Source organism: Drosophila grimshawi, unplaced genomic scaffold, assembly GCF_018153295.1.
Source record: "Drosophila grimshawi isolate 15287-2541.00 unplaced genomic scaffold, ASM1815329v1 contig_44, whole genome shotgun sequence".
In the NCBI taxonomy this organism is placed as follows: Eukaryota; Metazoa; Arthropoda; class Insecta; order Diptera; family Drosophilidae; genus Drosophila; species Drosophila grimshawi.
Window position 1 is genome coordinate 2,369,304 of NW_025063240.1, and position 250,105 is coordinate 2,619,408.

A 250,105-nucleotide genomic window follows, 5' to 3' on the forward strand; every position below is an offset into this window, starting at 1 on the left:
ATTGAATATACATGGAGAGTTTGTTCTTTTGATTTGCAGAACAACATTTTTGACTGTCCGTTCTGGCGGAACAAATTGCCAAAAATAACCAGAAAATGTAATAAAGCCAATCTGAGCTGTTTTATATGATAAAATCATTAAACTCGATACTTCAATGACTTTCATTACTTATTATTAGCTGGTAAATTAGTCAAGCATAATTATTTATTAAATGGTTCATTATATTTACACTTTAATAAATATTATGAATTTATTGAGCATAACATCTTCTTCATTGTATATAAAGTTTTGTTTCTAGTGGAAAATTTGCGATATATACTTGAAAATGATTCAGCAATTGAACTGATTTGGTTACGAACTGAAATCGTCTTTAATTACAATCGTCCTGCTATGTTTTGTATCAATATTGGGCCAAGTGTGCTATGCGACCGCAGTTTGCTTTTCGGCATATATCATTCGACCTGCGTCTACTTTCTTCCTTGATATTGAGCTTGCAGGTAGCTAGAGGCAAGCATATACCTTCCTTATCCGTGAGAAGGGGTAAAAGATTTCCTTTCCTAGCTAGCTCATCCTTCAACCTTCAATGTCCTGGTGACGAGGCACCCATATCAGGCTGATAACATGCTGCTCAGCCATCTCGTGCAGAGATTTGAGACAGCTTGTTACCAATATCGAATGCGACGATATCGCACTAATAGATTTGATTGCTGCTTGACTATCAATATCTATGTTGACATTGCCTGGGCTGACTTTGAGCCGTTTTAGGCAATTTAATGCTTCTTTTATAACAAGTACTTTAGCCGTGGTTACCGTGGATCCATTCACCTCTCTGGGGGCAAGTATATACTGAAGGGTGTTTTGAGTTGTACTCCTGGTAGTCTGTTTTCGAAGAGATTTTTCTATTCGTCTCTAGAATAGATTATATTTCTTAATAATAAGAGATATTTTTAAAAAGTAGATATAAACCAATATTTTTAGTAAATATTATGTGAAATATTAATGTTTAATTAATATATAAGTAAGAAGAAAGCAAATTTAAAATTGGATAATATATTTTTTAATTATATATTGTATTATTATTGTATAATTATAACTTTCCCCTTAAAATGTATGATCTATATTATTTCAGTCATCAAGTGCATATTCTCGGCAAACCTGTGCAAAATTCCATGTTGCCTTACGTAATATAGACACCACAAAACTGTCGCAGCTGCCAAAGTGTTTCCGTGTTTCAGATGTTTCAATTACGTGCAGAGGGGCAGCACCTTGGGTTACGTTTACATTTACGCTTACGCTTACTTCCGTGTAACCCACATATCATCTATCATCTATCTACTTAGCCGAACAGTGTCTCACATAATTCATGCCACATACGGGTCCACAATCTCAGCCAACTTCAGCCCACATTGAGATACGTGTTCATCAATGGAAAGTATGTCTGCCTGCCCCTCTGTTGCCGCAGCTCTCAGTTTTCCCAGGCCTTTTGTCTGTGCAAAATTACTTCCGTTTTGTTGCAACTGCAAAATGTCATTGTTGCAGCATGTCTGGCAGTTGCTTCAGGACTCCGCATTCGACATTGCTATTGGAATCCCCTGACAAAAGGGCGAAAGGCAAATTGAATGCAATATTGCGCTTTTTTCTGCTGCTGCTTCCTGTCTCCTGTCTCCTGCCTCACTTTACCCATGTCTGTGTGGGCCTTTTGTTTAATGCCAACCTGTTAGCCAACAATGACAACTCATCTGGTAATTTGAGCACGTAAACTGAGACATTAATGCCCCATATGCACAAATATCGTTTACCTTTACTTGTTTTAATCTTTTCTTCTCTTTTTTTTGACAGTTTCACGTGAGCTCACACGATATTATATAAGTGTTTTTGTTTATGCAAAACACCTTTTTTAGTCAACAACAATAGCTGACATGTTTATCTCTTATGGCAGATATTTGTTGTTTTTTGTTCAATTTGTATAGATATGTATGCAAATCTGACAATGTGTTGTTTTTAGCTGTTTTTGGTTTTTGGCTGTAGCAATTGACTGATTGCTAAACCACACATGAGAAAAACTAAACAAAAATGCAATTAAAATGCGCGTTCAAATATTTTATTTTTAGAATTAGCAAGTAGTTGCTTTAAGTGCAACTAAATGTATTCGTTTAAGTTTCGAGATTACTTTGTATACACTTCCATCTCAAAGCTTAAACCACATCGTTGCTTATTTAATGGCTGTGACTTCATCACCTCCACTCTCACAAATACAAGAGTTGAGAACTCCGCACATATCAAACTTACACTTTAAGTACACACCCTGAAATGCGCTACTGTTTCGCCATTGGCTGTTTAGAACTCCCCGTATTCATATTAAACTGCACTCCTCAATTCTCGACTTCAAATTGCAACAGCTTCAACTTCAACTTCAACTTCAGGTGGAGTACCACGCGAAGGCATCGTTGAGTTACCACCCAGAGAGGTGAGCTAATATTTCTAATTGAAAAAGGCAATTTGTGTGCGGCGAGCCAATCGAGAGAAGCGAGGGGAAGCGGTGGCAGCCGGGATAGACTTCGACAGACAAAAGCACTCAATATAATTAAATTGTAGCCCTGGCACAGACCACAAGCCCATCGTCAATGATGCTGAGATTTAAGTGTTAGTTTTTTAAAATGCGTCGATTGTTCAGCACGCGACGCTTCTTTCTGAACAGCAAAAATAAAAATTAGCATTTTGAATCCATGCAGCAGCTGCCATATCAAAATCTGCACCTTTCTCCATAAGCTGGTGCTGCTCCGACTGCTCTGCCTGGTGGATGCAGATGCGTGCACAGCTTGAGTACGTGTGCAAGTATCACTTTGTCGTTGGCGATTGGTTTTTCTTTGCCGACGATGATAAAAAGTTCTGTCACCTTTTCAATCAGTAACATTTTCCAACTCTCCATTTTTTTGTTGTGGTGGAAAATCTGCGCTATATGCTACATATAGCAAGCCTATACTCCCAAAGAACTCATCTACTTTGGCTGCCAGCTATATATATCTACCGATAACCAGGTGCTTACCCTAACTTTAATCCAAACTCATTTAACTTATTTATACTCATTTATACTTATATATATCGGGCATTACCTTCAACAGCGCCACTGTCCAGCCCTTTGTGCTGCTGGCCATGCCCAATGATACCATTTGCAGCTCCGGCCAGCTGGGGTATGCTGGGTCGTTATCTGAGCAATGTCAATGTTCTGGTTGGCGATAGTCGAGATCATTTGGGTTATCATCGATTTTTGCCATTCGAAACAATTGATCACTTTGGCAAACCACTGAATGAATGATTTCAGAGCCACAAAATCTATCACAAAATCGTATGATCGATTCTACTACCATGCGGAGAATGTGATTTTTTTATTGACAACAGAATCTACATAAATATCATATTCGTAATCAAAATGCAATTTCAGTGCACGTCATTTACTCAAAGCTCGAATATATGCCATATATATACAATCTTTATATTCAAACACATCCGGTGAACATTTTTGGATTGCCCCGATGGATATGAAGGAAATGAAAATTCCTCAAAATATCCACAAATAAAATTAGATAATAATAAAAGATAGATAGAAATCAGTTCAAATTATATATTTTACGAGTATCTTCTTTTGTTATAGTAAATTTGGATCTGAAAGTTTTGTACTCAGGATTGCTAGCTTTCATTTGATATTTTATCTTAGTTCCAGAATTAGCTGGGTACATTCTTCCAAAAATTTTCGAGTAGCTTTTCATTAACATATCCAAACTTCCATTGCTGCTGCAAATTCTGGACATCACAAGGATTCGCGACTACTTTGCGCTGTTCCAATCGAGCTTCCAGGCAACGTTGCTGATCCTTGCTCTGGCCATTGACAATTTGATTGGTATTGGGGTCGTAGGACCAAAATTGATTGCCAGCATGATGATGGCATTGCCAGAGCCAAATCTCAGCATTGGGCTGTCTCTGTTGCAACTCTAAGCAATGGAAACTCGAGTGTAGATCTCGAAAATGGCTCAAGGACCACTTTTGCTCCAGCTTTGGATACATGAGGTCCCCATCGCAAGGCATGAGTTGCGGATGTTCGGCACTCTCCGACCTCTCCAAGCAGATCGTGGGCTCGGCCAAGTTCTGCACAACGCCAAAGGCATAATCCTCTGGCTCATCCACAGGATACAGCTCGAGGAAATCGCTGGCCAGGTGATCCAAAAACCATTTAAATGGTTTGCACTGCAAACGTTGACGCAATGCCTTTTGCTTTTTCAGCGAACCCACCTTGATGTGGGTCAAGTGCGGCAGATTCGCATACAACTTGTCCCTGTACTCATCCAGCCAGACCTCAGCCACTCGCCTGTAATTCTGCAGAAAATAATTATTAGAGTTGTTGGACAAGGTTTTCATTTAATCGATCTCACCCTAGCTAAAGCCTTGCTATCAGATTTTGTGTACTGCATTTTGAAGCTGCCATTCCTGTACAGGTGTCCCACTCTGGAGCAGGGTACTTCCAACAGTCGTCCACCGCACAACCAAATCTTGAGACTCAGCTCGAACTGTTCGGCGCCCCAAATGCGCAGACCTTCATCATAGCCACCCAGGTCAAAGAACCACTTGCGATAAATGGCAAAGAGGCCGCCATTCATGATGGGATTCTCATGAGGTGCCGGCAAAGCCAGCTCATCCTCTTTGCGCAGCGGCAGCTGCACATAGTTAAAGTCCCAGTCAAAGAAGCCACGCGTTGGCTTCCCACGTCGGTACGCAAAGTTGTCGTAGTCTATGGTGTCCACCACGGGCGTGGTGCAGGTCTTGTTGTTCTCCAATAGTGGAAGGAGTAGAGGCGGCAGCCAACCATGAGTGACCTCTACATGTGCATCCAGAAAGACAAGGACATCTGCCTGAGCCCTCAGTGCACCCGCCAGGCGTGCCTGCATCACTCCCAGCTGCTTCTCCTGGCGCTGAAGATGTACCAGACCCTTGAACTTCTCCTCTACATAGCCAGTGAAATTGCCAAGCAATCCAAGATCGCTGCCATCATCCACCAATATGATCTCATGCAGTAATCTGGCTGTCGTTCTGCTCCTCAGACTGCTCAGCGTTCTCAACAGTACGCTCGGCTGTTCATTGTGATGGGTGATAACGACACTGATAGCCGGCAGCTTTTGCAGCGGATACTTAAGCTTTTTGCAGCTGTTAAACTTAACAGTTATCTCATATATGCCAACTCTTATACAGCTGTTACTCACCTCCGATGCCGCATGTCGAAGAGCGTGCGCTCTGGTGAAATGCGCTCTGAGAGCCAAGCATTATAACCCGTTTTGAGCTGGCTGCGCTCCATGGCCAAGAGCTGAGCATCGCTCCAATTGCTCTTCGCCGGTCTGCCCAGTGCGCCCAGTTCGCCCATTACCAGATTCTCTCGCTTGCCAGCCAGCTGACTGATCTCATGCTCTGCTGTTGCATCTTTGGTTGTCGATTTAGTCACTCCGTTTGTTATTGTCGCGTGTTTGTTCGATTCCGTAACGTAGAGGTAAATGACTACATTGCAAATTGCAATGAGTATCATTAGCAATAAAATGATTTTCTTATGCCTCAATAATATCTCACGGCCCAACATCGTAAAGCACACATCAAGATTTTGGCGGCTTAGGCCGCTCACGTTTTAACCAAGACTGAGCAGGTTAACTGAGTCTAAGAGCAAAGCTTAAGTCTTATACGCCATTTATTTGATCTTATACATTGTGAAAGTTTGTAAGCAGTTGAATATGTTGCGGAGCGGATTTAAAACAGAAGATTAAACCGATCGAAAATAAGACTTTGATATCATATTATATAAAAATGGACAGTAAAAAGTGAAAATATTAAAAATATAAAAAAAGATTGTACAGATTGGGATTGAAAAAATATGTTTTTTCTCTTTGCAGACTTTAAAGTAAATCAAATACAAAGTTTAATGGACAAAATACAATTTAAACTACAAACTACAAGTCATAAGATATACAATATTGATAAAACAAAAATCATTAATTTTATTTATGATATATATTATATACTTTATTAATAAGTAAGCGGCCTCAGACTTTGTACATATCCTTTTAATATTATTAATAACAAAACTGCATTTTTTGAATTTTCTATACTGCACAGCAAATAAATGTAATAATATAATATGGTATTTAATATTATTATTGATTTTTACAGATTATTATACAGAATAAATTCATTTTTGAAAAATCTAAGATAATATGAAATAATATTAGATTTCCCTTTTTTTTATATATATAATATCTATGTATAAGAACTGAGGTTGCTAGTTAAAGCATTACATTACATTTCTTCTGAAAAATATTAATTTGTTGTTTTTTTTTTTAAATTAATATTTACATTTTACATCCATATTTTTAATATAATCCTTATACGCTGTAAATTAAACAAAATACAAGAGTGATCAGGAAAAAGTAATAAAACAACCCCTTTTCTACAGCAGACTATATTTCACCAAATATATCGGACTCAGTGATACCATAATCCTTCAAAGAATCTTTTGTCCATTTATCCATTTTTTCCTTAGCCACTGCACTTAGCTCATCTTTATAGGAACCAACAATACCACGTCGCATAAATCTAGAAAAGGAGTGAAGCGTTTACTAAAATATGATTGAATATTGTATCGAAAACTAACTCAAAATCTTCAGTCGTCTTCAGACCTTGCTTTATTCGACGAGTCGGATTATTATGTTCACTTCCTGAAATTTGAATTGTGGTTATTATGTGTATATTTTAGATCGTAGAGAATTTCTCTAAAACAACCTTTCATGGTATCAAAAGACAAGTGATGCAGAAGTTGATTCATAATCTCTTCTTCGACATTTGGTACTGCCAAAAACTTGCACAATCTCTCAATAACATTTCTTAGGTCCCGTTTCATCTCTTCGTAGGTCGCAAAGAAAATGTTGGGTTCATTGCGCATTCGCCAAAAGTCGATGACATGTGACCAGTAGGATGTGTAACAAATCTGATCATTCACAAACTCATCGACAAATGTATCCAAGTCACCCTTCCAGAGTGTAATGGCATTCAAGAAATGATAACTAGATACAACAACATCTTTGGGATTTCGGGCTAAATAAATTATTTTACGACCTTCTTGCCAAATTTCACGAGGCAGCAGTTGAGCTGGCAAGTGGGATTTGATAAGACGTGGACTGATCATCTTCTCACAGGCAGTTATTGTATCTATACCCGATGGGTCGTTCATTAGAAATCTAAAAGATACTAATTCGTTTTTCATAATACATTAACCTCTAATTATTGACTTTCTCACTCTATAAATTGACTACGGTAATATAAAAAGCTGCCTTTAGCACTGTTGAAATCCAGTTGGTTGAGTAGCAACCAGGCCAGCTCCTGCATCCAAGTTGTGCCGCTTTTCATAAAGGTCACTACAAACACATCGCTCTCACGAGTCTCAAAGTTATGGATTCGCTGCGCGCACACCTCCTTGTAGGATTCTTGCAGTGAGCACCAGCGAGTGCTCCAATCCTGCTTCAGTGGAAGCCAGGAGCCATCCAATTCACCCGTGCAACGCATCCGCATCATGGGCTTTGTGGCCAACGTTTTAAGACTTTCACTCTCGTACATGACTTTATTTGACGAATATTTAACAACGATTAATGTAGTCGCTTAACAAATTTCGGCTGGTAAACTAATTTGAGGCGAAGAAAAGATTAGATTGTATTAACTTTATAGACATTAAACAGATAAGAAATACGTTTAAGAAGATTAGATTTTCACAAATTTATTTACATAAAACATGATGAGATAAACTATTCTTTTATTTTTATAATATTTTACACATATTTTTCAGCTGTTAAACTTAACATAAGCAATAAAATGATTTTCTTATGCCTCAATAATATCTCACGTTTTAACCAAGACTGACAAGGTTAACTGAGTCTAAGAGCAATGTTTAAGTCTTATACGCCATTTATATGATCTTATACATTGTGAAAGTTTGTAAGCAGTTGAATATGTTGCGGAGCGGACTTAAAACAGAAGATTAAACCGATCGAAAATAAGACTTTGATATCATATTATATAAAAATGGACAGTAAAAAGTGAAAATATTAAAAATATAAAAAAAGATTGTACAGATTGGGATTGAAAAAATATGTTTTTTCTTTTTGCAGACTTTAAAGTAAATCAAAAACATAGTTTAATGGACAAAGTACAATTCAAACTACAAACTACAAGTCATAAGATATACAATATTGATAAAACAAAAATCATTAATTTTATTTATGAAATATATTATATTTTTTATTAATAAGTGAGCGGCCTCAGACTTTTTACATATCCTTTTAATATTATTACTAACAAAACTGCATTTTTTTAATTTTCTATACTGCACAGCAAATAAATGTAATAATATAATATGGTATTTAATATTATTATTGATTTTTACAGATTATTATACAGAATAAATTCATTTTTGAAAAATCTAAGATAATATGAAATAATATTAGATTTCCCTTTTTTTTATATATATAATATCTATGTATAAGAACTGAGGTTGCTAGTTAAAGCATTACATTACATTTCTTCTGAAAAATATTAATTTGTTGTTTTTTTTTTTAAATTAATATTTACATTTTACATCCATATTTTTAATATAATCCTTATACGCTGTAAATTAAACAAAATACAAGAGTGATCAGGAAAAAGTAATAAAACAACCCCTTTTCTACAGCAGACTATATTTCACCAAATATATCGGACTCAGTGATACCATAATCCTTCAAAGAATCTTTTGTCCATTTATCCATTTTTTCCTTAGCCACTGCACTTAGCTCATCTTTATAGGAACCAACAATACCACGTCGCATAAATCTAGAAAAGGAGTGAAGAGTTTACTAAAATATAATTGAATATTGTATCGAAAACTAACTCAAAATCTTCAGTCGTCTTCTGACCTTGCTTTAGTCGACGAGTCGGATTATTATGTTCACTTCCTGAAATTTGAATTGTGGTTATTATGTGTATATTTTAGATCGTAGAGAATTTCTCTAAAACAACCTTTCATGGTATCAAAAGACAAGTGATGCAGAAGTTGATTCATAATCTCTTCTTCGACATTTGGTACTGCCAAAAACTTGCACAATCTCTCAATAACATTTCTTAGGTCCCGTTTCATCTCTTCGTAGGTCGCAAAGAAAATGTTGGGTTCATTGCGCATTCGCCAAAAGTCGATGACATGTGACCAGTAGGATGTGTAACAAATCTGATCATTCACAAACTCATCGACAAATGTATCCAAGTCACCCTTCCAGAGTGTAATGGCATTCAAGAAATGATAACTAGATACAACAACATCTTTGGGATTTCGGGCTATATAAATTATTTTACGACCTTCTTGCCAAATTTCACGAGGCAGCAGTTGAGCTGGCAAGTGGGATTTGATAAGACGTGGACTGATCATCTTCTCACAGGCAGTTATTGTATCTATACCCGATGGGTGGTTCATTAGTCGCTCTATATATTGACTACGGTCAAATAAAAAGCTGCCTTTGGCACTGTTGAAATCTAGTTGATTGAGTAGCAACCAGGCCAGCTCCTGCATCCAAGTGGTGCCGCTCTTCATAAATGTCACCACAAACACATCGCTTTCACGAGTCTCAAAGTTATGGATTCGCTGCGCGCACAGCTCCTTGTACATTTCAGGCAGTGTGCACCAGCGAGTGCTCCAATCCTGCTTCAGTGGAAGCCAGGAGCCATCCAATTCACCCGTGCAACGCATCCGCATCATGGGCTTTGTGGCCAACGTTTTAAGACTTTCACTCTCGTACATGACTTTATTTGACGAATATTTAACAACGATTAATGTAGTCGCTTAACAAATTTCGACTGGTAATCTAATTTGTGGCGAAGAAAAGATTAGAGTGTATTAACTTTATAGACATTAAACAGATAAGAATATTAGATTTTGATAAATTTAGAGACATAAAACACGATAAGATAAACTATTCTTTTATTTTTATAATATTTCACACATATGCTATCAGATTCTTATCTGAATTGTTGGCAGACAAGAGGTAGATGATATCCAATTAAATTAAATTCAAACATTCAATGGTAAATATATTAAAAAGATAAAATTATTTATCGGAGATTAAGTTTTTCAAATTAAGCTGGAAAATACATAATTTTATGGAATTTATCTTTGCAACCATGAACTAAAATTACTTTCTATACAAGTCAAAATTGTTTAGTATCTGTGAATAATTACTTCCATTTGCCAATTTTTATAACTTTTTAATGTCACACAATTAATCGCTTATACCGCGTATGTAGTTAAAATTAGTCGAAATGGATGCAACTCAAATATAACAGATGGACATGGCTTGAATATAACAGGCATAAGGAAGCATCTCCGACCCCATAAAGTAAATATATTCCTGATCAGGGTCAATAACCTAGTGGATATCCTATCCGTCTGTCCGTCCGTCTGTCCGTCCGACCGTCCGTCTGTCTGTATGAACTCGTGGATCTCAGAGACTACAAGATCTAAAAATTTCAAATTTGGCATATCGGTACTCGTATATAACTTGATCTGCGAAGTTAGCTTTATTTTAACGGTAACTGCCACCGTTTCTCGATTATCGATACATTTCGGAAGACTTCTAAAGTAAAGGTTTAAAGATATTGATAAAATTTAAATCAATTTCACATATACACAATGAACTAAGTTCCGAAAAATTGCTGCTCTTTGCACGCTGAAAATCGAGCTGATTGAGTAGCAAGCAACCTACATCCCTATGATGCCAAACTTCAAGTCACTGCAAACACATTGGTGTCCTGTGTCCCAAAATTATAGATTGGCCCGCCTACTATTCCTTATTAAAGTTCGGCAAAGAGCAACAGCGAGTGCTCCAATCCTGCTTCAGTGGCAGCCAGGAGCCGTCCAATTCACCCGTACAGCGCATCCGCATCATGGCCATTGTGGCCAACGATTTAAGTACATGGCTTAATGTAACGAACTTTCAGAGTCAACTGCATTGAGTGTATCTGCTAAAAATGTATTTCGACAGTCAAGTAATCTGTTGAGAGAAGCAGATTAGATTATAGAAATTAAATTGATGCAACGCATAATAAGTATTTGTAAGTTGTTTATTACATTTAGAATAAATCATAAACATTATATGCTGATAAGATTCAAGTGTAAAACAAAGAATAATGGCTTTTAGCAAGGCGTATCGCATACACAAGTGCATTGAATCCATTTTAATATAGCAAACAGTATGCAGCAAACACCTCATATACGTTCAATATCCAGGTATGAAGAGAGGATGCAGAGAAAAATCCACAGCAACATCCAGAAGGCGGTGCAGTGAGCGCTGCCACGGATGAGGTTTTTAATAACACTATCACATTGCTCGATTCCAAGAAGTTGATTTCATACTGAAAGGAGAAAAGGAGGTTACGATTTGTAAGTTTAAGATTTCTTAACAGAAACTGATCCGTAAGAAAGAGTATTTGTCAAGAATTCTATCAGAAATATCATGAGTAAAAAGTTTATTGACCGTAGGATTGTGTAATTTCTCATAAGCGTGTTATCTATTAAATGATAATTTTTATTTTGGTATAAATTGTATTGTATTTGTATACCGAATAACATCTCACTGCCAACCATCATAAATAATACTGACTGAGCACCTTAACTGAGGTTAAGAGAAATGGTTATAGCTTATACGCCATTTATTTGAACTTATACGTTTCGGATTTAAGACACAAAATTAAATCGTTAAAAAAAGTAGCGGCTTTTTACTGTCGCAGAAGGTGACATAGTATTAAAAACCGGATTAGGAGATTCTATATGGTTTTATATGTTTTAAGCAGAATTTGATTTATATGTTTCTTGCTTCACAACATACGACATTTCGATAGTCACATTGTATCAAAAAAGGTGGCAATCGCCAATCCCACAGTTTACAGCTCATTTTATATTTCGACAGCTTAATGATATAGTGGTCTAATTCTTTCTGGTTATTACATATCGACTCTGCTAGCGATGCTGATCAAGAAAATAATTACTTTATGTAAGAGTCAGAGAAGTTTCCTTGAATTCATAACAAACATAGTAGGTGAGATATTTTATTTAATATATTTTTATATATATATATATTTAATAATTGGATGAAGAAATAAATGCACTCCATTCCTACTAAGTAATGCTATATTTCACCAAATATGTCGGACTCAATCAGACCATGCTCCTTCAAAAACTCGTTTGTCCATTTATCCAATTTTTCTTTATGCACTATATTTAGCTCATCCTTATAAGAACCCACAATACCACGTCGCATAAATCTAGAAAACGAGAGTAGAGTTTATAAAAGCATAATTGAAGATTATATTAAAAACTAACTCAAAATCTTCAGTCGTAGTTAACTTTTGCTTTAATCGTCCTGTCAGGTTATTATAATTGCTTTCTGAAAATATGAATGTAGATATTATATGAAGATTTTAGATACTAGAGCAGTTAACAACCTTTCATGCTCTCAAAAGACAAATGATGTAGCAGTTGATTCATTTCCTCTTCTTTAATGCTTGGTGCTGCCAAAAACTTGCACAATCTCTCAATTACATCTTTTAGATCTCGTCTCATTTCCTCATAGGTGACAAAGAAAATGTTGGGTTCATTGCGCATTCGCCAAAAGTCGATGATATGTGACCAGTAGGAGGTGTATGCAATCTGATCATTCACAAACTCATCGACATATGTATCCAAATCCCCCTTCCAGAGTGTAGTGCCATTCAAAAAATGATAGCTAGATACAACAACATCTTTGGGATTTCGGGCTATATAAATTATTTTACGACCTTCTTGCCAAATCTCACGAGGCAGCAGTTGAGCTGGCAAGTGGGATTTGATAAGACGTGGACTGATCATCTTCTCACAGGCAGCTACTGTATCTATAAATGGCGTTTTCATAGCTAGATTCCTAAAATATATGTGCAAAGTATGATTTTTTAATTGAAAAAAAAAAACATTTGTCTTCTATTTTGTTGTCTCACTCTATAAAACGACTACGTTTCGGCAAATAGCAGCTCTTGGCACGTTCAAAGTCCAGCTGATTGAGTAGCAACCAGGCCAGCTCCTGCATCCAAGTGGTGCCGCTCTTCATAAATGTCACCACAAACACATCGCTCTCACGAGTCTCAAAGTTATGGATTCGTTTCGCGCACATCTGCTTGTACAATTCTGGCAGTGTGCACCAGCGAGTGCTCCAATCCTGCTTCAGTGGAAGCCAGGAGCCATCCAATTCACCCGAGCAACGCATCCGCATCATGGGCATTGTGGCCAAGGATTTAAGACATTCGCTCTCGTACATGACTTTAGATTGTGAACTTTCAGATTCAAATGCATTGCGTGCATTTATTCAAAAGGCATTTTCATAGCTGAATACTTTGCCGAAGAGAAGAGATTAGATAATGCTATCGTGATGGATGCAAAACATGATAAGTAATACATTTTGGGTTTTTATACCATTTCAAATAAAACATAAAAATAAAATGTGTTGCAAAATAAAAGATATATCACAAAAAGAGCTTTAAAATGGTTTTATTTGTAAATTGAACTCAAATAACATTTGAGCTGAATAATGGATTTCGTATAATCTTGTGTGTGCATATATAAGAACACAGATTCTTTAAAAACAACTACGCACTTATTTATTCTGAAAATATCTATACCTTGAGTTACGCATCAGATGCATGCCGAAACTTATCATGCTTACCCCAAAGTTGCGACTGAATTTGCATTTGTTAGAACACTTAAATAATCAGTTGCAACCCCTGAAAGCTGGGAAGGAGTGGGCTCATTAATTTACGTAAAATCCACTTAACTTTTTGTCAGGGCCCAAACCAAAGCAATAAATTCCACAACTTTGCGCCTCATCAAACGAAATGAATGTTGAAATCTACCACGAGTAAAAGTCAGACAATAGAATAGATAGAAATCTACATGAAGTACACGAGATGGCGACGTGGCGACGCCAGCAGCAATTTCAGAACATGTGGTGTTATGATGAGGCTGGAGACCCATCAGCGCAACCACCCAACTACACACCACCCACCACCCACCACCGACCGTTTTGAAGCCACCCCAAATACTTAAGCTTGGTCTTTAACAGACAAAGGGTAGCTGCAGCCAGTAGCAAAGCAATTTTTTCAGCCAGCCAGCTTTATAGGAAATTCCCTTAAAGCATTGCCCTGTACGGCCGGGTACGTGCCAGCAGACAGAGTCTCATGCCAATGCACTGCATAATTTTAGGCAATTGTCAAACAAAACGAAGGGTGGCAGGCGGATAAATTAGATTTTTACTTGCGCGCAATTGCATAAAGCCCAATAATCCTCTGAGGACCCAACGGCGCCCGCTCGTAAATATTCATTGCATACGCACGGGCGTTTGAGCTTTAAGTTCTATCACTCACCTCACCTCACCCTACGCCTCATTCCCCATTTTCCCCATTCAGTAGACGGGCTTTCTATGTTATTCGTTGTAATATTTTTTTCAAGGTCTATGCCAAATTTTGGGGCGGCAGCAATTACATTTTGCCACCCAACCAATGTCCTTGGGACCGAGGCGGGCTGTGTGCGTGCGACCTCCCCAAATCGCCCCCTGGATGGTATGGCATTACACTCCAAGGGTGTCGAACTATAAATTGTACCTTTTGTTGCATTTTTGGCTCGAATTCTTGAACGGGGGCTGCTAAAAACCCCACAACCCAAAAGGGTCTGTCATGTCTTTAATAAATGTTTGAATGTTTCGTTGCGAGATTAAGTGGATTTCTTTTATAGCATTAGTAATGATCGATGCATAATGCGCACGTACGGACGTGTCAGGTGCTTGGGGCGGGGTTGTGCCATCAATGAGGGGATTGAGTGGCAAGACATTTATTAGTTGTTGAACACTATCAGAAATGATAGTAATGTACAATTATGAAATGGCTTTAAAAGAATAGAAGTCAAATTCGATATACATACATATATATTTAAATGTTTTAAGTATATATCAATCAATAAGATATTTGAATCTTTATTTGTTTTAGATTTTGCAATAAATTATTAACATTGTATGGTGCATATACGGGGACTCATACTATAAAGAGTATTATTTAAGCTTTCACAGATATATGTTTATATGTAAATTATAACTTTTAAGTCAATCATGTCACCAGTATACTCTGTTATACATTATCAAATATTTATTTCTTAGCTTAAAGATTGAGAGTCCCTCAAATATAAATGTACAAAATGTGCATATTATAATATTTCAAGAAAGCCAGTCAACAGATTTATTATTATGCTTTCGATAAATGACAAATCTGAGTTATATTCATCACTGCAACAAAACCGCGATTGCTGTTTAAAACTGCACTATGGGTGTCATAAAACATTAAGAGGACAAGAAACCCGGGTAGTGGAGGTAAAAGGGCAGACGACATCAGAAACATCAGTTGAGCATTTTACTGCAGAATGTCCCGATGCAGAGTAGACAACTCAAAGCGCCCACAATAAATTTCACTTATCAAAGTTTTCGCTAGCACAGACCAAAAATCAGGCAAGAAAAAAAAGAAGAGGATTGGAGGAATGGAGGACAAACTTTATGGCAGAGATACTAGAAGCGGGCCAAAGCAAACTAAGGGAAAATTAAATGTCTTTTGTCAACAGCCGTTCCACTAAAGATGCTGATGGGAACAAAAAAAAAAAAAAAAAAAAAAACTGAGAATAGTCAAACGAGAGCGGGACAGTGGAGTCCAGTTCTACAACAATGACGCACTTTTTGGGGACAGAACTTTGCCCACTTTGATATGCATTAAAAAAGAATTGGCAAACAGACCAAGCAACTGACGAACTGAAGAACTGACGAGCTGAACAACTGAAGAGTAGAACTGACGGACTCCAATGGAGCGCAGCGCAATCTCGCTGTGCAAACTGGCATCATAATGGGCCACTTATCATGGCAATCACTCAGCAGCTAGCGCCCTCTGGCGACTGCTGGGTGCAAGCTGCAGGCAGCTCCTGCGCTCGTTATGGACCCTTGAAATGGACATACCCCCCGTATCCGACACCACCCATACATTCTGGCTATCTGGATGCTTTCTGGGTTTGCTTTACTTCTTTTCGATACTCAATCGTCGTTGCCTTTTAATACTTTGCGCAAACACATTAAATGGAAATTTCGTGCAAGGCGACCAGCACCATGATTCCTAGAGGGCGTTGGCAACCACACCCCCAAACGCCATTACCTCTAGCCCATGCAAAGTGCTGGCATTCGCACAGCGAACGCATTTTTCATGTGACATTTGCAAAGGCAAAACAAACTTTCACTCAAGCGACTCAAACCCAAAAAGCCTCAAAGGACTTTGGCAACAAGATTCGTCAGGAAGACCGCCTGACTCGTGGTTCTACTGTTTGATCTCTGCTCGGTGCTCATTGCACATTTGCCACTGTATTTTTTCTGGGGCGAAATCCTTGCGTCAATATGCTCAAAACAAAAAAGGACTCGAAGCTCTGCGTCCTGCTCTGCTTCTTTTCAAGTGTTTTATAAATAAAAATCCTGGCGCTTTTTGCTTGATAGTCCCACACACATACACAAAAAAAAAAAACAAACCCACATAAAGGATGAGGGAGAAAAATGTTTACTTTGAAAATGGCTGTGATTCGGTCAGAACTTTTTGCATTTTTTGGCTGTTCCATGGTAAGCCTTAGAGGACAAAAAAAAACTGAATTTGAGTGGCGTATCTAAAGTGGGAATTTGAAATTGAATGATTGTTGAATTAGCAGATTAAAATTACTATAGTTCTAGGGGTAGTTTTGTATTGGAGTTTTCAGTTTAAATTTGGGCAGAGTAACTGCAAATAGTTTGGAGCCAATTAAGACATAAAACTAGAAAATCTTAAAGGAATAAAATCAATCTTAATAAACATTTGGATGTAAACAAACTTTCAATTGATTAGTAAATGTAGAAAGGCAAAAGTGAAATAAAAAAGTTTGGACTGTTAAACATGGATAGCCATTGCCTTAAATTCAAAACAAATATTTTAACTTTTGCAAAAAAAGGCAGTGTGAATTATCACTAAACTACCAATTTGCTGAAAACATATGAGGTCCAAATAGTACTTGTTTTTATGGATTTTAGAGTTTGAGAAACAACTTGGGATACAACAGACTTTAATATGCATAGTACAATCTAAAACTTACAGAAATATCTGGACTCTCATTAAGTGCAATATAATAAAAGTAAATATTAACATTAATTATCTTGACTTGATCTTAGCAATTTTAAGAGCAAAACTAAACCAGTATATCTTAAGGGAAAATTATGGGAGTATCTCATGGTGTCAAGAGAAGAAACTAAATAAAAAGTCGCAAATATACTCCATAAATTCTCCAAAACTACTGCAGATTTAATTACTCAGTGATGTGACAAGATATGACATTGAAGTGAAATTATGGCACTAATAAATAAGCTTAGATTCCATCGAAATTGGAGAGGAGCAGAATGAGTGATTTCTGGGGAATATCTGTGTGTAAACTGTAGACATCGTCTGGCATATCTGCGCCTAATTAATTGTCAAACATTGCGCGCTATGTGACGTTTATAAATGTCAACTAAATGAGCTGCATGTATGCAAGTGAAGCGCAACGAACTCCCCGATGCGCAGGCAGCGGCAGATGCTGATGCAGACAGGCTACTTAGTGACAATGCCAATGCCACATGTTGCAGCAACCAACTAAGTACAACGCAAACAAATGAAAACTATTTTAAGTCATTGCAACATGGCAGCAAGGAGTCGAGAGCACGGATCGCTAGCTTGTCTGGTGGTGTGGCAGGCAGGTGTGACGATGAGTAGCTGCCTGTTTACCAAATTAGATGCATCTGAATTGATGTGCGTGCATAAATTATGTCGAATCTCAGCTTTGAGTGTGGAAAGGGAATGTGTATGTGTGTGCTGCAAGTTTAAATTAAATGTTTAACATTCAATCACAGACGCCGCCTTCTGTGGCCTGTGGCTGTGTCCTATCTCCGGAGTATGCTACTGTTAGCTTCAGGCTAACCGTTGACAGTTGAACAAATGAAATGCATTGTAAAGTTTTCTATCTATCAGTTATGCTACCTACCTACATACTCTTATTTATATATGTATATACATTTAAATGTATATAAATATATATATATATATATATGTAGCACACACACTGTCTGTGTCACTCTCACTCTTGTAATCAAGTCAACTTCCTGCCGGTTTTCACACTTTAATTTCCGGTCTTTATTGTTATAGTTTCATGAGTTTGAGTTCGTGTTGAGTTGACAGCGGCTACGGTTGAAGTGGTTTCCCGATCTGTCAACAAAAGGGTGGAAATAACTCGCTTCGGTTAGCCAAGTAGCTTTGAGGTACAATCTCAACGAATGTTTAATGAAATGCGCAATCCAGGCGAAGACACATTCCAGTTAAGGGCTTAAAGGAAATATCCAAGACACAAATGAAACCGAATTATTCACCATTATTTCAATGTTAAGTACCGTTAGAATGATGTGATTAAAAGTCCCGAAGATTCCCGGTTTGTCAAAAGTTTGAAAAGAAATAAATGAAAAGTATGCAGAGTCTCAAAAGGTTAAAAACAATAAAATAAAAAAAATATTGAAATAAAAATTAAACTTAAAAATCTTAAAATTAAAACTAAAATTACCAATTCAAAAAATTTATAAATGTATATTAGATTGAATAAGCTAGAATTTAAATGCAAATTAAAACACATAACTAACTGAAAGCTGTTAATAAATTTTGCAGGGTATAAAGAAAACTTAATCGAAACTTTTTGCATGTGAAAATGAACAGTTTGATTTGCACTCAATTTTTAAGCAATATCAAAAAAAAACTGTGTGACAACACTATATATATCATTCCGAATCTGCCCAAAGGCCAACAACCTTCAACAGAAAGCAACTCCAGCAGCTCCTGTAAGGCAACTCCTGCTAAATGTCGTCTCCCCCGATTGCAAAGCCACACCAAATCTCCTTTTTACCTTAGGTCATTTTCAGCATGAGAGGGGTACACCCAAACACGCATGTACGGGTTTGTTTTACGTAAGCTTTTACCAGGAAAAGCAGCGAGGGGCGAAACGTGTTATAAATATGCGCTTGGGGTTAAATTCTATTTGAACTTTCTACTTTCCTCTAACTGCAGCTGCAGCACAAAAAGATGAAAATTTCATTCACATTTTCATTACATGTGGCTAAGCAAGCACACATATACTACATATGTACATATATATATATATATATATATATATATATATATATATATTGTACCCTGAAGGCGTTTGTCACTACCAGCCAGAGTTGGAATCAAAGTCCAGGCAGCAGCAAGTGATATATTTAAATTGAAATGAGCTTTAAAACTTTTGAGATGAGCAGGTCCATTTGGAAGGTGGCAGGAAGAGCAGCTCGAACCGCATTCCAATGCATATCTTGTATAAGTATCTAAACAATGCCGCGCAATTAGTTGATAGCACGCCAAGCCACCTTGCGACTCATGCAACTCATTTCCCTTGGCTCTCTCTCTTTCTCTCTGTGTGTTTGGAAAAAAGACGCCCAGTCACGCGGCAAGTTGAGGCGTTGGTTGCACACTGCATTAATCAAAATTGGCCACAGTGCAAATTGCACTTGTAGGCGCAAGCAACAAGCTGCAAGTAAAGATTAATTAAGGTCATTCCCGAGTTCACTTTTAAAAGAATGCCGCCTTGAGAGTTTGCCCAGCAGTAGTAGAGCAGCATAGTCATGCCAACTAATGCCAGGCCGTGTTGGCTTCCTTCTTCCGCATCGGGGTAGGGGGAACAGGCAGGGTCTTCAAGGCGCCTTGATGCATGTCCAATGCATCGTAATGAGCGGGGGGTGGCGGCACATGTGCGCCATATGTGGTCCACTCCTGCTACTTGACCACTGCTCGTCCAAAATAAATCTAAGGCCAAATCAGCTGCAGAAGTCATCAAACATCATCAATTTAATCAACAGTGCAGTCCGGCTGGGGCGTCTTGGTTCATGGCTGGGGGTTAGCATCTGGGGGTTAGCATTTGGATGGGGAAGTGGATTCGTCACTCAATGCGCTGCGAAATTGCAAAGTCAAACTGCCTGAACCAGGAGTCGATTCTTAGACACGGGGGGTTGCCAGCTTACAAGTAATTAAGGGTGGCAATTTTAAGACAAATCCTGTGGGCCATATATGACTGAGGTGTGGCTGTCACAGTAGCTGGGAGGCTACTGGGGGTGCTGCTTTGTCGCATTGAAATACGTGATAAGGGCATTAATGATGGCTCAGCCGCCACCTTCGTCGTAGTACAACCCAATAAAGCTTGATGAGTTTCAATTATTTTTTTTAAGGGGAGGCAAGTTCATTGATGAGGCGATGAGCTGTTAGCAAAAGAATTCAAGTGTAGTTGAAGTTCTATTTCCTCAGCTCGTTTAGTGATAGAAATCAATCGAAATGAAGTAAACTACTCAGTTGTGAAATTACCTTAAACTGATATCAAAAGAACTAAGTAAGTGGAAAGCGAGTCATAGAATCCATTTTACAAGTAAAAAAAAACTTTTCTTACCAACAGACTTTTGTGTGTTAAATAAATTGTCAATTAAAATTTGGTATACCACTAAGTAAATAAATCTGTTTAAAATTTAAAGATATCAATATCTATTTAATCTACCCTCTCAGTTTCAAAACTATCTTTATGAAGCTTGGCAGTACACACACATCGAAAGCTGAGTTCTTGTACGAAATTTTTATTTGTTTCCCAAGTTATTCTAACCAGACTCACCAATTATGCGTTTCATTATTCTACTAACGTTTGAATAAAAAATCATTGAGATCGGACTAATATATCATATGGCTACGGACGGAACAATTTAAATTGATAGAAAATGGTAGATGTCGGCTATTTGACTCTGATCTTTCAAATCTATCAAATTTTCATCTATTGAATTTATCATATTTATATATTATAAAACTCTGCTTTCATTCATAACATCCATCTAATTTTTCATCTGCCTTCCAGCCAACTTCTCAGCTCTCAATGATTATTCTTATTGTTGTTCTACACGCAACCTTTAAGGCTTAAATTGCACCTGCGGAATTCATTAGTTGCTAAGGATCTTCGTGAAAGGGCATAAAAACCCAGAAACTGCCACAAATTAAAGCTGAAATATGTGTCTTCAGATGCACCCTAGTATTACACATAGCCACAAAAACCTCATTAATTTGGCACGTAATTAGGGGAGACACACAAAAAATACCTAAAGGGCAAGCTGCAAACTCCACCAGCTGTAAATCAGTGCAATTAAATGCGACTTTTCAGCAAAATTTGCCGAAAATTTATGACAACAAGCGAGACTAATTACCCAAGCAAGCAAAAACAAGTGCAGCCAATGAGAGAAACAATTTGCGACGAGGAGTTGGCTAAAATAAAACGAAACACAGCAATAAAATGTGTGTTGGCCAAAAGACGCGACAATATACCCAAAATGGGTATCACTGATATTAATCAAGGCTTTAATGAGCCGCACGACCATGAAAACTGACACAAAAACATAGTTTCATGCCAAGATTCGAGGCGTTTCGGGATATTATCGCAAGCTGGTCATCAAAAATTTGGCCAATTCAATACATCAAAGTTAAACTATGTATATATGCATGTATCTGAGACGCAGACTTGAGGCACAGCCCACTTAACAAAACTGACAGTTCAGCTGCCACAATTTGGTCGATTAACGTCAGCAGGCCCAGACAGCAGGCTTCGTTCGGGTTCTGGTTTGGGCTTTAAGTATTCGGATGAGCCTGCGATCGTTGCAACCTGTCGTCATCAATTTTGTTGATCGTTGTGGCAAAAGGCAAAAATAAGAAGAAAAAAAAGAAAAAAACGTAGCAGCTGTTGGTCAAGAAATCACTAAATGAGGCAGCCTCAGGTAGCAGAAGGCACATTCGATGATCAATGATCCTCGAGGGGCAACTGCAACTGTTGAATTGTTGCATAGTCGAATTTTGGTTCTTGTTATTAACAAAGAGCAGGTGACTTTTGAGTGGCCATTTGAATTATGAAATTATGCGTGAGTTAAACAATAGATACGATATGATTGTACACAGATTTTTGGTGGCTCCCCTACTGTTAGATGATATGTGGACTGATCTTAATCAGGAGAAAGAAGACAACCTTCAGCCGTATAATTAAAACTCATTAATTTGCTGGCATTTCGCCTTATCGGATATTTTAAATCTATTGATTGCCTTTCCTGGAACAGCATTTGGCTTGTTAGTTTAACAAGCTAAGCAATGAGAACACGAAGAACAAGAGGAAGAAGATAACCACCATTTAGCTGAAAAATTAATGGTCAACGGGCTTTGCTTCGGTTTCGGCTTCAGCTTGCACCTAACGCCTGCCTCCATCTGTTGCCACAGACGTTGTACCAAGGTTCGATTTAGGTGGCCAGTCTGTGCTACGCGTGTCCGCATTTAATTTAATAATATGGTGTCATGTAGCAGTTGTTAGGATGCGCTAAATGCCCCATCCCAATGCAGATGCCCTGGACAATAAGCCGAGCAGCGTCCAAAGCAATGCTCCGCCATCTGTCTGAGCTGTGTAACCTAATGCCCTAGCCAACTGAGCCCCTTGGTCTGTGTGGAAATTGTAGCGAACTGTAGTTTATTTGAGAGCATTGTTAGGTGCGTTCCCTTTTATGCTAACAAGACGCGTGTTGAATGCTTTTCAAAGTAGCTGCCTTAAATGCTCAGAATTGTTGCTAAGAGCCAACAAAGAATGCGTATAGGTAGCAACACTTGCCCCCTACTTGGTGCGAGTGTATTCAGAGCTGAGCTAAATACTTCAAATGACCACACAGCAAAGGAATTCACTGAAGGACATGATATATGATCTCAAGTTGCTTGAAATGTGATGAAGATACGAACATTGACCACACTGAAATTGGGTAAGTTTTCATATATATAGATAGGCAACGTGCAAATATCGTTCAGTTTAACTATTATCTGCTTAAAACATCATTTATAAAGCTTTTACAAACCGGTTCTTTACTTCGGGTACTCTAATAAATACAAGCTATCGAAAGGAAAAGATGAGCATTTTTTATGTGTTTTACCAGAATTGTTTTCTATGAATATGCTTCAAATAACAAAACAAGCAAGAAGAAGCCAATGAAAGTGAAGATTTTTTGAATATTCTCTATATTCTATTTAATGGATTTATATATCACGCCATAATATAATTAAATCTGTATCTATCTTTTATCCATAAAGTAAATTCATAATTATAATTACAGTATATATTATTTTATACTATTGCAATAATAATGTCTGTAAAGCTTAAGAACAACTACTATTCTTATAGCCCAAGAAAATCAAATTTTATATCTTCTCTTGTACTTAACTTGCCACAAGCAGACAATTGAAATCATTGCATAAATCAGTTATATCAAATCTAATACTGTATATTTATTATTATTTGGGGCAGTGCTCTTATCGGCTTGTGATTGTCATAAGCGGCTGATTATCATATCTATCAGTTGTCCAGACAGTTGAATGAGTCCTTTTACTTATTATATATGCAAATGGCAAACAGATTTCAATCCCTAACTGCTTGCTGACAGGCAACCCATCAACTTTTATTTGACAACTTTCTATATTTATATGTATATGTAGCTGAACTATATTCAAATGCAAATTCCCAAACTAATTTTGTTTTTGAAAACATTTACGCCCGGTTGCATTTTCTGTGTGGCATTTGGGAAAACCCTTTTGAGGGTTCTCTCCCGGCGTACCAGCTGGTCCATGGCGAATGCCAGTCACCAATTTGGCCACAAAAGCCACTTGGTTATATTAAAAATCGAGCCACACACAGAATGACACGAGACGAAGACTGACAATAAATCGCATCACAAAATTTTTCATTTTCATTTCGAAATGTTGCGTGCAATAAAATCTAATAATTTTCCACGGCTGGCGGTTGAATGATGGTGGGGGCAGTTGTTATGTATAATGGAAGGGGGCGGAGGAGGGTGTAGTTTGCTGAGCTACATCAGTGTTTAACTTGGGGTTGCTTGCCGTTCGTTGGGCTGACAAAACAGTTACAAACAATTGGCAACACTTGTGACTCAGACGGGGAAAAACCAAAGCAAAACCAAACAAGAAGCAAGAGCAACCCTCAAGTGCACTTGCCATAGGGCCCCCTTTATCGGGGTGGGGGCGGATGAATGGTGCTGGGGATGGTAATTGCAATCAAAACGAAATTATTTTTATGGTTACCCCCGTCCAAAACGAACTGGAGAGCAAACTGATATATGAGACATAATTAAAGCGCAGACCGCAGTCCAAATATTCGCAAATCAGTTTGGGCTTTATATACATATAGTTAAGGCTGTGTTCATAGGGGGTTAGTTGGACGGGGCCGGTGGCTGCAAATTGGTCATAGCCTGTTGGTGACGTGTCTTTGATTACGCCGCAAGTCGTTGGCGCCTGTCATCGTACTGGATTCCATGGCCTGAGCCTCGTAGCTGTTGCTGCTGCTGCTCGTTTTGTTGTTTGTTTTTAATATAAATGCAAATTTGGCCAACGGCATTTGCCCTGACTCTGCCATGACTATGACTATGTAGTAGTGTGACTCACACACACACACGCACACATGCAAAGATCTGTCATAATTAATATTTTGCAGCTTTGTCTAGGATATCCTACACGTCCTGCATAGTTGCATGCCGCATACTAAATAGTCTGCCCAGCTATTTCCGAACATTGTAGTTGCGCCTATTGCGAGACGCAGTTTAATGCAATCTAAAGTTTTTGACAAGCCGCTCCCTCCCATCCACCTATATCCACACTTATCTATGCTTCGGGCCCTGACATCGCCCCTTTGTACTGGGTTAGCTCTAAGTTATGGCCTGCAATTAGTAACTGGCAAATATGTCATTTTATTGGCCCAAAGTTCGGCTAACACAATAAGTGGACATGCTCGAAAAGATATTAAGCTAGTAGTTGCTTTTGAATTGCTTACACATTATGAAAGGCCCTCAGGCTTAATGGCATCTGATGACAGCACGAACAAGTTTGGGTTTTACATGGGTAGCGGATATGTTGTAGTGTTTATTAAGTTTCCTTGTTCAACAAACTGTGAACAGTGACACTTTCTAATATGTAGCTTTAAGATAAGCTTTATCTTTAAATTTGGATCTATTGTGTCAATATATCAATTATATTGATCATTAAAGTTAGGAATAAAACTCTTTAGATTTTTTTGGTATATTATAATTTAGAAATTCCATTTTGTTATGGCCTAATTCTAACTTGCAAGTGTGCATATATTTTACAAGTAAATATTTAATATATAAACCAATTTTTCTTATAAATTTTATGTTTCATATATTTAGTTATGTGCATGAAATATTTGCAATAAATTGCGAAATAATACCTTAGCTTCGATTAAATCTCTATCGACATTCGGCTGCAAGGATATAGAATCTTTGACACAACGAACGTTTTTTCTTTCAACAAATGGTATCAACACCATTATCATTGCAGGGAATTTTCCTAAGCAATTTACATCCATCAACTTATAAAATGATTCAATCTTCAATCTTAAGTTAAAATCTAGATGAGCCGTACACAAACAACGCTTTGACATTGTAGACAGTCTTTGTTGCTCTCATATCTATCTCTATCGGGGAGGTAGCCAAAACAAAACCATTAAATCGCCGGCTAGACAGATAAATTGAGTCGGAAATCGGTGCTTTAGCTACGTGTGCTGTTGACATGCCACGAACTTGAAAACAATTAACGTAGCATTTTGATATGTGAGCTAATCGAAAACCCAAACACACAAGTACACTAATACATACACACACACGCACACACACAAATGAGATATACAATGCAGGTAACTCTGTAATATTTGCCAAATGGCTGAGCAACAACAAAGAGCGGGGCACAGAGGGGGACAGAGATGGCACTGGCATCGTTACCTGCCCAAAGGGAAAACAAGTGCTTTGAATGATAACAAAAGGTGTTGCACAAACCTGGAAGGCTGACGGCATGCAGCTCCTGCTGGCCACACGATTTATGCGATTACATAAACCAGATACAAAGCACACACACAAAGACGCATACATATACACTCAGAAAAAATAAACTGCATTTTAGAAAATCAATCTAAAATGAAAATAACTCTTAAATCGACAGAAATTAATTTATAAATATACGAAAACAAATTTCTTAAAATTAGAAAGCTTATTTTTTTATTTATCCGAAGTGTATTTCTTAATACTTAATAAAAAGTAGAAATGCAAAACCTTATTTTAGAAAAAAAACTCGTGTTTAAATTCCATTACAAAATTGGTTCTTTCAATAATGTTTGTGTATGTGATGAGCAATAAAAAAACCAATGGTCGCGTTCTACACATATTACAAATTGTTCAAAAATGTACCGTGGAATTAGAAAAAAACAAATTCCTGGATTTAGAAAAGGACAACCTTCCGCTTTAATATACATAGTAGTCGATTTTTTTCTAAGTGTAGAGATAGCCTGGTCTCTAGCTCTCGGTCAGTCTCGGACTCATTAAATGTCAATTTTTGGCTAGCAGAGGATATTGTCGAGTCGTGTCGCTGCACATCAAACGCTCTCCTGCTGCGCGCGTATCGCATCGTTAGCGAGTCCTGAATCCTGAGTCCTTTTTTGGTGGGACAAGTGCAATGTACTCCCCTATGTGAGCGACTAATGCCCGACGAAAAAACTGTGCCCATAATGCGGTCAGTTGTGGTTCATCTGGCGCGCCTGAATTATTATTATATGGTCAGGTCCATTGTTTGCTGTGAATTATTATCCCTTTCGCATATGTTGTTGTCCTTTTACTAAATACATATATCCTCGGTTCTCAAGCGTCTGCTGACTGCCTGCCTGACTGCCACGCCCTCATCTTTTTTTATTTTTTATTTCGTATTTCATTACGTTAGGTTTTGCTGGGCGATTGCGTTTCTAAAGTTTTCGGGGCGTATTCTTCAATAAATTGCTTTGCTTTCTTTGGAATTCTCGGGGTTCGCTTATTGAGTTTGTGCTTCACTTTTTGCTTCAAATTTCATAATTATCGGGGCGTGTATTGCAACATTCTGCATACAATGTCAGACCACTTCAGCTCCCGCCACTCCTTTTGTATCTGCTCCTTGTGAGTCCTGCACTTGTTCGCAAAGATACAAAATCAATTTATTGTTTTTGTGCTGCGGTCAATGTTCTGTCTATTGTTGTTGTTGTCGTTCTCGTTGTTGTGGTCAGCCAAGTGTTGGACAGCATTATAAATATTTCAGCTTGCATTTGCAGCTTATGGACAACAAATGGTTGCTGGACGGGCTTTGGTTATCAAGAGGGGGAAGGCAGGTCCTGTGGCCAGGCAACTGCAATCCATTGAATTGTTTAAGTATCCGAGAAGCTTAACTTTGTTTGATTTTTACAAACAACCAAATGTATTGTTTTGGGTTTTGTTAAAGTCCCTGAAGTAAGAAAAAACTTCAGTTTTTGAGGATGCTTAATGATTGTAACTCACATGATATCAAAGTGTTTTTTTGTTCAACACTTTTGTCTGAATGCAAATATAGTTTACAGTTTCAAACCAATAGAAAAGCTTAAAGAGGATAATATATCTGGCAATACTGGCAATTTTACTTTTAGGCATTTATTTGAAGAACTTAGATAGGAATAGGAATTGTTGCACTTTATTTTGGTCAGATTACATTACAATTAGTTTATAACCATTCTAAAAGAGTTATAATAAATTATTTATTCAGTCGACAAAAATGTTAAAAAGGTAGAATATTAAGCTTTAAAAATAAAATTTGCAAAGCTGGAAATTAAAATTATTAAATATTTAGACAAACAATTAATTAACAAAAGCTCACTTACGATAGTAATAACTGATAGATAATAAATAAATTAAAATCTAAAACCAATTTCTTACTGAAAAAAAGTTACGTAAATTCCAACATATCTGCAGCTCAGTAAAGAAAATGGTAAATACCCTAAAGAATTTTTAAGTTCCCAATCTAAGTCAACAATCAATACGGGCTTTTTTCAAGAATCCCTCAAATAGTTGAATAAATCCAAAAACAACGCTCACCCTTCATTCGGTGTATTTGATTTCAAGAACAAATCGCTTAGCATTTGCACTTTGTGACCCTCTGGAAAAATATTAAAAACCCAAGCACATGATTCAGCAAACACAGTTGCATTGGCCCCAGACCACCTCCTCCTCCTCCGCATCCCCTTATGTGGAAGTGCTCCGTAGACAAGTCCTTTAACATCGACCACATTGCGGCCAAATGCCGGTCACATTCGGGGCACCAGCTGTTGTACAACCACCGCTCAAGGACCACTCCCCCACCTCTTCAGCATCACAACAACCAACTGAATTCTAATAATTTTTAAACAAAAACAAACTTCCTTCCGTTATACCATGGCCATGCTGCAAATTCTGGAACATTACAAAAATTACAATGAGGCACATTCGCCACGAGTTTCATGTGTTTTTTTTTTTTTTGTCTTCTTGTTTTTGTTGTTGTTATGAGAATTCGTTACGAAATTTCACGCCAACGTCTGTGACGAAATTTCCCGGTCGCAGCGAACAAGTGCAGCAGTTTTGCCGATGTCAACCCCCATGTCGACCCTTTGTAGACCCTTCGCGTACCGCAAATGGAAAGGTTGCAACATGAGACCAAAAAATGGAACTCAACCCCAAAACCGGCCAAACCGTTGCCACTTTTAATCAGCGCCCTGCGCAGCTATTTAAGGGACCAGAGCAGGAACAAACCTCGCCTGGATTCCCCTGGCACTTTGGCACTTTCTGCACCGGCATTAAAATTCAGAGAAATACAAAATGAAAATTTCTATGCTGCGGGATTTGCGTTAGTTTTTTTTAGCGGCAAATGAATGAGGGAATGAATGAATGAACGAATAGCTGAATGCATGAATTCCAAAGCAATTTTGATGTTGACATTGAGTAATGTTGGCATTGGGCCCACTCACTGAACCCCGGCAACGGGCTCACAGGCTCAGTTGACGTTGGGTGGTTGTTTGGTTTGGCATTTTCATATCATTTTCGAATATTACATGCGGATTAGCATTTCCACATAGGGATTGCAACAGAACGTGCCATCGTTATAACCACGGGAGCGCTTGTGGGTGGCATCCAAAGAGGGTGGCTTGCATGCGACCGATTGGCATGGGTTTAAGTCAGACACTAGCAAGTGTTCTGTTGTGTCCTCATAACTCAATGAAGGGTTACGAAATTAACTTGAAAGAGAAATATTAGACTTGACTAAAAGTTTTCTGCAATATTAATAGAATATACTAAGATACTTGATTACAAAGTCTCCTTAATTAATCATCAGAAGATCAATATTACTTTATGATAAAGACTTTAAAATACACCAAAAAGTCGTTCGAAAATGTTCGATTCAATAATCAGATTCATAAGCTATAACTTTGAACTTCCTTTGCTATGTGCTATCTAAATATAAATATAAGAATGTTTTAAGAAAGATTCTTCAGAAACTCAGAATTCTAAGCTACAAATTTGAATATGCTTGCTTTTTGCTCTTTGATTTAATATAAATATTACAGACTTAGATACGTAAAATTCACAAATTTTGCCCTACATACCTTTTTTAAAAAGTTATCCTAGCATAAATTTAACGGAACTCAGTTTCATTTTTAAAAACTATTTTGATTTCTTTAGTACTTACACTTTTTTACACTTTGTTAAATTTATTTTGTTTCCCGAACTATTCTTTATGTTTACATTTTGTTTCTCGTTAGCTGTTACTTGTATTATCCCAACACCCTGCCCTTTACGATTTACCAATTTGAAGCGCTGGAAACTTAGCCTAGTTAAACTCTAATTCTTAACAAGTTGGTTGAACTTTTTAAGAATTCTCAAATCAACAGCCTTTCAAAACTCAGCCAAGAGCAACTTTTCAATTTACTTTTCACGCTCACATTTTACAAGCTGCTACATGATTGGGGTCGTGCGGTCCTACACCCTACCAAACCCCCTCGCCTCGTAGCCTCTTTGCCTGCTCGTTTGTAACAAGCTGCCAAATTTAACACTCGACCATGCGGCAGGAAAATTCAATAGAGGTACTCAGCTAAAACTTTCAACGCGTGGCGCTTGAAATGTGTCAGAGAATTCTTGATAGCAATCGAACTACTCTAAGCCTTAACATACACCCTACTTCAGAGAGGCAGCCGTTATCTAATTCACTGAAAATTTTATTATTAACTGACAGTTTATTAAAAACTCATCTGAACTGGGCCAGATTTCGATTTGGATTTGGATCTCGGTTTGGATTCCGGCTTGGGGTTGGCTCCTTATCAAGATCCACGACACATGTCAGCGCTGTGTTTGCTGATTACCGACGCTAGATAAATATTAAACAACTATATAACAGCTTCCCCCTTACCCCATTCCCCTTTCCTGTGGAACGACGTCATCGCCTGTTTGTTTGGGGCGAGCCAAATCAGCTTCCTTTCTGTAATTGACTCACCGCCAAGGGGCAGACCTCCACTTCACCCCAGCCGCGGTCCTATCCCCACCTCTGCAGTCTAGTAATGAAATTTTTTGGCTTCGAGTGCTATAAATGTATGCAGGGCAACTTCAACATTGTTATTGTTGCTGCTTGGCACGTGGCACGTGGCAGTTGGCAGTTGGCAGTTGCTACGTGTAGGTGGTAGCCTGAGGCAAAGGAAACGGCATAAATTGATTTAGATTTTAGTTATGTTGTTATTCAACTTGCCGCCCCGCGGCTGGCTTGTAATTATTTTTGAGCAGCGAATTGTGCAATAATTAAAAATGATTAGCTCACAAACATTTCCGGGCTGTCGAATGACTCACAACAGGACCTAAGGCGTATTCGGTTTCATCTAGGGGTTGACTTGAACAACATGTAAATATTTGAAGTTTCTGTTGTTTTTCTTAAGATTTAATAAGAAAACAAAATCCCATTTTATACTCTGATACCGATACCGGCACAAGAGTAAATTGGTTTTGTGGAATATCCGTCCGTCTTTCCGACCGTTCCTTAAAGCTAGTGAATTGAAAGCAAGGAGCTCAAAGTAGTGTGCTACGTCTACCAGATTGCTAGTAAATCGATTGAATAGATAATTGCGAATTTGGCTATCATCTTGTTGGCGACGTCCTTTAGTCCTTGCCACGCTCATCAAATTTTCGGACCACGTCTACTCCCACCCCCAAAAAGCACAATAACCCATATCACCAGAAATCGCATTCAAAAATCGAGAAAGCCTATCTCTCCCGTAATTTTACACCTGGAGTAACCAAACTGGGAAGGCAATTATTTCGGAATCTCCTCCTAAGATTGTGAAGAAAATTTAGAGGACACGCCGACCCCGCCTCCAAAATATTGCAAAAGCATATATTTTCCGCAATTTTAAGTATTGAGTTACCAAATTTAAATGACACATTGATTAATTATTGATTCAGTGAACTCCCTCACCCACACTTCCACATAAAGGTTTCTCACGACCGGTGCTCTTCTAGTATGATAAGGGTCTCAGAGTATTCCGCAACCGGTTACACCCGACTGCAACGTTCTTAATAGTTTTGAATTCTTTTTAAAACTTTGTTTAAAAAGAAGTCAGTAAGTATACGTTCTCATTCTCTTTTTTTCAGAAGAAGTAAATTCAAATTTTTTTTGGTGTCAAGAAAAATCAAACCAGTTTCATGTGAAAAATTATGTTTTTTTTTTTTTTGTAAATGTATTACACAAGCACACACTCAGCTTAGACTTGGGGCTGGCGCATGTCTAAAATTTTAAGGAATTCTCAGTGGAAGTCTGAGGATGCATCAAGTGGACGACAAGCATGACGATAATGTGGCCATGCTGAAGTGGATACTGATGCTCTGCGTGCCGGCTGGCTGACTGGCTGACTGACTGACGGACTGACAATGACGAAGCTGCTGTATTTGTGTCTGAGTCTGCTTTGGCGTCTTGGTTTTATGGTAATGCCAAGTACGTGAAAGATGCACCAAACTGGCCTGCTGATTCCTGGAATGGCTGGCAACAAGATTGGGTTGTTGGGGAAACTTGTGCGCCAGACAAGATTTATCGAAATAAGTCGAATACACTTGTTCATTGCCACGCACAATGCGCTCTTATTCTTATAGTTATACTTATGCAGTAAAAAAAAAGGCGCACTGAAAGTTAAAAAAGAATTTTCTGACTTTTAGAAATAATTTCTAAGTATACGAAAAAAATGTCATTAAATTGTGGTGGGTTCTATTTTTCAGAAATATATTTTTTAATAATAAAAAATATCATAAGAAGTAGAAATTAAAACCCCTGAAAATTCGATTTTTCCTAACTTAAATCCTGAATTAAGAAAAGAAATACTCTTGTTTTTATAAAGACACAATATTTTCTTTTAAAAATATACTTTCTGAATTATAAAGATGGTCATCTTTGGAGAATGGTTATCTTGTAAAATTTTACTGCGATTTCTTTTTGTGTATGCGCAAGTATTTGCCCAGCCACCAAATGAAAATCTGACTGAGCTTAAAATTGCAACCGAATTGTGGCGAACATAAAAGTTAGTACACGATTATGATCATCATATAAATTACATAGCTAAATATACTTTTATTTTCTTTCCAGGCCTTTAAGTTGGCAGCTGCAGTTCAGACATTGAGATTTTTATAAGATAGTGGCTTGCCTATCAGTTAGAGCTTAGCTATATATTTATTAAACAATTTGTAATCTCTATAAAATAGAATAATGTAAGAAATAGAATATTAAATAATATATATTATATATTATGGCAGAGCTTAGCTATATATGCATTAAAGAGTTTGTAATCTCTATAAAATAGAATAATGTAACAAATAGAATATTAAATAATATATAATATAATATTATTGTTAGCTAAGATTGAATAACATTTAAGTCTACTCACTTCAAACTGATGCCAAATAAATACTCATATTATTCCTAAAATGCGTTCAACTGATTTAAATTAAGTTAAAGAATTTACAAAAAAAAAACATAAAGCTTTACATATTTGGTATGCTTAAGTCTTTGACCATTTGCGTTTTGCAGCAAAAGTATTTGAAGTATTTTATCCACAGTTCAAATCAAATCAGAAACCATTTGCATGAAACTAACAAATAAAATAAAATATCAAAAGCTTGTTAGATACTTTAAACATTTACACCGAATTTTAGTTATTTCAAACATTAAGAGATTTTGTTTAACTTAAAAGCCTCTTGAATAAATCATTTCAAAATCTACCAATAAATCATTTCAAAATCTACCAAAATTCTTAATTGGGGGAGCAAATCACAGATTTTGCAATACACACTAAATATACAAATTTAAGAAGATTTGATTAAATAACTCACAAGCCGGACTGGGTGCTAAACCAAGCCCCAAATCTAGTTTACAAATTGGAAACCACAAAGCCAACAACAAGACAAACCACAGCAGCAACAAAAACAACAGCAGCTGCAAAATCAGTTTTCGCCTCTGCCAAGCCACAAAAACCCCATCCAAAAGCCCCAAAGAAAGAAAAAACACAATCGCCCACTGCTAAAATGACAGCCATTTGGGGGTCGGTTGTGGGTGGATGGGGGTTCTAGCCTTTTGTCTAGTGTCCAGCGGGATGTTGAGATTTGGATGTGAGTGTGGAGTTGGACTTGGAAATTGGAGTGTGTTGCACTTTTGAATTTCAACTTTGTCTGCGTCTAAAATTTACTTGCTCCAAATTCAATTCAAAAGCGATTATCACCACTTAGCTGTCAACGACACGACGCCAACTACAAGAGATCTCAACTGCCCAAGACCAAAGAGCCCGTGAGCAGTGCCAATAACCGGCAAAGCCACTTCACAAGGGCATGGCATATAAATATATATATATATGTGTGTGTGTGTGAGTGTGTCTGTATCCGTGTGTATGTATCTACATCAATAACACTTTGGTTGGCTCAAATAAAATTTACACTTACAAGTGGCGCTAAAGTCAAGTGCAGTGCTCCTCCCCACACTATTATTATTATCCCCATTCCCTCTTTTACACACTGCAACTGAAGCCGTCAGCTGGTCAGACATGGCTAAAAGTGTTGCAGTCCTCATGGCAACTGGGGAGGGGGCTTAAGGGGTCCCTGCGGCAAATGTGGTCAAGAGTTTTATAAAGTTCATCATCCATGGGCTGGTCATAAGCATTTTTCAAGTGCAGCGCCAAAAGATTTTCAATTTCAAATGCGAGCATGTATTATATAAGCAGCTGGCAGGCAGTCGCAGCATGTGAAAACCATTTCAACACCTCCCTACCTAAAATGACTGTAAGCCATTTCATTATGCTCTTCACAATGGGGCATAATAATTACGTCATCAAGTTGGCAATGCACCAGCACGTTGCATGCGATTATAAATGCCAAATGGGTGGATTATTCTGATGTTACAAATTATCAATGTTTGGCTCTAGGTTACTTTTGCGCTTCTAGCTTAAATGTTCTCGGTTAAATTTAGTTCATTGTTTGTTTATTAAATATAATTTAAATATTTGCAAGATTTCATGTAACTCTCATTGGGTTAATAAAGGTAAATGATATTTTTCTATACGAGAGAGTAAAAGAATAAAAAGCCCGAAACAGACTTCAATCAAATTATTATAGTGTGTATCATAATAATATATTCCATCAAATAATCATTATTTGGCTTTAATGTAAAATTGAAAGCGTTCAACAAATATCGCATACGAACGCATTAAACAATTAAAAGATCAAAATATATCTCAATAAAATCTAAAGTTTAATTAGATTAATTATATTCTCTCAAATAGCATTAGCTGTTATAAGTTTTTTTATATAAAATATTAACGCCACGAAAAATATGGATATCTTCAGTATACGAAAGCGTTCAAGAATTAAAAGTCCAAAATAAACTGCATCAAAATTAAATCTTGATTACATTGATTAAATTATATTAAAGTTTATTTTAATTAGAAAAAATTATGTGTTTTGTATACGAAACAGATATTCTATAAAAATAAAACAAATTTTCTGGGTATTTCAGATGTTAAGACTTTTAACTTAAGTTCCTTCGAATTAAATCATATTAATTTCTACCAAAATACGTAATAGGGCCCTGTGGTGGAGAAAGTCTAGGATTTTATAGGACCCATTAAATATTAGTATGCGAAAGCACAAAGGAATTTAAAAATATAAAACTATAGCTAAATTGCATTGAATAAATTGATTCTCCATTGCTCATAAACGAAAGAGCATCAAAATAATATTATTCTCTTACGATATATTTCTTATCCCGTTGCACATTCATAAAGTACATAATCATGTTCATGACGTGAGTTGAAGTAGATTTGGGTTTGAGTTTGGGTTGGACTCTTGGCCTGTCTGTGGGTCTCCGTTGTAAAAGCTTAAACAGCTACAAGTATTTAAAAAGCACTTCACACAAATGTATTAAAAGCACATTGAAATGTATTTTATTGTTTATTTTGTTTAAATCAACTGCAGTGGAATTGTGCTCAGTGTCTCGTTACATAATTCTCTTCGAATTTAAGGCGATGACCCTAAATCCTGAAATTTAAAAACATAATCAGCCACGTGGTCTAGGTATCATTTGAGCAAACTGGGCAACTTGGTTACAATCCAGCTTATGTGCAGGATCTATACAGGGTTAACAAAGAATTTAGTTAAATGCAGTAGTTAAGATAATTTTCAGTAGACTTACTCTGACACGAGATAAGCTGAATATCGCAATGTGATAGATTCCTCCAGAACCAGGTAGTTATTGTCTTGTTGCGGCACAAGTCATTGAAAGTAATTGCTCTGGGGATTTTATTTGGACATCTCAGACAAGCCCTATTGATGCTCTGACAATCAGGCCTATTGGCACTGATCCACACGCAGCAGACCACCAGGAGAAGGACGAGAATGCTCTTAATATGCATTTTGCGGTCATCAGTCGATAACTGATATCCAACTTGAGTTCAAATCGAGCTTATATAGGCAAAAAACATCCCATCAATAGTCAATCAGAAACACATGTGCAAAAACGTTACATTGAACTTTTACAATAGGTAGTTCTATTTTTAACTCATTATAATTCCATATATCTCTTTATTGTACAAAGTAAGCATCTGGTCGATAACAATTGCCTAAAATCACTTTCTCAACTTGGCTTTCGACTATATATAGCTGGTACTTTAGCAAAGCTCGCTAGAGTATCACTCAGGTGCGTTCGCTAAACAATCATGTCGAAATTAGTGCTGTTGTTGGGTAAGCTGGCTACTTTAATCCATCAGAGATCATTCTGAGCATATATCCCTCTATCATCGTAGCCATCTGCTGTTTGTGCCTGTTGCAAGTTCAATCGCAACCCAAGCCGAATACCTGTGACGCCTTGTTACAGCAGTGTTTGAGCCATCAGCCAACCAGGGGAACCACAGACGATCTCACAGACTACTTCAATCTCGGCTGCCGTCGAAGGCTTCGCAATTGGAATAACTTTACACGTTGTCAGCTGGAAAATGCCGCCTGCGAATGTAAGTTCTTCATATTACTAATTGTCAGAAATTGGTGATAACATTTATATATATATACATTATTTTCAGTATCTCTGAACAGGTGTCTAGCATTGGAATGTGAGAATGCGGTCAGAGTACGCAGGGCATAACTTACCCAAGCCATCAATTAACATTGAAAATACATTTTGAAGAAGATAAAAAAGAAATTAATATTTTGAAGAAAATTAATTAATAAATCAATATAAACCAATCAAACACTGTCTCATCTTGTGTGCATAGCAGCAATGAACAAATACTACGAATCTCAAAAATGGCCCATCTCAGCCGCTGGCAGGCAGTTGCAGCATGTGAAAACCATTTCAACACTTTCCTACCTAAAATGACTGTAAGCCATTTCATTATGCTCTTCACAATGGGGCATAATAATTACGTCATCAAGTTGGCAATGCACCAGCACGTTGCATGCGATTAGAAATGCCAAATGGGTGGATTATTCTGATATTACAAATTATCAATGTTTGGCTCTAGTTTACTTTTGCGCTTGTAGCTTAAATGTTCTCGGTTAAATTTAGTTCATTGTTTGTTTATTAAAGATAATTTAAATATTTGCAAGATTTCATGTAACTCTCATTGGGTAAATAAAGGTAAATGATATTTTTCTATAAGAGAGAGTAAAAGAATAAAAAGCCCGAAACAGACTTCAATCAAATTATTATAGTGTGTATCATAATAATAGATTGATAGATATAGTAATATTTTTATGTTAACTATCACTTATCTGCGGTCAATAAATATTTAGAAAAACATTAAAATTAAAGCTTAATTGCATTGATTATATTCCATCAAGTAGTCTTAACCTGAATCTGCATTTGGCTTTAATGTAAAATTGAAAGTTCAACAAATATCTCATACGAAAGCGTTAAACAATTATGTTTGAAATAACTGTATTTTCTATGTACACCGCAGCTTGTCTTGCATTCCCGTTTTGTAGTCTTAATCTTTTGTTGCCTGCGAGCAACGGTAATTGTAAGTTCCTTATGATCAAGACCTTCTTCGATGGTCTATGCTTAAGCTACTTTCATGAAGTAAGAGCCAGTCGCTTTTGGTCGCTTGAATCGCGTAGTATAAGTCGCATGAAGCGAACATATATTCTGTATTAAATACAAAGCTCTGAATAAAATGATTAAGAAAAATTTAGTGCACGTGCAAGAACATGTATGTGAAGCATGCGCGAAGTGCAAAATAAATAATAAAGAGATTTCCAAAGAAATCTGAGACCCGCGCCGAAGGCACACTAGAGTTGATACACACAGACATTTGTGGCCCAATGAGAAAATGTTCTGTAGGTGGTGCGCGGTATTTTGGCACATTCATTGACGATAGATCGCGGTTTGTGCATGTGTGATTTATGAAAACTCGCGATGAAATCTTTGAGAAGTTCAAAGAATATAAGGCATTTGCAGAAAAACAAACTGGACGCAAGATAAAATGTCTCAGAAGCGACAACGGTCGTGAATATTTGAGCGGCGATTTCGAAAAATATTTAGTGCGCAACGGCATCAAGAGACAGCTTACTGTGCCGTATACACCCCAACAAAATGGTGTAGCGGAGCGCGCGAATCGAACGCTGGTAGAAATGGCACGAAGCATGATTGTGCATGCTGGTCTCAAGGAGGATTTCTGGGCAGAAGCTATAAATACGGCGGCTTATCTGCGAAATCGCTCAGACACATCTACGCTGGAGGATATGACACCATATGAGTCATGGTCAGGCAAAAAACCGTCTGTAAGTCACCTAAAAGTTTTCGGTACAAAAGCTATCGTACTCAACAAGAAGTACAATAAGAAATTCTAGTTGTTGTACTAGTTGGTTACTCTGCAGCAGCTAAGGCATACCGATTGTATAATCCCGATTCACGAAAAGTAATCGAAGCAAGAGATGTGCTATTTCTTGAAGGTGAAATGACAGATGACAGCATAAGGGACAGAATCTCGTTGTGTAATAGTGTTGTTGCACTGATCATGAAGGATGTCGAAGATGAGCCTGTAAGTCTTCATAGTGGCGATCAAACTGAGGATCGCGAAAATTCCGAATGAGATGCGGAGGTGCCAAATATATCTACAGATGGAGACATTGGTGACGACGAGGAAATCGAGTCAAGCGAGGCACCGGGTAAAAGAGGTCCTGGATGTCCAAACAAAGTTCGCAAAGGGCAGCCAGGGCGCCCTCGAAAGCAGTACAACATTTTGAGTCAATGCAGCCTTGAGTTCTGATCATGCCAGTAAATGGAGGACATCGATGCAGAAGGAGATAGACAGTCTGCACAAAAACAAAACTTGGGATTTGATTGATCTACCGAAGCGAGAGAAGGCAATTGGCTGTAAATGGGTATTTGCAAAGTAGTACGCTTGAAGTTTCGACTAGTGGCCAAAGGATGCGCCCAACAATATGGCGTAAATTATAATGAGATGTTCTCCTCTGTGGCCAGATATTCGACAATCAGATTACTGATTGCTCTAGCGGTAGGAAATGTTATGTATATGCATCAGATTGACGTGTCTTCTGCTTATTTCAACAGTGAGCTGCGAGATGTGGTTTATATGCGACAACCAGAGGGATTTGCTAACCAAGATTTCCCTAACCGAGTCCTAAAACTCAAGAAGTCGCTGTGCGGAGAAACTGAACACCGTGCTAATCAGGATTGGTTTCACTCCCTGCCCATCGTGATATGTTTGTACATACGTCGTGAGGCCAGCAAACAGAATGTGATAGTCGTATATGTCGACGATCTTATTGTGGCCAGCACCAGGAAGGAAGATCTGAACTTCGTGAAGGAGCGCATATCACAGGAGTTCGACGTAGTCGATGGCGGGCAATTGAAACATTTCCTAGGTCTGGAAAATGATCGTGAAGGTGAAATGACGTTACTGACGGTCATAAGTTGAGAACCTTCTACGTGAGTATAGTATGCACAACTGCAAATCCAATGCCATGCCTCTAGAGGCAGGATTTCAAGTCAGATGCGACAATGACGGATGCCAGCGAACGAACCAAAGTAGCCATCAATCGTTGATAGGCTCGCTAATGTATCTAGGCATAACTACACGACCTGATATAGTGCACTTAGTAACGAAGCTAGCACAGCGAAATTCAGATCCACACAAGGAGCGCGAAGCAGGTGTCAAGCGAGTATTAAGATACTTGAGGAGCTCGGCAGAGTTAAGCTTGCACTACAAGAATACCGGTCAGGCGATTCACTGTTTCGTCGATGCAGATTGGGCTGGAGGCAGCAGGGACCGGAAGTCCTACAGTGGCTTTGCGTTCTTTGCAGAAGGCCTGCATTCTCATGGGAGTCAAAGAAACAGAGCGACGTAGCATTAAGCAGTACTGAGGCAGAGTATGTGGCACTCTCCCTGGCAGCTATGGAAGCGGCATATATACGCAAAGTCATAGGTTTCCGCGAGGGATCTGGAACAAGGATAATCAAAGCGCTCAATGCTTGGCAAAAGATGCCAAGTTCCATGCGCGTAGTAAGCATATCGACATTAAATATCATATCAGAGATTTGATAAAAATTGAATATGTACCTACCAAAAACATGATCTCTGATGTGTTAACGAAAAACCTTTGTAAAGTAAAGCATAAGGAATTTGTTAACTTATTGGGTTTGCGCTGAATATGTAAAAGTTTATTTTATTTAAGAAGAAGTGGACTAACTGCGCTGAGCAGGAGTGTTGGAAATATCTGTATTTTCTATGCACACCGCAGCTTGTCTTCCATTTAATCTTGATTACATTGATTAAATTATATTTAAGTTAATTTTAATAAAAATTATGTGTTTCGTATACGACAGTACATTTTCAATGTATAATACTGAGTACTTGAAATATTTTTTCCACAGTTCAAATCAAATCAGAAATTATTTCAATAAATTCGATTTTGAATTTATGCATTTCTGAACAATAAAAGCTTGCCAGATATTCTATAAAAATGAAACAAATTTTCTGGGTATTTCAGGTATTTCAGACTTTTAACTTAAGTTCTTCGAGTTAAATCATATTAATTTCTATCAAAATACATAATAGGGCCCTGTGGTGGAGAAAGTCTTGGATTTTATAAGACCCACTAAATATTAGTATGCGAAAGCATTAAAGAATTTAAAAATATAAAATTATAGCTAAATTGCATTGAATAAATTGATTCTCCATTGCTCATAAACGAAAGAGCATCAAAATAATATTATTCTCTTACGATATATTTCTTATCCCGTTGCACATTCATAAAGTACATAATCATGTTCATGACGTGAGTTGAAGTGGATTTGGGTTTGAGTTTGGGTTGGACTCTTGGCCTGTCTGTGGGTCTCCGGTGTAAAAGCTTAAACAGCTACAAGTATTTAAAAAGCACTTCACACAAATGTATTAAAAGCACATTGAAATGTATTTTATTGTTTATTTTGTTTAAATCAACTGCAGTGGAATTGTGCTCAGTGTCTCGTTACATAATTCTCTTCGAATTTAAGGCGATGACCCTAAATCCTGAAATTTAAAAACATAATCAGCCACGTGGTCTAGGTATCATTTGAGCAAACTGGGCAACTTGGTTACAATCCAGCTTATGTGCAGGATCTATACAGGGTTAACAAAGAATTTAGTTAAATGCAGTAGTTAAGATACTTTTCAATAGACTTACTCTGACACGAGATAAGCTGAATATCGCAATGTGATAGATTCCTCCAGAACCAGGTAGTTATTGTCTTGTTGTGGCACAAGTCATTGAAAGTAATTGCTCTGGGGATTTTATTTGGACATCTCAGACAAGCCCTATTGATGCTCTGACAATCAGGCCTATTGGCACTGATGCACACGCAGCAGACCACCAGGAGAAGGACGAGAATGCTCTTAATATGCATTTTGCGGTCAACAGTCGATAACTGATATCCAACTTGAGTTCAAATCGAGCTTATATAGGCGAAAAACACCCCATCAATACTCAATCAGAAACAGATGTGCGAAAGTGTTACATTGAACTTTTACAAAAGGTAGTTTTATTTTCAACTCATTGTAGTTCCACATATCTCTTTATTGTACAAAGTAACCATCTGGTCGATAACAATTGCCTAAAATCACTTTCTCAACTTGGCTTTCGACTATATATAGCCGGTACTTTAGCAAAGCTAGCTAGAGTATCACTCAAGTGCGTTCGCTAAGCAAACATGTCGAAATTAGTGCTGTTGTTGGGTAAGCTGGCTACTTTAATCCATCAGAGATCATTCTGAGCATATATCCCTCTATCATCGTAGCCATCTGCTGTTTGTGCCTGTTGCAAGTTCAATCGCAACCCAAGTCCAATACCTGTGACGCCTTGTTACAGCTGTGTTTGAGCCATCAGCGCAACAGGGGAACCACAGACGATCTCACAGACTACTTCAATCTCGGCTGCCGTCGAAGGCTTCGCAATTGGAATAACTTTACACGTTGTCAGCTGGAAAATGCCGCCTGCGAATGTAAGTTCTTCATATTACTAATTGTCAGAAATTGGTGATAACATTTATATATATATACATTATTTTCAGTATCTCTGAACAGGTGTCTAGCATTGGAATGTGAGAATGCGGTCAGAGTACGCAGGGCATAACTTACCCAAGCCATCAATTAACATTGAAAATACATTTTGAAGAAGATAAAAAAGAAATTAATATTTTGAAGAAAATTAATTAATAAATCAATATAAACCAATCAAACACTGTCTCATCTTGTGTGCATAGCAGTAATGAACAAATACTACGAATCTCAAAAATGGCCCATCTCAGCCGCTGGCAGGCAGTTGCAGCATGTGAAAACCATTTCAACACCTCCCTACCTAAAATGACTGTAAGCCATTTCATTATGCTCTTCACAATGGGGCATAATAATTACGTCATCAAGTTGGCAATGCACCAGCACGTTGCATGCGATTATAAATGCCAAATGGGTGGATTATTCTGATGTTACAAATTATCAATGTTTGGCTCTAGGTTACTTTTGCGCTTCTAGCTTAAATGTTCTCGGTTAAATTTAGTTCATTGTTTGTTTATTAAATATAATTTAAATATTTGCAAGATTTCATGTAACTCTCATTGGGTTAATAAAGGTAAATGATATTTTTCTATACGAGAGAGTAAAAGAATAAAAAGCCCGAAACAGACTTCAATCAAATTATTATAGTGTGTATCATAATAATAGATTGATAGATATAGTAATATTTTTATGTTAACTGTCACTTATCTGCTGTCAATAAATATTAAGAAAAACATGCAAATTAAAGCTGTATTGCATTGATTATATTCCATCAAATAGTCAGTATTTGGCTTTAATGTAAAATTGCAAGCGTCCAACAATTATCGCAGACGAAAGCATTAAACAATTAAAAGATCAAAATATATCTCAATAAAATCTAAAGTTTAGATTAATTATATTCTCTCAAATAGCATTAGCTGTTATAAGTTTTTTTATATAAAATATTAACGCCACGAAAAATATGGATATCTTCAGTATACGAAAGCGTTCAAGAATTAAAAGTCCAAAATAAACTGCATCAAAATTAAATCTTGATTACATTGATTAAATTATATTTAAGTTAATTTTAATTAGAAAAAATTATGTGTTTCGTATACGACTGTACAATTTCAATGTATAATACTGAGTATTTGGAATATTTTTCCAAAGTTCAAATCAAATCAGAAATTATTTCAATAAATTCGATTTTGAATTTATGCATTTCTGAACAATAAAAGCTTGCCAGATATTCTATAAAAATGAAACAAATTTTCTGGGTATTTCAGATGTTAAGACTTTTAACTTAAGTTCCTTCGAATTAAATCATATTAATTTCTACCAAAATACGTAATAGGGCCCTGTGGTGGAGAAAGTCTAGGATTTTATAGGACCCATTAAATATTAGTATGCGAAAGCACAAAGGAATTTAAAAATATAAAACTATAGCTAAATTGCATTGAATAAATTGATTCTCCATTGCTCATAAACGAAAGAGCATCAAAATAATATTATTCTCTTACGATATATTTCTTATCCCGTTGCACATTCATAAAGTACATAATCATGTTCATGACGTGAGTTGAAGTAGATTTGGGTTTGAGTTTGGGTTGGACTCTTGGCCTGTCTGTGGGTCTCCGTTGTAAAAGCTTAAACAGCTACAAGTATTTAAAAAGCACTTCACACAAATGTATTAAAAGCACATTGAAATGTATTTTATTGTTTATTTTGTTTAAATCAACTGCAGTGGAATTGTGCTCAGTGTCTCGTTACATAATTCTCTTCGAATTTAAGGCGATGACCCTAAATCCTGAAATTTAAAAACATAATCAGCCACGTGGTCTAGGTATCATTTGAGCAAACTGGGCAACTTGGTTACAATCCAGCTTATGTGCAGGATCTATACAGGGTTAACAAAGAATTTAGTTAAATGCAGTAGTTAAGATACTTTTCAGTAGACTTACTCTGACACGAGATAAGCTGAATATCGCAATGTGATAGATTCCTCCAGAACCAGGTAGTTATTGTCTTGTTACGGCACAAGTCATTGAAAGTAATTGCTCTGGGGATTTTATTTGGACATCTCAGACAAGCCCTATTGATGCTCTGACAATCAGGCCTATTGGCACTGATGCACACGCAGCAGACCACCAGGAGAAGGACGAGAATGCTCTTAATATGCATTTTGCGGTCAACAGTCGATAACTGATATCCAACTTGAGTTCAAATCGAGCTTATATAGGCGAAAAACACCCCATCAATAGTCAATCAGAAACAGATGTGCGAAAGTGTTACATTGAACTTTTACAAAAGGTAGTTCTATTTTTAACTCATTATTATTCCATATATCTCATTATTGTACAAAGTAAACATCTGGTCGATAACAATTGCGAAAAATCACTTTCTTAACTTTGCTTTCGACTATATATAGCTGGTACTTTAGCAAAGCTAGCTAGAGTATCACTCAAGTGCGTTCGCTAAACAAACATGTCGAAATTAGTGCTGTTGTTGGGTAAGCTGGCTACTTTAATCCATCAGAGATCATCCTGAGCATATATCCCTCTATCATCGTAGCCATCTGCTGTTTGTGCCTGTTGCAAGTTCAATCGCAACCCAAGTCCAATACCTGTGACGCCTTGTTACAGCTGTGTTTGAGCCATCAGCCAACCAGGGGAACCACAGACGATATCACAGACTTCATCAATCTCGGCTGCCGTCAAAGGCTTCCCAATTGGATTAACTTGACACGTTGTCAGCTGGAAAATGTCGCCTGCCAATGTAAGTTCTGCATATTACTAATTGTCAGATATTGGTGATAACATTTATATATATATTCATTATTTTCAGTATCTTTGAACATGTGTCTAGCATTGGAATGTGAGAATACGGTCAGAGTACGCAGGGCATAACTTACCCAAGGCATCAATTAACATTGAAAATACATTTTGAAGAAGATAAAAAGAAATTAATACTTTGAAGAAAATTAATTAATAAATCAATATAAACCAAACAAACACTCTCTCATCTTGTGTGCATAGCTTGAGCGAAAAACATGTTTAGGCTTTGATTTGCCCAGTTTTCGTTTCCAAATCAGTGGCGAAACATCTTCTTCATAGAACAGCTTAGAATCCATCTGTCCACATGCTGGCAAACCATATTTAAAACTAATGCCTATTAGCCAAGTCCCCACACAGTTTTATATTATTGCATATGTTGAAAACGGTCCAAATTCTCACAGATTACGTGTTGCTTATCAGACGAGTGCCTCAGTCGAAAACTGTACTCACTCTCTGTTCTTCTCTCACCACAGGCACGCAGTTTAGCTTAACAACTAATCTCTGTCTCTATCTCTGTCTCTCTCTCTCTCTCTCTCTCTCTCTCTCTCTCTCTCTCTCTCTCTCTCTCTCTCTCTCTCTCTCTCTCTATTTATACAACAGAGCAAACAATGCTCTCACATGTAAACAAAACTTAATGCGAACCAGAGAGGAGTTCAGATGCGGGAGCACCTAACTACGAGATGTGTGTGTGTGTCTGTCTGTCTGTCTGCCTGTCTATTTGCCTGTTTGTCGTCGATCTATCTGCTTAGGTACACATGGTGATAATAAAGATTGCGAACCGAAAACAAAATTATTGTGCGGCGTTAATCGTAGTCACCATCTACTTTTGCTCTTGTTGTCGTTATTGTTGTTATGGTTGTTATTGTTAATTTTTCACACACACACTAAAAGAATGTTGGAGCCACAGTTTCGACGTAGCTCTAGATAATAAGCCAGTTGCACGACAAATGACAGTCGCCCAGTTGACAGTTGTCGTGAGTGTCGCGTGAGCAACGCCAAAAATTAATAATAAGAAAAAGTAATAAAATAAAAAGTTAAAAAAGCGTTGTACAATAAGCTAAAGATATTTGCATATTGCGATATTGGAGGACTGATTGACTGATTGATTAAGTGATTTCAGTGAGTGAACTTGTGTGCCAACAGCAGCAGCTGTTGCCAATGCTGCCACCAACATGTCAAACGTCACATTTGGGCATCTGACCAAATCGCAACCACTTTTCCATATGGTGGGCAGCAGTTATGCAGCGCTGGCTAATGCTGCCGATGATGCTGCTGCTGGCGTCTACTCACCAGACTTGCAAAGCTTGCACAACAGCAGCAACAATAATAACAATGAGAGCTTTGCCAGCAACAACAACAACGACATTTTGGTACTCTATGAGCAAGAGAATTACAGTTACCGTTCCACATCGACCATTGTGCTAATGGTCACCGCCTGGATATTGCTGATATTGGGCTTTGTCTTTTGCTGTTGTGCCGAGTGCTTTGGTGTCAGCGTCTGGCGGGGTAAGAAAAGAGCCAGCATCTCGCTGAGAGGCGCGGAGAGCGGAGCTGCTGCTGCTGCTGCTACTGCTACAACCATAGCCAGTGTCAACGAGCTTCAGGCAGGTGAGTTTAGTTCGATATTTTCTGTTCGAGAGCTTTTGTGCTCGAACACAAGGCAAAACAACGACATACTTTTGGGCGCTGCTGAGAAATGGCACAACGAACATTGACAGCAACAACGACAATGAAACTCTACCTTATTTTAGCCACATTGGCACAAGCCATTCTTACCACCCGCCCCGATTCCCTGTGCGACATAGCTCAAAATTTCGAAATAACAACAACAACCGAGAAATGGCTGAGCAAACGAGCGACATGGCATTTTCAATACCCTTGCAATAGCAGTTATTTTAAATATATTGCGTGAGATTTAAGATTAGTAAAGTTAGGAAAAAGCTGACTATTAAAATCTGACAGAAAGCTTTTAGCTAATAAATGAAGCTTAGATTAGAAAAGTTTGAAGACCATGTTTGAAAAATATGTATATGTAAACTATGAAACAAGCTTAGATAAATTTACAATATTTTGAACAACAATTAAGACTAAAATATTAAAAACCAAATCTGAGAGTTAGCGTCTTGAAATGTGTTTAGTAATATATTATTATATTATTATTATGTTAAACAAATACTACGAATCTCAAAAATGGTCCATCTCAGAACTGAAAATCACATTTGTTAAATGAATTGCAACACTTAATCAGGCTAAAGGCCTTACGAATATGTATTACATGGATTGAATAACGTTCAGGCCATATTTAAATATGAATAAAAGAATACTTGCCATGGTAACTAAGACATCCTATTCCTTATTTGAAGAGCATATTTTGGTCAAAGTTTTGCCCTATCTGTAATCAGTTTGCATTGAGCGAAATGAAGTTTGTGCAGCATTGGGAACCGCTGTGCGTATCCGAGTGCTAAACAAAGTGAATTTCTCCCGGGGTTAGAGTATAAAAACGCAATTGTATGGGCTGTCAATGCGCTCAACTGCCACTGCTGAACTACTGGAGCAAGGGCAACAACTATAACTACACGGCTCTTGCAGTGCTGGAGAAGCATGCAAATGTGTTTTGCGTTTTGAGCTGTGCACATTGTGCATTTTGCATTGTGCAGTGCCTGCAGTTTTTTATTGGTGTTGTGGCATCCCACATCGTGTGGGGGAGAGTGGTATCGATATCATAAAATATTTAGCTCTTTTTCGTATCTCGTTTCGTTTTGTTATTGGCAAATTTGGCATGAGTTTTGGCTGAAATTGGCTTTTGGCCAAGTAAACGAGCGACCAGTTATACACATTTGACTGCAGACACGAATTGCCCATATTTCTGGCATCATTTTAAGTTTATGTGCAACACACCACACACAGACGCCCCCTCCTGTTGTGGGTTGCAACTTGTGCATTGTGCAATGCCCTCTAAATTCTCAAAGATTTTGGGTTTCATTAGGCCAATACTCGTGTATATGTATGATAGTCATACTTGCTGGCCAGCATCAACAGTCAATGGGTCATTAGACGTTCGTATCGATAACACAAAATTGGTTTGCATATTTATTTGGCTCATAACTAGTATGGGATTTTGCCTGCTGGGATTTCGGGATTGTGGCTTTAGGCTTTAAGTGGCTTTCAGCTGCCGCATTCTTCAGTTCAGTGTTGCAGCTGGCAGTTTGTTGTTTTGTTCAAATAAATCGATAAAATTTCTGTTAGAATGCAAATTCGTAGCAAGTTATGCAAACAAAAACTCATAAAGCTCTTAAGCCAATAAATTTCGAGCTGAGAGAAACAAAAATAAAATATTCGCATATGAAGCATATGAAACTGTCACAATATTTTAACTGATATAAGAGGTCGACTAATTTTTATTAAAGAAAAATGTGAAAACAAGTATTCACAGCTCAATAAATATTAAGTTGTACAATTGTTTGAATGTACAAAGGTTCATAACTTGCCAAAATGGAGATGTGTTGACAACAACAACAAAATTCCGACACAACTTTATCGATAATACACACACTTATTACAAATCCATCAACATTTTTACCCCAAGATTGCTGGAGTCGAGCAAACTAGACTACGATATACCCTGAAGCTGTATAGATGTATACATTTTGTTTTATTACTGGGTCTTTTCGAATCCCAATAACATGTCAATGTATATTAAATATGAATAAGAAGCATCTGCCTATAAAATTAATTTTATTACTATCGACAATCGAAATGTGTCGAATGTATCGAAATAAATGTGATCCACACAGGATATCCGACCACTTTTATTCCAAATTTGAAGTCTCTTGACACCTTCTGGCTGTTACATACTTTTGCACAAAACCATTATACCTTTTAACCATTTATAATAGGTTCAGGGTATAAAAATCACGGTACGTAACTTTGATGTGGCCACATTCCGTTAGCGATATAAACCATAAAGCTGAAAGCAGCAAAACCCCATTTTGAATGAAGCTCGTAAGTAATCGATTTGATGGTCCCTATTCAATTTATATATACATTATATATATATATATATATATACATACTTTGGCGCATTGGCCCATTTCGATAACTACATAAAATCCATCTTAGTGGGTCAGACGATAAATTCTTGCACTTGCCAATCCCGTCCATAAACGTGCACAAAGTTAATACCTACAAAGTGTATCAGATAAAGAGAGAGAGAGAGAGAAAGAGAGAGAGGGAGACAGAAGGGAACTTTAAGTTGCAGCCATAAAACATTGCGAAAGTCACAAATGTTTTATGAAAGTTTCTCATTTTATTTAGCCTTTTATATTATATCAGCACTCCGTGCAACGACTCGTCGCTGCACAAGTTTTTAATAAAAGTTGTGTGCAGCAATTGCAATACTTGCGCATGCCCCTCTCCGCACCCCGCACTCTGCTGCTCCACATTTGGAGTGTCAGCTAGTCGCATTGGGTTCTTCTGTTCAGAAATTCATAGCCGCATCTCTCTCGGCTCCTGGCAAACCTAGCAGCAGGCGCAGTTGTACATACCAATTACTTACATATCGACAATATGGCTGAGACAATAACTGTGAGCAGCCCCCCTCACCAGCCACCCCCTTGGAAACCCTACGACTCAACTCGTTGCCCGCTTGGAGCACAGCTGATGCCACTTTGGTGTATAATAAGTTTTTGTCTCTGAGAAATTTGCACATAGACAATTGTGTGCCGCTTGCCAAGTTTGGTGCTTGAGTGCCTTCAACTTGATTCATAATTCAGTAATTCCCTTCGATTCGTAGACACTTTAAAATTTGGGCTTTCGTTTATTTATGAGATGATGCAGAAATTGTTAGCGCTTTATTTGCTGTTTACGCGCTCCATTGGACTTTGACTCTACCCACCTACTGTTTATTCGTGTACATCATTTTTTACAGCCACGCATTAGCGGGGGGGATTGGAGATTGGCGGATTGTAGCTGGCGTAGCTGCTGCTTAGTTAGTCCTTCATGGCACTTTGATTGCTCATTTGGCATTTATTTGATGATGCCAGGACGGCCTCACATCTTCTCCTGCTGCTACTTTTAAATTATTCATTGTGCGTGCCGCAAGGCCCTCTTCGGCGCCTGCAGCATCCTCAATCTTCGGCTCCAGCCGCTGCTCCAGCCGCTGCTCCGGCTACAGCTGCCCACGTAGAGAAGTGCGATGAGAGCACTGCGAATTTTTAAAATATTCATGTCCTGCCGCTGGCATCGTTGGCCAAGCAACTCGCTGAAAACATCATCGGGCCAAGGCACTAACTAAATGTGCGTAATTTTTACCAACAGCGCATTGAAAATATCGCTCACAGCTATCAGACAGCAGCTCTACGTGAGTTTGCAACTTGTCCCATGCCGAACACTAGGAGCCGGGGACGTATACGGTGGCTGTACTTGTAGAATATTGGATTTGCTGGCTCTTTAGATGAACTCTGTATTCTGAAATCTAATATTCTACTTTTGAGTTGGACCAATTGCGTGTAAATGGAGGCAACGGAAACAAATAAAATGAAACTAACAAGTTCTAGGCTTTAAACTATGAGTTCGTTTCTTATTCATTTATTTAAAGTCGACTAAAATCAATTAACAACATTTGATTCGTGACATTAAATTTAATTTATCTTATTTTAAAAAATTAAATAAAGAACAAATAAAATAAAATACAACTCAAATTTAACATTTCACTGTAAATTACAAATAAATAAAATAAATTTAAATGATTTGTTATTCTATCATATTGTTAAATATTTTTTAAAATTTGTTTATTTATTTCAAAATAGATTTTATTTGTTGCGGTTACTATCACATTTACTTTTCTCATCATTATGTGCTCAATACATTTTCATTTCATTTCATTTCATTTTCATTTCAGTGCTCCAATTATTTTCTTAAACTTTATTTTAAATAAAATGTATATTTTATATCAAGAGCTCTTTAAAATAGTTAAGCCAACAAATTATACTCATTTGTTATTTGCAAAGCTATCTAAAATATATAGCAACAATTTGTATTCGCTTGCCTTAATATCGAAACATTTTCATTTTGGTTCACTCTAATCCAGCGTAAATATGTAGTTTGTGTGTCTGTGACATTAAAGTGAGCTTGTGCTGTGCCATTTCGTCTAATTTGTATTTATTGTGCAACATTTTTTCTCAAATTGTGCATAAAATTTACATTTTTTATTAGCGCTGTCCACTCTGAAGATGTCTCGATGCCAATATCAATGCTCCATTGCCTACTAACACTTCACAGGTTCGCCTGCTGATTGTTGGTAATTTTTATTGATTGTTCGCATCTGCGAACATGACAGAAACACGCCGCTACATATAGTATTTGTATTGAGGTCAATTGGTTGTGTGCGGATGTGGCTAAAACGGTTGAAAACTGCTGGCCGCTGGTCAGTTGGTCAGAATTGCATTTGGAGTTGACATTATGCAATTTGATTAAGTTGCATTTAATTGCTTTTGTCGTACAACAATAAATAAATGCAAATTGCTTTGGTTTTGTTGTGTCACTTTTATTAATTAATAATGTTAAATGTACATATATATTGATGGTTCTTTTGGCTTCGTATGAATTGCGGCATTTGAAATTAATTATATTCAATTTTGGTCTCAAATGCTTTAATTAAATTCACACAATTTATAAATGCAAATAATTCAAGTGTATTTCTGCAAAAATAGCTCAGACTGTATTTAAAAAAATACCCACAATATTTAAGACTTTTATGAATATCTCTTAAAGTTCTAAATCGCCGACTTGCCCATATATACTATTCTTTACCATAACACTATAAAACATGCATTTTAATACTCTATAATCTTAGTTTATATCTGCAATAGTTTTAAAGTTATAAACAAAAAAAAAACCTTTTAAATTTATTTTAGTATCTTCTTGTTAAATATTTCAACTCGAGCCAGTTTCTCAAAATATTTAATATGACATGCAGCACAAATATCAATTGTGTTCCTTAATTGATATTGATGAAATTTTTAGAGTTGATTAATATTGCCAACTGTATAAATATCATGGGGACAGGATATAATAATCCATTAGACAAGCGGAGCTCTGACTCAATTTAGAGTTTGTATAGCAGACTAAAATAATCAGCTAGTTTAATATTTTAATTACTGTTAAAAATAGTATTATAACAAACCTTTACAGCAAAAATGTATACAATTTTCACATTATAGTTGCGATACTTTTCGATCCGATGCTTTGAACTAGCTTTGAAGCCTGTTTAAAAAAGTTGCGGCTGTTTCATTTGCTGCATAAAACTATCAACAAATGTATTTTATGCCCTAAAGTGAGTTTACTCACACTTCACTGACGTGTTTCCCCCAGCGCCCCCGTCGCAGAGCGTCCCACTTAGCAGCCTTTCAACGTAAATTACCATAATTCACGCTTTCAAAAGGCGAACACTTAACCTTTAATTAAGATACTCGAAACTTTTCAATATTCAGCTCCACTGTATGCAGTGGCGGCGCATTGGCGCCAATTTTCCTTGAACCCCGCCTACTCATCTTTCATCTCGCTCTTTGACAGCCAGTCATACACACACACACACATACACACATACACACTTGCACACTCACGTCAAGTCGTTGCATTTTGCCATAACGGAATTAACGCCACGGCAGCAGCGCTGCAAAGTATGCAACATATTTTTTTTCGCCGTGCCAATAAAAATAATTGAAGCAAAATGCGCCACACATGAGAGGAGGACAAAGTGGGTGCAATGGGGATGTGGGTGAAGGTGGAGATGGAGGTGGGCCAGTTGGCAGGGTAGTTCGATTCCATTGAGGCTCCAATAAGACTCCAATGGCAATTTCACTTTTATTGCCCGCCGCTTGACGTTACTGCTGCCTTTTAAGTGCTGACTCTTTGTTGTGGGCGCTGCTTGTTGCCCCTATTGTTGTTGTTGTGTTGTTGATGTTAATGTTGTTGCTGATGTTGCTGTTGCTGTTGCTGTTGGTGTTGTTGTTCATGTCTGTTGTCATACCCATCCATCCAACGTCAACGCTAACTTGTGCTTGTTTTCATTTCCGCTGTGCTTATCACATTATTGCAAGCTCATTGCCGTCTTCTCTTTTGATTCCTTATTTTTTTTTGTTTTGCGCTGTTGCCATAATTCAAGTTGATTTTGACTTTTCCTTTGCGACGTCACTGCTGAGCGTCTCTGATGCATTTGTAATGTGCACTGAAGTGTCCAAAGTCGGTTTGCATATCATGGATAAAGCTGACTTGACTTTACAACAACTATCTATCATATATTTTACGTTTGACAAATGTAAAAAGAAGTTAAATAAATAAAATAAAAATAATCTAATTTAAATTACAAATTAATAATATGTTAAAGGTTTTTGGCTTTTATTTAAATCTTTATATATATATATATAAAATGAATAGATTGAGAAGAAAAAAAAAAATCAAATAAAGAGCAAGAAAAAACTATACTATTTTTGTATCTGATTTGGTTTTTCATACAGCATTAATCAGTAAATAAAAATAATTTCAAAATAATAGTAATTTTGAAAGTCAAATTTATTTTTTTTTTTTGCATATAGTAATAATAAATATAAACAAATAAATAAATATGGTTACTTTATGTTTAAGTCAAATTTTGAAGTTTTTGTTCTCTATCCGACAAAAATAAATATCATTAAAAACATTTTTTTCTGCATAAAACTTAACAAATAAATCAATATAAGAAATCATTAAAAAAATTAAGATTTAATCTGTTCTTAATAATAATATTTTCTTTGATATTTTAAATAGAACATTATTGATTAATCTTGTAATCTATTCATAAGAAGCTTTGCCCAAAAGACATTTAAAGCAGCCAAGTAAACAAACTCGTAATCGATTTCTCAACTCAAGGGCTGTTCAACTTCTCCGAGTTAACTCGAAACCCCAAAACCCTGCCAAAAATACAAAAAACCGAAGAAAAAAAACTGTCAAAGTGTCGGACTGCTTACGGGTATCGAGCTTTTCAGCTTAGCGGAACATTTTGCATTGAACATTAATAAATAATTTGGATTGTGTGAATGATTTTCATATAAATCCCCGTCCAGGAGTCGTTACTGTGTCACTCAGTGTCTGTGTGTGTGTGTGTGTGTAGCGTTTGTCTACTTTGCAGCTCATGTAATATTCATGATTATTTGAAATTTGCGCTTCGTTATCCTTTATCCTTTTTATGTGCAGCACACAGACAAGGACGAGGACAAAAACGAGGAGACACACGACAATCATATGTTAACGCGTCCGGACGCCTTCTGTGTTTGCACAGATATACAAGAAGTGTGTGTGTGTGTAGGTATCAGGTCCTTGCATATCATCAGCCTTTAGTCGCCAGCTAACGTAATCGGTTTTCAGAGCCAGTGAGGAACTCCCCTGGGGTATAACAGCAGCGGCTTTGATAGCAACTCAGTCTTCAGTTCCGTCCATCAATAAGTACCCACCCCCCTCCTTTGCCTCCTACCCCAACAAACTGTTGCGCTTGCTACAACTCCTAATACCAGCAGTACCCCACCTCCAATTCTCAACAGTCTGTTGGCTGCGTTTTTATTTGTCACTCGTTTGATGCCGCCATATTGTCAATACACAGACAGGTTTCAATGTGCGTGTGTTTGACTGTGTGGGTGGGTATGGGTGTGTGTGGGTGTGGGTGTGGGTGTCAGTGTTGGTGTGTGTGTGTGTGTGTGTGTGTGTGTTTGCTACTTCCGTTTCAGTGCTTATCAGTTGTCGCTGCGCGTTCGTTGTTAGCGGGTCCCTTGGCGCGCTTTTTGTTCAAGTTTATGCAACGTCAAACGAGCAACGAGCAGCGAGCAACTCGCAATGTGCAACGTGCCACTTCTAACGGTGGTAAAGTCATCGGCTTTTGTTAGGACTTACAGCGCCTGCTGCGTGTAGATGCAAGTGCATGGAGTGTTGGAGGGCGTTTTCGACCGTCTGGTTGCATTGCGATAAAATTGCTGTATGGAAACTTCAACAAGTGAAGCGCTTCACGCGGCATGTCTGTTGACAAACTGAAAAACAATTGTGATTGATTGTTCAACACTGGCAGGATATTGCCAACACGGAAGGTGTCTCTTAGCGAACCCGGGAAAACTTCTCTAGACTTGTTTCAAGATCGAAAACTGAGATTCGTTCGCTGCCAGCTTGAAATGGGAAGCTCCAACTAGTTTGAAATATAGTTAGTTTTTGTTACGAATACTCTACAAACTTAGCAATTTATAAACCGGAATTTAAATTCCAACCGACCAATCGCAGTTCACAAAAGTAGCGCCAGCAAGACCCACTTCTTATTTAGTCTCCCACCAGTGCGAGAACATTTATAAACATTCAATTTACATTAAGATAACGGGCCAAGTCTGGAATATATGTATTTGCTTCATAGACGACAACCGCCTTATCTAACCTAACCTAAGGGATGTTTGTGCTAAGGATAAAAAACTGACAGTAAGGCTGATCAAAAAATAGCTTACATATTTTGCTATTTACATAATTTGCTACTATTTACCACTTCAACTCGATAAAATTTGTATTTTCTGGTTATTTTGAAACAATTCAATAAAATAAAATGTATTTGATGTAAGCCCGATTTTGTTCATTTAAACCAAGTCCCTGGAGTTCATAGCTCAACCGATTCAGTAACCAAAGCCCAACCAGCTGGCATAGCCCAACGAATTGATCAAACACATTTAGCTATATTGAAGGCTGCCTTTGTCTTTTATACAACACGCAGCTCCTTTAAGCCCCAGCGCTATTTCGACTGCTGCAATCTTATCAAGCCGAACATGCCGCATCTCCAGCACATCCTTTAGCCGAGCACATGTCGCTGAGTCCACGAAAAAAGAAAAAATAAACAACAAAGGAAAGGGATACAACAGATACATGCCGTCAGTTGTTGTTTCGCTTGCTTTGGCGATGCCGATGCTGATGCTGCTGATGCTGCTGCTGCCGCCGGAGATAGCTGTTTAAGCCAATTTGTAAACCATCAAATCGCGTTAAATGCGCTTTTCCGGTCTATGTCGATGTGTACAGGGCTCTGCGTCAGTATCAACGGAAAAATCTCTCATTGTTATTGTTTTCTTTGCTAAACGGAAACGGTTAGGCACCCCTCGCAAAAGGCACTCATTGCATGGCTCGCTACGCGCATCCTTTTGCCACAATTGCGACTCAGTTGTTTTTCATTTTCCTTTTTTTCTTTACATTTTGTTATTTGTTTTTTTTTTTTTTGTGGTGACTGCCTTTGCACCTCTGGCTGGGAACACAGGTATGCTTAAATATCTATGTATACTATACGACAGACTGCAATCGCTTGCGCTTCTTTTCATCTTGCGCCTGGCTTATTCATATTGATTTGTTTGCCTTTTGGCTATATCTTGTGTGTGAGAACAGGAAATTGAAAAAGGGGCGGAGTAGCAGCAGAGGGCAGACAGCTCTTCAAATGACTTTTGCGAGTTATGCAAACGCTATTCAATTATCGATCATTGAGCAGATTGTCACCAAGCTTAACTCAATTTCTCTCGGACCTCATCGAACAATAGCCGGCGACTTCCGTTGCGGCGCATTCAAGCAAACAGAAATGAATTGACCAGACCAAACAAAATCGAACCGTGAAAATGCTCCCCTACTCTCCTAGTCTCATTAAATGCCTAAAAAATGTGCGTGTAATTTACGAGCTGTTTGTCAACAATGTCCACAACAGGGCCCAGGCAATCTACTTTGTATTTTTATTAATAAAGGAAACTCCAACTGGAAATGGAACTGAAACTGAAACTGGTACGAGTAATGAGGCGTTTGATCATTTCCGTTCAGTAGCGAATAAATTTAAATGTTCCGAAGGATTTTAACATACAAATCGTATCAACAGCAGGCCATATATTTTACTTTATCACGAGCAGACAACAACAACTTATGAGGTTCTGCTTCAGGAAGTGCACGCTGGGAGGGTTCTGCTATGAGAGAGCTGCTTAGGTTAAATTCAACAACAAAGTTTAAGTTCACAGTAGATATATGCATTTTTTAAGTCTTGGTATTGATTATATTATTGGATTAAAATTATTTTAATTTACTTTTTATTATAATTATTTATTTGATTATTTACTTGTTATATATAAATTGCAATGGTTAATCTAACTTGTGAATTTGCATATTTTATTTAAGAATACAATACAAAACTATCTTCTGATATTTTATAAATCATTTTTCTTTTAACTATCTTCCGTTTGACAGTCCAATGTAAATCTAATAAAATTTCATTTGTACGTAGAAACACCACAAAAAAAAAGTTGAGGATTATCCCATTGTGTCTGAAACAAAAGCCAATGTATAATTCATCGCGTGTAAATCAATAAAAAAAAAATAAATTATTGAATCCAAAAAAAAATACATATAGATTATATTAATTTATTAAGTAATGTATAGTTGTTTTATTAATTGATATATACATGTATATATATTTGTTAGGAGAGCGGACAAACATTTATCGATGATCGCTGACTGCGCAAGGAAGTTATTACTGTACTACAAGTTCTTATCTCACAACTCATTGTTCAAAAATGTCTGTGTGATTAAATATGCTTAAATAGTTTCCGCTTATTCATTACTTAGATATATATGCACAGCAGCTGGCAGCTTTTAAGAACACAAATAGACATAAGCCCAAAAACTTGTTCATGATCTATAATTAACTGCTATAAGGAAGTATGAATACAGCACTCAAACCCTTATCTGAATCCATAACAAATGGAATCTTCAAATATAAACTGTTGTTTAGATATCATATGGAATTAAGTAATTTGTGTATATAGTAAATGTGTATATATATTCTTTAATTTATATAAAATACATATAATTTTAAAACAGAATTTATGAAATTAATTAAATATTGAATATATATAATCCATTTTATTTTCTTTGTAGTAAATGTAACCAACTTGGTTATCTCGCAAAATAACTCTTCACAGTTCAAGACAATACTCTTACTAACCTCGCTTATAAGCTGTAAGCTTTTACGAAAAAACCAAAAACCAAATATATATATATATATATATATATGCTCTGCCCTGCGCTCGTGTTGATTTCCAGCCGGTGCAAACAATGATGACGTTTTGTTAAAGCAATTTAACTGTATTAATCGTTGTTAAAGTTGACGCTCAGCTGTCCAAAAGGTCAATAACACAAGCAGCTAATAATAATCATGACTCAGATATAAATCTACGTTGATTTTGTGAAAATTCCTCAGATAGGCAAGTTACACAGCACTGCGCTAGTTCACTGATAGATTTACAATGTATTCTATTCAAATAATGACATATGCATTTTTCTTATCACTGTAACTTATCGCAAAAAGAAGCTAGACTGTCTGGCGCTGGAATTGACTGAAAGTTGGCCAATAGGCTGAACTGTAACTGGGAATGCGGAGATATATCATGTGAGCTGAGTGAATCCCGTGACTAAGATCAGTTTATGTATGTTTTTAAGTCCGATTATTTCGGGCATGCGCAACCAATTCCAATAACCAGTTTGCACCTGTTGACTCTTATAACCTGAATATAACAATAACAAAGAACAATTTTAAAAATGTTTTTAATGTGCATTGGCCCCCTTTTTTTTGTTATGTCCATGACTTGCAGAAAAACAGTATCTACCGGTTGTTGTTGTTGTTGCAATTTTTCTCAAGCCTCTGAACCTCTGAAGAATTTCTCATTGGAAATATGTACTTTTAGCGTGGACACAAACCACCAAATATTATGTACATATATTGAATCAGCAGTCGGATTAGTTGATTGGTATTATGGGACACAAAGTGCCGATCTCCTGTATTTTAGTGTATACACAAACCATTGAAGTCCTCGTGCTCAACAACTGAAATTCAGTACGGATTATAGCAAGTTTGAGTCTAAATAATAAAATATTGTAATTAGAACATTTATAGCAGGCTCTTATCTTGCAATTAGTACCTTTAGAATGTGTTGTGTTGTTTTAGTTAAAACCAGTTGTAACTGAAATTTGCTAATATTTACGGCAATTTTGCGGTTTAGTTCAAACACTTAATTCTCACATTTGCACACTTCACTTAATATATATTTACACAATTGTACAAGTCAAATGGTTGTATACAAAATGCAATCAATGCCGCAATAAATAATACATATAGCGCCGTACTTTGTCCCATTTGATCTACGCCAAATGGCAGTCCGGCATTTAAGTTGTTAAGATAATAAAGAGCACTTCAGATAAGCATCCATCGCCATAGAATGCAGAACAATTATAAATCAAGTGAATACTCACAGAATCAGGTATCTTATCTGTGGACTTAAGGCTAGGCACAATAAGTGGGTTAAGAATCAAATCTACTATATAAATACATAACAAATACCTGCATAGGCGAACAAAGTAAACATTATAAGTAGATTATGAACACATGGGGAGTCTTTCTAAAATTTAAATGAACTTAATCGTATGGTGATGTATCTCAAAGTTCCATAATCTGAGCAATCGATTATTTGTATCAATTTTTCCACTAACAATAATCAATACTACGTAAAAATTATTTAATATTATTTGTACGCCAATTAAACACCTTTGTTTTATAAATCATTAACTTGTACAATATATCAATTAGTTCCGAACGACCTCTTGAAGCGAGTGCATTGAAGTTTATTATTATTATTATTATTATGTACCTACGCTCTCCATTAATTATGTTATATGCGCATTTTAAATAGAGCTTAGCCCATATTCATTAATGAGTGTAATTGAGTATTAAATTATACATGATTTTAATTGTTTGAAAACAATGATGTATATTATAGTGTACATGTATATTTACTACATATATTTTTTCACTTTTATGCATACGAATTAAATTGAGCAATTTTAAATTCTATTTCCTATTATTTAAATCATATTAATGAATTTAAAGTTGGTTATTATACTTAATAAAATAAATTAAATTTATGTATATCTGATATTATAAAAGCAGTCAAGTTGAGAAACTGGTTAAATTCCAATGTGTGATCTCTGAACATTTGGGATTGCCCCGAGGATTAAATATGTATTTATTCCACGTGCAAATAATATTCGATCTTACGTACTTTAATCGATCGAGCGACAACCTGATAACACATATCATGTTCTACTAAGCTGTGTAGAATGTTAATTGATTTGAGGGCAAGACACAAATACGAGCAGCATACTACTTTAATTGTCGGGAGGGAACGACTAGGTAATACCTTGTGCCCACCCATAAATGAATATGTATTTATATAAGTAAAAATATTTTACTATATTTTTTTTATAATATTTAAAAAGTATATAATATTTAATACATTTTCTTTTAGTATTTTTCTCATTTTAAAAGATTGTGTTTTTGCCATTCTTTCCATAAACCCACATACCTTCTATACACATCCAGACACATAACCAGAGGGTATATTAAGTACTGAATTTATTGCCAACTAACTGAGTCGAGTCAATTGCAGATTTAAACATGCAAATATTAAAATTACAACCATTTAACTCGCTGGCAAAAAGTTCAAATAATAATCATTTGCAAGCTTACGCAAACAATGCGAATTCATAAAATGAGTATGCTGAATATGAAACGAGTGTAATTACGAGTATCGAGCGTGAATGTTATGATTGTGATTGTATGTTTTAATATAATTATGGTCACGCCTTTGAAGCCATTATGCCACGATGCCACAATTTGCATGCAACAATTGTTGAATATGCCCCATTACACGCATTTTAATATTGCAGCCACAAATGCAGCGCAAATAGTAAAACGGTATTTCGGTTATGAATTTGCACAAAATAATTAAATGCTCATTTTAATAAACCCGCCTAGCCAGAGCATTGCTTGACTATTAAATACTTTACAAATAACACAAATATAATTTTCAATATTGTGTGTCACTGAGTTTTTGGTAAGACTTCTAAGGATATTTGAAACTTTAATTAATCACAAAATGCAGATTTTGAGATTTTACAAACAAAAGAAGCACTCTAATAATAATATAAGTAAAAATAATAATAATAACAATAAAATTAATAACAACTTATTTGACTAATTATTCCAGAGAAAAAAAAAACATTTAACTGCCATTGAAAGCGTTTCAGCTTAATAATAAAATTAATATTAGACATAAAATCAGTGACATGCCTTTAGAAGCGATTCACTTTATAATTAAATATAACAGTTCAATTTGCCTTATTTTCTACCCATCCAAGTCATTACAGATTGTTAATACAATAAGTTCTTCATGCTCAGTTTAGTGCTCAATAAAATTAACACATCGAAAATTGTGCGTGAAATTGGCAATTTTAAATAAATAAATGCACGCAATTAAATGTAAATGATATATATATAAATATATATATATATATCTGATTTCACCCGAGGGGACTTTAAGCACATGATTTTAAACGACCATATATTAGAAAATTTAAAAGCTCGTGCAGCACATTAACTGATTATATTCGTAATAAAAATCATTTGCCAGGCAATTATTACAAATGCAGTTAAAAGAAATACTTCAGCGAATTTGAATTGCCATTCAAAGGAATTTACAAAAATAAGTAGCTGCAAAAATAAAAGTACGTCGCCTCGTTTCTTGTTTGCTATCGCTACAATTTGCACTATTTTGTTATTGTTTTGAATACATGTATTTCTTCTGCCCTCACAGCAGGCCTTATGCCTTGCTCACAGCGTGTGTAACATATTGTTTGTGCATAGGTTCTTGATCAGAACTGCAAGCTGAGTTGATAAATTGTTCTTTCACGTTCATGAATCTTTATATTACATAGTTGAGTGGTTGACTTCAGTTTGCTCAAGATCACAATAAACAATTGAAATTGGCATGTAAACAAGCGTATTTATTCTTCGGATAGCAGCTCTTCTTTCACTGTTGTTGTTATTGTTTCTAATTCATTTCCGATAGTGAAAACACTGACGGTGTGCTCGATGTGCCTAGGGTATGTGTCTGGACGGCCCCGTTGCGCTGTTTCAGTATATTTAATTTTTTGCGGCGTCTTCACATCAGATACAGATACAGTAAACACAAACACACTCTCACCCACACACAGACTCAGAAATACAGAGACAGAAAGCGACGACAGCTCAGTCAGTAGTCGGTAGTCAGCTGTGTTCGGGCTCTTTGCTTGGCATTGCTTGTTTTGCGCCTTGTGCTACCTGCCCCTGTCCAGATACAGAGCAGATACAGATACAGATACTTGTACTTAGACCGCAGCTGTAGGCGCTGCAGCTGCGTCGCTGGCAGCGCAGTCGGCGGCAAGTTAACGTTAACGTTAACAACAACTTTTTGCATTTAACTTGCCCGTAATTGCTGCACGCTACGGAACAGTTTTTAATTGTTGTTAACAAGCGCGGGCGTTCGGTTCAAACTGTAAAATAAAAAATAAATAAACAACTATATTGAGAATTTAAAATAATAATAAACGAAATTACGAGTTCGCCGCGAGTTGTTCAAATTCGAAAACAAATTTGTTAATAGGGGTCATGTTAGGGTCGTGAAATTTGTATTGCTTTTATATTGAAATCACTTATGCAAATTAATTGTTGCCGGCCTAGCAATGAAATTGGCGCCAAAACAACAGAATTTGTTTGTTATATGTGCGGACAACGCAGTATTAAAACAAAATGTAAGCAAATTCGACATAAAATCACAAATTTATAAAATACTTATAGTGTCATATACTTATGGATTATTTAGTAATTCATAAATATTTGATATAAATCAATGGTGTGCAATCGTTTCCTGCTTTCCCATTTCGCGTGCTGTTTCATTGCTCCGTTTTCCATTCATTTGTTTTGTATTATTTATTTCTTTATAAATTATACCCAATGAAACTGTTTTTGTGCTTTAACAATGCTGAGAATAAGCTCCAAGAATACAAACCGACTAGTTGAAATTGAATTGCAAAATTAGTGTGCAATTAATGTTTTTATATCATTTCAAAAATATGAAATGTTATCGATCAAGTTACAGGTGCAATATTTTAAATTGATTTTATCGAATGGAAAGCAAGTTGAGCACAATAATTTTAAGTGAAAATTGTGAAAATTTAATATCTTTGGAGTGCACTTTGCATAATCTGTGGCATTTACATTTTAAGATATAATTTGCTTGCAGCAATATTTGCTGTATCTCAAATATGACAATCCTTTATAAGTAATGCCTGATAAAATTGTTTTTTGCCAATATAATTCATAAGTTCAATTGCTTTTATTCAACAGAAAGCAAATTGATAAAAGAAATTTAAAAGATAAATACAAATTTATGTTGAAGCAGTGAAAAACTTGAATATGTTAGGAATGCAATTTTAAGCTCATTTACTTATATCTTTTTATTTGAGGTGCACTTCAATTAACTGTAATATTGGGTTCATCTAAACTGTGATCATCAAATCACGTGCTCTGTTTGCTTTGTAAGCTACAAACTATGGCAATGGGTGTTTTTCCGAGGCCTGCAATTCAACTTTTCTGTTTCTGTTGTTTAGTTTGCAAGTCAAGCGTTTTGAAATTTTCCACTAGATTATTTACGCACCATTAATTAATTACACCCTTTATGGCCTGTATTATAAAAACAAATTATAACTACATTTAGCTGGGAGGACAGAGACAATAATAATAAATGCAAGTCTCTTAATGAGTGACAACTCATTCATTTTTTATGAGCTGCAATTGAAACCAATTTGGAAAAGATATGTTAGACGAGTTGACGACTCGCTTGTAGAAAATATATAAAAAATGGTATAAATAAAAAATATGAATTAAACGAACACCTATTGTAATACGTATTTATACTTCAGGCAATTAATATATGAAAACTAGTTTATAAAATACGGCGCAAAAGTGTTGATCAAGAGCTAAATATATATTTTATAAATATTGTTTTAATTATTTTAAATCAATTTAAAAAAATATTTTAACATATTTAACGTACAATACAATACCAAACATTCAATTTATATTCTGAGAAATGTAATTTCAGTTTTTATTAATTTATTGCAACATTTAAATTTGTAAAAAAATATTGAAATGCCTGAAAATTAATTTACTTTAATTTCTTAAGATTCAAATATATCATTGTTATTAATTTCAGGCATTGAGCCATGCAAGATTATTATATACATATATAGTTCCAGCTACTGCTAACAAATATTTTAAATATATTATTTTCATTTCATTTTTAGTTTAAGCCAGATTTTAAACTTCATTAAAAAATCAAATTAATATTAACTTCTATTTGTATATTTGTTTATTATTTACAAACATTAAACATGTTATAAAAACCAAAGCTTTCAAAGTTCCCAACTTCTATTCATATTTGGTTGGTAATATTTCATAACAGACATTAAGCACCTTATAAAAATCAGATTAAAAGCTTATCACTTATATATCATATTTAATAAGTTAAACACTAAGCTTTCAATACTTTACGTACGAGTATATGTATTGCCCAGTTGTCTCAAATTGTGCTGCACCTTGACAATGCACGTGTGTCCTCAGTGAGTCTTGGCATGTAGCTGACAATTGTTAAGTCAAATAGGAGAGAGATTTTAATGATGCATTCTCATGGGAGAGGACCGTAAATGAAACAGAGCAAAGCACAAGCACGACCTAAACTAAGTAACACGATTCTCCATGATTTTATAGCATTGAAAAATCAACTTTGCAAATCAATAAAGTCACATATATATGTATATTTTGTAGACTGTGATTGATGTTTTGTGAGTGAGTGTGGTACAGCTACGGAGAGATACGAGCCCGAGATATGAATACCGAGTCCAATACTTTATTTAGAAACGTTTATTGCTAAGATAAATCCACAAAGGAGTTTAATAGCCACTATCAATATTTGTACAACAAATAAGCAACGAGAGCAACCGAGGCACAATGCTAACCGGAGTGCGAGTACACGGTATCTATAAGATACAGCCGCAATCGCAGCCACAACAGCCGCAGCAGATGCGTATGGCGAATTAACACAAACGCGTTAACACAATTAGTTGAAAAGTGAAAAATCTCATACACATAAAATACGAAACGAATCAGCAAAAAAACAAAAATAAAACACTGTTAACTAAATAATAAATAATAAAAAAAAATACGCTGTGAGGCTGTCGACAAAAAGCGCCACAGCAAATTTGCAACTTTACACTCGTCGGCGGTTTTCAGTCGCGAAATGAAGCAACAGCCTCCGAGCTGAACCACAGAACGCGTGTGCCACCACCTACAGAAAACTATTAGCAACAACGACAACAACTATTAAAATAAAATAACAAAAAAAAAACACATACAACAAGTGACCTTAATCGTTTCGAGTGCCTACAAAATGGTCGAATTATTCAAGGCTCTCAATTTGACGGGTAACATTCTAGCGGGTCTAGAAGATAAAAGCCTCGAGAATGCCCCAATTGTCACGGAGCCCAGCATCAATGCCACGGCTATGAATGTTACTATAGCAACAACATCGTTGGCCAATGCCACCAACAGTGCCGAGAAAATTCAATTGGATGGCTTCGATCTGCCCAGCAACTATTCGGTATTAATCAATAAGCTGGAGCAGCTGGCTCTTGGCCTGGACTCGGCGCTGGGCAACTTCACCATCGATCGCCAGGAGGTCGAGATCAATTTGAGTGGCAGCGCCTCAGCCACCGATGTCGCCGATGTAGCCGACGACCTGCTCTTCAGCGATGTCATACCCGCGGCACGTGCCCCGCCCCCCCACATAGCGCACGGCTCGCGGATTTACACCGGCAACGATGATGATTTCCATGTGGTCAGCGATATTTGGATTGGGGTCATTCTCACGCTGCTTATCGTCTTTGTGATATTCTTCATATGCGCCTGTTTCCTGTATCACAAGTTTCAACAGTGGAAGAATTCATGTGAGTGCCTCGCGTATACTTGATTATTCTATTTAGCAACATTACGTATACGCAATGTGGAAGCAACTTTGATATGATTGAAGATTTTTCTTAACGCGGTTGGTTTTCAAATAAGCCAGTTTAACATACTCTGGCAAGTCGCACATTTCTCTTACATTCCAAATTTTGCATTCTTAATTTATGCTTTATCGATTTGTCAAATCTGCCAGCATTGGAATAATAACATGCAATTTATTGTCTTAAGCTAGCTTGAATAAATGCATTGAGAGCGTTTAATTGATATGCACATAATGATTTTATTGACATAGGGACTTGAACACATGCTCATATATGTTGAAGTCAAAGTCAACATCGATTTTGGATTACCTCGACCAGCAAAAAATTTCCACCTTCACCATAAAACAGCATGGATTGTATAACAAGTGGTAAGGAAGCAATGAAATTAGTATAATAAATATACTGGTAATTCAACTTTCTTTAATGCAGTTTATAGATATGCCCTTTCCATTTTTAATTAGCAAGTATTTAAATGAATGCCAGAAGGCAGTTGCCAATTTAAAGTAGCTGCATAAAATCAACAATCTGACTCATAAAGAGAGCAATCAGTTTAAGATCTAAATGTGCTCTTTATGAGTACTTTTTGTACACAGATGAGTTTATCAATAGCTCATGGGTGATTCAGCTTAAGAGTTGAGGCACTTAAACAATTTCAGTGCCAGTCAGTTTAAAGGAGAGCAGGGTATTTGGGCAACAACAAATAACACACTCAAACAAATAAACAAAATACCAGAGCAAAGTCTGCGGGCAAAAAGTTAGGAGCCAAATTCAACTAAAACCGAAAGCAACACTCAAAGTGACTGACGAAGATGATCATGGGAATGAAGCTGATGATGATGATGACGATAATGACTGTCGAAGAATGACTCAGAATTAGACACGGCAGCAAAACTAATTCAAATAATTTGAAATTTTAGCGCTATTTATTTGGACTGCGAGCAGCAAGCAGTGAAAATCGAGTCTTGTGACTTGAGTACATATTAAAGCGTAGAGAATAGAATTTCACAAATATTTCACAGCTTGATAAATAAACAAATTTGCTTTCTGTCTGTTTATTTGTCTTGCCAATTGCCAAATAATTGTGGGCATTGAAAACAGAAACAGAAACAGAAGTTGTTACCAGGCACTCAGGCTACCATCATAATTTGTCTCTGGCCATGTTCTAATTATAAATTATAAGGCAATTAGCTGATAAATTCGAAGCTGCAATGATTAAACCCATACACACAGACACACTCACCCACACACTCTCACAGCGAGGGAGCAGATAACCAAATGCATTTGGCTCTCATCTGTTTCGTTGGCAGAGTCGACCCTTTGGGATTGCCTTTTGTTTGCCAGCCAAAAGCAAACATAACATTTCCAGTTAATTAAGGCTTCAGTCAAGTGGCCCATTTTCAGTAACAAGACACTAAGACATCAAGACTCCAAAACTCGAGTGTTGTTTGCCCAGTTCTGGGCTCGATTACACTGCAGATTTGTGTTTATTAATTAAGATTGCTTTGTTCTACTACCGACAAAAGAATCGTCTTCGCAATTGTTCGTTTGTTTATTTGCGTATGGCCAAGAGCCAAGTCCGTGGGCTACTTTCGTTTTGATTAGCCAGCATTTGATTTGGGCCTTGATCGAGATGCAACGCATCAAATGCAGACAACACTCCAAAGCTCAAGTGCAAAGGGGGCCATATCAAGTGTTTGCATCAAGTCAATGAACGATATCTATTTGAATGGACACGATAACGGCACTATGCAATTTAGGCCATTCTATATGCATTACAAAAGATATTCCAAAATTACGGTATTCCTATTGTTTAAATGGAAACACGAAAAATGCATTGTTTGAATAGAAATACGAGAAATGTATTTTTTTGTCAATGAACAAGATTTTTTAGCAGAGCCAACATAGCAATAAGCTTGCCAGACATAACACGATGTATTAAGAATTCGAATTCAAAGCATATTCGAAAAGTAAAATATGTTTGGCTGTTAATATAAAATTATGAATTATGTATTCTACTTTATACTCTACCTACTTTTCATCTATATTTATTGAATATATGGTCGAGATAGTATATTAGTATATTTACTTATTTATTTTATAAGTATTTTGTCAACTGAGAAAGGGCAAAATAGACATTTAAAATCAGCAAAGAGTTAAAACTCTTGCTTAATAATTTGCTCCGAAAGTAGAAAATATAAATAGTAAATAGTGGTAATTTCTAGAGAACAAGCTCCAGCAATACATGTGCATCATCAATCACACTTCTGAATACTTTCTGCTAACTTGAAAGCTTGAAACATGGCTGGACTTACCCAAGAGACAAAACAAATCAAATAAACATTTTGGGCGTTGGCAGCGATAAAATTCAAAGGCTGATATATAGCACGAAATCCACTTAGCACTTCTCTGATATTTGCCAGTGCTGAATCTTAGCTATATTTAAATATATTACTAGGTTGTGAAATAAATATAGTCATTGAACCATTTAGAATTCGGCCTTTGTTGATATTGTTATGCAAATATTTAATATTTTGTTGATTCCTGTTGTTAATTATGTGTTATTGCCGCTTCGAGAAAATTCACTTAAATATGCCATAAAATAAATACTCTTACACACATATAATTTATCATTAATAATAATTCATCAAATAGTAATTTGTATTTTTCAAATAGTTACATATCCTAAAAAAAAAATTTATGACAGCAATTTCGAGGATTGAATATGCTTTCGTCAGTAGATTGTTTACTATTGTTGAGGCTTTGGATTTAATAAAATATGCACACAGTAATAATCTTCTCTTAATATAAGACATAACAATAAAGTGTAGTAGTAAATTTGACAATGCTAAAATTATCAGCAAGTACGTCACAAACAATCATCAGCTGCACAGAAGTTTCATTAAAATTACTTTAAGACTGTAAAATTGTATACACTTTATTATTTTGTATTTTTTCGGCATACACGTGACGAGTTTAACATAACCTCTTACAGAGTATAAGTATATACAGATATACGACAAATATAGCAGCGTCACTTATACGCAACGTTGTACGCATTGTCTCCGATGTTACAGTGCGTATGAGTGACATTTTTCGGTTCACGGCTGTTTAATTTCGTTTTAATGAGTTGTTTATCTTTGTGGGAGTTGTTGTTGTTGCCCTTCTTGTTTGGTTGTTTGCTGCGGGCGTCGTATCGTTGTTTATTATTATTTTTTTTATCAACTGATTTGGTTTCGTTTTTATTGCAGCTGCTTTTTTGATAGTTTTATTTTGTTATTTTTAAGCTTAACTGTTTAAACAAGCGCTGAAGAATAAATGTTTAATGAATGTTTAAGCTGTAAAGTCCAATCAAAAATTCACAACTGAAATGAAATAAATTAAATCATATTAATATTTTAAATTTTTTATATCCTTAATAAATATGTTAATTTAATAAAGTCTCCCATTATTGTATATAGTATTTACTCAGGTATTTTTTTCTCAAATACCACAATATCTGTATATTAAATGTATCTGTTTAAAATGCGATATTCGGACTTAAATCATTAAGGAGTTTTTCTGAGCACTCTTGTGTGGCATATGTGCAAAATGAATCCCCTCGAAATTCAGTTGATAAACTTTTGCGTCGCTTATCCTCCCGCACCTCAATTAAGTTCGAGTGGTTGGCAAATAAAGCTGCGAATTGTTAATTAAATTAGGCATTGATTAAATTTGCACGTTATTAATAAAGCGTCAATTGCAATGGCAATGCTATATTAATATTCATCATCACAAGCAACAACGTCATCATTGTCATATGGGTATTAAATGTGAATTTCACTTGCCCGAAACCCCCTCTTTAGCTTTTAGCTCCTCTAAGCTGCTTTGACGTCAATTCATTTATTTCATTCTATATAAATAAAACGTTTTTCGCAGCTTGCAACACTTTTAAGCGGATTATATAGAATAGTAAATATATAAATGTATATATATCTATAAATATCTACTATATATACAAATATACACACATGTATTCATATATATTCAGGAACATACACACACATGCTAAAATTATTTGTTATTTTCCCCAATTTGTTGCTTTATTGAATCAAACGCAAAATTCGCAAAAATATGCTAAATGAATAAAAACCCAACCAAAACGCAAGAGCAGCGCGAAACGGCGTGGCAGACAGCGGGGGCAACACGCACAACGTAAGAGCGCTTAGTAAATGCCAAATTAGCAACAGTAACTAAAATTGAGTTTGCCTTTTGCTAATACCCCGTAACAGGCCCAATAACTAAACAGCGAACGTGGCTCACACAAAAACAGTCAGCTTGGCTAACCGAAGTCGACATGATGCTTCAGCTCATAAGCCACAAAACGTGTTGGATTTGTTTCAATGGTGCTAATTGCTTAATTGAAACTGTTTTTCCATTGCATTTACTGTTAGCTAACCACTCCACCACCCGCCACCAACCCCCACACGGCCCTATCACAAGGTTTTTGGGCACACCGCCCCCGTTGTGCCGTTCATAGCCAAATGTCAATTAGTATTTGTCCGCTAAAAGCCAAAAAATCGACAATACCCAAAATTAGTTGCTTTCATTACAAACACACACTCGAACACACCATGCCAAACCCCACCAGTATGCAAATATCACGCTGCCGTATACGTAATATACATTTTGATTAGCATTACGCATCCGCCACGTTGCGCATTGGATATTTAAATTGCATGGTTAAAAAAAACTGTTCCATTTTAATTGCGAATTTGTAAATCTGCATGATTTGCTGCAGTCCAGCCCAGCCCATCATCATCATAATTGGTCGAGGGGCAGTTACAGCATATTTCAATAATTGAAGCGCGCTATATTTTTAATTAGTTAAATGCACGTTTAATTAGCTTTATAAATTATGCACATGCAGCGGTTAGTTGCAAGCTCTGCCATTTTTTTTAAATATTATTTACTCTGCAGAGCCAAGTTAATGTCGCTTTTTTTTTTTTTTGACTCTCTGCTGACTTTGGAGTTTACTTTTCCATAATTTATGAATGTTTGTTAAACAGACAGTCGGACTGGCATGATGGTCTTCCAGTTATGATTTATTTATGAATTGGGCATATTTTTTTATCAGTCTGTTTATTAGTTTATTCGCCTGTTTGTTTGTTTATCTTTTCGCTGTCACCGGAAATGAACTGCGATTTTTATTTATTAATCACTTTATGATTTATGGATAAATAATTGCAATGCTTTCTGGTACGCGAATGAGCTGTCAGCAGTGGTTTTAAATTGCGTTACCTGCAACCAGAGGAAGCAAGAATGAAAGCCAGACAGAATTTACATGAGGCAATATTAACCAGCGTGTTAAATGAAATAAGCTAAAGCGAAATGTTTAATTTTTTATTGATCGTTACTATAAAATGATGTGCAAGTTGTACGAGTCGTAATTCACTTCCTTACTAAATAATCAATCAACTATTTTTGACTGATCGTTTTCACATAAATCATACGCACCGTTACCAATTCAAATACTTTCAAAACATATTGCGCGCGCACAATAGTGTTGTAAAGCGACACACAGCTGACACTCTCTTTTAGACAGCTGCCCAAGCGGCTCACATTGTGAACGGAGCGCGGAGAGCGCACACTAAACAAAACAAAACAAAACAAAATGCGACGCGCAATTAACACTCACACTCTCTCACGCAACACAGAACTAATAGCAGACGCTACCAGACAACAACAACGGCAACAACAATAAGCAAACATGTTCCACAGTTTGACGACGCCGCATGTTAACGACCGCACAAAGAATGCAGCAGCAAGCAGCAGCGCAGCAGGCAGCACGCAGAACATCGAGCAGAGCGCGCAGAAGAGCAACGCGACTTGGCAAGCAAACAAGCCATCAGGCAGACAGAGAGAGAGACAGAGAGCAAAAGAGAGCACAACAGAACCAGAGCGCATTTGCACAAAGAGACACAGAGAGAGACAGAGAGGTAAAGAGCGAAAGAACTTGCTTGCTAGTGAATTGTATTGGCGACAAAAGCCAAGCGTCGCTGTTGTCGACATCTCCGTCTCCGTCTCCGTCTCTACCGCTGTCGCCGTCATCGCCGCTGCGTGTGGCTTTTATGGCTAGTTTTAAAATTAACCACAGCTGCAAAAGCAAAAAGCAAAAAGCAAAAAAAATATATATATATGAAGAGGCAGACAAAGTCGCAGACTGAAACGAAATTCAATTAAAAGGGAACAGCATAAAAGTGTGAAAATGCTGACACAGTCCAAAAAAAAAAGGGCTGCGGCTGTGGCTGAGACTGCGGCTTTAGGCAGCGATCAGCACAGACACGTACACATACACACACACACAAACACACAAACACACACACACACACACATAGAGCAGCAGCAGTGCTGCTGGCGTTGCCTTTGTTGACTGTACAACGGGGCGTATACTCGTTTTTTTCGGCTTGCGTGCTTTCTACAGCCGTCAGCCAAATAATATGTATACGTTGGTACATTTTTTTTTTAATCATATTTGTTGTTATTGTGTTTCGGTTTTGCTGCGCGCTTTTTACGCTTTCTACACGAACAGCACTAGCAACAGTAACAACAAAAATAACAACAACAACAACGGCAGCAAAACTCGCCACACTTAATTTGCATATTTTTGTACAATAAAAATCGCTGTATGTTTGCCACTGTGTGTATGTGTGTGTGTGTGTGTGTATGCTCTTGTCTGCCTGTTAGCTGTCAGGTTTACTATCTTTTTGGCCATTGTGCCTCACACACACACACACATACACACACACACACGTAAGGCAGACATTTGTTGTGGCAGCACCACGTCGTATGCGTAATATTGCATCGCCAGCGCATGCAGCAACCAAAATATTGTGTTTTTGTTCTGCTGTTGGCCCATTTTCTTTTTGTTCTTCTTGCTTTTTCTGCTTAGCGAGGTTTTTTAGTTTTCGCTGATTTTTAATACAATAAGAGTAGATTTCATGCTTTTGTTTCTCGCTCGCTTTTGTTTACAAACGATATGATGTCTAAAAAAAAAAAAAAAATACATTTATATATATATATATATATATATAAATGCATGCATGTACAAATATATATATATATATATATATATATATGTATGCAGTTATATATGAATATGTAGCAAAGTAAATTGTCATTGCGAAGCTCTGATGATAATAAAGCAAAGACTGCGAATTAATGCACACTAGTCAATAAATGAACACTCAAATCGAATGAAGAATAAACTATTGGGAACTGTATAAATGCTCCATAAAACCAAATTATTTGCATTTTATTTGTTATTATTCAAGCGATAAATATTTTGGCTAAGTGCAACGCCTCCAAAATTTGCATAGGACATAAAAGTCATTTGAATTATTCACTGAGACATAAAAGAAATCAAAATACACTTTATTTAAGCGTCTTGCTACTTTGAATAAGACTTTTCTTTTTATTTTAGCAGAGCTTGAATCTGATTCCAATTCGTTTGCTGATTCCGAACCAGATCCTTTCTCTCTCTCTCTCTCTGTCTCTGTCTCTCTGTCTGTGCCACCCCTTTTAATCGCACATATTTGACTGTACAAGGACCAAAGACTACCCCATTTAGGAAATGACAAATAACCTTGAGTTTTGCACTCTCGCAGTATGCACACCCACCCCCCTTTCGCTGATCCCAGAATCGAAGCCAGCAACTGAAAAATGTACAAAGGGCCTGGCAGCAGCAGCAACTGAAGCAACAACCACAGCAACAGCAGCTGCTGCTTGGACGGCCATCAGCACAATAAAACTAAAGGCCAAAAGAGGTACAAGATACTAAGAAACACACCCCAAATTTGCACAGTGTCATTTGGTGGTTGTGGCAAGGGTTGATTGGTTGGCAGCAACAGCAATAATTGCATGCAGAAATTGTTAAGAATAATAATCAATGTATTTCCATTGGACTGTTTGTATATGTTGTAAGTAATATTTTTATGTGTGTATAAATGCTCGTTGTCTTAAATTACAAATGATACTTTTGTTCAAAGTTCGCTGACTTTTTGCGTGTCTTGTCTTTTCCCTTAACTTATGATTCGAGAGAATTGATCAATATAAAAATATATATATATATCTTTTTCAATGAGTTGCTAAAAAAAAAGAACTTTATGCTTAACATGTATGTATAGTTTATAGTAAGCAGTGTTCAAATGATTTAGGTATGCATCGAGTTCTTATAAATTATATGTATATGGATAAATGATTGTGTATAACTAGCTTTAATTTGGAATTGGAGTATGTGTAATGTTTAAAAGAGTTTACACATTGCGTAAATTGCATTATTCATGACTGGCAATTCAGTTGCTTTATGTTATTTTTCATCAAATTACAAAATATTCTGCGCATATATCAAATATAATTCCAATAAATTGAATTTTGTTTGTGTAAATACAAAATACGAAAACGTAAAATTGTTTGTTTGTTTTATCTTCTTTTTTTTAATCCAAGTCGGTTGCCATGAATTTTGTCAGACAATATGTAGAAAAATTCACAGCAATTCAAGTTGAATGGTTTTGTTTTGTTTTGTTTTTTTAGTTCTTGAGCATTTCAATTCAAGCATTTTGCAATTCATATCGTACTTAAAATATTTCACAATATTTCATTTATTATTTGACTCTGTGTCCATATTATGTGTATAAATATAAACTCTTTGCAGTCTCTTGTTTTTTTCTCTTTTGTTTTGTTTTTTGATTTTTGTTTTTGTTTTTTGTTTCTTTCGTACAATTAATGCTTTTAAAACGTAGTCTTTTCTGTTCGTTAAATGGTAAATTAAATGCGAAATAAAGTGTTTTGTCTTGGCTGGTTCATCTTCTTCATCTATCGCTTCTTAGTGTGTTCATCCTCGTAAAAATAAGTTTTGTATACATATGAAGAATACTTAATCCCTGCAAAATTGAAAAGCTTATAAAGAAAGTGAAATCGTCTCCAAGTCTGCGCGAGGTGTCCAAACTAAACTAGAAAGTTTTCAAGTACAGTTTGCATCTTAATGCTAATGAGTAAGATTTGTGGATTGGATTGGATTGGATTGGATTTGATGCTGATAAGTCTTTAGATTTCCGCCTGTTGCCCAACAACGGTGAAGTAGCTGGTTATCTTGCGATTGGCCTTCGTCTTGCCATTGCCGGATGCGGCGTCCACTGCTGAACCGCTGGACAGCGCATTCTCCTTCTCCGGGGTGATCTCCTCATCGTCGTCCCCCTTCGCCGGCTCCACGTGCATCGAGACTGTAACCGACACCTGCGCCACAGTGCCAGCGCCTGCATCTGCTGCGGACAGTTCCGTTATGGTGTGCTTCTCCTCCTCAACAGCTGCCGGCGTTGCTGGCGCTGACTCCTCGGCGATGTCGGTGAGCGTACTGAGGCTACGCTTCAGCTCATTCAGCAGCTTCTCCTGCGCGGCAATCTTCTCCTGCAGCTTCTCGCGACGCGGACGACGCGCTGCAGGCTTCGCTGGCGCCGGCTGCTTCGATTGCGGCACTATAGTTAAGTCGCCGCCATGTTCGCGCTGCTGATGCCGTTGCAAGTTGACACGGGAGGAGTAGCCACGCTGACAGGCAGTGCAGATAAACGGCTTCTCACCTTAAAAGGAATCCCAAGTCAATGACGAGGTGCATTTAACGGATAGCTAGAGATTGACTCACCCGTGTGCCGTCGCATGTGGACACGCATATCGATTTTGCGGGAGAAACGCTTGTCGCACATCTCGCACTGGATGGGCTTGTCGCCGAGATGCGTGCGCCGATGCACGATGAGATTCTGGCGGGCACGGAACGCCTTGCCGCACAGGTCACAGCTGTACGGCTTCTCGCCGGTATGGACGCGCACGTGTATGGCCAGATCGGAGCTGCGCACGAATCCCTTGCCACACCGATCGCACTTGTAGCGACGATCGTTCTTGTGATGCCGCATATGCAGCGTCATGTCCTGTTTGGTGGCCAGCGGCAGACCGCACAGCTCGCACTTGAATGCCTTCTCGGTGCGATGGCGCATCTGGTGCTCCACCATGCGCATCTTCAGGCGGAACGCCCGTCCGCACTGGCCACACACATGCGGCTTCTCGCCGGTGTGGAGACGCAGATGATCCTGCAGTCGGGAGAAACGCTGAAAGGGTTTGCTGCAAAAGTTGCACGTGTGCTGGCCGCTGCTGCTGCTGCCGTTGCCGTTGCCATTGCCATTGCGCTGCGATTCCTCGGAGGATTCACGCTTGATGGAGGAGGCAGCCGCAAGGCTGTCATCTGTGGAGCTATTTTGTGGCGTTGTGCACTCGGCCTCCGTGTCCTTATCTTCTTCGTCGTCGTCATCGTCATCATCCTCATCTTTCACATCGACCACGTAGTCCACAAAGTTGCGTGCTTTGCGCACGCGTCTCGGCTCTGTTTCCTCCTTGATTTCCTGCTTTTCCTCCAGCTTATCTTGCTTCGCGTGCTGCTCCTTCTTCTGCTCCTCCACTTGCTCCTCCTTCTCCTTCCCCCCTTCGATTGGCTTCTGTGCTTTGCGTGCTCGTTTGCGTTTGCCATTTTGACTCGCCTGCTGCTCTTGCTTTGCCTGCTCCAGCTGCTGCTCCTGCTTTGGTTTCTGCTCCTTCGTCTTGCGCGTGCGTCCTCCACGCTTACCCACTGGCAGCTTGATAACCATCTTCTTGACCTTGGGACTACGCTCGGCTGTTATTTCCGCCACCATAGCACTAATCATTGCGAGATCATCTTTATCCGCCGTCTCCTTCTCCGGCGGCGGCGTCTCTGGCAGCTCGACTGCCGGCACCGGCATTGACTTACTGCTGGCCCCATCACATGGTATGCTGACCATGGGTTCGCTGGGCTCCCGCTTGGGCACCAGCAGCTTACAGATGCCATGCTGCTCGCTGAGATGCGCCTGCAGCTGCTTGCCTTGCTCAAATTGTGCATCGCAAGTGGAGCACAACAGCTGTTGCTGTTCCCTCTCTCCCTGATCCTGATCCTGATCCTCATCCTCGTCCGCACTGCGCCTCAGCAACAAAAGTTGCGCACAGCATTTCATGTCACTCAGTTTGAGGCCCTCACTCAGCTCGATAGGTGGCTCCAGTTTAACTGACGTTTGCCTCATCCGTGACTGGTGCTCCTCGTGCCAGTGGTGGGCGAGCGCCTGAGCATCGCCATAGAGCAGGGAGCACTCAACGCAACTGTAAATCAGACGATGCGTTTTCTCATCCGCATATATTTTGGCAGCAACAATCGATGAGGGAGCGGGGGCGCAGATGGGAGCGGGCGGAACAGCGGCAGCAACGCTTGCGCAGCTGCTCTTTGAGTATTTGCGTTTGTTTTTGTTTCGCTGGTTCTGGTTCTGGTTCTGGTTCTGATTCTGATTTTTGTTGTTGTTTTTGTTTGTGCTGCCCGGCGGACGCCCACGCGGTTTGCGCGACGCCGTCGTCACTTTACCGTTACTGACCTGCGTCTCTGCTGCGGCGGCGGCGGCGGCTGCTTTAATATCATCCAGGCGTATGCGTTGCGCCTCCAACTCAGCCTCGTCCTCACTGTCGATCTGCAGCACAACCTCATCATCATCATCATCATCATCGGCATCTGCATCGTGAACCTCTTCGATATCCAGTTCGGATTCAGAATCCTCATCGGATTCGTCCGTATCGTCGACTGCGCAGCGCAGCGACGCAGCTGCGACGGCGGCTAATCCATTATGCCGAGTCTTTTTCGCTGCTGCTGCGCTGTTTTTGCCGCTGCTGCTGCTGCTGCTGAATCTAAGCATTTTCGGCAACGGCACATTTGTCATTTTTAGCATGTCAATAATACGAACAATTATTTTGTTTGTAGTTTTATTGTTTATAAATTCCACTTCTTTCCTATGTATTTTTTTTTTGTGTTTTTTGTTCGTTTAAATAAATATATAATTATTATAGCTTCAAGAGCAGAGCAAAACGCGCACCACTGAAGCTACTATAACAAAACTAAATCCACTGACGCCGCTGGCAGATTTTTTGTTGAACGCTCTTGCTACCTCTTTTTCTCTTTTTCTCTCTCTCTCACGCTCTCTCGCTCTGACGCTCTGTTGCTCTCTGAGTCTCTTTTGTTCTTTGAGCGCACATTATGACGTTTGAGTGAACTTGGTTCACTGAATCGTGCTGCCAGATAATAAATAACAAATGTGATCATTATTGCCAGACCGAATATCTTGATAATTTGAAACAAGGTGGCAGCACTGTAACTTTATTAAAGCTGATGCGCTGTTAAGTGCACTGATCGACTGCGCAGCACTGTTAACCTATGTAGTTTTATGAACATATCGATTTTTTTATAGCAAAAAAACTTAACGAAATTTACGACTCAAAGTGTTTGGCGATAATCTAACGTAAATGTAAACATATTCAAAGGCGCTGCTGCAGCTGCTGCTAATGCCGTTTTGATAGATATTTGACTTTTACCCAAGCATATTTGGCAGCCAGGCCAAAAACATTTTACTTATGCGACTCACGCTCACAATTGGCACGTTTTAAGTGTTTGCCGCCACTGCATCTTTCACCGTTATTTTTCTTCTTGTTTTTATGCGCACTGTTTGCGACTTCCTGGACTTTTTGCGCTGCTTCGTGGTTAACCGTTATGCCCCCCACACAGATCAAACACACACACATACATAAATATTAGCACAGCCTATTGTGTTTTGTTTGGTTTTTTGTTTTTCTTTTTCTTTTTTTATCAAGCACAAATTGTGTGTACATTGTTTGGCCACATTTCGTTACGCCGGGCAGCATGTGCAAAAGTCAATTTGAAAATTGCGGCAATGCCAGCCGCATCAGTGCCCGGCCCCCTCTCCCACTCCTTCCCTTCCCAATACTAAACAGTCTGTTGCTGTTGGAGCTGCCTGGCAACTCTGGTACTTTGTGGTCCACTTTTCATTGCGCTGCCGCAGCCGCCATCGACGCCGCCGCACGCACATAAACAACATTCAGCCCGACCCCGAGCCCCCTTCCCCCACGATGCCCTCCTCGCACCCGCATTGGCAAGTTGTTTATATTGTTTTTAATAACATTTAACGCTGTGGCAACATGTGCGCTGTGCACTGCATAAATTACTCTAACTGCCTATGCGGCATTTGACTCAAATAATGTTAAATGGACAACTAAAAAAAACTACGCGTAACAGACAAGCAATAAATATCCCAATAGTTCTGGGAGTTCGATTTAGAAATCAAAAATACATTGCATGAATTATATTTAAACTGCACTTTTTTGGGCTTCAACATTAATATGAAAATACTTGAAATAAAATTTTAAAAAATGCAATTCAAATTTCCTTTTCACAAATAAATTAAATATAATAATAATCAAGTAAATAAACTAAAGTTTAAATATTAAGAAAAATAAATATTATATTTCAAGTGATAATTGATAAATATTTATTTTATTTTTTGAGATTACATTTTAAATTGTAAATGTATAAATAAAGAAAAGTATAAATATTTAGATCAACAGATATTATTTTTCAGTTAGCAATTAGCAAATGCGTTAAAGTATAATAATTGAATTTTTGTTTAAAATATAAAAAATTACATCTGCCATATTGAAAATTATGCAATACAATAACTTAACCAAAGTAAGATTAGCAAATATTATTTTCCAATACATAATTAACACATTAGTGAAAGAACAATAACTTCAAAATTAGTTGTTATAGAATAAAACAACATGATAAACCCAGCACTTAAAAGATTACCACAAATAAATAATGAAATAAATAAATACTTAATTAGCTGAGATATCATCAGCAATGTCAACCTTAATATTTCAAAAGTTACCTGTACCTGAAGTTGGCAGACAGAAAACATAAAGCTAAATATTTGGTCATTGTTATCGTAAAGTTGAATTAAGTTTTTCGGTTAGGTTTTTGGACATTTCGTGAATTGCTCATTTTTCTAGTGAGACAAAAGCAAAATGCGGGCGTCGAACAGGCGGCGGCTTCTGGCCAAAAGTGAAATAAAGGCACGGGAAATGAAATATTTGCGAACAAATAGACACACTTATTACATTTTCATCCTGGCTGCTGCTGCTGTTGCTGCTGTTGCTGCTGCTGCTGCTGCTGCTTCCTGTCCCCTTTGTTAATGTTGTTGTTGAATGCTTTTGGCGCGTGTTCGCTGCTGCGGCAATGTCTTCATGTTGTCTGTCTGTTCTCGTCCTTTTTATTGTTGTTGTGCCTTTAACTGACATGCCGCAATTTTTCTTCATTCCCCATTCCCCCACACGCCCCGTGCGTCGGTGGCGTGCCCCAACATGTCTGAGATGGATGGGTTACTTTCCTAATAGTTTAGCAGTTAGTTAAAATGAGCTACGCAAACTAACGGGAATGTCGCCACACAACTAGCCAGCGAAATGAGCAAATCTACAAAGGAAAGCCAATGAAAATTTAAGCAAGACACTAAAAAAATGTAATAAAAAGTTTCTTCGAATTGTTATCCTAATTTTCAATGGCTTTGTATCTCTTATCTTTTATTTTTTTCTTTTTTATATAAAGCTAACTTATAGTCTAAAACCTTAAGCTGAATCATATTAAAGCGCAATAGCTGAAAAGGCCTTCAACTCGTTAAGAGTTTACAAATTTACATTTTGAACGCGAGTAAAGTTTAATATTTCATTTTATTTAGCTGCTAGTTGCTTTTTTAACAAATCTAAAATGAGATTAAACTTCTCGCTGGTGGGCTCTGAAAGCTGGATAGCTTAATATCTTAAATTCTTATTCAAGGAAATTTGTTGTGTATCTTTTGATTTTATGCATTCTGGAATACTTAATTTTTAGTAAACCCCATAAAATTTCTTTAAAACAAAAACGAAAAGTATCACATATATTTCACAATAATTATACAAGTTATAAATCATATTTATTCAAGCGAATTATGTGGATTTCGCTGTGCTACATCTAGAATTCTTGGCAGCGCATACAAAAGGCCCAAAAAAAAAAAAAAACTGAAACCATCCTTTCGCATGTCTTGTTGGCCATGCCAACATGTTCATAATCATTTTTCTTGTTTCCACAATGCCGCAGCAAAAGAAAAACATTGCAATTTTCTCACAGCATACGTTTAGGAGTAGACCAGTGTGTTTGAAAGGTTGTTGTAATTTTGACAAAAAATATTTGCATGTACACATGTACCTTGAACAAGTTTAATTAGTTAAGAGAGAAGTGCCCCGCCCACCGCCACCGCCACCGCTCATTTCCCCGTTGCAAGCGAAACCTTGGCAGACGCATAAAGCTTGGGGCTTCAAGCGTTTGACATGGTTCAGACTCCACGGGGAGGTATAGTTTGCAGTTAACGCCTACCGGATAATCCTCCAGACATTGTCTCGACAGCCACAACTTCAAATATACAAAGTTGGGCCAGTGGATGGGTAAAACGGGGATCAAGGTATTCTCGAAGTAGCTGTTCTGGTGGGCAACTAACACTAGTCACAATAATGCTTCAAGGACGCCTTGGCCCCAGTCGGGCGCACACATTGGGGAGAAATTTAAACGGCAATTTGGTGCCGTGTTTACCAACCCCAAGGACAAAGGACAAGCAAAGAGCACCAGCAGCAGCATCCAAAACTCTGTGGCTTCTGGAGTTTTTACTTTTAGCGGGTGGGGGCGGGAGGCCGGGCCATCAACTGCTTACGTGCCTGGCAAGCATCACCAGAGAACCGGAGAGGGAGACTGCTTCCCCATATATCCCCTCAATGTGTCTGTTGTTATTCTTGCTTACTCGCCTGCCAGCCATCGGCATATAGACTACATAGCCATGTTGTCCTGGGCACATCATTTTCTTTGTTATTTTTTTTTTTTTGTTGAGCTGCGTCGTTTGTTTTCTTTTTTGCTTCGGTTTTGCGGTGGTTTTGGCGCCCAAATCCACATACACAAAAGGAGGGAAGAGCAGCGAACACTAACGCTTAGCCCCACCGAACATAAAGTGTGTTTAACTTTTTCGTGAACGCCCAAATATCTTTGGCCTGCCTTAGGTTATGCTTTTTGCTTCTGGTTGTTAGCTCCCTGCTGCTTGTTGTCCTTAGGTTTTTTTTTTTTTTTTTTTGGGTGGGATCGCATCTCCATGACCTTTAGCATATTGACTAGTGAGGTTATTTGGTGTCCATTTTGCTTTTGGCTTATAACTTGCGGCGCATACTTTATGCACAACGCACTTACACTTTGTGCCTTTTCTCGCATTTTTTGTATTTTCTTTTTTTTATATTGCGCGTTTCATTCTTTTTACTGCTGCACTTCATTTTATTGTGGTGCTAAGCTGCGCTTGGGGAATTGAAATGCGTATATCCTTGGGGCTTATGGCGACAGACAGTTCATCAAATGAAGCTCTTAAGTGACATGCCCCACAGCTCATAACTTGATATTTGATAGAGCTTTAACGTTGGCCACGTTGGCCACTCTGCCACAATTTTATATGACACTTTATTTATTTTATACAAAATTAAAAATTAAATTAAATTGTGATGTGTTTGCAAATCAAACAAAATAATTCAAAACATTTCATTAACATGCCAACAATATATTTAGTTGTAAAACAAAAGTTTTTCTTGTCTTTCGTAAAATCTTAAAAACTTATTATAATATTATTTAATTAAGATTTCTTAAAAAACATAGTAGACTATTTTGAAAAAATAAACTAAACAAATATAATGAAATATTGCTGCAAATGTGTAAAGTGTGGATAGTTGGGATCAATGTCTTAAACATATGTCAATCAATATTAAAAATTCTGCAAAAGAATCGATAGATCACAGAGAAAGAGAGAGGGAGTGAAAAGAGTCGATAGTTATGGAAAAATAAAATGTGACACGTGCTGCCAACCCGTCAACAAATCAAGATAAAAGTCAAGTCCTTTCAGCGCAATTAACAAAAGTCAATTGAAAATTACACAAAATGGCTTGAGCTCTGCTGAGCTGTTGCCACAACAGAACAGCTTAACCAAGTCTGAATGGGCACTCCATATGGTTAAGCAACCAACCCTCTCCACCTCCCATCATGGACTCCCCATAACATACACAAATGACAATGAGTTTCCATTTTGTCGGTTGCTTCGGTGTCCTGTGTTGGATCATCAATTTAATTTTGTGAGCTTACAAAGCGTTGCATAAAAAATGAACGTCCATTCATGTGGGTGTGAAAACGCTCCCGGTTACAGCCGCCAGCGCCAGCGCCAGCTTTTAAATTTCCACCCGCTGCCCACACACCCACACACACACACAGACACACAGAAGGGTGTGAAACGAAGCGTGCGCCATTTTCGTGTGTTTTTTAAAGCCACGCAGCATGCGGCTAATCTTCAAAATCGTGTAGCACGTCTCTAAACGCTTGCCGCATCAACAGTTTCTATCTATCTCACTAGTGGGAGGGCGGCCTTCATGCTGACTCACCTCAAGCGAGAGATTGGGGAGGGGCAGGACATTGGGTATTTTCCCCCGAAACAACAGGGCAATTGCAATAAAAAATGTTGTTGCCTACTTTTAAGGGTTGGACGCAGCTTGCACATTTCCGCCAGCGGCAGTTTTAGTAGCTTACTACAAAACGTTGCGACATTTAAACATAAAAATTTCATTAATGCACAGCCCAACCCCCCAGCAAAAAGAATACGTGAAACTAAAGCTTCCAGTGGCTGTGTAAAAGGTGGGGAGTTGGATCGTCCCAAAGGTACTACAGAATTGATTTGGTAATTTGGATTGCTCTTATGCCCTTATGCCCTTGCCATCGAGTATTACAGCTGGGCACATGTGTCTGCCGTTTGTCAGGCCAGCTAGCGAGGCTGCTTTGATGAACTTTACAATATTAGGCAGTAAAATATGCTCCAAAATAAATAAATCTAAATATATGTAACTCCAATCGATTGAATTTTTCTGTGAAAAAAACATTTATTTTTCTAATATACAAAAATATACAATTTTAATTCTTCTGCACATTTTGTTCAGCGTTGGAATTCGAAATATTTCGGAGTATACAAAAAATGAAACAACAACGTAAAACATATTTAAATTATACAATACGTAATGAATAATTACAATTTTTTTTAATTACTTGACTGAACTTTCTATTTAAAATGTACACAATGAGTTTTGTATTGAAACCATGCTTGTCTTTTGAGATATTTAGACAAAAGCCAAGTCAATTGCAAGATTTATCTTGACCTGACTACATAAATACCTGTATCGAATTTATACTACATATCTGCAAGGGTAGTTTTAGTTCGATACCCGAAAAAGTTCTCTCATGTTTCTTTTGCCGCTTTTTATTTTTACTTGCTGAGCGGATGTTGAGAGTTCAAATCGGGGAATTGCTGTTGGGTTCATTTATAATTGATAGAATTCGTTTAAATCAATTACGAATGTCTGTTTGTCTGCTTTCAGATCGTGCCAATCATAGCGATGCCAGCATCGAAATCTGCCGCCACTGTCCGCCTGAATATGAGGTGGAGTCACTGCCCTCCTATACGATTGTCTCCGGCCTGCCCACCTATGACGATGCACTCGAGGAGTTCCGCAAGGCGGGCATCATACTTCGTCCCGCCCTAGTGCCCGTCATCAAGATATTTGAGAACGCCAACAATGAAGCAGGTGGCGTCAAGGAGCCCTCTGTCGCCTACAGCCTGGTGGAGACCTCATCCAGTTCCGCCAGCGATGCCAATGCGGACACTATTTCCCTGACATCCATCACATGCAATTGTGGTGGCTCCTCGCCGACTGGGACGCTGCCAAGTTACAGTGCCGCAACGGCAGCGGCGATGACTGCCACTGCGGCAGCTGGCAATCCGCTCAACTCGCAGGTGATCGAGTTGTCGCCGGATCATCTGGCCTCGCTCTCCCAGAAGCGTCTCTCGCTGCAGATCTCATTCAACAACTCGCTGCGGTGCCGGTCACGCTCCAATATGCGCAATCATTTGCTGCGCTCACGCGCCGTGGGGAACTCCGCCGTCCTGGGTCCTATAGAGACAACATTGGCCGCCGCCTCGGTGGTCACAGCACCAGCAGCAACTGGGCATATCCTGCCGCACATACATCGATCCTCGTCAACGGTATCGCTGTCCAATGAGCGCCAGTTGCTGGATCAACGCTTGAGACATTTGCATCATCGCGGCTCCTTGTACTGAGAAGGAGCCTGAGGAGCCTCTGTCCTCAACTTTCAACTACTTAACACTTAGTTCTTAGCGACAACAAAACAAACTGATTTATCTAATTAATAAAGTGCTTATGAAAATGTTAAAATTCCAAATACTTAAATTTCTTTAAATTTCTAAATTAAAATTCTAGTTGAATAAAAGCATTTGATGGGGTCAAATTGGGTACTTAAAAAAGTCTTTGAAGATTTTAAGATATAGAAAGTAATCACAAACTGTAAAATATGACAAATCTTGGGCTTTCTTTCTTAGGTTTAAACTATGAAAACTTGCAACATTATTGGGTTTTCAGTAAAACTGATCTTTTCATGAGGATACCTCTGCAGCAGTGGCGATATTTAATGTAGAAATAGAAACACTTCCAAATAAAGAAAATATTAACAACAATCACAGCACTAACACCGGAATAATAAATTGCTTTATAAATATACTTGTGCAGACTTGCCATTTTGCATGTTAGACCCAGTCTACTCAGGACTCTCTTCACTCTCAACGATAGGAGTTGGAGGACTTATAAGGTGTTCTATCAATCATAATTACCTTTCCTAAGAATAGCTACATACATTCAATATACGATCATATTGTTAAACAGGCTTGAAGACAGAATATGTTGCATATGTTAAGAAACACGGTGTTAATTGTTTGAATTATAATATCTATTTCCCAATATGCCTTATAGACAAACATTCTTAGCAGCTGTAATGAGTAAGTTTTTATTCTTTATATAAACACGTATATCAATTACTTGTTTAGGTCATGTCCTGTTCATTTTGCGCTTTTGCGGAGACGTCTCCGCCAATGCTGTACAAACTTTACGACAAAATTAGTATGTTGAGGAATAGGAGCAGACAGACTCTAGTCGTCTAGTCGTCCAGACCAATTATTTTTATATCTGCATATATACTTTATGGGTTGGCAATATTATAATACACTCTGCACAGAGCATTATTAGAATAAGCTGAAATTCAATCTCGTCTTGTCATAAATTGAATTCGTAAGTTTTGCTCATTTAGTTTCACCAAAATATATTCGTCAAAATAAACGTATTTTGAGCAGACAAGAAGACCAAACTTTGGGTTGGCATTTGCTATGGCAACGATTTGCTTTGCGTTGCGTTGTTTATTGGACGCCGAAGGCTTTTATGAGTCTTCGCCAGAGTTTCTCGTGAGCAGCGATGAGCGGCACAACACGGAGCGGATTGGTGCCCACACCGAAGCGGCATATCAAATATGTCAAGAAGGTAAATAGAAAATAACATTTCTCTAGCAGTTCAGTTAAGTTAAGTTAAACTAATACATGTGGCTGCCCTGCAGCGGAAGAACCTTCATGCGGATGATTCGCGTATGCCGTTGAAATTTGAGGCCTTGCCGATGCCTCTGTCGCTGCGTCCATTTGGTGGGCTGTTCAATCCGTTTGCCAAAGGCTGCTCGGTGCTGTGCAACCATCCGGCGCCGTCAGCTGTCAAGGATGTCATAAACCAGCTGAAAACATCACTAGCCATTGAGGGCAAAGGTCCCTTGCAGGCAACTAAGGAGAAGTCACTTGAGGAGAAACTGCAGCCGCATGAGGCGGACAACATACCAGAGGATCTGTTCAGACGCTACGCGGAGACCGATTCCCGACCCATGACGCCGACACCAACTGTGACCAGTATCCATACGCGAAACAGTGCGGGCTCCTTTTATAGGCGCTGCATTACGCCAGAGTGGGGCAAGCATGAGAACATTCAGCGGAAGAAGATTATATTGGATCTGCGGCGCTCGCACTCACAGGAAACGCTCTACTGGAAGCCCAGCTCGGAGCTAACCCAAAGCGGCATCGAGGAGGGCAAGAAACCCAAGAGCGCCGGTGCAAATGAGGAGAAGAAGCCCCGACGACAGCCGTCCAGTGAGCAGCGACCCAAATCCTCGCTGGCCACAGCCACTCTGACGACTGGCGGTGATCAACACATCGACCTGGAGCCCAAGCCGCCGAAGACGTGCATCAATGAGCACGAGATAAGCGACGAGGATGCGAGACGGGGCAAAAGGCGCAAGAAACTAAAACCCACACAGGGTTCGTACAGAATATTATCTAAAGAAGAATTTTACAGTCTACAAACAAATTTAGAAAGGTTTTATTGAATATTCGGCTCATAAATAATAATTGTTGACCCGATGCGATTTTTTCTTTTTTTTTAACATATATATTTAACAAGCTGTAGTTGAAATGTTTCAGCCACCACCACATTTCACTTGAGCGAGGATCCAGAGACTCAGGTGGCCACCTTGGGTCCCGATTCGCTGAATGCCAGCACCAGACCCAGTCTGATCCCAAATTCGGTTAGTCTGCTGCCCAAGGATAAGCGCGAGATTGAGCGGGAGCCCATATTGCTCAAGGGCAGTTTCCTAACCGACGAGGCCTTTCAGACGCTCAAAACGGATCTAACAGTGGATTTAATTGAAAACACATTTGGGAGATATGTGGGTATAGCTGAATGGGTCAATCCATAGTAGACATGGACTCATGTCGGATTTTTTCCAATAATACACAATATTTATTGCTTTAAATATTTATTTTTGAAAAATTAGAAGCAATTTTTAATTGATTTGAAGATATTTATTTTTCATGTGATATTTTTATTAAGAGATTATCTACAAAATCAAGTCTTTATTTTCACAATTATATTTTACGTTAATTCTATTATTGTATTTTGGTATTTCAAAAATGAATTTATTTAACTTGTTTTCATCAATTAGGATGTGGACAACATATTTTTCCTAAGAAGCACAGCAAATAAAATTATTTTAAAAAATCTTCGTTAATCAAAGGCAATTAATTTAGATTATCCAGCTTTCAGAAACTTTGAGCCACTATACAAATTTAATATTTCAATATGATTTCGAAGAAGAGCTTAATTTTAAATTCTTTAAAATACCTTCTTTGCCTTCCTTCAGCTCAATCGTGCACTGCGTGAGGCCATCAAGTACATGCCGAAGACAGTGCACAAGCCGACTGAGGAGGTGGATAAGACAACGGTCAGCTCGAGCAACAAGATGCCGCGAAAGTTCTCCAAATCGGCGACGCGATTCGATGTGCCTATGGATCTCTCCATGCTCAAGAGTTTGTATAAATTCGTATGCATGTCTGCCTGTCTAGCTGAAACTTTAATGTCTACCCTCGCAGCCATGACACCTTGGACCTACCTGAGCAAATATGTGTGGGTCTCGCAGCAGCGAAAGCAGCTCTACAAGCGCGTCTTCCTCAAGCATCTGAGCCGTTGCGAGGAGCCGGAAACTGAACTGGCCTTGGGCAACGAGGAGACACCGCTCGTGGAGTACAAGGAGCGCACAATGTTGTGGCGCAGTTTGCCGCAGGCACTGGAGGATGTATTGGAGTTTCATGGCACCGAGAAAAATGTGAAAAATACCCTTACCACATTGGATTATCAGTCGAATGGCAGTGGAACTTTGGATTTTCGCGCCTGGTGCGGCATTGTCTCATTTGCCGAGCGTTTGGCGCTCTCGAATCCCGAGTGCAGTGATGATGACTCCTGCGATGAACTGGAAAAGGCTGACTTCAATAGCATGGAGCAGATAATTGATCAGTTTGAGGTGCCTGAAAATTTACGCGAAATTTTTAAAATTATTCGCATTACACACAAATTAAAATATTAAATTCATTTTGAAATGTAATTTCAATAATAATTAAGCGATAATAGTGAAACGATAACTTTGTACTGCTTGCCATTCACAAAATGCGTTCCCACAAACAGCTGTTGCTGCAAAGAGTATCGATACTTTTGTACCCATCATCATTAGTTTGTTTGCTTTTTGCTGAATTTTCTATAATTAAATTAATAAAAGTGATAGAACTGCATTATGGCCACCCTAGAAGATAAATTACTGGGCGAGAAATTAGAGTACTACTGCAGCAGCAGCGAAGGCGAGGACAATGCCGACGATGGCGACTCCGAGGAAGGCGCTAGGGGCTCTTGCAAAGGAGCCGCAGCTAAATCCGGACTGACACTCAACACAGACCCCAATGCAGCGCCACCGGGCGGCTATCGCCAGCAGCAGGGCTCAACCAATACAGGGCCCAAGGGCGTTGTGCAGGACTGGCAGCGTTTCAAGCAACTGGAAGCGGAGCGTCGCGAGGAAACGGAACGCCAGCGCTTGGATATGGCTAAGAAACTGACAATGACCACAACGACATCTGCAGAGGATGAGGAACGCAAGCGTCAGGAGGAGCTGGATGCTGAATTTGCGGAGCTGATGAGCGAAGACTTTCTGCAGCAGTACCAAAAGCAGCGCATGGCCGAAATGCTGCGCCAGACGGGCCACCATCAGCAGTTCGGCAAGGTAGTGCAACTGGGCACGCACGAAGAGTTCCTGGCCTGCGTGGAGCAGGAGAACAAGCACACGACCATCATTATACACATCTATGAACGTAGCCAAACCGCTTGCGCCACGCTTAATAAATGCTTGGATACGCTGGCCACCGAATATCCGTCCATTAAGTTTGCCAAGATCTGCAGCTCCGTGGCTGGCATGAGTCGTGATTTTCGCACCAAGGGACTGCCCGCTCTGTTGGTGTACAAGGCCCAGGCGCTGATTGGCAACTTTGTGCGGCTAACTGATGATTTGAGCGATGACTTTTTCGCCTCCGATGTGGAAAGTTTCCTCATCGAGCACGGCATCATAGTGGATAAGGCCTTGTACAACTAGGAATATGTACTTACTATATAAAGAGGAGCTGACCAAATGATGTGTTCGAACGTCTCGCATTTATGTAGATCGCAATAAGTCCGTCAGTCAATAAGTCGGGATGTCTCAAATGTTTTGAATTTAGTTATTTATTTTTCAGTAATAAGTTACATTATGATTCTTCAAAATCTTGTATACAGTTTTATGTGCAACTTTTTTGTAATGAGAAAATAATCAGAATGACAAATTTATTTTGTTTTTAATATATACATGTACAAAAGAATCTAATTTAAAAAGTATAATATTTGAAAAATGTATTCGAAATGCATTCGCAGCAGATTTACACAAAAAAAAATAATATATATATATATATATATATATATATACGGATGTATTACATCCACATAGAACAGAACCTGCACACTTGACACGGTAATTCCTTTTTGTTTTTGTTTTTCATCATCAATAATATACAATACAATAAACATAAGATTTATATAATATTTTTATGGGCTAATGAATGTACTTCACTCAAAATCGTACTATGTAAGATTTATACATATACAATATATATGTCTATATATTTATATAGCTTATAGCCTAGCATAAACGGGCAATATAAAAATTATGTTGATAATAAAACTTTTGCTAATCAACAAATTGGTGTTGCTTGGTTTCTCTCTCTTCATTTTTAAGTTGGTTTTTCTATTCTTTTTTTGTTTAAAGAGCTCCTTCAGATTGGGCTTCATACTATGTATGAAATGGCCAATTGAAAATTGTTTTTATATCTTAACTAAGCCTAATTACATATATGTATGCATAAATTCAAGTTTGTTTTGTTTTGCTTTGTTTTTTTGTTTTCGAACAATAAACACAAAAAATTGTAGCACAGCGAGTGAATTTTAACTTGGATGGATTTTTCGCACAATTCCACGAAAAATCATCAAATTAGGGGATTGTTAAGGCTAGGAAATGGTACAGATTCGGCAATGTGGAGATAGTGATCGGGGCAGTGAAAGAGTTTGGTATTAATATATATGACATGTTCTTCAGTTAGGGTTAAGTAAATTGGCATTAACTGGGCAAGTTCTTAAGTCTGGGAATGGTTCTTAATTATGTAAATTTAATGTACTCGTTAATCTAATTAAATTGTTTTCACTTCTGCACCTTTACTGTGGGTTGTATTTTTGCCTAGCCTCGATCGTATTGCTCGAGCTGTGCTAGCACTAGTTTTAGTTATTAAATATTAATATATGTGGAACTAACTTCTAGCGTTGCTAAAATGAGCACTTGCTTACAGCGTCATTTAGGATAATATTATATTTATTTTGCTTTTGTATAATATGTTTTGATATTCACTGTTTTCACGTCTTGATTCTTGGTTCTTTATATGTATGCGAACTGTGATAAGGTCAACGTTAATTTTGTAGAGGATAAAATCATTTCGATCACAACCAAGTTTCTAGGCTAGATGGGAAATATGTTATTTTAATAGGAAAGGATCATTGTGTTCATATCGATTTGACACGGTTAAATTTGATTCAGTATATGGAATACTGTGAAAAAAATGTGATTCTTATCTTATCCTTGGTAAGGAATGTTACGAAAGATATTGGAGAATAGGCAGCGTCAATCGGTACTCGAAACAAATGCGAAAATACGCAACTACGTAAAAAGTAACTTGGTGATCAACAATTCTCTAATCTAAGATCATATAATATCTAAACATTTAGAGTAAAAGAAACAACCTATCATTGGCGAGATTAAAACTACTACACAAACGTATAGTTTTAAGTTCGAAGCCAGACGTTAAGCAATAAATACTAAAACATATTTCACAAAAAATTAAACAAAATACTATCTTAACTGCACAGTAAGCTTTTGCTAACTTTAGAAACGTCAGAACCTAGACTCACATATACAAATATAATATATATATATAACATATATCTTTTGGACACACAGACATTAGCTATAAATATATTACAACTTCGCTTGGAGTTTCTTGAAACAAGAAACTATTACTTAAATGCTATATAATTCTATATACATGGGTTTTTATAAGTATTGTGTGAATTTAAATTTTGTATATTCAATTTTTTTTATCTTTTCGACATTGTTTTTGTACTATTATTTATGTGTAGTAAAAATATTGAGTTTGAGTTCCGTTTATATCTCTTCATTTTGATTGCAGGGCGAGTCTTTGCTTTTTCTTTTTTAAAGTAGCTTGACAACTTGGAAATCTATGAATATACATATAGTATTTGTGTACATAATGCAACTGTTTAGTTTGATCTGTGTCGTTGTTTTTGTTTTGTTCTCATTCAGTTTCAGTTAATGCTCAGGTCAAAAGTTTCAAAAAGAAATGCATAAAGCCTAAGATTTCTGTTGACAATGTTTACAAGTGCTTTAAATTTTAGTTAATTCTTTTGTTTTTTGTTTTTGTCTGTTTAACTATAAAAAGAGATTCTTTGCTAAAAATTGAAAACGAAAATTCGAACAAGTTTACAAAAAAGTAATGCATTGAATTTCATTTTATACAATTTTTTTTTTTTTTGCATTTTGTGTTTTCTTTAGTTTACTCAAATAAAATTTGGCAATTTGTTGCAATATCCGTTAATTTGTATCGTTATTAACTAAAGAAAATCAGCCTTTTCTTGCTATACACATAAATAGAAATACATATATAGATGTGTGTATGTGTGTGTGTGTTTGTGTGTAACGGTTGGGGGCTTATAAAGGTGTTTAGCCCGCTGGTAAAAATTCATTTAAACTCTAGTCAATTTAATAATTACTTAATTATGTATGTATATCTGTTGTTGTTGAAATGTTGCCTGAGCCTGCATCGCTTGCCTCCTGCGGCTGCTGCTGCTGCTGTTACAGCCGCGGCGCCTTGAAGCTCAACGATGTGCTGCACTCCACGCTCAGCTGGTGCTCCATGGTGTCCATGCTGTCATAGTCAAGACTGCCGCAGTCCGCAATGGAATTGCGCACAGATGGCGGCTGCTCCGCACCCGGCAACAGACCCACCAGCAACAGCGGCTTGTTCAGCGGTGTGGCGCCACCAGCAGCAACTGTTGCTGCCGTTGTCGGATTGCTAGTCAACTGCTCGTTACTGATGCTGTTGCTGCTGTTGCTCTGACTGCCGCCGATCTGTTTCTCCTTATGGCGACGCAGCGAGGAGCGCAACGGATATTGGCGTGGCACATTGATGAGCAGGCGGCGTGTGTTGTTGTTGTTGTTGCTGCTGTTTGGATTGCTGCTGGTGTTGGGATTGCTGATGATGTTGGGGCGACGTGTGGCATATTGTATGGACTCGGCGCTGTTACTTAAACGGATGTTGCCAACTAATATATATATATATTTATATATACACATTGGATGGTGGCGTGGGGGAGAGAGAAGAAGAGAAGAGAAACGAAAAAAATATAATTTGTTTTTGAGTTTAAGTGGGAGGGACTCTGCTGCAACATTTATGTTTGTAATTTGGATGGCTTGGTTTGGTTGTTGGTTCTGCTGATTTTGTTCATGTTGTAGTTGCTGCTGTAGGCGTGTTGCGCTTTTTGCTTGCAGACAAAAACAACTCAAAAACAAATACGTTAAAGCAACATTAAATCACAGAGTGGGTTGTTTTTTCGATTAGTTAGTACACATAAAATAAAACAACAACAAGTACAAGAAATATATAAAACAAAAATGTGTCTGCGAGTGTGTGTGTGTGTAAAGTGTGTGAGTGTGTAAAGTGTGTGTGTGTTTGTATAAGTTTTCTAATGTCATACACAAAAATAAGAAACAAACAGAAGCTCTTACATTTGTATTAACACAAATTTGATAAATAAATGCAAATAGTATTTATTGAAATTGTTTACACATAAAAAGCAATAAAATAATTACGAAATAAATGCTGAAATATTTTTTAAATATTTCCTTTTTTGGGCTTTAGCGCACGATTGCTGTACACACATACATAAAACATTATAATTATATAAAATAATCATAAATAAATAATTACTCCATTAATATTTATATAACTAAAAGTAGTTCTCAAAATTACAATATAAATTTCGAGTGTTGGCAAACGCAAAAGTTCTTTAAAATGCAAAACAAACAGATTATTTGATTATTTTTTGGTTGCTCCACGAATTTGTTGATTTAATTGAACTTCAAATAATTCGAATATTTTTACTTTTAGAATTTTGGACACCTCTGATATGTTAACGTTTTTAGGGAAACGCTTAGAAAACACTCAGAGTAGACCGCTTTGAAAATTCGTAGATCATAAATTATTCTTGTTACAAGAAATAATGTTCGGCAACTATCTGTATCTGCAGTTAAATAAGTAAATTAAAATAATTAGGCGATTAAAAATATAATTGTCATTCGCAAAAAAATAAAACTTGGAATGAATGAGTTAAATAAACAGAAAACAGGCGATTTGATAAATGATTTTTAATAATGTTAAAATTATTATACAATTAATTGATGCATGATAAGCACAAACTGCAAATTATTAATGTTTAACAAAATTCATGTTGATGATGGGGCAAAAGGAGGAAAAACGAACATTTGTACACGGTTCAGAGGTCATTGAACACATCCCAATATCTTATTAATAATATTGCTTGCAACAGGGTTGCAAATGATGTTAACGGTATGTGGAAGTTACAACACAGGACATGCCACTTGGTTGGTTTTTTGTTGGTTGTTTTTCTTAGGGTTATGTTATGATTTAACACATGATAAGCATGACAATAAAACATAAAATGATTTTTAAAACAGAAAATCCAAAACATTAAAAATGATCGTGACAAGGTTGTTGTTGTTGTTGCTGTTTCTGCTAATGTTAAAGCTACTATTGTTGTTGTTGTTGTTACTGTTATTGTTGTTGCGATTGTTGTTGTTTCTGTTGCCGCGCTGCGTCCCAAACGACTGGTAAAGCGATGCGGCAGATGCATTGCTGTCCAGACGTGGGCGAAGCTGCTGCTGCTGTTGCTGCTGTTGAAGCTGTCGATGCTGCATGAGTGGCGTGGAATGGCGCAAACGCACAGAGGCCGGCTGCACGTGCTGCTGCAGCTCGTGAGCCTGCAGCGTGTGCAACACGCAGCCATCGAGCGAATCGCACTCGCTGTCAATGCCAATGTTGTTGTTGCTTTTGTTACTGCTGCTGTTGCCAACTCGCTCAACAACAACACTAACACCAACAGCAGTAGCAGTAGCAGCAGCAGCTGCAGCTGCGGACAGATTTTGTGTGGAATAGTAGCATGAATTATTGAGCGTTTCGTGTAGATAGAAGCTTTGTGCATGCTGTAGCTGTTGCGGCTGCAACATGTTGCTTCTTTTGTAAGGCTTTAGCGCGTCAGCGTGTGCGGTGTCTTGTTTATGTTGCTGTTGTTGTTTTTGTCGTTGTTGTTGGTGATTGTTGGTTAGTGCTGCTGCCGCTTTATAACTACCCGAATTGGAGTCCAGCAGCAGGCGACGTTGTTGATGTTGCTGCGGCGGCCTCAGCAGACCCTTGGAATGTATGTGTTGCTTCTGTTGTTGTTGTTGATGTTGTTGATGCTGCTGCTGTTGCTGTTGCTGCTGACGACTAGAGCTGTAGCTGTCCTCGGTGTCCATCATGTCGTCCAAATGCTGTTCCCGCTCCAGTTCACGTTCCCGCTGCTGCCGGCGATAGAAGTGATAGAGCAGCGCCGCCTGGCTACGCTCCGCATCGATTTCAGCAGCTCCACCGACGCCGGCAACAGTTTGCCGCATGTCGCGTGTGCTGCCGCCACCCAAGTAGCCAGCGGCGGCAGCAGCGGCCGCTGCCAAGCAGCAGTTGCTGCACGTATCCGCCGGCAGCTGCAGCGAGACGACCGCGTCCCGTGGCCCCAGGAACCACTCGGAGCGGGTGCGCATGCGTGCGGTTTGGCGTTCATGGACCTAACACATTGGTGTGATTTATATTTGGATTTTTTTTGCATGGATTTTTGTTTTGTTGTTTTTATTGTTGTCATGTGTCGTCATTGTTGTTGTTGTTGTTGTGATGTGTAGTTTTGTTTTTTTTTTGTTTGTTTTTTTTGGGGAAAACGGGGATTCAAAAATTTCGCATTAGAGTTTTGACAATTTACAGTTTTTGTTTTTGGTAATTTTCTAAAGCTCAATTTTAAATTTGTTTTGCTTAATTTAAAAGTTGTTCAAAACATTTCCAGATTTATTAAATAAAATAAATATTTGAAAAATTATAAATTACAAACGAAAATTGAAATAATTCAAAAAAAAAAACTTGTTAACAATACAAATTAGATAAAATTATTTACATATATTGCAAGGCGTAGCGCAGCGGAAAAAAGTTTAGTACAAAAAGTAGAATTGATGAATATAACAAATAGAAATGGTATTCGTAGATTAAATGTGAAAAGAAATTTAAATATTTTTCATAAATAATTTGACTATCTAATTGATAAACGTGCCGATTCAAATGTATTTTGAAAGAAGCTCAACACAGCGTCATGTCAAACGAATGATTATCCAACTGTGAATACCCCTATTGTTATAAACAAATCAAAATGTAAGCGCAGAAAACTTTCCAAGCAAAATTGAAGTTGAATAACAATTTGCGATAAGCGTTTGGTAATTCTTTAGCATAAGTATTTTATAAAACATAAAACACAAAAGGAAAACAATGGAATTGCCACGCTTCCGCGTGAGTGTGTATGTGGGTGTGTGTGTGTGTGTTGGGGGTGTGTGTTGGGAGGGTGTGTGTGTGCGAATTTAAGTTTAGTTGTCGGGTTATTTGTATTGCAAACTACAAAATCAAAAGACATAAAACAAGACAGAGACAATAGATACGAGTACAAGCTACAAAAAAGAGTTGTGGTTAATTCAGGCTACGACAAGACAACAAACAAAACTACAAATTAACAACTAACAATTAACAATGAACAATAGGAATACAACAATATCGTGGCTTAAACATAGCTTAAGCTATTAACTAAATGACTAAAACAAATTTATTTGTGCAGTTTGTGTGTTTTGTATTTCAGTTTTTTTTTTGTTGTACTTTTAAATGATAAATAAAAAAAGGTATACAAAAGATAAGATATTAAATTTAAAAAAAGTGCGATTGATTTTGCAATTGTTTGCCGTAATTAACTTTGAATTCTTTGTGCTTAATGCGTATTGTTGAATAATGATAAATGCAACATTCTGTTTCCTGGTTGAATCTTTGCTCTATGCTCAACTTAAAAATAAATATTTACAATTTCTCGCACGACATTTGAAATGGTGTTTTTGAAGTAATAAATTATATACGCATTTCGTTTGTTTTAGAACACTTGTCTTTTTTTTTATATTATTATTATTAAATAAGAAAGTAAAACAAAATTGAGCACAATTCTGTTTATGTATATTGAATGGAATGAATCTTTGTTGTTTTTCGTATTTCTTTCCCTTCAAAGTAGCAATAAATGTTAAGGATACATATTTAAAGTTATTACATACAAAAAACAAAACTATAATTATAAATCAGTGAAAAACAAACAAAATAAACAAAAAACATGTGTTGTTGTTGTTGTTTTTGTTGCGTGTATATGTTCATTTTTTGTACAGTTGTGTGTATTGTTTTTTTTTTTGTACTTTTTTGAGTTTTAGTCTGGGAGTTTTAGTGCCAGATACGCTTAGAATTACGCTTAAATGTATATGTTGTTGTTTTATGTGTGTATTTTTATATGGGTGTGAGTAGTAGTTGTTGTTGTTGTTGTTGCAGGCGCAGCTTTAGTTAGATATATTCATATATATATATATTTAAATAGTATAGAAAAAGATACAAAACTAGAGAAGGAGGCGCAAACGTTTAACAATTTTATAAATCAAAGAAAAATTCGTTTTAGATTAAACCAAAAAAAAAAAACTAAATAAAATATTCAGTCAGTGAGTGAGTAGGATAGTGAGAGAGGGGATACAGCGTGTCAGGAAGGAGAGCTGCGGTCCAAAACGAGATTATTTTATATAATTAAGAAAGAAAAAAACATGAACGAAAAAATAAATGTAATTGAACAAAATGATAATCAGAAAATAAAGAACAAATGCACAGCGTTAAATATTAAAAGTTACAGAGAAAATAATAATAATAATAATCATAATAATAATACAAATCAAAAGTATAAAGTTCATCAAATCAAGAAAAATCTTAAAAACTATTAAATAATTCACAATTATTTGCAGTTTGCTTGCTCAAACCTGCAAAAAGAATACAGAACTTAAAATTCGAGCAAGTTGGCTAAATGCTGGAGACGGGGTCAAAAAGAGGTTTTGAGGCAAATTTTGGGAAGGGGAGGGGAGGGGAGGGGACTGAGTAGGAGTCGGGGTGGGATGTGGTGGACTGGTGGACGTTCTCTGCCTTTTTAAACGGATATTCTAGAGCCAGGCCAGAACTTATGCCTCACCTGTGGCAAATACGAGAGACTCTTGGTGCTCTCCGCATAGCGATTGACGGCCCGCAGCTCCTCCATGGTCATGCCTCCTGAGTTGGCTCCATTGTTACCACTGCCAACGCCGCCGACGCCGCCCCCATTGGAGCCAACGGCACCGCCCGAATTCGAGCTGCACGAGCTGCTGTGGCGTATGCCGCGATTGCAACGACTGCAGGTGCGATGCTGCTGCTTCAGCTTGCCGCCATTGCTGCTGCCTGTTGCCGCAGCTGTTGCTGCTGCTGCTGCAGTTGTTGCTGCTGTGTCCGCAGCAAGTGTGGCTGTTGTGTTGCTGCCACGTCGCTGCTCGCCGCCGCCATCGAGACTTTTGGTGCCGGTGCGCAAGCGTCGCTGATGATGACCACTGGACAGCGGTTTCTTTTTGTTTTGTCGATAGCGACGCTTCACTGTGGTCAGCTCATCATCCTCATCATCGTCCTCATCCTCGTCGTCCTCCTGTGAGTTGTGTGTTGTGCCCGAGAACTGTTGTTGCTGTTGATGCTGATGTCGCTGCCTATAGCGCTGCAAGCCACGCAATTGTTGCAGCTGCTGCTGTTGCTGCTGATGTGCTGGCGTTGCTGGCGCAATGCTGCTCAGCTCTAGATCGGCGGCAAAGTCATGAGCCAGCTCATCATTATCCTCATCATCGTCCGCATAGTCATCGTAGTCATAGTCGGTGCCATTGCCATTACCATTGCCACTGCCATTGCGCTTGGCTGGCAGCGGTGAGCTGGTCATGGCAAAGATGCCGGGTCCCTCCAGCGAAACAGAGAGACGGGCACAGCTCTCGATGAAGGAGTGCTCCGGCGATACGCCCAGCGACAGCACGCTGTTCTCCAGCGCCGAACTGGAGCTGGTCAGCAAAGCGGGCGTCGAGCGAGATTCCTCCTGGGCCACTGCATTCAACAACACGACGACGTTTATGTTTTAGGAATAGGTTTTGTATGAGCAATGAAATAGACATAAATATGAAGACAGAGATATTTTTTGTGATTTGAGTCAAAGCGCCAAAGTGGCTAAACCAGAGTGCAAAGTTAGAGAGAGAGATAAAGACAGAGAGAAGTGAGAGCGTGTAGTAGAAATTGTGTTAAGCCCAAAAGCATAGAAACCCAAACAAATTGCCCAAGCGATGGACTTAAGAGCTAGGCACATAAACATTACCCCACATACATATAGAATAGTGTAGCTTATAGATAGATAGTTCTTAAGAGCAAATAGAGATAGTTTCGGTACTCACGTAAGCCCCAACGCTCGCATTGGCACTGCAACCAGGTCTTTTCGGCCTCCAAAGAATGTTGCACTGCAACCAGGTCTTTTCGGCCTCCAAAGAATGTTGCACTGCAGAGAAATAGTTGAATTAGTCATTTGCTATAGGTGAAAATACGTATTTTATGGCATGAAAGCTTTGCTTAAACATTTGATTATATTTTTAAAAATATATATATATAGTAATTAACATCTATACAATATATTTTGAAATGATATATACAAATTGCTCAGGTTTTTGTGCCAAGTAAAAATATATAAATTTTTAATTCAAAGAAATTAATTCCTAGGCAATTAAAATTGCTGGCATTTCTATCTATCTGTCGCTTTGTTGTAATTACTTCTGATATAAAATATTACCAAAATAAAGCTGAAATAAACTTTGTCTTATCATTGTAAAAATTCAATTATGCTTTAATTGAATTTGAAGTGTATGATAAATGAATAGTTGTTGTATGAGTTGACATACAATATAATTGTTAGCTGCGTGCCAGAAACAGGTCTATCGACATAAATTCCATATTCAGTTTAAATTATTCCAATTACTCTAAAAATTATTTATATGCATTGCTGAGTATGAAAACTGGATAATGACTTGATATATATATATAATATATTTTTAATTGCTTCATTTAACTTAATGAATCGATTTCAAATTATTTCTTTAAGTTCGTTTTAATTTTTACTACATTTTCAATTGATATATTTTAATGCATATTCTAAAAGTTTCCATATTCAAATCCAAAAAAAAATCTAATCTAAAATATAAGGTATATATTTTCCAAATATTTCAATGCTCTTATCCAAAAGACCTCAAAAAATGCATACGTCAAAAAACTGTAGCCACGTGATTCTTATCTTTTCGTAGAACTTCGTTATTCCTGAGCTAACAAAGCATTATTGCAAGTAAAAGTATAATCAAGCAAAAATTTTGCAAAATGATGCATGATTCATTCATCCCATATCAGCCACTTTATTAGCCGTCTGGACTCACATGCGTATTTTTGTTGCGCCAACTTGCCGCGCGGCGGCGGCGGATATTGAAAACTGCAAATCCATTCGTCCTGCACCTTGAGGATGCGTCCCGTGACGCGGGCATAGTATTCATAGTTGTCGCGCCCAAAGATGTCATGTGTGGCAAACTTATCGATTATGTGCTGCATGATCTTAGTGGACACCTGCAATTGAGAGAGAGAGAGAGAGAGAGAGGGATTCTTAATGTCCAGATAGCAATTATAAGTTGGGCAAAGGACTCACCTTAAATTTGAGCACATCCTCCATGCGAGCTGTTTTGCCATCGCTGACGCAGGATTGAAAGAAACTGGGCGCTACAGAAACGCCCAGAGCCTCGCTGGTCATGCCTGTGGATGCGTGGGCCGCATTGCTGGCGATAACGCGGAATGTGCCAAAGAGTAAAACTAAAAGATGTTGCGTATACTTGGGCAGTGATGCAAACAATCTGCAAGGGAGAGGCAAAGAGAAAGAGGCACGCACATTAGTCAAGACAGTAGCAAGCCGTGTAAAGATCGTGTGTTATCTATGTGAAGAGTTAGGTTTGTGGGCACAACAATTGTTACTCATGTGTTTATACATTATATTTATTGCAAAGTGCACTGACTCATTGTCTAGCCAGGGCCATCAAAGACAGCCAGGGGCAGCTGAAGGTAGAGCTAAGGCAAGAGCAATAGAGTGAGTGAGAGAGAGAGAGAGAGGGAGGAGGAGCAAGAGGCAAGAGGCAAAAGGCAGCTGCTTGAATTGTTCACACTTTCATTTTGGCATGCGCTGCTTGGAAAACCTGGCAAACTAACAAACCTCTAAACTGGTCTCTCTTTCAGTCTGTCTGTCTGTCTCTCCCTCTCTCTCTCTAAACATTTTCTCGTTACACAACAAGACTGGAGACTCGAGACTAGCGACCAGCGAAGCGAACTAAGCAACTATCGCAGCTAGCCAATCAATTAAAGCTCTTTGCTCTTCGCATCTGCGGCTCCCATAAAATAAAAAGTGAAAACTTGAAGATTCAACCAACAACAACAGCAACAACAGCAACAACAACAACACACTCTGGCCATAAGCGTCGCTTGACAATGAATTATACTATATTATATTGTATATAAGTCGGAATAGAGTTTGCCCCTCTATTAAGCTGTTGCTGTAAATTGTGGCAGACAGTCGAGCGAAGACATGCGACGACAAAGACGAACTCAATTTCGTATCACAAAGCAGCACAGCACCTGTTAAGGTGTTAAATGCATTGATAATAATAATTATAATAGCGTGCCTCAAATGCAGTTAGAAATGACAGATAAACGAAAATATAAAATCGCTGGTGATAACAAAAAAAAGTGGTATCAATTGTTGGTAGTGAGACTCAGTTTGAAATTAAACAAAAAGAACTTGTTAAGCGAAATATATAAATGATAAAAGTGGAAAATGATATTAAATCATCACAGTCCCTTAGACAAAATCTACACTTTAGCTACACGTATTGAATAGTCATTAATCTATAGCAAAAACAAATGATTGCAAGAATAAATAGAATAAGTGATAAGTTTATTTAAAGTGTCAAATGACTATTTGATAGGATCATCAGAAAATGAATCAAATAAACACTGGTACTTTTCCAAGCCAAGCAAATTACATATTTATTTAAACCAATTTAATATGTAAATATATATATAATCTAATCTAGACTAGAGCTTTACCTATTTTAATAATAATAATGATTTCTATTATTATGTTATTATTTGAATTAAATTAAATTTTACTTCAGCACTGTTTGTATCAGTCAAAATTAAAAAAATATATATATATATTAATTAAAAAATTAATATTAAATTGACAATTAAAAAAAAAAAAGTTGCTAAAGCAAAGAGATAAAAATTCGGCACTTGCTAGAAATGTGTTTTCTAGTTGAATTCTTTTTTATACTTGACCAAAATCAGTTTGTGGTTTTTGTTACCTTAGCACACAGTTTTTCTTGAAATTATATCGCAGTTTTTATCGACAGTTAGATAATGTTTTTAAGCAGCATAGTGCTCTATCTTATGACAAGGCTTTATTAAGTTACTTCATCTCTTAACTATCGGCGAGTTCACCTATTTCCTCATGTATGTATATATATATATATATTTGTGCAAATCGCAAAACCAAGCACATATAGAGATACATAGAGCGCACCCCGAGCAATGCCCGCCTAGCCTATGGGTTGAACTTTTCAGCTCTGGCCCCCAACGATATCAATGACCCGAAAAAAATAAAAATGTGCCGCTGTAATATGAATTTCAATATGGTCTAATCTTATCATAATTATGAGGCCTTGCCTTCTATAGTTTAAGCAAACTTCTTTACGGGTAGGACTTTGATAATGAAGATTCCTCGAACTCGAAATCGAACCCATAAAAAAAACAAAACTAAATATAAACTAAATAATACTGATAGCGGCGATCAACAATTATGATTAATATGTTATAGTGTATAGCATTTGCTTTAATTTTGTTTACTATTTATTATTTTTTGCTGTTATGTTTCTCAGTGACAGCCACATAAATGGAATACATACAAATCGTTTCCTAATTGCATTAATTACGAAAACCCAATAACAATAAAAATAAAAACCATTGAACGATTGCTACATCGAAACAAGTGTTTACGTCGTCGTTCGATATCGCGATAAGCGAAAATCAAAATGCCGCACAACAGTTTTAGGTTTCGTATAAAAATCCCTAATGGATGATTAATGTGAGTTGCTACGATTATTTAGTGACGTATTCCAACTACGTTATTCAAAGTGATTCTACTACGTGATATTTTTAATAGATATACCTAGAATGGGAAAGCCAAATAAGCAGATTTCGAACTTTAATGCGTATTAAAACGACGTTATTCAACGTGATTCTATTACGTTATAGTTTCGAATTGGACAGCCATGACGTATCCCAACTACGTAGTAGTTTTAATAGTTGCATTTCGACTGAGACAGCCAGAAAGCAAATTTCGAACTTTAATGTGCTTTCAAAACAATTTTTACACAGATGCGTGAAAGTCAATAAAAAAAATATATAAAAACAGTGAAACTGCAGTTAAATAATTGAGTACTAAACAGCTGTTTAATTATTTGAGTCTAGGGAATAATTGATTTAAGCGTGATCACTTATTTCAAATGATTGTTAAATTACGTAAAAATATTTGTGTTAACTTTACAGATTACGCATATTATTATCATCAGTAATATTATTTACTTTTCGTTTCGATATATTTTTGATTATGCAAGTATTTCAAATGATTGCTATTATCAGCGGCTATATTATGTACGAATTGTAGCTTTAACTTTTCTACAGAGTATTTCAGCTGTGACTCTATATATTTTTTGTTATTTAAAAATGTTTGCTTCAACTTCTCTATAGAGTATTTAAACTTCGTCTCGGCAAATTTTATATTATTTAAAAATGCTAGCTTTAATTTTTCTACAGAGTATTTCAACTTCGTCTTGGTAGCGTTTTTCGTTTTCAATTTGGACTTTATGCACACATGATTTTATGTGTATTATTAATGGGATGCATTAGACACCCGACTCGCATTTGGGCGCACAGCACAACACAACACACCGCACAACAGCTGCCTCTCCTTACATAATCGTACGACGAGACGCGTTACGCATGCGCCGTGTTGCCAGCCGCCGTTTGATATTTACATAATACTCAAGAAACCGGCTATATTAAAAAGCATTTCTGTGAATCGGATGCTAAATAGATGTTCGCATTTTTAATGCGTATCTGTGCGTATTTGTTGTGCGTGTGTCAGTGTGTGTGTTTGTATTTATTTTGTTCGCTACTGTTAAGGCCGTCTTGACGCTGCGTCACACACATTATAGATGATTCATTTATTATTATTATTATTGTGTTTGTTTTTTTTTCATTCATAAAATGAAAAATGTCAGCCGAAGCCGTTGACTACAATGCTTTTTCATCTCTCCCTCTCTCTCTCTCTTTCTCTCTCGAGTGCCTTTTAAAGTGCCGCATTTGATTTGCCTTTTTAATGTTGTTGTAACTGTTTTTTTTTTTGCTGTATTTATTTCTTTCTCTGTATTTATCACAGATGAGGTTTGTTTGTATTATATATGCATTGTTACGTAGTTTGTGCCCTACAGAGAAACCAGTTTTCATATTCCCACAACTCTTGTGCCACTTGAAAGATTTCAGATGCGAGCTTTGCCGGCTGATAAGTGTTACAAGTGTGGAAAGCAGAAAGCGTCGGAAAAGTATATTTAAAATGACAGATTGTGGAAATCGGAAGCATTCAAGTGGTTTAATCACATTTTTTAATACTAAATTAATGCATGTCATAAACTGTACACATTATCAAACATAATTCATTGTGACATATAATGTTGTAATATGCATTCTAGCGTATTCTTTCAAATCTTGATATGATTTTATATTTGTTTATAGAGAAATCAATTGAGTCACAGCCAACGCACATAAATAGAACAAAGGAAGGCGAAACCATAATATTGGATATTGACGTCTATATAGGATATAAGAGAATCGTAATGCAACTTGGTGGTGTCTTATCTTGCCACTCAGTTTGTGCCTACTAAGCAGTGGTCACTATAAATATGTGGCCATATCGTTCAGCATATCTTTAGACATCAGCGCCACAGACACAGCCACAGCCAGAGCAACAGCTGCAGCTGCATCAATATTCATCAGTGCGGCTTCGCAGCTCCACGCCCCAAAAGCCTTTGTGTTAATTTAGCAAAAATGAGAGATTCAAACAGATGCGAAACGCGAACCACGAATCAGCCACAGCCTAAGTTGCTTTATAGTTGTTTCTGTTGTTGTTGTTGTTGACGGCACACCAAACAAAAACAAAAAATAAATATTAAGAAGACAATACGTCATAATAATGAGCCAAGTGAAACAGCAAACGCAAAGCAACGCTAATAAAAAGCAGTTTCAACATACAAATACAAAAAAATATGTATATGCATATGTATATGTATTTATGTACTTATGTAGTAAGTGCAGACATCACGATACTACGATGATCATGCCATAAGAAAAAATTGTGTGTTGCTGAACACTACTTGACTTGCAGATACCCTGTACTCAACACCAGTCTCGCTTAAATACGGCTCAATCTTTTAATATTGAATTGAGTATTAAAAGATAACATGCAAAACTTCATATGATCAATAATATCAATAATTAAATTTAATGCTATCCAATTTCCTTAGCTCCAGGGAAAAATGTTTACAATAAATGAATAAGCAAATAAACATTAAACCATTAAAACCATTCTACTTGCAGGGTATAGAAAATGACATTGCCAAGTTGACACTATGCAACAAATTATAAGTATTCCTTATAAGTTCGTTAAGCATTATTCACTTAATAATTAAAAATTTTAAATGGCATTTAGCTGAACAATAATCACATTCTGCACTTAGAAAATGCATAATAGTTTTAATTTGCAGTATATCTATTTTCAGACAATGTGATCTTGTGTGAACTGTGCCTGATATGCAGGGTCAAAAGGTTTATATCTGCTGTTGTACAGTGCTTATCCGGCATATGGTTTAGTTATGACTGCGACGGCTGACTATGCCAGAAGTTCAGCGTTCAGGGCAATCACTGTAAGCGTCGTCGTCCCAGACACCGTGCGAAAGAGAGACGGCGATGGGGAAATGGAGGCACGAATAGAGACAGAGACAGATAAAGAATATGAATATGAATGTAAGTGCAAGTGTAAGAAAAAGAATATGAATAAGATACAGATACAGCAACAGAAGCAGGGCCGAGACTCACCCGTTGAAGATCTACTGACGCACATTTTGTACTGTGGCACACACTGTGGTGTGTTTATATGCGTTATATATGAATGTATATTTATATTGTACACTCGCTTATTTTACTTTTATTGGTTTTGTTTGGGCATTGTATGTTGTTTATATTGTGTGTGACTGACTGACTGACTGACTGACTATGGCGGCAGTTTAAGTTTATTTATGCATCGTGGCCAGTAAAAACTCTGATGTAGCAATTTTTATTTTTTTTTGTTTTTTTTTTTGTATTTTTATTTTATTTAATTTTATTCAGTAATTTGTTGCTGCGTTTTGCGAAGCCCTTTAAGAAAACAACCATGACAACGATTTCAGCACAGAGAACGAGAAGAAACGACAACAAAATCGAATCGAACAAAACAAAACGATTCTCTCTGCAGTCAGTCACGGACTACATAATGTAATAATCAGGAAGTGAACATCAGTCGATATTGCAATAGACCCAAACAGAAAGACAGACATACAGACAGCCATCCAAGACGTCGATGTCGATGTCGTCTCTTGTTAATGCATTGGACAATGCGGCTTTTGTTATAAACTGTTTCCCTATCTGCGTCCCTGCCTGCCCCTTTTACTCAATACTTCTTCTGGCAGCAGTCTCTGTCCGTCTGTTCAGTTGCCATTTCGCCTGTCTAGACAACAACAACTACAGCAAAAGCGGGCAATTTTTGCATTTCTTTTTGCACTTATTGATATTCGCAAGCGGTAGACGACATCGTCGCCCGTCTGCCTCTCTGCCTACTCTGCCTATTGTCCCAGGCAGTCGTCAGAGCAGACCAGGCCAGTCCAGGCAATTGTGCAAATATCCTATTAACTTGGCAAATGTAAACGGCATGTGACAGGCTGGCAGCTGGCATATGAAAAGGTCTAAGCCCGAAAGGGACATGGATGAATATAAATCTTTGAAACGACCAAATATAAATAAGCGAGACAATGGACTCAATATATGAGTATATAAAATTAGCCATGCGCCGCAATTAGCTAATTAAAATCCCACAAACAAATATTGTAATAACCTGTTTAAATCTGTGCTGCAAAAAGAAAACATTTATTGAGCTCTTCAAGGCAATTCGCCTAACAAACTTAATAAGCTCTTCTGCACTGCATAAAGCAACAGGCGTCCGACAAAAAAGCGAAAAGCTTAGAAAGGCAGGCCAACAAAAGCTTTGGCCAGGCAACAAGTTGGAGCCACAGGAAACGCTACTCAATTTAGAGAGAAGAGAGAATAAGCTCATTCCCATAAATATATTAGACATGCGCACACACACAAACAAAGAAACATACAAACAAACAAACAAACACCTGCATTCACACTTTCAGAGGTAACAACGACGTCAGAGTTGTGTTTTTCTAGCATGTAATTTGGCAAGCAAAACTACACAAATAATACAAACACATGGTCGTCTATGGCAGATATACATATATATATATATATAAATATATATAGTATACACACATGTATAAATAGCGTTTTATATTTTGGTCTATTGCAAAAACGTGCAACAATGACGTCGTCCATCGTCTGCCGCAATAATAATAATAATGCTTAACAACAACAACAAATTATGTGCCAATTGATGGAAGTGGGTGGCAAAAGTAGTTGTTGTTGGAGGGCGGGGAGAAGGAGACCTGTTGGGCTGCTATTTGCTTTAGGTTTACGTTAATTGATACAAAGATTCAAACGCGCGTCTCCGCATCTATTTATAAAAGTTTCAGCAGCTATTTTCGCGCATTTGTTTAAATCTGAATGCGATTGCTTAATGTGTGTGTTTGTAGAAGTTGTTGCGGTTGTTGTTGCCAGCGCCTGCCCTAAAATGTAAATAAACAAAAGAAAGGTAACAGAGCAGCCACAGCACCAACAATTACAGCAATAAATGTGTATATAATTGTATTGCTGTTATTGCTGGCATCGGGCGCTAAGTTTACAGTAACCAAATTGAGATTTACGTTTGAATTGACTGCTTGGCTGCTGGACTGCTGAGCTGGAAAATGGAAAATTTTGGCGGTCGAAATTTACGCATGTATCGCTGGCCAATTTGAGATGTATGTTTTATTGCTGACGTTATTTGTTTACACGCACATTAGCATCAATGTAACAGCGTTGCTGCTGCTGACGCAGTTGCCGCATCCACATTCACATTTATCAAAGTGTGCACAGAAGAAGAGTGTATTAACAACAAAATGAGATTTGTTGTAGTCAGCGCTGAACATTTAGACAAATATAAAGCGACTGCAATCAAACAGCTGTCAAATGCCAATTTAACAGCAACAATTAAGTTGGCAAGGCCATTGCAGCAGCGCCGATAAAGAAAGAAAAAAAAAAAACAACGCAAGATAATATCGATTGCGATTGTGAATGGTTAATTGCAGGCGCCGCTCACTTCACTTCACGCACAGGCAACTTTACCTTCTCTCACCCACAATGCTGCCTGCTGCTGTTGTTGTTGTTGCAATTGCAAAAACAATTGTAAATTGTATAAAAGTGCAACAATTTCGTTTTATTTTAATTGAGTATGCGTGGGTCTCTCTGTCTGTGTCTGTTTGCCCACGCTTTATGCTCCAATTCAGTTTGGTTAGAAATCGATTGCAGCAACAAAAACAAAAATAAAGCAAAAGCAAAGCGAATCACAACGCAAAGCAAATGAGCAAACAAAACATTCAATTTACAGCTGCAAACGAAGTACTTACAACAGGCCCCTTTTCTAACTGTCTGGCCATTTTTGTCGCTTAGCGCTGCTTGGCGTATAAGTGAAAATTTGTGAAAATCTAGCAAATGTGTCAACAAGTGCAAAGACAACAACAACAGTCGCAGTTCAGTCAGCGCTTTTCACTTAATTTCAACTAAATTCGCAGACCTCTTAACCGGGCCCAGCTCCTCCCCCTCCACCCAACCAACAACTGCTTTGTATGTTTAAATACATACAAATGTACATTTTGTTTTTATGTGTGTATGTGTGTGCGAAGATTCTTGAGCTGCAACCAAATCTAGATCCGGTTCAGCAAGTTTACCGCAAGCTAGTTACAATACACACACACACACACACATACACATGAGATGAGTACAAAGACGATACTAGAGATGGGCGCGTGCTAGAACTCGATATAAGTTCCTATTTAATCGCAGGCTTAATTTAACATGTTAAATTACTTTATTTTGTATGAAGATGAGATCAAACAAGAAAAAAAAGGCCGAGAAAATTACAAACAAGCTAAGACTCACACTTTTTCGATTAACAAAAATTCTAGTCGTGTCACGCCACACAGCTCTATTCCATGCATAAGTTTACACATATTCATATATGTATAGGTAGTATTTACATATATATATATATATGCATGATAATTGACTCGACTCACCTGTGTAAACGGTCCGTTTGCTCGGCTTCGTTCTGCAGCTCGTTGATGGCAAAGAGTTCCATTTCGCCCATGCGTCCAAAGATGCCGTTGGGTATTTTGCGCAGGAATTTCTTCAGAACGCTGGCAATGGTGAACACCGAATAGTTGTCCACATTGACCAATCTGCCCGCCTGCAGGAAATGGATGAGTTTCTTCATGGCCCCCTGATGCCCGGGTGCACGAAAAACATCGCGTCGATTCGGTGACTCCTTGTTCAGCTTCAGGATCAGCACGAGCAACGGTCCCGGAATGTTGTTGTTGTGTTTGCAGACCTCCTCGAGAGGCACACCAAATTTCACCTTCTCGAGGCGGTAGGGATAGGCGGGCGCTGTTGCTGGATGGCCGCAGGATGTGACAACGTTGCCCAAATCGGCGGCACGTCGATGAACGCGTTCAGCCCAGCTGGACATTTTGTCTATGTATAGATGTGTGTGTGTGATTTTTTGGCTGTATGCGTATGCGTGCGTGTATGTGTGCGTGCGTGTGTGTGTGGGCAACACTTTTCTTTTGGGCGTTCGTTTTTCACAGAAAAATGTGCTCGCTCAGAATTTGATGCTGTTTTATGCTGGTTAAAAACATATTCCTCTTCTTCTACTACTTTCCACTGGAATGTAACTGCGTTGTTGTTGTTGTTCTTGTTGTTTCTGTATGCATTTAACTTTCGTTGTTGTTCTCCTCGTAGTTAATTTTTGTTGTGTTTGTTTTGGGGCGTTGTTTAAATTTTCTTCGTACGTAGTAATTATTTTGTTCGTTAGGTTTTCTCAAATGTTAATTGAATTTGACAAGATCGCTTGTGTTTCTGTGTGTGTGTGTGTGCCTGCTTTGATTTGGCAATTTCAATATTTTTTTTTCGTTTTATACTTGCTCCGACACAGCAGCCACTCCTGTATGCACTTTTTTTTTTTTGCTTTTGCTTCGCTGCTTCTCTCGCTCTTTTTCACTGTTGCCGTCTTTTTACAGTTGAATAGTGGATAGCGCGTCGCATTGTAGCATATTGAGCGGAGGATATATCTATCATCCACATGCACGTTAAGTTTAGCAGCGCGTCTGCTTGTTGATTCTTTTTTATTAAATTAATTGGTTAGTTTTCGTGGCTCTTAACGTAAATTTTTGCACCTCTGCACGCACGACTTGCAGCTCCAGCACTTGTGTATACACTAGCGATGTGTTATTTTTTTCTACCAGCGATGTGCACAAATTATCACAATTATCGATATCACTCGAAGCGGCACATACCGCTCACAATATATCAGCTAATTGAAATATCGATTGCTTATGCGATAACTAACAAGCCGTATCGATTCCAATGCACAAAACGTTACCCTGCATGCATTGAGTAGTATCGAATCTCTAATTATGGCGAATATGTGTAAAGTGAAATTGTTCCAAACGAAATAATAATAATAATACAAAGCTCTAGCAAGCCGCAATTAAATAAAAAAATATATATATTTTTCGGCGAAATAAGTACGTATATAATAGAGTAGGCTGCTAACACACACACTGGAGCGGTTCTGACAAATCATACATATTCATTTATCTTATTTTGTATTTGTCTGAATCATTTTGTTGTCTGCTTCAAAACAATAACACCAGCAACAATAATAATTCTTATCGTTTTCTCTTCTTTTTGCACAAATAATAAAAGGCGACATTTGGCGAACGCAACGCATTTTGGCCCAATCGCTTATCCAAAATTTTCAAGTTCCATTTGCAAAAACAATTTTCATGTGTGTGAGTGCCGCTGCTCACCTTGAATCCATCGTCGACGTCGTCGCTGCTGCTGCTCTTGTTGTTGTTGGTGGTGTTGTTGTTTTCCCCTCCGTAAGCGTCTACATATAAGATATTGACCCTGTACGCCTGATACATATTTAAAACACACACACATCGATACATACATAAGTTGCTGCTGCATAGAAACACTTTACAATTGTTAGGTGAACAAATGACCACCGCTGCCTCGACATCGCAAAATGCGCCATCAACATTGATGGGTGCTGTCGGAGCCGTAGGAGGCGGCGGCAGCAGCGGCACTGGGTCGACGACGACAACGACACCGAGCAGTTCGGCGGTGCGTGCTTTGGCCATGGAATATAAGTCGCTGCAGGAGGAGCCTGTCGAGGGATTTCGTGTCAAGCTAATGAACGATGATAATCTCTTTGAATGGGAGGTGGCCATCTTTGGGCCGCCAGACACACTATATCAGGGTGGCTATTTCAAGGCGCACATGAAATTTCCACACGACTATCCATACTCGCCGCCATCAATACGCTTCCTCACCAAGGTGTGGCATCCGAATGTGTACGAGAATGGAGATCTATGCATATCGATACTGCATCCGCCGGTCGATGATCCGCAAAGCGGTGAGCTGCCCTGCGAACGTTGGAATCCCACACAGAATGTGCGAACAATTCTCCTCTCGGTTATATCGCTCCTCAATGAGCCCAATACATACTCGCCGGCCAATGTGGATGCTTCGGTGATGTATCGCCGATGGCGGGACTCACAGGTAACCAATTAATTTACGAATTAATTCAAGATTCATTCATAATTTTTGTTGCACTTTGAACACAGGGCAAGGACAACGAATATCCGAACATAATCCGAAAGCAAGCACTAGCCGCCTATGCGGACGCCAAGCGGGAGGGAATTGTGGTGCCAATGACACTGGAGGACTATTGCCTAAAGCCGACGGTTAAGCCGAGTGCCGGTTCCGGTCTGGATACAAATTTCTATGATGATGATTTCGATTTGGAGACCGAAGACTTGCCCACAGATTCGGATGAGGATGATGATGAGGATGACGACGATGATGATGACGACGACGACGCTGATGATGATGATGATGCCGATGCTGCTGGTGATGACGAGGGCGGTGCAAAGGATGGCGGTGGCGACAGTTCAGCGAATAGCAAAAATAATGTGAATAACAAGAAATGCACGAACAACAATGGTCTGGTGTCGGCGAAATCGACTGCCACAGATGATGCCGAGTCCGCTGATGACAGCGGCAAGGGCGAGACAACATAATGCAGTTAAACCCGCTCCGTCTCCACCATTGCTCCCCCTGCCCAAGGCGTCCGCGTAGCATTTAATTGATGTAACACATGTGAAAAGAAAAAATAGAGCTAGGAGAGACGCCCCCTAAGGTCAATCGCTGGCTTAACATTTCTCTCAATACAATTATGATTTCTTCTCTTTTATGTTTAATTATGTACAATTGTAAAACTGAAACGCGAATCGCTTCCCCAAATAGCCCCGCTTTCAATCCTCAGATATAGTCTAGAGATATGGCTGGCTGGCTATGAATATTTTCAACCAGTTCAGGAGCTTGCGATTCATTTTAAATGCAACTAAACAAGAACAACACTCAAAACTGATAATGATTATACAAGATATATACAATATACATATGTATTAGCTATAAATTATTATTTTAAAATATATATACACATACAATAACACGCATGTAACTACATGCAGTTCATTCAAACGGGGGACCGAGACACATGCAAATTTTTAATGAAATCTAACCTCCTAAAAAGCAAGACATCCTAACAAAAGCTATACTAAACAAGAAAAAGAAAAGAAAAACAAACAATTACATAAAGATACAATCAACGGATTTCAAGTATATAAGGCAAATTATGAAACGTAGCAATTAAGCCATTTGTAAGTGCAAAAAACACCAACAGCAATATTGAAAAGGAAAACCGCATTGTATATTAATAAATTGCAAAGATAAATAAGCCAAATAAAATTACATAAAACCCTCCATGGACTTCTTTCAATTAACGCAAAGCGACTACGTTTTTACAATCATCAAATATATTTATAAATAAATGGTCTTTATTTTTTAATAAAGTAATTCATATATTTTCTCGTTCGTATCGTTAAGAAATCAGGCATTGAACCCAATAGGTAACGAAGACCTCTCAATATGTCTTAAATATCATTTGAATCGACCTGAGTATCAACTGCAGAAATGCTACAATAATAATAATCGTTCAAAATATTAGTCATTTGTTGTAATTATATTGCTAACGATTTATTTGCTCAACTTTTCATTATCTTTTAGATTTGGGTTATGAGCTTGGCGCGCTTGCGCCATGCCAGCAGCGCTGGCGTAAGATCCTTTTCCGTAATGGCAGGCATGCGTATCAGGGAGCTATAGACACCAATATCCGCAACGGACATTTGATCGCCACCAAAATATTGTTGCTGCTGCAGCCGCTTGTCCAGCAATCGCACCATGGCCACCTGGCTCTTGTGTGTGCTGCAGCGCAACAGTTGATAGCAAATGTCCAGCACAGCATCGATTTCATTGCACAGCGGCGAGCTTTCATAGCGATATTCGTTGGGGCCGACACGGCCCAAATACCTTATGATATTCACCTCGCCATAAATGGGCACATACATTGTGGGTGAGCTGATCATTTCAGTGTGTTCGCCTGTAAAGCAGTAAAGTAAATTTAGTGATACACACAGAGATATATTGAAGTGATATTGCTTACAGTTCTTCCATATGAGTGTCACATTGATCTTGGGCAACGCCGCATTGACAGCCACCTTGGCCAATTTGGCCTCAAAGTCGTGCGCCGCTGGCCCAATATCCGCCATTGTCGAGTGAGTGAAGGTTTTCACATCGATGGTGTACAGATCGCGCCAGGCGTTCTTCAATGCCAACAGCGCATAAGGTATGAAATTGGGATGACCATTAACGACAACATCATGCAGTGGCTCCTGGTGCAGCAGGTAAGATAAGCAATAAATTATATGTATATATATATATATAGGTCTGAAGTTGAACTCACCTCTTTAAGTCCGCCATTCTGATAAGCTGTCGTATGCTGAAAGGTCTTGCCGCAGACACGGACACCCAAACTTTTGCGTATTTGACCCAACTGCGCCTTGAGCTCCTCCAGCTGCTTCAGTACCTTCTCTTGACGCTCCACTACAGCGTTTGTGTCTTCGTGCTGCAAGCAAGAAGAATTGCACATTATTATTAATTAAAAGACGTCATCATAGTTACAAGCAAGCTAGAGATGGGCGCGCGTTAATATTATTATTATTATTATTACATACAAATACCCAACACCATTAGATATATAAATTAACATTTACCACAATGAATTTTATGTATACTTTTGGAATTGCAATTTGATATGACAGTACCAACATGTGTCCTCAATTTTCAATAGAAGTTCTCACTGGACTGAACAACACTCAATAAAAATAATAATAATAACAAAAAATAAAAACTGCATGAAAGATCAGACGCCCATTTCTGATGCGAATAATATGCAAAACAACACAAACATGGAAAGCATATCGTGCGTGTTATGTGCTTTTGTTAGTCAGTTTGAATTTAAAAATAGATTTATAAGTTTGTGTTTAGTATAGAAATATGTTTAACCTTTAGCAAATGTTGTATTTGTCGGCCTAAAATGTCCAAATCAAGTGCACAATTGACTGATTTTGAAATGTTGCTCTCATTCTCCGTTGCGCGACTGCATCGAATTCTATGGCCCTTCTTCAATATACAGTGAATGAAAAATTATATGATTTATTTTATTTTTACAAATAAGCTAGCTATCCAAATTATTATTGAGCACAGATAGGCAATCGACATTTTGGGAACAGTCACTGTGACTTTTTTTGTTCGCATTTAACGCTCATCTCTAATATGGGCCACGGCAGCTGGAAAACAACACACTTACTGCTGGGCCTGGTGTAGCGCCGGCGGAGAGGCTGACATTCCTTAATTCGTACATGCAGGTGGGCAGTTTAATATCGAATTGTGGCAGCAAAGTTTTCAACTCGTACATTTCACGTTTAGATTTTTAATGAAGCTCAAATTGTTAACCCACAGAAAAATGTGCTTGGCGGTAGTGATGTGGAAAGAGTACTATCGATTTCGATAGATGCACAAGTTCTTCAAAACAACATCAATATCGATAACATGCCGACTGCGTATTATACAGTCGCCACAACTTTTGTCTTAAAAAATAATTATTTAATTAGAATTAATTGCCTCATTTTCTCAGATAAATATATAGACCACGAGTACCAATGTATTTTTAAGTCAATTAAAAATAATTCTGTTTAAGACGATCGTGTTTTGATTGATTTAATTTTCCATTCATCTGATTAGGATGCCAAACAACCATTTTCGTACTCAAGCCCATTTAAAAATAACAGACTTCTGAGTCTTATCGATATATCGGTATAATATAATGGCATTCACATGGAAATACGACACCATATCTTGACAAGTTGGCAGCCACTGTAGTGGCGTCTATGATTTAAATCAGAAAAGAAGAAAATTTGTTTACAAGAATAAAAATAAAAGAGAAAAGAAGATGAATAGGAAATCAAGAAGTTCGGTAAGTAAACGAATAATTTCTCATAAGCGTCAACTATATTAATGCCATTCTCACAGTTAAAAAAGGTGTCCACCCAGGCGGAGGAAGAGACGAATCCTGCGATATCAATTAAGCGTCGCATCAGTTTCAGTGGCAAGAAATTCATAAGGTAAAATCTTTATCATATTCTTTTAATATGAATTATATTCGAGTTCTGGTCTTTTTTCCAGAGAATTTGTTGCAACAGAGAAGGCGAGAGACTATGACCATTCATATGAAATATCAGATAATACCAATGGCTCCGACAGCTCTGACCAAGCTCATGGCACGGTGGCCGCATCTGTGCTGCAAAGTACAGCGCATATTTCGCTGACCATTGATGAGATGGACAAGGAAAATGCACCACTTGCCATTGCGGCGGGTGACGCGAGTGGCTCACTGCACGATCAATATTCCATGAACGATTGCACACTCAAATTTCAGACGAGCATCAATGTGACGCTGTTGCCGGATGAGTTGAAAGGCAATCGTAACCGCACTGAATCATCGACTGCTTTAATGGAGCTTACGTCCAGCGACAGTTTGTCTCTGTATGAAGTGGAGCGGGATAAACTGCGCGAGAACAGCATGTACAATAAGAGAGTGCTTGAGAAAACTATAGATCTCTTGCCACCCAAAATGGTGTTTTCCGAGGTAGTTTAAAAGTGATTAAAAAGTTTAAAAATATAAATATATTTTATTTTGAACAATTGCAGCTGATGCCAAAGCAAATGGAATTGGAAAATGTTCAAAAAACAACTGTAATGTCTATGGACGTAAGCTGTGTGACTACAAAGGAAAAAGAGCTCGAGCAAAAGACGGTGATGTTTGAGAGCCACGATATAACGTGTGATTTTGAAGATATTGGTAAGTTAAATAAGTTCGTATCTTAACTCAACAAGCTAAATAATTCGCTATATTTTCAGAGCCAGCTGCAGTTGCGGCGATTAAGCCAACGCAAGAGATAATTGATTCGCTTGATGCGAATGACAGAAATTATTTCAATTATTTGACAGATGATTCGACGCTGTCCTCGCCGTTAATACCACTGGATGTCATTTCGGAGAACGGCATCAGCAAGAAGCTCAACTATCGCGAGCTGAACGATGCATTGAACTCAGGCCGCCTAAAGGTGTATGCCAATGGGCCGAGAACACCAGCCACAGATCGCACAGCGAAACAACGGTCATTTTGGCATGACCCAGAGCAGCAGCCAATGGATGAGGATGTTCCACAGATAGAAACCATTAAGCGTCGCGGCACGCTTAACTTTAATGATAGCATGATCGTATCGCCTGTTCCGCAGAAGACCGAATCAAAGCCGATGGCTAAAACCGATCAATCAGTTAAACGAAATTATCGCTTCTCGCAAGCGGACGAGCTGATGCTGGACAATACCAACTTTCTGGTCCATGCCAAAATGGGCGATGAAACGCAGTCGCAAAGTACCTCCAAATGCTCCTCGCGACGTGAGATGACGTGCGATAATACTGCCATGGAATTGGATGATCTGGACAAACATGAAGCAGCAGTTGCAGCAGCCCTGGCATCTGTCAAATACAGGAAATCCCTGCATTGTTTGGAAGGAATGGAAGGAGACGATTTCTTAAGCCCCCCCAAAGATGCAATAGATACACAAACTGATCAAAAATGTAGTCGCAATAATATAATTGGGGAAGATGCTAATAAGGCGTTGCAAGATGAGCAGCGCAGCAGGCCAAGGCAAACATTGCACATGGTTGAACCCATTGAAGAGATCTCCTCACCTGCTGCTCCAAGAGAGCCGCAATATAACAAGCAACGGACAACGATGCACATGGCTGAGCCCATCACAGTGGATATTGTAAAACCACAAATTGAATCTAAGGATCAACAGCAGGCAATTTCTGCACCGAAGCTGAACAGCAAGGCACGTCGAGAAACTTTACACTTGGCGGAAGCAATGGACGAAGACATAGAAGAACCTCGTCAGGAATATCAATTAAAACAGGTAACTGCTTCAGTGGAATATTCGTGCAGCAGACGAAGACAAACCTTGCACAGTGTGGAATCCATGGATGAATCTCTCTGCGCGGACAACAATTTGCCAACAGCTGCTGCTGTTGCTGCTTTGATTAAACCGAATCGTAACCAATACAGGCAAACAATGCACCTGGCTGAAGTCATTCAGGAGGAGAATATTATTGGACCACAACATGAGCTGAAGCCACTGCAACAATACTCTAGGCGTAGACAGACCTTAGTGCTGGCCGATCCCATTGAAGATGACATCTCCTGCGCACAGAAGGATTCTATGCCGGCAGGTGTCCCAATAGAATCGCATCCAAACAAGCGAAGACAAACAATGCATATGGCTGAGACTATTGAGGAGGATGACATCATTCCACCCCAACAGTTAATGTCAATCAGTGAAACTTCTGGAAGGGGTCCGCAGAAAACGAAGCGTAGACAAACACTACGCATCGCTGAGTGCATTGAAGAAGATATTGTCAAACAACACACAGAGCTTAAATCACAGACAGTAGCTCCTAGAAAGCGGCGACAAACACTGCACCTGGCTGAGTCCATTGAGGAAGATACGTTCTGTGCACAAAAAGAAGTCGGTTCAATGTCGAAGGCTGTCAGTCCTAACTTCCAAATTTATGAATCAGTTGATGAAGATGCCTTAAAACCACAGCAGGAATTAAAGTCCAAGTCAGCAGTTCCTAAACTGGAACAGCAGTACAACAGGAGGAGACAAACATTGCACTTGGCGGATCCCATTGAGGAAGATGCGTTCTGTGCACAAAAAGAAGTCAGCTCAATGTCGAAGACTGCCAATCAAAAATTCCAAATGGATGAATCGGTTGATGAGGAAGTCTTAAAACCACAGCAAAAATTACAGTCCAAGTCAGCAGTTCCTTCACTGGAACAGCAGTACAACAAGAGGAGACAAAAATTGCACCTGGCAGATCCCATTGAGGAAGATGCGTTCTGTGCACAAAAAGAAGTCAGCTCTGTGTCGGCGGCTGTCTGTCCTAACTTCCAAATGGATGAATCAGTTGATGAGGAAGTCTTAAAACCACAGCAAAAATTACAGTCCAAGTCAGCAGTTCCTTCACTGGAACAGCAGTACAACAGGAGGAGACAAACATTGCACATGGCAGATCCCATTGAGGAAGATGTGTTCTGTGCACAAAAAGGAAGTCAGCTCTCTGTCGGCGGCTGTCTGTCCTAACTTCCAAATGGATGAATCAGTTGATGAGGAAGTCTTAAAACCACAGCAAAAATTACAGTCCAAGTCAGCAGTTCCTTCACTGGAACAGCAGTACAACAGGAGGAGACAAACATTGCACATGGCAGATCCCATTGAGGAAGATTCGCTTTGTGAACAGAATAATTTGAGGGCACCGGTTGCTCCAATCAAAAGTCGAATGCAATTGCAATCCCAAACAGCAGTTCAGTCAGTTGAGAAGCAAAGCAACAGACAGAGACAAGCTGTGCTCATTTCGGAGGATATTATTTGCAGAAATGAGGACAGCAACTTGAGAGCAAAGCACCAGCTAAAGTCCAGGCAAACATTACATAAAGCCGAGTCTATGGAGGTGGTCATTTGTGATGCGGCTAAATCCCTCAGACTAGAAGGAGCTTCTGCTGATCAACTTGACCCAGTTCAGATGGAAGAATCAATGGAGGAATACATCAGTTGTGTGCCAAGACACACCGTTCACAAAGTAGAACCTATGGTTGAGGAAATGCCAACAGCCAGGCGAACTGAGCAGCGCAGTAGCAGGCCAAGAGTCACACAACTGCTCTCGGAGTCCATGGGTATACAGCTGCTAAGCCAGAGCTCAGGCGAAGATGTTGAGAAAGCTTGTGCTGAAAGTCCATCGGATTCAACCGAATGGTTGGCTCAGATGCGCAACAAAGCGCGTCAAACGCTAACTGAGGACAAGTCCGCGTCTCCAATTGAAGGCAAGGCAAATGCCCTGAAGCTAAAACACAGCAAATCAATTATGGAAACGCCCAAAATGAATAAAGAGCAACAGTTGCTGCGTCACAACTACTTCCCCATCACACCGGGTCGGTCAATGATCGAGTACGAGGACCTGGAGGAGGAATGCAAATCTGATAGTCGCACTCCAACTCCTCCGGCGGCTGCTGCTGCCCGCTCCACATACCAAGCTGTCGATAAGGACCTCGACATGGATACTTCAAATTATGACACACCTATTCGCGCTGCTGACAAGAAAACGACTTCATTCAATATCAAACGTTTGCCGACACACTTGACACCAAATTTGCCGCAATCCAAGAAACGCAACACGCAATCGATACAACTGGAAGATAGAAATAAGTAAGTACATTCAATTTTACAAATTGGCCAACTATTTAAATTTCTTTTCATCATTTACTTCTTGGATTATATCACAATTGAAACTGGACAAATCAACCAGAGAAAATGAGGAACAATTAACGCCTGCTGCTAGGAACAGATCTCGCATTCCAATCCTCTCCAAAAGCATTAACCAAAACTCGCCATGGTGCGAACCTGAGCAACTGGACGGCACCGTGCAGATGGTCAGGGCACAGATGACGCAACAGACTCGCAGCCATTTCGAAACGGGTATCACAAATCTGCTGGCTGATGGCAAGCATGCAATTTGCTATGACGATAATCCCATTATCATATCCGATGTGTCCAACCATTTTATGGCACAGCGGGAACTGGCCAAGCGCTCTGTTGAGCAGCCCAATGATGCCTCCGGAGATAGTCGTAACTCAAATGAGCTCAACTTTAAAAGCTATGCCACAGCGCACAGAGAGTTCATAAATCTGAGTGGCGATACTGTCATCTTTGCCGCTGCTGAATTGCCAGACGACGGAGAGGCGAATGATTGTGAGATTGAGAAGACGCAACTCAGTTTGGTCTCCACCTTGCTAGACGAAGAGAATGACGATGAAGATAGGGCTGACCAGAGTAACAGCATTGAATTGGAATCTGATGGCGAAGTCGAAGCCGAGCCCGAAGCTTGCCTCGAGCAACTGAATCCGCCAGCTGTCGCCGGAGCTGTGGACGCATGCAAGAAGTGTAAGCATTGCAGGCGCTCTGTCGATTTGGGACGCAACAGTTTGGGCGACTCATTTGAATTGCCCGATTGGCGTGAGCTGAACGTGGAATTTGAGCGTCTGGAGCGTTTGCGTAAACGGAAACGTCTTTCCGATGTCCATCGTTATTGGGAGCTCAAGAAACTTGAGCGTTACTCACATTCCGGCGATGAGACGGCCAATCATATAAATGAAACATCCAATGCCATAAGCGACACAACAAATCGCTTAAATCTGCCACAAATGCTGGAGATGTTCAACACCAAGTGGCAAGAGTGAGTAGAAGCCATTGGCTGGCAGGCCGAAAGAAGCATATACCTTTTATTAACACAATACTCCCCCTCTGCTGATTTAGGTACAAGAAAATCATTTGCAAGCCAAACCGCGTGGAAACGTTTGTTAAACGCCTGGAAGCCTCAATGCGTGCCCAGCTGCCCAACTGGATATTTGATTATAAGCTTCAAAACCAGCACAAATATATATTCTCACATCGCAAAATAACCACATTTCGCATCGTTGTTAGCTACAAGCCGCTTGATTCATTGGAGACGGAGATATGTGTGGACAGCATTCAATTGGACACTGTGACCCTTGTTCCTAAAGGTATGTGTAAAGGTCATACGAAAAAACACTCACTTCAAACTGCAACTTATTAATTTGCAGCACTATGGAGCACCTATGAACATTTGATGGATTTCCAGCTGAGGCTTAAGCTGCCATTAAACCTGGACAACTTGTTGGATGGCAATGATGTTGAAGCTTTTGTATTATTTCTACAGCACATAGATAGTATTTGTATGGAAATCAGAGGGATTTGCAATAGTATGCACACGGTGCTGATCGCGGCACAAGCCCGTCTTATAAGGTATACATATTTGATATCATCATTTTCCTCGTTTAACTTTATTTTCCCAATATTTTCTTTAATTTATTAGGGAACCAAATCGCACTGTTGTTAGGAAAACCGTGCGCAGATTAATCAAGGAGGAGGATGAGGCATATATGCGAGTGGAGAAAGCCCACTTTTGCATTGAAATCGGTAATGTTCGAGAGATGTCGTTCAAGGACATTCTAGAGCCGCCGATATATCATTTCGATGAGAACATTCAATTTTTACCAAAGGGTATTGCATTTCTGGAAGCCTTCATCCATAATCCAGAACAATATTTAAAGCGCAACGTCGATAATTAATGTTGTTCTCACGCAACTATAGCAGAGCTAACCCGATTCAATGCATATACATACATTATTGTAATTTCAGATTAGACTATTTCTTGTGTACATATACGACTTACTTCAGTTGGCTAACATATTTAATTGTAAAAGTTCTCATTTGATTTTGTAATGCAAGCATTACCATTACAAATTAACGATTTTCGTTTATCATTATTATTTTTTTGTTTGTTAATATACAATCTCAATAAATGTCTTTCTTTTTAAACATGTTTGAATTTTTTATTTTATAACTACTTTTTCTAAAGTGATCATTTTTATTTTAATTCTTGTTCAAATTTCGTTCTTTTGTAGTCTTTTTTTAAGGCAAGGATGATTTCTTATTAGTATTAATTAATTTGCAATAGAAAAAAGGAAAACCAGTCAAAAATATTAATTTTTAAAAATATTGTTTGTGCCATTAAGGAATGTATTTATTAGCCGGTTACTGTAGCATTTCTGACACGGTGGCTGTGGTGTAAGTTTCTGAGGCTAATTAAGTCAGGAATGAACTAATGTCTTCCAGAGCAATGAATGAGAGCTCCTCACGGTCGCATGCCATCTTCACATTGACGACGATGGCAAGGAGAAAGACGAGCAGATAAATTCACTCAATTTTAATACACTGATATTAACATTTTGAAATAAATTCAGGAAACGTGTGTCAAAATTCAAAATTGAATTTAACAGACTTAGCTAGCGCCGAACGCTGCTGAAAGACAATCGCTTGTGGCAATCGACTTAAAGTCAACAATATATGTATATACATATATTCCCATGTCTGATTGGTTTAGCTGTTGGTTTTTGTTTTGTTTATCATATCGTCAGTCGAAGCTGACGCGTTTGCTGCCAAACTAGTTGGCCGGACATTTTACACATTGATGTCCCGAAATAAGGATCTCGAGCAGTCCATGCTAACACAGTATTTGCGCGATTTCACAAAGCTGAGTTTGAGCAATGAGAAATGGCACTACAGACTGACCCAAATCAAAATTAAATTTATATAATATAAAATTGATTAGCGCCTCCAACTTGGCAGCACCTTCTATCCATGATGCATTGCGCCTGGCATGGCAGCCGTTTCACTGTTAGCCAGACTAGAGGATCTCTAGCAGAAGTGTTCTAGTTCGCGATCTAGTTACGCATCCAGCTTGCCAACATCAAAATCCTTTTAAGCCTTCACACTACAGCGCATTCTTCAGCCTTTAATAAAAAAAAGAACAAGTTGAGAGTTGATATTGACTGATAGATAGACAGAGAGACAGACAGCGTCAATCTGACTTGGCAATCGATTGGGATCAAGAATATATTTGGTATAAATTTACTTCTTCGAGTTACCAAAAGTCAGAATGCAAAATAAAAGTTAAACTTACTTTTATTTGAGAAAAACATGATTGTTCAAAAACATGCGCCGTTACTCCGAAAATTACCTAAAAAATGTCAATATACCACATTTGGTATTTTCAAAGTAAACTTACACCTGCATATATAAAATTGTATCGAAAAACAATTAAAATGCAGAAAATATACTAAATATAAATCTCTATCTTCATTTTATTGAATAATAACATAATGTAACAAATATAAATTGTACTGTTGTCCACACAGGTTGACAGACAGCTGTGTGCAGTTCAGCACCTACCATAAAAATTCCGGTGTCAAGTTAAGTTACCCTACCAAAAATTATTTCCGACAAAAGAAGTTTGATACAGAAATGGCGGACTCTGAATTGATTGACCACTTGATAAAGTCTATGGCAATCATTGCAGTGAACTCGAATAGTTTTGTATGGCGTTTTTCGGTTGCAAGCGCAGTTTTTCGAACTGCGTACCAAGCTTTTGCTTGAGTATTTTAACAGTATATTTCTTATTTGATTTGTTATGATTTTGTTATTAACATCTTAAAGCTGGTCACATTCCGCCGAGGTTGCGTTTGAGGCCATCAAAACAAAAATCGCAAAATATTTGCAAAAACAAGCAAGGGAGACATATTCACATATATTCAGTCATTCGGTTAAGTCATCTGATGATTGACATGTGGTTTGATCCATCCGGCTACTACGTGGTAGCGCTGTCGACGCTGCTGTTATGCATTTTAATATCGCTCTATTTTGCCAACTTTCTGAAGGATGATGCGGTGAGTAGGCAATTGAAAATAATCCCACCCCACCCCGAATAATCCCACTCGAATGCCTTATCGAATGCGATACAGGAGCAGGAGGACGAAGGACTCGGCGCTGACGAGGTGCGCTTGGAAGACGATCCCGAGCTAAAGGCACAGATGCAGGCGCGACTGCAACGCGAAATCGATGACGATGAGGCCTATGAGGAGGAGCAGGAGCCGTTGAGCGACAGCGATACGGAACCGGGAGCAGCAAGGACACTCAATTATAGCAACCTGATGGGCAAATTCAAGGCCAAGCGCTATCAGCACAAGCTCGCCAAGAACTTGTCGCCCAGCCAAATAGAGGAGGAGCGACGCATCGAACGGGAACAGTTGACGGCCATATTTGACCTACTGCGGCGACAGGAGGACGAATTGAACCTCAAGGAGCGTATCAGCGAGACCGACTTGAAGCAGCAAGTGAAATTGTATCGTTAAACTGACTGCATGTGGAAGTAGAGAGAGGAGAGGAGTGACTACATTTCCAATCCTAACTAGAACGTGTGATTATCTCGCCGGGCATTTTCATCTGGTTGTAAGAATTGGGCGACTTCCTAAATGATTGATGATTGATGATGAACCGATTGATTGGTCAACGGCATTGTTTTGATTTCTGATCATGCCTGCATCTCAAATCCTCCTCGGAACAATCTGTCCGACAAGTGAACAATGTAGAAATTAATGGTAAATTTGTAAATTTGTTATCTGTTATATTTCAATACATTTTCAATCTGTACAATTGTTCGAATATGTTTGTAAACAATTTGAATAAATTATTGTAATGCATAACATTATTCTATATGCAATTTTAAGTACATGTTTAAACTAAAACTCTTCGTGTATCTGCTAAAATCGCCGATTCAATTGAATTCTAACTTGATTTTAGTACAAGCTAGATTTTAAAATAAAAAGAAAGTTGAAAATAAATCTTAGCAATCCATTTATTGCCACCCTTTCCAGCAGGAACTCAGCAACCCGAATATATCCATAGCAACCAAAAGTTTATTTAAATAACAGTTTCCACTTCGCATTCGAAGATTGCTGAGAATTTTATTCCGAACACACAAAAAAAAATAGAAGAAAAAATCATAAAACATAATGGTAAACTTTGTGTATCCCGAGGAGCTGTATTTGTTCGTGGAGAGCATTCGCTGTTTCCAAGTGCGCGAAGTGGGCAACAGCAAGTGGCTGGAGGTGCACGAGATGATCATCAAGCTGAGCCAGCAGGCGGCTCTCGAGGTGGCCGAGCATCGTGAGGAGGATGTCAAGGAGTTTCTCATCTCCCGGGACAAGCTCTCCGTGCTCGTAAGTGAGGCACTCTGTGTGAATCTGTGGAAGACAGGAGTGCTGCCCCATCTGCTGGAGATTGATCCGAATCCGCAGGCCACCTTTCTCATTTACACGGTGATGTACCATGAGGCAGCTGTGGTGGCTCTGTTGGATGTATGCCTCTACCATCCCAGTGGCTGTGAATCGATGCAGGATTCGGTGCTGGATTTGATCGACTACTGTGCCCAGGCCGTTGCCCAGGTCATTGGTTTGGTTGGCATGGGCTATCACGAGAACGAGACCAAGCTGGATGTGGACGAGGCCGTGCTCACCGAACTGGAGCGCCAGAAGCGTGATCTCATCTATAAGATTGGACTGCGCTGTATCTCCATACTGAGCTACTTGGCCGACAATGTGTCACTCTTCCACTTGGGTGCAGCTCGTCGCCTGGTTGTCACCCACGACATACCCTGGCTAATGGTCGATGTGCTCTGCTTTCGGCCATGGCAGCGCAATACCAGCAAAGGATTGCAGAAATTCATCGATGAGAAATGGACAAGCGTCGAGGATGCGGCAAAGATCTTAAAGACAGAAGCCCAAGCCTGGTTCTGTGTGCGCCAGCTGCTCCTCACTCAGCAGACACTCGACAACTATCCCCTGAACGAGGCGCGCTGCAAGCAATTATCCAAGGTAATAACGAATCCGAGATTTGAGGATTATTTACTTTTATGTACTTTTTATCCCAGTTGCTGGGAATGATGCACGAGACACTGTTGGACCAGTTGCCTGTGCTGATTGACCTGAAGCAGTTCATCAGTCGAATGACAATCGCTGGAAATGCGGGCAACAACAAGACTCCGAATCTAATCTTGGAGGATATACCCCAGATAAAGGACGAGCTCACCAAAGAGGTGGAACGCGAGGGGGGCTTCTACCATGTGGCACAGAGCCAGGATGCCATCTTCCTGAACAACAACCGGGAAGAGATTTGCGCACTGGCCACCAAATTGGCCAGCGCCTATGGCACGGATCTCTTGTGTGAACTGGAGCAAATCATGGCCGATTTGGATGTGCAGAAGCCAGAAATCAAAAAACCAGAACAAGAAAGCGCCGACGTCGATGCCGATGACCAGAAGGAGGAAAAGATCTACAAATGCGGCGCTTGCTACAAGGTGGCCAAAAAGAAATGCGGCAACTGCAAGGAGATGTACTATTGTTCACGGTAATATTTTGTTTGATGTTAAAACAACAAATTCGCGTATGTAACAAATTTCACATTTCGCGTTTGCAGCGAGTGCCAACTGAAGGATTGGCCCAGACACAAGGAGAGCTGCAATGATGTCAAGGTTGTCTAACTGCAATTCTTATTTTATAGCATTAAAGAACATTCCAAAAAATTAACGAACAGCTCGCTGCGTTTTTGGTTACATTTTCGTGTTTTTTTTTTTATTTAGCAATAAAAAATTTGCCAGGTAGTCTCTCATTCAGCAGACGGGGAGGAACGGCAACAACATGTTTAGCTGTTCTGTCTGAGATGGTCCTTAACTACATCCAATGCGGGCGTCTCCTCACCGAAGTCCTTGATGACGACCACAGAGCAGCCGCACACCTTGCGTGGCTTGCCCTCCTTGTCGATCTTGCACAGACCCGACCATTCACCCAATTTCTTGTGCGAATCGACGCGAATCAATGGAATCTGATGCTCATTGCACAGGGCAGTGATCAGTTTCTTGTAGTTGGGCTCATCAAAGGATTCAGCCAGAATGCACAGGACAGCTTGACGCCTAAAACAAAAGAAATGCAATTAGAAACGTAGGCATTTGTTTTTTGCAAATTTCATGGATTTGACAAAATTTTTAACTCAGTAATTGGAAGGTTTCTAATCAATATAAATTCATAAACACGGACCAATTAATTTCATCAGCGTGGAACAAAACAAAATAATTTATTTGAATTTTTTGCTTACTTGTCCAGAGCTTTGCAGGCTTGGTGGATGCCATGGACGAGGCCATCGGCGATCAGCGACTTCTTCAGCACTTCCTGCAGCGCGGTGTTTATGTCCATGGCGCCCCCAAGAACGGGCGCTGCGGACGGCACATCTCTACGGGGCGAGGGATTGGTTAAATAAATTATTTAAGAATTTCGTACGAATCATGACAGAGTTGCTAATTTGTATTGCATTTAACACTAGTTACTCAGTAATTGGAAGGTTTCTAATCAATGTAAAATTCATAAACACGGACCAATTAATCTCATCAATGAAAAAACTGTTTTGTTTAAAAATTGTTGAATGGATTTTAGTGGACTTACACATCAACGTCGGCCATATCTGTTAGGTTGAGGCTGCACTGCACTGCAAACGATAATTAGAAAACTATTATTAGCTATGATGTTGCTCATAATTGTGTATTAAATTCGTCGAAGCGGCTTCAGCGCAAAATTAATATGCTTTCGTACCTTTTTGACAACCGGAAAGAAAGAGAACCGTATTGCGTTGCGGCCAACTTCATGTCTAAGTTTTTCGATATTTCGATATCAGCTGTATGTCAGCAATGTCATACGAAAGCTAATTGTTATATGACCCGACATTAAATAGACGTTAAATAGACATTAAATATTACTCATATATTTGTGTTTAATAAAATATAAATGCTTATTTAAATATTTATATGTATTTATTGAACTTACTGAATTTATAATTTAAATATTTTCAATGCACGGTGGAAACGTTGCAATATAAAACTATCGTCAACTATATAATGAGGTAAATTTTAGTGCATTTTTTAGTGCCCGATTTTTGTGTCATTTTGCGCCCAAAATCTTTTGGGGCCAAGCAGCACCCGCAACTCACAAAACTAAGCTATAAATAGCTCGTAATAGGTCTAATTAAACTAAGTCATAGGTTAAACAGCAACACCAAGTCAATTCACCAGCTTCAGCCTTTGTCGCACAAGCATAGTGTTTATGTTTACATAAGCAGATAGCAAGCATCCAAGGCAACAACAACAATAACAAGAACAACAGCAGTAACAGCAATGACAACCAAACTACAGTAAGTTGTATGAATGGCAACCAACAAACATCTCGTCGTTTATTAATGTCCACGTGCTCCTCTTTCTTCGTGAATATAATTTTTCAAATTGACAGACGCATGTGAAAATCGTGGGCTAGTTGCGGGCTGTGTGTGTCGAGTGTTTGTGTTTGTGTGCGAGTGTGTGTGTGTGTTTGTCTTTTGTACTTTTGATCCACTCGGAATTACTTAGATGGTGGCATGAATGAACTGCCCAATTTTATTGTTGCTATTGGAATGCCAAGTGCTGATAAGAAACATTGCTGCCAATAAGCAACCACTCAGCGTAAACAAGCTCACTTAACAGTGGTCAAAAAAATTATGTTGCCTGGCTTACGATGCTATCGATGGTTGTTATCAGCTCTTGGATTAGATTATGAAAGCGCATTCACATATCAAGTATTATAAATGTTACTTATTGCATATTAAACAATTATTATAATTGGTCTATATTTATAGTATTCAGCATTTGTATCAGTATGTGCACAACATAACTGCAAGCACTGTTTGCCCTGTTGTGTTATTTTTGAGTTTAAGGGCTATCGCTGCGGTTCATCAGCAACTGATACTGATTAGCATTTCGCTGATGCTCGAGGCGCTTATGGTTTGTTAAGTGGGCGACAGACCCTCGAGCGGAGAAGATGTGCGACAGCCAGAGCAAATCGAGCAACGCCAGTTTGTGTGTATAAGGGAATCTGTAGATTGCCAGATTCTCGGCGCTAATCGTTTTGATTCTCGCTTTGATTGCAGAGAGGGCATCCTGGTGGGTTGCGGCAATCCACTGCTGGATATATCGGCACCGGTTCCTATGGAATTTCTGCAACGTTATGGAATGAAAGAGGACGATGCCATTCTGGCCGAGGATCGACACATGCCCATCTATCATGAGCTCGTCGATGGCTATCAGGCGGAATATTTGGCTGGTGGCTCCGTGCAGAATTCGTTTCGCATCGCCCAATGGATATTGGGACAGCCGAATGTGGCCGTCTTCTTTGGATGCGTAGGCAAGGATAGATATGCGGATATCTTGAGGCAGAAAGCACGCGAGGCCGGCGTCAATGCGCATTATCAGATCAGTGAAGAGACGCCCACTGGCACTTGTGCGGTCCTCATCACTGGCACTCATCGTTCACTGTGCGCCAATTTGGCGGCAGCCAACAGATTCACAATCGATCATTTGGAGCAGCCAGTCAACAAGTCGCTGATCGAAAATGCCCTCTACTACTATATATCGGTGAGTAAAATCTCTGGATGTGACTAGAATTTCTGGATGAGAGAGTAAGATGATATCGAGAGAGAGAGAGAGAGAGTAGAGAGTTGTTGAATTAATTGTTCTTTGATCTTTGCATGCAGGGCTTCTTCTTGACCGTTAATCCGCCCAGCATAATGCGAGTGGCCGCCACCGCCCATGCCAAGCAGCGACCGTTCCTAATGAACCTCAGCGCACCATTTATATCGCAATTATTCATGCAACCGCTGCTGGATGTTATGCCCTATGTGGATATCATATTCGGCAATGAGGCGGAGGCGAAGGCTTTTGCCACGGCACAAGGCTGGGCCGCCGATGAGGATCTGCGTGAGATTGGCAGGCGTCTGGTTGCACTGGACAAATTGAATTCAGCGCGACCACGCATTGCGATACTCACGCAGGGCTGTGATCCCGTGCTGCTCATCCAGCACGACGCTCCGGTCCAGGAGTTCCCAGTTACACGTTTGGCGGTGCATGAAATTGTGGATACCAATGGCGCTGGGGACGCATTCGTTGGCGGGTTCCTGTCGCAGTTTGTGCAGGGAAAGTCGCTAGATGTTTGCATACGCTGTGGTAACTATGCGGCCGGTCATATAATCAAGAATCCCGGTTGCACGTATAGCGGAGATCCGCACTTTGTTGATCAATAATCATCAAGGATGGAAACGCGGACACACACACACACACACACACACATCTGCATACATACACTACACTACAAAACACAACAGCCAGAAACCTTTAAAAGTCATTAAGCATTTGCAGTAACTGCAAATAAGTTCAAAGAATGACTAAGACAATTTTGTTAACACTAATAAATAATTAATTGTATATACACACGATCTACTCACTCACACACACACTTGCACACACACACTTTACACACAGTTGACAACGAACATGTGAGTGAGTTATGCACGGCCTTGCGGTTTACATACATACAAAGTTAGAGCAATATTCGAATTTAAATTGATAATAAAATATATAAATACAAAATTAACAAAAACAAAACTAACAAGCAAACACAATCTAAAAAGCTGCTTTCTTTTTTTCGTTACTTTTTTATTTGACGATGGAGAGTTGGCTGCGTTAATTTGACCTAGAAACGACCTCTTCCAAAATTTAATTGATAACAAGTCACATATTGGCAAATATTTATTTTTAAGCCCAGTTGTCATACTCCATTTATACTACTGCCATAAATTTACTTCCTCTTTGCTATGTAATATATATATATATTTGTCGACTTTTTTTGTTAATCCAGCAGATTAGATTAGCTGATTTTCTTTTACTATGCATAAATGTTTACATTTGTCACGCTACCTGATGACACAATTGAGTCATTGATGTTAACGTTAACAAAACAAATTTGCCTAGATAGCACTCAGGCAACAGAGAGCTGTTTTTATCTTTTAAGTTGTTCATCATTTACAACAAATTTTAGTCACTTTTCAACTAAATTAAAAGCGCAGATAATTAAAAGAAACGAAAAAAAAAACATTTTCAACATAAAGCAACTCAATTTATTAGATTTTTAAAATACTTTAAATCAAATGTGCAAATATTGACATTTTTAATGGTTGGCCATACAAAAGTCGAAAAGACTATGGAAAACCTAAAGCTAAATTTGTTTTTTAATTTCATTTGCATTTGTGTGGATGACATTTGTGATCCCAACCTGACCCCTACTCAATCAGATAGCCTTTGATGAAGGGCAGCCCCGTTGACACTCGCTTCTGATAGCGTACATAGTCGGACTGAAAGAAATTCAGGAGCGAGTACTCCTCAACGTATATGCGATCGTGAAAGAACAGCCAGCTGACTAGCGTATAAATGCAAATACACAGCGGATTCATCAGGACCACCTGTGTGCCAATGGACCAGTAGAACCAGCCCACATACGAAGGATGGCGGCTGTAAGCGTAAATGCCGCTGGTGATTAGCTTGTGGTCCGAATGCTTTTCATCCTGCACCTGTTCAAATTAATTGACAATAATTACGCATATGATACATACGTATTCATATATATATACCTGGACAGTAACATAGGTGTGAAGACCATAATTTGTACATTTTTTGAATATCATGTCCAAAACACAATATATTAATTTGTTTCCTTATGAAACTCGGACTCTTGCAGTTTGGTTCATTTCTTTGTTAAAAGTCTATATTGAGCTGGACAGTTATTTATAAAATTAAGAAAACTTTAATACCATTAATGATTTTGTGTGCAAGAGGTATTATTTGAATATATCACTACATCACTACAGGGATGAGTATAGAGGACAGAGCTTAAGCTCTAAGATCAAGGAAAAAATTAATAATTGCATAGCTTCTTTACAATGCTGCCTGGTCAGAAAAAAACTTTAAAATGTGCGTAGGATTCAAGGAAATACATCAGCAGTGTTATTGGCTAAAAGTGATCCTTTTAACTCACCAACTGCTCGATGGCGATTAGTGACTGCAGTTAGAACAGAAAATTTTAAGATGGGCATAAACTTCACATTGGTTCAATTGGATTGACACGGATCAGGGTGTGCAAAAACTGACACAACATTTTGTGGAATGATGAAAATCAGCCAGTTATTGTCTTCACATCTATTTTACTGTCCACATGTGTATATACGCACCAAATGCGTAAAGCTGCGACCTGCCGTAACGATGGCCACCTTGCGCACCACTTCGCCACCGGCGCACAACAGCACGCCTAGTAGCCAAACGTGGGCGTAACGCTTGAAATCTGGCAGAAAGTAGAGCTCTAGAATAAATTCCGTCCAACTGGCTGCCGCGGCCAGGCCATAGTGCACCGAATGATTTAGCATGAAGGAGTCCAAGGATAGGCTGCGTGGATTTGCCCACGCAATGACCAGAAACTCCGAGTAATGAAAGATGGACATAAAGCAGCCGTAAACGCCAAACTGCTGCCATTGTGAGGGTGCAAAACAAATGACTAGAACGCTCACAGCCATTGTAAAGCCAAGAAACGAGGCGCGTATGGCAACCTTGTAGATAAAACAAGCAATAAATTAAACAAAAAATTAATTGAAAGTGAAGTGAGTCATTCCCCACCTGATAATTGCTGTTCCTGAGCACAAACCGTATTATCATGTTGATTAAAGCATAGTAGAGCACCGGTCCCCACAGGATGGCCCCCCAAACATTTGGCACAATTCCATAATAGATCTGTGGAACTGAGGGCAGCAGCACCAGACTCGCTGTGGCCAGGAAACAATACAAACTGACGCGTCCCTCGGAGCAGAGTTTTGCATGGGCACCGGGTACTGCTGATGATGTTGCTGGCCGCGGATTGTTTGCGCACATTGTTAATAAATCACAGACCTTTTTGTGCGCTTTGTATCAGAAAACACATCGAACTTTTCTTTTTTTACAGCATTTGCAGAAACGTAAATAAAAATACTGCAAGACCGGCTGAAGGCGATGTGTACATACATTCCATAAGTTTATCCATCTACAAGATTACGCTTAGAAACACTCAATTGTACAATTGTTCTGGTCTACGTCACATTACATCAACCTATACATATATTTCACAAATATTATCATTTTTTATTTGTACTACCATTAAAAAATGACAATATTCGTGAAATATGCATAATTTCATCTTTCTAGTCACTATCCTTAACTCGAATTTTATAAAATATGGGCATATATGACATCATGTGCTCTGTTGATTTGGTGTGTGGGACATAACCTTCTAAAGTCTACTATCATCATCAGACCATAATATATATCGATAATTGCGTGTGAGATGTACAAACAGCCGATAGTCAGCTGCGCGTGCATAACAACAATTTCGATAGGCTGTGTTCTCTGCAGGTTATGTAAATTGCTAAATTGTTAATTAAAATTGTAAGAATTACTGTCCATATTGTTGAGTAAAGCTTGTTATGGTATTTCTAAACATACCACTGCTGGTTCGCGCTCGCGGTCCAGATGAATTCTGGCGCAAGCGACGCATTTTCAAGCTCGCTGCGGTAAGTGGCCCAAAAGCAATGCGTTGTTTTTCATTCATAACCCGGTTGATAATTGTATATTGTAGCATTATCGCAGTCGCACCCGCAATGTTTACTCTTTTGCCATACGCAGCGTGCATCGTGCGCTCGCATATGCCACCACGGGTCGCAAGCTCAAGAAACTGGACATGGCCCAGCTGTGGACGACACGTGTCGAAGCCGGTTGCCAGCAATATGGAGTCGCCCTAGACACATTCAAGGAGGGTCTCGCCCGCTCCGATATCCAGCTGAACAAGTTAGTTATGCGCCCTATTTATTGTTAAGTTAATTGAAGAATTTGTCCGTTATAGGAAAATGCTCTCGGATTTAGCAATTTGGGAGCCACGCTCATTTGAGGCCTTGGTGAATATTTCCCGGGAACGTGCTGCAGTCGAGGGCTTGCCGGACATCAAACGAAGATCGGCCTTTAATCAGGTGTACGGACTGAGTAATCTAAAGCTGGATTAGTTTAAGTGTTGTTTATTCAATTTACATTCATATATATGTATATATAGTTTTATATATTAACCAATGATGCTAGTTTTATTTTTGGGTCATGCAAACAATAACATTGCATTGAATTTTTATTGAATGGGCTTAACATACTAAATAGAAAACATAGAATTCATAGAATTGCTTGTTAGCCGCTTATTCCAATTTGGCCAAGATATCCGACTCGCGGAAAAGGAACATCTCCTTCTTATCATCGCTGTCTAATTGGACCTTGGTGCCACCGAATTCTGGCAGCAGAACGCGATCGCCCTCCTTGACGCCAATTGGAATATGACTGCCGGTGGTCTAAGAGAATATATATAATCTAAGGTATTGCAATCATCGGATATAATTATGAAATACTTACGACATTGCGGGTGCCGGGGCCAACGGCAATAACAGTGCCCTCCAGAACTTTGCCCACTGACTTTTCTGGCAAGACGATTCCGCCTTTCGTTTTGGTTAGCGCCTCAGCGCGTTGCACCAGAATGCGATCCAGCATGGGGATGATCCTCTTAATAGCAGCAGCCTGCACATATTTAAAATTATTAAAACAAGATTCACATGCTATCAGCGGTATTTGTTACCCCCACCACAATCAATGCCGGGGGCAGAGTTACACAACAGTTATCAGTTTTTGCGAAACTTCGAGAAGCTTATGTTAAATTATATTGAGCAACGCATGTTTTTGTTTTCTCTTAGGATGTGTTTTAACTTTAGCATGCACTTACCATTTTTATATATTTTTAAATGCAAACTGGGGCGTCTTTATGAGCTAAAACTTAATTGGTAATTGTATGTGAAGATTCACTACACGTGCGGACCGGTCGCAGTTGTTCGTAATAGTGATGCAATTACTTGCTTCGATGCGTTTTGCTATCGATATATCGCACTATCGGTAATAAACAATTTACTCGCCAATTTACTTGAAATTCAGCAGTTGCAAATTTTGTCGGACTCGCTAAGATAATTGTGGTATTTTCTTTTGATGTGAATTATTCCAACAAAATTGTCGAAAAAATTTAAAATAATGTATGACAGGTTTGAAAAATGGTCAGTTCCATACAAAATCACATAGAAGCCATGAATCAAAACAAATTAGACATTACTTCAGAGGGGTTTCTCAGGAACTTTAATTATATTTTATTTTATTATAAATTTTGAAACATTTCTGCCATAGGAAGAATCGGTCGAGTGGTAGCGTTACAGTAAAAATCTAAACATATTTCACGAAAAGCACAATAAGTATAAAAAAAGAAAGAATGGGTAACTTAGGCTTTCCAAAGATTATATACCCTTGCAGACCAGAGTTAATTTGCTGACATCTAAATTTTAATTTGGAGTTCGAAATATTATGTCTTAAACGAAGTGTATCGTTGTGAAAAATACAGATCATGTATATTAGTTATTCTTAAGGTTCACCTCTGCATAAAATATGTTTTTAACATTTTTCTAGTTTTTCAAGCATGGAAAATGTGTACATTTAATATAATATTCATAAGTTGATGTAGAGAATGTTTTCATGCTAATAAATGGTGACTAGTTAATTGTAGACGTTATTTTGTAAGACGCATCGATGCAGTCGAAGCCAGCTTTGCTAGTGGGTCCCATTTCCATGGCCACTTCATCGGAGTTGCTTTGTTTGTTAAACTCGCAACTGAATTTCCCAGACATCAGTTGCAAATCCCTACAAATATTTTCGTAGATTAGCGTGTCATGCAATTTATGTTGTAATATGGCTATCTTGCCCAAGTACTGCAGCTGACCCCTCGATAAGGGGCGTGCGGTAAAGTTGCGCACCGATTCGGTGACCTGAAAATAGTATGAAATAATAAGATTAGCATTTTGAGTGTAATATAACTCTTACACTTTTAATCTCATCACAGGTCAGCTCGGAAGGGTGCAGGTCAAAGGTAAGCGATATGGCCTCCTGCAACGTGCAATGACTTCGATCCTGTCGAGCCACGCACCAAGCCACAAAAGTATCGGAAATCCCATTGATTCTTAGCTTATGCTGATGCAACAGCAAATCACATATCCGATGGCTGTAGTGCATTATCTTCCGAGGACACTCTGCCTCTAGCAACTTGGACAGCTCTGAAAAAATCGCACCCATGGCTTTTAGATCAAAAACATAGGTGTTATTTGCCGTGGCAATAACAATGACCGATGCATTGCAATGCCGCCCATAAAAGAACGGCTCGATCAGCACTGAAATTATCATCTGGTCGCATATGTCGCTCAGAGCTTTATGATAGGATTGGTCCGTTTGCTGAATAAATATTATGCGCTTGAGTTTCTGGTCCAGCGACAACAACACATGGGGCTGAAGGGGGCAACTTCTTATGGGTTTCGTTTCCCATTCAGGTGCTGAAGCAAAAGACTTTTCACTTTCATTGTCGTCCTCAAAGCAATGGCCGTTCATTTCTGTACTCGTTGGTTGCGTTTTGAAAAACCTGCGTGAATAAATATGTAGTTAGTTTCTGATGTGCCATTGAATAAACAGAAATAATAAGCAATTTGAACTTTTAATGAAGTGGTAAAAGAATTGCTCCCTAAATTTTTGTATGTTCTAAAACCCTATATTAAAAAAAATAAAACGTTTACACCATTCACAAATTCACCAAATTAACTGCACAGATAAAATAGCGCGCTGGATCTATTCTTTTTTACGTGACATAATATAAATTTAGATCCTTATTAATGTAATATGTTTTTACAAAATGTTATTCTACACCATTTAATCCCCACAACAGCTGCTCGACGGTTGCCAAAATTTTGACCACCTTGTTTTTCAAGTGGCAACCGCGTGGAACGCTTATTATAAAATGAGGTGGCAGCACCGACAATAAGCGGCTTAAGAACTAAATAAATATTCGCAAGATAGGAAATACAGTGCTAATTTGTATACTAGAAATCATAACCGTTTAGAATTCTGAACAAATTGTTCAAAACGATTCAGTAAAACAGAGAGTAGACTTTTTTTTGCCGACAATCGCGATTATTAATTATGAATGCATAACTATCAAAAAACTACTTATGGATATGTTCATACTACATGTATGTATGCATACGAGTTTTTCTTTTGTACACCATGCCTGTACTGAAAAGATGTGAGTAATTATAAACCATGGAAAAACGAAAATGTTTGATCTGTGACGACTTTCGATTTAAATGCAAATCAATTGAATCCAAAATTATTGCGGACATTCCATGTTTCCTCACACATTGTAATGAGCGAGCGAATTATGACGCATGCACTGTGCAAAAAGGAGCGAAGAGGAGAGAAAATTTGTTCGTTTTGCTTTGCCCCCGTATTCTTCTGCTTTCAATTTCGATGTATATTATTTATGCGATTACTCCCGATTTCGTGCAGTGATCAACCAGACCAATCCACGTGCACTTTTAAAATGTTATTGCGAATGGTTGAAAGCAAAAAAAAGAAGAAATATGGGAAACAGAAGGGGAAATTGAGGAATGTAAAATTAGTGAAGAGATAACCCAAAAATTTTGACGTCACAGAAACTTGCGTCTGCATTATTCGATATGTCAGCATATGCAACCATTAAATTGATTAATTGATGGAATTATTTTCCAAGTGATGTTTGTAATATTTATACAAATACAAACCTTAGTTAAATGTGGTGAGAAATGGAAGTTAAGTAAAAAGAGAAATTAAGGTATGTATGTATGTGCATAAAATACCCACATATATACATTACATACATCTATAGATATGAATTTGAATATCAATCTGAATGGGAATTAGCTACTATTTCAAAGTGAAATCTTTTGAAAGAAGCATAAGTTCGGATATGTGTGTCATTATATCCATACACAAATATTTTTGTTTCACAGGTGCTGATATTGGCCAATTTGTTAAATGGCCTTTCGGTGCTGAGGCAAAATAACTTTTTGAATCCAGGCCAAGGGCTTCTGGCATAGGAATATGTCCATTTGGTGATTTCCTTGAGTGGCCCACCTAGATTTAGTAAAATGTTTTCATTTTCGATTGCTCTAATTGCAATTGACTTTGCCTTTGACAGAGCCAACAATGCTTTTCTCCGCACCCGTCTACCAAGCTATCATCTGGGATAATACTACTGCCATGGCATCCAGACAGTAAACGGGGGACAATCGCCTGCCAAAACAAGCTTAAATGAATTGCAACATAAATCAAATGCACATCTGTGTTGCTAGGCTTTTGATGCGGATTTCAGTTGACCGCATTTTAAGCTACGAATTTTTTAATAACAACACCTTCGACAGATTTCCTTGTTATTATCGCAAATGGTTTTGCAATCATGTTTTACATATATGCAATTGACATAATTACTTTCATTAAACATGTATATTGTGGCAACTTTAAGTGTCTTGTCTTATTATAAATCTAAGGAATTAATTTAGTTCTTTTTTTGTTGTGAATATAAACTAATCTCAGATTAGATTATTAAATGGTTTTAGAGGCTGCCATCCAATTTAAATGTAAATAATCCATATTTATTAAATAAATAAATAATTAAATAATAATAATGAGGCAGGTCACGACATCGCAAAGTCTATTGCCTAGTTCATGCTCTTGCTCAAGACTAAGCAATATAGGTAAGAATGCATTTGCTCAGCTGCAGCTGTCAAATATATTATTCTAGTTTAAGTGCCAAATTTGCATTTAAAAATATGTACACACACAAATGTAGCAGGTCTAAAGGGTTAAAAAAGCCCGATTTGATATCAGCGGTTTGCGCCACACGCGCGAGTATTTATAGGAGATTATTTAGTAATGAGATTAACATGAGAATAGGTATCGCGTGTTCCTTATTCTGTCTTGTTCAATAATATGTCAAAGTATTTTATGTATAATTTGGAAGGCTCTGCTATAAAAATTGTGGCTTTTATTGCTATGGGAAATCTATATTTGCGAAACCGAGACAGAATAAAATAAACTTTTTTTGCGCGGGCTATATGAGAACTTATATTTAAATTATATAATTTTCTAGCTGAGAATATTTTGTTCATATGGGCGGGCAGACGATCGGACAGTTTTTGATTTCCATCAAAAAGATTTATAATTTATGGGGTCTGAGAAGCTTATTTCTCCAATTACTCAACTTCAGCCTTCTTACTTTACTGGACTCTGATATTTTATGGAATCATTTGTTTGTATCGATTTGATGCCTCCTTTTGTTGTATGCTAATTGTACAGGTCATTTCCAAATCGGGCACAACTAACTAACATTCTTACTGGTTATCTGTGTATCTGCGGCTTAAGTACTTGTTTCATTGGTACATTTCATTTGTTCGGAAAATAATGTCAGAGCATAGAGACGTTTTTAACGACTGTCATTGAATTGGCCATATAAAATTAAAAATAATTAAAATTTATAATGTAATATTACAATCAATTCTGACTTTAGTTTAGTTTTGCTTCTCGTTGCGTTGTACATTGAATTCCGTGCCACACCTCAGATCCACACTGATTAAGAGATTTACAAACGCTAAGCGAGCTGCGAGGCGAAAAGGTTAATTGCTTTGTAAGGTAGCCTGATGAAAAAAAGTGAAGCTGACCACGCGGCAGGCAACGCTGACGCAGACTCAACTTAATTGGCGCACGAGGCGCATACTTAATGCGCTTAGATGCTGGCCAAGCTCATCACAGTTCCTCATTGCCATTGCCATTGCAAAAGCCGCTTTTGTGCTTCTAATTAGATCCAGCGGATGCAATTCGTCCTCGTCACCTTCTCCTTTCATCCAGCATAGAAAATTGTGCCGTGCAAAAGACGAATTTCGCTAAATGCGTTCGGTAAGTAAATTGAGTGTGCGAATCAGTTGGATTTGTTTTTAGTTTCTCTGGTTTTCATTGAAATCGCAATGCAGCAAATGGCAATCTATTTGCCAATTTCTGTATTTTTTTTCGTGCTTTTAAGACAAGTCAAGTGTGCTAATTGGCTCCAAAAACTTGTGTTGAAAGTAGTAACTATTATGTTCAAAATTTGCATTATAGAACCCTACCATAACCGTACGGTCTATTAAACGTTAATCCCATCAGCATAATAATTTCGATGGTGTCAAGGAAATGAGTGGATAAGCGATGTGAGAAAATTGTCCCGTCCCGTGGCTAAATGCAAATCGACTGTCTGACAAAATCACGAAATAAATTGACGATGTAATTAAGTATTCCGATTGTGCGACAAGCTACGTATTTGATTTTTGCAAATTTAATGCATAACTTAACCCAAACCCTTACCTACCAGGGTCAAATTCAGGGCAATCTTCGTGGTATGGCTGTGATTCGATGTCACAAGTTAAATCAACAATAACAAGCGAAAACAGCAACCAGAACAACCAGAACAACAACATTGATGATGACAACACGCGACGACAATAAAAACAAATAAGTCAAGAGTGCGCCAGATGCGTGGGCTCAACATTCAGATACCCTGTATCTAGTGCCTACATACGCAAAATCTGAGAAATTCTGGACTTACCGATGTATTACTTAATCGTTTCGCTGTATTTATAAAATTGACCTGAAAATCGTTTCTTTTCAATCAACAGTAATTTCTGCTTCCTTTTTAATAATACTAAATATTGTGTTTAAGTTTCTTATTTGAACTCGCTTGCATTTCTTATCTATAATACCAAAATTATTTCTTATTTATTTCTTCTTTCTGGGAATGTAATCTATTCTAACAGTCATATGATCTTTCTGTAATTCGTAAAATATTTTCGAGGATTGTAAAAAAGTAAAAGCCAAAAGAAATGTTTTATAAATTTTTCCGAAATTGGATTAATAAATTTTATATATAGTAACATAAATAAAACTATGCGTTATTATTTACTTTGTAATCTAAGACTGGATTTATTAAATTAACTACAATTTATTGAAAGTGAGAGTTAATTCATAAATTATTCGGAAATTCAGAAATTTTATTATTTATATATTTTTTAACTAATTGTATTTGAATATTTATAAGTTTTTAAATATAAAATGTTATGAACTTCGTTATGTAAGTCTGAATTTTGAGTGACCTTATGTCAAAATTCTCTTTTTGAATAGAAGACAAGTAAATAAAAAGGGTGTAATTCTTATTTTGTACATAAATTTATAAATGTATATTTTATTTAAAACTTGAAATTCCAGCATATTTAACTAATTTAACTGTTACAGGGTACAATAATATAAATGAACGGCTGATTGCGTTGGTGGTTTGTTACTTGTGCATGTAGAACATGAAAAGGGCTTTGCATGCTATGTGTATGTCGAGAGCAGCAACACAAACAAAACCAAAAGCAACATCTTCTAGCTGCGGCAGCAACAATAACAATAGCAACAACACCAACAACAACAACGTAACACTAATTACACTAATTGTGCACGGGAGGTGTAGAAACACTTCGAGAAACGATGACGACAAAACTCCAATTTGGACTTTGACTTTTGTCTTCTGCCGAAAACTTTTCTTACACCGTCCGAGATGGTTGCGTGACAGCCGAATAGTTTTCTTAATCAAATCAAGTCGTATGTAGAACAGACTAATATCTTGCCAAGTTGAACTGTCACAGGTTTAAAATAGATAGTTTCTTATCTTACATTTGTTGATGGACTATTTATGGGCATTGGGTATTGCTCTTCTAAATTTGCTTGTAATTCGATTGTTTTGCTGTCTGTTTAAACCATTTTTAATGCAGGTTGCATCACGATCTAAATCACGTGCTCAGCGCTGTTCGCCAGACTTGTTGTTGTGTTGGCGTTGCCATTAACGTCATCAGGTTGGAAGGCCGCAGCACGTTGGCATCGCGTGCTCAACGTGTGCCGACTGTTATTACGTATACGCCAGCGCGGCCAACTGTGTAGAAATAAAACATTAAATTACGTAGTTCGCCAGTTGGCCATTGTTTCCCTCTGAATCTCTCTTTCCGTAACTGCGATTCTAGCCTGATTCTGGCGACTGGGGCAGGTGTGGCACACACGTCGACCACGCACGTACCAGAAATTTTAAGTAATCAGACGAATAGCTGGGGAGCGAGTAGACATGCAGACAGACAGAGAGAGAAACAGTCAGCCTGAAAAATAGACAACAGTTTGGGGGGCTGCGCCGGCTTGCGGTTTTGCTCTGAAGTGGCCTTTAATAGTTTGCTGTCTGCAACTGCAGCAGAATGTGGCTTACATATGTATTTGTGTGGAATACGGCATGTGAAGTTATATTACTAACATTCAGATGCACATATATGTATGTATGTATGTATGTGTATGCGGCAAACCAAAGAGCAGTTTAATGAAATAGCAAAGAAAATTGTGGCTGTTACCATAGCAACATAAAGTGGCACTGCTGCAAAGCGAACTGAAATTGTAATTATACAACAATTGCTATGACTGCTAAGCAGCATGCCACATTTTAGATGACCACCAGCGGATTTATAATGCCCGCGTGGCCATACAGTATAAGATAGTCGCTGGAACGCTTATTTATAATCGATCTGGAATGTTTATGCATGTGTTGGCCATTTATGTATTTGATTCATATGTGGCTTATGTTAATAAGATGTTTATTGTTCAATCACTTTCTATTATTTAAATAGGTCTTTTACTAACTGCAGCTCAAGAGTTTTGATTTATTTTTTTACTCTTGTCGGGATTAATAATGTATCGGTGTACAACAAAAATGTAAAATACACTTGAAATATGAAGTCAGCAACAGACATATTTAAAATGTGGGTTGTATTTTGATGGCTTAACTGACCATTTTACATTTTAATATATATATATATATATATATATATATATATATATATATATATATTCTTAATATTATTATTTCATTCGTTTTTCATTTTCATATAAGTGTCCCATTTAAGTTTTTATTTATTTGATTTATTAACATCGTTACTTAAATTTGAAACATAATTAATTATTAACCTTTTTAATAGCTGTGAACACATAAAATAAATAAATAAAATAAAATGTTGTTTGTGTTTTGACTGCTTGAAATTTAATCGATAAGTTGAAAGTTATACTTTCAACTACCGTCAATGTATTCTGATGAAAATGCCACATATTCAAAATGAAAATAAAATAAATTAAATACATTTTACATTCGTTCGGGATATTTCTTTATTAATTACGATTTATCTGTCACATCTGTTAAAAGATGAATGAACATTTCCATTTATGCAAATATTTTAAATATTCTGATTTAAATCTGTAAAATTTGTGTACAGCTTCCAAGAATTTGTTATTAATTTAATGTTTGTATTCTATAAAATCAAGAAAAAATGTTTTTGTTGAGTGAGCTTGACTTGTATATTCTCTATTTATAGAGTAAATATAGATAATGATAGAAATTTGATTGCTGTATGATATATGAAAAATCGTGCTTAAATCTCTTGCGAATAGTCTCTAATATTAACCTTTATTTTGTCTTCCTGTTTTTAACAGAATAGGGTATAAAAATACATATATACACAGACAAGTCAATAATTTGTATCTCATAAAGTCAGCAAACGAATTGTGTTGCCTATTTTTAAAGGGGCAAAAGAGGGAGCCACTTTAATGAACTGGCAATATTTTACTTTTCGTCGCCTTAGGAAAATGTTTGCGGCTTAAATAAAGTGTGAACAGCTGCTACACAAGAAACCACAAAGCATCTCTTTAAGACTGTTTGGGCCCAAACAAACAACTTTAATGCAGCAATGCGAACCCGTCTCAATAAAACTAAATGAGTGTGTATGTGTTTGAGAGTTTGAGTGTGTGTATGTGTGTGTGAGGGGGAGAGGCGAAGCACAACAAGCTCAAACCAAGAATGCTACGAAAACAAATATTAACAATGCCAATAAACATAAGCAAAGCACATACTGAGAAAAGTACCAAGAAATAATCCACAAAATAATCATTATGACCATAAGGAGGCGACGTCTGTTTAGATCCAACCACAATGCTATGTAAAAACTGCAATTGCTATGAAAATAACAACAATAACAAGAATAGCAATAAAATGGACAAAACTGATAAATGTCCACATCCTTGGCCAAGCACTTTGGGTGTAATATACCGAGTCCCCGAGCCAAAGTATTTATCCAAACATCTGTGTACTCACATTAGTGCACCATACTTGAGATATTTTAGCATACACAGCAGAGGCATAATACACACACACACACACACACATACGTACGTACATTGACTCAAACAAACAAAAAACACTCACACAAAGCCCAATAGGATAATCGGCCAAGATTTAATGGTATTTTTACGTTAGCAAAAGGATTTTTAATTGCATACATGGATATTCCCTCACCCACGCCTCGAGTTATTTATGTGTGGACAGGTGTATCGCAAATTAGACAAGAATTAGCAGAGCCACAGGCGCTAAAGGATGCTGTAGTCGCTCCAACAATTGACGAAAGCTATGGGCATTCATACGTTGTGTTAATTAGTTTTATGTCCTTGAGGCTTGGACTTGTACACATAAAATAGCACACTGCACGTTGATTGATAGCGCTTGCACCAAAGAGATTGATTATAAGGTAGCTCCAAAATGCAAAGACAAGGTACGCAAAAAAAAATAACAAGTAACAGTGCTCTAGTTGAGAGAGCTCGACTCGGAGATACCCTGAAACCAGCTGTTTGTATTCTACAGCAACTTGATATTAGATCCCGGGTTTTAATTATTTATATACAACACACTTAACTTGAATCTTTATACATTTTATTGATTAAAACACAGGATCTAATATCCGATAGATAGTATTGAGATCAGCATCACAATACGAATTGGACTATAACTTGGGTGTTTTTTATTTTTTAACTTTGTTCAATCTTAAAATGTTCGCAGTTAATTAATAATGTGTCAACGTATATTACATATCAATTGAAAGACTTTACCTTTAAAATTATGGTTCTTATTGCTATCGAAAATCGATTTGTATCGATGTTTTTAAAGCAAAGAAAGTTATCGAACAAATAAAATAAACATGATGTTGAAGTCCGTAGTCTGTATAGTCTCTATTATCCGCTTGTTCATACAGACAGAAGCTATATCGACTCGACCCTTTTACTGTTAGATTCTTTTGTACAACTTCAGTACACCTTTTTTAAAAAAATGGTATAAGACCACAATCGAATACTTAGAATAGATTCCTGGTTTAAGTACAAAAACCTTCAACGAAAAATGTATTATTAGATTGAATCTTTTTACACTACAATTAATAAGTGTGATAAGCGATTTGAAAAATGTATACAATTTTGTTTAAGAATTACCACGTTGTAGTTAAAGGACTCGTTTAACTACATCTCAAAATTGTAGGTAAATTGAAGTAAATTATGTTCTTTATTCCTTGCTAATCATATCTCAATATGCTTCAAATTTCTATATAACTAATTTCATGCTATCTGAGTTTTAGTTTTGAAAGTACTTAAATCCTAGCAGACCCCATGTCGAGAGTTGTAGATTTACTTTGCTTCGTTTAAGAATACGTAAACAGTTTTCCAATTTCTGAATTGTCCATGCAGGTTGTGATTAGTCTTCTGGGATCTCCATTAAAACATTTTTTAAAAGTTGGTCGAAGAGAGCGGGAAATGAAACCGGAAAATAAAAGAGCGGAGGCAGTATTCATAAATCAAGAAGATACTCATTAATTCACATCTTGACAATTGGTCAATGTTCGCGATTTAAAATGCATTAAAAAACAACAGACAAGCATGGCAAACAAAACAAAAAAAATCGGGGGAATTATGTCAAACAGAGAGGAAAAAATCGGGAAAGCTCGCAGCATTGGCCAGGTCATATCCTGGCCGCGAAAATGATTAATGATAAATTATGTAAGAAACGTTGACAGCAAATAAAATAACAACATAGCACGGAAAGTCAGGTGGAATATTTACGAGCATTAAATGTATTTAAAATGTTATTACACTTCGCTGCGGATGGGTCCGATCCGAGCACTCGATGACCAAAAACAATACGGGTATATAAGACACAAAACCAAATAAATTATGAATATTAAGTTGCCAGACAAAGAACAAAAGTCAATTGCTGAAGTTCATTGATGGGCTGGCTCACTGAACGAGGGCACAGAAGTGACTATTGTGATGGCACTTGAGAGCTTAACGGCTTTGAAAATGCCAACAGCCAACAGAAAATGCCATAAGTTTCCATTTGCCATCCATTTGATTAGATGACCACTCCAGCTATGATTCTAAATACACTGGTGGATAGCAAATGTTTCTGCAATTGGATTCAATTTTTGTATCTCATGATTTGAGCTTTTTAAGCATTCAACAGAATAGAAAAGCCAAATGCTCCCAAATGGATGGACTGGAGCTCCCTAGCGGAGGGTTGTGGGTGTTTTCCTATTTGTGTTGTTCTCTTAGTTTGCCCTCTAGTTTTGCAGGCATTTATGGTTTCCGTTTATTAAATTTCGGCCTTAGTCGAGCCGAGTCGAGTGGAGTTTCTCTCACAATTTCTGTCAAGCCCACACAAAATGTGAGTTTGCAAAATGTGAAACACATGTGATGTGTGCATAGCTGAGCTATGCATTTTTAAAGCATCCATTAACGGCAACATTGCACTTTGCCACAAAATGCAAATGCAAATGCCATATTTGAAAAACAAAGCTTACTCCCAAAGAGAAAAGAGTACTTTCTTCAAAAGTGCTTTCAAGGGATTACTTTTATTCTATTGTGATAATTAATTCCATTAAAAATTGATGCAGAGAGTATCATGAATTTGTGTTTAATCAGAGACTATAATGTTATATATCCATAATACTGTTGATTTAACACAACTTTTATATCTTAAATCTCAATAGTCTCTGATTGAATCTATCTGTAAATAATCTTCGACTGTAAATCTAACCCAACCCGATTCAATTATCGTAACCTTTCCAACCCCAAACCTGCTGAGATATAAGAAAAAAGAAATCATACGACATTTTTGGTGAAATAAAAAAAAAAATACATTCGAGATCTTGGTAAATTGAAGCAACAATGTTTTTGGGGTGCGTTTTCAATACCAAAAGAAAGCCGATAGATATAAACTAGACTTAGGTTCATAGAATACAATCTCAATATTTGGTTGGGTTGGTTGTAAAACGAAAATTTAATTGAGCTTAACGTTCTCTGCATACATATATAAAATATGCTATGAAAATCTTGTATTAAACACACAAAAAGTGACACTGCCGAACCTCCATCGAAAGACATTCAGGCAACATAAACGTAAGACAGACAATCAGGCAGCCAGAAAGACAGACAGACAGGCAGACGGACAGACTGTCGCAGCAAGCGAAGCTAATTTCGTCTAAGTGGGTAAAAAATGCTGAGACTTCGTGCTGCAATGTCAGCCCAATTGGCAAAGTAATCCCCCAGCAGCCTGTACGCAATGCTCAGCTTTTCTTTTCATATTTGTTGCCTGAATTTTACTGCCAGCTGGGGAGCCCCGCAGAAGCTTGTAACTTGTAACTTCAAAACAAACAAACCAACAAGCGAGAGCAAAAAAAGAAATGAGTGCAGAAAAACCAAAACAAATGACAAACAATAAAAATCGAGTATACGCATTGGTTACTTAAAGGATCAGCGCGTGTGTTGTGTGCTGGCATTTGTGGGCGTGCCCACTTTTATTTCAATGTAATTTAAGTGCCTGGCTGCTCGTTAAAGTTATTGCTGCATATTTTTTTTCGGCTCTAAACATTTCCGGTGCACATAATTACGCGCAGAACGAGACCGCACGTAAAAGCTCAAGTGAAAATAAAAACGAACCTAGCAAGTAACCAAAAAAAAAAATAATAAAATAATGTACATATATATATATATATATATATCTATATGTACATATAAAAATAAAAATTGCAACCGCCGCATGCTGCGATGCGATAAACACGGCCTGTTAATGTTTATGCACGAGGCGGCCAAAGCGTAGCAGGATAATTGTGGCGCCCCGTGTTCCTGACCATTTTGCTGGGGCTTACGGCCAAACCATTATGAACAACTGCAATGGCGACAATAACGTGCCGTTGATGTTTCACACCTGAGACACATTTTCGAGAATGTGAATTTGCGCACTCACCTGCTCCACCCAACGGTTGGCTACCCACAGTGCCAGAACAGGTGGTTGGCGCAGCGCCCAAAAGTGTGCCATTAAAATCGACTGCTCCGTAGATATATACACACATACACATTCGTATGTTTTCAGACATAAGCTAAGCGTTTGTAATGTTGCCAAGCTGGCAAATGCAACACAAATTTTGCGGTTTTGTGGTTATCCTTTTAAGGTGGCAACAAAAACAACAAAAACAGCTAGCTGCTTGTCGGCTTTTAAGCTTTTTGTTAGGCATGAAATATGTTTTTGGTATAATGTTATTGCATGGGGTATTTAATGAATAAAATTTGCACAGCATTCAAAGCTTTGCCTATCGATGCGATTAATAGGATTCTTTTATTTGGAGGATCTGAGTTTGACGGGGCGCACAGATTGAAGCAAATTATTTGAATTGACTTGCATATGTTCGAAAGGGCAATTGGAAAAAATATTTTGTACCAAGACACAAAGTCTTTTAAATAATATGATTTTTGGGATTTTATTTACTCATTTTATAGCCAAAGACACGACGAGCGTAAGGCATATTGATTTTATTTTAAATAAATCTGTCAGAAAGCTAAGAATTGCCTACGTTAAGCTGACGTTTTAATATATTTATAAGTGATGTTAAGCGTAGAGTGTTTAAATTAGATCGAATTAAAGACAATTCCATATTAATATCTGTCAGGTATCGATTTAATTATTTGAGGATATATATGCGGATATGCTGATATACATAAACATATATTGATACATATACTACAGATATTTTTAAAATGTACAGCATAACCCGCATTTAAACTTAGACTTTGAAGCAAAGGCTACTTTAAGCTATTTCTGTAAATCGGCATTAGCTTAACTCAGCTTCAAGTATAATCTAAATAAGTTGTGCGATTATTTGCTTATACACTTAAGGGCCACATTTTCTTTGTAGCTTAATGCTGTAGGTGGTGAGACCTTTACGTCGGGTTTCCTGGTTCGCCTTCATTAACCTAAGCACACAAAATGATTTCGTGTTTGCCGCTGGCATTTTGCCAATCAAATTGAGCATAAATCTAAACAAAATTCTAGGTTCGCTGGCAGTTAGCGCTTCTTGGCCGCGAGCTGAGTTTAATTAAACCTGAGCAGCGCAAAATTTAAACGTTTAATTGAAAAACTTTAAGCGGGCGTTGGTCCCTAGAGAATATAAACGACACTTTTTAGTTGGTTCCATGGGTGCTAGGGAGGCGGCAGGGCAGAATCTAACAATGCCACAAGCGGCAACTTTGACGCAGAGTCAAACGAGAATTTTTGAGTGACAGTTTTTGGTCGCTGGCGGGAAAAATAAATTCGCAAGGCAAAGTTATCAAGAGCCAACAATTTAGCTGGCAGGAAGGCAGCGAAAAATTATGACAGTTGATAGTTGGCAGACAGTGGAGGAATAGCAACAGCAAAAGCAGCAGCAGTATCCGAAGCAGAAGTATAAGTATTAAAATCACTCATACGCACCGTGAGCTGGGAAAAAGTGACTAGCGTCAGTTCTTATTGCTAGTTGCCCTGGGAGCTGCATTAATTGACACGTGATAATTTAATTAACGTGTCTGCCAAACGTGGCAACCCATCTAGTGCTAAGCGCCATCATCACCATCGATGCTGCGATGCTAAAGCAAAAGCTAAAGGAAACAGCGCAGGCTTTTCTCCCAGCAAGTCTGCTAATTGGGTCAGCTTTGAGGGCGCATCGAGTTTGCCCATCATTGTTTGCGCATTTCCATTGGCCACAGACTGCTTTGGAGTGAGTGGGTCCATCCCAATTCAGCGCAGTTCTGCTGAGTGTCATTTAATTACAGTGTGCGGCGCTTGTTGGCAAAAGGGATTTTCTTGTTGTTTGCCAATGACGCACCGTCACAGTTTTCCACATCGCTACGTTTCAACAGAGCAGCAATATATGCAGAGATAATTGACATCAGCCCAACGTCGAACAACACGTTTGAGACCTTCAACCTTTCACGCCTCTTCACACTCTCCCCACATCTCCTTACGCATGTATCATAAGGTACATGCTCCTTAAATAAACTTGAGGCGCTCTGGCAAATTAAAGGCACTTGTTTTCCAAAGTTCGCTTTCAATGTATTCAGCAGCTGCAACCAATACCCAGATGTTTTCTTGCTCGAGTTCTATTATCTAATTGGTTATGCAAATATAATTATAAGTGATTATAAGAAAAAAAGCAGGGCACTGAAATTAATTATATCTCCAAATGATGTTCTCTTCAATTGGGAGGAGCTCCAATACACGTATATGTATTTGTATGTTTAATTTATGTGTGTATTTATTGAAATATGCGATATTCAGTTTATAAACTGACATTTCTCGCTTAATCAATATGTACTTTATTGAAATATGCGATATTTATTTTATAGACTGACATTTCTCGCTTATGACATTTTAATCTGATTCAGTGTGCGCTTTTTATTATGCAAAAGTGAAATCGATTTTTATACTCTGATTTCGAAGGTAAAACTTCTGCAATTTTAAGTTAGAGTCATCAAATTTGGTAGGTATATTACTGGGAGCCGCCCTTTAGAACTGATTTCAAATTTGTATGCCACGCCCACACCTGCGGCCATAATAGCCAAAAGTTGCGTTCATATAGACGGAAAGACGGACAGACAGCATGACAGACATTGCTCAAAACCAGTATACTATGATACCTTCAGAGTATAAAAATAATATTATCTAATATTAATGCTGTAATTGTATGTGGTTTATTTACAAAATATATTTTGATAAAAGCCTGGCATATTGATATTGGCCACCTTTGTTATTACTTTCAAAAGGGTATTTTGAGTCTCGTTATAGATTTGTAAACTAGAAAACTTTATTTGTATCAGCAACTTGCACAAAACAATCCTATGGCTTTGAATTGCAACTCATTATTGTTAATTAACAACTACTGAGAGCTCTTCAAGGAAATAAAGTGCAATTATTTAAGGCCAGGCAGAGATTTTATGTAAAATAATGAAAGCCCTTGATTAGAAATGTGCTAGATCTCCATGAGCGTTGTTCATCTCTACTTAATAGCCGTAAGCTATATTTATGCGATTAAGCATATAAACTTTGTCAACCAATCACGACGCAGAGAAGTATGTTACGCAAATGCGACCTACTTTAACAATGGGCCTGGTTTAATGAAATATTATGAACATTTTATTTAAATGCTGTTCTCTAGAAATCTTTGTAGCAGGCCACTTGTAATGTAGGCAACAGGCTACTAGTGACGTAGAATAAGTTTGTAAAATAACATCTGTCCATAACATTGTTATCGATATCGATCGATAAGAAGAAATCAATCGTTGTGAATAAAGCTAAGTAAGCAGACGTGTGTTTGAAAGAAATAAAATTTAGTTTTGACTTTGTCTAAGCATTAAAATTGGAAATTATAGATGGTTATTTAGTTAGTTGATTTATATTTATTTATTTTTTTTTTCTATATCCAATGTAAAAGCAATTAAAATTGAAGTTTTTATTATGTAAATGCTTATACATTTTTGCTTATATATTTTTGTTTTTAACAATGTTAGTAGCGTATTATTATTGGTAAGTTTGGCTTAGTAATTCTTAAAAAGTTTTTAAATTGGGTACATTGCTATTTGGCGCCTGCATGCACTGCACCTGTTTGCTCTATTCCCCTTCTTCCATCAACTTTGTCGGGCTTAGGATTTCTATGTTATCCCTTTAAATATGTTTCCCCAAGCTACTAAGCATATTTTCCTGGCTAAACCACGCTTTACAGGTCGACGAATAATTTTGCGACCGACATTTGCAATTTATCGCGTTTGTGTAACATAAAAACAAAACAAAGACTAAAATCATGTTTCATTAATAATTTACTATTTCCATTGCTATGCACTTGCCCCTTCTTAAAGAAACCTCATGATTAACGAGTGATTATTGCTGTACAAGAGTATATTTATCTAATTGGATCGGATATGTCTCTTTTAAATGCGTTACACAGTTCATAATAACAATAAAAGACTCTTTGTAAGTGTACAAAAATCAGCGAAGCTTTTTCATTGATTCTACCCACTGTGCTGCAATGTGGGAAATGGGCTGAACTAAAGTTAAGTGCCGCTTGAGCCTTTTTAAATATAGATACTGAGCGGCGCTCACATAAAATGCTCATACGCATCATTGCCAACCAACTCGACTTCCCGGCTCCTCGTCCGCTCGTCGCGCCTGTTGCCATTGTCAACTGACAATGCCGAAGGCGAATGTGTTGTTTTAAGTGCTGACTGGCAGAATAGGCAATGGGGGGTGTGGTCGAATGCCGTTGAATGCAAATATTAATAGGGCAAATTCTCTGTTGTATAACAGGCAAATGAACAGGAAGCCATTGCTTTTGAGAATCAGATCGTGAAAATCAGACAGTGACCAAAAAGGTTTTTTTGTTTGCTTATTATTTTTGCTTTGATGAACTTAATTTAAAACTTAGCATATAACCAGTTGGATTATCTAGTCGCTGACTTTTAAGACGACCCTCGTACTTGATAAAGGCAAGAAAAGCTGACCACCAATGAAAACCAACCAGTTAGCTTCAAGTTGAGGAATAATAGAAGTGCCAACAAATGTTGGCAATTTCATTAAGTTTAATTATTGCCACCATATGGTAATGAAGGCTGGCAGTCTAGAAAAATTACTAGTCATAATGAAATTATATTAAAACAGCTGAAAGACGGGCAACAGAGGTCTGGTAACATGTGCAGTAAATGCCTTACATATATGTGTATTTTTGTATTTTAAATAAGGGTGTAGAAAATAATAGAAATCCTGAAATTTTTATTAGTATAAAACAAAATTAATATAATTTAAACTGAAGTAAGTCCATAAATGTTGGTTTAATGGCCCTTTGAGATAACAGGAATTTCGCTAATCAACTGCCAATGCTAATGCAAATGCCATGATAATACGACTAAATGCAACCTTGTGGAAAATCCCCATTAATTACTAATGCCCAGCTGAATTTGACTTGAGCAGTGCTCAGCGTTGCGGTTGGTTGATTAAATTTCACCTGCATGTGGTAATTATGACACCTCAGCACACACTCGACACACACACATACACGCACATGCAGACTTGTACACGCATAGGGCGATAAGCCAATGCAATTGGATGAGTTGTCATTAAGTCGAGGAGCAAAGGATACGTTTGAAATATTGCACAATCAGCGCATTAAATAATTAAGTGCTTAATTAAATGGCGACCAGGAAAATAGCAGACAACAGAAGCAGCAGTATCCAGCTGAAGGCAATATAATATCCTGATTGTCTTTCTCTCTCTCTCTCTCTCTCTCTCTCTATTCCCCTATCTCCCATCACCCCAACCCCCAACCCTCTCGGTCTGTGCTGTCAGAGCTTGAACTAATTTTTGTATTGTATTTCGTGTGTTAATGGCGCATACAAATGCGGCAAGTTTAGCTAGGGGCGAAGGGAGCAGGGCATGACATTATCTGAGTCTCATCTACGCGAATGGAAATGGAAATGAAAATGAAAATGGTATTGCATGCACATCACGTGCGGCCTCAAATTTGTAATGAAAATTAAATAAGAGTCAAATAAATGACCGAAACGGTGGCATTAGTTGCTAGTTGCTGTGAAGCCTGTTGCATGCCTCATGTATTCGTTCATTAACTTGTATAACGATTAGCCTCAGGCATTACATATGCGATTATTGATGTTCGCCGGGGAATAGGTGATAATTTTACCAAGTCAGCTAATGGTTGTAATTAATTATAGCTAACCATAAGATTTATAAGATAAATGTAGATACAATTAAGCATATGTATAGATAAAGTTGAGAACCAAGTGACAAATTGTAGTTTCAATTAAATTCCTTGAGGTATTTCGTTTTTGCTCACAACACAGAAAAGTTCAAGTATTGTGATTGATTGTGAAATAATAAAATGCTAATATTTAATAATGATAATATAAAGAACAAAAAGGCATTTCTAATTCTGTGTACAATTATTTAAAGACACCATGGAAATAATATATGTATATGTGTTCTTAATTTTATAGGATTCCACTAAGGAATTAGGGAAATAAAAATCCTGGTTTTAAGGCAGACACAATCTTCCATTTCAGAATAATTCTCTCTGCATAATATCAATTAATTCACTAATATTCTACATACACTACTGTGCTGAGATTGGTTTAGCTTTGTTTAATATAATTTTGTTTTGCTCTCATTTTGTTTTGCTCTCATTTTGTCTAACTCGTTTTTATATCAGCCATGCTCTACTAAAGTAGCAAGTTCTTGATTTGAGCCCAACTAAACTTTATTTCACTAAAATATATAATCTCCATTGATAAAATATATTTGTATATACTTCGATCAATTTTATTTACACTAGAATTTTAAAGTACCAAATTGAACTGTGGCTGAATCCAAATAGAAGTGTACTGACTAACGAAAGATTGTCCATTTGCACTGATATTTTACCAGTCTCCTGATAGGGGAGCATATTTTCTTATGTAATCATCTGGCAGCTGCTCTAGTGCCTCTTGCAGCTTCTTTTTGCCGATACGCTGCACGGGCGTCTCTGTGGGATTTTCGTAGATAATGATTTCCATAGGTATGCCGGGTCTAAACTGCTTGTCCTTCGGATTTGGACCCAACATGAGTTCATTGACTTCCGAATCGCGCAACAATAAATAGTTTTGCTCCATGGGTATAAAATCGCTGGGATTCTGGTAGCTGGCGTAGTCACGCACCAGGCGGATAACGCTACGCGAGTTTAGATAATAGCGATCGTAGATGGTCAGTGAATAGTATAGATTGCGGGTTGTTTTTGGGGCAACCAGCCAGAAGACATAGATGCCAGCGTTGCTGCCATTCATCCCGACCAGTTCGCGCTCCAACATTTTATCCTTGAGATGGGCATACCAGGTGCTGCGACAGGCCATCATCATAATGGGCAGATAATTCTCATACTTGCGATTGTCGTTGAATAGCGCCGAATTATGTTGACTCAAATAGGTGAGGCCCGGCAGCGTTTGTGGTTTGCCCTCCACTCCGCCAAACAAGAAGGTGGCCAAGCACTTATTAACGCCATATTCACAAACCATTGGATCAAAGCATATTACCGCTGGCTTATGCTCATACATCTCCGAGCTTGTAATGCCCGTCGAATGCAAATGCTTGTGCAGCACATGCACCATCATGTTGGAGGGGAAAACTACGTCTTTGCATCTGCCAACTGGACATTTGCCTGGTACACGAGACAATCCATGCACAGCTGCTTGGAGTTTGATTTCTTTCTGTTCGTTGTCCTTCGCCTCCTGCAACTTCTTTTCCATATTTATTTCCAATTCGTCTCGCTGCTGCTTATGTTTTGATATACCTCTAGGCATATTGAAGGCTTGAATTTAATTTATAAACATATCTTTTAAACGCAGAAAGAAACTATGACTATTTCGATTAGAGTTCGGTATTGGTAAAATAAAAATGAGAATATTTATTCAACTGAAGTATGAGATTTGGCCTGTTTGATGATATAAAAAGTTACTATTTAATATAAACAATTTATATGGGTAATATGGGTATATATGCAATGTAATAATTGCATTTGATGAAAGCTTGTCAGACAATTTTTGGCTGGTAATTTCTTGTTCTTGTTTTAAAGTTTGCTTTTATTGGCAGGTCAAAGATAATATGCATACACAATACACAGATCCCTGGTAAACTTAATTAATTATCTATAAAATAGTAATGCTTAGGAACACTACAACGCTTTCGAGTGCATACTCATACACAAAATATAATATACGAATTCAAAAATTTGAAAGTCTTCGTTTCTATTACTTAATAATAGAAAATATTTCTAAAAAGTAGACATGTTTTTTTATAAAAAATTCCATGTGAAATTCTGAATATAGTTATGAAATTTGCTCTCTCTAGTGCTATGTTAGTGTTAGAGATAGTTACTCTCGGATTCAAATCGCCGTGAAATCGTAGGTTTTCCAAATTAAATTTAAATAAACTATTTAAAATTTTAAAAGTTAATTTCTAATATAAGGTGTTTTTTTCTATATTTGCGAAAAATTTACCCTGGAATTAAGAAAAGACAATCCTTGGTTTTATGTTCAGTTTTCAAAATATATTTCCGTAATAAGGTTAGTTACTTTCTAAAATTAAATTTTTTCTGAGTGTAAGCTACTTTAGAAATAGAAAACCTATTTATTGTGCTTAGAATCATAATGAGCACATGTCAAATTTGATCAAAATTTTATTATCGAAAATTCGATCAACGTATACCAAAAATATTTTGACATTCAAAATAAATCTATTGCCAACAGGCCACACAGAAAACCAACAAGTGACCAGCTAACAAGCCATAGTCTCTATTCTGGAAGCTCGGATTTCCATGCTTTGTTATTTGTTGTTGTGCATTTCATTTTTCTTAGTTTAGTTCGGAGTCAAGTTTGACAGGACCGAAATGAAAATTGGATTGGTCTGTGAGAACAAAAAGCAAAAATGGTCGGACATTCAAAACCATTTATAGAAGTGCGCGGGTAATTCGAAAAGTTTGCTCATACTCGCCAAATGGACAGAATGCCGAGCACTTCAATTTAAACTTTTGGCCACCCGCAAGTTTTTTGGAGGCCAGATACTATGGAGATTGTGCTTAGAATTAGGCGAGAATGCCAGCCAATTGTTTTGTTGTTGTAGCCATCTTAGGCCTTGGCTCACAACGCCAAGTTTCATCTTAAGTAGCAAGGCGCAGGGTCTGGCTACCCATGAAAAGGGTCGCTGGCATTACAAAGAGTTAATTAATTACTTCTCTAATCGCCTTTGATTAGCCATTCAAGACTAACGGAAAAAAAATATAATTTTATTTATGTATATATATGTAAATATACATTTTATATACACAATATATTATATATTATATGTTATATGTTATATATTACATATTATATATTATATATTATATATTATATATTATATATTATATATTATATATTATATATTATATATTATATATTATATAATATATAATATAATGCTAAATAATGGTGGCAATTGCATTGTCTGTATCCCACTTGGCCAGCACATGTCCGATTTTGATATGGGTATATGCCACCTATATCTTAATTTCACCACAAAAGCCAGCACTTTAATGCCATGAGCTGCAAAAAGGTCTTTGGCTCCCTTTTCAAAAAATAGGTTCAACTCGCTTAGCTCCCAAGTTTGCAACACAATTTAATTCCAAAAAATATTCTTCGGCTCACACACAAATTGCACAGTTGTCAATAGTTCTTTTTTTCTTTCCTTTTTATTTTGGTATGTGCCGCCACCAACTTTATCGACACTTTGATGTGAGTGCAAAAGGTGCGTGTCAAGTTTGGGACTGGGTCTCTATCTTTGACAGCTACGAGGCGCCGGCCGTAAAATGGAGACTTACCCACTTTTGGGATGCACACGCAAGAGTCATAGTCAGAAAATGAAAAAGGAACGGAAGCGGATACGGATACGGATACGAGTATACGTTTGTATGAAAAAATGCCAGAGTTGAACAGGCAATTTAGGACAAGTGAAGTATGCACAAATAGCAGGTGAAGTATTTTAGAAATTTTTTAGATGAAATTTGCATATTGATGCCAAATACTTGCAAAGAAAAAAATTGCTGAAAGATTCGTCAGAATACTACAAACTAATCCAAATAACCAGAACACTTTTTGAATGAAATCTGTATTAAGTTTTTGGCATTTTGAGCTGTAAATAGGAATGTGTGAAGTACTATAAGTGCAATATATTCTCAACAATTAATTTTAATACGCATTTATTTTATATATGAATACGTATTTTATAATTGAATTTATAATTGGATTTGTTTGTCATACTTAATACCTTTTATATTGTACTTTTCTATTACTATCTAGTATAAATATAATTTGTATTATGCGGATGCTATTAAAATACTATTGTAAAGTTTGAAGTACCGCATTGAGGGAGGTGTTTGAGATCCCACAAAAAAAATATATATATTATAAACAGAGTTGATATAGCCATGCCCATGTGTCTGTCTTTTTCTTTATGACTTTGTGTCTCAATTTCAAAGCTATCTTGAAGAGTACATGTCGAAGACTTCATATAGGCACAATTGGTCGAAAGATGTGTAGTTTTATGAGAAGTTTTTGGGTGTAACAAGTTATGTGAATCAAACTAACCAGATTTGCGTGTCGGTATTTATTTAGACTAAAATTGACAATAAGTTGGATATTTTCCTAATTTTCTTTCTAAATTTAGATTTCTTCAGACTGACTTAGTTGTTGTTTTATTTAATTGTGTAATTAATTACTATAATGCGAAGCACTTAACATTCATTATATATCTTTGTGATAGGCTAATTTATTGGAAATTATAAATAAATAAAGCCCTACTGATATATTTGACAGTTAATAGTGTAACCCATTAAGCTGATAATGGTTCAAAGGCAAATGTGCGTGGTTTCTAATTAGTAATCGAATTTAGCTGTTATTTGGACTTCACTTTGTTCAATTCGTGTGCGATCAGATAAGTTGGTTATTATCATTGAGTCATACAACAAACAAAACGAATTTTGAGCGTACATTTGTCAAATGTTTCAAGTGTCAGTCAGGCCTTATATATGTGGCATCATGACAATGAATTCATTCAGCAAAAATAGTGATTGACATTTCCATTTGGTGCAATAACCAATAACGCTGAGTACTGACAAACAGATGAGTGTAAATTTGAAAAGCGCAATTATGCAATTGAAACCAGTTTAAAAGTGTGGACGGGGCTCAACCGATGCACCATCAGCCAAACAAATCATATAGTTTTGCGGTGAATTTGCTGGCATTATGCGAGCTGTAGTTGCCAGTGAAATATTCCCATTTACATACACTGGCAGTAAAACAAATACAAACTCGAGCACAAGCACTGCTCATAGTACAAACACAAACCCAAACATAAACACACACACCCTCAGACTCCACTTAATTTGTAAATAGATGCGGCTCTGCGAACTGAAGTTGTTGGCATACAAACACATTCGCATGTCGGTTGCCAATTTGAAGTTGATTTTGAAAACTCACTTAGTGGCATAATATCGAGCAATGGTTTGTAAAATTCGTTGAATGGACTCAAATGAGCTGTAATCGGGCTTATATTTCAAAGGAGTCAATAATTGTAGGAAATTGCAATCGTACTATTTGATTCAATTCAACAGTCCATAGCTTGAATTTAGTTATTAATAAATATAAGCCGCAAATTTGACTCCCATTGCAAATAGGTTTCATATTACAAATTATTTATGTCGCATTTAGAGTGAAATTATTTCATAATTCATATTTATAACAAAAATATGTCTACAAATTTCTATAAATCTGATATTAAATAATGAGTTTTAAAATTGATTAGATTCAAAGGTAAGTTTGGAATATTCTTTATCAAATTTTAACTTAAGGAATAGTATCCTTCTTTACATTATTTATTTTATATATGCATATATACATAATTTTTTCATACGCTTATGCTATTAAGAACACACATTTTTTCCGTTTTCTGTTTAATATAAGTATGAAATATATCCATGACAAATATGAGAATCAATATATCCAATAAATTATGCTTATGGAAATATATATCTCTTTAATTGTCATAAGAAAATATTGAAATTGATTCAAGCCCTTATGCTCCATCATGAAGTTATCCACTCCATCGTTAAGCACAGACACGTATCCGTATCTGGTTTGCTTTATATCCACTTGAAGGCCAACATATGCAGGCAAACGATGATAAATGATGACAGAGATGCTGTTAATGCAAAAGAGAATACAAAAATGCGCACAAATCAGCTGACCCATAAATATGCCTTCGCTTAATATGTATGTCTATATCTTCTTGTCGTTGTCGCCTGGGCATGATGACCCCAGGCAAAGAATACAGAACAGCCGAATCAAATTCCACGCAGGCGTGAGTTTGAACATCATTAATATTCTTATATGCATTATTGTATTTATTATTGATTTTCTGACGGAAAATGTCTGTGCCCTTAGATTTTCGTTTGGCTTCCTTTGATTAAAGTGGCTCGATGCTTTAAAGCATTCTGCCATACGTATACTTAATATGGATAAAAATTGATCGCAAAAATTGTTGTATTTGCACATATGTAAATGTACCTAATTAGTTAATTTATGTGCAGTAAATAAATTGTATATACAGCAAAAAGTCTGCCAAAAAACTGTCTATGGAGCGGAAAAGAAATGAGACGAACTCGAAATGCTCTTCAGAACACTGAAACGTAATAGAAAAAAATATTCTCATTTATTTATTGTTATTATATAAAAAATGTATCAAAAAATTTATGTAATCCATGAGTAACTTAAAAAAAAGAAATTACTGAACTAACAAGCTAAAAAACATATTCCAAGCACGAGCAAATGAGTGCATTATGCGGAATGATATCATGGGTCGATCCGTTGGAGAAAACTGAGTAAAACTCCGGACTAAAAGTGCTGGCAATTGCAGTCGAGCTGTGGTGCTGTGGCAGTGCGGCTTTTTGGCCTGTTTGCGGATGTAGAACATTTAATTTAAAATAAAATACATCATGCTGGCCAATTATTTCAGCAATTTTTGCAAATTAGTAGCTACCGACTATTTCTGTGGCCCAAAAAGCGCCAATTATCTTGAGAGGGTGTGTCTTTCCATTTAAATGTGGGTGTGTGGCTGTGTGCATTTTCGTTGCATACTTTTATGCAGTTGGCGCTAATTACGAAGAGAAAAAGCAATTGCTAATGTTGAAACTGGCAAAGAAAGTCGTGGCAAAAACACAAGGCAAACAAGTGGCCATTGTCTGTGTCTCGAGGGTCGAGGCTAACAATATGACAAGGGCCAAACGCATTAACACAAAAACAATTGCTAAACTGACGAAGGGTAAAATCAGGATACGAACGGGAAAAAAGTAAAAGGTGAACCACATACAATGAAATTTTAATTAAGTCTGAGCCGGTTCGCTTTTGTGCTGATGCAGCCAAATGAAAATGCCACTGATTATATATATATATATATAAGCGTGTGTATGTGTGTGTGTGTGGGTATGGATGGTTATGTGTGTTTGCCCGAGTGTATCTAAAATGTTGGCATACATACATATTTTGTTTACCCTTTGCTGTATGTACTTTTATTTTTGTATGTTTGTGTGTTCATGTTATGTTTTGTTCTGTTTTGTTCTGTTCTGAATGGCTGCACAAATACAAAACGTCTGCAACTTTGTGCATGAGTGTGTGAGTGTGAGTGTATGAGTGTGTGAGTGTGCGTGAATGTGTTTCGGTCTCTGTGCAACATAAATGCATTTGTGTAATTACACAACAAACACAAGCACAAGCACAAGCAAACACAATTGTATCTATATCATGTACTTTGTAGCATTTTAGTAATGTTGCCACCACTCGTGCATCATTTTAAAGCCCATTTTCTAATTGAAGTAAATGTGCTAAAAACAGCTAAACTTTCAGAAATAAGAAAATTGCTTAAGTATTGTTTGTAAATTCGGCTCATTAGACAATTAGTTCTCGACAGCACAGTGGGCTGATTTGAATGACTTGACTTCTGCAACTGTTTGAAATATTTAACAAATTTGTGGCGGTCTTAAATATCGTAAAAATATTCAGCAAAAACAATAGAATTTGGAACGTCGAAATATTTGTGTTAAGTGCGAAGAGGATTGCTGACGAAAGCAATTAGAAGGAAATTATTGTTTCGAAAGTGAAAGTAGAATAATATTGGAAATGGAATGCCAAATTTGAAATCTAAAAGTACATGAGGTTGCTTAAATTTCACACTGAGAAATTATTATTTGGCAAATTAATATCGGATAGTAAAATTTTTTTTAATTTAGATCGTGTTATAATATATATATGTATATTTATAGGTTTGCCGATTATAGCATTCTCTTGTCGATCTTGATTGTTATATGATAAAATTCCGCGTTTGTTAATTTATTTTTAAATCTTTATCGGGTCTGATAGAAATACAAATCTTTTGTTATCGCAGAAGGGAATATTCTAACAACATAAACTTTTAGTTAAAAAGATTAATTAAAATTACAATTCCTATGACAGGGTCATCTATTTTTTTGTAAATAAATAGTTTTGCTTAAATTGCGAACAAGCTTTAAATTGTTAATAAAATCAACAACATGAAATTGGCCCTTAAAACGCTTTAACCTCAATTCAAAGTGCCGTTAGCCTTCAAAAGGGCAGCCAGGGACCGAGTGCGTCTGCTTTATTTCAATTAATTAAAAATGCAACTCAATGCATGTTGTATGTGCTGAGAATTACCAAACGCACAGCAACGTTGACCCTGGCTGAAAAACTGTGTCGAGGGATGCAGAAAGTAAAACTCGTTATTAATTCGACCTTTTGCCTAGAGGGGAATTGCAAGCCATGCCAGGGAATGAGGCTGCTGCTGTTGCTGCTGTTGTTGTCGTTGTGAGTGAAGTGAATAAAGCCTCTCAGCCGACGACCCTTGAGTGTTAAGCCACGTCGTTAAGAGGCGGCAATTAATCAGTACTGAGATTTCCACAGCAGAAGAATAAAGTTGCAGCTCAAAGACACTTACACCGGCTTGCGCCGGATCTGCTCTTATGCGTAATGGTCAAGGACCAGGCAGACAGGAAAAAAACAACATCAAAAAAATAAGAAAATTGTTAAAAAGTCAAGCGGCAAAAGCTTAAGGCAGCAATGTAGGGACCAAGGATCAAAGTGCCAACTTGCGACCTGATTGATTACTTTGAGTGACAAGTTTGTCCGCTTATGGGGAATGTTTGATTTTGCAGATTCCTTTTTTTTCACTTTCCGTTTTCTATTCATGTTTTTTTTTTCTTCTTATGTAAATAGAAACAGTTTTTGTGCCAGTCAGCTGTTTATTTATTTAAAGCTGACCAAATTGAGTTCACATAAAAGAAAGACTGAAAAAATAAAATAAATTTAATAAAAAATCACGAAGACTCAAAGTTGCAAAGTAGAAAAGTTGTTATTAAAATGGGTATCAAAAGAATAAAATGTAAAATATAAAATGAAATAATTGGCGATACTATATTTTGAATCATAATTTGGATTTATTAATCTACTTTATGCATATACATTCAGTATAAATACAAGCTTAAATATATATATATTTAAGAATCGATGACACATTTTATGTTCGAATAGGATTGACAAGCCCCCATTTAAGGAGCTCTCCTTAAGCGATAGAGCATAACAATTGCGCAATAAATGCACAAAACTGTCGATTGGTTCACCTGTGAAAAATAGCAAAATTGCATATATAAATAAAAAACGGGTCATGCCAAATGTGACCGAAACAGACATCCCCACACTCACGTACACAAATATAAACACAAGCATGAATACAAACATGAACACAAACATGAACATAAACATAAACATAAACAGAAGCCCTAGCAGGCAAACAAGCACATCGACGATTTATTTCAATCAGGCTGGAAAATTGCGCATACGCCCCGTCAAACGGGCAACAACATCTGACAACTGAAATCATTATAGTAAGGCAGCAAACTAGACGCTAAAGAATATATCGACATGCAGTTTGACAGTTTGACTATTTGACTTTGGCGAGCTCGAATGCCTTCAGACAGTAGCTAGTTGCAATAGTAGTAGAGAAGGAGGAGGAGGTTGATATTTCTGCAGTTCCGTTGACTACGAGGCAAAATGACGTTGCAAGCAGGGCTGGCAAGCGAACAGCAGCAGCAGTTGGGCTGAGGGCCAGGGGATAGCGGGCATTGAATAAACTTGTACAAGATGAAAATCGTAAACATGCTGCTGCTCCTGCTGCTGCTGGTACTGCTGCTGCTTCTGGTACTGCTGCTGCTTTTCCATTGCCCCAATGGCGCCCATAGCCACTGGCAATGTGAAAACTTTTCCTCAATGTGTGAGCAAATAAAATTTGTTTAGTGTACAGGCACAAAACTGCAACCTCCAGTCGTGTTGACGTGTTGCATTGTCGTTTGTTTACACAGCCACACAACGACAAGAGCAGGCAACAAACTTTTCGACATGCTTCAAAAAAGCTGCTCCGCAATTTAAATGCTGAGTTTAAAGCATGCATTACTTTTCAGTGAAATAAATGTGAGCTATTGCTGAAATTGATGTTTACACATTAAGCTTTGCAGCGAATCGTTCAAGGCAAACTTAAATCGAAATGAATTGCTCAATAAACTAATGCACGTATTCTATGCTTTATTATTCTATGACTGACTCATCAATCTACTCCATGCTTGCTTTTTTCATACTATGCATAATAAACGCAAAGCACAAAAACCAAAGAAGTAAAAAAAAAAACAAAGAAAAAACGTTTTCTTGCGACTCACGCGTTTCGAATAAAATGCTGCCAATAAAATGTCATAAAGCGGGAACGTGAACGAACACATTTGAGAGCCAGTGTGCGTGTATGTTTGCTATTGTTATTGTTTATAGTCCCGGCAATCACGTGCTACAAAGTTTTTTGCGGGCTGACATTGCCCAATCCCTTTATTCGGCGCACGCAGTGCGCTTCAGTTGCAAAAATGTCTAAGCAGGGCAAATAGAATCTAACAGCGAAACAACAAAGGAACTAACACTGATTTCAGCAATTTGAAAATGATAACTGGAAAATACCCTGTATTTGGCTTACAGTTTTTTGTATTTCTTAATCAGTACAAAAAAATACAACCAGGTTAAGATGACATACCATCTCAATTTTAGTTGGAGTGCCCAGAAATTGTTAAATATGACCTGCTGCCGCTTAAGTCTTTATATTTATTTATTTATAATATCAGTCGGCAGACAAAAAAGGAATAAGCAAAAAATAAATGTATACAATTCTGGGGGTATTTAATTGCAAATTAATTCTGGCAATCATAGCTTTTATATAAAAACTATAAGAACCTATTTAAAATTATACAAAAAAGGTAAAATTATAATAATTATAATACACATTCATTTTCCATATCTCCTTATATAAATTTTTACCATATTTAAATTATTATTTGACAAAAATAAAAAAATTAAATTCTTCACCTTTTTGAGTAATTCAATGAATAAAACTCAATAGTTAAGCTTATCAAATATTTACACTGCCCAGTTTGCGTTCCATTGATGCACAAAACAAAAGAATAAAAATCAGCATATTTTACGAGTTATTGTCTGTGTTTTTAGATGAAACTCAAATATTTGGAGTTATCCGCAATGTGCACGTAGCCCTGCTTAGATGGTAAATACAAATATTTTTTACTTGTTGCATTTGTCACTGGCCAGTTTTACGCATTGTTTGTGTTCAATCAACCAAATTCGTTAGTTCGTTAAAATATAATAGTTTGCAGTTCAGTAGCAAAGAAAAACAAGCCAAAATGTTGTTGCGATTTGCTTGACTTTGAAATACCTTTACCACACTTAAAAATATTTAAGTCCACTTACTATATAAATATATAAATATGTTAAGTAAAGTAAGCCAAGTAATCGACATCTGAAATAGAAATGATTGATTTTAACAAATCTACAATCGTATAACATTAATATATATATAGTAACATTAAATAAATATAGCCTGTTCGCAAAAGGGTAGAACAGGTATAGTATTGTGCACATTTTCTCATATTGAAAACTGAACTTTTCGCTGTAAAATCAATATAACTATATTGTGCAAATCAATGCGTGTTCAATAAGCTAACAGCGATACAAAAAATACGATAAAAAGAAAAGAAATAATAAAAATAACATTTGAAATTCTAAATTGTCACAACTGTTGGTAAACGAATAACAAAACCTATGATAACACATTAAATTGGTATAGTTAAGAGAGTTCGACTGGGAGAATTGCTCAGCCACAGCAGTTATAGTCGTTTAAAGCACAGCTTCTATTTAACGTGTGCATTCACAGATTTCGATGAGCTGTAGAATACACAGAATGCTCACACACATATTTCTGTTCGCTGCGATTATCACAAATACACGCAGGTATGTATGTAAATAGTAAAGTAGTTTGTTCAATTTGCAAACACGGTTTGGTTAACAAAGTCTGTATCTTGATGAAACTACTACAGATTGTCTATATTTGTATATATATCTACATGGTAAACTTGTGGACTATGTATTTAAAACACTATTTATTATTACACTAGTTCTATTATTCGATTTGAATCGTTACTAGTTATTCAGGGGGGTATCGCTATCTATAATATGAAAAAAAGCATCCGAAAACTTTTCTCCTACATTTAAAATTATCATTGCCCCGTTGAGTATCTGAGATAGATGGTCAGACAACTTCATTATGCCCTTCCTACTTATTTTAAAAGGGTTCAGCTTATATATCTCTGTACACACATAATTTTAATTCTCGTAACTATTTTTAAGCCGCTTATAGCAGATGTTATTTAATCGATTGCGATTAATTTGTAAAGTACTAATTTTGTCATAACCTAAGCAAATTTACGAACTGTAAATGCTTTTTGCTTATTGCAGGTGCAATAATTGATTGGCAAATATTAATATATTTAATGAAATGTTGGTAGTTTTGCCAATTCATTTGTGCAAGACAAATATATTTTGTTGAGCTTATTTATGTGCATTAAAATAATTGCAAATATGAAAATTGATTGCGCAACGCCCAAATAATATTACTAATGAATCACAATTAAATGTTTTCCAACAATTTGAAAAACTTGTATGTGAGGCAGGCGTTGTGTGGAACTGGCCGAAACGGGAACAAAATGCCGACTGCTAAAAATAATTAAGCGACCATTGCCAACGCAAACAGTGCTAGACAATAATCAAATCGAGGGGGCGTGGCGGACTTGCCAGACTAGGGAGGAGAGTTGTGTAAATATGCTAGTTGGGCATTGTTTGCCTCACATTGCGTATACGACGTGTATTGCGATAGAAAGTAAAGTACCGCCTGTAAATTGCAAATGTTAAGTGCGTCAACATGGGGCACATGAACCTTATTCGCCCCCGACCGAAGTCCCCTCCTTCAGCTTAACACCATGCCACCACAGATGTCGTGGCATAATGACGCCAACAAATCGACGACAAATGTGCCGCCAGTTATACAACCCTCCATTACACCTACCCACTTATCCACCACCCCTTCGTGGGGACTGTAATAACAAATATTGGTCGCTGGTGAAGTGCTGGCGCATTTTCAATTGCGTTGCGATATGGGGTTTTTGTTGATATCTATCAGATACTTGCCACAGTCCTTGTATTATTTGCCACCGAGCTATTTGTCATGTGACTTTCGTGCTGTTTATTTTGCCAGTGAAATGCATTCCAAAGTGCTTCAGCATTACTTAACAATGCAATTGAAAATGATGTGTGTGCTCTACCATCAAGCTGAATATGATCGATTAACGGAGTTTCATAGTAAGTAGATTAAAAAAATATAGTTTGATTCGCACTACTTTGCAACGTTCAAATTGAAGCCAGCACTTCAGCTCGTCTCGAATTTGGTGTCAATCAGTTAGCGGAAGGATTCCTGTCAAACTCATTAGGCAGCAAAAGTAATCTGCATGTCGCCGGCATTTGCCGGTCAAAGCCAATGATTACAATCAACATGGTCATGGAAGAAATGCAATTGGCGTTAATGCCAGTAAACTAGTACACACAGTACAACTGTAACGCAGTCATTGCCCCAATTGGGATGACACGGCAATCGATTTGTGCTTTGATTGACTCAACGAAATGCAAGCGATTTGATTTGTTTGTGTGGCCATGTGCATGTGAGTGTGTGGATGTGCCAACAAAATGGCGGTTCTGGCAATCACATGCCTCGGACCATAACGCATCGAAATTAACAAAAGTCAACGCATAGTCAATTACGGGTAGGCGATGTTGTTGACCATGTCGTGGACATGGCGTCTCATCAGCCAAATGGTTGACTGCCTGTGCCTGGCTCTCATCCCAGCGTTGGTCAACACACACTTATCGTAAAGTACGCACCCACGCACACTTGTGCAATCGTAACCAATTTGCGGCAGGATTTTCCGGCTGTCCTCGATGGAGTTCTGGGCTCGTAGTTGCCGGCTTGCATGCTCAATGCTCATTGATCGCTGCACAAAAGTTTAGAAATAATTAGTAAACTTTTAATTGGAAACTAGTACGCAATGGCAAATCGATTGGTTGCATTCCTGCAGTTCTGCAATCAGGCCCCCTCCTTCCCCCATTCCCCTTCCGAGCTGCCTTCCTCTATTCATCCAATCCCAATGGCTGGCACAGTCTATTATTGAGTGCCCGGTCGCTTTTTTGGTTTTTAGCCGATGATTTTCCGAGTGCTTTTTACTTCGATTGCATTTTCGGTGTTCTTTTGATGTTGTTTCTTGTTCCTGAAGTTGTTTATTTTTCCTTGTTATTTTTGTTATTGTTTTTTGTACTTCACTGTTGTTTCTGTGTGTGTGTGCGCGCGTGTGTGTAACTTTATTTCGTTGCAATTTTATTCCCATGAAATTTGTGGCTCCGCACAAATTTTCAAGTCTTTGTGGCTTACAAGGATTTCCTAACGAAATATGCACTGCATGCTGTTTGGTTAGCAGTTTCTGCAAAACTTTATGGCCATACTTTCAAGAGGAATTGGCACTGGAATGTCGGATAAAGGCGCGGGGACGCGGCGGCGAATGCGTGATATACTAAATTAGCCAACAAAACAGCAACATACACTCTTGCACGCCATACGACACTGTGCGTATACGTAATGTTACGGATTGTAAGTATTGAGTTTAAACTGCTTTTTTCTTCTTTTTTTTTTTTTAGCTTGCATGGCAATTTGAGTCAGTGTACGTTAGCTATAAATATTTTTACTCAAAAATATTGTCCGTTTGGGAAAAGTTTAAAGTTCAAATAATTTTGAGATTATTTTTTAGCCTTTTGTTAACTTTAGCCATTATATTATGTACATTGTTGCAGTCTTAATAAATCATTGATTTCGGAGTCTATATGAACTTCAAGTATTTAACTTAAGGTAAACGTTTAAAATATGTGACATTTAGTCAAACGAAACTGTCGTTTACTATTCGCAACTCAATTTGGGGAAGTCACTTGCCCTGGAAACTTAGCACAGTTTCTTCTACTTCTTCGTAGCAAATTAGATTATTGTCTATTATATTTAGTAGAACACGGTAGATGGAAATTTGTGCAGTGCACTTTAAATCTTAAACGTAATTTAATTTCCAATGCAAAGCAACATCCGAGGGTAGAAAAAAGCAAAATAAATGCAACGCACCTGTGCAGTTGCTGAGGTGGCGACGCACCTGCCGCCGGGAGACGGGTAACGGAGACATGGAAAAGGGATTGAAGCCAGACGCAGACATACACTGGGGTGCATATTAGCAGTAAGGACAGCTCCCTTTCATCCATTGCGATGCGCAACACTTGCTTACCATTATTTATATACATATATGCGCATTCAAGTTTCTAAAAAGCAAGCGGGAATGCTGCCGTAACTACTGATTTACTACACAATACTTTGGCGGTTCATCTTTTTTTCTGGATTAACTGAAAAAATGTAATTGAACATAGTTCACTGCAAGTCAGAATTTATAATTGAAATGTGTATATTTTGCTTAAGGACTTGCGAGTTAACTCAAATGTTAAGTTCTGATCGATTTGATATACCCATTGGCGCTATGCATTTTAAGGGTATGTGAAATGCTCGAGCATTCAGAGCGCATTAGCGCGAATGTTCATAGCTGTTGTCCTCTGTAAGAATGTGTGTGTGGGTGTAGGTGTAGGTGTGTGTTTGTGAATTCAACTGGCAGCCACAACGATGGCTACTCCGACTGTGACTTCAGTTTTGACTCGGGCTTTAACTGTGCCTGAGTCTAATGCGTGCCTCAAGGCTTCACTCGCAGTGTTCGCTAACGGTAACTGCCGCCATTTTAAACTCGTTTCGCATGCAGCCGTTTTTTGCATTCTTATTTCATGCCCAACGTGAAAATGCCGCATGCCATAATGAAATGAAATGTAATTTGCATTTAAACACACACCCACTCACACTATGTATATATATATATATATATTTATATATATAGCACAAAAGGCAGGTAAACTGAAAAATCCTTAGAGGCATGCAGAGCTGATCGGGTTGGGGGCTGCGTGGGTGTGGGGCTGTGGGATTTCTAGGGAGTGCTGCTCGTGCGTGTCTGGCGGCGCATTTACATTTACACGGTTGGGCCAGAGCCCACATGCATTTCATTTCATTAAAATTGCAAAAATACATTTAAAGTGAAGCTGGTTACATATTACATTCTGCACGCTTCTAATACCCTGCACCTATTCAGATGGTAGAATAAATAGGCAACCCTTAGAAAATATATATACTTGATCAGTATGCAAAGCTCACTCAATATTGCATCAATTTTGCCATCGACTTATAAACGGATCGTATAATAAACATAAAATGGACGCAAGAAAGTATTTTCTTAATTGGGTACAGGGTATCTCTTAGTCTTGACTAGAGTAATTTTCTTATAATATTTTATTTGGTTGTCAGTTGCTGCTATGATTTTTGAACTTTTTCATATTGCCAATAAGAACTTCTTCTCTAACAAATTATTTTTCATTTAATTAATTTTTTATGCATCGTAACCTTTGTGTGAAGATTTTTATGGCTATGCCGTAAACGAATATGCATTTTGATATATACTGTTCATATGGAAATACGCAGCTAATAACATTATCCTTGCCTTGTATCATATTTCAAATTCGCATGCGAGCACATGTTAACAGTTGGTTTCAATTTCATTTGCAAAAATGCAAAAATGTAAAAATGTAAAGTAAATCATTGGTTCAGTTTTGGCCCATCAACCTTTCATTAGGGGGAGCCAAGTTACCTCGATGAGCACTGCTGTCTACTTTATTTTATTGGCACATCAGTTCAGCATCATATCAAAGCTGATTTTAGTGTATGTTTTTTTATTCACCTTCAAACAGTCGTGGCAATTTAGAATTTTAAATTTTGTTGTTATTTTTTTCATCGTATCGGTGTTATCTTTTAGGACATGTGTTGATTTCAACAATATTTCATGTGCAGTTTTCAATATGTCAAGTTATGCGAAATGCATCTGTCAATACCACATCCGAGTTTTATAATTGGCTATATTAATATGAGTGTAATGTACATAACGATTGTATATTTGATAATATCAGTAATTTCTGCTTCAGTTATGGAAATGAAAATTTAAATATATATTACATAACTAAAAATACCTAAATACTTTATCCATTAATATTATTTTGTAATATTATATGAACATAGTGTGAACTTACTTGTGGTACAGGTATTTCAAAGTCAAGCATTTGGCAACAGCATTTGGGCTTGTTTTCATTTGCTTTTCAATTGCAAACTATTATTTTTTAACGAGCTAACGAATTCGGTAGATTGAACACAAGTAAAGCGTAAAACTGGCCAGTGACAAATGCAACATGTGCAAAATATGTTTATTTACTATATAAATGGATTACGAGACCATCCAAAGGAGCTGCGAATATTTAGGTTTCATATCAAAAATTGACAATAATTCGATTTTGCACAAAACGAAAATATTTCCTAGAGCACTTGCAATTTTTTTAAGGCAATTTTGTGTTGGCGTATATGGTACGATTAGTTCGGTGAAAATAATTGTTTAACAAGGTATATTATTGGCTTATTTTTTGTTGTGTCAATAATTTGACTACCCTTATTTTTTGTTGTGTCAATAATTTGACTACCCATATTTGCTAGGTATCGTAATATTGTTAACTGACCTTTATATACAGTAATTAAAAAAAAAATCAATTAGTATTTTTATAATGTATTATAACAATTTATTAAAATAGTTATAACAAATTATTATACTATGTATAATATATAGGATATAAGCATTTTATATTAATTTAACTTTCATCTGCACAACTATTACTTAACTGAGATAACTTTTCGACACTGTATGAATTTAAAGAAATATATCAATGAAAAATGTAAATAATAACGTTAATTTCTTTATTCAGTTTTTTTCATCTCTACATTTGAATCAGCATTTAAAATCTTCTAACAATTTCAGATAGATAGTTAGAGAGTTCTATTTTTTTAAGACTATATTTTTACCTGATTGTTGATTTGAATTCTTCTTTTTCTAGGTTGCTGCTTGTATTAACCTGAATAGAATATGCACTTTTCAATTTATTCAACAGCGCTTGAATAGTTAGTTCTTTGTGTTCAATTTCGATTTTTGGGCTTCAATAGTTGACTGCATTTTCATCACATATAATAAAAGCTGTTTCAATTTAAGAAACATAAAGGTACCACATTTACAATGCATTTCTGGGGTCGTGCACTGTAAGAGAAATGTGAAAATCATTTTGGAATTGCTATTGAAACATATAAATTGCTTAGGAATTCGCTATTGCTAGCGCCAGCGGCGTGTTGAGCATATATTGAAAGTTACAGAAATATTTCCAAACGTGCTCTATTAACAAATTATCTTATATGTAAGTGGTCTTCGAACAGATAATATGAACTTTGAGAGCTCAAATATATTTACTTTATGTATACTATATATTTGTTCTATTGGTAACTAATCGATTGTGTTCTTTGAGCTTAATTTTGTAGGCTTTTGAAGCTACACAGCAGTCAATCTTTATTTATATTAAATGAGGTTTAACCTGGCAGGCCAATCAATGTTCATATTAATAGACCTCTGGAAATCAGTTTTAGGTTTATAAAAAAGAAAAATAGTTTTGTAATACAAATTTATCTATTTTTAAGTAGACAAACAGTAGCATACATATAATATATAATATTAAGTTTATTTCTTTTGTCGATAATTGCTGCCGTTTCTCAAATATTGATACAAGTAGATTTCAGGGTACAGGCTTCCATTTGATATATTATGATTATACTGATGATTGATATATCTATGATAAGCAGCAACTTCATCAATATCGGATAAGAAACATCAAACTTATAGTCGAAACCGTAATCACATATTGATCTCATTTTCTGTATGCGTAAATTTCGTTGTGTGTATTCTTCAGCGCTCCGTCATCTGCAATTCCGTGTACGTATGTGTGTATGTACGTATGTATGTATGTACGTATGTATGTATGCATGTATGTATGAATTTATGTATGTTTACGTAACCGATTGTCGCAAGCCGATGATTTCAGTTGGGGCTTGTATAAATATTCAGTGCCTGCAATAAGAAAAGAGTGCACTTGCACACCTGCTCACATTTGGGTGTTCAAAACATTATAAATGAAAATTTGGCAATAAGAATGGAATAGGTTTAAAAGCTGGGTTCAGGGTATATCGAATTCGAGCTCACTCCACTACAGCATTCATAATTGTTTTTATATAGAAATTAATAACGTGATCCGATGACAATTACTTTTATATATTTTTTCTTTGCATATCTAGCTGAAATATACTTGAGAATTTGAGAAGAAGAAAAACTGTTGCTTATGTTATTTTTTGTTACTGGCATGTTTTCTATTTGGTCTGTTCGCATTTCCGCCCGCAGCGAGACATTCAATTTGGCTTTTTGGTGGACGAAAAACAGTTGGCTGAGTGTTTGCATAGTTTACCTTTAGGAGATGTGCACAAGCAGTTGGCCACGCCCCCATCGTATGCCCGTAGCTTTTTATTTTCGAATTTTCAAGCGTCTCGTTTTTGGGGTTATTTATGCGGCAACCTTTCGGCCAGTCTCCGACCACACTTTTAATGCTATTTGCTTGCCATTTGGGCCAATAAATCATTTTGAGCGCAGATAAGTAATTTTTACAGCACAACGTCTACTTTTTCTTAGCGGCGCTGCTGGTGCACTCTGCTTTTCTTCGTTTTCCCCCCTTGTGATTCAGTTCTTTTCCGTTGCCTTTTGCTTTCACTTCCCATAATGTTTTTCTTAGCAGCAATATGATTTTGGGTCTGTTGTGCCATCGTCTTAAAAAATTCCTTACCACTGCGGGTAGCAAGTCTTTTGATTCATGACGTTGCTGTTTGGGCCAAACATTTCACGAAATCTGAATGGTATACTAATGGAAGGAAGAGGGAGACGAAGGGGCTTATAAGTGCGCTCTTGTGCGTAAAATTATTTCAACTGGCAACGAGTGCAGACAGAGAAGGTTGCCTCTGTAAGCACTCTTTGCTTATAAATGACCTTTATCAAAACGGTGCAGTTATTTCAAACTTATTATGAAATTGCAATAAGATATCTGTTTCTATTTATATTTATAGTTTTCGTAAGCTAGAAAGGGAAGAAAATAAAAGAGATATGCACAGTTTTTTCATTAGTTATGTTTCCAAATATCATTTACGTGTAAGATGTGGCTTCGATTCCTTTCCTTTTTGTTTGTTTTAACTTCTTAAAGGTATAAGAAATCAGTACTAATTCTGTATACTGTAAATTATTAGGGGCACTCAGCAACAACAAACTTAGTATTTGAATGAGTTTCTGCTTTTGTAGTTCGGTCTTAAAGTACATATTCTAGTTTATCCTGGTGGCGAGTCATTTTAGAAACTTCACCGCCTAGTTGTGGAATATTTGATTAGCTCTGGGAACTAACTAGTATATTGATGTCACTTGCTGCCGCAAGCTAAATATTAATATTAATGTAATTTTAGCATCTGCGCTAAGGATTGCATAAATACGCCCAATCAAGCGTCGTATAGTTGCGAACACCTGCGGAAATAAACAGGCAGAGAAATGGATATGTATATATATATATATATACATATATATATGTATATATATTGGTAGAGAGATAGAGAGAGAGTGAGAGTGGCTGCGTATCTCACGGCATTTCACAGGCAATTTGTTTGTGGGCGTTGTTGCGGTAAAGTGGCACGCATTAGGCGGTCTGATTGAAATTTACGCCTTCAAGTTTTTGGGATTCTGTGGTTGTATCCCTCTTAGAGGGAGTGTCAATGAATTTCGAAAGATTGCAAGTTAAAGCACATTAAAGCATTTTACAAATGATTTTGGACAAGTCGGCGAAATCTTTTAGAAAAGTGAATTATGTAACTGGCTCAAAGTAGACCGCAAATTTATTGAAGTGGCGAGAGGATGTGACTTTGTTCAAACGCGCTTCCAAATTGATGCGACGAGTTTATAAATTTTTAATAAAAAATATTTAAAACTTAGGCCAATATTTGTTATTAAAACTTATGTTTAATTCATCAACCCTAATTTCGGCATGAATTTGAGAATCTTTACCGGGTTGAGGGTTTCTATATCCGCTGAGTTTAAAACATATTTGCCTGCGATACAACTTATTTTCCTGGCTAGGGCGATACTATCTACTATGATGTGCTTTGACTCTTATTTAAATAAATATTTTTTGTTGTTGGTATGAGAAATGAAGAAGAATATGAATTCTGCATACGAATCGTAGAAAACCTTGATTTAGAGCTATTTGTATGATTTCACAAACAGTCAAAAAGTATCCAATATGCAAACAGTTTTGTTTTAACCTTTTGTTTGAAGTTTGTTTTTTGTTTTTCATGGCTGAAAATATTTGCTTTTCATTCTCACCTGTTTCAAAATTTCTGTGTTCACTTTACGACAAGACGCATTTTCTGCTTTGACTTTATAAGGAACTTAACGTCAACCTGGTAGCAGTCTCAACTATTTGATGACAGCAGCTGCGGCAACAGCAACCGAAGCAAATACAAAAACTTTCTTTAACGAATAAAAAAAAAGTTATTGCATTTGGGGCGCCTACCATCAAAACGTATTTGCTGAATGCACATTCTTTTTGTGATACTCCAATGGAAAATGGAATAAAAGGGTATAATAAAGTTGTGGAAAATTATGCATCTGTGACCACATATGGCATATATATTGTTGATCATGTCCGTCTCCCGATATACCCTTAACCCATAAATATATCATAGTTTAATTGTTAAATTTCCCTTTAAACAGTTTTGTACAAGAACTACGAGCCCAAACTGAAATTACAGGCTTGCCACAAGTGTTTGTAATGATAGTTGATAATGATTGATAATAAATTAGATCAAAATGAGAATATATTTTCGACTATAACTTGCGGTTTTCTTATCCGATATTGCTGTTCAGTTGATCAATAATAGGCATTTGCATATTATGTATCGATATTTGAGAAACGGAGGTAGTTATCGAGAAAATTAAGCCAACTTTTTTTGCCTATGTTACACGAGAACTTATATTCCAAATTTGAAATTTCAAATCTCTGAGATCCGCGTGTTCATACAGACAGACCGACATGGCCGTATCGACTCGCCTGTGATCCTGGACAGGAATACTTTATGGGGTCGGAAATAGTATTCTTACTTGTATTTTGTACACTTTTAAATATGTGGCTAAGGTTCATATTTCTCAAATGGAACGATTTAAATTATTTATTGAGTTGATCAAACACTCAAAACTATTTGTGTACATAACAACAAAATATATACAAGTAATTTTTAAACTATTTTTGGATTTGGGTTACAAAGTTGGAAAATGAACTATGATAGTTATTGCATAAGGAGTTTATTAGACGCTTATTACATTCACATTTATTTACATATTTAAAAAAGTTTTCGCCCAACTTTTGCCCAAAAATGTTGGTTTTATAATGGAAGTCATTTGCTATTTATATCATGCTTAATTGTTGGTCATTTATTTTGTAGCTCCCAGCTGATTGTTGTTTTATTGCTCACGTCCATCCGTTATCCAAAATATTCAAAACAAATGTATACTGAACATATAAAAGCCTGCCGAAATGCCTTTATATAATAAGAATTCATAATTATTAGCAAATTGGAGCGAAACTGACCGCAACTCGTAGGCATGACCCAAAGAGATGTTGCTAATTTCTACAACATATGAAACGTGATTAATATTTTCTTCGTTTCATCGTGTGGTTTTTTTTTTCACTGGTGCCTGTTGTTGTTGTTTTGTTTTGTTGTAATGGTTGTGGTTGTGGCACTCGTATCCTGCTGTGCCACAATTTTCGTTGTGGCTCTTTATTAATGAGTGCCGTTGTGTCTGGCCAGGACTTTGGCTTATTTGTTGTTTGTTATTTATTATACGAGTATTTGCCGCTTTGCCATGTTGATTGCGTTGAGGTTAAATGCGTTTACTTTTGGTTTGGCCGCCCTTCTAGTCGCGCCTGCCCAATTTCAACAGCATGACGGCCAACAGCCCCAAGCGTTAAGTGTGTTCTCATTTGGTCCGAAGGGGAGGGCATGAACCTTAATTAATATGAATTAATTTTAGTGTTAATTGCAAGTGGATGGGAGTTCCATACGCTTGTATTGCGTAGGTGACTACAAGTGAAAGTGTTTTGCACTCAAAGAAAAGCTATATGAACTTAAGATTTAGGAGTAATTCAGTTGACCTAGTTTAATTATTAAATTATCAAATTGTTGTCACAGGAATAGGAATATTTGAATATTTATATTTGCATATGTGTAAAGTTGGATATATTTGAAGAGTTCGAAATATTCAGAGTAGCTATTAGTGTAGTCCAAGTAAGTACATTTAAGCATTATAGTTTGTGTGGCTTTAAGAGTAGCTTCTCATGTGTAGCCAAAACATCAACCATCAATCACCCGTGCTTCGACTCATTTCCTCATATTGTTACGTATTGTTCGTACGTAAGGCGATTAGAGCATTACTCAAGCGAGTCCGCTTAAAGTAATTTAGTTAACGACTTAATAATATAATTAAGGCGGCCGATAGTTAGGCAATTGCATGGAGCAAGCACCACAGAAAATGTTTGCAGTGCAGCGCAGGACAATTCTCAAGATGTTTATCACCTACAAATAGAAACAGGACCCCCACGAGATTTCTGTTCTCGAAAGTTTGCTGAATTTTGTGTGACCGAAGAAGATTAGTAAGTGGCAATACAAACTGCGTTTGCATCGCTTAGTTCGTGTTGTATATGTAATTAATATTAAGTATACGGCGTGTTTGACAGCTTTTAGTTGTGTACCTAGAAGGAACGGCACGTAGCATAAATGAGCCCTAAAAATCCGCTGCTGCCAGGAATGTCAAGTCAATTTTTTTTCGTTGAGTAACAAGGTGAGCAATCGGTCGACCGGTAGGAGTAAATAATAAATAAATATTTACGAAAACGTTTCGCTAGCAGAACACGTACTGGGGATTAGCTGTGGGAGCAACAGCAGCACAACCAGCAACAGCAGCACCCAAAACACAGTCACAAAGACGTGCGGGCCATCTTCCCGGAAATCTCTGACCAAAACTCGGCACAAAAAACTTTTGCTTTAGCTATTAAAGTTTAAAGATGAAAGTGACAGCTGCTGCCGCTAGCTGCTAGCTGCTGGTTGTTGGCTGCTAAGCCACAAGCGCTGACCCCGCAGCGGCAATAACCGCAGGCAAACGGCCTAGAGATGGGGCTACCCGCATAGATTTACAATCAGATGCTGCTTGGCTGGCTGGCTGGCATTATGCCACAAATCATAAAAACGCATCTAGTATAAGCGCCAGTTACGTGTGTTTTTGTGTGTGTGCTCTGGCTGCCTTCTGCGCTGCGTATACGTGATATTTTATGGGTCACTCGTTTCGCAAACGTCTCATAATTTTTTTCGACCACGCCCCAAGCGTCCACAACTCGATTCTCCAGGCAACAATGAAGGCAGTAAAATTCAGCTTGTAACTGTTACTGTATCTCATTACATTTGATTTACGGATAAGCAAAGTGTAAAGCTAACGAAATATGATAAACACCTTCTTCAACGCTTCTCCACTCGGTGCTACTTAATGGCACTTAAACGACAAAGATGGTTACCTTTTATTCGAGTTCACAGCGCACTTCTGAGATTTGTGAGTGGTAAGTCAGAAATTAATTATGACAAGTTAGCAATATAAACTGGTCCAATTTTTAATAAGTTTGCACATAATTTCCGCTGCGTTTGGTATTTATTGATATTTATTGTATTTGTTAAATATTCACAAGTTGACAATGATTCTCTTTAAAATTGTAATTAATTTGATTCATTTTTAAGTTATGTAAATGCTTACTATGTGATTTTATTTATCGAAATATGGCATATAGACAAACGTTCTTATCACCACTTATCAATAAATATTATTCGACGAGCCAAGTAAGCTGAATTTTCATCTTCCATACACAGTATATACACTACACAAGTATACTCCATATATCTATGCCTTATGCCGTCAGCCAATTCGGGTCAGTTTGGGCTTGTGAATTAAAATGTTCGCCTGTGCCTGCCCTAAGAAATGAGTTTATTATTTATTTATATATTATTCGTTTAAACACTTTCAGCAGCATTTGAGTTTTGAAGAAAGTAATATATGTTTTGGTCATATGAAATTTATTGAGTATTAGAAAATGGTTAAAGAAGAATAATACACTCTCTTGTACGCCGAAGTCAACCGACCTACATCTAAATTTCACTTCAAATAAGCAAATCGACGCATTGTTCCAGTATATCGATTTTGATTACTTGTTTTTCAAATATTGGCCCGGATAACTTGGGAAAGTAAAAGTTGCCTTTGCAAGACCTCATTTGCGATTGTTGCTGGAGTCATGTGATCAGGAATCGTCGGATATTTACAGCAAAACCAGAAGTTTATATATATTTTCTTAGTTTTACCAAAATTACTTTAAACAACAGATAGGCAGGAAAATTGTCATTTATTTGATTTATTTTCACTAGTAATAACAATTTATTAGAAACAATATATTGCCATAAATTGTATGTATTTTCCCACAGTCATCAGAAATTGAAATGCATGCACTTTTTTACTAAAATGTTGAAACAGTTGTATACAAAGTCCAATTGAATTTGTGAAATAAGGCATTTCAATAAGTAAAATGAATTCAGTTTCAGTCATTGTTAAATGCCAAAATGCACACGATTGCTTCACTTTGACCACACATATTGAATCATTCGATTTCTGCAAAATGAAATGTAAATTAATTCCTTGCGCGAATATAATATACCCCATAGTAAGATAATTGGAGTAAGTTTTGATATGAATAAAACATGATCAATGAACATTTTCAATGTCTTAATACGCATTGCTAAAAAGTTATGTCATGCATCCATTTAAACAAAATTTTAATAATTTTATTAACTCATTCAAAGAATAACAAGTGCTATTCAAAAAATAAATGACTTTAAAAATATGGATGAAAAATTCAAACAAATATCAAATTATTGTGCAACAAATTGCAATTATGGATTCATTGAAAATATGACAAAATTAAATTTATTCAGCAAACTGACAATTGAATTGAATTAAAAATTAAATTTTATTAATACTTGCCAAAGATGAGATATCGAAGTTGTTTTCAATTAAGGACGAGAACACGAAGAAAATAATTTGTTGGCTCTGTAAATATTTTTGCTGCTCAAAAGGGCTTTATTTGAGGAGTAAAATTGAAAAGAGCACCAAAGAGACCACACATTCCAAAATATTGCACAGAAATTGTGTGCGAAATTAAAAAAAACCTTCATGTTGAAATAAATTGAGCAAAATGGTGGCAGCTACTTGAGTGAAAATATTTTTTTTGGTGCTTGTAATAACTTGACGGCGGCTGCCCCGCTTCAAGTCCGCACCCGATGGGCGAACAAGAAAACAGCAAGAGCAATATGAAAAGGGCTTAAGTGCAGTGAGTGTTGCGGCTTTGGCTGGAGCTGCCTGTCCGGTTCACTTCGACATTTGGAACGGAATGCTGGCTTGGGCCAGGTCCTCGGCCTGTGTTACATTCATACGTTTTCGATTAAGCGACTATAGGTCTCGGCACGGACTGGTTGGATTCTGGCAGCCAGCGAACACTTTCCAAAAGGAAGCGGAAATTTACACAAAGACAGGATGTAGCAGAACTTGCAGTTGTAAGTGGCCAAGCTGCAACCGAAATGAGGCGAAATTGCAGCAGGCCAAAACAGGCGCCAAAAGGCCAAACACGTGGCTGTTGGATGTTGGCTGTTGGCTGTGGCGTGGTTGCCATGACTGACAGGCCATTAATTTTGGATTACCCAAGTACTTGAAGCACTACCAAATCCGCCGACTGGAGGCCGCCGAAAAATTCACAAGCTGGCTGGCTGGCCACTTAGCCAGGCTGTTAAGCATTTCATAATGCCCTCAACATGCCTAGTTTTCTTGTGGCTCTTTTTCTCCTTTCTTTTTATTTTATATTTTTGGCAGGTCGTTAACGTTAATGACAACTTAAGTGGTCATATATAATTTCTGAAAATTATTCTTACCTGTGCAACAAAGTGGCACAGCAAATAACAGCAAACGGTGTTATTATTACATGGATAATAAGCTTCGACCTGCAGTTGCCTTAAGCGGTAAGAAATAGTCAACTAAAAATGGGCAACATGCTAAATGCGCTCAACTATCTATACAGTTTTGACTACGTCGGAATTTTGTCACGTACCGAATATCTAAATAAATAATTCATTACATAAAAGACCTTTCAAGACGTAGCTGTAAATTAAATGTAAGCTTGTGAAAATAATAGGCCTAAAGTGTTTACTCAATTTGTACAATTGAACTCAAATTGAGCGGTAATGAGAGTCTAGAAAAAGAGCTGTTTTCGGCTGGTCGATGTTTAAATACTCTTGCACGAAGTTTAAATACATGTTAAAGAAACTTTCATATTATGATATCTTAGTCTTGTTTGTAACTTGACCTGTATTCTAGCTGCAGCAAATTGAGGCAGAGAATGCCGTTTATAAAGCATATACTTTATGAGGTCAAGGATGTATGTTTGAATGCACTTGACGACAAAATTATAAAATCCCCAACGATGTTATACAAATATAAGTAAGAGATTTTGTAACTCAAATAGTTAGCGAGTAAAAAATCGATACGTAAACTATTTGAACAAAGTAAAATAATATTCAAATGCAGTTAAACCTTTTGAGCCAATTCACAAGAGTGAACCAGAAACTAGAGTCAACGTAAAATCACTTCAAATAAAATTAAATTGCACCGGAAGCCGTTTTGAATGCGTGAGTAAACACTGGCCACAAGCAAAAAGTTATGGCCAGCAAAGTTGGCCAAAGTATTCGGCCAGCATTTGGTTATAATTTTATTGCTTTTATGAAACTATAAGTGTGTACATATTTTAAAGTTGAATATGAATTGAATTCTCATCAGATATGCAAATAAAAATGTAGTTTCACGCATAATTCTTGTAATGAATATTTAATTGAAATCTGTTTCAAATGGTTGGATATTGCATTTATTAAGTTTTACTTAAAAAATATTATGTAGGTAAGCTGAAGTTTAGTTTGAATCGTTTAAAGATTTTTCAAATTGTTAACTCACATACAAAAATTAAACTTCAGCAACGACAAGAATAACTGTGTCATTTTAGTTATATTGTAGTAAAAGAATGTATTGTTGTCCCAGCGCATTGCATAGTTTTTGGGGCCACCTAACGCAGCCGCCTAGTTGTTCAAACTACTTTTGCCTAATTTATCTTGTTGTCAGCCTGGCAGCAACAAATGCAGCCGTAATAGTTGAATTACTTCACATACGCCAGGCATGCAGAGAGAGAGAGAGAGAGAGAGAGAGACAGTGAGAGAGAGAGAGAGGCACTTTCACACCCACACACGCATACACTCACAATCATGTCCAGGTGGCATAAAGTGCTAGAAAGTGTAACTGGGTCGCTGGTAAGTGACTAAGTAGGCAATCTAAAAGCAAAAGCAAAAGCAAAAGCCCAAACAGCTGAGAAAAGTTTTTCACTCGATGTTACAGTTTTTGGGGGCAACAAGATAAAATGGACAAACCTTATGTGTTCGGTTTGGGGCAAAGTGTGAAATAAAGTGAAGAAAATAGCAGGTAGCTAGGTGCCTACGAGCAACTGCTGCCTACTTTTAGGCCACCAACTCAGATACTCGACCAACACAAGCAATTTGTTAGCGGGTCGGAGGAGCGTCGTGCAAATGTAATTTACTGGTTGCTCTTGTCTCACGCTTCCAAAGAATGTAGCCGGAATTTATTTGCGGCTATTTGGTAAAGTGAAAGGAAATTAAAGCTGCCACATACCAAGAAAATGCCACGCCGTACTTTAAGCTACAACGGATATGCTGCCAAAAACTTCAGTGGCTCGTAAAGTAGCTAATTCGACATTTGATTTAAAACATTTGCCGCACATTACCAACTAACCATGACTCCCATACCATGAGGAGATTGTTACATATGTACTACTAATGCACAAATATAACCAAACACACCAACATATTTATACATTTTTACATATATACTTGCATGAAAAGCCCAACCAGGAGCATTATTAAACTCCTCAGCTGCGGTCGCTTATACAAATGTATCTAAGGCCGCGAGTGCCAAAAATTGTTGTTGGCTTCTTCAAAATGTCGTGACGGCTCTTGTCCTGTTAGCAACAAGCAAGAAATTGTTGAGCCATGTCTTTGCGCTTTACACTGCAAACAATTTATGGTTTTGCCTCAAATTCAAAGATTAACTTATAGCTAAGGTAATTGATGTGAGCTTGGAATATTTAGCGGATTCTTGAGTGAGGTGTTCGTATCCGCGTTTAAATTTAAATCAATTTAGTGGCTAATAATAACTTAGTAATAATAATACTCAGTTAACATATTAGGTTTTAATTGCAGATAAAATGATTGGAATTTTTTAAATTATATTGCGAACACATGTTATTTTTTTGTTTAATATTAGTTCATTCTGTGAAACTTTTCAGTTTGTGGCAGTGCTCGGGATTTTGCATTCTTTGGCCTCGTTGCCACAGTCGTACTCGTACCCCAGCATATTCGAATCCAAGGCCCCTGGTGGTTAGGGACTAAAGTCCTGACGGTTTTGCTTCATCATCAACTTTAGAAGTGCCGCAAATCTTTGCGGTTTCGTCTTAATGGCTAAGAAATTGTGATTTATGCCTCGACTCGACTCTTGTATATACATATATATCCGTGCTGTGACGTGTGTGTATATCTCTGCCTGTGTGTATGCATGTTTGTGTGTGTGTGTGTGTGTGTGGCTGTTTGCCAATGTGCTGGTGCGTGATTTACATGCTCGTTAGATTTCAGATGTTGGCAAAGGGTATATACGCTACAAGTACATTTATTCCTTTTGATCTGCATAAAAATTTATTTACAACGATGACGGCTAAATTTTAAGAACAGACAGCTTAAGAGCGTTGGAAGCGCCATCAGTTACGTACTTTCATTACCTAATTAGTCTTAAATTTATTACCAACGATTCCAAAGGTGCACAAATTAGTTTGGTCGTCTCCCTTTTTCCCCTTTCCTTAACAAAAATGTTGGCTTTGGCTTTTGCTTTTGCCTGCTCCAATTGTTTTTCGGCTCTTTTTATCCGTTGAATTAGTTTAATTGAATTCATTTCGCACAAAACACCAAAAACTGGAGAGTTTCCTTAGTTGGGATTGAGGTATTTTGTGTGGAAGGGAGAAAGGTTCTTGGCGACAGTTCCGTTTTTGCTCCTGATAACTTTGCAAATGTTCAAAGGCTTATTATGTAATTTGGTTTAGCCAGGCATTTATGTCAATAAAAAAAAATATAAAAAAATTAAGTGAAAATATATTGGTATGCATAGAACTCAAGAAAATGCTTAACTCTAACATTTTCACTTAATTTAAACACTATTTCTGCCTTGTAAACTAGCAAGACTGTGAGTCTTCAGTAAATCTAGATATAATCAAATATTTGTCATCAGCTATAGTCATCTGAAATATAAAATGTAAATTTAAATAAAGTATCCAAGTATTTCTTATATATACTCACTTGCTCCGGAGTCAAACCTCCAAAGTATGGGATTCGTAACAGTAATGGAGGTTGCTTATTGGCGTTTCTTACTTCTTTAAGGATCCTCATAATATCACTGAAGAGCTTAATACTGACATATCGAGTGCAATAATGGAAACCTATAGTTTTTAGTTTGTAACACTCTTGTAAAATCATTAACAGGTAGTTGGAAATATCTTCCAAGTTATGATAGGATGTTATTTCCAGCACTTCTAGATTCCTTAAATGTATTAAATATGACAAGTTTTCTTCTTCGAATATGCCACACTGTAGTCTTCGAAGTGAGTTCAATTTTACAATTTGTTCCATCTCTTTTAAGTTGCTGTCGTTATTTTTGATTACCACGCTTTGCAGAGTCGGTTCCAATCTCAATGATAACTTTTTAAACAGCTGTGCCAAGCACCCGATTTTTGGTGATGTAATTTCAAGATCCGTTAATTTTTTTAATTGCGCTATAGTTTCAATGATCTCATTATCATTATGCTGGAATGTAATGGCGAGTTGATGTAGTTCAGGCAATTGGTCTAAAAGTTCTATGCTATTTATGTTTGTGAATTCGCAATTCAAGCGCTTTAAGGTTTTAATTTCAATAACAGCCATTGTCTCCTCGTATGATATGGGAACATTTTCTATATTCAAGTATTGCAGTGTTGTTGAGGAAGCCAATGTCTGAAAAAGAAGTGATATTGAGGTACCTTCATATAGTGCAATAGTCAGTTCTTCCAATTTATTCAATCCGACTATTAATTCTACATTCCGCCCGTCGAGAAATCCAAAGGCGAGCTTTCTCAATGAATTAACACTTGCAACCTGGACAGTTTCTTCAGGTGACAGTGTTTTGTTTTCTAGAGACAGGCATTGAAGTTTCGACGATTTTCGTGAAGCCTGCTTATGGAGTAGGTGTACTAGAGCACCATCTGGATTTGTTGTAATGACAAGCTCTTGAAGGTCTCTTAGTTGCGCTAAGAAATCAATGCATTCTCCATCTGAAAAGCCACACTTAAGTTTATTGAGGGTCGATATTTTGACTACTTCTGCAGTTTCTTCCAAATCAATTGAGGTTTTTTTATGATTGCTTTTGGCTTCTACGATTAATTCCTGGAGAGTTGAATGTTTCTTAGCAGCAAGTGCCTTGAATAGATATTTGAACGACCCACTCTTGTGTTCTCCTATTATGTGCAAAGTATTCAAGTCTGATAGTTCAGCAAGCAAAGCATATTCCTCAGCGTCGAAGACTTCATTGTCGTAAGAAATGTTCGAAATGATGAGTTTTCCAAGGCTCTTATTGAAAGTGATCTGTCTTCCAAATCGAATAACTGTTACTTCATTTGCACATTCCGTTAGAACGTTTAAAACACCGGCTCCAATTTCATGCAGATCATGCATCGAATTTATTATTAATGATTCAAGCTTGGGCAAATATCGCAAGAGCTTAATGCTTTTGGGATCAGAGAATCCACAGTCTAAATGCCTTAAGGTTTTTATTCTAGCAATTTGCGAAGCTTCTTCATAACTTATGGCATCCATTTCAATAGATAGTTCTTGAAGAACCGTAGATTGTTTAGAGGCAAATGCTTCAAGCAGTGGCATCAGTGAGTTGATCCCATGACTTCCGTATATGATAAGATTCGACAAATTGGGCAAATTTGACAGTGGTACGAATACTGAAGAATTTATATTGTTCGACATTGTTAAGAATAGCGCTCTTAAATGTTTATTCATATTTACGCGGCTTTCGGCAGAACATATACTGATATCTCCATTAAAAGCAACATAAAGCATTAAAACTGCTTCAGAAATGTCCGTAAGCGGATGTTCAGAGCTTATACAAAGCAATTCTAGTTGTCTCAGTTGTGTCAAGAGATTAATGCTTTTCAAATCCGAAAATCCACATTCCAATTGAGTTAGTGATTTAATTTGTGCAATTTCCAAAATCTCTTCGGAATCAAGAGGGAATCCGCTGATGGTCAATATTGTAAGCTTTGAAGAATCTTGCATTGCAAATGCTTTGAAAAGATTTTTCAGAGATCCTCCTTCGCTCTTTCTTATGTATAATTCCTCAATTTTTGATAATTGTGATGGATCTTCAATAGTTTGCGCATCTCCGATTTGCAACTCTGCAACTCTTAGTGATTTAATTTTTATAATCTCAATTACCTCTTCATTATTTAGGAAAGCAAATTTGTTGAATGAGTTTGAAAATGCAGTATCATGGTACTGATTAGATTTCTTAACATCCACATCTTTGTTAAAACTTTCAAATGTCGTAAATTTCAACTCTTTTAACTTCGGCGATGTTTGTGAACAAATTGTCTTAAATAGTGTCTTTAAAGTGCCGCTCCTGGGAGTTCCAACAATAAGTAAGGAAGTGAAATCGACCAAACTTACGAGATCAGCCAAGTCGATAATATCAATATCGGTTTTAAAGCACAACGTCAATTGTGCAGAGTTTGGGGCAAAAATTATTGAGTGATTGCCTGCGATTCCACTGAATTGGCATTCCTCTAAGGAATGTATTTTTAAGACTTCTGCAATCTCAGCACAATCAATAGACGCTTCACCTATCACAAGTTTGGAAAGAGTTTTTGGTTCTTTTCTTGCCAATGCTTTGATTAGTGTGTTTAGAGAACCAGGTTTGTGTTCCCCTTCAATATGTAAATCACATAATTTTGGCAATTGAGCTAACGATATGTATTCAGAATTGTCAAAGTCACTCTTGACCATAAATGCAAGTGTTTGCAAATTATTACAATATGGCAGAATGTCACTCAACTTTCCGCATATTTCGCTATTCATAAATTTTAAACTGATCAAGTTAGGGTTTGTCTTGCAGTATTCAGCCAATTTCAGAGCGTCCATTTTCACATTTAAACATAGATGCGTAAGATTTCGGAAGTCTTGGAAGCTGTCAAGGGGGTAGCCTAAAAATAAAATGTATATATTATATACATTATATTTGTATGTATATCTACTTCGATATTGATGTGTGATCAATAAATAAGTATGAGTCGTTAAATAATAAAAATAAATCTCACCTTTCATATTAATATCCAAGAATTTAATACTGCCTATATTTTGAATTGCAAGTACAAGCATAGTGAATATATGCCCATGATCGTTATCCGACGTATGTGAAATATGTTTTAATACAATACTGTTTAGATTGATATTCGATTTAAGTGCATCGATATACGCTTTCCAGAATATGTTTTTGTCCTCTTGCGGTAATGTCCCCAGTCGTTCATAGTGCTTGGCAAAGTCAACAATAACTTCAGAAGATTTGCTAAAATAAGTTTTATTAATCTCAAAATGGGAGTCGCGACTTAACATATCTGTCATATTTTATTTTTAGATTCGGTTAAGCTGCAAACATAACAATAACCTTTATATCCACAAGAAAATCATCAAAAAGCGATAAGAGTCATAAATGTAATGTAATACGCATTCCAGTTAGTCGATGACTATGATTGCGATGAAAATGAATGAAATGAAATGGGACCAACGACACATAATAAATTGTATATATTAATAATTTATTTAATGAAATAACTAAGTGCCACAACAGAATGAATGAATTTATGTTTATATAAATATTGATGTTTGTATATATTACTTTTTTAGCGCGCGCGTGATGTGTTCAACAGCTAAAACGCTCAGCAGAACTAAAGCAACAGCCGGCAAGTACGAGTCTTAAATTCTCTGAGAGTAGTTTTCTATCTAGCAAACGATAAGTGGTGAATCATAGGACAGCAAGAGTGAAACTAAAATTCTCTCTTTCTGTTCGTTATATATTTACTCATTTTACAAACACGGTCTTTTCGCATTGTTGTTTCGCTTGTAAACAATTCATTGAGTGAGTTGTGCTCACAGCCTGATATTAAAAAATCTATGGTTTATTGACCAAGCACTAATAAGTTGCCTGGTTCGTCATCTTCTTGCTGGGCTGACTGTTGCTGTTCATATGTTCTCTCTGTTTTTTTTGGTTCATATGCTTACCAACTGAAATTTGGTTGTTTTCTTGGTAATGAGAGAGAGTAATTTATATAAAAATGCTGAAATATGTGCATACTTTTACGCTTCAGCTTAAAGGCAAGAATTACACAAAAACATTGCATAGTTCTCGGCATAATAATTGAAAAACAATGGCTTTTGTTCTTAATTTTACTGCAGCCCATCAGCGATGACAAAACTATCAATACTTTTCTTTTTTGTTAAACCGTTGTCAGTTAAGCATTGAGGATGTCTCGAAATATTGGTTTGGGTTTGTGAAGACGAATATTATTGAATGGCATTAAAGCATTATGGAACAATCTCGAAATCATTGGGTTGGAAAGTTTTTGTTGAGACGAAAAACGCATCAGCCGTTGTTACTCGGCACAATTTCCTTGCCATAAAAAGTCCTTATATCTTGACTGCATGAACGATTTTTGCTTTGCATTTTCCAATTCGTCAGCATCAGAAGCATTTTTGTGAACAACTTGAGTAGTCCTTAAAATGATGGATTGGCAGACGATTTATTGATTCGTCATTTTAATACTTTAAGTCTGTAAAAATTAAATGGGAATATTTCTGACTGATTCTTGGAAATAAAGGGATAAACAGAAAATGGACTAGTTAAAAACAAGTGTATGTGATTCAACTAAGCTGTTACTCTAATGCAAATAGTATCTAACAAAACAAATAAATTCCACTGTATAATGGGTGAATTAATCTTAATTTAATTTTTCTCAAGCGTCAGCAAAAACTATTTTTCACACTATTTTCGTAGATGCAGTTCAGAATAGTGACCAAGTTGGATGTAAGAGCAGCTGTGCTTCTCGTAAACTGTTGAAACGTTTAATTTTCATTGGCGATGCACATAAATTTTCCCAGCCGACTACTTGTGTATATTGAGAAAAAGAGATAGGGCTGCAGAAGCTGCTAGCGAACAAGAGCAATGTTGTAAACAACGCGAACAAAAGTTGCCGCTTGAAATTTAGTTTGGCTTAAATTTATAGCTGCTGACCCAGGTCTGGGACGGGTCATAAGTTTACTGGCCGGCCAGCTCAACGTACCCCAATCTTAGTATTTTGGCTTTATTTATGCTGCGGCTGACAAAACAAGCACGTTAATTCTTGAAATTTTCCGTAAATTAGCAGCATATGTTAGCCATGGGTGCGCTTGGATGTTGCCCAAAGCCTAATTAGTTTAAAAGACCCAGATCGATAAATCCAACAGTTAGACCCACTTCTTTACAGTTGTCAGTGGCCAAGATGAATGCCGCTACCGTTGGTATCCAGCTGCCAAGTATTCAAAGTGAGTACCAGCGTTGGGCCACTTGGCAAAACTCTGTCCATAAATTCCAGCCGGACGCGCTGCCAGCCAAAACTATTACTCACACTCCCGCCTCCTTCAATCGCCATTATGCCGGCTGCCTTTACTCGGTTATAATTCAGATTGTCTATTTCGCGCAGCTGCCGCTCGATTTGAGTTTGCGTTTGAGTTGAGTCCTGACAATTGGCGTTGTGTACGTGCCACACTCAACATCTATCTATGGGGCAAGTCTATTTGCCGCCAGGATAACATTGTGGCCGCTGCCAAGTTTTCTGTGCTTTGTTTGTCTTCGACTTGAACATGCACACGCTGAGCCCAAATTGTCGGCCAAATGGCGTTCAAAGTAGCTGAAAGCATCGTTTCATTTGCAGATAATGCGAAAATTGCAGCTGCCACAAAAAGTCAATTGAATATATTTACTAAAAGCTGTCGGGCCGGAAGTACTTCTATAATAATTGTTTTACATATAACTTCAAACAACGTTCAAATTATTATCAAAGTGTTCAATTCATTTATAAAAATAATAAACATTCCAACTGACTAAATAACATTTAAAGCGCATTTTGGAGCAAATTGTGCAATTATATAGACAATAATAGTTGTATATATTTAATGAATTGCTTTGTAATTTTGTATGGCATTCTATTTTATTTTCGATTCAATAATCCAATTTGAATAGCATCACAACATGTTATTTATTTTTTTTTTTTGCAAATTAAAAATTCTGCAGTTTATTTACTGATTGCGATAACTTGTTAGCTCAATTATCAGTTTGAATGACAGCAACAAATGCCTGCAACTGAAATATGCCAACTGAATTTCCAGTGAAAATGTCTATCAGAATTTTGGCTGAGGAGAAGGACGCGTTCTGCTAAAATCGAAGTAAAATCTGCCAATCAATAAAAACAATTTGAAAGCAATCAAAGTTTAATTACCACAACCAACGACAAAAGGTGACGCGAAAAAAAAACAAACAATAAACGCTAACGAATTCACAAGGATAAAGAAGCACAATAACCTAGCCATAAAGAAAAGGGACCAAGCAGAGGCACATTCATAGACATGGACCCCTACCTCTCTCCTCCAATTGAGTATATGTATACATAGACTTGCCATATGAGGCGCGACCGTACAAACCACATAAATATAAAAGCGACAATCAGAAAGTTGCGGTGGGACGAACAAGAAAGAAGACGACCATAAAAACAAGAATGGCCATAAACAAAGAAATAAACAAGGCATCAAGCGGTAAGTACGATACATACACGAGTACGCACCGAAACTCTCTGTTTGCCGCAAAGCTTCCGGCGGAAATGGAGTGCACACAAATACACACACACACACATGCACATTCAAAGAAATAGACGTACAATGATGCCAGACAGCGCTGCTGGCAACAGGAGCGAACAAAATATAAAAGACTGATAGCCGGCTTAAAGGCATCACATTATGAGGTTGACACAAATATAAAAGAAATAAACAAACGACTGTCTTCGTTATTTGCTTGTCACAAGCTTCTCAGTGCTTTCAGTCCCGGAAAGAAAATATACAAACGCACAACATATTTTCAAACACACACCTGATCACTTGAATAGAAACAGTGCTAAACTTGCCTCACTTGCCACACACGCCACATTTTCATATGCCTAAGAAAAAAACAATTAAAATAGCTGCTTAATTAAATCATCAATGCTAAGTACGACATTCAATTAGTTAACTTAAGTTAGCCAATTAGCTTGAACTTGGTTTCAAAGCAGCTAAGAATTTTATCTGAAAAGGTTTTCTGTTCGTTTTGGTTTTTTTTTTTTTTTTGCTGATGCTTTTACGGAGCTTTTACCAATTTTGAAAAGGTTAAAGTCAGCACTTGTTTAGTGGTTAATGCTGCACAAGTGCAGACCCACTTAAGGGACTCACAATATGTACACACTAGAAGGCCACCTTTTTCCAGGCCAAAATGATGACGACCAGTTACATTCCTATTATGCCAAATGCCTAACTTTAGCCACCGCAAAAAGCAACAGCAACAGCGGTGATAAATCTGCGCAGAGCTCTCAGAACTTTTGCAATTTTTTACGAGAGATGAAACTTGAACACTTACCAAAGAGCAAATAGAAATATTAAATATTTAAAAGTACTTCGGTTTCGGCTTTTTATATTAATATTTAAAGTGTTTGCAGCCTTGGCTAAAAGTTCACGAAAATGGGACAAGTTGCAAAAAAAAGAAGAAAATTGATAATAAAAAAAAGAAAAGGGTATTTTTGTGAGAACCGTTTACGGCGGGCAGCTGTGTTGCATTTAGCCATTTATTAACTTTAATATAATGGTTTTGAATATTAAACCTAATTGATCAGATGCATATTCCCAGGAGCTTATTAAATATTGTCATTTATATAACTTGGGAGCTCGACCAAATTGCACAAAGAAAATTGGTTAACGAGCCCTTTGATTAGTCACAAATGCCGCCGTTCTGCGCTTGTATAAAAGCCAGTCCCATGCTAAGTGCCCCACATTCAAAGTGGAGCAATATGCAACTGCAGAACTTCATGCATTATACGGATGTTGGCTGCCGATTAGTCAGGATGCAGCGCTACGAGTGGAGGGGAAGAAAGGGGTCACGTGACGAAGAGACTCCGCTGCAGCGTCTATGGTTTCTCTTTAGTGCGGTGAATATGATCTATCAAATGCTGGGCATGGTCATCTATCTGTTCCTGGTCGACTCGTGGGAGGAGCAGCCGGGTGGCGTCGTGGGACAGCTATCGGAAACCTGCAGTATAATGGGCATTATGCTCTTTGGAATCTCTAATATGTGGATGCTGGTGCAACATCGCAGCGATATTGAGTCCATTCTGGCCGAACTCCAACAGCTCTACCCTAGACAGACGCGGCAATATCGCATTGATTACTACTATGAGAAGTCGACACGCCTAATGAGATATATAGCCATTTACTTCACTTTCGCTTGTAGCTATTACAATGCATTGCCTATTATAGTGTTAGTGTACGAGCTACTGATGGAGTCACAGCACTTCAGATACAAATACCAGAGCAATACCTGGTATCCCTGGCAGTTGCTGACCAATCCGGATTCACTTGTGAGCTTTATGGTAGCGTATCTGTGCCAGGTGGTATCCTCAATCATGGCTGTCGTTTTCATGACAGTTAGTCAGTTTTTGCTTTGCGTTTTCGTTACACAAATTCAGCTGCATTTTGATGCCCTTGCCAGTGGTTTTGGTGCCTTGGGTGCTGGTCAACCAGGAGCGAATGATCAGCTTAAGGCGTTGATTGCGTATCACATCCGATTGTTGAGCATTACCAGGAAAATAAATCGCGCTTTTAATTTTGTGATCCTGATCAATTTTGCAACATCTACGATTGCCATCTGCGTGATGGCCTATTCCATGGTCATGTTCAATGTGTTCATGGCCTGTAAATACTCTGTGGGGCTGGTAGCCTTTTTGATCCTTACATTCTTCATCTGCTACAATGGTGACCAATTAACTTCTGCGGTAAGTTCTACTCAATTTCAAATCGATGACAAATACAACATCAAGCATTTTATTGCAGAGCAACCAATTGCTGCCGGCTGCCTTCTACAACAATTGGTACGAGGGCGATTTGAACTATAGAAAGATGATGCTCTTCTTCATCATGCGCTCTTGTGAGACTCAAGAGCTGCGTGCCTACAAATTCATGCCCGTTTCTATGATTACCTATATGGCGGTACGTAGGCGTAGAATTTACTTTCAATATCAACATATATTTTTTTTCCACAGATCTTAAAGTTTTCCTATCAGCTGTTTATGTTTCTGCGCACAATGGCTTGAGTGGATGATGTAAAAAATATTAACAAAAGAAATTAAAAATTATAAAAATATTATTCAAAAGATACATCACTAATATCACTTAGATGGTACCTGAGATTTAATTAATTAAAATTAAACATTCTTATATAGTTAAATATTCTTGCGAACCTGTCTTTAATCAAGCTGAAAGCTTTACTGATATAATTACCTAGACCCTTATTTTCTTATTTTCCCTATCAGAATATGAGAGCTAATCCATTTGTTAGCGTATATCTAGAGCATGCTCTTCAAAGCCAATTGCCAATGAATTGTGTTATGCAAATTAAGAAATAACATGCCAAACACATTTTTATACCGTGGACCCGTTGAAAAAGGGGAAAAGGGGTTTAATGGTTTTGTGTAAACGTGCAAGTGTAACAGTCAGAAGTATCTCCGACCCCATAAAGTGCATATATTCTTAATCAGGATCAACCGCCTATACATGACCTGGAGACTTCAAGTACGGAATATAAGTTCTCGCTTAGCCCGCTCAGATAAGTTTTTTTTTTATATTTTGTCAACAGCTTCCTCCGTTTCGATTTATTCAGATTTCCGATAGCAATAAAATGCACAATTTTAAGAGGCACTGACTTCTATTTAATATATAATATGCATAGGCATATTTTTTACCAACTCGTCAAGATCGGTTAAGAAACATCCACTTTATAGTTAAAGTTGTAGCAATTCTCCACAAAACTTTTAAAGGGATACTTGGCAATAAACAAGAAAATATTTAACAGTAGGACTCAGGGTATATCGTAGTCGAGTTTACTTTAGTGCAGCATTCTTACTTGTTTATTTGGGATAAGTGTTGGTTTTCGCATCCGTCTGGTAACAGCAATATTTGCTGCTTAGCACTCATACGCATAATGGTCAGTTTTTCATCTTTATTTGTACACTCAATGGTCACATAAATTGACTTGACCTTATGCTGGGATCCAAGTCACATGCGTGTATTCGCAATCGATCAATGCTATACTCAAATTGAATGTTTGCGTATTAAATTTAAATTGAGTACGTAAAGGTATACGCTTTAATGCTCTGAGTGGCTGCCAAGCAGCAGGCAAACTTATTAAAATTGGATCAGCTCCAAAGGTTGTTGGGTGGCTTTCCATTTAAGCAAGTAAATTTCGCAAATTCCATTTGGTTTTGTCGCATGGGGGGACGTCCTTGCCACTGTGACCCCTGGTTATTTACGTTAACAGAGAATGCAAAAGCGTAAAATTAAGTTCTTCGCAAAGGACGAGAAAAGTAAAAATTGAGAATTATGTACAAGTCACCTGCCTGTTTGTCTGTCTGTTCAACTGACTGTTCGTCTGTCTGTCCGTCAGTCATATAGTAGGTATGTTGACTGTTCAGCCTGTGCTGGGTGTGATTATCGCATCGTTATCCAGGATCAGTGGCTAGCCCCAATGCCAGCCACTTGGCACCCCAGTGAAAGCCTCTTGCAACTCGTCGCAGCTCTTTTGTCCTGGCCCTCACTTTTATTTTATATAATAACATTTTAATTCCCTTAATACACGCTACGCTGCCTGTAAAGCCAAACAAACTGAAAGCCGCAGCCCCATAGCCCTTGGCTGTTGACGTTGAATGTTGGCTGCTTTTAGGCGCACAAGCTGCTCTCACAGTTTAGGTACTTTTTTTCTCCTGCACATTTTTTTTTTTACTTGTTTGCGTAAATCATTAATCATAAGCAGCGTATATTTATTGTATTTTGCCCTTGTTGACAGCTTTTAGTTGAGCCTGGGCATAACCATGGATAGTCCTTATATACATATATTCCATTTACTATGCGCACTTACATAACTCAGTTGGAATTTATGGTTTTGCCCAAAACTTTTGTGGCTTTAATATTAAATATATAGAAGAATATTTCATTTATATCATAATCTGATTCATTGAGCTGATTAATCATTTGCCAAGCTGTGATCAGATGGGCAACAAATCTTGTTATGAAGGAGCCTGTCAAATTATAAAATGTATACCATACGAGGATTCAAAAGAGCAATGTTAACATGGTTCGATTTGAGGAAACGTTGGTCAAAAATGTTTTTCTAGGTTTTGTTTATAATAATTTGCACATAATAAAATCGTATGGTTTTAAAAGTATGCCTTAAAAGTATATATTTTTCCATACATTTTTGAATCACCATATAATATTTGGCATAGGGGACTTACGAGTGCATGTTGTTGGAAACTTTGACAATCTATCGAAAACACACAAAAGCCCAAATGGAGCATGCTCAACCTTCAAATAGGGTTTTCAACTTCACTTTTCTGATTTCTTATGAGTATTGGGCTGGCGCATAAGCCAAAACCAAAAACACAAAATGCGATGTGTGCCAGTTAATTTAGCTATCAGCTTGTAGGCGCTTAGACAATGCCCAGTTGCAAATTGCCCAATCAAGTGAAATGACCAGCAAACCTCATCCTATGAGAACACACACAGGCACAGAACATACACATGTACACATATACAGAGAATGCATTTGGGTCTGGACTGTGTGTAGAGAGCACACAAAATCGACAGATGCTATAAAAGTTGGCTATATGCACTAAGATGAGCCAGATAAATGCAGCTTCAAGCGTTTCACTGCTCTGTTTGCTGTGGGCAGTGCCTCCTTTTGGCCCAGTCTCTTGGAATGGCCTTGATAAGTTTTAAGCAAACAAAGTCGGCATGTTACAGTACATGAATCGGAGGACTTGGCCAGCACGATGCACCCTCACCCCTGTTTCATCATCAAAACTGTGCCGTTTGAGTAAGCCGCAAAATGTAGTCAAGGAACATGTCTCAATTTCATAGCCTAACTCTGACCGAAACTGCAACCGAATAAGGCAAGCACAAACCTCAGTTGTTGCTTATATTAACGATTGGCCGTAACTTGTGGCTATAAAAGTCTTAAAGTCAGTTGACTTAATTTAAACGCAATAAAAAAAAGTATGATAAAGAAAGTCAGCTTTGGCATCCTACCTTTATTTAATATTCCATACATATGTATTTATTTATATACTTTTATATAGAAAACCATTTTGGTTTGCATTTGACTCTCACAGTGTCCATCAATTACTTAGCCTTATCTGCAGGGGCCATATGGTGTCAGCAGCGCACAAAGAGAAAACAAAACAAATAACGAGCAGCTAAAATTTTTACACACAATTTAGAGACATTTCCGCACGTAGTCAACTACGGACTCTCCCAAGCTCCAAGTGCGCCGCAAAGTCGCGTTACAAAACAAAAAATTTATATATTTATATATATCCCCACTGCGGAGAACGTCATGAAATGCGACCCAAAAAAATATGTGAAAAAATGTACTTACAATATTAAAGCCGAAGTTAAAATACTCTTGGTACTCGCAAGTGAAAAGTAAAAATAAAAAATAAACTAATTTGAACATAATTTTTAATTCGTTTTGATGTTAATATAGAAATAGAGATAAATGTTTTATCTAATTGCATCTATGCTTCAACATTGATATTTATCTTGCTGTCACCGAATAAAATTAATCATTATTAATTATTATTATTAATTAATTTAAATTGAAAATTAATTAGAATAAAATCACTCAATTCTTATGCGAACATTGTTTGATAAACATTAACGTTAGTGCACAAAAATGCCGTGGTCTAAATCAAAACATTTGCTCTATGTACGGATGTACCTATTTGGTTGCCTGCTGTTGCCAAAGCATTGTGGTGTTGTGGTTCAGGGTAGTTCCTGGTTCTGGAACGATGGATTCAGAACAATGCGAACCTCGCGGCACACTGGCATCAGCCGCACAGCATTTATGTCTATTAAACAAGTAATAAAGTTCATAAATTTAACAAATTAGAATTATTAAATTTCATGTTTGTGACATTCTCGGCGACAGGCGCGTTGGCATTAACGGTAATGGAATTTTTCAATGACCCACTCAGCCGAAGCCAAATAATTTATGGGCATAATTTGCTAAAGCTGTGACTGGATTGCAGAAGTCTACCAACACTGACAGAGTTTATCCCTTGCAACAGGTAATTTAAATGCCAGCGTCCCAAAAAATTAAGTGTCTAAATGTCTAAATTGAAAAGATGAAAGCTGTAAGTATTTATATATAATTTAATTATTTATATGTATTTATGTTTATTATTTATGGCCAATATTTATTATCTTTGAGCTGTCAAACGGTTGTTGGCTATTTAGTGAATGCACATTATTCAAATACAATTCATACGCTAATGAAGCCATCAACATAAATGAGAGCACAACGCAGCATGTCATGCGAAACTTTTGCAGTTTGCAACTTGAAACCACAATACAGCGGTGTGGCACGAGCTGGCGCTGACCACACAATCGCAACACCACCTATTTCCAATTACCGCTGACGATGCATCACAGGCTGGATTGGTGTGAGCCTGGAACTGACACTGGCAGCAGCCATGATTGATTGCAACATAACCAGATTTTGGTTGCTGTCATTTAAGCGCTGGCTAACTTTCGACATTGCTCCAATACATTATTGACATGGGCGGGTATTGCTTGCTGGCTCGTGGTCGCTATTATATGGCTCACAACATAAATTGCCTCTGCTGCATTCTTTATTAAGCGTAAATGAAAAATTGATTACTTTTTACGGCCGATACGTACTTGCCGCCCGAGCAGCTAGCAGATTCAATATTGGCGTCATACTTTTAAATGCGCACATATCAACATCATCTTTCTTTCATTCCATTTTTTTGTTTTTTGTTTTTGAACGCAACAATATAAAATGAAAATTGTGCACGAAATTTGCATATGCGTGTCACATGCAATGGAAAAATTTTGAATATTTGTTGCCCGGCGATTTCTTTTGCTTGTTGCATATATTTTAACGACCCTACAAAGCGGAAGTCAAAGGTTTTAAGCGGAAGTGTGCAGAGTTGTAACAACATTTGTGTATGTAACTTATTATATACATTTACGTATATATATATACATAATTTTGTATACACATGTGTGTATTGGTAATTATATGGCTTGACTGCTAAATGTTGGCGTTACATGCAATCTTGCAAACGGTTTGTTGTCCGAACACCAAAAACAGTGCTGGAATTTCAAATTCCTTTTTATATGCTTGTTGGTACATTAAAAAAGTTAAAATAACTGTGTATGACAATTTAGATTAAATATTCTAAAATTTGTGAATTCTAATACTATATATACAGCGAATTAAATTTTGTGTCAAACTCTTAAGTTTTATTCTAAGAAGATATATAGCAATATAACTTAATTATTTATTGACTTGTTTGTATTTTATAAACATATTTTCGATACCATCCTGTTTTATTTATGCAAACAAATTATTACATTTATTGCTACTATTAAGCGGATATTATAGATTTTAAATGAATATCCATTAAAATCACGTAAATCGCCACCCGATATATTAAAAAATTAATTTTATTTTTCTTTTAATTTATTTTAATTGCATTTATTGTTTCGAGCCAAACGAATAATGGTTCAATTAATTATTAACATTTAAATGTTCATTCATTTTGCTATTTTGGCGTTTAATTAGCGCCTATTTTGTTATGGAAATTAATTATATCGCTTTTAACCGGACGGATGTATATTAATTTAGTGTGGAGCAAAATATGTAAGCGGCTACAATGTCAATATGCCCACTGAGCGCACTTGATTAATAAAACAAAAAAAAATCACACACTTTTTAATGAATTACTTGCCATGAAATATATATAAATAATGCAGCATCATTGGAATATTTAATCAGCAATTCCAATTAAAACATCAACAAGTCGCAAATTAATTAGTTTTCAATTATAAGTGTAGCTTTTCCATAAGCTTTTCCATAAGATAACTAATGCAAGTTGATTTATTACTAATATATATATCATATATCAAATTTCTGCTGCTTCGTTGTATTTAATTTAATTGACACACTGCAAAATTTGTGTACTTTTGCGTCACTTTTTTGTATGCATTTAACGCTGCATTTAAATACATCTCGCTAAAATTCAATTCCCCTTACAAATTTGGTGTGACTTTCGACCCCGGATCTCGTTTCGTCGCGTCTACGGAGTGCACTTGGCACTTGTCTTCCGCTGCATGCTGATGGGTAAAGAGCTGCTCCACTGCCATGCAAAGGCGGAAGCACTTAAATTGGGCGTAGCAAAATGTCTGACACGCCAATTATTTTGCTTTTCATATAACAGAGAGACGGACCGGCACGCAGACAGCATGTTGCTGTTTGTTGCTTCTGTTGCTTTTGTTGCTTTTGTTGCTGTTAGTTGCTGATTGTTGCTCTTTTGCTGTACAGCGTGTTAGTTTTTATACTTACTACTGCGTGGGTGCTCGGAGTTCGTCTTGCATGCTGCTTGCTTTTTAAGTGGTTTTATAGTTTACTTGTTTGTACTTTATTTTTTTACTTGGATTTCTACTCATATAAACTGTTGCCAGCTATTGGCTTGTAGTTTTTGTTGGCAGACAATTAACTTTGGATAAGGGAGACTGCTTTTTTTGTTAGGGAAAAATATTATTCTTGTACGTTACAGCTTTGTTTGCTCGTTGTTTGGATCTTATCAATTATTCTGAGTTTAAAGCTACTATTATAGAAAATTGTTTTGTTTTGCTTTTTTATTAATTTAAAAAACATAAATTAATGAACGACATTATATGATTTTTATATTATACATAGATATAGATATTTACATTTTCGATATTTAAATGCATCCCATTTGCTATTTTGATGACCGTATTCACTTATATTGTCCAATATACATTCGATTAAATCTGACAACTCGTATTAAATATAACACAGTTTCACTTTTATTATTACCTTTATATTCCCCATTTAAATATACGATAATTTGTTTGTTTATTTTGTTTGCTGGCTTGTTTTGGAAAAGTTTTTTCAACTCTTCCGTTGTTGTTAGTCAACAAAGCAAAACGAATTTTTGTAAACAACAATGGCATATTGTAGTTTCCGTCTATTGTATATAACATTTTATAAGCATTGTGCGAAAGTTTTCATTTGTATTTAGTTCCGTTCTGTTTTAGAGCTATAATTACATGCTCGTTTTTTCCTATCATTTGTTGTTTATTAAACAAAGTTATTCTGTTAATTGGTAAGCCAAAAAAGTTCATTAGAGTCCGCAACAAATCAATTTAGTGTATGCATGGAAATGTAATTGTAATTGTGTCTCGAGCAGATGTAGTCTTAGAATAATATGTAATACATAATATGTTTTGCTTTAAGAATGCATTTTGTAATGTATATCATTTAGTTTAATTAAAAATATATACTATATTAACATAATAAGATTTAGAACAAATACAAAATGACTGTTTGGTATGTTAAGACAAACGTAGAAGTCGTTGGAGTAGGTTATTAGAAGACAACTCACAAATATATATAATATAGTAAAGGAGACACATACCCGGTTGTGAAGCTTAATGTGTTAGGAACGCATTTACGACTTACATGATGTATGTCTGCACTATTGAAGCTAGTTTTATGATTAGAACAGTGAGCTGCAGAGATATTCATGAACTCTGTATGTATAAGAGAATGGCCTCTTTAGTGTGCCTGCTGGCATATTAATTTGGGATTGCCCTGCTGAGCAGAGACACCTGCAGAACTTTTACACCCGAATGCTCGCATAATAAATACAGAGTACACAGAATTCTGAAATCGTGCAAGAAGGCTGCTGAGGAGACTTCCATAAACAGAGACTGTTTGCCTTCATTGAGCCTTGCCTCGTTGATTAAATGCGTGTGAGTGCTTGTTGCTCACATGATGTGTCTGAATATTTGCTTACTCTTATTGCCAGATCCTGTGCATCTAATGGAACTTCGGTTGTCAATCGAAGCAGCGCCTGCTTAGACACTTCATTTGATTTGATGCTGGGTATAATGTGTATTCCATGCATGTTGTGCAGGCAATTAGAAAATTAACAGATCAAATGCCCCAGTGGCATTCTAAACCAATGACAAACACACAAATTTCTGTATTGAATTTAATGTTGGAATTTCTATGAGTAAGGCAAGCGTGTGGTTGCTCACTCTGTTTCTATTGGGAACTCGCTAAAGCAGTCCTTTATTCATTGCTTATCTTGCCTGAGGTTCGACCTCAACAAGAACTCTAACAAATTAGTGCGCTGCTGTTTCAAATTAAAAGTTAAAAACCCAAAATGGGCAACGGCGATGCAGTTAATCACAGCGCCAATTGTCGTATTGTTGTCGTCATCCTAGTCATCGACGCGGTTGCTCTTAGCGTTTGGGAATCCGCAACGGGAATGTGGAAGTGCACATGGGAATGGCCATACAATTGGCAATGGATATCACCCGAGCGGCACTTTTATTGTGCCAAGTATACGCAGCAAATGCATTCGGAATTTCTGCATCCATGGCGGCAATTGAGCGTTTGTGGTTGCATTGGCCTCGGGCCTTTGAATGAGCAATTCGCCGACAATTTGTACGCACGGCATAATTGTTGCTGCGATGGCAATGTTGTGTTGGCCACGCACAGATTAAATCGATGGTCAAAAGCGGACAAAGCGGAAATGCAAAAACGGTACTAAGCTGCCAAATGAACCCTGGCGCACAGGCCCCCGGTGCATCGCATCAATGATTGCAATAATGTGAATGCAGTTTGCCGTAAATTTACAATTCGTTTAAATCTTCCCAAACATTTTTTAATGGTACTTCACATTTGGAATTATTTAAATTTTCACATTTGTCACATTCTGCTGATAATACGGGCAATATATTGCAAAAGTTTTTCACACATTTTCACAGTTTTTTCATAAAGCTACAAATAACCAGTGTAAGATTGTTATCATTTTTATTATGTGGTATTTTAATTGAAAATACCCCCATACACAATTCCAAATTTTTGCTTTTCATTTAACATCTTGGTGTGTATGTGCATATGAAAATCGCCACAATGAGAAAAATGTCCAAATTGGAATTAAAAAAAGAAATTCAGAGAATGTAAATATATGAAATTGAAATTAAGTAAATGGGAATCGATTACCGGCTCTTTTGCATATACAATTGAATGAATTTATGCATACCACTATAATTGAATAAAATTAAATTACACCAATAAAAAATAAATAATAATTTAATGGCAAATGGAATGTGACAAATATTGGGTATGATTTAGAAATGAATAAATGAACTGACAAAAGCAGCCTGCTATAGTTTTTGCTTACTTCTCTTTCGTTTATGATGGAGCTTTATTCTCTCAAAGTTCAGAGTGGTTGTGTACGGAGTTGTCTAAGCAGTGTGCTCCTAAATAAATTGCGAATATTCAAATGGTATTCATGGCACAGTCAAAGCTGTGCACCATTTCCGCTGATATAACTATAATCCAGCATAATGAACACATGCATATTCATAACACACAGCTACAAATGTATACATCCACACAGAGGTGTACAGGTGGCTGTGTGCTACTCTGTCTGTATGCGACATAAATCTTGGGCAAATAAATCCAGCGAAGAATAAAAAACAAAAACGAGATGGCTGCAGCATACGCGAAAGACAGAAAATGAAAACTCACGCGCAACTGTAAATAACCTAAAGGGGGAGAGTGCCATCTGCCTGGCATAGCAATCATGGACACCTAGCCGCCTATAAACGCAACTGTCGACGGTTTTTGCATTTAAATGTGCGCAATTTGCTCTGAGCGTGAGCAAAAAAACTGTTGCCTACTTTGGGGCGCACGAGATGAAAATGGCGTTAACGGATGTGAAACATGTGCGATTCCAAAGCGAAATTTGAACAGCAACAAGCGCACAAGCAAAATAAGAGAGATATAGAAAAAGAGTGTGTGACAGTGGAAGCACAGAATGGAAATGATAATAACAATGCTGTGGCTGGGGTTTGGCTTCAATTATTCGATATGCCACGATTTGCATGGTAAGCATTTCGTTTGACAGCGGAAGTTCATTAACGCTAAATGCGCCGCGTGCTGGAGAGTGTAGTGCTGGGACAAGCAACAAGCAACAACTACAACAACAGCTCAACAAGAACTCAGTTCAACATTGTGGGCGACTCGATAAAAAAAAAATCTAAGCACTTAATTTGAAACCACAAAAAGGGAGTTAAGCAAAATGCATAATGTAACAATTGGTTTTCCTTTTTCTCTATTTTTGCATGCCCTGCAAAAGGGGACCGAATACTTTGTTTCTTTTTTTCTATCTGGAGCCTACCTGGAACCTATGTTCTTGTTGTGGTGCAAAAATAATTCAATAATGTTAGATTTTTCATACATAACACTGAAAACAGAGTACGGCGCTGTCGGTTAATTTCGACTGCACCGCCTCCACTCACTTTTTTACACTGCGGCTTCTATTCGAGCGTATTACGTGATAATATGAACGTCAAAGCAGTGTGCCAGTCGCTAATTTTCCAAAAATTGCTATTCCTCTGGTTGACAGTACTGTGTCAAGGAACTTGAAATGTGTACAGTGACATATTTCAGAGCTTTTCATACATATTTTAATTCAATTTCAAATTTCTCTGTATGCTTGCACATTTGTATAAACGTTGATATTTCTGCATCTGTGACATTACTTAAATCCAAATTTTAAAAATCAATTTGAATAAAAGAGCATTTTGAAAGTGAGCAGTATTTAATTTTTCCGACAGCACACATACACAAGTATTTTAACTAGACCCTCGTCCGCTCGCAGCTCCTGCAACATTGATAAACGGATTCAACGGAACTTTATTCAACATTAATTACGCTCGTGGTTGTGATTCGATTGAATTTTTTCTGCCTGCGGTTGATTTCTTTTTGCACTTTTCACGTTTAAATCACTGCCACAAGCTGTTAGCCCAACTCTGAGGGGGGTTTGATGTGCGTCCATCATAGTCGTCACTATCGGGCTTGCAGACCACACAGCAACTACTGAAAAAAGCAACCCTGTGGATAGTAATCCACTCGGCTGCCAAATACAGCGGTTTCAATGGTTGCATCAATTGAATTAAATAATTTGTGTGTGTGCATTTTATATGCTCTCTACTTTTGATTATTTTTGGAGTTATTGTTTTGTCACTTGATCACTTTACATAGAATTTTTAATTTTTTTTATATTACCTCAACATTAAACTCACGTTTGATTGTGTGCCACTTGGCAGCTGTTTTATTTTAAGGTAGTGAATTATTTTATTTTCCATTTGTTATATTTTTGTTATACAATAAACTAAAAGCCAATTCAGGTGTATGAACAAATTCGTGCAAATGGATTTAATCAGGTAAAACTATACGTGCATGCATAAGTATATTAAATATAAAAATTGTATAAAACCAGGATAAAATAATTTGTAGTCAATCAACTTTAACAGCATATGGAAGCGTTGTTATTATTTTTTTGGTTCGATTGTTCAACTGAGTCGGCCGTGACATTTATAGCGTTTTATAGTTATATTTTCTGTGTAGTGACCATTTTGTTTTATTATTTCAACATTTTCGAATGATCACACAACAGTAAGTAACATTCTCCCATTTTTTTTTCGAATTACAAATAAATTTTTCGCATCCATAAGTATGGATGAGTTAAATGAGGCAAACTTGAATGCCCTGTGCACAATATGGGAGCAGAAGCAGAATAACTTTAGAGACGATATTCAGGAACTTCTCAACCAGAGCAAAAAACTTGACAGACAGCTCCGCGAGGCAGCTGATGAGCCCGTGGATCCGGAACAGGCTGAAGAACAATTTAAACTTGAACAGCTAATGATCCACCTAACTGTAGAGCTGCAGCGGCTGAATGACAAGGATAATGCAAAAAAGGACTGGCAGAATACCCTGGACCAGATACGAGCTAAAATCACCAGCATGTCGCAGAGCCTGTCGGAGGTAGGACTTATAGACCTCTCGGCCATGAACGAATTGTGCGAGTTGCCGGATAATTCACAGCGCAACTACAAACTGCTCAGTCAAGCTCTGAAACGATGTGAAAATTTGCGTACTGAGAATCTCTCGGTCCTCATCGATCATGTGCGCACAGATATCAAGCAATGGTGCGATATGACGCAACATCCTCCACCTGCACTAGATGCCAAAAATGATTGCAGCAGCAACGAGATGTTGGTTCAGCTGGAACAGAAACTGGCCGATCTCAAGGACTATTACAACACCAACCAAGAAATCTTGGAGCTGTATGCCAAACATGTCAAACTCTTGACACGCATGACAGCTCTGAAGGATCAGTCAAAAGATCGCAATCGCTATCAGAATCGTGGTGGTGCACTGCTGCGGGAGGAGCGGGAGCGGAACTGCATATCCAACAAACTTCCCCAGATTGAGAAACAACTGGATGAAATGGTGCAGGCCTTCCAGCATCGAACAGGCAAACCGTTTTTGGTGCATGGCGTTGAAATACTCTCTCGTATTTCGAGTAATTGGCAGAATTACCACTTGGCCAAGGAGCAGCAAATGAACGCACGTAAAGCAGTATTATTCCAAGATAAATTGCCTCAGGCGGCCGCAGTGGGCCCAATACGCAGAGCGTGCTCGGTGCCGTTTGTCAGTCGCACAGCTTCTGAAACATCTCTGAAACACCTCAAGCCACGTGCTCCGATCTAATATAGATGTGATACTCCTGTCTGTTATTCTGCTACTGATTTAGTCGAGTTTTAAATTGGTTGTATTATATTTTTTAAATTTAGTAGGGGTGTTTTGCTATTTTTTATTTTCATTTTTATCTATGCAAGAATTCGCGTCTTGAATGACGAATAGAGCTGAGAATATTAGTGTGTTCGGCCGGAAATTGGGTAGTATTAATAAAAAGAAAATAATTAGTACAAAAAATAAACCATATATGATGAGTATCTATCTTCTTTTGTGCTTTGCATTCTCTTTTGACTCAATTCCTTTCGCGTTTTTGATATTCGCCGTGTTCATCGGGGCAGTTCAATTAAATGGCCAAAAGCATAAGTAACAATAAGTACTGTTTTATAGTAATTGATTTATAACTATTTTATAAGTAGCTTGGTCGAACTGTAAAATGGTCTGCAAAATGATGATGAATAAAACCTAGGCAACTTCTCACTATGAGTTGCAAGTGCAACATTTGCCGTTCGTAAAATAGAAAACTTTTAAATAAAACTTGTTTAAAACGTACAAAATAATATTTTAAGCTTCGGACCAGAATTTAGATGTGGTCAGCTTGATTAAGTTCAACAAGGGTGTGGAATCTTGGCCATGCCTAAGATAGCAGTGCTTCCTTATTTTATATTCTAGTCAATTCCGTACTGTGTGCCAAGCAAAGACCTTCAATTTTGCCCACACTTACAGCTGTCACTCAGGCGTTTTGACGGGCATTTGGCAATTTCAGTGTTCGCTACTAATCCAGACAAACTCGGCTTAATTACTTACAAGCAAATTGAAGACATAAATAAATAAAATGCGGCAGGGCAGCGCTGAAACGGAACTTCAACGCCAGATCAATGTGAATAAGGGGCCGGAGGTGGATGATGGGGAGAACAGTCGAACTTAATGCCCATATTGATAACATAAGCTGCATAATATATATAAGCTGGACGAACTCAATCAGCAGTCGAATTGTGGCTGCGTCTTGAGTTCAGCTAAGTCGTATCGATTTGACTTTTGATTGATACGCAAGTTGTTATGTGTACTGGCTAAGAGAGCGCGTTGTCAGGTTGGTTATTTGATTAGAGCATCGCGTAAATCCCCATGAATGAAGTTAGAAAGCTGGCTCGCCTGGCTCAGCGTATCAATTTTAATAAATTTGCACATGGCCCGCCATTAATTTCAGTTAATTTGCCATTTTTCATGTCTGCTGCTACGACATTTAGCATCGGAACAACCCACAGTCCTTTCGGCTCACGGTTACCTTTTGCATACGGCAGTCGTACATCAATGACACACCAGCGAGCGGCAGAGCCGTAAATATCCATGAAGGCAGCCAATATGCTTACACGCACACAATTTCAGCGCCTGAGCGGTTTTAGACTTCCTTCCGTACTCCCTCCAAGGTCTTGCGGATATCCTTCCGCTTCAGCCCGTTCGATGGATCATAAATTCTGCAATGCGTCGTAATTCTTCACCGAGTCCTCTAAGTGGGCGGAAGCAGCGACAGTAGCATCAGCTACAAGTTATTCGGCTTATTGGCGCTTTGCTGAAGCGATTTGGCTAATAGTTGGCAAAACTTTGCAGTCTCCACTGAAGATAGCCAACTTTCATTGAGCTAAATATTGCAATTGTCAAAACTTTGAAAACAAGTTCAATATGCAACTGATGCTTCTCGCAAATATGCAAATATTGTAAAAACTTGATAGCTTCGGGGTTAATCTACAGAGTTATGATTCCTATTCCGAAGAATAAAATAAACATGATTAATTTTAAAACTAGAAAGGTAATATTTGCATAAGAGTATCGTGGAATTAATTGACAAGGATTAGGTTCAGCAATTAGAAAAAAAAACAAATGAAAGTGGAATAAAGCTAAGGCAATAATTAGGAAAATAAAATGGAAAGACTTTGTTGTTACAGCTAAAGTGCATTTCACAGTTAAGTTTTAATGATTTTCCGTATTCCATGCGGCATATATTATTCATTGAAATGCCCGAAAAAATTGGACAAAATTATGCGTTAAGTTTCTGGTTGCGTGTTGCCAAGTTTTATGTGCGGCAGCGTGTTAATGGATTTGGCCAAAAGGAAATCCATAACAAAAAGCTGGTCGCGAATAGTTGAAATTATGCGTTGAGCGTGCTTAACTTATTTGAAATTAATTAAAATGCTGTCAAATGCAGATAGGGGAGGCGAAGAGTTCTAAGGTGATGGACGGTGGTGCTGGAGATGAAGATGGAAGTTCGAGCTTTAACAAATTACACGCGTTACGTATACGCATTGTGCGGAATTGATGGCGAAAAAAGGCAGTCGCCGGAAATTACCAGGTGAGTCAACAGTTTTATTTTTTTTCCTTTCGTCTCTCATATTTCGCAGCTCCTTTATCAAGAAAACCTTTTAAAACGCATAACAATAACGAAAATTTGAAAGAGATAAAAGACGAACGTACGTGGGCCGGCAACGGAAATGATTATATCTCCTTGCCAGGTGAAGGTGGATGTGGATGTGAATGCTGGATGCTGGATGGTGGATGGTGGATGTAGAGGTGGAAGGTTGCCATTGTTGGCCACGTTGTTGTCATTGCGGGCCATTGTTCCATTGCCATACCAGTGCAATTTTCATTTGGCTGTGTCTGGCCGACGCGTCGGCCTCTACCTGCGCCGTTATCAGTGACAAACGGCCGGGTCGTAAACCGAGAGAACGAGCCGGAGAAATCAAGCAACACGAGCGCAATTTACACATTTAAAATTCAAATAAAGTCATTTGCATGCAGACACAATGAGCAAAGCACACAGAATGCTCAAAATGTGTACCAGAGGACGATTAGAACTGTACGAGCTGGACACTGTCGCAACATATGCGACTATTTTGACCGTCTGACCTTTGAACTCGGCACAGGTCTCGCAACAAAATGGCCGTCTGCTATTTTTGCTTTTTATACATTTGTCATCATTAGCCCCGGCCTAAGAAAAAGTGTCATAAAAGGTAGCCTGGATAATGAAATGGCAGCTGGAAGGTGACTGGACACGAATCTGGTTTGGGTATTTCTTGTTTTAGCAGTGTGTTCAACAAGGGTAGCGAAATGTGTACAGCATTGAAATGAATAATATGGAAAGTATAAACACATAACCTGAAAATACCAAAAAAGTCCCCAAACTATAAATCATCGAAACTTTTGACCTTTAATTCAAATTAGCAGACATATTGGAATACAGAAAAATATAACGATGAACACAATTTTTAACTTGTAAGTAAGAATTTTGAAAATGTAAATACAATCTGAATTAAGCTCCATACGAACATATTTTATTTCAAAGTTGATTGATATGCAAACATTTAATATGAATTCATTTTTAAGTCTGGACTGAATTATTCAATTAAATTAAAAGGTTTTTCACGTTCAAATTGAATTCAACGAATAACATTTGGTTGTTTCTGATGACTTCGCTGACACATTACTGTCCGTAAAAGCAATTTTCAATGATTTATTAACAGACTCCATTGAGATTTTCAACAATTTTTGCCATTTTTCATTTGTGTTTGGCTCACAGCCTGCATGACTTTGCCAAGACAAAGGCTTTCTGGCAATTTTTGTTAGCATGTAAATATTATTTTTCTACTCCAGTCTATGTGGTACACACAAAATGTGGCATGGTCTGACTGGTCCCCACTCTGATGCCATGTCAAAAAAGTTTTCACTGTACTGGCACCGGCCCAGGAACAGACGTAGACACAAACTCACTTACACTCTCATACAAATAAACGAAAACAAACAAAGAGCAACACACTCACACTCATCCGCACAGGCTCACAGTTTGGGCCCTGTTTATTCAATCAACAACGGCAACTTGATAAGAGTGGAACAGGAACATAGTCGGCACAGCAATGTCACAATGCAGGAGCACATGACAAACGCAAGATGACAGTTGCCATGTTGAAAAATGCCACAACTACATATATGAGTGTGCGTTTTTGTTTGTTGCTTCCTGTTTTTATTTTTTTTTTGTATATATTTTTTTTTGCATTTGCGTCAGGTGGCTTGTCAGTGTTCGCAAAGTTTTTCTGCTATTTAAATCATGTCAGTTTATCTAAACAACACCTCACAATCCACCCTCGGCAACAGTTGCCACACCTACTGTTACGCCCCTCGTGGGCGCCTTTTAGTTGTGGCCACAACATTGCTCGCTGTTTTTGGCATCTTGTCAAGTTTTGCCGTCTGTGGGCAGTGTTCTTGTGCTTTTCTTGTTCGTTTTGCCTGACTTGCAATTTCCATTGCGTGTGGAACGGGCATAAAACATTATCCCATCAACTTTCCCTTCCACACAAAAGTAGTTAAGTATTTTTCGTATCATTTATGTTACTGCAGTTGGTATGAAATATATGTGTAATTTTTTTGTGATTTGTTGGGCTACTTAATGAATCAACAGAGTATATTTTTATAACGTATTGTATACAATTATTACTTAAGGTTAACATGTGTTGGATTGAGACAATGGGTCATCATCGCTGCGGCCTTACAGAGACCAGAGTAAAGTCTTATATATCTCATATGTTATTAGAGTTCATATGCCTTTTAATAAAATTGGTAATTGACTTTAGTGCTGTTCTCAATGGGTGCTCTATCAATAAAAATGTGAGAAAATACCAGTCAAATTAAAAATTGCACAATATTCATGTACATTGTCAGTCAAAAGGATATTATTATTTTACTAATTGATAAACGAAATGCATTGACCAATAATTGCTAATAATAACATATGCAGTTAATTACTCAGTTTAAAATATATAATCAAATGCAAAAGTTTTTTTTTAAATTAATTTCAAAGTTGTCACTGTAATTAAACAATGTATATGTCCATGTTTAATATTGTAAAAAAAAAACCTAAAAAAGGAAAAAACTGTCAGCGCACAGAAATAACTATAACAGAAAATGCACGCAGGACTGAGAGAAACAACAACAAATTGTATGTGTGACGTCAGCGAGACACAAGTGTAGTTAGTCACATGGTCACTCGCATTTAAAATTAATTATACGACGAGTGTTGCAGTAACAGCTTTGCGTCATCCACTTAAGCGCCTCATTTACTGACCCACTGCACGGGCAGAAAGAGATGCAACTAAGAAAGGCAGACAGTAAGTGGAAAAATATGTTTGACCACACTTTAAACATACTTCAGTGTCTAATTAATGAAGATGGGACTTCATTTAAGTTGTTGGATGTGCACTAGAGAGATCTAATGTTCTCTATTGTATACGTTGTGCTTCTTATTTATGATAAAGTTATTTATAGAAGAATATAATATATATACATAAGCTCACTAAGTAATTTAATATTGATAAATCTTACGTGTTGACCACAATAGTTTCTTTAAATTTGAATGCAGTATTTCGACCAAATAATGACCAAGATTCGATTTAATTGAATAAATGTGGAAAGAAATTTTAAAATAATTTGTAAGAAAATGTTTTGTAATTTGACAAAGATTGCTTATATTTCAAAGTTATGAATTTAATTCATTCAAAAATATTTTACTATTTTTACACATTAATTTAAAATACCTTACTTTCGTGCCTGCTGCAGACTGCAATGAAGATTCAGCTCACGTCTTTCGGTTTTTAAATCCGATGCTTATAAAGATAAGCTGCTACTTCTATTGCCTACTGAAAACTGGCAAAGAAGCAAGATGAGCATTGTAGTTTAGTGGCTTCTATTTTAACTTTGTCCCATTTTTGCTTCACGTGCGTGACGAAGTTTTAAAACACCGAGCAAAGAAGCTACAGTTGAAAATTCAGATATTAGCCTGGGCGATGGTCAGCCATCAATGTGTCAGTCAGTCAGTTATTTTGTGAGGGCAAACTGTTTTCTTTATTGCGATTGGTTAGCTCATAGCTTGCTCTTACACACAGTATATTTATAACTATGCTTTATTTAATAACAACTAAACGGATTTTCTTTCATTGGAAAATGTTTCATGAATAATTTCATGAATCGTTCGAGAATATTTGCTTGTTTCTCATTAATTCGCTTTACTTATGTTTACTTGGGCATTTCAAGATTGACTTAATAACTGTCAGAATCAGAAATAAATTCATAAAAGGATTTGACGATTTCTTACCCAACAGTGCAGAATAATTAAATGTAATAAAATGAAGTCCAAATACAAACAATTGCAAACTGCCAACAGAAAGTTGTAAACATAAATATATCTTGAATAAAGTACAACTGCTACAATGGTCTGTTAACGTATGGCAACTTATTTTTCTTTACTGCAGAGAACGAAGTTCCTTTCAGTCAAATTTTGAACGTCTTGATTGAAAATATTCAATCTTAATTGAATTAAATTGAATCGAAGAGCGATTCTTTAAATTTCCACTTCTATCTTATTTTGAAAACATATTTGCAACTAAAACTCAAATAATAATTCTATAACTAACTCTCTTCGAATGCTACCTGCTACGATACGTTTTTTTTTGACGCCAAATGTAGTCAAATATGTTAAATATGTTAACACTTTCTAAAAACTTATTATAGAATTTAATAACAAAGAGCAGCTGGATCGAGAGGAGCGTTATAAAATTTGAAGCTTCGGGTCGGATGGGATAGGATGGGAGAGTAAATGTCGGGATGGGCAGTTTTCTATCATGTATTCTTCTACAGCCAGAACTACAATAACAAGCTTATTTTTGATGTAAACAGAGTTAGGTTTGAAATATGACAATATCCTGCGGTTCAATGTAATGTTCAGAATAATATAAATGTTCAACATGGGAAACACACATATACACAACAAATCCGTTCGATATACATATTATTTTTCTGTTATGGCTTTTGTGTGCTGACCTCGCAAGGAAATTGAAAGCGTATCAGGAACTCAGCTACGCGGTCAATGTGGCAAACAGCGCAAACAAAAGTTTTATTTTTATTTTTTTGGTCAATTTGAGTGTACAGCAAGGCCATAAAATAGAAATTAGTTGCAATTGGAGTTTGCGTTTTGCTTTTGGTTTTTTGGTTGTGTTGCGGTCGATTTCGCTCTGACCATTGTCATGTATCTGCAGCTGCTATCCAAACAGACCGTGCTCATCCTCCACTCCCACTCTCAGTTCCAGCTCCAGATCCAGTTACAGCCCAGCTGTCTGACCAGCTTTCGTTTCCGGCTTGGTTTGCCAAAGGGCAAACTATTTGGCTGCGTTGAAACTGCAATTTCACGTACTAATTTACAATCTTCCTATGGCATGGCGGCAGACAATACATCTGACTATCAACTGTAGTCCGAAAGTTCAGCTGGCCAATATGCATTTCAGTTGATTTCTGGTTAGCTGGTTTTCATCTTTTTATATCCTGATACCAAACATATACGAGTACTTTGGTTTTATAAAACGACTGTCATGCTATTCGCTCGTCTGTTCCATCGATATCCCTAAGTTGTGAATGATTATTACACGTCGCCTATGGGACTAATAAGTCGACAAAATCAATAATCGTAAATCGATGACTGCACATCTTTCACATTAGCAACCAGGGCGGGACAGGCCCTACTGTCACCCCCACAATTACCTACCCGCAGGAAGGTAATTTGCTGGCACAACATAGATATCAGAGTATTCAGCAGTCGATTACGTCCGACTGCAACGTTCTCACTGAAACATGCATTTCGGAAATGCGTTTTAAACGAACGGAAGAGGAAGTGCCATCTTACGTTTATTGGAAACATTATTGAAATCGAATCCATTGATTTAATTTTAATTAGAGATTAAGCTCAATGCTTGACTGCTATGAGACCGTCATGCGTAATACAAAGCTTTAAGTTGCAACCCGTTTCTAATTTCAATTTAAGCTTATAATGGTAATTGATCGATATTTATTTCTATTCAAGCTAATTATCAAAATTAAAAGCAATTTATAATCAATCAATTTATACAAATTGTTTACGCATTCAAAGAATGTAGTGAGGTTAATTATGTATCAGCAATTTAATATCATATTTATGGTCTAATAAACTTCTTATTATATTGGCCATTTGATACCCAATACAATATATGGTGCTAAAAATTCTTATTTCAAATTTATAAAATTGCCAAAACTTTTTATTTTAATTTAGTTCTTACATTGTTTCCACTCATTTCTGCTCACGTGTCAAACAAATCTTACAATCAATCAATAAATATCCATTGATTGTTTTGATGAGTTTTGTGGCCCAAAAAAAAGTTCCCTTGACCGCAGTATAAATACGTTCGCACATGACAATCAATAAAATCGAACAAATAATTTTTACGCCATTCCAAACTGACACAATCATCAAATCAAAAAGCGCGTCCATCAGTATAAGGCTATCACAAATACATACATAGAGACCTACATATTTGATATGTACATATATATTTATTTTTAACAGCAAATATATTTTGCCCAAAAGTCAAATACAAGTGCCACATGAGACACTTGACTGCTCCCAAAATGCAATGATTTATTTTTGGTTTTTATTCGACAATTTTTGCCTGCCACTGGTCGTCCTGAATTGTAGGAAACATTTTTTCATCTAACCAACAAAAACTTGGGCATATGCATATCATATAATATTTTTGGCATTCTCGTTTTACATTTATGTGCCATTATTTTTATAGGTAATATGCACATGTGACACAATTTTTTGTTGTTTTTGTGACCTGACAACTGGCAAGTGGTGGCCCACTTGTTTTTATCAATTAGGTGCATCATTTTTCATGGTATCATGCTTGCATTAAAATGGGTATTTTACATTCGTAGAATGTTCAATTTGATGCAACACATTTATGTCCAGTAGACTGCCTGCTGATATTATCATACTAACTAAATATATTCGGAACAATGGAAGTGCCGAAATCAAATTACAGGGTATATACCTAATCAAATGCTATTGTCCTATAGCTGTTACCTGATTTTATTACAGTTTTGATGTATTTTTATAATCGCGTCAAATTGATTTATGTATGTATTAATTGCCCCAATTTATTTATATGTATGTTAAAAGTTTCTTTTTGTGAGCTGTACGATTTTTCCTCATGTATGTGCAACAGTAACTTTTATAATTATTGAAATTTATGTTTTTTATTTTTTCCGTAGGCCGTCTATTAAATATAAATCCGTTTTTAACTCCATGAAAAGCGCAACCAATCAATTGAGAACCATTTTGTGGCCAACGCATAAATCCCACAAACGATATTACAACATTTATAAAATATGATAACTATGTTCCTAGTTCGTTGGGTAATTTAAAAAAAATAAATGAATGCGCTTATCTTGTTGTGAAATGATTCATTTTTATGCGGAAATCAGCTTAACATATTTACAAAATAACGTGAATTTAACGATTGCATGGTTAGACTTATATGTGGTTTTTTAATGGAAGCAATATCAAAAATAAAATACAATATATAAATAAAAAGGCGCTTAAGAGCTTAGCGACAACACAACCAAGCCAACGTGTTTCATATATTTCCTGTTTACCATCATATTGAGGATATGAATGCAAATGATAAAAGTGGAAAATGTCGAGTTTTTTCAAGTGGGCTTAATATGGCATTTCCTATATTTTCCACGTGTCAATATAAATCTACAGCTGTGCGGTATCCATGAGCATGTGAATAGAGAGCTAATAGGCTTTTGCTAACAGTTCAATTGTCCAATTAAACGACCATTTTCTGAGAGTCGTTGGCCTATTTGTGTAAAGTTGTTTACTTTAAATCGACTCGGTACTAAGAAATAAGCCGGTTGAATTGAAGAATTTATTACAGCCGAAGCAGATTAAGATTTACATTGAAATTAAATATATATTATATTTTATGTAACTACCGGTTGATCACAATAGGAAATGTCGAAGTGCTTACAACTATAAATTGCGCTTGAAATTTTCTCATTAGTGCTGCACGAATTACTCTTATAATTGAGTTAAACTGTTGGTTGTTTTTTCCGCCTATTAACTCATTAAATAAACAGTTTCGTTTGCAAAATGTTTATTCTATTTTCCACAACAGCCTAGAGCAAGAGGAAATTATGTGCTTCTAAATTGGCTGTGTGTGAAAACAAGCAGCAGAAAATTAGCAAACAGAACGCACAATGAAATAAGAAATGCATATAAATATATTCTCAGTCCCTTGAGTTATTACTGAATAGAAAGTATGTTATATTTCATACACGCATCTTTCAATCTTTTGTTAAGTCCCAATAATTTAAGATGAGGTATTTAAATATACATACATGTGTGCGTATTTAAACTTCACTCAAAAGCATTGCCTTAAGTCGCTAATTTAATTTAGCAACCCACCATAAACACACATACATATATACATCTAAATTCATGTCGCTTATGTTGTTTATTTAACTCATTTTCTATGTTGACTTTCATGCGCGTAATTTTTATGTCCACAAGTTGCAAGGGAAGGAGGCGCCCCCTCTTAATTGCCTCATTTTTTAGTATGCCAACTAAGCAGTTTTTAATGAATAAGCCGCAAAATTACCTGGGTGTGGTGAACAGCAAGAGCACACTTATGGCCACAACCAAAGGTCAAGTGCTCAGTTGTCAACAAGTTGGAATTTGCGGAAAGTTAATGTTGCACGGGTAACCTCATACACAAAACGCTGCCAGCAGAAACTATATTGAAATTCTACCATGATCTAAAGCCTAGGCGTACGGCAGATTTTCTTGTGAGATTAACAAATGTTGCCTCTTAATATGTCGGTTGGTGTTTTGTGTATGTTTGGGGGTGTGTGTAAAAGCAGCTGTTGCTATTGTATTTTATACACTTCCTTATGCACATATGCGACGCACAGTAATTAGAAATTTAATTGGATTTGAAAGAAAATTAAATTTTAATGTGTTAGCTACGCAATTACATTAAAAAACAGGCACACGCAGACACAAATACGCCCACACTCACAGCCTCGGAACGTAGAAAACACATGAATACTAAAGTAGACAACGTGCACAGGTGGGAAGAGGCGTAACAAAAAAAAATAAATTAAATGAGAATTCTAAGCAAGTTCAACTTGCATTAATTACCTTCAAACTAATTTTAAAATATTGTGCACCACCCAGCAGTTTCAGCAGCATATCACAAAGTTTGCTCATTCAATGTGTGGACTTTGCGAACTGTTCTGCTCTGCTCTGCCCTGCTGGGAATGTTCTGCTTAGAGTACACACCAACATTTGCCTATGTGGTTATTGAAATACTTTTGGGAGTTTACAATATATCACGTTACCTAAAACACACATAATTAATGTGGTCAACACCCAGTGACAAGTTTTTCAGTACACTTGATATGTGGGGGGGCCAATTCAGATTTTCCTGTTTGAAAAAGTTGTACTCTCTCTACATGAAGTTTAAATGACTAAAAAGTCATTGCCAATAGTTGAGTCACATTTCAGAATGAATTACAGTTGGGACAGCAGGATGACCCAATGAACAAATACAGGTGGAAAAAGCCAATATATGTAAAATAAAATCACGACATATTAATTCTGCTATTTTGAATCTTATGGGATTTTCAGAGTACATTCGAATTATTTTGCTTTCCTAATTTTGGTATTCGTATAAATTTATTTTATTTATGGCTTAACTTTGTTTAAAAAATATTAATACTAAACACAGTCAATATTCTCCTTATTACACTGTTGCCGAGGGAGACAATATTCCGTGTCGACAGATGAAATTGGTGTGGACTTATTTTCATGTCGCATAACAACAAATACCATAAAAAAAAAGTATCAGAAACAATTAAGCACTGCTATATTTTGTGCTTACAGGAAGCGCTACGGAAAATTGTCAAGAGGCGCAAAATCAAAGCACCCACCAAATTATAATTATTTCATATGTGGAAATGTGCGGAATACATAAACAGAAACTACGCAACCAAATCCGAGGAGCAAACTTAAAGTTAATGAAAAGCTCTTCACTAACAAATACCACAAGTTTTTCTTCAATGCGTAATGCTTCAAAAAAATTTAACTAAACACAAATTTCAATAGCATAATTTTACAACTAGCTTTGGAAATGTACCTTGTTATTCAAATGTGTTTTTTAACCTTCCAAACTTAATAGACAGCCCTTAAAAGTTTGGATTTCATTCCATGAAAATTAACAGAGTGTGTCGCATTTGTGTTTTACATTATGCAGGTTAAACATGAGCAAAATGGAAGGAAATTGCGTTGGAGTAGATTTGCGAACACAATTTTACTGCATTCATACAATTATTCTTATATGGTAATCATCTATCAAACATTGTTGTGCATTTACCTACCCAGCGTGTCATTTCCACTCGTGTTCGTATCAACGCTTATTTTAATTGCTGTTTTTGCTTTTGATATGCAAAATTGTGCACAGTTTATTATCAACGCTACGCAGGTTCTTTTATCCTTGGTCCAGTTTTAGGGTTTTTGTATTTTGCACGGCTCGTTGACAAATTTCAAATATAATTTTCCACATGTTAAACAGCACATAATAAAAATGCATTTGGCGAGGTATTAGAATGCTTTTGAATTTTAATTAAAATTGTGTATACGACCGGTGAGCTATTATCAACTGTGAACAGCCGTATTTCACGTGAGATGAATATTCATTATTATAAATGAAGACACGTTGCAAACATAATCCAAATGTCTCCTAACAATGCAGGGCCTAATAATAAAATGTATAGTTTAAACACTTGATTTGGAACGTCTTCAGCGATGCATTATAGTATGTCAACTATATTCCAACCCAATTTTAAGTAGCTTTGGTACGCAAACAGAAAATGAAAACCAAAATAAATTGCCTTTGTATTTGGCTTAGGCTCGTTGGATTACAAGACTGAAAATTATGAATAGCAACGTGATAATAAATCCTGAAGCGAATTTAGCTCAGCTAAATCTAAGCACAAACAGCAACCAAAAAGGAAAAAAAAAGAATGTAAAAATATATAGACTTTTCGATACGCTGTAACAAATTTGATACTTCTACAAATATCTAAAAATAAAAACATATTCATAAGTATTAAATAAGTTACTTAAATCTTATTTGATAAAGGCATTCACAACTTTTTTGAAAATAATATATTTTTACCAGAAAGCACAACTTTATGCCTTATTTCAGTCGCAGGACATACAAATTGCGAACAAATCCAACCTTTGAAATTGAAACGAGCTGCAGCGGTTGACATTTGCCGGGTGTCTGTTGACCACTTTTTGTCGTGGCTTAGACTACTGAAAATTCAGCTAAAATTAATGAGTGACAGCGGGAGACTTTGAACCACATTAACAGAGTAAAAAATGTCGGCAAAAAAAGAGAATAGAAGGGATTCCAATGAGGATGGCAGCATGGTGGCTTTGGCTTTTATTGTTTAACTCGCGACTGCGTTGACGTTTCTATACACATTTACAGCAATTGTTGTTTGAGCTGGCCGATGTCAACTGTACGAAAATATCTGGGATTTTGCAGATGTACAGGACAATGGAGGCAACGAGCAGTATCTTTGGTGTTTGTTTCCCAGGCGTGCAGCTGCTCGTTGCTGTGGATGTATTAGACCCTGTCTCTGTATCTATAATTGTATAGCTATATCTGTCACAGAATATGCATCTAGAGTTGCTCAATTGTTTGCCTTATGAACGGTCGGTCGACTCGGGTGTTGGCTCTGCTCTTGGCCTACTTGGTTAGCTCTCATTTTGTCATTTTGTGAATTTGCGCATCATGTGGCACTAGCAAAACAGCAAATGGCAACTGTCTGGGCCTGGGCGATATCGTTATCATCATCATCATCATCATCGTCATCGTCGTCGTCGTCGTCGTCATTATCATCTGTGAAGGAAGGAATAATAGGAGAGAGCTGCATAATTTTGCTTTTCACTTGGCACCGAATTTGGCTGTTGTAGTGTTTGTTTTTGTTTTTGGGCTGTTTTGTTGTCTTTTGGTTGGTTAATTAAAAAGTCATCATAACTCTTGTTGCAGCTGCCATCGACTTGTGACTTTGTTGTAATTTTCTAAAGCTAATAAAATTGCTTTGTAGCTAAAAATGGAAATAAAGCATTTTAAGTGCTTGGAGCTTATCGTAGACAGCGCAGTTTTCAAAAATTTCAACCCAATGCAACTTTACTTACCCAGTCTCACTCCTACCGCTAACAAGTTAAAGTACTTGTTGAAATTTTTATGACATTTTAAAACTTGGAGCACGGCCTCCAATGGCAACGCACCAACCAGTACATGGCCATTAAAATGTTATAAAGATACATTTAAGCACTTAACTTGATATCTTTCAATCTCTTCAACTTAGTCTATGTATAAAGTGCTGAACAAGGCTAAGCCAGGCCAAAAAAGTTATTATTACAATGCGGACCAGCACGACAAAAAAGATAAACATCAGGCAGAAAGTTGCTTGTTTGCATTTTCGGGGCATAAAAATTAACAATTAATTGACATCAGCATCCTCAGGCAGTAAAAGAAAGGAGATTCTTTCAAAATACCCAATTGCTCAATTGGTTGCATTAAAATGAAAATCATAAATTTCAAACAGGATGATGTGGATTTAGTCGGCAGCGAATTTTTAAAGAAGAGTGTTGACAACGCCTATTTCAACGCTTTCACTTCTTGGGCAAGTCCTAATAAAAAGTTTCCTGTTGGTGTGCATTTAAATAATTGCCATGGGTTTTGTATTGTATTGGATATTGTCCTTATTATTAATAATTGGTAGTGAATTGGGCAACTGTAAGAAAGTCAAAGAAAAAAGTTTATTTATAAATGTAACAAAGATAACACAAAACTTTTATGAAATATAATGGGAGTTAGATATTAAAAATTAAGACAGTTAAATTTGCGAAAAATGTGATAGAAGTGGGCTCAAGAAAATCTGCGTTTCTGCTTAATTCATGTCAGTCTTTACAATTATGTATTTTAATTGTTACCACAAAGTGATTTTCGGGAATCGCGGACAGTTATTTAAGAAATCAAATAAGGTTAATGTGCTTATGGTCTGCAAGAACTTGTTTTCAAATTTTTAAGTCTCTAGCGCTTCTAGTCTGTGAGATCGGCATTTTTCATACAGATAAAGACGAACAGATAGACGCCAAAGGCTAAATTGACTCAACTATTAATGCTGATCAAGAATATATATATTCTGTATGGGGTCGGAACTGATTCCTCCTGACATTTGTTTTAAGCCCGTTCAAAAAATAAAAATACATATTCCTTGTCAATTACGTAGGCAATTATACTAAATGCTCTAATATTATTTAGTTGGAAATATATTCCTTAAATAATTAGAACATGTTTCTAAACAGTGAAACTATTAAATAGATTGGCTAATGAGCACACGAAATGCCATGTTACCAACTTCCATTCGTTATGCTAACTGCAAGCTTAAATTGAATTTGAAGTGTGAGCAAAGTTTGGCCAGTGGTTTTATTTTGTTTTTGCATTTTTTTCTGCTATGCATTATGAAGAATGTGTACGCAAATTTAATATAAGTTACTGCTCCATAGTCAGCCCGCATTGTTGCATTCAAAGTTTTTGAGTCATGCGGCGCCTGCAGGTATGCAAGGTGTACGTGCAACATGCGAGCTCTGTTCGTCGCCTGCGCCCTCATGTTGTATGCGTAATAATATTTCAAAGAGAACGCTGAGAATTTTGCATAATTTCAACTTATAAACTTTCTCGTGTGTTTGCTGAAACCTGCACACACAAAGGGCACAACAAAATGGAGCGCAAAGAAAACACAAAGTGCCACAAACAGAAAATTAAATTTTTCAACTAATTTCAATATAAAGCAACTTGGAATTGCAACAAATTAGAAGCAAAAAGCAGAGTGGGACCAAAACGCCCTTATGAGAAGGCAACGCTTAACTTCAAGACATTTGGCACTTGAGCAGCTTTCTACGTAGCCATTGTTCACTTGCGCTTGACTTTTGCTGTGCCCGCCACTGCCACATGTTGAGTGGTGGAAAATTGTGTCAAAGCTCAGGCAGCGGGTGGGCGATGGTGGTGGCGCTCCTGCTGATGTTGCTGCTGATGTTGCTCCTGCTACTGGTTACATTGCCACGCGTAGCATAAAATTTGCATAAATTAAAGTACGCAGTGTCAGCAATGGCAGACCAGAAAAATACTTATAAGCAAAATGGCTATAAGTTGTTTAATTTTGCGTAACAATTTTATAGCCTCGCTTGGCTACTTGTTGCACTCGGTTTGCTCTCTCGTTCTCTTGATATCTGGATGTCTCCCTCTCTTTATCTATCTCCTTTGCATTGATTGTTACATTTAAATGTGCGGAGTTTTATTTCACAGAATGCTTAAGCATAATTAAAAGAGATTTAATTACAAATAATATATACAAAATTAGAGCATACAAGAAAATATATATTTCTCATTAGAAAATACCTAACTATTGGTGTAATTCAAATATATGTCTCATATATATCCCATATATATATCTCGATACTTAACTATAAAATGCAACACAATTCATGTGTTCCGGTGCGAACTCTATTCAGACACATACACATACATTCGACCACTCAGTCGTTTCACACATATCTGTCGTCTGCAGGACGAACTTTATCAGAGTTTTCACTTGCGTGAAAAAAAAATGAGCTGAGCAAAAACGAAGACCGCACCAAATATATATATTTTTCTTTTGGAATGCTTTTTCTTTTTTGCACATTAAGCGTTTTTTTCTCGCAGTAATATTTAAAAAGTAACAGCCAAAAGCAAATGAGCATAAGAGTGTCAAAAAAAAGGCAGCAGTCAGCAGTAAAAAGTAAACTCAGTGCATAAGAGAATTTGAGAAATAAGATTTTTACTGAGATTTGACTGCTTCATTAAATACTCGAACATGGCAAAGAAATGTAAACGCAAGTTGCTTCTGCAGATGCAAGTTAGTCACTGCTTAACACTATGTGGTATGCGAATAGTATAATGAAATATCTACTGATTTCCTGTATGAGTATCGACTACATCCGTTCTTCCTGAACTGAAATCTGTGCAAAATATTAAACTAACACGATCCCCATCGTGTTTTTAATACTTTCAGCCAGCAATTGCTAAATATGCTCTGGGCTACAGTCAACTGACTCAAAGTTGTGTAACTTGTTCGTACTCCTTTCGTCGTCGCTCCTGTCCCAGCCATCTGCCATGTGCCATGTGCCATGTGCCATGAGCCTGTGCCCAAAAGCGCTACGAAGCGGAAATGTCAATGCAGCGGCACTTGCACTTCCGTTGCCTACTTGCGTGTGCCGGCAGAGCCGTCACCCAACTTTTCCTGTGCCTCAACTTTTTGTTCCAGCGCGCTCAGCCTGCTGACGTTAACACAAAATGGAAACAAATGGCAGCCGTCGCCATCATCGTCTGCGTCGTCGGCGTCATCAGTTCTTCTGCTGCTGCACTCCCTTGTGGTCCACACCAAACTTCGATTATGATAAATGTTTGTAAGTGCGACATTCAACTAAAACAAAAATCGAGCCCACATCTGTGGAATATACGACTAGCAGCTGCTCTGCTGGAAAGAGCTGTAAGCACCTGATTTGAAACGATTGGATGATCTGAGTATCTTAGGAACGAATCCTAATCCAGACAGAGCTCGAGTATAAATTTCTTTGTAGTTGCAGTCTTAGCAACTATAAAATATTAATTATCTCAATTAATATGTGCATATTTATTAAAATATTTTGATGCTGTTACTTAGTAAAAATTGTTTACTTAGTATAAATCAAACATAGGGCATTTACTCAGATAGGTAATTTTGTAGGTTAACAAATAACTCATAACTATATAACTTGCAACGTTTTGAAAAGCACAATGCACTGTCAGAAATGAGAAATTGGAATGGAGTAAAATCAAATTATAAGAACCCTGTCGCACTCATCTGTTACACCGAATAAATGTTACACCATCATAGCGAATGCCAATACAAGTTTTTAAAATTGTCAACGTCGCTTTTTACGCGTCATCAATTTCCGTTTATTTAGTAGCCATTTGGGCGTTGTCATGTTCTGAATGCAAGTATGAAGTAGTTTTCTTAGGAACGAACAGGCAGCCGTCTTTTGTTTGTAGGCAATAAATTTGCTTCTGGTGACAACAATGTGGTGCTCACCATGCTGTCAGATGTGCAAATCGCGCATAAATTATTGGCAAGGGTGCGTGCGGGGCACTTTATTTTATCAGCGTCAGCAACAGCCGAGGCGGCATCAGAAAGCTCCTTGTGCAATTGCCGCATACTTAAGGTAATCTCGTAGAGCGTCGTGCTTACTTCTAATGGCCATTCATCAGCTCGTTGAATTCAAACGGCAAATAAATGGCAGCCCTGGCCCAAGGAAAAGAACACAGCACACAACAGGACACAGCCGGACAGGCGACAACAATGGGTCTGACCACCCAGCAACAATTGTCATAGAAAACTGTCGACTTGAGTCCACTTGCCATGGATATCTGGATACATATATAGAGAGAGAAAGATACATAGACACAGAGAGAGAGGGAGAGAGTGAACTGTGGAGTTGGGGTGACAAAACCAGGGCACGAACGGGTCGCGGTCTGTAATTGCAATTGTAGCTGCGCACTTAGCGCTATTTTACTTTAATGCGACTTTCTTTGCAATTTTCAAATGCCATTGTGCCTTTGTGTTGGATAAATGTTTTGAAAACTATTTTCATTTGCAACAAATATCTGTCAATAGAGGGCCAAAATACTAAAAAGAGCTTGATGCAAATGTAAATCTCCAGCGAAACGTGAGTAAAAGCATACTGATTATAACTTTGCTTATGAGTCAAATGTTTCCAATGGAATGAGCTTGACATAAACATAAATTGCTGTGGGTTTTTATGAGGAACCTTTGTCATGTTTCCCCGTTTGGGAATCAGCTCTTACAACCTCGACCTGAAACTCTTTGCTCCCATGTCGTCTTCTGTTCTTATTTCAGCGGACGCGCAGGATTGCATTAAATATGACGTGAGAGCTTTATAATTTATTGAGGCTATCTGTTTAAAATATTAAGGTACATTTCTGTGTTTAGTATACAAGAAATTAAATTATTACATTTCAACAGCGTAGCCAAGAAATAAATTATTCCAAAAATGTCAAGCATTATTTTATGAAAATGTAATACTTATTTTAATTACTATAAAATAATTCTTAAAATATAATTTAATTTGCACCACAAAAACAATTAAAAATTGGTGAGATCATGTCTGGGACCGCGTTAAAATCATTCACAACAAGACTTACCTTGTGGATATCAATGAATATATAGGATTAAAATGACTTGAAGTCCGTCTTGTTTACCTGCCATTTTAGTACATCCATCAAAGCCAAATCCAATACAATATTCTGCTGTCTGCTCGTGGTTCATTAAAACTAATAGAAGCTCCATTATGTATGAGTCCCATGCATAAGTAAGGAAGTGTCCCCTCTCTGCCATTACTTGACTACGTTAATATTCCATTTTTAAAGCTGATTATTACAAATTCTTTAAGACTTAAAACTTTTCTTCTTAATTCATAATATTCCGACACGCCGCGCTAATCGGCAGATGGAAGATATGATCAAATGATAAAGCTATTTAAGGCAAGAGCCAAAACTAAGCTCCACCGTATTGAAACCGTATGTGCCTGCCAAGAAATGGCCACATACTGCTGGCTTTGCGCCAGTTGCTATAACAAGTTTAGCCACTTTTTGATGGCCATAATTCAAATTAGGCCGCCAACGAAACGTTGCTGGGAAGACGATGGCCATCTGACAAATAGGCCGGCCAGAAGTCGCCTTAAAGCGTGCTTTAATGTGGACAAAATTGGGTCGCAGTTCGCCTGAGACAATGGCAGTGGTTGCAACAGCGACTGTGGTAGTGCCGACGGAAACGGAAGTGAGCAATGGACAGCGCTGCCTAATGTTCGGTGGGAGTTGGTGGGTGGATGGTTGGGGGGTTGGCTAAATGGCTGGCATTGGGCGGGAGAAACGGAAGCTTTCAATTCCAAGCTGCAACGCAAAAGGAGCCACGAACAGCCTCGAACTGCAGCGCAAAGCAGAAAAAGTAATTTATTTCGTATTGCGGTTTTTAACCACATTTTCCACTTTGTACAACAGCAACGATAGTCGAAAAAAAAAAACGCCACCAGCTTCAGCTCCAGTTCTAGCACAAGCCAAGACTTCATTCTCCATATACCAGTGCCTCCGCCTCTTCATATGACCATAGTATAAATTTGCTCAACTGTGCTCCGACACCCAGTCTGTATAGCTGCTCGATAAAAAAGGCTCAAATGCGGTTCCGCTTTTTTGTGCTGTCCTCCTTTCAGCACATTTTCTTGCCTTTTTCGTGCTGTGCACGAAAAAATGGCATCGTTTAAATTGCATTTGTGCCGAACCGAAAAATGCAGCAAGTGCGAAGTGCTTTCTTTTTCTTTTTCGTTTTCGTTTTAGTTTTGTCTTCATCTGCTTTTCACCTGAACTAAGCGCCAACGAACTCCAAATTGAAGTTATGAAAGACAAGTGTGCGAATGCGACTTCCGAAGGAGCCGCAGCCCGGAGGAGCGTTTGGTGTGTGGTTTCCGGCTGAGAAAGATATACTTCTTGACATCTGTTTGGTATGCAACACGCAGACGAGAAGAGTTATTCATTGTGAAACTTGAGCAGAACTCGGGGCCAGCATTAATGGACATGAACCGGGGCAATGATGAGATAACTGCATAGCTGTCCAAAGGAAAACTGACTTGCAGAAGTTTGAATGCGACGGAATTAAAATTCGGGTAATCACTTTGCCCCAGAGTTGTCCGAGGAAACTTATTTGAATACCGGATTAATTTGCCAATTCTTCAGGGATATATATGGCAAAATTAATTGAATATATCAAGACCGACTCTTGATAATCAAATTTCCGGGCACATCTAACACTTTACTTTATATTCTTCCAGCAAACGACTTTATTTACTTGCAATTTGGAATATACAAAGTACATTCTAATCAATTGTTAGAAAGAGTAAACCAAACCAAACAGGCCATGTTATTTCTCTTGGATAATTTCATTTGCCCTTTCGGAAGGCATTGTGACAACAATGAAGAGCGGACAAAGAGAAAAACATAGAGCGCCGAAACCTAACCAAAAACCAAATGAAACGAATACAAAAGGCAACTAAAAAGAATGTAATTTTGGGCACCAGCATGTTAAAAGAAATTCAGTTGATTAGAAACCCTGCAATCAAGTTATTTAATGTCCAGTTGACGCCAAGAGGCAGCCAGCCTAACAAAAACAACAAAAAACACAAAAGCAACTTCATAGAACTAAGTCAAATCAAATCGCAACTCGAAGGGAACATTGCAAATGATGTTTAATTGTCAGATTTTCTAAGAGAATAACAAAAAATAATGCGGCAAGAGTCAGAGCTCTGGACTTAGGAGCTAGTAGTCAGAGGCGAGATTCCCTTGCAAGACCACTTAAGTAATCGATTGCGCATTATCACGCAAACAGGTAGATGCGGTTGTTTGTTGTTGTTGTTTGTTGCGATTGCTGCACCTGCTTCTATAATGCGGCTGATGACTTCACTTTCAGCATTACTTAAGCTTGACCAAGACTCAAGCTCGGCTGCCGATGAGCATTAGAATGCATGCAACGTGCTCCGTGGCACAGATACTTGACTCAACCGAGCTATGCGATGGGTAAGATAGCTCAAGTAGTCGCATGTACATATATGCGGCTGCTTGGCAGATATTGCGCATACGACACGCAATCCGGTTGTGAATTAGCTATTACACTGCACAAGTGCTTAAGCGAGCTTTTGCTATGTGAATATATGAATATTTCATAATATTAACTGTACACAATGTGTAGTGCAGTATATCAAAATTTAAACTGCCCTAAATTTTACAGTTTTCATAGATAGCCTTAATAATAATAAGCATTTTCTGCTAATTGGAAATCAGCAAGTACCAGGTGCATATAGAATTTTGCAAAATTTGAAATAAAGGGCCAATTTAACAGCTATGCAGGTCTTGCGGTGGGCAAACTGTGACAAAAATGTCCTCTCAAATATTTGCATATTAATGCAACGTGTGTGTGTTTTTTTTTTTTGTGGCGTATTTGTGACCGTGTGAGCTGTGTCCTTGTGTTCGTGTTGTTTGTGCAAACTCCTGACCCTCTTTTTCGTTGTTGTTGTTCAACTTTGTTCTGTCACTCGTGCAGACAGTTCAAACATTTGTAAACAAAACAAACAAACACACACACAAAAATAAGCGAAGTATGAAAACAAAATATACAAACTGAGAAAGAAGATACTAAAGGAGCTGGCAAGTAGAGTTTTAACATTTTGGCATACAGTGTTATTCGTGATTTTAAAGTTGTTATGGTGTTGATATTGCGAAACTCTATTAAGGCTTAACTCTATTAACGATGATTTTGGTTCGTTTCACTCTTATGCGAACTAGAGATGATCATAAATCATAAAATCTCTTTTCCTTCAGATTTGGTTCGTTGCACGCATACTCTTAAAAACTCGGCGACTATACAAATGTCCTAATGTTGCTCACCTCTGCAACAAAATTTATGTAGAGTCATATGTGTCCGTCCGGGTTTGTCCGCTCGTCCATGTGTTAGTGTTCTTCTTTCCTTTTTTTCTTCATTTTTTTTTTGTGCATAACCCTTTGTAAATTGTAACATTTTCGCACGTCTGAATGTGCCTCGTTCATCTGACTTTGTGTGTGCGTGTGTGTGTGTCTCTATAAATTGTGGTGCTTTTGGGTGCGCACCTTACCTTTTTTAGGCCATTTGAAGTGCGCATGAATCGACCTCATATGACTCAGTTATGTGTGTGGGTGTACGGAACACGTTTTCCATTAGGCCACCAAGTGAAAATGTAGCATTTCCACGTGCTTTAATGGATTTTTCTGGTAAAGCCTGCAATAATTTGGTAATTTAGCATTGCTTGAATCTCTATCCGTTTAATTGGTTGGCCTGCATTGCAAGCGGGTTGGCTGTAAACGAAAATGTTGTTGTTGTTGCACAAAAGAAATTTCGTTGGAATTTCAACCAAAACATTCAAAAAGGCTGTGCAAAGTATTGCAAAGCATATCGATGTACATATGTAAAACCAGTGTTACCAACAATGAAGTATTTTTTTTCAATACATTGAATTTGCGAAATTCAATTGAAATACGTATGACTGAAAGGTTTAAATAATAATAAATATGAATGTATCTTCTAAACGTTTTATACATTTTTTAAGACAAACTCGAAAAAATGTTGCTCTTTTTGATTTGTTATCGACATGGTACACAAATACTCCCGACTACTCAATATTCAGTTGTAAGCCGCTTTATTGCCAGCCTGGGGCAATATGCAAACTCTGTTGCAATCCCTTGACAGAAAATGCTTGCCTATGCAAATTTTCAAAGCATCAAAACAAGTAAACACACCAGCAAACACACTCGAATCAAAAGCGAACAACGTTAACAGGAGCCGACCCTTTTCTGCTATGCATAGAAACGAGAGTTCGATGCGCAAACAATTCAGACAGCCTGAACAATTGGAGCCTTAGTTTATGTTTTATTATGTTTTGCATTGTTTTTGCGATCCCAGAGGTGCACGTGCCTAATAAGCAGAAAACAATGTGGCCAGAGAGTAAAGCGCCATCAGCAGAGCAAACTAATTAAAATTAAAGCCACACTTTAACACCATCTGGGCAATAACTCATATTTAATGCAGCACGGTAAATTCACTTGCATTGGCTCTGTTAAATTTACGACCGTAATAAAAGCCATGACAATAATTCTAATTTCCCATTTAAGTGATAAAAACAAGCCACTCATAAAGCTAAGTGTTCTGAACAAACTCACAATATTTAAGTTGAAACAATGCTTCGAGTACCTCAATTTAGACTGCAACGAATAGCATCATTAATTTGACCAATATTTCACAAATAACATCAACTTTTTTGGGATTCGTTTGTGGGTGTGTGTCTGTGTGTGTTGGTGTGTGTGACACATAAGCGGTGAATAAACATATCACTAGAAAAATTTTAACCATAATGTGGTTATAAATTAGATATAATAGAAATCGTACAAAATATTTATTTAAATAGATTATTTAACAATGCAAATTCAAATCCATTAAATCGGTTCGATACAAAATTCATATTCAATTTAACTGGTAATAAATAGAGCAATTGGTTGAAATATAGATTACAGCCCTAATAGTTCCTAATTGTTTAACTAGTTTAATGGCAAATAGCTATAATATCGCCCTCAATTCAGTTATCCGACAAAGGCACAACTAAAGGACCTGTGAATAGAAACCTAAGTGAAGAAAATACTTGTTAACTAGCTACAAACAAGTAACTTGGCAACCAGCTTTGCTTACGAAGTAAGCTGTTCACTCCAGGGGGACGCTTATTGTGCACTTGACTATTAATAATCTTATATTCCTGTTGTCCTTATTGGTGTTGGGTTACTGGTCCTACACAGTTATTGTTGGCTCCACTACTTCGGCTATTTATCATTAGGGGCAATGTATTAATGGTTATGTATAGTAAACACAAACAAAGTACGGAAGGCTTTGCTTGACGATGGCCAAGAGCCCAATCAAAACACTCACTTCGATTCATTACATTCACTTACACTAACACTGATAAGTCATGTGACGGAATTGTGACCTCGATTTGTCAGGTTTTCCATCAAGTGCACTTAATTAGAAGTAATTATAAGTTTCATACGAAATGCAGCGATAGATCTGTGATTAAAATTGCAAATAATAGTTATGAACATGAAGATATGCGCTCTAAGCAATTTAGGTTACACAGCTTTTACATCCATACACATAAAATTTCGAGAAAATCACTTTAAATGCTAAAATGAGTATCGGGTAGTTTTCAGAGCATCGATGTGATGTTGAAATTAAAACTGGAATTACATAAACTTAGGCATGTTTATGTATGTGCGTATCGAGTAGGCAGCTATATGCATGAACTAACATGTTTAATAACTTTTCCGGCATAGCAAATTGAAATTATTATTGCTTCTGGCAAAATGGTCGCATCACTTAAGCTTCAACATTTCCTGTGTAGGTTTTTTGTGTCATTTTGTGCCATATCAGTAGAGCATTTTGCAAATCCCCGAACGATCCAAGTGAGTTGGTACTTTCCCATGCCGCATACTTCGAGTGCCGCTGTTGCAGCTGAAGCTGCAGCCTCTTGGCACACATTTTTATTTGTATTTATTATTTTTTTTTTGGTTTGTATGCCATGGAAGCTCTGTGGTTTTTGCCCGGCTTCCCAAGAATGAAGGACTGGATATTTAAACACATATCTTTGGCCTTTTGGACTTAATGCTACTTTTGTTGAATGTTGTGGTAACAAATACTGCAAGCAGGCGTTAAACAATATATCTATGTATGTAAGCGTATGGTAAGGCAAACTGCCTACACTGTGATAAAGCGTCTTGGTAGGTGGAACAACTGAATGGGCGGTTATATTTCTGTACATTCGTGGAGCATTTGCACTCGAATCGTTTGCCTGGCATTCACATTTGTTAGCTTCAATTTTTTAACTTTTATAAGCAAAAAACATCAGCTTTCGACATTTCTTGTACGCGGTGCAAAACGAAATGTGCAAATGGCTATATCAGTCGACTTCTTTGTCAACACATGAAGCTGAATCTCACCTTTTTCGATTCATAAATTTCGTATGCTTGCCAAAGACATTCGTGCATTTTATAGCTTCTAATCAGGGCAGCAAAAACAGAACAAACTATTGATACCTTATCAGGTACAACTCCTGATTTCAAATCCGTAAACCCACTTTAAATCAGCCTAGGATTCGGTGAGTTTTTGTGAATTGGTTCGTTAAGAGACTAATAAAAATAATAGTAATCTTGGATGCACTGAAGATAGCATTGGAGACTAGAGTCTTCTACCGGCATTAAAATTTCCTAATTAAGTAAAGAACCATTCGATTGTTAATATAGGATGGGTTATAGGATGTTGGTAATTCATCGACGGTCAATTTAATTTATTTTATGGTTGATTAAGAGCATATAAAAGTCTTCAGTATCTTAGAAATAACTAACCGTAATATTTTGTTAAGCTGAAGTCCGTTGCATTAAAGAAAGATAGCAACAATAAGGTTAGCTAATTTTCTCTAATTTGCTAAATGCATTTGTTGTTGTAAGTTGTAGGTTATATTCATAACAAAATTCAACATTGGTATATGCGTAAATTCCTCATTTGGATTTGTGCATTAATATATGCGCATAATAGCATTTGAATTAGTGATATGTAGTTAAACATTCAGATGGAAGTGCTCAAACACAATACCAGTTGGCAGTTGCCATCGCAATAGCTTATATTTGTGGCTTAGGCATTACCCGCATTCTTAATTATCCACCGATAGCAGTGAATAACTGAAATGAAAAGCATAACTCAAGTGGGTGCCACGCTGCATACTAAACTTAGCCAAACCATTAAACGGCGGAGCTTCATCATCGTAGCTGCAATGCTGCAGTTGCACCACATATTTCCCATGATTAAAATTGTATGTACACACCAAACTTATGCGCAACAACTGCCCAAACCCATATAATATCTGAACTGAGCGGTTTGTGATTTGCCATTACCCGCTCTTAGGCATTCAAGCAAATTGTAATACAATTAGCGTCATTTGCATTTGCTGTGCGGTTTGCTCGCTTACCCAAAGTGTCTTCATGTGCGTGTGCATAATTGTGTGTGTGTGTATGTGCGTGTGTGTGTGTTTGTGTGTGTGTGTGTGTATATATGTGTGTGTGAGTAAAGCAGCTCAGTCTGCACATGCCATGCGGCGCTTAAGGGGTGTGTATCCAATACATAGTATATTGTTGGCGATTTATGAGCACTTGATTTGCAATCAGCTGTCGGCTTATAAAATAATAATGCACTAAGAGCCCACATTGAACTAAAGCTGGTCACTTGACAAACAGCATCAAAAGCGGTAGCTATAAGTTTAATTGTAATTTTGTTCAATTCCAGATCAGGATGTTTAACATTCTGTTTTCATTCTATTAGTGAGAATTTATAATTAAAAGGCTTAAACCAAAATTGAGAAATGCTTCAATAGGTATAAGTGAAGTTCGCGGTTTGAGGCTAATAAGAATATCTGTTCATATATTTATATACACTTGATTGTGTCGGAAATGTTGAAAATACCTGTTTTATGTCAATGTATTTTATTTTATTTAAAACAATCAACTGGTCATGTTTTGTTTTTGACGATTTTCTTCTAAATATAAAACTTGTTTTCAAAGAAAAACTTAATTGGAAATCATGGCAGACGCCCCAGTTGAGTCGGAGCTTGGCCTTCTGGTGGCGGACATCTTGGCATAGATGCCGCGTTTGACTACCAGTTTGGCGCGAGGCATTGATTGCTTAGCATATAGATCCTGTGCCAACGGCAGCATCGCCTGCAGCTTCTTCTGGCTGTTGCGGTGCACCTTTGACTTTACTGGCGTTTCGTAGATTATCAGCTCCATCGGTATGACGGGCTCTCGCTGTTTGCCTATCGTGATTGAGTTCGATTTGCCAATGTCCATTAGCTCGGTGACCTCCGAGTCACGCAGCAGCAAGTAGTTACCATCGTTGGATTCTGTTGGCTAGTGTAGTCCCGCACCATTCGTATAACGCTGTGTGAGTAAGAGTAGGATCGGTCGTAGATGGTTAGTGTGTAGTATAGTTTGCTAGTTGTAGCGGGTGAGGTAAGCCAGAGTACATAGATGCCCGATGTGCTGGCATTCTCGGCGACCATTTCGCTCTCCAAACGCTTATCACTGAGTTGGGCAAACCAGGTGCAGTGGCAGACCATCATCATAATGGGCAGGTAATTGGCATACTTGTGATAGTCGTGGAATAGGTCCGTATGGGGAAGGCTCATACAGCTGGTTCCCGGCAGTGTATTCGGTTTGTTCATCTGCCCTCCATACAGGAGTGTCGCCACGCAGTCATTCTGCCCGTGCTCATAGCCCGTCGGATTAAAGAACATTGTCAGCGGTCGATGCTCATATATCTCCGCATTCAGGTTGTCCCCAGCAATTGCATGTCTGTGTAGCATGTGCTTCATCAGATTGGATGGAAACACGATAGCAGAGCAATTCCCCACAGGACAATTAGCTGGTAGTAGGGACAATTGCTGAACGGCGTCCCTGCGCTCCACTTCTTTCTGATGCTCCTCTTCCCGTTGATGTGATATCTTATCCATTTTCTTTGCAGGTGCATTAATTGGATACATTTTGTAATATCTGATTCATTAATATGTCTTACAATAATTTTGAAAGAATATTTCTTGAATGCTTTGAATTGAAATTAATTTTACTTGACTGACAAATAAAGCATGACCAACTACCGGAAGGCAGCGTGTTTATTTACATTTCTTATACATATTTAAAATATTCAGCTTAACAGAATTCCAACGAGACCCATGAGAGTCAAGACTTAAAGCTATTTTTTGCCAGCTACTAAAAATCCGCACTTCTTGGTTTTGTGGCACTCTAATCCTCTGCAGTATATATTCAAACAAGCATGCATGCATATGTATTGGAAGACACAGCTGCTTTGTGGCATTTCTAAAGCGACCGAATTGCAGTTTGTTCTGAACAACGTCTGCCACAGGAGACGATGCTGCATAAAAACGAGCAGCTGCGAATGTGTATGTGTATAAATAAACAAAAACGGAATTAGTCGACAAAAGGCCAAAGCAAAGTGTCAAAATATTTTGTCCTTCACTCTTGCGAACTACCGCAAAAACCACAAAACTTCAAACGGCCAAGGCTTTGAGTCAACTGCTGCTAACTTATCAAGTTGTTGACATTACAAGCACTTTTCGTATGCAGAATGGTGGAGGCCTAAGAACAAAAGAAGATACTGCTGTAAAGAGTTGGTATCTTGTGGCAACGATTCGGTGTTTTCCATGTGATGTGTTGCACTCAATTGAGTACCTGCTTAAGTTTTTTTGTTCAACGAAAATCTGCGACTCCACAATATATGTCTTTCTTATTTGTACAAAAGCGCAACGAAAGAAGATTGCCAATTTCTTGGGGTATTTGATAAAGTAATCAATAAAAAGAAATATACTTCATTTATTATCTTATATGGAAACTTTCTCGTCAGGTTGACCCCGATCTACAAGGGTATGATATCTTCGGCGCTCTATTTTATTTATTATACATTTTAGAATGGTTAATAATAATCTTTTGTCCATTTTGTTTGTTATTATTACCTGGTAACCGAAAAGTTACCAAAGTTTAACCACAATACAATGCAAAACATACACAGTTTGCAAACTCTCGCCAAACTTTCATTTTACTTTATGTAAATCTGCACAAACTAATTTTGGGTTGGATGACAGCTGCGAATTAATTCAAATTGAGTGATCACCGCAAGGCAAACAACTGTAACAATGAGGTCGAGAAGCGGGCCATTGGCGGCCATGGATTTGGACGACCAACGGGCGCCAGAGAGTGAAGTGGCTTAATATACATACATACATATATATGGCATAATATATGCATACACACTTAGGGCTGCAGCTAGCAGCACTCGAATTGATTCGCATGCACATGCACGGTATATCAGTGTCCGGGGGGTGGCCCTTCGCCTGGGTCAGCTGGTTCAGCTGGTTCAGCTGGCTCAGCCAGTTACCAGGTCAGTGGAGGTCAAACGCCATGGTGCAGCAATCTTAAATTTTCATTGCATGTTGTTGGCGAAATTAATGGGCGACTGGAATGAAGTTTTTATAAATTAAGGTTGGCCGTTATTACATACCCTACAACAGGATTATTTATTATTGTTACAAATGTTATTATTATTAATGAAGCCCCTTAACTAGACTTCGTTTGAGTCATTACAAATATTAAAGTCTCAGCTCAAAAAGTTACTTCCAAAGTGTTCTTCAATGTGTCAACAGCAGTTAACTAGTTAACTGTTTCTATTGTTCAAGTGGATGCGACGTCATCGATTGTTATTGATCTGAGACATCTTACAGCCAGCCATTTGTCACTGCAGCTGCTCTGTATGCTCAAACTTGGCATCCTGGCATCCCAGAGCCAGTTGCTGTATGTGTGTGTGTGTGTGTGTGTGTGTGTGTGTCATAAGCAGCCGCCCGATAATCAGTCATGCAGCTCGGTGTATTTTACCCAAGCGACGTCGAATCTATGACTGGCTGACACTTGGCTGGTCACGTAGACAAAGCAGCCATTTTTATTTGATTTATCTACCTGGCACGCTGCTAACTGTTAACTGTCATCTGTGGCGACATCAGCCAGTCGGTGCTTTGACCAAAATGTTGTTGTGTGTGTCCGGATTTGGTTAACAACATCTGTAACCCTGCCCCAGGCCGTGCTAACATCACGCATGCCAAATATGTATGCGTCACGGATGACCAACTGCCTGGCTAGGTAGGTGACTAGCTGACTAGCTGACTAGCTGACTGACTGACTGCCCGATTACCCGACTGCAGTCCATATTGAGTGAGTGATTTTCTTTCTCTTCTATTTTTTCCACTGTCTTAGCTGTCAACTGCCGTGCCATGTGTATGTTGTATTTTGCTTTGTCCCCGTCGCACATGTCGTATGCGTATCGTCTATTTGTTATGCTGTTTGGCTCTGTGCGCAAATTCAATTTGTTCGCAGGCCTCAGTTACCACATATGTTTGTTTATTTAGGCCAATACCCAACAATCAGAACTCCAGCTGGAGCTGTTGCTTGTTAATGTTCAACGTGTAAAATGCTTTAATTTTGTATTTTATTTGGGTCTAGACTGTCATTTTTAAGCACCTTTATGAACTCCTAAGCTGAGCTAGATTGTGGGTGTACGCACAAGTCAGGACTAAGCACAGGCTGAGGACCGCATTAGGCAGTTATGTGGCTTGGACAGCTTATTAAGCAAGGAAAAACCAGATGGTAGCAAAAAAATTTCTCATGTCGAGCTGATTTGAAAAACAACAATTTTAAATTGTACTTAAATTTACAACATTTCCTAAATTTATTAAAGCGCTATTTATTTGCATATCGTCTGAGCATGAGTAATTAAAAAATCCATATTCAAGTTTTTTACGGTTGTTCCAAATGATTTGAATGGAAATTTTACAAAAGTTTTGCCAATGCTCCTTTTAAATTAGTTTTATCGCATGTCGCCTGCATAATTTGTATCATCATTAAGTATACGCCATGTGTTGCCAGTGCGGAACTTGAAGCCAAGCTGCCCATTTGCATGTCAGTGGAGCACAGAGTGGCAGCAATTCTGGTAGCCACTGCTGTCCTTCGCTGATTGCAGCAACAAATTGCAAAGTTATTAAGTTTATTAAAAACAACAGCAGCTACAAAGACATCACTGGAAAAGTGGAAGGCCAGTGTAGAATTCCATTTCGTTGTGCGCCTAACTTTTGCTGCTGCAATTCTGCATAATTTACTTGGAGCACTGCAAAGAGTGTAGGCAAACCCTTCGCCACTCCTGCCAAACATCCCCTTTTTTCCACTGCCTCACCCTGCCGCACAGTTTGCCAGTTAACAGTTCGCAGTTGCATCTGTAAGTTGCAAGTTTTTCGCTGATGCTCGTTAATGTTTGGCCAGTTTTTAGTTGCTTGCTTGCTTGGCCTTGTTTTTCATTATCAAAATAGAAGACCAGCATCCCTTAAGCGTATTTAGACGACTGCGACATCAGATTGTCACAGTCAGCCATTCGGCCCATTTCAGTTCTGTCATTTCTTTAGGGGCCTCCTTTCTTCTTGTAATTTTGGAAGTATATATCTTACTTTTACACGAAAAGTTGTTATGTTGTTTGTTTGAAATTATTCTTAATTACTTGCTGCAATTGTCATTAATTTTTTTTACCTAAGCTTACGTTTAATCGGTATGCTGAATCTATTTTCTTGTTTTAATGGTTTTGTTTCTCTTGACTTGTTTATGACCTGAAAATAACTCTACAAGCACAAAATTTTACGATTTTGATGAGTTAGCAGCTAGCTCGCTTGTTTGCTGCATGTTTGCTGATTTGTATGACTTAGAAAGTTGGTCCTGCGTTTCATTTTCAATTTGCACCATCGCCTACAGCTGCATCCTGAGCCTGTTGCAATTTACGCTAGCTTACAGTAACTTCCTCGTTTGTTCGGGCTTTGGCTGTGCCTTTGGCTTACTTGGGAAAGATGGTAAGAAAGACCAGGTAAATTTCTGCGCACATTTTCTACATTAGTCAACATTAAAAATTTATTTGCTCTGAGTAGATTACACGCATATAGCGCGTTATGGTTAAGGGGGAATGGGAAAGCGTAGAGAGGTAAAAGACAGAAAGAAAGGAGGGCAAAAATAAGTAGCCGCCATACAAAGTTTTTGCATATTCCTTATACAACCACACAGCAGATAAATATATATAAAGAAAACAAGAAAAATGAAGAGAACAAGAAGCATCCTGCCTCGGATCACAAATGAGCTGCCTGCAAATTAAGTGCAGCTGCCAGCGTCACTTTGGCTTGCCAACTACTTTAACAAACTTTTACTGCGCTTTAAGTTTTCCATAAAATGGCATGGGTTGCATAAATGCATGAATTGTGGCACGGTATAGCTTATGCCAGGACTTAATGATGCCGACCAGGCAGTCCACAGTTAATCACCATCGGCAACTGCAGCAGCCTTAGCCTCCAATCTCCATTCGCATTGCTACATGTTTTCAATTCAACGCCCGGCAGCTGTTCAGGTGAGCGCAAGAGTTATTGCCTCCAGGTGAGGCTCCGAGCTCTCGGGGGATGTGTTAAATTTTGTGTGAAAATTGTTGTTGGGAATGAGTATGGGAAGACGTTCACACGGATGATTCAATGACTGGCAATGTGCTCGTTTTTTACATTTACACTTTTCATTTTATTTATAGGCCTGCGAAGCACAAATAATCATATGCTAATAAAAATTGTATGCATGCACATGATTAAATATTTATTAAAAACTTTATTGCTGTTGCAGCTACGATGGCACAATCTATATTTTATGAGTAATTTATTTTTTTCCAAGATGTTGTTGTCATTGAATACACTACTATTTTAAGTGCCGAGTTAGTGGAAATCAACTTTTAAACTGAGCTTAGGCCACTTATTTTCAGTAATTATTTAACTTTGATTAGCTACATAAAAAGGTATTTGAGCTAAATAATTTTTAATTTTAAAATACAATTGAAATTCAGCAATAATTATTCATATCACAATGAATTCTCAAACGCATCCTTTCAAATATTGTCGCAATAAATCAAAAAGGCAATAAATAAAAAGCACAACTTGCAACAGTCGAAAATTCCAATATTACATTTTAGTGTACTTGCTTTGCACCTGGACACAAATCAAATCCAACTAAACACTCAAAACTATGCCAATTTTCATGTTAAATATCATTTGGAATTGTTGGAATTTAAATATGCCACATTGCAGAAACCGAAACCGAATAAGGATTTGTTTACTAATGTGTTTTTCGCATAATATTTCCTTAAGGCATTGTAAACGCAATTATTTATTTATTTTATATTTACATAGAATTTAAATCAAAACCGACAGAATTTACAACAGCCTCCCATAAGGCATATGAAATTCAGCTGGGCGTTCTCAAGTGGGTGGGCTTCTTAATCAAAGGCAAGTGTTTATTTTTCGTAGTTCAATTGCGTGGAATTTGCCCGACAAGACATTTTGTCAGCTGTCCTGCGGTTTGAGTAATTATTAAATATGTAACGCATGGGCAAATTAAGTGGTCTCTTAACGGTTGGAAAGTGAAGTTTTGAGGCAGCGACAATAAAATTAAATATTTAAAGTAAAATCCAAATATTCACTAAAATTAAATTAATTAAATTAACAGTAAAAAAAAGGATATCAGAGTTCAATTACCTGCTTAGAATTCACAGTCCTCAAATAAGTTTTTATTGAAATGGCTTGTTAAATTAATTTTCTTTCTGTGAATATTGTAGATAAGCTAAATTATGGATGAAATTTAACCTGATAGATAAAATTATATTTATAGCATAAGCCAATAGTCACAAGCCAAAAATTCATATCTTCAATTGGCGAAATGAACTTTAAAAGTGACTCTCGGAACTGTGCAACAAATGCAGTTTTTCGCCAGTTGCAAATTGTAATTTGCATATAATAAACAAAAGGCATCAGGTTGCTGCCTGGCTCTGCGAATGCGTTGAAAGCATCTCGGTCCGGATGCGTTTTATGCAAATTGCGTATACGCAGCATTGCAAAATGTGCAAACAAATATATACATACATACGCATGTGTGTCTCAATCACAAACTGCAAACTCAGACACAATGCCAAATCAATTATTTAGGCGCAGTGCATTAGCGTGTGGCCCACATTGGCATAATTTGTCAGCTGTCGAGACTCATGCCTGCCTTTTAAATATGCCAACGTACAAAATAAATAGTCAAAGTGCTCGTCATTGAGTGCTAAACAAATAGCATACGAAAACCAAGCTAAATCAATAGCTGAACACAATATCTCCCTCTTTCGAATGGACCTGAACAAATCAAGTCCAGCCATCGCAAGTCGGAAATAACTGGTCAAGTAAATGTGTTGCACTTTGTTTTGTTGTCTGTCGAACTGCAATTGGCAATCAGACAATGTCAGCACAATTTCTTAATTTTGGTCTGTTGTCTCTTGGCTTCTAAGGAAGATGTTGACCGTTGTTGACTGCATTTTATCTCTGTTTGCAAATAAATTAACGACGTTACCTGTTCTTACTATTTTTAAGTACTTTAAGAACTTAATCTATATTATATAATTATAACATGAAAAAAAGTTTACAAAATATTGACAGTACATTTTGTTTTAATATTCATTAACACCCACATTTTTGTAAATATTTATTTTTGTTTGCCTTTAAATGCATATTTTGTTCTGGCCTGGATGTTGTATCTGCCATAAAAAAGTAAAGCATTGCACATAAATTTCAAACCAAGTCGAGGTCTTGAACACACACGCACATTAAAATACAAAAAGACTCGTTGTCTGTTAATATTCGCAGATGGTTTATTACATTACTTTATGTGTATATCAGTGTATGTGTGTTCTGTAGGCCAACTGCAATACTAATTATGAATTAAATGCCAATATTGAATTTCCCTTGAAAAGACTACATATTTATGCAGTTTGCAAAAAATCATGAACTTTTAATTGTCCGTTGAGTGGTTCATGAAACTCACAGAAAGTTACATTTTTCATTTATTTTTACCATTTTACACATGATAATAATGTAACGAGGTGTATGATTAAGTTTTATTAAATAATTTGCATATTCTGAAAACTATGTACAAAATTGTAATTATTTTATTTTCATAAAAAAAGGCTCAATTAAATTTGTTTAATCAATTTTATTGAACACACATACTAATTAGATTAATGCGACATGAATTCAGGGTGTAACAGGATGTAACAGGAGATAGTCATTACAAATCTCCACATTAAAGAGTTAATAGTGGTATCTATTTATTGATCCTATCCACCGCCCCAACTCCAACAAGCTTACAAGTGTTTGAGAGACATTAAAACCCTTTGGCGCACATTCAATTAGAATGTCTGATTGGCCGTTAGCCACATGCCAATTATGTTACCTTTCTGCAAAACCAATTAGCCGTTTTATATACCCAGCAGTGAGTGGGTGCCACAAGCTAAAACTTCAAACCGGGCACCAGCGGCACTCTGACTGGGTTGACGATACCTTTACTTTGCCTTTACCGTAAACCAATTAAGTCTCAAAAGCGCGTTGTCCTTGTGCATTAATTGGATTATATATGTCGAGCTTAAGCGGAACAAAACGCTTTTCGTTTCGAATGTCTAACAAAAAGTCAGCTCACGGTAAAGTACAATTTTCCGGGAAATTAATGCTTAATAGTAGATACGAAAATATTTTGGTTGGACATAACAGTTCCCTTGGGTTCGAATTTGACGTTGTAGATAACTATGAGCCTACGCGTCAACAAACCAGCCCATTCAAATTTATAGATATGTGTTAAACAACATCATAAAACTAGCAGAACGTTTTAGTCGACAGCATTCGACTAGATGCCATTTTTATGAACCCCACACAAATTTAATATTGCCCGTAAATATATTTTATAAATTCAGGGTGCCCACTCTCTCAATTTATTGCAGTTTTCACAAATATGTATTGGAAAATTAAATTGCAAATGAATGCATTAGCATAAACAGTATGAGTGTGAAACATTATTTACAAAATCAGGGAAATTGTTGAACAAATTAAAAAATGCATTCTGAACAAAAACAAACTTCATTTGCCAAAAACAAACATACGGTTATTTAAATATTGCAATAAATATAAGGACTGAAAAATAACTTGACTGACTTAGTTAAAGTGTGTTTTGGAGAGTGCTGGATTTGTTATTGAATTTAGTGAACAAAAGTTCCGACAATGGCAAATCGTTGCAAATATGCTCGATTAACAGGCATCCTATGCCGTCATCAACAATGATATACAGTAGAACCATCAACGTTTATTATTGAGTCGACTGTGCTGTCAGAGGGTACACCTAATGCTCAGTCATTGTACTTGACAACCGTCTGGACGGACGACATGCCCATAGTGGCTCGGTGTTCAATAAATGTCAACAAGTTTGCAACTTTTAATTGAAACACTTCAACCAGTTTTCATGAAACGGCAAGAAATTTGCACAGAATTCCAAACATTTTTAAATATCCTTGTGCTTTGATGTTGCCAAAGAATTGCATCAGCTGTAGTTTGTCAAATAAGTTGGAGAGTCAACATGCCTTACGCAAAGTTTCCTCGGCTTAGCTGCAGCCCAGTCCGTGGGCCAGCATACATAAGTTAAGAAATTAAACTGTCAAAAGGTCATAGCTTGGTCTTTGTCAAACAATGCAATTTCCAAGAAAATCTTAAACAACAGTAACGAAAACAACAAAAGCAACCGCAACATGAGCAATTTGTCTTTCTGTTTCAGGCCACTGCAAGTAAATTAATGAATGGCAAATGCTGACAAAGCCTCTTCTTAGCACACAGCACAGCACACATACTACACTTTCATATTTAAGTTTGAATTTTAGCTTTAACATAAAAAACGAAAAGTTTTTCGATAACGCAATCAGTTTTAGTATCATACGACTGGTAAGTTTTTATTCTCTATAATAATAGATATGAAAATATTTGCCATATAAGACCCAATAAACTATGTCTAAACTTTTATGACGAACTCAAAAGAAAAAACAAAGTTTTCAATATCAAATCACTCAGTGCTAAAAACGCAAATAATATATTTAATGTACATATGGATCAGTATCAATTAATTACATAAGAGCTTTTGCAGACAAGAAAAAGCAATACATTTTTTAAAAACTCTTCCAAAGAGCCCTCTGTGTCTCTTCATTAGGTTGGAAATTTTAATTACATTTGCTTATAGAGAGTAGATCTAAAACTCAAAAACCAATACTCGAGTATCTAAGCCTGATTTATTTGCAGCCAAAGTGTTTTATATCACAGCTTTAAATCTCGTAAATGGTACATTGTGCGAAGCTTCGCAGTGTTTGCCTTAATCTTAACTGAAAAGCTGTCTGGATAGAGGAGACATTGCACACAATATTAGAAAACAAGAATAGAAACAATAATTTCCGTTATTGTCAACGCTCCACTCCACACACAATGGTAGCCTTGAGGAAGCTGTTGCCAGGCCGTTTCCTGTCCATCTCTGCCCACTATCCGGCCAGCCAGCTCATCTCAGCACTCATCTCATCGAAGGCTTTCTCACAGTTGCGTTCACAGTTGACGTATTTCCGACTACGACAGTTGCTATTTTGTTGCGTAGACATTTCATTTGTCAGTCTCTTGGGACGCAATCGCATTGTTTGCACTTGAATTGTTAATACCCTGCATAATAGATGCGAAGCGTATATCAGTTTCGTGCAGTTACTGTGCAGTAGCCAACTTGTAAAGTGTTGTTGTGAAACATGCAGAGGACCTCTCCTAGTCGAGATTTGTTTTATATATTGCTTGTGTATTGTCTCTGGTTGAGATAATGCTCGTTTGCTAGGTAAATAATTTCATTTATTTCATTTGCTTTTTTCCTTGTTTCTAATTATAAATTGTTGGCGGCTTTTAAGTGAACATTTGCCTTAATTGTTTCTGACGTATTTAATTAACAGTTCGAAGCTTAGCATAATTGAAAATTTTGTTTTTATTGTGCTATATTTGTATAATTTCCACTTTGAAGTTTCTTCTTATGCGTTGCCAAAAGGAAACTTGGAAGCTTTGTCTCTGGGGGGACAATGTAACAAATTAATGCTCATATTTTTTTTAATGTAATTTGCAACTTATGCAAAGTAGGTCTAATACCCTTATAATAGTGCCAAGCTGCGGTTTGCCAGTTGTGTTTAACGTATCTTATGTTAATCTTAATTTTGCTGAGACAAGTTATATTTTCACTTTGTATTCACTTAAACAAAAACAAATTTATTTCCTGCAAACTTGAACAATTTTCATTTGTGGCTTAGTGTGTTTCTTCTTGACTAAACTATGTATTTTATGTTTTACAACTGTAAGCCACTGTTCTTGTTTCTTTTTAATAAATTTAGGATATAATAAACGTGTATATTGAAATAAAATCAACTTTAAATTTAATGTTAATCGACTGTGACATTTTAAAATTCGGATTTCCACTTCGAAGTCTTTTTTAACCGTTTGTGCATTTTTTAAAAATTTGAAACTTAATGATATAACTTTTATATATATGAATATAGTCTGTACTATTTATTCGCAAAAAAATAAAATTAATATAAACAGCCTAATTATGTTGTCATTAGCATTTTGAAGTGTGAGTTATATAAAATATGTCTTATAAATTCCAAGGCTGTTCTAAATTCACTTTCCGAAAGTCGAAACCTTCTATGCATGTATATATAAGTATTTGGATTAAGATTTACTTTGAGGCTTGTGCGGATAATGGTGTAGACTGTCTTTCACAGTTGAACGGCCACTCCAATCGTCAAGTGCAATGTGCTTTTAGAGACTGGCATAAATTTTGCAAATCTGACATCTAAGCATAGCAGCTCCTCTTGCTTAAATAGGTCGCAGCGCTGTTTCTTGTCATCCTGCAAACGTAGACATGAATTAAGTTGTATTTCTTTTGAAAAGCAAATTAACTTAACTTGAGATGAGTTTTGTATGTGTGTCAAATTTGCACATATCCTTAAGAGCCAATAATAAAAATTATGTAGCAATCACATTTTTATTATATTGACACAAAATAAAGCTTTGCACGACTCGCAGATTTTCAATAAGACAAAAACATCTTCATTTAACAAGCAATTTTTGTAAAGCTAACAGTGCGAACCACATTGACTCTCTGCTTATTTACATTTTTAAAACAATCAACAGTAATTTGTAGTACTAACCATCACTTCATATTTTTCCATGAAAATATATGAAACTGGATATTTATTATAAACATAAACCTAATAAATTGTTATATTTATAATCAAAAGATAACGGCGATTAATGTATGAATCAAGTATGAATCAAGTATGAGATGACCTTTATCAGAGACTCGAATTTCTCATCGTTATTTGCCATTTTCAAATAAATAATACGATTTTAATGTGGCGCAGTTCCACGTAAATGTGTCATTTAAAAATTCCATAAATATTAAAAAATATCAACAAGCTAGAGCAAATACCCACATTCCGCACGCCATTCACACACGGACGCATTAACTTTTATTGGCATCATACAACAGTTGCTGTGCTGACCTACTTTACGAAACTGCAGCAAGCTCCAGGACCCATACGAGAACACACACTTCCACGGTGCATACCTACACACGCACACAACTATGTCACATACACCTGCTGAGAGGACCCACATACGCAACCCGAGATACGGTGCACAGCACGAGAGCAGCTTTGATCTATGGCACGTCCAAAAGGCTTCTCTGCCTGCCCCCCCACCAAGCTGGACAAACAGAAAAACTTTTCAGAATGTAATTTTAGACATTTGCACATTAATTAAATTAGCAGAAAAAGTGCTCATCGGCCGCCACAGAGCAGCTAACCTGACCAACTAAAATAAATATAGAATATAGAATATAAAATGAACTGAAAAGCTACATACATATGTTGATATATTTGCCAACACTTTATTATACTCTTTTTGTAGATTATTTGGGTATAATTTAAGCTTATCTAACGGAAATAAAACTCACAGCAAAAAAAAAAAACTTTTCTGAAAACAAACTCCAAGCTGTTTAACAATCGACCCACAACCCATTAAATTGGCCGCTTAACCATCCGCTAGATTAAATTCTGATAGAAATCCGAGTCTAAGACGCTAAATCACAGTTTATGGCCCTTTGTAAATGCAAATAGGCGTCCATTATTTTATTTTTATTTTATTTCATCTTATAGATGTGCACGCATATGAATACATAAAAACTCGATCAAAATGCATGGCAGAAACAATTTAAAATAATTCAAGAGACCCTTGCGGGCAGCCGCAAACAAGCAACTGGCAGATGGCCCTGCAAGCTCACTGGATACGTTGGATTATCTTTGAGATACTCGTACTTACTTACTTATCATACATACTACGAGCGCATATTCAAGGCAAAGTGCGTGTATGAAAGGAATTATCAAGTGTTTGTCAACACACACTCGCACACACACACACACACACACACACCCACACACATACACACACACTCTGAGGAGTGTCAAGCAGTAAGCACTACAGAGAGCTTATGTAAAGTGAAAGTGTGCGCTGTCGTGTCATAAGAAACTGTCCGTCTCAACGTTCAGTTCATCCCTCTGTCCGATTACATATACGAGAAATGCGTAAACCAAACGACCGGAAGATACATATACAATATATATATATATATATATATATATATATATATATATATATATATATAAACATAAGCACACACACGCATACATACTTATGTACATACATAAATAAGTTTCCGGATTAAACGCACACCTCGACCGCCATTGTCATCAGGCCAAGTTGGCGCAATAAAACCAAACTGAAACTGTGCATGAAACTTCTGCCTTGCCTTTTCCCACTCCCCCAAGTAAGAAAAGTATGTCATTCCGCCTGATACTTATGCGACAGTGTGTGAGTCTGGGAGTGAAATTGCCATCTCATGAGCGTACATCAAAGGCATAAGTCACAAGCACAACGAGCCTTCTTCCGATAATCAAACCGTTGACATATTTTATAAGTAATCGACCAGATCCCTTTTCATTCTGTATTATCCTCTTAAATATATAACCAAATATTTGTTTAAATAGTGCTTTAAGTTTGAGTTTTTTACCCAACCATTTGTTTTCAGTATATTGAGTTGAAATTAGTATATCAAAACGCTCTATTTTCTATTGAAGCATTGTGACCTGTTGGCAGCGGCAACATGTTTGAATTTGGAGACCTTCGTGGCTTAACATAAATAGCTTATTGTTAGTCATATTTACATATCCACATTATGCCAAGTGCAGTTGAGCCGCAGCAGCCAGCGTTGGTAGCGCTCACATTATGCAACGTTCTCTTTGTGCAGCGCTGCAGCAAATCAGTTGTTTCACATTATTCTAGCTAAACAGTTGTTTCGCATAACTCAAGCTGATTGATCGTTTTGGTGTTTCTTAGCAGTGACTTCAAACATTCATTTCGCTGATCGATCGTTAGTTACTCTTGTTGTGAGAAGATTTAACAATTGGCTTTAAACCTTTGGCTTCTAGTCTAACTAAATTATTTCAAATAAACCTTATATCGTATTCGAAGTAACTTTGTGTTATTAATTGAAAAATAAAGCTATCAAAAAGCTGATAGCGCAAACAACGCCTTTTCAAGTAATTTAAAAGTTTATTTAATTCATTTTTAGCAAATTATAATAAACCCTTGTCACATATTTCTTTTAAAATATTAACTTATGTCCTTGAGTTTCAATATTTTGCTTAGCAAATAATCTCTCTTTCTTGAGTTTAATTGAATATTATCAAAGCCCTTTCCTTAATATGTAAATATTTCGTCATTTAAGTAATTTAACAAAAATTTAAGTAAATTTACGCGAATTATAAAGACATTTCAGTACATGTGTCTTTAAAATATTAATATCTTTTTTATTGTGCGCTAAGCACATTTTTCTGAAGCAGTCGTGTGCGAAATGAAATTGAGACCCAGAAGTTAAATGGTTTAAAAAATTTGATTGCCACTTTCAAGACAACAATGAATATTCCATATGCGAAGATATAATTTATATTTATATTTTTCCACTTAAACAATTTTGAGCTAAAGTAGGTATATATATGTATATGGATATATTTATCTGCACCTCATATCGTCCTTGTTCCTTCTTGTTTCTTTATTTCCAAAAATATATCATTTTTATTATGTATTTGTTTTTGTGTCGTTGTGCTTGGTGCACATTCAATATTTAACAGTCTCAACAAATTACTTTAACCCTTCTCAAAGCTGTGTGCCCTAAAGGCTTTAAGTCATTTGTCAAAAACTGCAAAAACGGCTTACGGAAAACTCGCTCATACGTCCACAAATACACAAATACAAACGCAGACACAAAAACAGAGAATTTCACACTTTCTTATGCAAATTTCGTGCTTACTCTCATGTTTTTGAGGCGATATGAGGGAATCCAAACAAATATACACACATATACTATATATAACTTTGGGGCAGCTGGGAACTGCCGATGG

At 37.3% G+C, this 250,105-nt stretch overlaps 27 protein-coding genes, 2 long non-coding RNA genes and 2 other non-coding genes across 43 annotated transcripts; 13 read left to right on the top strand and 18 right to left on the bottom strand.

Moving 5' to 3' along the window:
- Nucleotides 1-3,608: 3,608 nt before the first annotated feature.
- LOC6556694 (polypeptide N-acetylgalactosaminyltransferase 8) lies at nucleotides 3,609-5,677 on the bottom strand. Its single transcript, XM_032735992.1, has 3 exons — nucleotides 5,253-5,677; nucleotides 4,428-5,196; nucleotides 3,609-4,371 (listed from the first exon to the last, which is right to left on the bottom strand). Exons 1-3 carry the CDS (start codon nucleotides 5,618-5,620, stop codon nucleotides 3,724-3,726), a joined length of 1,785 nt encoding a protein of 594 aa, XP_032591883.1. The 5' UTR covers nucleotides 5,621-5,677; the 3' UTR covers nucleotides 3,609-3,723.
- Nucleotides 5,678-6,491: 814 nt separating this feature from the next.
- LOC6570383 (sulfotransferase 1 family member D1) lies at nucleotides 6,492-7,644 on the bottom strand. Its single transcript, XM_032742071.1, has 4 exons — nucleotides 7,328-7,644; nucleotides 6,814-7,268; nucleotides 6,686-6,749; nucleotides 6,492-6,627 (listed from the first exon to the last, which is right to left on the bottom strand). The coding sequence occupies exons 1-4, from the start codon at nucleotides 7,642-7,644 to the stop codon at nucleotides 6,492-6,494; spliced, it is 972 nt and encodes a 323-aa protein (XP_032597962.1).
- A 1,112-nt stretch (nucleotides 7,645-8,756) lies between these two features.
- On the bottom strand, nucleotides 8,757-9,850 carry LOC6570369 (sulfotransferase family cytosolic 1B member 1). The gene is made up of 3 exons (XM_032742074.1): nucleotides 9,079-9,850; nucleotides 8,951-9,014; nucleotides 8,757-8,892 (listed from the first exon to the last, which is right to left on the bottom strand). Exons 1-3 carry the CDS (start codon nucleotides 9,848-9,850, stop codon nucleotides 8,757-8,759), a joined length of 972 nt encoding a protein of 323 aa, XP_032597965.1.
- A 2,383-nt stretch (nucleotides 9,851-12,233) lies between these two features.
- Nucleotides 12,234-13,394, bottom strand: LOC6556723 (sulfotransferase family cytosolic 1B member 1). Its single transcript, XM_032742335.2, has 4 exons — nucleotides 13,078-13,394; nucleotides 12,550-13,004; nucleotides 12,428-12,491; nucleotides 12,234-12,369 (listed from the first exon to the last, which is right to left on the bottom strand). The coding sequence occupies exons 1-4, from the start codon at nucleotides 13,392-13,394 to the stop codon at nucleotides 12,234-12,236; spliced, it is 972 nt and encodes a 323-aa protein (XP_032598226.2).
- Nucleotides 13,395-35,611: 22,217 nt separating this feature from the next.
- Nucleotides 35,612-36,085, bottom strand: LOC116805726. The gene is made up of 2 exons (XM_032739553.2): nucleotides 35,866-36,085; nucleotides 35,612-35,801 (listed from the first exon to the last, which is right to left on the bottom strand). Exons 1-2 carry the CDS (start codon nucleotides 36,083-36,085, stop codon nucleotides 35,731-35,733), a joined length of 291 nt encoding a protein of 96 aa, XP_032595444.1. The 3' UTR covers nucleotides 35,612-35,730.
- A 303-nt stretch (nucleotides 36,086-36,388) lies between these two features.
- On the top strand, nucleotides 36,389-36,858 carry LOC122322562. The gene is made up of 3 exons (XM_043215314.1): nucleotides 36,389-36,413; nucleotides 36,476-36,679; nucleotides 36,749-36,858. Exons 1-3 carry the CDS (start codon nucleotides 36,389-36,391, stop codon nucleotides 36,808-36,810), a joined length of 291 nt encoding a protein of 96 aa, XP_043071249.1. The 3' UTR covers nucleotides 36,811-36,858.
- Nucleotides 36,859-41,100: 4,242 nt separating this feature from the next.
- Nucleotides 41,101-41,418, bottom strand: LOC116805725. The gene is made up of 2 exons (XR_004365359.2): nucleotides 41,355-41,418; nucleotides 41,101-41,290 (listed from the first exon to the last, which is right to left on the bottom strand). It is a non-coding gene; the product is annotated as an uncharacterized LOC116805725 (long non-coding RNA).
- Nucleotides 41,419-46,190: 4,772 nt separating this feature from the next.
- On the top strand, nucleotides 46,191-85,305 carry LOC6570862. Of its 2 annotated transcripts, none has more exons than XM_043215611.1 (2): nucleotides 46,191-46,641; nucleotides 84,442-85,305. In XM_043215611.1, the coding sequence occupies exons 1-2, from the start codon at nucleotides 46,206-46,208 to the stop codon at nucleotides 85,179-85,181; spliced, it is 1,176 nt and encodes a 391-aa protein (XP_043071546.1). In that variant the 5' UTR covers nucleotides 46,191-46,205; the 3' UTR covers nucleotides 85,182-85,305. The 2 variants fall into 2 exon arrangements, with proteins under 2 accessions (XP_043071546.1, XP_043071544.1); XM_043215609.1 differs by lacking the exon at nucleotides 46,191-46,641 and adding an exon at nucleotides 64,810-65,988.
- LOC6556683 (zinc finger protein 37) lies at nucleotides 74,747-77,893 on the bottom strand. Its single transcript, XM_001985442.3, has 2 exons — nucleotides 75,719-77,893; nucleotides 74,747-75,656 (listed from the first exon to the last, which is right to left on the bottom strand). Exons 1-2 carry the CDS (start codon nucleotides 77,847-77,849, stop codon nucleotides 75,127-75,129), a joined length of 2,661 nt encoding a protein of 886 aa, XP_001985478.2. The 5' UTR covers nucleotides 77,850-77,893; the 3' UTR covers nucleotides 74,747-75,126.
- Nucleotides 85,306-86,346: 1,041 nt separating the features above from the next.
- Nucleotides 86,347-88,864, top strand: LOC6570368. Its single transcript, XM_001996565.3, has 5 exons — nucleotides 86,347-86,448; nucleotides 86,522-87,263; nucleotides 87,426-87,670; nucleotides 88,145-88,310; nucleotides 88,374-88,864. The coding sequence occupies exons 1-5, from the start codon at nucleotides 86,383-86,385 to the stop codon at nucleotides 88,862-88,864; spliced, it is 1,710 nt and encodes a 569-aa protein (XP_001996601.2). The 5' UTR covers nucleotides 86,347-86,382.
- Nucleotides 88,865-89,029: 165 nt separating this feature from the next.
- Nucleotides 89,030-90,252, top strand: LOC6570370 (phosducin-like protein). Its single transcript, XM_001996566.3, has one exon. It carries the CDS (start codon nucleotides 89,069-89,071, stop codon nucleotides 89,912-89,914), a length of 846 nt encoding a protein of 281 aa, XP_001996602.1. The 5' UTR covers nucleotides 89,030-89,068; the 3' UTR covers nucleotides 89,915-90,252.
- Nucleotides 90,253-92,436: 2,184 nt separating this feature from the next.
- LOC6556661 (rho GTPase-activating protein 20) lies at nucleotides 92,437-111,002 on the bottom strand. 5 transcript variants are annotated; one of them, XM_043215606.1, is made up of 7 exons: nucleotides 109,808-110,980; nucleotides 100,867-101,068; nucleotides 100,604-100,787; nucleotides 99,581-99,643; nucleotides 98,320-99,239; nucleotides 95,344-95,815; nucleotides 92,673-93,240 (listed from the first exon to the last, which is right to left on the bottom strand). In XM_043215606.1, exons 1-7 carry the CDS (start codon nucleotides 110,254-110,256, stop codon nucleotides 92,771-92,773), a joined length of 2,760 nt encoding a protein of 919 aa, XP_043071541.1. In that variant the 5' UTR covers nucleotides 110,257-110,980; the 3' UTR covers nucleotides 92,673-92,770. The 5 variants fall into 5 exon arrangements, with proteins under 5 accessions (XP_043071542.1, XP_043071541.1, XP_043071543.1 ...); XM_043215607.1 differs by lacking the exon at nucleotides 95,344-95,815 and having other exon boundaries at nucleotides 92,437-93,240; nucleotides 109,808-110,973; XM_032741924.2 differs by lacking the exons at nucleotides 92,673-93,240; nucleotides 95,344-95,815 and adding an exon at nucleotides 98,048-98,113 and having other exon boundaries at nucleotides 109,808-110,972.
- A 199-nt stretch (nucleotides 111,003-111,201) lies between these two features.
- LOC6556666 (ubiquitin-conjugating enzyme E2 R2) lies at nucleotides 111,202-113,120 on the top strand. Its single transcript, XM_032736579.1, has 3 exons — nucleotides 111,202-111,313; nucleotides 111,495-112,355; nucleotides 112,421-113,120. The coding sequence occupies exons 2-3, from the start codon at nucleotides 111,792-111,794 to the stop codon at nucleotides 112,874-112,876; spliced, it is 1,020 nt and encodes a 339-aa protein (XP_032592470.1). The 5' UTR covers nucleotides 111,202-111,313; nucleotides 111,495-111,791; the 3' UTR covers nucleotides 112,877-113,120.
- Nucleotides 113,121-113,815: 695 nt separating this feature from the next.
- Nucleotides 113,816-115,758, bottom strand: LOC6556657 (probable aminoacyl tRNA synthase complex-interacting multifunctional protein 2). 3 transcript variants are annotated; one of them, XM_043215411.1, is made up of 6 exons: nucleotides 115,567-115,717; nucleotides 115,263-115,379; nucleotides 114,661-114,822; nucleotides 114,361-114,589; nucleotides 113,908-114,297; nucleotides 113,816-113,834 (listed from the first exon to the last, which is right to left on the bottom strand). In XM_043215411.1, the coding sequence occupies exons 1-5, from the start codon at nucleotides 115,672-115,674 to the stop codon at nucleotides 113,921-113,923; spliced, it is 993 nt and encodes a 330-aa protein (XP_043071346.1). In that variant the 5' UTR covers nucleotides 115,675-115,717; the 3' UTR covers nucleotides 113,816-113,834; nucleotides 113,908-113,920. The 3 variants fall into 3 exon arrangements, with proteins under 3 accessions (XP_043071346.1, XP_032592482.2, XP_001985475.2); XM_032736591.2 differs by lacking the exon at nucleotides 113,816-113,834 and having other exon boundaries at nucleotides 113,869-114,297; nucleotides 115,567-115,756; XM_001985439.3 differs by lacking the exons at nucleotides 113,816-113,834; nucleotides 115,263-115,379 and having other exon boundaries at nucleotides 113,869-114,297; nucleotides 115,567-115,758.
- Nucleotides 115,759-116,197: 439 nt separating this feature from the next.
- On the top strand, nucleotides 116,198-122,689 carry LOC6570373. The gene is given in 10 exon segments (XM_032742072.2): nucleotides 116,198-116,232; nucleotides 116,289-116,380; nucleotides 116,442-116,904; nucleotides 116,967-117,117; nucleotides 117,177-119,467; nucleotides 119,469-120,586; nucleotides 120,687-121,613; nucleotides 121,694-121,941; nucleotides 122,002-122,203; nucleotides 122,274-122,689. Coding segments are annotated over 10 exon segments (5,772 nt in total). The 5' UTR covers nucleotides 116,198-116,208; the 3' UTR covers nucleotides 122,530-122,689.
- A 1,763-nt stretch (nucleotides 122,690-124,452) lies between these two features.
- On the top strand, nucleotides 124,453-125,507 carry LOC6570374 (matrix-remodeling-associated protein 7). Its single transcript, XM_001996570.2, has 2 exons — nucleotides 124,453-124,686; nucleotides 124,762-125,507. Exons 1-2 carry the CDS (start codon nucleotides 124,576-124,578, stop codon nucleotides 125,149-125,151), a joined length of 501 nt encoding a protein of 166 aa, XP_001996606.2. The 5' UTR covers nucleotides 124,453-124,575; the 3' UTR covers nucleotides 125,152-125,507.
- A 241-nt stretch (nucleotides 125,508-125,748) lies between these two features.
- Nucleotides 125,749-127,409, top strand: LOC6570375 (zinc finger MYND domain-containing protein 10 homolog). The gene is made up of 3 exons (XM_001996571.2): nucleotides 125,749-126,672; nucleotides 126,729-127,204; nucleotides 127,274-127,409. The coding sequence occupies exons 1-3, from the start codon at nucleotides 125,812-125,814 to the stop codon at nucleotides 127,335-127,337; spliced, it is 1,401 nt and encodes a 466-aa protein (XP_001996607.1). The 5' UTR covers nucleotides 125,749-125,811; the 3' UTR covers nucleotides 127,338-127,409.
- Nucleotides 127,400-128,485, bottom strand: LOC6570376 (40S ribosomal protein S12). Its single transcript, XM_001996572.2, has 4 exons — nucleotides 128,440-128,485; nucleotides 128,293-128,335; nucleotides 127,949-128,083; nucleotides 127,400-127,766 (listed from the first exon to the last, which is right to left on the bottom strand). Exons 2-4 carry the CDS (start codon nucleotides 128,307-128,309, stop codon nucleotides 127,499-127,501), a joined length of 420 nt encoding a protein of 139 aa, XP_001996608.1. The 5' UTR covers nucleotides 128,310-128,335; nucleotides 128,440-128,485; the 3' UTR covers nucleotides 127,400-127,498.
- LOC6570377 lies at nucleotides 127,839-127,909 on the bottom strand. The gene has a single exon (XR_047351.2). It is a non-coding gene; the product is annotated as a small nucleolar RNA U18 (small nucleolar RNA).
- On the bottom strand, nucleotides 128,173-128,244 carry LOC6570378. Its single transcript, XR_047352.2, has one exon. It is a non-coding gene; the product is annotated as a small nucleolar RNA U18 (small nucleolar RNA).
- Nucleotides 128,486-128,720: 235 nt separating the features above from the next.
- On the top strand, nucleotides 128,721-131,132 carry LOC6570379 (adenosine kinase). Of its 2 annotated transcripts, none has more exons than XM_001996573.2 (3): nucleotides 128,721-129,034; nucleotides 129,803-130,286; nucleotides 130,406-131,132. In XM_001996573.2, exons 1-3 carry the CDS (start codon nucleotides 129,018-129,020, stop codon nucleotides 130,949-130,951), a joined length of 1,047 nt encoding a protein of 348 aa, XP_001996609.1. In that variant the 5' UTR covers nucleotides 128,721-129,017; the 3' UTR covers nucleotides 130,952-131,132. The 2 variants fall into 2 exon arrangements, with proteins under 2 accessions (XP_001996609.1, XP_032597968.1); XM_032742077.1 differs by lacking the exon at nucleotides 128,721-129,034 and adding an exon at nucleotides 129,618-129,731.
- A 669-nt stretch (nucleotides 131,133-131,801) lies between these two features.
- On the bottom strand, nucleotides 131,802-133,769 carry LOC6570380 (protein-S-isoprenylcysteine O-methyltransferase). Its single transcript, XM_032742078.2, has 3 exons — nucleotides 133,371-133,769; nucleotides 132,932-133,303; nucleotides 131,802-132,274 (listed from the first exon to the last, which is right to left on the bottom strand). Exons 1-3 carry the CDS (start codon nucleotides 133,620-133,622, stop codon nucleotides 131,987-131,989), a joined length of 912 nt encoding a protein of 303 aa, XP_032597969.2. The 5' UTR covers nucleotides 133,623-133,769; the 3' UTR covers nucleotides 131,802-131,986.
- A 404-nt stretch (nucleotides 133,770-134,173) lies between these two features.
- Nucleotides 134,174-134,842, top strand: LOC6556653 (50S ribosomal protein L20). Its single transcript, XM_001985437.3, has 3 exons — nucleotides 134,174-134,296; nucleotides 134,362-134,570; nucleotides 134,626-134,842. Exons 1-3 carry the CDS (start codon nucleotides 134,210-134,212, stop codon nucleotides 134,780-134,782), a joined length of 453 nt encoding a protein of 150 aa, XP_001985473.1. The 5' UTR covers nucleotides 134,174-134,209; the 3' UTR covers nucleotides 134,783-134,842.
- Nucleotides 134,779-135,651, bottom strand: LOC6556759 (10 kDa heat shock protein, mitochondrial). Its single transcript, XM_001985436.3, has 3 exons — nucleotides 135,538-135,651; nucleotides 135,174-135,335; nucleotides 134,779-135,112 (listed from the first exon to the last, which is right to left on the bottom strand). Exons 1-3 carry the CDS (start codon nucleotides 135,538-135,540, stop codon nucleotides 134,963-134,965), a joined length of 315 nt encoding a protein of 104 aa, XP_001985472.1. The 5' UTR covers nucleotides 135,541-135,651; the 3' UTR covers nucleotides 134,779-134,962.
- A 284-nt stretch (nucleotides 135,652-135,935) lies between these two features.
- On the bottom strand, nucleotides 135,936-138,078 carry LOC6556716 (protein Exd1 homolog). Of its 3 annotated transcripts, none has more exons than XM_032738747.1 (3): nucleotides 138,032-138,078; nucleotides 136,674-137,262; nucleotides 135,936-136,618 (listed from the first exon to the last, which is right to left on the bottom strand). In XM_032738747.1, the coding sequence occupies exons 1-3, from the start codon at nucleotides 138,061-138,063 to the stop codon at nucleotides 136,346-136,348; spliced, it is 894 nt and encodes a 297-aa protein (XP_032594638.1). In that variant the 5' UTR covers nucleotides 138,064-138,078; the 3' UTR covers nucleotides 135,936-136,345. The 3 variants fall into 3 exon arrangements, with proteins under 3 accessions (XP_032594638.1, XP_032594645.1, XP_001985471.1); XM_032738754.2 differs by lacking the exon at nucleotides 138,032-138,078 and adding an exon at nucleotides 137,544-137,574 and having other exon boundaries at nucleotides 135,938-136,618; XM_001985435.3 differs by lacking the exon at nucleotides 138,032-138,078 and adding an exon at nucleotides 137,431-137,506 and having other exon boundaries at nucleotides 135,938-136,618.
- Nucleotides 138,079-140,204: 2,126 nt separating this feature from the next.
- LOC116806013 lies at nucleotides 140,205-141,453 on the top strand. Of its 2 annotated transcripts, none has more exons than XR_006246723.1 (3): nucleotides 140,205-140,606; nucleotides 140,853-140,988; nucleotides 141,058-141,453. It is a non-coding gene; the product is annotated as an uncharacterized LOC116806013 (long non-coding RNA). The 2 variants fall into 2 exon arrangements; XR_004365497.2 differs by having other exon boundaries at nucleotides 140,212-140,606; nucleotides 140,853-140,969; nucleotides 141,058-141,445.
- A 13,777-nt stretch (nucleotides 141,454-155,230) lies between these two features.
- Nucleotides 155,231-156,310, bottom strand: LOC6570381. The gene has a single exon (XM_001996575.3). It carries the CDS (start codon nucleotides 156,267-156,269, stop codon nucleotides 155,355-155,357), a length of 915 nt encoding a protein of 304 aa, XP_001996611.2. The 5' UTR covers nucleotides 156,270-156,310; the 3' UTR covers nucleotides 155,231-155,354.
- Nucleotides 156,311-184,850: 28,540 nt separating this feature from the next.
- On the bottom strand, nucleotides 184,851-188,998 carry LOC116806499. Its single transcript, XM_032743144.2, has 3 exons — nucleotides 188,718-188,998; nucleotides 185,662-188,603; nucleotides 184,851-185,603 (listed from the first exon to the last, which is right to left on the bottom strand). The coding sequence occupies exons 1-3, from the start codon at nucleotides 188,776-188,778 to the stop codon at nucleotides 185,538-185,540; spliced, it is 3,069 nt and encodes a 1,022-aa protein (XP_032599035.1). The 5' UTR covers nucleotides 188,779-188,998; the 3' UTR covers nucleotides 184,851-185,537.
- Nucleotides 188,999-193,520: 4,522 nt separating this feature from the next.
- Nucleotides 193,521-194,872, top strand: LOC6571818 (putative odorant receptor 69a). Its single transcript, XM_001997953.3, has 3 exons — nucleotides 193,521-194,501; nucleotides 194,560-194,715; nucleotides 194,769-194,872. Exons 1-3 carry the CDS (start codon nucleotides 193,521-193,523, stop codon nucleotides 194,817-194,819), a joined length of 1,188 nt encoding a protein of 395 aa, XP_001997989.3. The 3' UTR covers nucleotides 194,820-194,872.
- An 11,415-nt stretch (nucleotides 194,873-206,287) lies between these two features.
- LOC6570382 (protein regulator of cytokinesis 1) lies at nucleotides 206,288-207,494 on the top strand. The gene is made up of 2 exons (XM_001996576.3): nucleotides 206,288-206,311; nucleotides 206,371-207,494. The coding sequence occupies exons 1-2, from the start codon at nucleotides 206,298-206,300 to the stop codon at nucleotides 207,410-207,412; spliced, it is 1,056 nt and encodes a 351-aa protein (XP_001996612.2). The 5' UTR covers nucleotides 206,288-206,297; the 3' UTR covers nucleotides 207,413-207,494.
- Nucleotides 207,495-234,936: 27,442 nt separating this feature from the next.
- Nucleotides 234,937-235,680, bottom strand: LOC6556655. Of its 2 annotated transcripts, XM_032742408.2 has the most exons (2): nucleotides 235,243-235,652; nucleotides 234,937-235,035 (listed from the first exon to the last, which is right to left on the bottom strand). In XM_032742408.2, exons 1-2 carry the CDS (start codon nucleotides 235,635-235,637, stop codon nucleotides 234,945-234,947), a joined length of 486 nt encoding a protein of 161 aa, XP_032598299.1. In that variant the 5' UTR covers nucleotides 235,638-235,652; the 3' UTR covers nucleotides 234,937-234,944. The 2 variants fall into 2 exon arrangements, with proteins under 2 accessions (XP_032598299.1, XP_032598295.1); XM_032742404.2 differs by having other exon boundaries at nucleotides 234,937-235,680.
- Between the last annotated feature and the right edge of the window lie 14,425 nt (nucleotides 235,681-250,105).

Excerpts from the sequence above, each read along its gene's own strand:
- LOC6570369 (XM_032742074.1), bottom strand. The coding sequence starts at position 9,850 with ATGTACGAGAGTGAAAGTCTTAAAACGTTGGCCACAAAGCCCATGATG. Across the intron at positions 9,015-9,078 it reads GTCTTTTGATACCATGAAAG|GAAGTGAACATAATAATCCG; the intron begins GTTGTTTTAGAG and ends TTCAAATTTCAG. Across the intron at positions 8,893-8,950 it reads AAGACGACTGAAGATTTTGA|ATTTATGCGACGTGGTATTG; the intron begins GTTAGTTTTCGA and ends CTCCTTTTCTAG.
- LOC6556655 (XM_032742404.2), bottom strand. The coding sequence starts at position 235,637 with ATGTATCCAATTAATGCACCTGCAAAGAAAATGGATAAGATATCACAT.
- LOC116806499 (XM_032743144.2), bottom strand. The coding sequence starts at position 188,778 with ATGCTTGTACTTGCAATTCAAAATATAGGCAGTATTAAATTCTTGGAT. Across the intron at positions 188,604-188,717 it reads CTTGGATATTAATATGAAAG|GCTACCCCCTTGACAGCTTC; the intron begins GTGAGATTTATT and ends TTTTATTTTTAG. Across the intron at positions 185,604-185,661 it reads GAGGTTTGACTCCGGAGCAA|ATGACTATAGCTGATGACAA; the intron begins GTGAGTATATAT and ends TTTATATTTCAG.
- LOC6570370 (XM_001996566.3), top strand. The coding sequence starts at position 89,069 with ATGGCCACCCTAGAAGATAAATTACTGGGCGAGAAATTAGAGTACTAC.
- LOC6556657 (XM_043215411.1), bottom strand. The coding sequence starts at position 115,674 with ATGTACGAGTTGAAAACTTTGCTGCCACAATTCGATATTAAACTGCCC. Across the intron at positions 114,823-115,262 it reads AAATACAACATTTGCTAAAG|CACGAAGACACAAACGCTGT; the intron begins GTTAAACATATT and ends TCTTGCTTGCAG. Across the intron at positions 114,298-114,360 it reads GACACTCATATGGAAGAACT|GCGAACACACTGAAATGATC; the intron begins GTAAGCAATATC and ends ACTGCTTTACAG.
- LOC6556716 (XM_032738747.1), bottom strand. The coding sequence starts at position 138,063 with ATGCGTCATAATTCGCTCGCTCATTACAATGT. Across the intron at positions 137,263-138,031 it reads TCGCTCGCTCATTACAATGT|GTTTTTCAAAACGCAACCAA; the intron begins GTGAGGAAACAT and ends TTATTCACGCAG. Across the intron at positions 136,619-136,673 it reads CCTGTGATGAGATTAAAAGT|GTCACCGAATCGGTGCGCAA; the intron begins GTAAGAGTTATA and ends TACTATTTTCAG.
- LOC116805726 (XM_032739553.2), bottom strand. The coding sequence starts at position 36,085 with ATGCATATTAAGAGCATTCTCGTCCTTCTCCTGGTGGTCTGCTGCGTG. Across the intron at positions 35,802-35,865 it reads TCAGCTTATCTCGTGTCAGA|ATCCTGCACATAAGCTGGAT; the intron begins GTAAGTCTACTG and ends AACCCTGTATAG.
- LOC6570376 (XM_001996572.2), bottom strand. Across the intron at positions 127,767-127,948 it reads GCCTGCAAAGCTCTGGACAA|GCGTCAAGCTGTCCTGTGCA; the intron begins GTAAGCAAAAAA and ends CTTTTGTTTTAG.
- LOC6570368 (XM_001996565.3), top strand. The coding sequence starts at position 86,383 with ATGAGCGGCACAACACGGAGCGGATTGGTGCCCACACCGAAGCGGCAT. Across the intron at positions 86,449-86,521 it reads ATATCAAATATGTCAAGAAG|CGGAAGAACCTTCATGCGGA; the intron begins GTAAATAGAAAA and ends GCTGCCCTGCAG. Across the intron at positions 87,671-88,144 it reads AAAACACATTTGGGAGATAT|CTCAATCGTGCACTGCGTGA; the intron begins GTGGGTATAGCT and ends GCCTTCCTTCAG.
- LOC6570383 (XM_032742071.1), bottom strand. The coding sequence starts at position 7,644 with ATGTACGAGAGTGAAAGTCTTAAAACGTTGGCCACAAAGCCCATGATG. Across the intron at positions 7,269-7,327 it reads TACCGTAGTCAATTTATAGA|ATTTCTAATGAACGACCCAT; the intron begins GTGAGAAAGTCA and ends AGTATCTTTTAG. Across the intron at positions 6,750-6,813 it reads GTCTTTTGATACCATGAAAG|GAAGTGAACATAATAATCCG; the intron begins GTTGTTTTAGAG and ends TTCAAATTTCAG.
- LOC6570379 (XM_032742077.1), top strand. The coding sequence starts at position 129,694 with ATGTGCGACAGCCAGAGCAAATCGAGCAACGCCAGTTT. Across the intron at positions 129,732-129,802 it reads AAATCGAGCAACGCCAGTTT|AGAGGGCATCCTGGTGGGTT; the intron begins GTGTGTATAAGG and ends CTTTGATTGCAG. Across the intron at positions 130,287-130,405 it reads CCCTCTACTACTATATATCG|GGCTTCTTCTTGACCGTTAA; the intron begins GTGAGTAAAATC and ends CTTTGCATGCAG.
- LOC122322562 (XM_043215314.1), top strand. The coding sequence starts at position 36,389 with ATGTCGAAATTAGTGCTGTTGTTGG. Across the intron at positions 36,414-36,475 it reads GAAATTAGTGCTGTTGTTGG|CCATCTGCTGTTTGTGCCTG; the intron begins GTAAGCTGGCTA and ends CTATCATCGTAG. Across the intron at positions 36,680-36,748 it reads GGAAAATGCCGCCTGCGAAT|TATCTCTGAACAGGTGTCTA; the intron begins GTAAGTTCTTCA and ends CATTATTTTCAG.
- LOC6570381 (XM_001996575.3), bottom strand. The coding sequence starts at position 156,269 with ATGCCTAGAGGTATATCAAAACATAAGCAGCAGCGAGACGAATTGGAA.
- LOC6570375 (XM_001996571.2), top strand. The coding sequence starts at position 125,812 with ATGGTAAACTTTGTGTATCCCGAGGAGCTGTATTTGTTCGTGGAGAGC. Across the intron at positions 126,673-126,728 it reads GCTGCAAGCAATTATCCAAG|TTGCTGGGAATGATGCACGA; the intron begins GTAATAACGAAT and ends TTTTTATCCCAG. Across the intron at positions 127,205-127,273 it reads GAGATGTACTATTGTTCACG|CGAGTGCCAACTGAAGGATT; the intron begins GTAATATTTTGT and ends TCGCGTTTGCAG.
- LOC6556661 (XM_043215606.1), bottom strand. The coding sequence starts at position 110,256 with ATGTCCAGCTGGGCTGAACGCGTTCATCGACGTGCCGCCGATTTGGGC. Across the intron at positions 95,816-98,319 it reads GTCTCTCGTATTTGCCACAG|GTCCATGAACGCCAAACCGC; the intron begins GTGAGGCATAAG and ends CCAATGTGTTAG. Across the intron at positions 93,241-95,343 it reads GCTGCTGGACTCCAATTCGG|TTGGCAACATCCGTTTAAGT; the intron begins GTAGTTATAAAG and ends TATATATATTAG.
- LOC6556723 (XM_032742335.2), bottom strand. The coding sequence starts at position 13,394 with ATGTACGAGAGCGAATGTCTTAAATCCTTGGCCACAATGCCCATGATG. Across the intron at positions 13,005-13,077 it reads AAACGTAGTCGTTTTATAGA|GAATCTAGCTATGAAAACGC; the intron begins GTGAGACAACAA and ends CATATATTTTAG. Across the intron at positions 12,370-12,427 it reads ACTACGACTGAAGATTTTGA|ATTTATGCGACGTGGTATTG; the intron begins GTTAGTTTTTAA and ends CTCGTTTTCTAG.
- LOC6556759 (XM_001985436.3), bottom strand. Across the intron at positions 135,113-135,173 it reads GCCCCGGCACCCGCAATGTC|ACCACCGGCAGTCATATTCC; the intron begins GTAAGTATTTCA and ends ATATTCTCTTAG.
- LOC6556694 (XM_032735992.1), bottom strand. The coding sequence starts at position 5,620 with ATGTTGGGCCGTGAGATATTATTGAGGCATAAGAAAATCATTTTATTG. Across the intron at positions 5,197-5,252 it reads TTCGACATGCGGCATCGGAG|CTGCAAAAAGCTTAAGTATC; the intron begins GTGAGTAACAGC and ends TAAGTTTAACAG. Across the intron at positions 4,372-4,427 it reads ATAGCAAGGCTTTAGCTAGG|AATTACAGGCGAGTGGCTGA; the intron begins GTGAGATCGATT and ends TATTTTCTGCAG.
- LOC6570862 (XM_043215609.1), top strand. The coding sequence starts at position 65,433 with ATGGTCGAATTATTCAAGGCTCTCAATTTGACGGGTAACATTCTAGCG. Across the intron at positions 65,989-84,441 it reads TCAACAGTGGAAGAATTCAT|ATCGTGCCAATCATAGCGAT; the intron begins GTGAGTGCCTCG and ends GTCTGCTTTCAG.
- LOC6556683 (XM_001985442.3), bottom strand. The coding sequence starts at position 77,849 with ATGCTAAAAATGACAAATGTGCCGTTGCCGAAAATGCTTAGATTCAGC. Across the intron at positions 75,657-75,718 it reads CCACATGCGACGGCACACGG|GTGAGAAGCCGTTTATCTGC; the intron begins GTGAGTCAATCT and ends ATTCCTTTTAAG.
- LOC6556653 (XM_001985437.3), top strand. The coding sequence starts at position 134,210 with ATGGTATTTCTAAACATACCACTGCTGGTTCGCGCTCGCGGTCCAGAT. Across the intron at positions 134,297-134,361 it reads GCATTTTCAAGCTCGCTGCG|CATTATCGCAGTCGCACCCG; the intron begins GTAAGTGGCCCA and ends TGTATATTGTAG. Across the intron at positions 134,571-134,625 it reads TCCGATATCCAGCTGAACAA|GAAAATGCTCTCGGATTTAG; the intron begins GTTAGTTATGCG and ends TGTCCGTTATAG.
- LOC6556666 (XM_032736579.1), top strand. The coding sequence starts at position 111,792 with ATGACCACCGCTGCCTCGACATCGCAAAATGCGCCATCAACATTGATG. Across the intron at positions 112,356-112,420 it reads GCCGATGGCGGGACTCACAG|GGCAAGGACAACGAATATCC; the intron begins GTAACCAATTAA and ends CTTTGAACACAG.
- LOC6570374 (XM_001996570.2), top strand. The coding sequence starts at position 124,576 with ATGATTGACATGTGGTTTGATCCATCCGGCTACTACGTGGTAGCGCTG. Across the intron at positions 124,687-124,761 it reads ACTTTCTGAAGGATGATGCG|GAGCAGGAGGACGAAGGACT; the intron begins GTGAGTAGGCAA and ends AATGCGATACAG.
- LOC6570380 (XM_032742078.2), bottom strand. The coding sequence starts at position 133,622 with ATGTGCGCAAACAATCCGCGGCCAGCAACATCATCAGCAGTACCCGGT. Across the intron at positions 133,304-133,370 it reads TCAGGAACAGCAATTATCAG|GTTGCCATACGCGCCTCGTT; the intron begins GTGGGGAATGAC and ends TTTATCTACAAG. Across the intron at positions 132,275-132,931 it reads GTCGCAGCTTTACGCATTTG|GTGCAGGATGAAAAGCATTC; the intron begins GTGCGTATATAC and ends TAATTTGAACAG.
- LOC6571818 (XM_001997953.3), top strand. The coding sequence starts at position 193,521 with ATGCAACTGCAGAACTTCATGCATTATACGGATGTTGGCTGCCGATTA. Across the intron at positions 194,502-194,559 it reads GTGACCAATTAACTTCTGCG|AGCAACCAATTGCTGCCGGC; the intron begins GTAAGTTCTACT and ends ATTTTATTGCAG. Across the intron at positions 194,716-194,768 it reads CTATGATTACCTATATGGCG|ATCTTAAAGTTTTCCTATCA; the intron begins GTACGTAGGCGT and ends TTTTTTCCACAG.